This window comes from Octopus sinensis, linkage group LG2 (genome assembly GCF_006345805.1).
Source record: "Octopus sinensis linkage group LG2, ASM634580v1, whole genome shotgun sequence".
Classification (NCBI taxonomy): domain Eukaryota; kingdom Metazoa; phylum Mollusca; class Cephalopoda; order Octopoda; family Octopodidae; genus Octopus; species Octopus sinensis.
Genome location: NC_042998.1, coordinates 175,477,417 through 175,756,426, shown reverse-complemented (window position 1 = coordinate 175,756,426; position 279,010 = coordinate 175,477,417). Strand labels below are relative to the sequence as shown.

Below are 279,010 nucleotides of genomic sequence, written 5' to 3'. Positions count from 1 at the left end.
GTATGTATTTATGTATGTATGTATGTATGTATGTATGTATGTATGTATGTATGTATGTATATGTATGTATGCATGTATGATGAATGACCCGGCGTGTGTACGTTGGCGCTTTTTGTTTCCCTCTGTCTTCCCTTCTCGAGATCTTTCCTTCTTCTATGTTTCCGACGAAAAGCTCCGCTCGAAACGTTAAACCCTCCTTCTTTCCTGAGCGTCCAATAATACTATATTTGTTCCACGTCCTCGCGTTGTTGTGTTTTTTTTGTGCTTTCTTGTTTGGATTAACTATGTATGTATGTATGTATGTATGTATGTATGTATGTATGTATGTATGTAAACTGTAAAAACGAACTAGGAGGAAAGAGACGTAACGAAGTGAGAATTCGAAAAATCGAAAATTCAAACGATGTATGTATGTACGTACGTACGTGGTCTGATCAACAAGTATCCGGACTGTTGCTGTAGTAACGAAGTTAAAGCACGGAGTGTGAAGCCGCTTGGCACAGATTGACCTTTACATTTGCTGTACACGACCATTAAGTTTTAACGTCCTAGCTCACTTCTGCTGTTTACAGCAATGCTTGGAAGGAACGTGTGTAGAGTGTAACCGTCGCATTGACCATGACAGAGAAAGGTGAGCAGAGAATCTGCTTCAAATTTTTCCAAAAGCTTGGCGATACCTGCTCAGAAGCCTACGTAAAATTTTCAAAAAGTTTTCATCGTTCTCGACACAATCAAGGAAATCTTGTACAACTGAAACCTGAGTGTACTTTTGGTTGGCTGAAAGCAGTTTTGGCAGACACGCGTCTCATACTCAAATCTTCAGTATTAATGGACTGAACTGAACCTACCTAATTTGCACACCCTCAAATACCTGAGGATGGTGATTCGACGATTTCCTCTCACAGCTGCGATGTTTTTCTCAGTTCTGCTGGTTGCGGGTCTCCCAGAACGTTCGTCAACATCGATATTTTTTCGGCCATCTTGGAAACCTGTGAACCACTCGTGTGCGGCTCATACGCTCTTCTCCATACACTTCCTGCAACTTGGCCTAGGCCGCTGAGAAGGTATCGCCAAGAGAACTTTCTCTGTCATGGTCAATACGAAGATCACACGCTACACACCTTCGTTCCAGCTTCGTATACAGCGGAAGTGAGCCAGAACGTTAAAACTTAATGCGCACACACAGCAAAGTTCGAGGTCAATATGTGCCAAGCGGCTTCACTCTGCATGCTTTAGCTTCGTTACTACAGCAACAGTCCGAATACTTATTGATCAGACCTCGTATGTATGTATGTATGTATGTATGTATGTATGTATGTATGTATGTATGCATGTATGTTTGTACGAATGTGTGTGTATGCATGTACATATGAATGTATGTATGTGTGTACGTACGTATGCACGTGTGTGTTTGTGTGTGTGGTCTATGTGTGCTCGTGAGGCGCGCATGTGCGTGTGAGTGGCGGTATGTATGTGTGTGTATATGTATGTATGTATGTATGTATGTATGTATGTATGTATGTATGTATGTATGTATGCATGTATGTATGTATATATGTATGTATGTATGCATGTATGTATGTATGTGTATGTATGTATGTAAGGTAGTATGTATGTATGTATGTATGTATGTATGCATGATGCATGCATGTATGTATGTATGTAAGTTATGTATGTATGTATGTATGTATGTATGTATGCATGTATGTATGTATGTATATGTATGTATGTATGTATGTATGTATGTATGTATGTATGTATGCATGCATGTATGTATGTATGTATGTAGTATGCATGCATGCATGTATGAATGTATGTATGTATGTATGTATGTATGTATGTATGTATGTATGTATGTATGTATATTTGCACTGAAATCACGCCATCCTAGCCACAATCATCACCATCAACATGAAGAAGTAGCTTCTACGCGGTCGTTTGAACGAAAGTTCTTCAAATACGCCCTATCATTTTGAACGAACGAGCGAACGAAAGAAAGAAAGAAAGAAAGAAAGAAAGAAAGAAAGAAAGAAAGAAAGAAAGAAAGAGAGAGAAAGAAAGAGAGAAAGAAAGAAAGAAAGAAAGAAAGAAAGAAAGAAAGAAAGAAAGAAAGAAAGAAAGAAAGAAAGAAAGGAAGGAAGAAAGAAAGAAAGAAAGAAAGGAAGGAAGGGAGGGAGGAAGCAAGGAAGGAAGGAAGAGAAAAGAAAGAAAGAAAGAAAGAAAGAAAGAAAGAAAGAAAGAAAGAAAGAAAGAAAGAAAGAAGGAACAGTGGACAACGTAGTCACTGATACGGAAACGTCCCACGGGTCTATTTAATCTGAGCAGATTTGGGACCAATTAATAGCACAAAACACGCACCCTCAAAAGATAAAAAATACTATGAATTACCAAAGCAGGAGTGGCTACGTGGTAAGTAGCTTGTTTACCAACCACATGGTTCTGAGTTCAGTCACACTGCGTGGCACCTTGGGCAAATGTCTTCTACTATAGCCTCGAGCTGACCAAAGCCTTGTGAGTGGATTTGGTTGATGGAAACTGAAAGAAGCCCGTCGTATAAATATATATATGTGTATATATGTCTGTATGTGTGTGTATGTGTATGTGTTTGTTCCCCCACCATCGATGCTGGTGTGCTTACGTCCCCGTAACTTTGCGGTTCGGCAAAAGAGACCGTTAGAATAAGTACTAGGCTTACAAAGAATAAGTCCTGGGGTTGATTTGTTCGACTAAAGGTGGTGCTCCAGCATGGCCCCAGTCAAATGACTGAAACAAGTAAAAAGAAAAGCACGTCTTTAGGACTCTTTTTTTTTTTACAGTACACATTGAGAGTCAAGAAAGAAAATGGCACACAAACACTGCCAGAGCATTGACCGTCACCGCATTCGGTTGACATCGATACTATGATTATTACCTGTAATCAATAAATAAGTACCAGTTGATCACTGGGGTCGATGTAATCCACTTATCTCTTCCCCCGAAATTGCTAGCCTTGTACCAAAATTTGAGACCATTATTACCAAGTCAAGGAAGGCGGCCAGCTAGCGGAATCGCTTACGCGCCGGGCAAAATGCTTAGCGGCATTTCGTCCGTCTTTACGTTCTGCGTTCAAATTCTGCTGAAGTCGACTTTGTCTTTCATCCTTTCGGTGTCGATAAAGTAAGTACCAGTTGGGCCTTGTGCCAAAACTTCTAGCCTTCTGCCAAAATTTGAAACCATTATTACCAATCAAGCACTGGGATCGATGAAATTGACGAGGCCTTCCCACAAAATTTCGAATCTTATGCCTATACTAGAAAGAAAGTATTATTGTATAAACATTAGATCCTTCATGGATTGTGCTAGTCTTGCAACAAATTGTGGTAAAATACCAAAGAAAAAAACATATCTTTTATTTGTTATCTTTTATTTGTTTCAATCACTAGACTGCAGCCATCCTGAGCACTACCTTGAAGGGTTTTAGTCAAACTAATCAACCTCAGGACTTATTTTTTAAGTCTGGTACTTACTCTATCGGTGTCTAATGCCGAACCGCTAAGTTACGAGGAGGTAAACAAACTAACATCGGTTGTCAAGCGGTGGGAATAGGGACAACCACAGACACACGCACATATTCGTGACGGGCTTCCTCACAGTGTGCGTCTATCAAATTCATTCACAAGGCATCAGTTGTATTGAGGCTACAGTAGAGGACGTTTGTCCAAAATCCTGTGCCGTGAAACTGAATTCAAAACTACGTTTGACATCATTACATGCTTCAAGCAGACGACAATCATAGACTGCGTACACATGGAGTTAACGAGGGAACTTCTATGTGGCCGTTTGACTTGCTAGAAATATCAACTAAATCTCTTTCACTGTCTTAAAAGAAAAGCATTTTGGATAGTGAAGCCCTAATTACATTGCATCTCCATAAAAGACAGATGGTCATGGGTGGAATGTTTTCGATCATAAGCTTGCTTAATCAGGTCTGACTTGGTATTAAACAAACAATCTATACATGGAATAAAAATATGGAAAATGAAAGAGCATCTAGATACACAAACCTAAGAGTTTCTGATCACAGTTTCTGGCACGTCTCCTCAGATACATCAATAACACCCCACAATATTGTTAACTCATCATGCTATTCAGTCCAGACAAAGTCACACAAAAATACACACACATAATAATGACCTCAGCATTATTAATTTCATTTGCTCCACAAACACAGTGGAATGGAATAAAATCTGTTGCACTTAAAGCCCACATTGCCTGGTTCTACTGTGGTCACTACCAGAATTTATAGATTTCCATAATGAAACTGGAGGAAGAACTGCAACACACGCAGACTGTCATTGAACTCTCGATACGATAAACTGTTGCATATCACTGTGTGCTGGATGTGGTATACGCCCAACACTGGCTTTGAGAGTCACACCTAACTGTTTGACCAGAGAGTCGCTATGTGGCTGCTCGACTTACAAAAATTAGCAGCCAAATCTCTTTCAGACTACATCCTGTCCATCTTAGAGAGGACACATTGGGTAAGGTGGTCTTGGATTCCTTGCACTAGGAAGAAAACGAGATGATCATAACTGATGCTTTGAGCATAATCCTGCGCGATTAAGGCAGACCCAGGGCTAAACAACAACAACAGCCGACCTGCGAGCAATAAGTTTTCGGGCTACTCCATCAGAGCTGACTTAGTACTATACAATAACAACAACATCCACAATTGTCCTCATCTCCCACCTCCGTATTACTATCACATAATCACAGTCTATTAATAAAACCATAATTAACTATACCGCCTTGACTACCACCACCTTCACTACCACCAACTCACTAAAATCAACACCAGCAAAACACATCGCCACCAACATCACCACTAAACCGCTACCATTACCAGCCTGAAGACTACAGCTACTACTAACTAGCGTCATCACTACAACCATTATTTTCACATTAACAAGCTGTATCACTGACATCTTATCTTTACAAGATCGTTCGAAGGACTTAAAGTACTGACATCTGATATTGATCTGTCATGGACAACATGACATGATTGGCGTGATACACATTATTCATTCCCGTTATACCAAAGCAGATTTAACTCCTGACGTCATCCAATTAAAAATTACAAGAGATTACTGTTAAGGTTACTGTTGCTATTGTTTATCTGCAAGTCAACTGATTAGACCTCGAAGATCATGACGCTTTGACCAACCTATTTTTACTTGCCTATCAGTCCGCCTCTAATTTCTTGATTAGGGTCTTCTCTTTTATTAATTACTGTGTATGTCGGAGTTTGATCATGTATTTCATTCTTCCTTCTTTCATTGAAGACCTACATGCTCTGACTTCTAACCACACACTCTCCGACACATACGTAACTCCTCCTTTAATTTCCCGAGGGATCTAAATACAGTTTTAACAGTCCCGTGGTAGACTTTTAACTATTTGTATGAAAACACATTTCGAAAATGTTTTCCAATAAAACATGACAACGCAGTTTCCTTTAATACTACAAAGACGCAATCCATATGCGTTATCAAGAAAACCTTTTTCATTTTACTCTTTCACTTATCAACAAACAAAAAATTCCATAAATGCTACTCTATCTTTGAAGCTACACAGACATAAAATACAGCATTCTCAAAGGCTGGACTTCTTCATCAAAACCAGAAAATATTTCGGCCGAAATCAGTTGGTGACATATGCTCACATATTTAGTATACCTATTTCTTTATTACCCACAAGGGGCTAAACACAGAGGGGACAAACAAGGACAGACATAGGTATTAAGTCGATTACATCGACCCCAGTGCGTAACTGGTACTTAATTTATCGACCCCGAAAGGATGAAAGGCAAAGTCGACCTCGGCGGAATTTGAACTCACAACGTAACGCAGACGAAATACCGCTAAGCATTTCGCCCGGCGTGCTAACGTTTCTGCCAGCTCATTTAGTATACCGCTACTGCTACTGCTGTGACAGTGGCAGTAGTGACTATTTCTACTATAACCACAAACATTCTAAAGACCTGCTATTATAAAAATGTCATCCTAACTGACAAAGAGCCATTCACCAGCAATTTTTGCTTCATCTTGCAGCAACTTCTCCTTCTCCGAAATATCAAGCTGAGTACTACTACCACCCACGTCTACTCAGCTACACCCGTTTCTCGTCTCTAACATGCGTCACACTACAAAACCCTTCACTAAAGACTTTACTCAACCATCCTTCCGGAGCTGAAATTATCTGAAATTCCTTCTCTACCCGTTTTCCCTACACAGACATCAACCTACGGAAGTTCAAATTGAACGTCAATAGCACTGACCTCATCAGTCTGGGGGTGGTGAAAAGGTCATAGACTACAATCCCCTTCACCTAGCAAATAATAATAATAATAATAATAATAATAATAATAATAATAATAATAATAATAATAATAATAATAATAATGAGGAGGAGGAAGAGTTCTTTTATTTGCCATCAGGGCGACGGAGTAGGAAGGGCGATATAATGACAGACATAAAGTGTGGAGATTAACATAGAATGGAATGATTTCACGAAAAAGTGGTTACGTTGTAAGAAGTTTAGTTTGCTTCCCAACTACATAGTACTGGGTTCAATCCCACTCGATGGTGCCTTGGGCAACTGTCTTCTACTATAGCCCTGGGCTGATCAAAGCGTTGAGAGAGGATTTAGTACACAGAAACTGAAAAAAGCCCGTTGTGTGTGTATATGTGTGTGTGGGGGGGTTGTCTCACCACTCTTTGATAGCCGGTGTTGGTGTGTTTACGTTCCCGTAATCGAGCCGTTCGGCAAAAGAAACGATAAATAAGTACCAGACTTTAAAACGAATTAGTAGTTGGATCTATTTGTTCAACTAAATTCTTCAAAGCTGTGCCCCAATATGGCCCCAGTCTAGTGACTGAAACCAGTAAAAGAAAAGATAAAAGATAATGATATGGTCCTCCTAATACAGGACTTCTAGGCTAACGAAGGAACCCCACAAAACCCGAATAACCCTGCTCACCAGGAGCACCATCACAAGTGTTCTTCCTTCTGTAGTTTTCGGCCTACAAGCCCAACCTTAACGCAGGTCCATGCACTTGTACCACTCTCACCATTTGACAAATTTACTAGGTGGTGGTGTCCTACCCCCACCATCCTTTCCACCCTCACTTACCTTTCTAAGTGGAACTTTAAAAATACGATTAGGGCTTAGCCGATAAGAAAGAAGTCTGTCTTCAGTCCTTTCAATTGTGTCCATCACAAAGCCTCCAGAGGAAAACTGCCTGCCCTTCTGACCAAAATAAAGCAGCGGGGAGTCAACTGGTAGCTGAATACGTCCTACAAGTGCTAGCAGCTATTCAGCTTATCTTGCTCCACAAGTTTTCGTTATTTACAACTAAGGGTTTGAATCCAAACCCAATATTTACCATATCATAGCAGTCTCTGAACCTCTCAAATTGTCCAACTATTTCATCATAACTACCTATCACACATCCACTTCCCATTATTTCAAGTCAGCTGTCAAGTTAGAGCCCCTCCAGTTTATACTAGCTATCCCTGAAAACATGTACTCTTCCTTTCTGATGCGTTCTTACTGTAAAGGAAATAGGACGAAATGGGGAAAACAGAAAACTTCTGTCACTTTTGGAGATTCTTCTGGCGGTTAGGGATTCGGTGCTTCCTTGGTGGGAGGTTTGCACCCGGCTTTGATGTGGCCTAGCTTACCATATCTAAAATACCGAGGCTTCTTCCCTTCTACCATTACTCGGAGCTTGTTTTCCTCCACCTCAATGACCTCAATTATATTTTCTAGGTCGACAGGGGAAGCATGAACGATCATCACGATCTCCTTTCCTTGCCAATTTTGACACCGTTACTGTTGCTTGTAGGATTGCCATTTTTTCTTCCATTCCGAAACATCAGACAGCCTGCATTCACTTCTGGTGGTAGATCACCCACTTTAATTCTTGACGTTCTTCTGCCTAGATAAGTGGGTAAAAGTGCCACCTCCGCTGTCCTTAGAGTTTCTAAAGAATGAAGTTTTGTCAGCTCCTCGGTTTTGAATCTTACTTCCACCGTTGCATATTTCCTTCCTCTTGTGAAAAACGTTATGTCCTTCCATTTTTGTTTCGAAGAAAGTTCCACGGCTTCTTTAGAAGCTACATCTAATTTCTTGTCCTTTACAATCCGACTTTTGTAAATTACCGTTCTCTTCTCAACACTTTCCATAGTCTCATCGGTATGGGCAATTTTTAGTCCCCGCCCCTCCCTTTGAAACATCTCGTTATATTTTTCCAACTCTTCTGGTTTGATGTTTATTTTGGTTTTTGTCACAGTGGTGGCTGCAGTGAAATTTCCCCCTCCTTTTATGCTTGTTGGTTCCATCGTGTATTTCGTAGCTTGTGGTTCTTTGACTGGAGTCATGTTGTTGGGCATACTGCCCTGGTGAATAACAAATCTCCCCTTGAAACAAGGGAGACACGTCAAAAAGACTTTCACGAACAATTACAATGTGTAACAACAAATGTAATCACAAATGTACCAAATGCAACAACACAAAGTTCAACAATAACAACGATATATATAATTCTCAGTACAAATTCAACACAGCAATAAACAAAAAAGCGAAAGTAAGGGGTACGAATAAATTTTATTCCAGCCACAAGGGCCAAACACAGAGGGTACAAAATGAATTCAGGGTCTGGGCATCGGATGATATTACACAAAAATGCATTAAAAATTCTTATGATAATATAAAACGAATGAAGGGACAGACGAAATCACAACACAATGGAGTGGGGGCACTGTTCCGACCCCGCAAGACACGTTTCAGCACTGAGCCTTTTGTTTTTACTTTTCCGGGATAGCGCTCACATAGAACCATTCATTCCCAACATGCGAACCACTTGCATCCATCTTTTACCGAACCTGTCCGATGACAGGCACTTCTTTTCTAACCTTATCTTCTTTCGTAGAAGGAAGACATAAAAGTTAGTCAATCCTTGGTTAGAAATGAAAGTACCTGTCACCAATCCTTTCATACGTGTTCTCTATACAGCCTCTTTCGCTATAGCGAACACAACGAACGTTTTCTGCTCAGTGAGGGAGGTGGAACGATAACAGACTCGGACGACAGCTGTACTCATCCAAATCCAGAAACCAGTCGTTCGACGGAAACCCACAGCTCTGAAATCCTTGCACACTGCCAAAATGCGTGCAGAACAGTTTCACCATCCCGCCCACATCTTGGACAGTTGGGTGAGCATGAGGCACCGTGCCTTGCGAGCTTGTCGTGAACTGGTAAGGCTCTTCGGTAATATTGCCAGGCGAGGGACCTCTGGAAATTATCCAAAAGTCCCGGCCCGAACGTCTTTTGGAACAGGCTGGCTAGTTGGCCTTCGTCGAAGCCCAGGGTTACACCCAGCGCGTCGTCACACTTGGCCTGTACCAACCCTCTATAAAATGACGAAGTGGAAGCCACGCTACCAGCGTTGCCCGTGCAGCAGAAGAGCACGAGAGCCTTGCGATACTCAGCCTGCCAAGCACCCAACTTTGTTCTAATTTTGATCCATGGTTCTAGTACACTAAAACTAGTGAACCTAGGAAGTAGCAGCTTGACGAACGTAGACCACACCCGTTCACCATCCAGATAAAGCCAAGGATACCTCAGCCTCAGCGCGAGCTTACGCATCGTAAGCCACGGCATCCCTAGCCCACCCTTTAGCGGTTGTTGGCAACAGATAGAGGGCTTTGCAAGAGGCCCTCTGCCCTTCACGTAAGGGGAACGAATAATTTCTTTATTGCCCATAAAGGGCCAGAATAGAGAAGAATATAAATCGCAAAGAAAAACATACATACATACATACATATTACAAGTTCAGGTTTATAACTGTAATTATTGGGGCCCTGGGATATGTAATGCACTGCCTAAATACTAATCTTGAAAAATTGGGCTTCTCAAAACCAGAAAGGAGAAAGCTAATTCGAAGACTACAGATCGAATCCCTCACTGGAACTGTAAAAAGCTGTAAAACTTTCCAGAAGTTTATCATTTAAATATATATCAGCATGTCTAGATATGCAACTATATGCATGAGAATACATACATAAAACAAAACATTCAAATATGCACATATGCATACATACATGCATGCATACATACATGCATGCATACATACATGCACGCATACATACATACATACATACATACATACATACACACATACATACATACATACATACATACATACATACATACATACACACATACATACATACATACATACATACATACATACATACATACATACATACATACATACATACATACATACATACATACATACATACATACATACATACATGTGAGTATCTGTGAGAGCGTCAGTGTGTACGTGTGTATGTACTTGCAATGTCTGAGGCGTGCATTTCGTATGCATGGATGCATGATGAATGTATGTAAGAAGTAAACGATATGTCGTGAAAAAAAAAAACGAAAGATTATTGTATATGTCACTGTGCCTGCTCAAAAGGATCAGAAAATTAATAATCTTCTGAAAGAAAGCCAACTAATATATCACGAAACGGAAGTACAGCTTTTATTTACTGGGTTACACTCAGGCTAGTGAGAAGAAAGTCGTGTCGTCTGGCATTTCTCCAGTTTGGTCTGTCGCAGTTTACTAGGTTAGACTCGTAACAAACGACACAATCAACACGCATGGATATACACACTCACACACACACACACACACACACACACACACACACACACACACACACACACGTAGCATGACATCTACGTAACATCACATTCCGAAATACAAAGACAACACACACATATATACAACGTCGCTCGACTCGAACACATAAAATATATTCACACGCACTTACTTAGACAAGTATGTTATCGTGAGTCTGTGAGAATGATTGTGTATGTCAGTAATTAGCCTATTTCTATGTCATGTAATGTATGTATGTATGTATGTATGTATGTATGTATGTATGTATGTATGTATGTATGTATGCATGTGTGTGTCTGTATGTATGCATGTATGTATGTATGTATGTGTATGTATATATGTATGTATGTGTGTGTATGTATGTATGCATGTGTGTGTATGTATGTATGTATGTATGTATGTAAGTATGTATGTATGTATGCATGTGTGTATGTATGTATGTATGTATGCATGTGTGTATGTATGTATGTATGTGTGTGTATGTATGTATGCATGTGTGTGTATGTATGTATGTGTGTGTGTATGTATATATGTATGTATGTGTATGTATGTATGCATGTGTGTGTATGTATGTATGTATGTATGTATGTAAGTATGTATGTATGTATGCATGTGTGTATGTATGTATGTATGTATGCATGTGTGTATGTATGTATGTATGTGTGTGTATGTATGTATGCATGTGTATGTATGTATGCATGTGTGTGTATGTATGTATGTGTGTGTGTATATATGTATGTATGTATGTATGTGTGTGTATGTATGTATGCATGTGTGTGTATGTATGTATGCATGTGTGTGTATGTATGTATGTGTGTGAGTATGTATGCATGCATGTGTGTATGCATGTATGCGTGTGTGATTGTATGTAGGTATGTTTGTGCATGCCTGCACGTACGTATGTACGTATGCAATTATATATCTATATCTATCTGTGTGCTTGTGTGTGTGCGTATGTGTCTTGCGTGCGTATGTGTGTGTGTCTGTCTGTTCGTGTGTGTGAAAGCCCGTGTCTTAGTGGTTAGATTAATCAGCTCACGATCGTAAAGTTGTGAGTTCGATTCCCGTATTCTGTGTCGGGAGAATTTCCCTGAGAACTACGCTAAGAGTAGGCGTGTCTGTTGAGTGCTCAGCCACTTGCAACGTTATTTTCACGAGCAGGCTGTTCCGTTGGTCGCATCAACTGGTATCCCCATAGTCATAACCAACGGAGAACCAGTTTATGTGTGCTAGGACTAAATGTGCTGCAATAATAAAAAATGTTGTGGCTCTACACACAATTGTGGAGATTGTTAAAGATATAAATAAGTCTTCTTTTAGATGCAAGTAATCACAATGCTGAGAAAAATTTCCCGTTGATTGTGCAATGTTTTCCACGTGAAAAGGGTTTACTGATAAAGTTATTGCGAGTAAGATCCCTCCCAACTGAGATCTCGGAAACAATAGCAAGCTTTTGCAGAGAGAGCCTTGTCGAGTTAGGACTGGAAGTGAATAAATATAGCTTTTGATGGAGATAACACAAATACAAATTTTGGTGGACGTGTGCATAGGCACAAATAATGTCTATTCAAAATTCAAGGAAAGCATGAATGAATTGATGGAAGGTGTTGGATGTCCAGTCCATATTCTGCACAATGCTATTCGTACCGAAGCCAATGTTCTTTCTGTTGATGCTGAAGTAATAGTTGTTAAATTGTTTTCATACTTTAGCATTTATATAGTTCGATTTGAGAAGTTGAAAGATTTCTACAAGTTTGTTGGTGTGCAGTATACCTTAATTATCTCATATTCTAAAACTCGTTGGCTTTTTTAGATGAGAGCAGATGAGAGAATCCTAAGGTTATTTAAAGCACCGAAATCTTTTTTTGATTCATAAGAAAAGGTTCCCCAAATTCTTGTAGAATTCTTCAATAATCTGCTGAGCGAAGCCTATTTATATCTTGTTCACAGTTTCGAATATGGTTTTAACAACAGGATTATGAAGATAGAATAGAGAGAAAACAACATTATTGAAGTGCTTGGGTGTTTAAAAGAACTCGTTGCAGTTATAAAGGAAAGAATTAATGAAAAAGTTCGTTCCTCTCGGTGTGAAAGATTGCCTTAATAATGACGATGTCAAATCTGAAGAGAAAAAGAAGTTTCTACTTGAAGTGGATAAATACGACGGCACTTGCCATGACTATCTTGAGAAATGGGTTTCTTCTTTCGAAAATTTTGATAACTTTACATGGGTGTTATTAGATACAGTCCCAGCATGGGAACATGTAGAACCATCTTGTCTAGTGTTAAAGAACAAAGGTATAAAAATTGACAACATTATTTTCTGTCAGTGGTCAACATTTAAAAAACTCCTTGTGCTAAAGAGATACAGATCAAACCTGATGAATTGAAGACCAAACTGTGCCATGAAAGATGGTTTTCTATCCTCTAGCACAGGGGTCTCCAAAGTTTTCCAGCGGAGGGCCACATTGCTGAATTTTTAAAGCTACGGGGGCCAAGGTTCTAAATTATTTATTTTACCAAAATAATATAAATAAATAGTGAATTAATAATTAAAAAAGGTTATTTATTCAGTACATAATCACAATGTATATAATATCAGTAACAATTAACATGTTTTTTTTAACTTTGATCAATAGGGGAAACATGAAATTGTTTCATTCTGACAAAATTTTGTCCAACTGAGGTTCAAAATGAGTGGTTCCAATAACAAGCAATGCATTTAAATGTTCATCAGACAATTGTGATCTGTAGCAGGATTTTGTGTATTTCATCTTTGAAAAAGTCTTCTCACACAAATATGTGGTGCCAAAAACTGAAATGAATTCACAGGCAAACCTCCTTAAATGAAGAAATTGGTCGGATGGAAGGCATTTGTAGAATTCAATCAAATTTCCCTCTTTATATTTGTCCTTCAGGATGTCATTGGATTGCAAATCAATAACTTCCATTTGTAACTCAGAAGGTAAGTCTCCAATAACAGAGTTAAATGGATTTTCAAAAATTCTTAGTTTTGAAGAACATGCATCAAGATCAGAAAAACGTTCTTCAAAGCTAAAATGACATCTTGAGCAAACAAGTTTGGAAATGGAGTGGCAGCTTCCTGTCTATATTTGTCACATCGTGAAAAATGAGTAAAGCAGCTTCTTGTTAACTGACTTTCAAATAGTATTAATTTCTTACGAAAAGCTTTCACCTTTGAGTACAAATCACAGATGAGTGAAGTTTCACCTTGTATCCGTAGGTTGAAATCATTGAGATGCATAGTTAAATCGGCTGAAAATGCTAATTTCCAGAGCCATTCACTGTCTTTGAGCAACACCTGTGAATGGTTTTTCTCATTTAAAAATATTTCAATTTCAGTTCGAAGCTCAAAAAATCTAGCCAGAATTTTCCATAGCTAAGCCATCTTACTGAAGTATAGTAAGGTAGGTCTGGAAACTCAGCATTCATTTCCTCCTCCAAATCACGAAATTGGCGATGTTTGAGTCCATGAGATCTTATGTAGTTAACAGTGGAAATCACAGGATCTAATACAGATGATAAATCAAGATGCTTTCCACACAGTGCTTGCTGATGAAGAATACAATGCAATACCAAAGGTTTCAATCCACCGGAATTCTCAATTACTTTGTTAATTTGCCCAACTAAGCCCTTTTTGGTTCCACACATATTTCTGCCACCATCTGTTGTTATGCATTTTAGTTTTTTCCATTCCAAATTATACTCAGCCACTGACTTTTCCACTTCTCTAAAAATATCTATGCCTGTTGTTGTTCCATGCATGCTGTGCACAGATACAAGTTCCTCAGTAATCTCAAAATTGGCATTTATTCCTCTGATGAACAATAACAATTGGGATGTGTCTGATACATCAATTGACTCATCAAGTGCAACAGAAAAGCATACAAACTTGCTGGCTTTGTCTTTTAGCTGTGATTTAATATTTCTTTCAATATGTTCAACCCTACGAGCAACAGTGTTCGCAGAAAGACTAATTGCGGAAAATAAATCTACGTTTTCTGGACACATTTCCTAGCTACCTCATTCAAGCACTTTTTAATAAGTTCACCATCTGTAAATGGCTTACCTTTCTTCGCCAAAAGGTTAGCAACATGGAAGCTTGCTCTTGTTGCTCTCTCTTTTTCTACAGCCTTCTTCTTGAAAACAAACTGCATTGATGATAAATTCTTCTTTAATTTGTCAAATTTCTCTTTACGTAGCTGTCCAATGAATTGGTAGTACTGTGATGAATGCTTTTTTTCATAATGTCTCCGAATGTTGTACTCTTTAAGTACTGCAATTGTGTCGGTGCATATAACGCATAGTGCCTTGTTGTTTGACTCTATGACAAAATAGTCTATGTTCCATTGTTCCTTAAAAACTCTACACTCAGAGTCGATTTTTCGTTTTCTTCCTGAGCTAACATTTTTACCATGGGTCGACAGATTTTGCTCGACGATATATGTAAAAGGACGAAACAAGTAAAAACAATATTCACAGGTCACTCGATACGTGCATTCACTTCGGCAGCGACGACGACAAATGACTCACACTTGTGCACAACGAAAACGCCAAGTCTGTGCTGACTGACGGAATGCGCATCGAACTTTACTCCACGCTGATTGGCGACTGCACCAGGATTAGAAACCACCACACAACGTCAGGCTCAACCCTCTCTATTCATCGCTCGTGAGATGTAGGTAACATCGATAAATCGATATTTGTCTTCTTTTATTATACTAGGCACGGGACTTTTATTAACGTCATACTTGTCGTATCTGCTCTCTCGACAGTTGACGGAATAGGTTGACTTTTCTGCGACATCAATAAAGCTAGAAATTGAATCTCTGCTTCATTGTAAGCAGCACCATCCATCTCACTGACAATCGCCTATTATCTAATGAATGATAGGTAGCTCCATAGCGAAGTTAATTCATTTTATGGTGGTTCTGATGGGTCAGTTAAAACGGGGGGAGTGGAAAAGAACCTATATTTACACTAAAGTTTAGTGTATAATTTTTAATTCGCCGGCGCAATTTAAAGACATTAATTGATGGCAAATCAATTAGCGTCGTCTTGCGTCTATTTGCTGTACTATTTGTCAAACGTATTAAAAGGGGTGTAAAGTATATTTTTTTGTATGATTTCGGCAAGGCTTGTTTTTCGACATTTGTTTTATAATTTTGGAGGACAGCTCGGCGGGCCGGATTAAAAACCTTGGCGGGCCGAATCCGGCCCGCGGGCCGTACTTTGGAGACCCCTGCTCTAGCAGATTGAATTTCAGGAACAATACTTTAAGTTGTTAATTTTGTGCCGATTTCTATTTAGCATACCAACACATAATGCTAATGCTGAGCGTGTCTTCTCGGTGATAAATGTTCAATGGGCTGAAGAACAAAATATGGTGGATGTGGCTACTGTAGAAGCTATCTTACAATGCACATGGAACTTTAACTGTCAATGTAAAGAATTTTATAGGCATGAGTTAGAAAACAAAGACCTGTTAACAAAAGCCTAATCATCAGTGAAATCTAACTAAAGGTCAAGGTTCAAGTTTAATTCTCGTGTGGTCTGTTAAGAAAATTTTGCATATAAGTTTATCAGTTTTGTTTCTTTTCATATTCTCCATATGAAATACAACTTTTTAGTCTATTTTCTATATTATTTGCATTAAATACTAATTTTCAAAATTATTTTTTTTTGCATTTTTCTATTATTGTCTCTATTGAACAAGAATTTTGCAATGATTTCACTTTCTCAGTATGTCTTTTACTTATCTATATTACGTGTATTAAATAATATTAAAATGCTTTCACATTAAAGGATTTTTTTCTATACTGTCTCTATTTGTCATTAAATAAAACAAAAATTTACAATGATTTCGATTTTTTATTATTTCTCTGTTGTCTGTATTAAAGAAATATTTTAAAATTATTTCACTAAAACAGAATTTACTTTTTAGCTTGTATTAAATCATTTTGAAATTATTTTGCTTTTGTTTTTCTCATAACCCACTAAAATAATTGCTGTATTTTTTTAACTTATCTCTCTACTTATATATAATATATTGTTCTGGGTGTATAGGCATGTATAAATTTATATATATACAGAGAGATTTTAAGACTGTCTCGTATATCTAATTTTCTAATCTGGCAACCCTATTATTTCCTTTCCCTTCATCTGGAGCAGTACTATACACGTAGACATCCTAGACAACATTCAAAGAAAGAACACTCGACTGGTTGACGTAAACCACTCATAAACGCACCGCAACATACGAACAAAGTGTCTTTTCTTTCTGTGTTCTCTACAACTAATGTAATAGCCTCTGCTACTCGGAAATGGTTGGATTTTAGTCACTGCCACTCAGACACTCCTCTCTCATTCGTCTTTCTTCTTTTTACTCATAATGTGGCTATCTACGCCTCACTTTCATTCCAAGATCGCAATTCTATTTCACGCTAAACATGCACGTAGCCCGTCCTATCCAGAGCACCACCCCTCTCGAATACCTATTTCTTTACTACCCACAAGAGGCTAAACACAGAGAGGACAAACAAGGATAGACACATAAATTAAGTCGATTACATCGACCCCAGTGCGTAACTAGTACTTATTTAATCGACCCCGAAAGGATGAAAGGCAAAGTCGACCTCGGCGGAACTTGAACTCATAACGTAAAGTCAGACAAAATACCGCTGAGCATTTCGCCCGGCGTGCTAACGTTTCTGCCAGCTCGAATACTGTCCCAGGTCATATTTCTCCTACAGACGTCAATCCAGCTGGTCGTAGTTACGTCCCCTTCTTTAGCCCAGTCCAATAAAATAAAGACTAAATTTTAAACAAAAAGGTCTGTATTTTAATTTAAATATAAACGCTCATTTGGTAATAGTAGTATATATTTATGTCATAGGTCTAAAGCTACACATTTAATTTAATCGATCTCGGTATATAACTGATTACTCTGAAAAGATAATAAACAAAAGTCGGAGAATTTTAACTCAGAGCATAAAGGGGCGTAACTTGATACTGTCACTTCTACAATTTCAGCTTTCTAAATTAAATAAATAAAATCTAGTAATTTCACCAAATAATTTCTTAAACAAGGAATTTTATGAATAAATCATAAAGTATGAGAACATAATACCTCATAATAATAGATACCTTTACAAACTGTAGACGATGCAAGAAATGATATTCCCAAAATCCTAGGAATAAAGTTTCAGGATGTTACTTCGAAATATTTTGTGATAGTTTAAATAATTTAAACAAAAACAAATACTTTAATGACGATGCATGCAGTAGAAAAAATTCAAGTATTGATATATCAGATTAATATATTTCATCTATATTCGCAAACTAGCGGAGAAACATTAAGCGAATAAATATTAATAGATGTGCAACGGTTAGTTCTTCGTTGCAGTCGAGGGTCACCAATTGTAACGGTTGTGTTGTTAAGGTGTTGGTTGCCAGTATGCGAGATGGAAGAAGAATAGTGGTTGAAGTTGTAAAGAGATATTTATTTACCGTTACTTTGTAAAATGCCTTGCCACGAAGGACAAGTGTGTGTATCATATAAAAACAACAGAGTTATCTTTTCTTGTATGTTGTTGCAGTTTATGTTTGGTCAACCGCTTGGAAGACAGTGGATGTTAGGTGTAGGAAGTCGATAAAATGAAACCGTCATGGTGCCTGGCATATAAACAGCAGTGGTGTTGTGATAAGACACTGTATTATAGTTGGCGTATTTGACCAAGCGTCATCAAATAGCATATATCCAAAGACCAATACTTCCGAATTCAAACAGACGAATGAGATCTCGTATTGTTTAATTATCAGTGCTCTCAAATTTAATAATTGAAATATTGTACTGATGAAGAGAATCAATGAGTTGAAATATGATTTTACATTTTTCACATCTCTCTAACTCCGAAACGCGTATGCAGTTAATCAGAGCCGGGTGGATTCGTTATTTTTTTTTTTCTCTTTACCCGCGTGAGTTGTTGAGTTTTGCTGTCTGGGATGTATTTTATGGTAGTAGAATAATAGTTTAACTATTATTTCTAAATTTCGGTATGTGGTGAAGCAAATTTGCTGAACCCTAATTATACTTATACTCATAATTATAGAATTTTATATATATACATGCACATATTTATCTATATCATACAAAACATTTCACCTAAACCTGGACACATGTTAACTCTTTCACTGAAAGCTATTCAAACAGCTTCTCTGTATGCAGACGATGCCCTTAGAAACATCGTTTTCCCGGATGAGAACATTTTCACCGTAGAAGAAAGCTACAACCGTCAAAAGGACAGGGTGTATGCCCACAACACTAAAGAATTTTTTGAGGTCGTTCGCAAAGTTCAAAGAGGCCATCATCCCGCCTCAGTCATGGTTTGGTGGAGTGTCTTTTACGAGGGGATGATTGAGCCTCATTTATGTGAAAACCACGGCTCATGTGCACATCACTGACGTCCTAGTGAGTAAAGTTAAGAGCTTTAACAAATCCTTGTTCAATGGCAAAGAATAGAGCTTCCAGCAGGACTCAGCCCCAGCACACAAATCCAAGGTTACTTAGGAGTGGTTGTCACAGAATGTTCCTGACTTCATCAAGCAGATTATCCCTCTGGGAGTTCAGATTTGAATCTTCTGGATTACAAACTGTGGCCAGAGTTGGAGGGGATGACTTTTGGTAAGCCACTCAAAAAATCTGGTTTCTCTTAAGCACGTTCTTGTCGCTGCTATGACCAATTTTCCAATTAATATTGTGCATACTGCAATAGATGAATGACCTGAGCGTTTGAAGTGTTGTACTGACAACAGAGGGGGTCATTTAAAATGAATTTTGTAAATTTATTTTTTTGGTTCAGCCCACAAATAAATATTCAAAGTTTCATTTGAATGCAATAATTAATTATCCTGAAATTCAAGTTTTTCTTTGTAACAGTATTTATGGCTATACTAGGTATGTTGTTGTTGTTTAGCTACAATCAACCTCATCTGTAGACAAATCATTTCTGCTTCGTCTCTCATATCTTTTCATCAGCTTTATATAATGAAAATAATCCAATGCATTAGGCCCTGTAAGCTACAGCATTTACAGATCAGAATTGAACCCCTAGACTAGTGAGGTCCCTGGGTAATGAGTTAGGATTAGGGTTAAGGTTAGGGTTAGGGTTAGGATTGGGGCTGAGGTTTAAGGGTTAGGGTTAGCTCTATGGTTAGGGAAAGAAACAGTCCAGAAGGGCTGGAATTAGCTCTGACATCATTCCTTCATATTCAGCCTATGAACTTTTCAGCCCACCCTTGTATTGCTATTGTAGCCCTCGCTTGATGTTTTAAGCTTTTAAACTCTCAAGAAAGTCACTTTGCTTACTAATTTCATTGATAAACCTAGTTACACGAAGTCTTAGTTACTCTATATTACATAAATCAAAACTTGCCGAAGTTATATTACTCTTGTATTAGCACTAGAAATGAGGACTATGATTTTCCAGGCGTTAGAAGCTATTCTTTTCCAATACATTTCAAGACATTGGAAATGTGAAAAGATGAGGTGGTGATGCTTGGATCGCCTTCGATCGAATAGCTTTATTCAATGTTTGCTAATCGGGAACAAAGACTTAACAGTCAATGTGATGCAAGGGGAACAACTCTTTCAGACTATAACTGTAAACTCTTGAGTTTCTGTGGGATTTTCTTTTTTCTTTTAGTTTAGCTAGTTTTCAGTTTTCAAATTGACGAAAACAATATTTTCACAAATGGAAATAAACATCCATAAAAATATTTTAAAATAAAACTTTAATGGATAACATCTTAAATGGAAAATTGAAGTTGAACATTAAACCGAATTTTATTGCAAAACTGAAATTCGAATTTAAATATAACGAAATTTTTGACTAAAAATATTTGAATGAATTATTCTAATTTTCATACAATGACAAGATTTTTAGAGGCAGGGGCAAGTCGAATACATCGACCTAAAGCGGTACTTTGTTCTATCGAAAGGATGAACGGCAAAGTTACCTCGGCGAGATTTGAGCCCAGAAGGTAAAGAGTCGGATGTCTGAATGTCATTTTTTTTTCTACTATAGTCACAGGACCTGGTCAAGTAAATCAACTCCAGTACTCACCATATGTCACAACCGCGCCTCTAGGACTCCATTGAGGGGTTAAAAACCTATAGCATAGCAAAGGATATAAACACTTGAGAAAATTTAATCAAAACAGAATATATTTTGCTTACTACTGGGATTCCCTGCCATTCTAGCGTCACCGCCTCCACTCAAATTGAAATGTTTTCTATCACTTATTAAATCTTAGAAAACAATAAAAATTATTCTTTCGGTATTGGTATATTGACTGTTTCATATTTTGTGTTTAATTTCGTTCATTCTAATTCACTTTTATGATTGTACTATCATAGTTTTTAGTTTCATTTTGTTTAGTTTCGCTAAATACAGATTAATGAGAAATACTTCATGTGATTTGGTTTTCTAATAATTTATGTCGTTACCTTTTTTCTCATTTGCACTTTGACAGAAAAAAAAAGGTTAATCTTAACATTATTAACCAGAAACGAAATCGAAAAAAAAATAGTGCAACGGGTGTAAAAAAAAAAGAGTAGGAAACGAATATGAAAACAAAAATGCGCGGAAAGCAATGGAGTGGGGAGGACTTCAGAAAATTCACGAGGTTCCCAAGATCCGAGTTTTTCCCGCGTAATTTTGGATAAAATATAATCCTTTTGAAATCAAAAATTAGGATTTTCCTCAGAAACTTGGATGCTAAACATCCCTTCGAAGGTTCGGGTAATTACTTCAACTACACACACACGCACACACACACACACACACACACACACACACACACACATACATACACACATACATACATACATATATATATATATATATACGTACACATACACACACATAAATATATATATATATATATATATAATATATATATATATATATTATATATATTATATATATATATATATACATATATATATACATATATATACATAGCGTTAGCCACTACACACATTTTTTCTCTCCTTGTTTTTTCTGTGTCCCTTTCTGTAGAAGAGCGTAGGCTCGAAACGTAAAAGATTTTTTCTATTCCTGAGCGTTATACTAATACATCTGTTTGTTTTGTACACCACCTGTCTTCGTCTTTTGTTTTTTTTCGTTAACTCTCCCTATATATATATATATATATATATATATATATATATATATATATATATATATATATATATATATATATATATACTAGCAGTATAACCCGGCCTTGTCCAGGATTAAGTTATGATTATTAAGCTAATCTAGTTATTTATTTCAAACCAAACTAAGTAATATCGACGTTAAATTTGGTCGAAATCCGTTGAAATTGGTTATATTATATATATATATATTATATACATCAGATCTTGTGAATTTTCCGAAGGCCTCTCTCCACTCCACATGGCTGTCCGGGCATTTTTGTTTTTATATTCGTCTCCTACACCTTTTTTAACACCCGCTGCAGTATTTTATTTTATTTTATTTTATTTTCGACTTCGTTTCCGGGTAATAATGTCAGCATTAACGAAAACGAAGTGAAAAAGAAAAAAAATCATCATTTTATTACCTAAAATCCTATAACGCCAACCATTTTCTCCACATTTGCGCATCGCCACCCAGGAAGTGAAAACGTTTTAGCAGTGAGTTAAAGTCGACAGAGAATACAACAGGTGTTTGTTCTGGATCTTTGCTGTTCAAATCCGATCAACTTTATCATCAACTTTATCGTTCATCCATTCAAGAAATCCCGCCGATGTCAATCTTGTCGTTCATCCATGCAGGGAAGAGAAGTATAATTTATTTAATTAGTATCTATTTTATACACCCCACAAGAATGAAAGACCAGATTAACCACTAGGCAATTTTAACTTGCATTGTAAAAAGAAATGCTCTCCCGATTCTCCTCTTTTGTGAGGGAGAATAATAAAAACGAAAAGAATAAACTTTAAATAAAATTCTTATCTCTAAAAACCTTCTCTTCCTTTCATTTTTATCGTTTTTCTTTCTTCTCACTTAATGTAATCAAGTTTTATTTAGTTTTTTTTTTCTGCTTTTATATTTCAAAATAAATTTTCTCCGTCCATTTAAGGAGCAGGCGTGGCTGTGTGGTAAGAAGCTTGCTTCCCAACCACATAGCACCTTGGGCAAGTGTCTTTTATTATAGCACCAGGCTGACCAAAGCCTTGTGAGTGGATTTGGTAGGCGGAAACTGAAAGAGGACCGTCGTATGTATTTATGCGTGCGTGTCTGTGTTCGGCCCCCACCATCACTTGACAACCGATGTTGGTGTGTTTACATCCCAGTCACTTAACAGTTCAGCAAAAGAGACTTACAAAGAATAAGTCCTGGGGTCGATTTCTTTAAGACGGTGCTCCAGCATGGTCACAATCAAATGACTGAAACAAGTAAAAGATTAAAAGTGTGTGTGTTTGTGTTTTTGTGACTGTTTGTTAACTCCATCTTGTCTAAAATATCCCGAGAGACTCATTCTATGCTCTGTATTGTATTCTGTCTCACATGCATGCACCTTGCTTGTACTTCTGTCGCACACACAGACACAAACACTTGTTGCACGCACCGTTGTTATACTTACAACGGACACACAGACACACATGTGCACGCACCCAGACACTCCACTTTGCTAGCACCCATACACACTCTTATTGTAAACACCTGTAAATAAAGTCTATCTTTCTCTCTCAAACAGTATAACGGTTGTGTCGTCTTTCTTATTCCTTTTGGCACTTATTCTTTTATATCATGTATTTGGCTTCTTCTTTTGTTAGGGCGACCGAGCAGCGTTAAAAAGGAGACATTTCTGTCACCAACTCCTTACGTACGGTCGTTTGCCCTACAAGTATGATTTTTTTTTTATAAATCCCTCCTAATGATTTATCATTTTCAACATTACTAGTGGGACCCGTGGAAATTCCACGGAATGGAAAAAATTAAGAGGACCTATTTAAGAAAAAAAAAAGGATGGTTTGCTTTTTTATACCATTCATAGTTTAGCTTTCTTTAAATACTCTTGACGTTCGTCTACATTAATGTCCTCACGTCTTCGTCGATGCTGCCTTTTGACTCCTTATATTATATTTTCTCGCTGTTCCTCTCTGATCTGTGCTCTATATCTGCGCATCCTTTCTCGGGCAGCTTGCAACCGTGTTTCTTGCGAATCCAGAGTTTAGGCTAAATTAATCCTTATAAACAAATATGAATTTTTAAAGCGATCAGACGATAAAAAAAATTGCGCTTATGCGCATGCTTTAAGCGATTGTCGCTATAAAAATAATTAATTCAATTAAAAAATACTTTTCACCATCACCACTCTCTCTCTCTCTCTCTCTCAATATTGCTGCCTCCCCTGTCCAGCTCTCTTTATCTACCTTTCTCTTCAGCTAACTTTTTAACCACATAATAAGCATTCCTCCCCCCACACACACACACCTTACTGCACATCATTAACACTTCCCTCGTCGTCTTTTTCTTTCGTTCTTCACCTCTACCTGCAGCTGACCACGTGACCATTTGGTCTAAATGTATTAATATTAATCACCTTTCTCTACTTCTCTTCTTTCTTCACTCCTCCCTCCCTCTCTCTCTCTTCCTCTCTCCCTCCCTCCCTCTCTCTCTCACACACATTCTTACTCTACCACCACCTCTCTGACTAATGTATAACGGGCGAACGATTTCATATACAGGCGTATCTGTGTGGTAAGACGCTTGCTTCCCAACCACAAGGTTCTGGGTTCAGTCCCACTGCGTGGCACCTTGAGCAAGTATCTTCTATTACAGCTTCGGGCCGACCAAAGCCTTATGAGATGATTTGGTAGTCGGAAACTGAAAGAAGCCCTCATATATGTGTGTGTGTGTGTGTGTGTGTGTGTGAGTGTGTGTGTGTGTGCATTTGTCCCACCACCACGCTTGACAACAGGTGCTGGTGTGTTTGTATTCCCATAACTTAACGGTTCGTCAAAATACACCAATAGAATAAGTACCAGGCTTAAAACATACTTCAAAGGGTCGATTCATTCGGTTAAAAATTCTTCGAGGCGGTGACCCAGTATGGCCGCAGTCTGATGACTGAAACAAGTAAAAGAAAAAAGTAAAAGATGCACAGGCTGAGTGGGGAGACCCCCACCGGTCATGAATGACCATGGGATTGCACCTAGAAAGTTACCCTCCGAGGTACAAGTCCGGGCAAGGTTGTTTATGGAAGGCCAGCAGTCGCCCATGCATACCAGCCTCCCCTCTCCACACCACTGATGTTATCCAAGGGGAAGGCAAAGGGGCCGATACAGCTTGGCACCAGTGATGTCGCAACTCATTTCTACAGCTGAGTTAACTGGAGCAACGTAAAATTATCTTTTACAACGTAAAAGTATCTTGCTCAAGAATACAACACGCAGCCCGGTCCGGGAATCGAACTTACAACCTCACGATCGTAAGCTCGACGCTCTAACCACTGAGTCATGCGCCTTCACACAGGCTGAGTATTTCCTGAGAATACCTTTTTAGTTTCTAGTGCTGTTAGACGCTACTACGCTTGCTTTTTGCTAGGTAGTCACTCGCTTGACGGAGGACTTTTTGATTGAGGATTATGGAGTGAAGCGCAGATAGAGGTAAGTTAAACAAAACGACAATATGTAACCAATACACAGTATTCCTCCACAGTTCATGGTCCTGTTCCTGATATTTATATTGTTACCAAATATTTTATCAGTAGGCCTGAAATTTGGGGGATGAGTCTAGTTGATTATGTCGACTCCAGTGCTATTTTTTTTCCTTTTACTGATTCCGAAAGGATAAAAGGTAAAGTCGACCTCGGTGGAATTTGAACCCAGAATGTATAGCCAGAAAGACATGTCACGAAGCATTTTTGTCCGGCATGATAACGATTGTGCCAGATGGCCGCCCTAAGAAGTAAAAGTGATAATAAAAATAATAGAGGAGCTAATTTCTGAAGAAATATATCTCTCCAACGCTAACATGTATTCGGTATTGGTGAAATGTCCTGCATGTAAGGTGATGGGTGAACAATTAGGAGACAGTAACAGATGCAGAATAAACTATTTATTAAGAGAAGGTTGATTTGCCTAAAAATGTTGGACGCAGTGTATATCGCTCACAACGTCTGAAACAATTTCATATTCTTCACTTCCAGACAAAGAGCAAGGGTTCGAAAAATTAAAGCCATCACTCATCACGGTAACTGAACTTATCTATTTCTCCACTGCACTCTCAAATAGATGCATTCAGAGTCGGTCAGAGGTTGCAAAAATGTTATTTACCAGGTGGTCAATCACTACTTTAAAAAAAATAGAAATACAGAAAGCACTGTTCTATATTATAGAAAATAAAGCTCTGCATTCAATGAGTTTTTATGTTGTAATAATCTTACCTATATTACCAACGTGAGCGTATTGGTTATCGAAGATGACTGTATCTAATTCAATGGCACATGGTCTTAGTGGTTAGAGCAGCGGATTCGCGGTTGAGGGATCGCGGGTTCGAATCTCAGACCGGGCGGTGTGTGTGTTTATGAGCGAAAACACCTAAACTCCACGCGGCTCCAGCAGAAGGTAATGGCGAACTTCTGCTGACTCTTTCGCCACAATTTTCTCTCACTCTTTCCGCCTGCATCGTGCAGCTCACCTACGACGGACAGGCATCCCGTCAAGGTGGGGAACCTATACGCCAAGAAAACCGTGAAACCGGCCCTTATGAGCCAGACATGGCTCGAGAAGGAACAAAATGGCTCCCTGTTCTCATTTTAAATCTAATTTATGTTAACTCTACTCCGTATCCTTCAGACATCTATTAAATGACTATGGTCTAATTAACTATTTATCCCCATCTAACAAAACAACCTCCAAGTCCCTAAAAACACTGGAATATTTGAAGGAAAGCAAAAGGAAGTAATACACGGTAACAAGTGCAAGTCCTCATAGATAAGTCCAGACCTAGAAGATAACTTACTTTTTTTTTAATGTTGAGATTATAATAACATGATAGCAATAAAAAAAATTAAGATCGTTCTTAACGATGTTCTTAATTGTCTTTCATTCTACAGTAGTTGTTACTGAAGCTGTTGATAATGGTTTATTTTTGTCTTAATTTGGAGAAAGGAGCAGAAACCAAGAGATTTGCTCCCCTCCTTGGTTGGTGAGATCAATATGGTTGATATTCAACTTTAACATATGTTTGTTGACGGTTGCAGAGAAAACTTGGGTGAGGACGGAGTTACAATGAGTTTGATTCTTTAGAAATAGCTTATATGCAATTAACTACTTTAAAAAAAGTATAGATCATTGTAGGAGCGATGTAGTAGATAGAAAGGGGAGATAGGCGGCGAGCTGGCAGAAACGTTAGCACGCCGGGCGAAATGCTTAGCGGTATTTCGTCTGCCGTTACGTTCTGCGTTCAAATTCCGCCGAGGTCGACTTTGCCTTTCATCCTTTCGAGGTCGACAAATTAAGTACCAGTTACGCACTGGGGTCGATATAGTCGACTTAATCCATTTGTCGGCCCTTGTTTGTCCCCTCTATGTTTAGCTTCTTGTGGGCAATAAAGAAATAAAGAGGAGATAGTGTGTCTCCGAACAAGAAGCTGAAGTGTATAAATGAGTGACTATTTATCAAACAGACAGATAGTTTCCTTTTTAGATGCATTTTGTGATGTGGGAGCAATATTCCATTGCCGATGTCACGTACGCTTTGAAGAATTGCGAGCGCATCGAACAAAATGTTTAGCGGCATTTCTTCCGGCTCTTTACAACTTTAAGACAGGGCTGAACTGATTGCTAAACAGTTCTTTATTAATTATTTTGACAGAGCGTTGCACGCTGGGCTGATCCATAAGTTCAGAGGCTATAACTTGTCTGAGCTTTTCCTTAACATCAGGAAGTCGTTTCTTTTAAATCGCAAAATCAAGGTGGTCTTTGATGGTTGGCAGTCAAAGTCATATGCTGTCAATACTGGAGTGCTTCAAGGTTCTGTACATGGCCCTACTCTTTTTCGCTTTTTCATTAATGACTTTTTTTCATTAATGACCTTATTTCTAAACTCGCTATATATACCGATGACACCACTGTTTACACCTGTCCTGACAAAGCTAGTAGCCTTGAGCAAGCTACATTTCATCTCTATCTTCACATGTTCACGGAGTTGTAACTGGCTGGTGACTTTTAATGTTAGCATGACAAAGCTTACGGCAATTAATCATTATAGGCAGTCATCACTTACCTCCATAACTATCGGTGAATTTGATCTTCCAGAAAGCTACAGCATCCGACTTCTTGGTTTGACTTTGACCAAGGATCTCTCTCTTGGAACAAATATGTTCAGTCTATAGCCATATCAGATGCCAAGAATGCTGAATTTCTCTTCTGTTCTCGCAAATGTCTTACTCCAAAGAGTATCTTTTATCTCTACAATGTCACCATTTGACCTTGCATTGAATATTGTTGTCATCTTTGAGCTGGCGCCTTCTCTGAGTGTCTTAACTGGCTTGATAGAATTCAGAATCGAGTTGATCTTTGTCTACTGGACTAGAGTCTTTGGTTTATAGACAAAATGTATCTTCTTTGTGTTTTTTTTTTCTATAAGTATTTTCATAGTCATTGCTCTGATGACCTTTCTGGTCAAGTAACCTCTGTCAACACCTTTGAACGTGTCACCCGCTTCTCTTCTCAGGAGCATCGCTTCTCTGTTGAGATTCTTGTTAATCCATAGGTCCTTTTATTATAGTAACTTCTTTCCTCGAACTGTTGCTTTCTGGAACTAAAGACCATCGTCTTATTTTCCTCTGGTCTATGACATCCAGTCTTTTAAATTTACTATCAATCAAAATCTTTTGGATTTGTAGGCCACCTCTTTTCCTTCTTTTGAAGTCCCTTACACTACAATGGCCTCAAACCCTGTTTGGGACAAAATCGCGTGATATATATATATATAATGTTATTCCTTTGCATCTTAGAGAAAGTCGTTAGAGTGTTAGACAGAATACTATGTGATATTTCTTCCGATCCTCGAAATATCAACTGCCACCACCACCAATGCTTATCGTCTGATGGTAATCTTGAGTCGGAATACATCAGAATTGGTAACATAATAGTCAGACCTTTATTACAGCCAATTCGTATTATTATTATGTTGTTGTTTTCGTTCCCACCAAACACCCCGCTGTAGGGGTTTTTTTGTGTTTTTGTTTTGTCTTGTTAGATATTGTGAATGAGAATGAATAGTCAGTATGAAACTAAGTTATGTCTAGGCTGATTATTGGTTATTGTCTTTACTAATTAACTGTAATAATTTTGAATGCTAGCAGCATTTTACAATTCATTTACCTACTTCTGTTGTAAGTCTTAAATTAAAATTGATTTCAAATGTTGGGGCGTGGCCGGCAATTTCGGAAGAGAGGCTAAGTCGATTACATCCACCCCAGTATTCAACTGGTACTTATTTTATCGACCACGAAATAATGAAAGACATAGTCGACCTCGGTGGAATTTGAACTCGGAACGTAAAGACGGACGAAATACTGCCAAGCATTTTGTCCGGCGTGCTAACGATTCCGCCAGATCACCGCCCTAAGTCTTAAATTAATATTGGTTTCATATTTTGGCACATGGCCAGCTATTTCGGGGAAGGGGTAAGTCGATTACATCGACCCCAGCACTGGTACTTATTTTATCGACCCCAAAAAGATGAAAAGCAAAGTCGACCTTAGTGAAATTTTTAATTAATATTGTAAACTGCATAGAAACAACCTGTTCTGCAATGGTTAGTATGAATAAAAGGAAAAGAGTTGCTGGGGATAATTTTTTTGCTTCAGTCATAGAAGCTTTATCTCTGGTTAAATAAGAATTATAAAAAGGCATCATCCAATTTTGTAAAACAGATCGAAACCGTTTCTTTGTGGGAAGATAACTTCTTTCAATATCTTATTATTTCAGAAGATATTTGTTTTCAATGCACGTAGATTGTGGTTTGTCCCATTTGTTATCAGAAGAATATTACTATCGAGATTTAAACGTGAATTATGATATCGATTTAAACGAATGTTTATCAGTTCCTTGATACTTACAGCGCTGATAAAATGTAATCGTTTTGAGCCTGCTTTACATATGCTGATGTTTTGATTTTGATTTGACCTTGAGATAACTTAGCGGTTGTTTAGCTCTGCGTCAGTCGATGGAGCAAAGCCATGATTAAAGACATTTCATCTTTAACTATCTTGTCTTTTTGTTTATCTAGCTAGTCGAATGATAGCATGAACTCTACAAATCGTTCTCTTATTCACTAATAAAATTTACATGGATGTTCTTTAAGATTGAACAATGTGAAGAAAGTAGTAAGAAAAAGTATTAACTTAAAAGAAAAAATATAAGAAATTCAATAACAAGAAATTTTGGAGGACCTAAACGCGGTATATGGTGACTTATTGTAACATTGAGAGGGTTATTAGCTAAGCAAAAACTAAATGTCCAAGCTCTTCTATGTGCTAAAATATGAAGTGAAACTCTTCATGACTGTTAAAGAATTAGAGAATCAAAAATGGTTTATAGGACTGAGCGTTTTTATCGATACCTCAAGTGATATAAATGTAAGTTTGAAACTTTAACAATAAGATAATACGTGGAAAAGTCACCAATGGTGGACACAGCGCAGTGGATTGGTAACCACCAATTTAACGGGTACCACTATAACGTGCATGACGTGAATGTAAAATGAAGCATCAGAAGGCAAGTTGGTAATAAAATATAGGGATTTATTCCTTTAGTGTTATTCACATGCGTTGCAATAAAAAAAATACCACTTAAGTTGGTATGTAAGAGTTAAAAAGTGTGTAGTGCGATGGGAGAATGAGAAATGTGTAGTGAGACATGAATGAATTTCTCATTACTTACTAAATGTTTAAGATGGTGCTTATAAGCCGCAAAAATGAAATCTGATAAAAATGAAATGATCTGCGCGACGTTGGTTGTAAATGCTGTAATAAATGCATAGCAGAAAGATTGATGTAGCGCTAGGGCCGTTAAATCTGCAGCCGATTAAGCTAGTGGTGAACATAAAACAGGTGCCACGTTGTAGAAAGTAATGTTGCTTCCTCGCCGTCAATGCTGCAACTGTTTTAGCTCTTTGGAAAAGGCGCGTTTTACTGCTGGGCGGAAGTTTCCTCATGTATCCTTCCGCAACCAGCAATAAATGGATCAATGGGCATAACACGACTATGCTATACCACCACGACAAAGTAGTGCTTTCATATCTCACTACAAAACGATAAAGACCGGATTATCTTATTACCTCTCTTCTTGCTCATATCAGCAGCACTGAATTACTGGTGCAGTTGTTCCTAACTCCACTGAAAAAACTATATATTTAAAAAAAGCAAAACCCACTGCATGGGACACTTTGCAAGCAGGAATTAACAGAAACTGGAATCTTTGTGGGGAAGAATGCTACGGGGCATTCATTCTACGAAACCAGTTTCAAAAGAGGTTTCGAAATTCACCAAATCATAAGCAAGGACCACGAATATGCGAAACTGTTTTTGATATGAAGCCAAATGAAGCTCCTGACTCTTGGTAACACGGCTTAATTCTCTTATACACGAATGATACTTGGTAGATATTGAAATTTAGCAGCTCATCTATTCTGGAATTTTATAAATTCTACGTAGATATTGAAAATATCTGCTTCTGGCAAATCATACATTGAAAATAACATCACTGCTTTCTACTACTTACTGGTACTATGGGGTTTTTTTGTTTTGTTTTTTTTTTTTTTTTTTCAACATGAAATTTAGCTAATAACCACATATACTAATCCTTTCAACCAACTAAAAGTTGCCCTATCATCAGTCCCACGCAGCTTTGCCAATTCTTTCATTAAGATGCAAAGTGTTGGTGACAGTTTATCTTCCGACTGCGTCAAGAAAGTTATATTTCCATTGGTTTTACTCATAGTAATTATCGGCCACAACTCGACAGAAGTTTCGACGTTTTTCGGTAAGGAGGCTGAATTTGAATTCAGAATGCCCAGATCCGGAACAGATACCTATTTCTTTACTACCCACAAGGAGCTAAACACAGAGAGGACAAACAAGGACAGACAAACGGATTAAGTCGATTACATCGACCCCAGTGCGTAACTGGTACTTAATTTATCGACCCCGGAAGGATGAAAGGCAAAGTCGACCTCGGCGGAATTTAAACTCAGAACGTAACGGCAGACGAAATACGGCTACGCATTTCGCCCGGCGCGCTAACGTTTCTGCCAGCTCGCCGCCTTAGATCCAGAACAGATACCGCCAAATATTCCATCCAACGCTTTTACAATTCTGAATTAGTACTTTTTTTATCGACCCTAAATGGAGGAAATACAAAGAAGGTCTCGGTGGAATTTGAATTCAGAGTACAGAGAGTAGGGGGAGTGCCGAAATACATCGTGTGTGAGTGTTCGAAGTCATTTCTTGCTCAAGGTTGTCCGGTCTTAGCGGTCAGCCTTCGGGGATTAGTCAAGATAGTCTGCACGAATGCCCGAAGCCATCAAACGGTTTTTACAGTCTGAAAGGGAAAGAATTTTAGATCATATGGGGAACTCTAGAACGCCACAGCTTCACGCTGATTAGTCGATTTATAGATCAATCACGTGAAACTGTGGCCGGTCACACGTAATCCTTAACTGAATATCTTGCAGTTAGACCTCGAGTCCTACGGCAGTAACCTGCTCTGTTTCAGAATCAGCACACGTTTTAGAACAATGGCAGTGAATATGTCAATGTTAATGTTATGTTTATTTCTGTCGAAGATGACGTGAACCACTCAAATATTGTTGATTCCTTTACAAAGGTCTCGATGCATAAGTACAAAGGTCTTACACTTGAAAACCAATTGAGGATGGGATTGGCCGTGGTGGAATAATAACAGGGTGACATTTCATTTTAAACGTTTACGAAGTTCATTTCTTTTTTATTCCTTAATAGGACGAGTAATCATGTCATTCCAATTGTTTAATAAATTATGTACTGAAATCTAACGATTCCGCGATGAGTTCGAATCATGTTTTAGACACTTAAAAATCGTATATCTATTAAATCAAACTTATACTTTCGTGAATCTTGTTGTGTACCTTTGCTTTAGATAGGAAGCCAGTCACTGATAACTTTCGAATAGTCTTGTTGGCGCAGTTACCTCTCTTGACAGCGGGTTTAAACAAACTTGCACTAGATGGCGCTAGAGCGTGAGATTCTGACACGAGGCCTTGCGACTTTCTCTTTTTGCATCGAGACGCCAGACTGTGAAAACATGACCCAACTGGCTCTCTCACGACACGCAGCGATTAGCAAGCAGATGGTAACGCACAAGAGAAGCTCATGGCCTCCACGCATCAAACCATTTCCATTTATCATTCAGCTTGCATATATACGTGTGGCCGCATTAAGGACATTTAAAGTTTCGGCCTCGTTTTATGTATTCTTTATACCGAGTTCCTGTCAAATAATATAACAGCCTTCTGAATAGTCATATTTAAATGGCTTCACAACCATGATACTAACAGACCATCTAAAGACTTGTTACCAATGTTATCAATTAAAGTATGAGGAATGACTTAGCCAATCAAGGGACATAATGAAGAAGCTGCAGGTAGACATGAGCGAACAAAAAATACAAGAATATACTAGAAGACACAAGAAATCAGAACAATGTATAAAAAATATCAAAGGCAATGAGATGGCTGAATCGTTAGCACGCCGTCATGTCTTCCAACTTGAAGTTCTGAGTTCAAACGCTGCCAAGGTCGACTTTGCCTTTCATCCTTTCGAGGTCGATAAAATTAGTAGCAGTTGAACACTAGGGTTGATGTAATCGACTTACCCCTTTCCGAAAATTGCTGGCCATGAGCCAAAATTTGAAACTAATTTAAAAGAATAAGTAGTACATAAAGTACTAAAACGTGGAGGCACATGGCCTAGTGGTTAGAACAGCAGACTCGCGGTCGAGGGATCGCGGGTTCGAATCTCAGACCGGGCGATATGTGTGTTTATGAGCTCAGCTCCACGCGGCTCCGGCAGAAGGTAATGACGAACTTCTGCTGACTCTTTCGCCACAACTTTCTCTCACTCTTTCCTCCTGCATCTTGCAACTACCGACGTCCCGTCCAGGTGGGGAACCTATATGCCACGGAAACCGGGAAACTGGCCCTGATGAGCCAGGCATGGCTCGAGAAGGAACAAACAATACTAAAACAAATAATAAATTACTTGAATTAGCTCGAACAAATAATAATTTACCTGAATCCTGCTTATGAAAACAGAATATTGATTCCTACAAGACTTAAGAAAACGTGTTTCTTTGTTTTATTTTTCAATCACATAGATTCTATTTAATATAATTTCTAGTTTAATCTAGAGATGAGGAACAAAAAGAAAAACAAAAGGAAGAAAAATTTTGTCCCAAACAAGAAAATACCTGATTCATGTAGTTTGTATTTTTTATTTTTATTTATTTATTTATTTTTTTAAAATTTAAACTCGTTAATAACATTTACGTATCTGGTCCAATTTCATGGCAGAAACATTCTTTGAATTCATCATGATGGCCACAAAAGACACAAACTAATGTATCACACAGTAGCTAATTCCAACTCTTCAATCTTGAATCTAATATTTTTAGCGAACTTCTTAGGTCAATTCATGTCACGAACTAGGTCATTCCTTGTGTTAGTAACACAGTATATTAACACTAGAAGAACTAGTTTCATCTTTTTCTTCGTGATAAGCTCCAGCCCCCTTTGACTAGTTGTCACGTAAAGTATCGTACTCAGAAAAATTTGGTGGTGGAAGTTGAGTACTGTAAGTGAACTGGTCTCATTACAGGCGGTAAATTAAGTTATTTAATTACTTGCGAGACAGAAACGATAAATGGCATATGACGTGCAATTTAGCTAGCTTCTTAAAGAAGTCTTACTTATGTCGCTGCACAACAAATATGGGATTACACTTAACCTTATCATCCACTTTACATTCAATATAAAGTTCATAACATTTTGTTTACTAATGTTTACGTTCTCGAGATTTAAAAGTTGGATAGTCACATACATAACAGAAGGAACTAGAGAGATTCAAAGAGTTAAGAGTCAAGGTAAACACAGCGCTTGTATAAAATCATCAATGAGAAACAAGCAGTGTTAACCCTTTGTCTTTCCAAATCATTTTCATAATTTAGTCCTAAACATCCATGCTTATTTTCATATTTTAATTAGCTTTGTTTCATACATTTTAATAGAAATAGTAATATAAATCAACATTTCGTAGAGAAGGTTGCAGTTCTTGAGTCGGAAGGTCACCAAAATTTTAGCAAATTTGTATACTCCAAATAAATGACAAGAAAAATAGTAACTGATATTTTATTGTTACAAAGATAAACTTTTTTAAGTTGTACACAGATCATTTGCAGTTCTGTTATTCATTCTGTAGATAGCTAAGTTCATCTGTGAATGACTGCTAGGAAATGAGTAAAAGATTTCACCTCTGGTTTTTCTCAGACGAGAAAATGTTCTACCGGGATCAGATGGTGAACACACAGAACAACTGTTGGCTTACTGTGACCCCAAAACATGTATCAAGAGTGATAAAAATCAAACATCCAGTCAACATCATGGTGTTTGGTCTGATCACCAGAGATGGCGACGTAATGCCTCCATCTCCCCACACGGCCTCAGACTCAACACGGAGTCCTACATCATGTGCCTGGATGATATAGTGCTGTCCTGGGACAAGAGGGTGGCTGCTGGAAGACCCTATATCTGGCACCAGGACCCTGCACCCTGCCACACAAGCAGGAGAACCCAGTCATGGCTGTCAGACAATTTCTGCAACCACATCACTCCCTAACATCTGGCCACCTAACTCCCCAGACTGCAACCCCTTGATTATTTATGTTTGGGGCGCAATTGAGCAAGGGACCGAGAAAACTCCTTGTAACACCAAAGATGAACTGAAGGCAAGGATTATGGCAGCATTCACAAACTTAAACAAGGAGACCTTCCAGAAGAGTTGCAGGAGTTTCCGAAGTCGTCTGGAGGCCGTAGTTGAAGACAATAACGATTTTATTGAATAAATTTACTCAAGATATTTTAAAGTAATTCTGGTAAATATATCTATTAAAATGAGACATCAGTGTTATTTTCATTTTTGTGTAATTTAGACGACAATTTATTCATTGCACCCTGTATATATAACATAAGGAAACAATGTAATTCTTTTGGTTTCTAGTACCGATATAAATTTGTTAAAAATGGTTTATCCTTTACGTTGGAAATCTATATGGTCATCCACTTCTGAAGACAAGGGTTTTTTTCTTTCAAATTGATGTAATATTTTCATTGATCGATTAAATGGAACCGCTTGAAACGGCCGTAATGCATTGACACCTAGACATCCTTGTTACTTGTTTACACACACACACACACACACACACACACACACACACACACACACACACACACACACACATACTTACATACATACATACATACATACATACATACATACATACATACATACATACATACATACATACATACGTACACATATATACATATACAAAATATATAATTATAATAAGGGCACTAATGAGTAGCACTACATGCTAGAAATAGACGGCGAATGACTCGAAAAACTACATTATTTACCACATTGACACGAGCTGAAAGCAAGGGAAGTGAATAAAAATCGTAGCAGCCGGTTGGTTCGGTGACCCAGGGAATTTGAAATTATTTGAAATTTTTCCAGCCAAAATTAGTGCCGGATTACTGATTTTGCCGGATTAGAGGCAGTTTAATGTACCTATTGAACAGTGTTCGGACTGTTTCTATAGTAACGAAGCTAAAGCATTCAGAGTGAAGCCGCTTGGCACAGATTGACCTTTACATCTGCTGTGCATGCGCACTGAGTTTTAACGTTCTAGCACACTTTCGCTGTTTACAGCAGTGCTTAGAAGGAAGGTATGTAGCGTATGATCGTCGCATTGACCATGACACAAAAAGCTGAGCAGAGAATCTGCATCAAATTTTGCCAAATGTTTGGCGATACATACTCAGAGGCTTACGCAAATTTTAAAAAAGTTTTCATCATTCTCGAAACAATCAACGAGATTTTGTGCAGCTGAAAGCTGTTTTGGGACAAACTTGGCAGATACACGTCTCATGCCCAAATCTTCAGTGATAATGGACTGAACTGAACCGTAACTAATCGGCACATCCTCTGATAACTCACGGATGGTGATTCGACGATTTCCCCTCACAGTTGCACGCGCATCTGCGATGTTTTTCTCAGTTCTGTTGGTTGCGGGTCTCCCAGAACGTTCGTCAATATCGACTTTTTTTTTGGCCATCTTGAAAACGTGTGAACCAGTCGTACACCTGTGTGCGGCTCATACACTATTTTCCATACAATTTCTGCACCTTTGCGTAGACCTCTGAGCAAGTATCGTCATGACTACTTTCTCTTTCATGATCAATGCGACGATCACACGCTACACACCTTCCTTCCAGGCACTGCTGTAAATAGCGGAAGTCAGCTAGAACGATAAAACTTCGTGCGCATGCAAAGTAGAGTTCAACGTCAATCTGTGCTAAGCGGCTTTACTGTGCATACTTTAGCTCCGTTACTATGGCAACAGTCCGGATACTTATTAATCAGACCACGTATATATATATGTATATATATATATATATATATATATATATATATATATATATATATATATATATATATATACAAGGGATGTATGAAAAGTCTTGAGCCTCAAAAAAAAAAATAGTACAAGGCTTCTGATGATTTATTTTTCAACATGGTCCCCCTCGATGGCAGAACACTTTCTCCAGTGGTGCTGAAGTGCCAATATCCCAGCGTAGAGGAACTCTTTTGTTTGAGATTCCAAGAAACTTTCTACGGCGTCTATGACGTCGTTGTCACTGGCAAAATGGCGTTTTTTCATTTCTGGAAATAGATGAAAGTCAGAGGGGGCCTAAGTCTGGCGAGTAAGGTGGATGGGGAATAAGTTCGTATCCACAATCACGAATTGTTGCCATGGGAACCACTGGGGTGTGGGCTGGAGTATTGTCGTGATGAAAAAGGACTCCTCTGGTGAGCATTTCTGGCTTTTTTTTTTTTTTTTTGGCTTCTTGGGAGCATTTCAGTAGCTGAGAATAATACAGCCCTGTCATGGTGTGACCCTTTTCAAGGTAATCGATCAGCATGACACCTTGAGAATAAAAAAAAAACTGGCGCCATGACCTTTCCAGCTGAAGAAATGACCCTGGCCTTCTTTGGGGTAGGAGAAGATGTGTGCTTTCACTGCTTTGATTGTTCTTTGGTTTCAGGCTGGTAGTGATGAACCCAACTTTCATCCATAGTAATGAAACGAGCAAGAAAATTCTCTTCATCGCCTTCAAACAGTTCTAGATTGCTCATGGTGCGTTTTTGTTCAGGAGTAAAAAGGCGAGGGACTCACCTTGCAGAAACATTTGAGAACCCAAGTCCTTTTGTCATAATGTCTGCTCTTTCAGTTGAGATGCCCAGTCTATCGGCTATCTGATGACATGATATTCAACAATCTTGCATTATCATACCAAGAGCAAAGTCAACGTTGTCCTCGATGGTTGCAGTTTGAAGTCTCCCTGGTGTGGGATCATCTTCCACACTCTCACTGCCACACTGGAATTCATTTACCCAGCGTTTGACTGTTGCATATAAAGGAGCATTGTCTATTAAGGTTCTCACCATATCTTTATAGATTTCTGATGGAGTCATGCCTTTCAAATGAAGGCACTTTATGACAGCACGATACTCAGTTTTCTCCAGTTTCCTTGTAACCTCGACACTTGTTTATTCAAAAATCTGCAACAACAAAAATTTTAAATATCAGAATCATGAAAATGAGCAAAAATACTCCGAAAAGACTGTAATTATCAGAAAAAGTTGTTTCAGCTACCTACCAGCCCCGTTTCTAGGTTAGGCTCAAAACTTTTCATACACCCCTCGTGTATGTATATATATATATAAATATATATATATATATAGATAGATAGATAGATAGATAGATAGATAGATAGATAGATAGATAGATAGATAGATAGATAGATAGATAGATAGATAGATAGATAGATAGATAGATAGATAGATATACATATACATATACATATACATATATGTACATACATATATATAGATATGTGTGTGTATATATATATATATATATATATATATATATACGCTCGCATACACACACATACATGTACAAGCATGTTCACACGCACCTTTAAGTTTATTGACATTATGTATGTATGTATGTATGTATGTATGTATGTATGTACGTATGTATGTATGTATGTGTGCATGTATGTGTATGCATGTATGTGTGCATGTATGCATGGTTATATATATACACTTGCGCATACATATTTATTAAGGTTATTGACCTTACGGTTAACCTCCTGTTTATACGTTTTATCGTGTTATTTTCAGAAGTTACAGTTGTTTACATCAGCCATTTTCATCTTATTAATGCAGAAATATTTTAAAAGAAAAAAAAACCATAGTAACGTTAAAAAATATCTGATGAATATTTATTTTTAATCAATAGAACCACAGAATTAAAAAGGAGAACTTTTAAAATACCAAGCACGGAATATAATTAACATCTATTTTGGATGAACGAAAGTAAAAAGGAAAAAAATCGTTAAAGGTTTAAATTTAACCATGGAATTAGGCAAATTTTGAGTTACATACGTTACACAACTAACCCTGATCTGCTTGCAAATAATTGAAGGATATTGAGCTTCTGATATCCTGGAACAATATACAAAGGTAAAAATACTCTTACTGAATTGAATAAAGAGCATAGACTCTTGTCAAGAGTAGATGTTTAAAAATACAAAGAGATCATTTACAAAGCTGGATTTTTCTTTTTATTTACCCTTTATGACTATACACTTCGGAGTAATGTTCATCGCCACTTCAGCGTGGCTGTTCCGCAGGAACCGATGTTACTACTGTTTTTAATCCCAGGAGGGCGTCTCTTCCAAGCTCGTTATCGATGCACTCTGCATCCGATATATATTGATAGCAGAGGAGCGAACTCCTACCATCTTCTAACGACTACGGGACAACCAGACAGTCTGGTTTCGAGCTATTTGAGCTCATCCTTAGTGGTGGACACCTACCTGCTTGAGATAGCAGTAGTACGCTCCAGCTCGCAATATATAGAAAAATAAAAGACGGACAGTCACTGATCTTGCAACAAGTAAAGTAGCTAGACAGAAAATTTCTATAAGAGATGAAAGTAGTAACTATAGTAACTATACTGAGAAGTAATGTTCATCACCACTTCAATGTGGCTATTCCGTAGGAACCAACGTTACTACCGTTTTTAGCTCCAGGAGACGCCTCCTCCAGCTGGTCATCGATGGTGGTCCCGTCGTCGCTAGAAGATGATAGGCTTTCACTTTTGGAAGAGACGTCTTTGTAACGGTAGAAATTTATTTGTAAACAATATTATGATTTACAAAATTTATTTATAAACAATATTATGATGTATCGGAGTCAGCAGATGCAACGATAAAAAGTTGTTGTTATAATTGCATGTTGTAAGATGTGTAAGATGAACAATGCATAAAGTTTTAAGAAAGTATTTATTTACCGTTACGTTACAATATCCTTGCCTCAACGGGCAAGTTTTGATACATCCAAATGCATGCGAAGTATAGTTTGTGTTTGGGTTCTCTTCATTGTTTAGTAGTAATTGCTGAGACAGAGAGAATGATGTTGCAAGAGAACAGAATTAGAGCTAAAGAAAATTGCAGCGTGTTGTCTCACAGTTGCTTTCTCCCTCTGACCAAGGTTCAAGCTGGTCAGCCAAACTTCGTCGAGTCGTCACGACTGTGACGAACTGATTTTTGCTTGGGATGTGCTTGCTTATATAACCATCCAGAAGGATAGATATATCATTGGGAACAATAGATTTAGTTGGTGGTCTTGTTATCTTTATTCTAGCTTTTGGTGAAGTAGAAGAGGTTAGAAAGGGTCAAGTAGTGAAGACATTATTTCGGCCTAGCTAAAGGCATCTGGAAAATGTAAAACTGCTGTCAGAGAAAAACCATTGTTCCACCATGGGAACAGTCCTGTTGCAGCGTTAATTTAAATTTGGCTATAGTGGATCGAATCCACTTCATGCATGCAAGATTCATTACATCCTCCTGGAGGTTAAAAACGGTAGTAATGTCGGTTCCGACGGAACGGCCATGTTGAAGTGGCGACAAACATTACTACTTCCATGTCTTATAGAGATTTTTTAATTAGCTGCTTTGCTTAATATATACTTCATTTTCTTTTAATTTGTGTGCAGAAAATATATAACTTCGGAATGAAATAGTGTACATGCAAAGTAATTTTCCTGGCAAAGATTAAAGGAAGCAGACGGGGGTTATACTTTTTGAAGCCAGTGTCTGTTGATTCTTTTCAGGAAAGAACATTTTCCAGGTGGACATTAGGAAATGGTTTGGACTTTGTTGTAGAGGATGGTTAGCTGCAGTATTTTTAGTGGCTATAGAAGTTGTTAATAGTGGTATATTGGATTTTGCTTTGAATGACAAAAGTGCCGTTCAAGAATTTGAAATCCAAAACTACACGCTAGAATGCTTCATTGTAGCTAATGTACCTTCCCAACAGGAATTGAGTCACTATATACCCTCTGTGTTTAGCCCCCTGTGGGCAATAAAGAAATATATATCGTGTATGTTTGCTATTGCTTGGACTGAGTAACACAATTCAATGTTAATGTGTGCAAAAAGCGGGTAATATACTACAAACCATCATCGTCAATCAAATCATTTCTATCTTAGCGACAAATCTTTGGGTCTATTCTTCTATAAAGTGGATATACACCAGTTTTAATTTCTTTTATCAATTTTAGGGGATACTTTTAACGCATTTATTGTTTTACATACGAGTAAATTTCAGATTAAGGAGCCTTCATTACCCTAGTACCACCGATCTTTTGGTGTATCAAAAAGAGTTTGGTCGGTAATATTGATTCAGTAATATTGATTTTGACAGCACTGAACTTTGTTTTCTTAAGCTAAATGAAAATATATGAAAGAAGGCCACTTTTCTGTTACTCTATAGTGTACATAACACACTTTGTAGTACTAAAGATGTTATATTTTGTTTAAAGGTGCTACATTTTGATGAGCGTTTGTCAAAAGAACCTCTGACTAACAAATTTTGTCGGTTCTTAATAGATTCATGAGCCGAGATATTCACTCCCCTATTTCCAAATAGAATTGCAGATGAAAATGAAGATGCGATCTGTCTTTCCGTAGGTTCTGACATAGATCCTGACCTGCTCAGAAAATTCAAGCATGTATCTTGGACTTCCTGAGAAATTGACTGGAAGCAAATACAGATGACTAGATCAGTTGGCTCCATCTCTGTTGATAAATATCTCTTAGATAAATATACGAGTCCACATGCAATCTTTTTTCGGCGTTTTAGTGTTTAATAACATTTCAGTCTCAACTTTAGTATACATATCGACACCATACTTATGGAATAAATTGTAACATTCTTGCAAGTGTCTGCAGTAGTCATTACGAGGCATAAAGTCAAAATCTATACCTGACACAGTTTTTGTTCTCAGAGTATGGGAAATTTCAATGTGATATCCGTCTTCTCTGTGTATACAGATAAGCGGCCTGATAAGTGTCACTGATCACGTATCTTTTTGACGTTGATAACCCGAAACTTTTCAATGAGTCTAATCACTCACAGTCAAGCAACCTTATTGCAGTTTGCTTCATTGAATCAATGACGGCGCTGCCCTTGGGTTTATTTCTCTACATCAATGACTAATTTGAAGTCCCTAGCAAGAACAATTTCAACTCCATATTGAAAACATTTCATATAATTGTTTGTACTAGGGGTCATCTTCTCGAGGTACAGGATAATATTGTAGGGATTCGAACCCCAACTCAAAGATATTCAGTTAGGGATCGCAAGTGAGCGACCGCAGTTTCATGTGATTGATCTATAAATCTACCAATCGGCGTGAAGCTGTGGTGTGACATGATTCCTTCGATTATCTAAAACTCGCCCCCTTTTCACCCTATGAAAACCGTTTTGACACCTAACTCAGCCGGACGGCTTCGGCAGACCACTAAGGCCAGACGGTCTCGAACATTCGAACAACCACCTCGAGCAAGAGACAACCTCGAACACACACACAATGTTCCACAGCTAGCCTTCTATAAACACAGCGAGGTCCTCTCCACCTATTCAGTGGTTACGTTATTGACATCTTTCTTTTGTAAACATCCAACGCACTAAAACATGTCCAACAATAAATATATAAAAGTTAAAAGTTCGTGAGTAGATTCATTTATTATGCATGTGGTCAGCTAACCCCACAACAACGGTAACAAAGCATCCACGTGACTCTACGCATTCACAACAGTTTGTGTAAATGGGAGATGTTTAACAAAGATTTCGCTCTTGTAATAATAAACACATCTCAATATATAGATAATTTAAGGCGGCGAGCTGTCAGAATCGTTCGCACGTTGGGTAAAATGCTTAGCGGCATTTCGTCCGCTAAGGCGGAGAGCTGGTAGAAACGTTAGCACGTCGGGCGAAATGCTTAGCGGTATTTCATCTGTCGTTACGTTGTGAGTTCAAATTCCGCCGAGGTCGACTTTACCTTTCATCCTTTCGGGGTCGATAAATTAAGTACCAGTTACGCACTGGGGTCGATGTAATCGACTTAATACCTATGTATGTCCTTGTTTGTCCCTTCTATGTTTATCCCCTTGTGGGTAATAAAGAAATATGCATTTCGTCCGTTCTTATGTTTTAAGTTCAAATTCCACCGAGGTCCACTTTACCTTTCATCTCTTTCGGGGTCGACGAAGAAAGTACCAGTTGAGCACGGGTCGATGTAATTAACTAAACTGTGGCTGTGTGGTAAGTAGCTTGCTTACGAACCACATGGTCCCGGGTTCAGTCCCAGTGCGTGACACCTTGGGCTAGTGTCTTCTACTGTAGCCTCGGGCCGAGCAAAGCCTTGTGATTTGGTATACGGAAACTGAAAGAAGCCCATCGTGTGTATATATTGTTACGGAATCACCCGTCGTCGCCGCTCGCCCCTTCCCTCGAAATTGGTGGCCTTGTGTCAAAATTTGAAACCAACATATAGACAATTTTCCCACCGCGGTTGACTTTGCGTTTCATCCTTTCGGGGTCAATAGAATAAGTACCAGTGGAGCACTGGGTCGATGTAATCGACCAGCCTCCTTCACTGAAATCTGAAACCCGGTGCCTAAGAGAGGATTATTATTTACATGTACATATACAGGAGTGGCTGTGTGGTAAGTAGCTTGCTTACGAACCACATGGTCCCGGGTTCAGTCCCAGTGCGTGACACCTTGGGCTAGTGTCTTCTACTGTAGCCTCGGGCCGAGCAAAGCCTTGTGATTTGGTATACGGAAACTGAAAGAAGCCCATCGTGTGTATATATTGTTACGGAATCACCCGTCGTCGCCGCTCGCCCGAACGGGCAAGTTCGCCACGGAACCCAAAGAGGAGAGAGGAGAGAGAGAGAGATACAACAACAACAGCAGCAGCAGCACGGAGAGATACAGAGGCAACCGAGAGAGAGGCAAAGAGGCAAAACGGCAACAACTGGCTTACATTTAACAACTAGTTTATATGACAATCAATTGTTACAACATCAAAGCATTTAAAGGAAACAACAAATCAATACAGGTATACAACAGATCAAAGCATTTAAACATGCAAGTAACAATATAACAGTCCGGTAACGACACAACAAGTCATATACAGCATTTCAAAGGTACACGTCCGAAGACACAGTTCTTTTTCAAATTACATCAACAGATAACGTTCACAGTTCTTTAAAGTCTTTTTCTACTTTCTTTTGTAATATGTATCAACACAATTCTGAACATAAATACCACAACTCGATAATCGACACATCAACAAGTCCTTTACTGTTTTTTTCACTGTTCAATACACCAATTCTTTTTCCTTCTTTTTTTCACATATCAACACACAATTCACGTACCTTAATTCCTAATTAGAATTGCCAGTGTCCCATATTGCACCTCATCTCTCTCTCAATACTGCTAACTCCAGCTTGCCAAGCTCCTGAATCCAACCGCTTGCTCCCAAGGTTCCAACTACTCCCTTTGACGACCAAAATCCGACTATCCTCTTTGACGACCGAATACCAACTGTCCCTCTATCACTACCCTAATCTCTCTACTGCTTATACCCTCTCTATCTGCTCTCAGCCCTAACTGCCTATCTCTATCCTCAATCTGTCTCTTAGCCTTATACTCTCTCTCTTAGCTCTGCCATACTCTCTGCCTGTCCCCCTCTGCCCCTCATCCTCTCTCACTGCCAATATCCTCGCTATCTGCTCTCAGATTCCTTACTCTATCTTTCTCACTTCTTTCCTCTTCCTCTTCTTCAAGGGGTGTTTAGAACGACCTCTAATTCACCCGAAAGGGGTCGCAGATTTACCCAGAACCGATCAATCCACCTGAATCTGACAGGACAATGGGTTTATCCCAAAAGTAGGTCACTGCCAACTGTCCTTAGACTGAACCATTCATAGCAATATGTATATAATTTATTTATTTATATGTGTGTGTGTGTGTGTTTGTGTGTGTGTGTGTGGTGTGTGTGTGTGTGTGTGTGTGTGTGTGTATGTATTATGTATGTATGTGTGTATGTTTTTTTGTGTGTCTATATTTGTTCTTCCTAACATCGCTTGACAATCGATGCTGTTGTCCTCGTTACTTAGCGGTTCGGCAAAAGTGACCGATAGAATAAGTACTAGGCTTACAAAGAATAAGTCCTGGAGTTGATTAGCTCGATTAAAAGCGGTGCTCCAGCATGGCCACAGTCAAATGACTGAAACAAGTAAAAGAATAAAAGAATGCATATACGCACATGCACATTATATATTTATATACGTGTACGTGTATATACGTGTGTATGAGTGTGTATATACATATATAGAGAGAGAACGGGAGAGAGAGACAGACAGAGATCACAAAAATATACAGATATACCTCAACTTACGTCATTTCGAGTTACGTCTTTTTCGACCTTATTTTTGAGAAATTAATGGAAATATGAACCTCAACATCAGTCGATTTATCTCACTTTACATCGGTTTCAACGAATATCTTTAAAAGCATAAAAATTATTTACAAAATGCCATAAAACTACTTTTGAAGTGGAAAAAAAATCAAAGAAAATACAAATGAACATGTGTGCAAAGAAGTTATTAAAACAGCAAAACGCAAATAAAGATTTTAAAAAAATTCTTCATATTACGTCGTTTTTCGAGTTAAGTCGCATGTCTTGGGACCAATTACCCATTACTGAGGTGCATGTATGAAGGTATGTATGTATGTATGTGTATGTATGTATGTATGTATGTATGTATGTGTGAAAGTGTGTATGTATCTATGTATGTGTGCATGTGTATGTATGTATTATGTATGTACGTACACGCGCGCACGTACACACAGTATTAACCGGCGTATAAGATGCTTTTTTTTTTAAATCTTTCTATATATAAAGCTGAAGTTGTCTGTATATGGTAGGTTTGGCAGCCTTCAACTAACACTATAAATTCCAATTCTAAAGGGTCGAAACAAACCCGAGCAACGCCGGGCGATATTGCTAGTATATTTTTAAATGTGTCAGAAAATTGCCCTAACGTAGCCGTATTATGGATCGGTGACTGAGCTCAGTTTAGGATACCGGATGAGGAAAATCCTACTTGTCACAATAATGTGTTACTTATAATAAAACTGTGGAGGCGCGTGGCTTAGTGGTTAGTGTATCAGCAGGAGGCGCAATGGCCCAGTGGTTAGGGCAGCGGACTCGCGGTCGTAGGATCGCGGTTTCGATTCCCAGACAGGGCGTTGTGAGTGTTTATTGAGCGAAAACACCTAAAGCTCCACGAGGCTCCAGCAGGGGGTGGTGGTGATCCCTGCTGTACTCTTTCACCACAACTTTCTCTCACTCTTTCTTTCTGTTTCTGTTGTACCTGTATTTCAAAGGGCCGGCCTTATCACTCTCTGTGTCACGCTGAATATCCCCGAGAACTACGTTAAGGGTACACGTGTCTGTGGAGTGCTCAACCACTTACACGTTAATTTCACGAGCAGGCTGTTCCGTTGATCGGATCAACCGGAACCCTCGTCGTCGTAACCGACGGAGTGCTTCCTATATAGTGTGTCAGCATCATGATCGTAAGATTGTGGTTTCGATTCCTGGACCGGGCGACGCGTTGTATTCTTGAGCAAAACACTTCATTTCACGTTGCTCCAGTCCATTCAGCTGGCACAAATGAGTAACGATGTGATGGACTGGCGTCCCGTCCACCTGGGGAACACATACGCCATTGAAACCGGGAAACCGGGCCCATGAGCCTGGCTAGGCTTTAAAAGGGCGCTTTTATTATTTTAATAGCAGTATCGCCCGGCGTTGCTCGGGTTTGTTTCTACCTTTTAGAATTGGAATTTTTGAAAAGTAAAAATTGTGCAATATGTACCTTGTTATTCTCTTTAAGTGAACATTTTTCTGGTTGAAATACACCGAAAAATGGCGACACAGCAGTCAAAAATTCGTAAAAAAATAGGGATTTTCATAGAAAAAAGGCACCTTTTTGATGTAAATAATTTTTGGTGTTAACATGGTCCGATTTGAATTTTATCTTCTACAGAATGAAGAGCAAGCCTTCTTCTATCATACTCTCAATTTTGGTCAACTTGTGCCACAGGGTCTCGTAGGAGATAGTGTTAGTTGAAGGCTACCAAACCTGCCATAAAGTAAGTTATAATGCTTTACCTGACTCACATACACATACAGTCTACCACACATCTTGCTACTTGTCAGCTCCCATTTCTATTTTAATAAAATTATAATGTTTTGTTTAAAAACTGTCCTCTGATATTCATTTAAACATGCTTCACAAAAAAAAAAGCACATTTAATGGACTTTTTCAGGAACACTTTCATACTTTAAATTAGTGACAACTCACACTACACACTCTTACAACTGACATGGCATGAAGAATCCAGGCATTTGAGTGCGAGTGTTTCAGAAGACTGCTACTCAGAATGTAAAACAAACAGCTTTGTCAGGCAGCTGGCAGACAGGAACCACTCCTTGAGCAGGTAAAAAGACGCAAGCATCTCTGGTACGATCATGTATTCTGGCACAATTCCCTGTCCAAACCATTCTTCAGAGCACAGTTAAGAGATGGTGAAAGACAGGTGGACATAGAAAGTCCTGGTTTGACAACGTTGGTAACAACACAGCAAGCCTGGAATGCATGATGGAGAAGAGAGACCAAAGATCAGAGACGATGGCTGACCATGAAAGTGTCGAGAGTGACATACCACCAACCAGTTGCATCAGTTAAGAGATATTGATGATAATGATGATACATATATATATATTATATTATATTATATTATATAAGTGCAGGAGTGGCCATATAGGCGCAGCGGTGGCTTATATAGATGCAGGAGTGGCTGTGGGGTGAGAAAATTTCTTACAAACCACATGGTTCCTGGTTCAATCCCATTGCATGACACCTTGGGCAAGTGTCTTCTGCTATAGCCTCGGGACGACCAAAGCCTTGTGAGTGGATTTGGTACACGGAAAGCCCGTCGTATTTGTGTGTGTGTGTGTGTGTGTGTGTGTGTGTGTGTGTGTGTGTGTGTGTCTGTCTGTGTCTGTGTTTGTTCCCCCACCACCGCCTGACAACCGATGTTGATGTGTTTCCGTTCCGTAACTTAGCGGTTCGGAAAAAGAGACTAAGTCCTGGGATCGATTAGTTCGACTAAAGGTGGTGTTCCAGCATATCCGCAGTCAAATGACTGAAACAAATAAAAGAATAAAATAATAAACAAATATATTAATGACTTGTAGGCACGCGGTATTTCGTTCAGGCGGCGAGATGGCAGAAACGTTAGCACGCCGGGCGAAATGCTTCGCGGTATTTCGTCTGCCGTTACGTTCTGAGTTCAAATTCCGCCGAGGTCGACTTTGCCTTTCATCCTTTCGGGGTCGATAAATTAAGTACCAGTTACGCACTGGGGTCGATGTAATCGACTTAATGCCTATGTCTGTCCTTGTTTGTCCCCTCTATGTTTAGCCCCTTGTGGGTAATAAAGAAATAGGGATTTCGTTATGCAACCATAATATGCTACAAAGTATCTTAAATATTTATTTTGGTGTTGATGTACTTGACTCAATAGGTCTCCTCAAACACAGCAGGTCACCTGCCACCGACACAGAAACCGGTCAAGGCGGCGCTGGCATCGGCCACGTTCGGATAGTGCTTTTTACGTGCCGCCAGCACAGGTATCACAGCTACAATTTCCATTTGATATTTATTTTGATGTTGATGAACTTGACTCAATATGTATGTAAGGGTGGTCACCCTACGATCCAAGGTAAGCACAGCAGGTCGTTCTGCAATCCAAGGTACTTTGGATGGGCTGGGGCTATGCGAAACTGGTGCAGGAAGCAGCCATGAACTCACATTATTTGTCGGGTCTTCGCAGTCACAGCATATCTCCTGAGATCTCGATCTTTCGTCATTGCCTCTGTGAGGCCCAATGTTCGAAGGTCATGCTCGACTACCTCATCCCATGTCTTCCTGGGTCTACCTCTCCCCCGGATACCTTCAACTGTTTGGGAGTGGCACTTCTTCACACATCTCTCCTCATCCATCCGCAGTACATGACCATACCAGTGCAAACGTCTCTCTTGCACACCACATCTGATGCTTCTTATGTTCAGCATTTCTGCCGTGTGTGCACACTGACATCATGTATGTATGTATGTATGTATGTATGTATGTATGTATGGGTGGGTGGGTGGATGTATGCATGTGTGTATGTAAGTCATTATTCAGTTTATTTCAAGATTTCTTGCCTATAGAGAAAGAACCAGTTTCTAACCTAGATCCAAGGCTCCTTCATTGGAATTTCAACATCAACAACATGGTATTTTTGTATGTATGTATGTATGTATGTATGTATGTATGTATGTATGTATGTACGTATGTATGTATGTATGTATGTATGTATGCATGCATGTATGCATGTATGTATGTATGTATGTATGTATGCATGTATGTATGCATGTATGTATGTATGTATGTATGTATGTATGTATGTATGTATGTATGTATGTGTAGATTTGTATGTTTTATGTATGTATTCTTATGCATATAGTTGCATATCTAGACATGCTCATATATATTTAAATGATAAATTTCTGGAAAGTTTTACAGATTCTTATAGTTCCAGTGATGGATTCGATCTGTAGTCTTTGCATTAGCTTTCTCCTTTCTGGTCTTGAGAAGCCTAATTTCTCAAGATTGGTATTTAGGCAGTGTGTTACATATCCCAAGGTCCCAATAATTAATTACAAGTATAAACCTGAACTTGTAATCTGAATATGTATGTATGTATGTATGTATGTATGTATGTATGTATGTATGTATGTATGGATGGATGGATGGATGTATGTATGTATGTATGTGTGTGCATGCATGTATGCATGTATGTATGTATGTATGTATGTACATATTATGTATGTATGTATGCATGTATATGTGTGTATGTATGTGTGTATTATGTATGTATGTATGTATGTATGTATGTATGTATGTATGTATGTATGTATGTATGTATGTATGTATGTATGTATGTATGTATGTATGTATGTATGTATGTGTGTGTGTATGTATGTATGTGTGTATGTATAGGGAAGAATGGAATACAACCGATCTCAAGAATATTCTTAATCATGGCTGCGAATAATATAGTGGAACTCATGTTGAAGGAATGATATCTTAAATTATGTCAAAATGCTTACTTAATGTGTGTAGGGGGGTGCGTTCGCGCAAGGACGTGTGTATATATATATGAGCACTCACGCATGAGTGTGTGCGTCTGTATGTATATGGATATATCGTGTGTACGTATGTGAATGTGTGCGCATACGTACAACAACCGTTTCATATGTCATACTGATCAAGATAAGAGACAAACATTATCGTCAGTTACTTTGCTCCACTCCCACGTACAATGTAGTATCCTCTTAACACGCGTGCATCTAATGTTATGTAAATAAAATCCACGCGCAAAGGTAACGTGAACCGCAAGTTCAGAGACTGGGATTAGGAAACCATGTGGTATACAGCATTCAGCAAGCTGATGCTCACGTGATAGGGTACTCTTTATAAACAAGGACCACTGCCAGTTATTTTCAGTGTTGAAGATATTCGTAATATCTGTCGTAAGTAAAACTCATTTTCCTACCCTAGTATCTGCTAATGTTTACGTCCCAAATTGTACAAAACTTTACAATCTCTTTTCGGGCATTGCACATCTAGGATTATGTTATCCAATGTGTCCCTTCTTTTTTTCAAGACAGAAGCAAGCAAGTTTGGCTCTTTTTTTTTTTTTCTATATTTTTAGTGAGATTTTGGTTCAACTGGTCGAACGATGAAATCGCTGCTTCGTCCTGTGTGTGTTTACGTGCGTGTATTCAGACTTTAGTTGCTGTTGTAAACTTCGTGACTATTGATTCTGCAGATTATATTCAGCGGTACTTCAGCCAAGATAAACCCGTTTTTTTTTCTTTTTCCCAGTATAGCACAACAAACAGCACACTCCAAATTTTGGAATTCTGCTTTAAGCACCCATATATAACTCCTTAACTTTTTTTAAGATTTTGGAATTTTCAGAAAATTTTTGCGAATTATTATTCTATACACAGAAATTCATACGATTATGCAAGAAAAAAGAAAATGACCACCTGATACACTCCTTGTTTGTTTGTCCCTGACTTATTGATGTTTTTCAGGCGGACCTGGCGCACAGTCACCCCTCCCCCACACCTAAACTGACCTTTCCGATTTTTTTTTTACCGGGTTCCTATGTTTTTGATGGTAGATTCCAGAAAGACTTCTGTCCCCCGCCCCCATTTTCTCCCAAATTTGTTTATTTTTTCAAAAAAATTTTGCCAAAAACCCCGTTTTCGGATACGGAGTTTCCGAAAAATTGCCAAAAGTCGGCATTGTTAAATTCCCCCCTCCCTTCTCCCCCCACCAAATTCTTCAATTTTGACTTTTTTCCCCCCAACACTAATCCTAACCGTAACTACAGAAATGCTTTTAAATTTTTGTTCGAATATGTCCGTATTTTTCTGCATATTTAGAAAAAAATTCTTTAAAACAATGTTACAAAAATGTTTTTGATTAACCCCAACAAAATACTGCAAATTTAGTCACTGGCTTAGTACCTATGTTTGTATTCTTCATTCCAAAATAATGAAAACTTTAACATAAAACTTTAGCATAATAGGTGCAGGAGTGGCTGTGTGGTGAGAAACTTGCTTCCCAACTATGTGGTTCTGTGTACAGTACCACTATGTGGCACCTTGGACAAGTGTCTTCCACTATAGCCTCAGAGCAATCAAAACCTTGTGAGTGGATTTGGTTTACGGAAACTAAAAGAAGCCCGTCATCTGTATATATATATATGGGGGGTGGTATTTGTGTGTGTATGTGTTTCAACATATTGATAATGCAACACAGACCATACTCGAATGGTGTTTTTTACATGCCACTAGCACAGGAACCAGTCCAGCAGCACTGGCATCAGCTGCAAATCCCAAACTAGGGAATGGAGTAGATGAAATCCAGGTTCCATATATAGCCCGGGTATTGAGTTGGATATATGGGTTGTATATATCAGTCATATATGGTTTGTTTGTTTTTTCTACATTTTAATCCTATGCAGTATTTCTTTTATGTGAAATTTAAAGTTCCCAAACCTGTTCTAATCACTTGATCATTTTCTAGCCTGAATTTTATCTACTCCATCCCCTAACTGGATTTTTATTTCCATAAACAGCAACCTCAGTTGCTAACCGTAAACTATAAAATAACTTTTTGCAGTTTATCAAATTTTGATATGGGAAAACTGTGCAATAAATCACTATTGTTCCTGAAAGTTGGTTTTTATACCTTCTAACTTCCTACACCTTGATCCTTGGATATTACCTTTACATATTACTGTGTGTGTGTGTATGTGTGTGTGTGTGTGTGTGTATGTGTACATAAATATAAGAAAACATGATAAATACAGTTTATACTATTTGTTTCCTATGCACATTTTGCTATTGTGGCTATGTTCATCCTCTGCAGTGGGTGTTGATGGTGCATTTGGATACAGATCTACAAAGGTTCTTGAAACACCATGCCAGCCTCATCTGGCCCCCGTGCCGGTGGCAGGTAAAAAGCACCATCCGATCGTGGCTGTTTGCCAGCCTCGTCTGGCACCTGTGCAGGTGGCACGTAAAAAGCACCCACTACACTCACGGAGTGGTTGGCGTTAGGAAGGGCATCCAGCTGTAGGAACACTGCCAGATCAGACTGGGCCTGGTGCAGCCTTCTGGCTTCCCAGACCCCAGTTGAACCGTCCAACCCATGCTACCATGGAAAATGGACGTTAAACGATGATGATGCTGATGATGATATATATATATATATATATATATATACATATGTTTGTATGTGCATTAAAGCACTTAAATAATTTTCAAGTGCTTGCAGGAGTTTAATTTGAAAGAATGGTGCATGCTCGATGAAAATGTGAGCTAAGTTCAAAATGATCAGGTGATTAGGGCAGGTTTGGGAACTTTGAATTCCACACAAAAGAAATGCTGTATAGATTTAGAATGTATGAAAAAAAAAAAGAAAAACGGTAAATGACTGTTATAGCCAACCCATAATGGTATAGTAAATGAATGTTAAAATAATGATTATGGTGATGAAAGAAAGACATTTATTTGTGTTTAAATCAGTTGACAACACAAACACTTAATTTGATCAAAAATGTTTAATCTCTTTATTTAACAAAATTCTTTTTATTTTCAGTTTGGATTAATTTCTTGAGTGTGCATAAAACTATTATTAGAAAGAAAGATGCCTAAAGAGATCAGCATTCAGAATCCTATTGAAATAAACACAAGGTATGTGAAATTACAAGTTTCTTAAAACATTAGATAATTACTGAGTTCACCTATGTAAGATATTGGTAGTCTGTTAATCCTAACTCATCAAACATTTCAAAATTTTCAGCTTGATGAAAGTATTCATAATGTTTAACACACATAATTAGCCATTTTAACTCTTAGTTCTACTATAAATGAGATGGTATTATTAAAGTTTTATTGGCAGCCCAGTGTTAATATTTAGGTGTAAATTCCAAACCAAATATTGTCAGCCCTTTAAAGTTTATAGCTGTTGGAATCCATTATATCCTAACACTACCTGACCTTACCTTCTTTCCATGTTTATGTCCTGGATTCAAATTGTGAAAATAGTATTTCTGGTAAATCAAATGCCATCATTACAAGGAAAAGGTCATGAAATTTATGGGTGCAAAATTCAACAAAAGGCACCAGGGTACATGCACACACAAACAAATGCTTTTCTTGCAAACAAACCAAATCTAAAATAGAAATTTTAGATATGATTCAAACTTCTACATTCAGAATTCTCAGTTCTCATTCATACAAAGTGATTTGATCCTAGAAAGTTCCTTCTTAAGGTAACTTATTATATATTAACTCACTTAACCTTTTACATTCATTTCTTTTAAAATGGCACAAGGCCCTTTTTTCAGCAAGGAAGGGAATAAAAATGAGGAAAGGTATTTTCCTTGTCAATCACATCCATCTTATCTATTCCTACCACTTTTCTGATTCAAGAAGCCCCTTTCCATGATTTAGGATTAATGTCTTTCCTCTTAGCAAAACAGTAATATAATTAATAAAATAACATTTAAAATGCTAGGAATAATCTATATATAAAAATATTAAACCTGTTAACTTCTACCAAACATCATTTATGATTCATATGTATCAATATTCACATTTTATTTAAATGAATGTGATACCATAAATCCTCGAGTATAATCCACATTTTTTTCCCAAAATTTAAAGGTCAAAATCCCTAGTGCATACTATATACGAGATTAAAAATGAAAAATATTTTCTAAGCAATGTCCGAGTCTCTATTTGCTGTCCGGCTATGTTTATTCAGACGCATTTTCTGATGTCGGGCGTGAAAATACCTTAAGCTAAGCCTGAAAGCAATGAAGTCATAAAAGAATCACCCATAACTTGCAGTAAGCAACATTTATTAAACGTTATTACTGTTATTAGTGTTATTTCTTTATTTTCTGCAAACAAAATGCACAAAAAGCTACACATTTGCATTATGTTATATATATAATAATAATAAAGGACGTCACCATATACATGTTTACAAACCAAGGTGTTATATAGACCTCCTTTACTCAAGTTAGAGAAGGGAGGCTTATTATACACAAGGTTTAGGTTTTTCAGAGGTACAGCCCCCTAAAAATCCCCTGCGTATTATACTCAAGGGCGGACTATACTCGAGGATTTACGGTATGTATGCTACTATTAAAAATTTTTATTTTCACTTTTTTCTTTTTTCTCCACTAGAGTGAGTCCTAATAAGAAGATAGAATGGACGAACAAAGTCAACCAAATCTCTATTCGCACAGAACAAACAGAAGACAGCAGCAACAATAATGGTTGGGGGCCGTTGTTTAAAAACAAGGCACATTTTGTTGACTTACATGTGTGCTAAACAACAATGCATGTTAATGACAAGATCTGAATTTTACCTATTGCAAAGTTACTTAAGAATCCATTTACTAAGAAAGCAATTCATGCAGTTATAAAGACAAAGTATGAAAGATGGGAAGAAAGAAGTAAAGATGGAAGAATGATATTAAATTGAATCAACCAACTTGTAATAAATAGTCTGTTGTCTGGGTTGAATGTCATTTAGCAGCATCATTTCAATGAGAGATTTGACATTTTACCCACCTGAATCGATAGAGACTTGGATTCAGAAGGCTGCGAGCTGGCAGTAACGTTAGCACACCAGGCGAGATGCTTAGCGGTATTTCGTCTGCTGTTACGTTCTGAGTTCAAATTCCGCCGAGGTCAACTTTGCCTTTCATCCTTTCAGGGGTCGATAAATTAAGTACCAGTTATGCACTGGGGTCGATGTAATCGACTTAATCCCTGTGTCTGTCCTTGTTTGTCCCCTCTATGTTTAGCTCCTTGTGGGCAAGAAATAAGAAACTTGGATTCAGTTTGATAAAACATCAAGGTTCATTGAAGAACTAAATTTGTTACAAACCTCAACCAATTTTCATGGTTCATCAACTGGTAGTTCAGCATCCTAACCATTTAGATTTCATCAATTTAGAACAAATATTTTCACTTACAGAATGAATAAAATAAAATATTTCATAAAGCTTGTTTATTTTTGTTTTATGTTCACCATATTTCTATGATTAAAGGGTTGTGAATAATGTGTTTGCATTTGTGTGTGTGTGTGTGTGTGCATGTATGTGTGTGCATGTCGCTGCTTGTATTCTTTGTACCTGTGCCGGTGGCACGTAAAAAGCACCCACTACACTCACAGAGTGGTTGGCGTTAGGAAGGGCATCCAGCCGTAGAAACATTGCCAAATCAGACTGGGCCTGATGCAGCCTTCTGACCTCCCAGACCCCAGTTGAACCGTCCAACCCATGCTAGCATGGAAAGCAGACGCTAAATGATGATGATAATGATGAGTACATGACTATATGTGTATATTTAATATGTTGCTTGTGTGTATCATGAAGGCTTGTAGTAATAGTTGTGTGTTGTTAGTATTTGGTAGGAATTCCATAAGATGTACCCAGTGCAAGCTATGGACACATAAGAGGTGCAGCAAGAGGAACACTGTTAAGCCATAATCTGTGAAAAAAATCAGGCATGGTTGAATATTTTGGGGGAATGGGGAAGAGGTTTTAACCAACCCTTATGAAATAAAGTACAGATAACAATCTTCTGTCAAAAGCACAGTGAAATATTATGTTGCTAGGGGACACATGAGGGTTGGCATCAAAAAGGACATACGGCCATAGAACTTCTGCCTCATCAAATTCCACCTGACCATTCATGCATGGAAAAGTGGATGTTAAAAAAATGATGGTGATGATGATGATGTGCATCACTCTCCTCTCTCAGCATTTCTGATCAAATGGAGAATCACTCTTCATATCTAAAACGTGCATTCAAATTTTGAAGGGCCTACAAATTTTTTTTTCTATCTTCGTATTGTCACCATCATCATCATTTGTTATATTTAGTGATCCAAGACCACAAAGATTTACGTCATCTATTATTTCCTATTGTGCATGGCCTTCATATGTACTAACCTAAATTAGTCATTGATAATCTGCAGTACATTGTAACCATAATAACAAAAAAAGAAGTTAATCCTATGGATTAGAGCAGATACTGGGAAACCATTTTGTAATGAAAGACCATATTAAAGTTAACTGCCCCCTGACAAAGCCATTTTTCATGATAATTTTTACACTGCAAAACCTATTATTTTATAACAATTATTTATAAATTATATTTTATAGATCTTATAAACTATAATTATATTTTATATAATTATTCATAAAAAAAAAATTGGTTAATATAGGGCGTAACAAATATCAGAAAATCAAAAAAAAAATGTGTGTAATAGGTGTAAAACAACTTCCTATGAACGAATATGAAAAAAAAAATTCGCGCACGCGAAAGGGGGGTGGGGGAGAGGCCTCGGAAAATTCACATCGGGAAGTTCCGAAAGCGTCTGAGGAGCTGACCCGGGCACCAAAACAAAAAAAAATAGTGTAATATGTGTAAAACAGCTTGCTCTAAACGAATATGACAAAAAAAAATGCGCTCTCGCGAAAGAGGGGTGGGGGAGAGGCCTCGGAATATTTATATCGGGAATTTCCGAAAGCGTCTGAACCGGGCACAAAAACAAAAACAAAAACAGCGTAATAGGTGTAAAACAACTTGCTCTAAACGACTATCATGAAAAAAATGCGCGCTCGCGAAAGGGGGGTGGGGGAGAGGCTTCGGAAATTTCACATCTTCAGTCCACGGCCTTTAAACTAAGAAAAAATAGTGTAATTGGTGTAAAACTACTTGTTCTAAACGAGTATCAAGAACACACACTCACACATGAATCATAACTCCGTATTTCGCAAAAAAAATAATAAAGAGAAGAAATTCTGGAAAAAGTGAAGAAATGTTGGATCTCATTCCTTGGTTAAAGCTATTTAAACATTAAATTTATGCTTTTCTTTGAAATAGTTCAGATATATGCAATTCTTCTCACTTATTAAGATGCATTTATCAGAAAACATTCAACAAAATAGGTGGAAGCATGGCTGTGTGGTAAGAAGTTTGCTTCCCAACCACATGGTTCTGGGTTCAGTCCCACTGCTTGGCACCATGAGTGAGCAAGTGTCTCTTACTATAGTTCCAGTCTGACCACAGCCTTGTGAGTGGATTTGGTGGAAAGAAACTGAAAGAAGCCCATCATGTATGAGTGTGTCTGTATTTTTGTATCTGTTCATCCCCTGTCACCACTTGACAACCAGTGTTGGTGTGTTTACAACCCTGTAACTTAGCAGTTTGGCGAAAGAGATTGATAGAATAAGTACCAAACTTAGAGAAAAAAATAAGTATAGGAGTTGATTCATTCTACTAAAATTCTTCAAGGTGGTGCCCCAGCATGGCCTCACTCTAATGACTGAAACAAGTAAAAGATAAAAAATGTAAAAAAGGTGAAAGCATAGAACTCTTTTGCTTTTTTTAATTTTTTTTTGAAAAGTTTTGCATTCTAAGTGCAAATAAAAAATGTAAATGTTTCAAAACTTCATATTTAATTGAAAATATAAACTTTAAATAAGATTAAATCAATGAAAATAGAGTTTAGTATAATGCTTTTCTTTCAAGCACAGATACTCTTTCGGGAAGCCATACTTAACCCTTCTGAAATCTACAAGTTTCCCACCCCTAGATTACAACAGACATAGACTTAGGTCTGTGATGAGCTCTAGCACTCCGAAAGCTAGAGCTTAAACCAGTTTTCATGGCATATAAGCAACTGAGATTACAATACTGCTTTTTGAATGAAACATCAGTTCATTGCATGGTTAACTTCCCGGCTATTGCTAGAATTCATTTACAGCTGAGTGAAATGAAGTGTTTTATTCAACAATACAATGCTTTGCCTGTCCAGAAATTAAAATCATGAGTGAATCCTAACCACTAGACCATGAGCCTGCATAGCATAAATGAAACAAAAAAAAAAAAAAACTTCAAATACCATTTAGCATCTGCTGACAGAGTCCAGTTTAAGACCAAAGTAATGTAAGGTAATAGTTTGATGTTGTTTACTTCCATGTCAAAGGCTGTGAGCATGCTGAACAAAATTCTTTGTGGCATTTCTTCCAGCTTCATATTCTGAGTTCAAATTCTACCAAGGTCATTTTGCCTTTCACCTTTTCAGGGTCAATAAAATAAAGTACCAGTTTATCACTGAGGTCAATGTAATCTACTAGTCCCCTCCCCACAAATTTCAGGCCTTGTGCCTATGACAGAAAGGATTTACTTCCGTATCAGCATAGATCTGATTAAATGTATTCCAACTATGACCATCCCATATTTTACTCAAGCATAATTTATATAGGACTACATTATCCTGTGTTCTTCCTTCTTTAAAATGGTAGGGTATGATTTGAGGAAAATCTTGCTGCAATTTCTAGCAGTCTGAATGACCTAACAGATAAGTGCTTCTCAGACTTTTTTAACTATCAACCTTTTTTATTTTACTCAGGTTTTTCAAGGCTTAAACCCTTGCCATGATTCAAAGCCCCACTCCCTGTCTGTTTTTAATGTACATACCTATAAAATCAGACCAGGGTAATTTAGTTCTGACCAGCCAGTATCACACTACTATAAGCAAATGAGGCATATTTTCAGTTTGGTTTACTTATTCACATTTTGAATTATTAATGATTTTGATGTTGTTAGTGTTACTGTCACACATGTGATTGTAACTAACAGGTAGTTTATCATAGTATTACATTTGAAATTTTTTTAAAGTTAATATAAACAAAAAAATTGTACAGGTGTATCTACTGTGCACCCCTACATCCCCCTTTATTCCTAGTACCCATATAAAATTTTCCAGTCCCCCAGGGCTCATATCACCTACTTTGAGAGGTACTGATATAGAAGTTTCATCATTGGCACATATACTTGACTGTAAATTGGACTGGCAGAAATGGTTGACTGTCAGGCAAAATGCCTGACATTATTTTACATCAGGCATTGAGCTTGCAGAAGTATTAGAATGTCAGAAAAATGCCTGGAAGCATTTATTCCTACCCTTTAAGTTATGAGTTCAATTCAAAGTCAACTCTACCTTTCATCCCTCCGTGGTCAATAATATAAAGTACTAGACAAGAACTGAGGGCCAATGTAACCATTTAACACTTCCCTTTAAAAATCACTACCCTTGTGCCAAAATATGGATCAATTATTTAGTTTAAAGTGACTTCAGACCCTACCACATATGATTTTGTCTTTCAGCCATCCTAGAATGATAAAATGTTTACCAGTAATCTACTGAGTCAATTGGATGGTAGGCTTAATCAGTTGCCCACCACCAGGTACTTTAGTTGACTATAATAGAGTCCAGTGTGGTATAGACATTCAGACCAGGACTCCAGCTTGATGATATCTTCCTCTGTTCCTCTCACCAATCTTGGACACCTGCTGACAAATCATTCAGCACTGCCTTCCTATCTGATTAAAAGATAGAGAAAAAAAAAACATTCCACAACATCCCTTCCTTACAAATGTGTGGCTGTGTACCAATGCAAGAAACCAAACTTTAATGTGAGTATTAGGGGCAATGAAAGCAATGATTTCACTGGATGAATTGTAATACAGTATTTACTTTCTTGCATCTTGGCTCTGAGTTCAAACCCAATCATTTTTGTGTGGAGTTCCATCTCTCCAGGAATGATAAAATAACTTGAGTAGATTCAACCAACATTCCTACACGATCAGAAGTTAACTGAGCCCATAGGGGCATCCAAAGGTAGTCACTCATCCTACTAGAAACAGCAGTTAAATCTCTTTTAAATTTAAAAAAAAAAAAGGTAACAGACTATGTGTGTTGATTTCAGAATAACAATTAAGTATTGATTGTTATATTGAAGAGACTAGATTTACTACTACATAATTGAAATGATGATGATGATGATGATGATGATGGCAGCAGCAGCAGTGGTGGTGGCATGTATTAATGGGAAGAAAAACGAGGAAAAAGGCAAAACTTAATGACAACTTCTCAAGCTTCTTACTTAATCAACTGTTGTTAACTGCCGAAATAACATTAATTAAGTATAATCTTATTAAGTGTTTGAAGCCCAAGAGTGCTCTAATCAACCAGATACACATCAGCTTTGCCATTGTCAACAATGTTCACTGGGACATAAGAATGTTGTTTATTTGCATTTTTTGTCTCTTGTTGCTGTTTAGCCACAGATCAGCCCTGATAAACCAAATACAATCCACCTGTGGCCACCCTATCCTTTTTCCTAAGTACAGTGCACTTAGAAGAAATACAATATCCAATATATTCATCCATTTTTAAAATTGTAGTATGTGATTTGAAGGCGATTTCATTGCTAGCTCAAGCAGATCAAGCAACCAGAGTCTCTATGTGATTTCTGGACTTGCTAAAAACAGCAGGCAATTTCTCTGAAATAGTCTATTTTAAATATTTTAAAAAATGACTAGTCCTAGATAATCCCCCCAAAAAATGGGATGGTCATACTTGGAATGCCTTTCCTCACAGTTTGACCATGGACAAAACAATAGGAGCTTTATTGGTTTTTTGTTTTTAGTTTTGCTTTTTCTTTTACAGGCATCCAGCCTGTGGCTATGCTGGGGCACTCTGTTATCATTGACAATGTTTAAAACAATGCTATTAAATCACAATATTCTCTCCCAAAGTAAACCACATCTAACACCGATCAAGTTTATATGCCAGTTTATCCTCCTCAAATCAGCTACAGATGATCGATCACTAACCAAAAGATCAAAACTTTATATCCTGATAAAGGCACTACATTTGTATTTCTGGAATTGATTTAATCAACTACACTCCCCTCCCAAATTCCTAAACATATACTAATATTAGTAATCGCTATTATGATGGATTCAGCATTAGTGTTAGACAAAATGCCTGACTTCTCTTTATAAGTTCAACCCCTGTCATAGCTAACTTTCCTTTTCATCCTTTTGGGATAGATAAAATAAAGTACTAGTTCTTTAATTAAAATTCTTTTATTCTTTTATTTGTTTTATATATGACAGGCTTCTTTCTGTTTCCATCTACCAAATCTACTCACAAGGCTTTGGTTATTATATTTTAAAAATTCTTTGAAATTCTTAATTATTTTCAAAATTAAAATAAACTTAAGATGTAATCTAGCAGTTCAACAAATAGAAATTGATAAAAAATGTCCCAGAAAAAGAAGCACTAGGGTTGATATGATCAACTCTAGCCTTAAAGACTGCTCTAGTATGACAACAGTTCAAACACGAAACCAGAATACAAGAATGTATTTACTCTTTTACTCTTTTACTTGTTTCAGTCATTTGACTGCAGCCTTGCTGGAGCACCACCTTTAGTCGAGCAAATCGACCCCAGAACTTATTCTTTGGAAGCCCAGTACTTATTCTATCAGTCTCTTTTGCTGAACCGCTAAGTTAAGGGGACGTAAACACACCAGCATCAGTTGTCAAGCGATGTTGGGGGACAAATACAGACACACAAACACACACACACATATATATATATACGATGGGCTTCTTTTCAGTTTCCGTCTACCAAATCCACTCACAAGGCTTTGGTCGGCCCGAGGCTATAGTAGAAGACACTTGCCCAAGGTGCCACACAGTAGGACTGAACCCGGAACCATGTGGTTGGTTAGCAAGCTACTTACCACAGGATTATTTTCACAAAGAATTTTAAAAGCAGAGAGAACTAATGAATGAGGAAACAAGGGGACACTTGATTTAAATGGTCCAATCTCCAAATTTATAAACTATTTAATCCTTAGATCAACTAAAATCAGAAGTTCTTCATGGGTAGAAGCTCTTCCTGTCTTGCAAATCTTGACAAACTCAAAAGTGCTGGTAACATGAAAAAAAAAAAGCCCTCAGTAGACACTGTAAAGTAGTTGGTGTAAAGAAGAGCATCCAGCCATAGAAGCCATACTAAAGCTGGCATAGAGCATGATTCAGCCCTGCAGCTCACATGACCCGATTAAATCACCCAACCCATGCCAGCATGGAAAACAGGCATTAAATGATGATGACATATGTATGTGTGTATATGTCTTTATGTTTGTGTTTGACCACACACTGCTTAACAATTGACATTGGTTTGTTTACATCCCTGAAACTTAGCAGCCCATGAATGAAACCAATAGACTAAGTGCCAAACTAAAAATATAAGCCTTTCTATTATAGGCACAAGGCCTGAAATTTTGGAGGGGATGGAGAGGCTAGCTGATTACATCAACCCCAATGTTTCACTGATACTTAATTTATTGACCCCAAAAGCATGAAAGGTAAAGCTAACCTTGGCAGAATTTGAACTTGGAATGTAAAGATAGACGAAATGCTGCAAAGCATTTTGCCCGGCATGCTAATAATTCTGCCAGCTCACTGTCTTCTTAATAATAATAATAATAATAATAATAATAGTCATGATGGTATACTGGGCTTCGTATATTTTACCCCAGTGTCACTTTGATGGCATGCACTGCTCTATCACTCAATAATAATAATAATCATCATCATCATCATCGTTATTTAGCATCTGCTTTCCATGCTAGCATGGGTTGGATGGTTCAACTGGGGTCTGGGAAGCCAGAAGGCTGCACCAGGCCCAGTCTGATCTGGCAATGTTTCTACAGCTGGATGCCCTTCCTAACACCAACCACTCCGTGAGTGTAGTGGGTGCTTTTTACGTGCCACCGATACAGGTGCCAGACAAGGCTGGCAACAGCCACAAACGGATGGTGCTTTTTACGTGCCACCGGCACGAGGCCAGTCGGGGCGGCACTGGTATCACAGCTGCAATTTCCATTGATGTTGATCGATTTCGATTATAATAATAATAATAATAATAATAATATAATAATAATAATAGTCATGATGGGTATACTGGGCTTCGTATATTTTACCCCAGTGTCACTTTGATGGCATGCACTGCTCTATCACTCAATAATAATAATAATCATCATCATCATCATCGTTATTTAGCATCTGCTTTCCATGCTAGCATGGGTTGGATGGTTCAACTGGGGTCTGGGAACCAGAAGGCTGCACCAGCCCAGTCTGATCTGGCAATGTTTCTACAGCTGGATGCCCTTCCTAACACCAACCACTCCGTGAGTGTAGTGGGTGCTTTTTACGTGCCACCGATACAGGTGCCAGACAAGGCTGGCAACAGCCACAAACGGATGGTGCTTTTTACGTGCCACCGGCACGAGGCCAGTCGGGGCGGCACTGGTATCACAGCTGCAATTTCCATTGATGTTGATCGATTTCGATTATAATAATAATAATAATAATAATAATAATAATAATAAAGTAAAAAAACTAATATGAACTCGGGTTAATTTGTTTGACTAAATCCATCATAGTGGTACCCCAGCATGTACCCTGGCACCATGCAATCCAATGACTGAAACAAGTAAAAAGGTAAAAGCTAAAAGATGAGTACAGATAACAAATATGTTTTTAATGAATCAGCAAGAGAGTTTCTATGCAATTATTCGAAAAGCAGTTAAATCTCTTTCACTCTTTAGAAGCATCATTATTTAGTGTCCATTAAGATGGCGAGCTGGCAGAATCATTAGTGTGCCAGACAAAATGCTTAGCAGTTCAAATTCCGCCAAGGTCAAGTTTGCCTTTTATCCTTCCGGGGTCAATGAATTAAGTACCAGTTATGTACTGATTTCGATCTAATCAAATGGCCCCTCCTAAAAAATTTCTGGCCTTGTGCCTCGAGTAGAAAAGAATTAAGTGCCAGTAATGTACTAGGATTGATCTAATTGACTGCTCCCATCCACCAAAATTTCAGGCATAGTGCCAATAGTGGAAAGGACTATTTAATGTCCATTTTCCCATGCTAAAAAGAGTTGGACAGTTTGACAGGATTTGATGAGCCCAAAGATCGTACTGTACTCAAGTGTCTGCTTTGGCATGGTTTCTATGGCTGGGTGTCCTTCCTAACACCAACCACTTTACAGTGTGTACTGCATTTAAATATATACTCTTTTACTTGTTTCAGTCATTTGACTGCGGCCATGCTGGAGCACCGCCTTTAATCGAGCAACTCGACCCTGGGACTTATTCTTTTGTAAGCCCAGTACTTATTCTATCAGTCTCTTTTGCTGAACCGCTAAGTAACGGGGACATAAACACACCAGCATCGGTTGTCAAGCAATGCTAGGGGGACAAACACAAACACACACACATATATATATATATATACATAAATACGACGGGCTTCTTTCAGTTTCCGTCTACCAAATCCACTCACAAGGCTTTGGTCGGCCCGAGGCTATAGTAGAAGACACTTGCCCAAGATGCCATGCAGTGGGACTGAACCCAGAACCATGTGGTTGGTAAACAAGTTACTTACCACACAGCCACTCCTACACCTATATATTTATTTCAATATAATTTCATGATATTATTCACCTCGTTTTCTTTTAATATCGACCGACAATATAACACTGGCAGCAGGTGCTAATTTACAATAAGTGGTTAATTGTAATGAGAACAAGTAACAGTTAATTGCTGGAACAATTCATTGGCAATTATCTAAATTTGCTAAACAGATAAAAAAAAAAATTAAATAAATGTCAATAAAACGTTTAATGAGGTTAGTTTTTTTGTTAAGATAAAGAAATTAATAGTAAAGCAAAATAACTGGAACGTAATCTACATTTTAATTTAAATAAGATAGTGAAAAAAACTGGGAATCTTCAAAGTTATTATGTGTAATAAAAACAGAAAATATAAAACAGCTTTAAATTTTTTTAACACAAAACATAATAAAATAAAATAAATTAATGAATAGTTATTTCTAAAGATTATACTAAACAAGGATCTTTTCAGTTTGAACGGCAGTTTTTTCTACTGGTGTCATATGAAATTGTCACCCATAATTATGACCCTAGTATCGATCTATTGCATTTCAATCTATTTTAGGGTTAGAGTTAGGGTTAGGGTTAGGGGAGGGGGAAGGGTATCTTTTTTTCTTCACAAATGTAAATAAACCCAATCTGTTTCTTAAACGAGGGACATATTCATACGGCACAGAATGTTTTTTAGCTCAATAGAAGTCATTGATTGGTTGAAATTGCAGAAATTGAAGAAAAAAAACAACAAATATCTTACAAACTATAGAATTTTCTCAATAAAGCCAAGAGAAAAAGATGTTTTATAAACACATTCTACCAGTATATGAAGTTTAAAACTTTTTAGTTACCTAGAAATTATGTTAAAAACTGCAGTTCAAACCGAAAAGATCCCTAAACAAATGACATACAAGAGCTATAAAGTAATGAAATACATACAGAATCCTGAATTTCTCAGCCCAATATATGTAATGATCTCATCATGTGATAGGGACTCCCTTGATAGTTTCATTTTCATAGAATGGATCTAGTACAAATTAGCAATAGGGAAACCATTCTCCCCCAAGCCGTATTCACAGGAGTTGAACCAAGCACTCCAGGTCAACAAAACACTAAGTAATTTAATAGAGTTGTCACTGCTAACAGTGATCATTTATGTCCATCCTGTGATTCCTAGTTACACCTAAGTGAACTGGGCTATTTTAGTTGAGTCTTTTGGTCACAGACACAATGTAGTGATGGTGACAGGATATTCACACCAGCCCTTTTTAGCTGATGTTTGGTGGTTTGCAGGTTAAACCATTTCACACATGCAATGTAATATCTTTAAGTGTGAAATCAGGATCAAGAGGTTTACTGTTAAATGAGCAAGATCTCTTGACGGCAACTACAGAAATGTGAAATAAACAAGTAGTATCTACCAACGTTACAAAGACATTTTATCTGGTCAACAGTTACCACCTGTTTAATATCCTTATCAAGAAATGCTGACATTCGAAGCTGTCAGCATAATCAAATCTAACACATGGACATGGGACACAGTCCAACAATCCTAAAATGTATCATCATCATCATTGTTCGACCGTGGTCGAGACAATGGAATTTATCATGCTACGCCAGACTTCACGGTCCATCATGGCATTACGGAGGTCCTGTTGCTGGATGCCTGTATCCCTGGAGATTACATCAGGGTAGGAGAGTGTGCGCCCTTTGGTATTGCGAGTAGATGGCTTCCAGAGGAGAAGAGTAGAAATTACTTCTTTTTCAGCTCTACAACAATGTCCAGCAAACTGGACTCTCCTACCTTTCACAAGAGATGACACAGGTGATAGTTTCCCATATATTTGCATTTTGGTTGGATGGCGCCTCCACGAGAGATTTTGAGCTCTCATAAGGAGGCGAGTGTAGGTTCCATCCAACCGCCTCTCAAGCTTCTTTGATAACGTCCAGGTTTCTGAGCCATATAGTAGAATTGGTTCGACTGTGGCTTTGAAGATTTCAAGTATGAAGTCTCTACTTAGATTTGATGACCAGATCTTATGCATGTCATTACAGGCTGACCAGGCCATACCCTTTCTAGTTAGAAAGTCTTTTCCAGATGATGATATGTATGATTTATAAAATGTATATTTGGCTTATTAACTGAAATATCTACCACTACTCAGAAGAATAGTAGAACATTTTTCAATTTCTGTTTCAGAAACAAAAGTATGCAACCTATCTGAAGGTGGCGACGTTGGCTATCCCAGAGAACATGATTTCAATTAGTAGTTTTCTTCAAAGCTTCAAAAGATAATCAACTGACCAATATAATACATAAGGATATCAAGACACATCATTAATCTTTAATATCTGGAAACTGGAAGTTCTTTATTCATCATCATTGCTGTCGTCGTTTAACGTCCGCTTTCCATGCTGGCATGGGTTGGACGGTTTGACTGAGGGCTGGTGAGCCAGAAGGCTGCACCAGGCTCCAATCCGATCTGGCAATGTTTCTACAGCTGGATGCCCTTCCTAATGCCAACCACTATACAAGAGTGTAGTGGGTGCTTTTACATGCCACCGGCACGAGGGCCAGTCAGGCAGTACTGGCAACGGCCACACTCAGATGGTGCTTTTTATGTGCCACCTGCACAGGAGCCAGTCCAGTGGCACTGGCAACGACCTCGCTTTGAATGTTTTTCACGTGCCACCAGCACAGGTGCTAGTAAGGCAATGCAGATAACGATCACGCTCAAATGGCGTTTTTTAATGTGCCATTGGCATGGAGGCCAGCTTGTTGCTCTGGCAACAATCTCACTCGTATGATACTCTTAACGCTCCGCTAGCACGGATGCCAGTCATTGAATTTGATTTTGATTTCGCTTTTACTTGCCTCAACAAGTCTTCGCAAGCAGAGTTTAGTGTCCAATGAAGGAAAGGCATGCATAAGTGGACTGGTTACACCCCTGGCATAGGCCACAATATATATATATATATATATATATATATAATAATAAATATTAGGGAATAAATCCAAATTTACAGGGAAAAAAATCAGATTTAGGATTAAATCCAATTTTATAGTAAAATATTATAAAATATTATTAGAGACAAAACCACTATTTTGCAAAACAAACAAGAAAGACTTAATCAATACATAAAATTTTAATAAATAGTCAATAAAACCGCCACTACAATTGTTTCTTGTCTTGATCGACAATCTTCAGGTGGACTTCAATAAGTCAGTTTCAAATTTGAAACTGACTTATTGAAGTCCACCTGAAGATTGTCGATCAAGACAAGAAACAATTGTAGTGGCGGTTTTATTGACTATTTATTAAAATTTTATGTATTGATTAAGTCTTTCCTTGTTTGTTTTGCAAAATAGTGGTTTTGTCTCTAATAATATTTTATATATATATATATATATATATATATATATATATATATGTACATGAGTGTGTGATACTGTTTCCTTGCCTTGACATTGTGGCCTTTACCAGAGGTGTAGCCAGCCCATTTATGCGTACCTTTCCTTCTTTGGACACAAAACTCTGCTTGCAAGGACCTGTTGAGGCAAGTGAAATCGAAATCGAACCAAATATGACAACTGGCATCCGTGTAAGTGGAGTACTAACAGCTCCATTCGAGCGGGATCACTGCCAGAGCATCTGTCTGGCTTCCGCGCCGGTGGCACATAAAAAGCAGCATTTGAGCATGATCATTACCAGCGTCGCCTTACTGACATGTAAACAAAATATTCGAGCGAGGTCATTGCCAGTGCCGCTGGACTGACTCCTGTGCAGGTGGCACGTAAAAAACATCATTTGAGCGTGGCCGTTGCCAGTACCGCCAGACTGGCCCTCACGTCGGTGGCACATAAAAGCACCCACTACACTCTCGGAGTGGTTGGCGTTAGGAAGGGCATCCAGCTGTAGAAACTCTGCCAAATCAGATTGGAGTCTGGTGCAGCCATCTGGTTTGCTGGTCCTCAGTCAAATAGTCCAACCCATGCTAGCATGGAAAGCAGACATTAAATGATGATGATAATGATGATATATATATATATATATACATACATACATTCATACAGTAGGCTTTTCCCTGGTTCTGGGTTAGGATTATAGTAGAAGACACTTGCTGAAGGTGCCATACAGTGGGACTGAACTCAAAACTGTGGCTGAGATGCAAACTTTATACCACACATTTTTTTTAAATTACAAGAGTATGATTTGAATGAGATTTGACTGCTATTTGTTGTAAGTTGAACAATGACATTAAAGCTACCAAACTGATTTGACACTAATTTGTGTGCATTTTAATGGTAGATATTTTACTGACCTAGATGGATGAAAGATAATGTAAGCTTGTTGTAACAAAGTTTAAACAAAATTTTCTACCATTCGTAAAAATTCAAGTTCAGACTTGTACAACTCAACCTGCTAGAAACTGCAGTCCTCAAATCACACCATCTTAAGTAAGGAATACCACATTGTACAATGCAGTCCATCATCATCATTTAACATCCACCTTTCTATAGTCAGACAGAAATTGAGGTAAATTTTCAACAGCAAATGTCAACTTTCCTGACAGCAACTCTAATCCATTTTCTAACAAGGTAATGATTTTCCTGCAAAACTGGGAATAAACTTGTTTGTATGACAGTGATATTCATTTAAGACCACCACATGATGTCAAGACAAAGGTACACACACACATTGGGCTTCTTTCAGTTTTCACATACAAAATCCACACATGGCTTGTGCGGAGTTATAGTAAAAGACACTTGCTCAAGGTACTGTGCAATAGGACTGAACCCTTAACCACATGGTTGGACAGCAAGCTTCTTTACCACACATCCAACTCAGTGCCTCCAAAGCCACATGTCTGCTATACAAAAAGTAAGGATGGGCATGACTAGAATGGCTTTGATAATGGGTCTCTTTGATCAAGGATGAATTGAGCTAAGCATTATCCCCAAAATACCAATTACATGACATGTATGTGGATTTTTAAATTCAAGATTAAAATACTAAATACATTTAAAAATAAAAGGTTTCCGTAAAATGTCTTGCAAGGCCAGTTTTGGTGTGCAGGGAGACAGTCAACTGAAATAATTCCCAATACCTTTTTTATACACTTCTGAAAATATTCAGCTATCAAGATATTCAACTAGATACAATGAAAGCTTTAGCCATGCTTTCCACAGTCTGCACTGATTCCAACAACTTGCTTTGGAATTATTAATGGGTTCTTTATAAACACACACACATTGAAAATTTTAAGGAAAAGGTATTGAATTAAATGACATCCACATATTTCTATATTTTCTACAAGAGGTATTTGGGAACTCAGTTTGCTAAAAACCTAACACTATACAAGATCTAATTAAATTTTTTTTAAATCCCTGAATTAAATTATAATAATAGTAACGATATGTTGGAATATAGTGTTGGGTTACTGAGTCTAGCCCATATCATCAATTCAAACAATTGCGGCTGGTTCATCATGCATCTTAGTTAAGTTAATTTTTTAGCTCAAAAAGCAAAAAGCAAGGCCATGTAGGGGGACATGGAATTATGTACAGGGAGGGTGTTCATCCAAAGAGTTCAGGCTATTTCTGGTCAAGAGAGACTTTGAACCGAGCGGTCGTCGGCATCTTCACTATCTCGTCCGGCAGCTTATTCCACGGATCCGCAACCCGGACGGAGAAAGCCCTTCTCCTTCGATTGGCTGTCTGGATTAGGTATCACCAGATATACCCAAAGATAGTAGTTATATATTTGATACCAAGAAATTGGTGAGAAGGGTCAGGCTGCTTGAATCATTAAATCATCTGCCATTCATTTTCATTAGGTAACAATTAAATTTATACACAATCAGGAAATATTCTACAATATTTAACAGAATCAAATCTCATAGGCGCAGGAGTGGCTGTGTGGTAAGTAGCTTGCTAACCAACCACATGGTTCCGGGTTCAGTCCCACTGCATGACACCTTGGGCAAGTGTCTTCTACTATAGCCTGGGGCCAACCTAAGCCTCGTGAGTGGATTTGGTAGACGGAAACTGAAAGAAGCCCGTCGTATATATGTATGTATATAATATATATATATATATATATATATATATATATGCGCGTGTTTGTGTTTGTCCCCCTAGCATTGCCTGACAACCGATGCTGGTGTGTTTACGTCCCCGTCACTTAGCGGTTCGGCAAAAGAGACCGATAGAATAAGTACTGGGCTTACAAAGAATAAGTTCCGGAGTCGATTTGCTCGACTAAAAAGGCGGTGCTCCAGCATGGCCGCAGTCAAATGACTGAAACAAGTAAAAGAGTAATGAGTAAGAGTATATCAGTTGAAGAATTAGGAAAAGGTTCTGTATTCTTTATTTTCAATGTTTCATTAAATGGAACCATGTGTGATTTTAAATGTAAATAAATAAATATTACACAAAAGTTCCGGATGAAATTCGATTTTAAAACAATTATTACAATATAAACCATTACAAGAAATATGTAAAAGGTTTATGCAAGATATTTAGAAAATTTTTATATATAATATTGCATACATTATTGTGTGTGTGTGTGAGAGAGAGAGAGAGACAGAGAGAGAGACAGACAGACAGACAGACGAGGAGAGAGGAATGCATAAATGACCTTTACCTTTCTTTTTTTAACATATTCATTCGGAGTGAAAAATGATGACATTCATGTGATGAGCAATAAAGGCGCATATAGTTCCATCTGAAAATGGCATCTGCGTGTAAATATATGTGTATACACGCACACATATGTATGTATAAATATATATATATAGAGAGAGAGAGAGAGAGACAAAGAAAGAAGAAAGAGTGACAGAGAGACATCCTCGAGTTTACATCAGTTTCACTTTCGTAAAACAAACATTTGTACGTAACATATCTTTCGAAGATATGCTTTTTTACTTGTTAAAAAGGCTTGTTTGCTTTCATTTTTATATATCGACTATTTTATGAGACTCCGCCCTGAAGAAACAATATATACACTCATTCGTAAGTATATACATACTCATACGTGCCTGTGTGCGTTTATATATATATATATATATATATATATATATATATATATATATATATATAAAATATATAGACATATATATATATATATAAAATATATAGACATATATATATATATATACATATATAAAATATATAGATAGATATAGATATATCTATATACACACACAAACATGTAGGTGCATGTGTATATACATGCACACGAGCATTATAAACATACACATTCAATGTAACAATGGAAAACGGTATTTGAGGAAAATTAAACTAATGTAAACTCTAGGGTCACCATATGTGTGTGTGTGTGTATGTGAAGATAAATATATGTACATACATGTATATGTATACATGTGTGTGTGTATGTGTATATATATATATATATATATATATATATATATATATATAATGTATGTGTATGGTAGTAACTGTTTCTGACATGTCATACTGTTATTTACTAATGTCATTTCATAAGCACCAAAATGTTTTGCATTCATTGTTATTAGAATAGCAAAACACAACAAAAACATAAACTGTGTAAAGCAAAACCCCAACAAGAGGAAATTCCTTAACCTTAATAAAATACATCATCTATAAATGTGATGTGAGGAAGGGTGTTCATGTACCATTGTCAGACAAACAATACATGAATGTTGGAAAGGGGAAAGACAACATTAATAAGTGATACGTTGGAGGCCCCTTAATGGCTAGGTATTTCGGGGCCGTTGTAATCAGACTCGTCGCACCAAAAGTCAGGCGGCTGTTGAATTTGAACCAGCCATGATATTTTCTGAGAACTCTCCTCTGGTTGACTGAGTGGTCTAGGTGGCGAATGCCCCTTGGTTATTTCGTAATAATTACATCTCCTATCAGAGTCCGTATCGTAGGGCGGAGCCAGGATATCAAGGAAGGCCGCGGGTCCACCATCGGGTCGAACTTCGTGAAGGTTACCTTTTGTAGGTGACAACACACAGCAATCATCGTTCACGGATGCTTTCTTTTTGGGTACCTCCAAAAATGGTTTTGGTGTCCTGTCGTAATCTCTGAGAAATTTCTTAAATTCATTATTGAAGCTAGTAGCTGTAGTGGAAGCGGAAGAGGTAGGTTGTTCTGAAGAAACGGGTACTTCATCAAATGATTCGAGAGACAGAGTTCCATGGATGACTTTAATTATTCCAAACATACCTGGGTGGTCATGTAAAGGAATCCGGCTGTTTTCTTTCAAGACAAATATCCCCATACTGTACACTTCGTCTTCAAAAATATGAATGTATGTGACCGGAGCATTATTGTTTTTGCTTCTTTCGGTTAAAGCTGGGTTAAAGTTAAGATCCCTTCCTCTTACTTGGTTCATTAATTTAACAAGTTCGTTCAGCTTTTCCTGGAACAGGGGCTCCTTCAGACTGCCAGAAAAGGCCCTACGAGCAGCTTTACTGACCTCTTGAATCAGTAACGCCATTCTAACAATCGGACTGCGTTGGCGCCAACAACAAATCTGGATTAGTTACGTCGGAGAGAAACCAGTACGTCTGTGACTATCAATATTAATAATGGCAGTCACGTAGACCAGCTTAGGGGAGGTAATACGGTGAAACTTGAAAAAAGAACACTGTGTAAGTTAAGTCCCTTAGTTCTATCCTCTCTCACTCCCCCCTCTCTCTCTCTATATATATATATATATAATATATATATATATATATATATACTCTCTTTACTCTTTTACTCTTTCACTTGTTTCAGTTATTTGACTGCGGCCATGTTGGGGCACCGCCTTTAGTCGAGCAAATCGACCCCGGGACTTATTCTTTGTAAGCCCAGTACTTATTCTATCGGTCTCTTTTGCCGAACCGCTAGTTTACGGGGACGTAAACACACCAGCATCAGTTGTCAAGCAATGCTAGGGGACAAACACAAACACACAAACATATACACACACACTTATATATATATATATATATATATATATATACATATATACGACAGGCTTCTTTCAGTTTCCGTCTTCCAAATCCACTCACAAGGCATTGGTCGGCCCGGGGCTATAGCAGAAGACACTTGCCACGCAGTGGGACTGAACCCGGAACCATGTGGTTGGTTAGCAAGCTACTATATATATATATTTATTAATAATTATATATGTATTTATTAATAATTATATATATATATATATATATCTTTTACTCTCTTTTACTTGTTTTAGTCATGTGACTGTGGCCATGCTGGAGCACTGCCTTTAGTCGAGCAAATCAACCCCAGGACTTATTCTTTGTAAGCCTAGTACTTATTCTATCGGTCTCTTCTGCCGAACCGCTAGTTTACGGGGACGTAAACACACCAGCATCAGTCGTCAAGCGACGTTGGGAGGACGAACACAGACACACAAACATGCACACACACATACATATATATATATATATATATATATATATATATATATATATATATATATATATATATATATATATATATATATATACATGTATACGACAGGCTTCTTTCAGTTTCCGTCTACTAAATCCACTCACAAGGTTTTGGTCGGTTCGAGGCTATAGTAGAAAGCACTTTCTCAAGGTGTCATGCAGTGGGACTGAACCCAGAACCATGTGGTTCGTAAGCAAGCTACTTTATTTCATAAATATTTGCCATGAAGGCATTACAAAGAGGGGACGAACAAGAACAGACAAACATAAAAGAGTGAAGTAGCTGTAGCGATAAAATATTTACAATTTAAAAATACAATAATTTAATAAATATGTTTATAACTTTTGACTTAAGCGTTGCTCATTACAAATGAGATTTGTAATGGCTTCTCTGAAGGATAGGCATCCGACCACCAAGGTAGACCCCTTGCTTTTCCTTTCCTGCTTTTGGCTTCCACTTACCTGGTGCCAAACACTCCCAGCTTCCTCGCCACAGGCTTCCATCTTCTCATGAATCTGTCTCGTGACAGGTACCTTTTCTCCAGCCTGATCTTATTACTAAGGTGGTAACTAAAAAAGTTAACCAACCCCTGGCCGGATTGAAAGGTGCCCGACACTATGCCTCTCACACGCGTCTTCCATGCTGTTTCTTTCAGTATGGCTGCTACGCAGAAAAAGCAAGCCTTCCTTTCCCTGTTAAGGGAAGGAGTCGGCACAATCTCGATGATAGATTCAGCTGATAGCTATCCTCTTCCCATCGATGACAACAGTTGCTCTGCGAAAACTATCAGTCTCGTTCATTCCGGACACTCCACAAATGCGTGCAAGACGGTTTCCCTGTCCTACCCGCACCTCGGACATGTCGGCGAGACGGCACTTTCGTGCCTTGACAGTTTATCACGAACGGGTAACGCCGCACGGAAGCACTGCCAAGCCAGAGATTTCTGGTAATTGTCCATATACCCCGGCCCGAAAGTTCTCCGGAACAGGTTAATCAACTGATTTTCATCATAGCCCAGGGTCTCCCCCAAGGCATCTTCGGACTTAACCTCCACTAACCCACTATAGAAATCCGCGGTGGAACTCCTATTGCCGGCATTGGCCGCCCGAAAGAGTAGCTGAGGTGCCTGGTGGCACTCCAATTGCCAGTCCCTCAGCCTAGGTCTCTGCTTGATCCAATTACCTATGTCCGTTAAGGTCGTTAATTGCGGGAGGTAGAACCGAACGTGTGGTGACCACACCTGCTCTCCATCCAGGTAAAGCCAGAGGTGCTTCAACCTTAACGCGAATTTTCGCATCCTTAGCCCACCCTTTAGCGGTTTCTGGCAGCAGACAGAGCGCTTCACGAGTGGCTTTCCTCCTTTCCACAAAAAGCGGAAAAGGATTCTCTCCAACTTGTTCAGCCACAAATCGGGGCAAGGCACCACGGTCAGACGGTAGGTGATAACCGATGCCATAATCATCTGCACCACCTCCGCCTTTCCTAGCAAGGATAACGCCCGCCCAGACCAGGTCTGGGTTAGAGCACTCACCTTGCTGGCCACCTCCCTCCAATTTTTCTCGATCCGGAGGTCTGGCCCGAACCAGACTCCGAGAAGCTTAACAGGACCTTCCGTCCAACGCCCCACGACGTTATTGGACGGCATCGGCTTGCCCCTCCAGGTGCCGAGCTGCAAACCAATTTACTTGTCCTTGTTAACCTTTGCTCCTGCTACCGCCTCGTAACTTTTGATAGCCTCTTCCACCACTGGAAGCTGGCCCTCATCCGCCACGATGATGGAGATGTCATCCGCATACGCCGTAGCTCCTCTTCCACACCATAGATCATGCGGTGCGCCCCCTAGTGCCTCCAACTTCCGCAATAATGGCTCGAGAGCCAGTACATACAAGAGCGGGGACAGGAGACACCCCTGACGCACTGAGCGCTCGATCCTGAATGGCTTCGAAAGGAAACCATTCACTTTTACGACGGACTCGATGTCGCTGTACAACGCAGCAATCCAACCACGGAAGATCGGGCCCAGGTCAGCCTTCTCGAGGACCGCCGCCAAGTACCGATGGTCGACCCTATCGAATGCCTTAGACTGGTCTAAATGTACCAGCGCCCCCCACCGTGCCAGAAAGCTTCCCCACCCTCTCAAAGGAGTAGCGTATAAGTTGGAGATTGTCGTGGATCGTCCTGTCCGGGATAGCGCAGGTTTGCGCTTCCCCAAGTTTGTCCACGACCCGCGCCAACCTTTTTGCTAGCACCTTGGCCAAAATCTGTAACTCTGTGTTCAGCAGAGTTATGGGCCTGAAGTTCCCCATCTCGTTCCCCTTGCTCTGGTCCTTCCTGATCAACGTCACCACCCCCGGCTCGCAGACTTGGGAATTCTCCCATTCTGCTACCAATTGGCGTAGACGCCAATCATATGTGTGGTAGCCACATTCAGTTAAAATGGCTTATTGATGTGTTTTGTTTCTTTTTTTCCCCTGACGAGATGATTGTATTGTTTTACATCATTTTATTCCCTCCGGAATAATATCAATGTTTTCTTCGAAACATATGTCGGAAGTATAAAGATTTGAATAACACCTGCATTTAACCCCATTTCTTACTTTATATACATACATACATACATATATACATACATACATACATACATACATAGACACACACACACACACACACACACACACACACACACATATATATATTTGTATGTATGTATATATATATGTATATATGTATGTATATATATATATATATATATATATATATGTGTATATATGTACATATACATGCCTGTGTATATATATATTATATATATATATATATATATATATATATGTATGTATATATATATATATATATATATATATACATTTGTATATATATATATATATATGTATATATGTATGTATATACATACATGCATATATATATATACATTCATAAATGCATACATACATACATGCATAAATACTTCCATACGTAAGAAAAACGTCATCAATTTTTTAACGAATCAAAATCAGATCTGACCCATAACTGTATCCTGTAAGGTGGCTAACCAAGCAGAACGACAAGTTTGACCACGGAAGAAAAACGTCATCAATTTTTTAACGAATCAAAATCAGATCTGACCCATAACTGTATCTTGTAAGGAAACCAACCAAGCAGGACGACAAGTTTGACCACGGAGGTAAAACGTCATCAATTTTTTGACGAATCAAAATCAGATCTGCACGCAAAGAAAAAATCTTTTTATAAATTCATCCTTCCCTAAGACTTACCACTGCTAGCGGGAGTGACTGTTTAAGGATCTGAGAAATTGTAATTCCCCCACCTCCACTATTTTAATTCTCTCACTGTGGCCGTAGCAGCAGTAGTAGCAGTAGGGGGCTGTTGATCGTTGCAGTAATGGTAGTGACCACGATGGTTGCAGTCGTAGTGGCTGTGGTAGAATTTCGTTCTTTTTTTTTCGGAAGACCAATGTTTTGTTTTAATATTCCTGGCCCAGGGTGTTCAAACTTGGTCTAAATTTTTTGATGAAATAAAGTTCTTTATTTTGGCGTTGAGTGAAGGTTACGCTGTCACTGAATTTGTAAAGTGGGTAAGTTGTAAATTTCGGATTTTCATTTGCAGCACATCTATCTATGTGTCCGCTGACCGGTATTTTCCGGTATTCAGGGTTTCTAATTTGTGATTTATGCACCACCATCCTTTTACGTAAGCTATTTTTTGTATGGCCTATATATTGCTTATTGCTGCCTGCGCATGCTAAGACGTAAATTAAGTTTTCTGATGCACAGGTGAAGTTTGTTCTAATGGTGAACTGATGGCCTTGTTCTAGTATAAATTCTGAACCTTCTACCAAGATGACACAGATTCCGCAGTTGGGCCTTCCACATTTTCTAACTGCTGGTTTTGTGGTTGATGTTGAGTGCAGTTTAGTTTGCGTTAAAATTCTTTTCAAGGATTTTGGTTGCCGTTTACTTTTAATGATGGTGTGTGTTTCGAGGATCCGGTTCATCTTTGGGTCTCCCTTTAGTAGGGATGTGCTTTGTAGTATGGTGCTGAAGGCCTCATTGTTAAGTGGGTTCTGTGTAGAGATGTAGGGAAGGGTTTTTAATTGTTCTTTCTTTTTTGGTTTTGTTTGTCTCAGGTCTTCTATACTTAATTTAAGTGCCCGTTGGATTGTACTGTCTATTAGGGGCTGTGGATAGTTTCTATTTCTGAGTGTGGTTCTAAGTTCCTGGAGACGTGTGTGTCGGGTGTTTGTGTCTGATATTATGATGCAAATCCTTCTAGCTAAACAAAAAGGGACATTTATTCTAGTGTGTCGTGGGTGGCATGAATCAAAGGGTAGGTACTGTTTGGAGTCTGTCGGTTTATAATAGATATCTGTCTCTATTTTGTTGCCGGTTTTCTTAATGAGGATGTCTAAAAATGGTAATTCTTCTTCGTTATGATCCATCGTGAATTGTATATTATCATTTATTCCATTTAATAGTATTTTAAATTCCTCAAGTTTCTCTATACTTTTATTCCAGAGGATAAAACAGTCGTCGAGGTATCTTTTCCAGTTGTTCTGGATATAGGTGGAGAAGGTGTTTCCATATTTCTCGAGTGTTATCTGGTAGAGTATTTTCTCGAGGTATCCCATCACTAGTTTGGCAAAAGAAGGCGCAGTACGCGTGCCCATCGCTGTTCCCGATCTTTGTCTGTAGAAATTATTGTAAAAAATAACGTAATTGTTTTCTAAAATAAATCTAAGTCCTTCTATTATAAGATCTTTGTTTATGCGAGTTGGGAGTTCAAAGTTCTGCTTGGTTAGCCACCTTACAGGATACAGTTATGGGTCAGATCTGATTTTGATGCGTTAAAAAATTGATGACGTTTTTCTTCCGTGCTCAAGCTTGTCGTTCTGCTTGGTTGGTTTCCTAACAGGATACAGTTATGGGTCTTTTCCTTATATTCGTTGAAGCTTGGTTTTGATTGGTTTGGAATTATATGACGTCAGTGAACAGTGCCAGAGAACCGACCACTGTTGTTACCACAATCAACAGCCCTTTACTACGGCTACTGCTGCTGTCACAGCCACAGCTTAGCTGATATAACCCCAACCACCACCAAGGTTACCAAAATTACGACCAACAGACGACGACCAAGAATCACTACATTGGAACACAAGGTAAAATCTGTAATAAACTTCTCCACTACACTCGACAAAACAGTAAGGAACGACTATGGATTTTTTTATTATACTCTTTATAATATATTTGATAAGGTTCGTCTTTTCAAGAACATGGATTCTATTGAATGTATATAGCATGGATTCTATTGAATGTATGTAACAATTATGAACTGTTCCATTATACTTTTTATAATAATTTTTTTTTGATAAGGTTCGTTTTTTCAAGAACCGAAACATGTAAAATTAAAATTTATCTAATATAGTGGCGTTTTCAAACTTCTTTTTTACAAATATATATATACATATATATATTGATAAAACGGTAAGATAACAAAAGAAAGAAAGAGACCTCAATATTATGTAAATAGAGGAAATTTATCTATACAATATGTTACATTACTCGGTAGTCAAGATAAAACTCTGAGTTTCAGATGCCGAAGTGGAAATCCACAACACCATCTCTTCGGTTATCTGGCTATTTGAAAACGTTATGAAAAAATACCGTTAAAAATGAAGGGAAATTACTCTGTTATAACTCTGCTTTGCCTGCGTACTTATACATCGCTCGCATTTTTCGTCATAAAAATTATATAAAAATACATAAAAATATATAAAAATATATAAAAATATATAAAATCTTCTTGGGACATAACACAGAAAGCATGTTCTATCCGTTTTCTTTAGGGGACCAAAAACGTAACAGAAATTTAGTCACATGTGGGCATGATCCGAAAAGCTCTGTCCTTGTATTTAGACATGTGGTAGGGTCTAAGCTGCTTTTCCAGATAAGCCATCTCTCCATGTCGCATAAACCGCACCTTCCGCTGCCGTTAGTATAGGGCTTACATCTGGCCAAAATCTTCCATTGTATGTTATAATCGACACCTTTATCTCTTAAAGACCAAATATGATTGGATAATTGTGTCGCTTTTCTTTTGTTCCAGTGCCTAAAGCTCAAAGTGTGGTTATTGAACCTGGCCTTGAAATTACCCTCTGTCAGGCCCACGTATTTCTTCGTCGAAACGGTGTCTTTAGTGGTTATAGAGTTTACGGTAGCTTCATATATGATGGTCTTGGACATGCAAGCTCCATTTAGCGGGCACAATTCTTTATTCCTGCATGAACAGCTGTTTTCTTCTTGTGTTTTTTGTATGTTATGATTGATTATGTTTTTAAAATTGGTAGTTGAACTAAAACTAATTTTTAAATTGTGTCTATTAAAGAGTTTCCTATAAGCATGGTTAACTGGAAAATGTCTATCTATCAGTGCTAGGAAATATTTACCTATATTGAAGGCCACCTCGGGTGAGTAAGGGGGCGTAAACCAGATGACCTTCCTATTTCTATTATTCCTTTTCCTTATTGTTGGGCTGGTGATAGGTGTATATTTTATTTTTTCGCTAAAACCACTATCTTTTAAAGCTTTATTATAAACTGGGGCAACGCTATTGAAGATGTCCTCATTAGATGAGAGGCTAGAAATCCTCTTACTAATATTTTTAACTAAATTTTTGAATACTATAGGGGGATGGCATGAACCTATATTAATATAACTTAGTCTATCATTGGGCTTCCTATAAGGCTTATAAATATTATTATTAAGATCTAAGGAAACGTCTAAGAAATTGACAACCGTCAGGTTAGTGTCTATAGTTATACTAAGTCCGAAGTGTTTCATTAACTGGATAATATCCTTCCTAAAACGATCTTGTGCTGGTCCATTTGTATTAGCTGTTAAGGCGAGGGCATCATCTTTGTAGATGGCGAAATGTACGTTAGGGAATGTCTTACCGAAGGTATCTAGGAGAAAGAGTCCAATTAGATCACAGATGCCTGCCCCATCATATGAACCCATGCTCACATCGAAAGCGCCCTCCGTGTCGGTGTTTTTTACCCACTTTGCATTCTCACTGAAAAGTAATGTCTTTCTAGCATGGAAGATTATATCCTTATCATTGGTACTAATTTCTATGAAGTCACTAGCGAAGATTAGGGCTTTATCTAGCAGTTCTTTAGAGATAGAGGCATAAAAATCAACAATATCGAATTGTGTAAACACCAAGGAAAACATTTGCTATCGGATAAAATCCAAAAAATTCCCTCCTAGGATTAAAGGCTTGGAAGATTTCGAAACGGACCTGCTGAAGATCATGAGCAAAATAAAGTTTCGTAAGTCTTTTAACAATTTCCAACATAAATTGAAAAAAGATATTGATCATATAAAAAGCTCCAAGAAAAAAGCACTTTTTTCGGATAAAACCAAGAACTTATACCTGGTAGATAACAGCAAATACACACAACTCTTACACAACAGCATCATTAATAATTATACTAAGGCTAGGGCACAGACATATAACGAAATTAATAAAGAAGCTAGCGTCATCGCCGCTAAACTTAAATTAGATAAAAAATAGAAACCCTCCCCCTAAAAGAGGCCTTTATTACTATTAAAGACCACAAAGAAAACTTCCTTTCCAACCCTAAATGTAGGCTTATCAACCCAGCCAAGTCAGAACTAGGGATTATTAGCAAAGAAATTTTAGATAAAATAAATACGAAAATTAAGACCGATACTAGGCTAGTGCAATGGTCCAATAGTATAGAAGTCGTAGACTGGTTTAAAGCTATTAAGAATAAGAAAAAAGCGAGGTTTACACAATTCGATATTGTTGATTTTTATGCCTCTATCTCTAAAGAACTGCTAGATAAAGCCCTAATCTTCGCTAGTGACTTCATAGAAATTAGTACCAATGATAAGGATATAATCTTCCATGCTAGAAAGACATTACTTTTCAGTGAGAATGCAAAGTGGGTAAAAAACACCGACACGGAGGGCGCTTTCGATGTGAGCATGGGTTCATATGATGGGGCAGGCATCTGTGATCTAATTGGACTCTTTCTCCTAGATACCTTCGGTAAGACATTCCCTAACGTACATTTCGCCATCTACAAAGATGATGCCCTCGCCTTAACAGCTAATACAAATGGACCAGCACAAGATCGTTTTAGGAAGGATATTATCCAGTTAATGAAACACTTCGGACTTAGTATAACTATAGACACTAACCTGACGGTTGTCAATTTCTTAGACGTTTCCTTAGATCTTAATAATAATATTTATAAGCCTTATAGGAAGCCCAATGATAGACTAAGTTATATTAATATAGGTTCATGCCATCCCCCTATAGTATTCAAAAATTTAGTTAAAAATATTAGTAAGAGGATTTCTAGCCTCTCATCTAATGAGGACATCTTCAATAGCGTTGCCCCAGTTTATAATAAAGCTTTAAAAGATAGTGGTTTTAGCGAAAAAATAAAATATACACCTATCACCAGCCCAACAATAAGGAAAAGGAATAATAGAAATAGGAAGGTCATCTGGTTTACGCCCCCTTACTCACCCGAGGTGGCCTTCAATATAGGTAAATATTTCCTAGCACTGATAGATAGACATTTTCCAGTTAACCATGCTTATAGGAAACTCTTTAATAGACACAATTTAAAAATTAGTTTTAGTTCAACTACCAATTTTAAAAACATAATCAATCATAACATACAAAAAACACAAGAAGAAAACAGCTGTTCATGCAGGAATAAAGAATTGTGCCCGCTAAATGGAGCTTGCATGTCCAAGACCATCATATATGAAGCTACCGTAAACTCTATAACCACTAAAGACACCGTTTCGACGAAGAAATACGTGGGCCTGACAGAGGGTAATTTCAAGGCCAGGTTCAATAACCACACTTTGAGCTTTAGGCACTGGAACAAAAGAAAAGCGACACAATTATCCAATCATATTTGGTCTTTAAGAGATAAAGGTGTCGATTATAACATACAATGGAAGATTTTGGCCAGATGTAAGCCCTATACTAATGGCAGCGGAAGGTGCGGTTTATGCGACATGGAGAGATGGCTTATCTGGAAAAGCAGCTTAGACCCTACCACATGTCTAAATACAAGGACAGAGCTTTTCGGATCATGCCCACATGTGACTAAATTTCTGTTACGTTTTTGGTCCCCTAAAGAAAACGGATAGAACATGCTTTCTGTGTTATGTCCCAAGAAGATTTTATATATTTTTATATATTTTTATATATTTTTATGTATTTTTATATAATTTTTATGACGAAAAATGCGAGCGATGTATAAGTACGCAGGCAAAGCAGAGTTATAACAGAGTAATTTCCCTTCATTTTTAACGGTATTTTTTCATAACGTTTTCAAATAGCCAGATAACCGAAGAGATGGTGTTGTGGATTTCCACTTCGGCATCTGAAACTCAGAGTTTTATCTTGACTACCGAGTAATGTAACATATTGTATAGATATACATATATATATATATATAACACATATATACATACATACATACATATATATATATATATATATATATATATTATATATATATATATATATACATACACACACACACACACATATACCTACATACATATATATATGTATTTGCATATATTGCATATATACATACACATACATAACGGCAGATACAAAAACAGAGGCAGTGATGATTGATAACATCAATATAAAAGAAGACGATGTAATAAGGGCTATAGATGAAAGGAACTCGAATTCAGTTACTGGCTCTGATGGATTCACAGCAATCCTTCTAGAAGCATGTAAGCGAGTCCTAACAAGACCACCACTGACCCTCTTCCAGAGCTTCTTTGCAACCAGCAAACTTCCAGGCAAGCCCAATGAGGTAAAATATGCCCTATTCATAAAGGAGGTAGCAGAGCAGAGGCCAAAAGCTACAGACCTACCTTTCTAATCTTGCACATCAGAAAGTCATGGAACGAATAGTCAGAAGAAAACTAATCACCTTCATTGAGGAAAATGACTTGCTGACTGACACCCAACATGGTTTCCAACCAGGAAGAAGCAGTCTGATTCAACTTTTACGACACTGACTAAGTGTTGAAACAGCTGCTCAACCACTCAAATCTGGATGTGATATATCTCAACCTTGCAAAGGCTTTCAATAAAGTTGATCATGGAATGATATGTCGAAAAAATCCGTGATCTCGGCATAGTTAGAAATTAGGAGATTGGCCGCATGACTCTCTGAAGGATAAAAGTCAGGTGGTAGTAGCCAATGGGACTACCTCAAATGACATACAAATAGTGAGCAGTGTTCCGCAAGGCACTGTTTTGGGACCACCACTATTCATAATGACCCTCTCAGATATGTCTTCATCCACACAGAGAGCCACGATCACAAGTTATGCAGATGATACAAAAGTCTCACAGGTGATACAGAACCCTGAAGATGCTATGCACCTGCAATGTGAGTTAGATGAAATATACAAGTGGGCTGAGAAGAATAGCATGCAGTTTAATGCTGAAAAGTTTCAAGCCTAATGCTATCAGCATGCAAAACTAAATGCAATACCAATTAAATGCACTGGACCTGGAGGGATTGCAATCCCAGAGACACTGTCAGTGCGAGACCTGGGCATTTACATGAATAATGATGCATCCTTCCATGTGCATCTTGCTAAGTTGGCAATGAAATGCAAGTGGCTGACCGAATGGATTCTTAGAACTTTTAGAACGAGAGATCTGGAGGAGGACCATCATGGTTATTCTAAACCGCTTTGACTGTTGCTCCCAGCCATGGTCACCAACCAGTGTAAAATTAATTGCAAAACTTGAGGCAATCCAACGAAGCTACACGAAGCCATATAAGCCGCTGGGAAAGACTGAAGAGATTGAGACTCTATTCCCTAGAGGGTAGCGGGGAAAGATATGTCATAATATACATCTGGATGATCCTAGAGGGACTAATCCCAAACTTTGACATCGAGAATTACACTAGTGCTACGACAGGGCGTCACAGCATAGTGCCAAAGTCTCCAAATTTGCCATCAAGATATAGGACAAAATATTGCAACAGCCTGGGCTTTAAAGGCCCACAGCTCTTCAATATCCTCCCGAAGGACCTGAAAGACCTGCATGGGGTGGATGTAGGTGTACTGTCAAGTGTCCCAGATGAACCACCTTCACAGCAGGGGTACTGGCATCTGTCACGATCGGTTGATGCTTTTTACGTGTCACCGGCACAGGAGATAGTCAGGTGAACCTGGCATCGACCACGTTCGGATGGTGCCTTTTACATGCCATCGGCACGGGAGCCAGACAAAGGGCACCGGCTCCAGTTACGATATTGGTATTACTTGACTCAACCGGTCTTCACAAGCATATCATATTGCCGGATGCATCAGAAGTATTCTTCACAGGGCTGGACGTGCGTGGCTGCGCTCTCACTTTAGTTACTGGGTCTTCTCAATCCCAGCGTATCTCCAAAGGTCCCGGTCTCCTGTCATTGTCTCTGTGGGCACAATGTTCGAAGATCATGCTTCTCCATCTCATCCTATGTTTTCCTTGGTCTACCTCTTTCACAGGTTCCTTCTACAGTTAGGGAGTGGCACTTCATCACACAACTGTCTTCATTCATACGTAACACATGGCCATACCAGCGCAGTCGCCCCTCTTGCACACCACATTTGATACTTCTTATGGCCATATATATATATATATATAGAGAGAGAGAGAGAGAGATACATATATATATATTATATATATATATATATATATATATATATGTACTTACATATATACGCATATATATACATATATATACCTCTATATTCATACACACATATATATACATATATATACATATATATATACACACACACACATATATATATATGTATACATATATATATGCATATACATATATATATATACATATATACACACACACATATATATATATACATACATATATATATACATATATATACATATATATGCACATATATATATGCCTATATATATATATATATATATATATATATATATATATATATATATATATATATATATATATATATACGAGGGGCGTTCAATAAGTAATGCTCCTGACCCACTTCCCATAGCAGTAGAGCAATGAAACTTGGCACAGTTATTAGTCTTTTTCTACATAGGAACCACCCAGAGTTACGCATTTCTCCCATCGTTTGATGCGGCTCTGGAGACCGTTTTTGTAAAAGAACCCAGCTTGGTCCTCCAACCTCAACGTGACTTCAGAAATCAAGGCTGCATCATCTGGGAAACGCTTTCCTTTCAAAAACAACTTCATGATTGGGAAGAGGTGAAAATCAGAGGGTGCAAGGTCAGGAAAATAGGGGGGATGGGGAGGAGTTCATAGCCATACGCCTGTGCTTCTGATCTGGCGACAAGCGAATTGTGGACCGGAGCGTTGTCCTGCAGGAGGAGGATGCCTTTGCTGATCTTGCCCCGCCTCTTGATTTTGATAACTTCTCTTAATTTCCTCAAAAGTGAAGCATAACAGGCTCCTGTCATCACTACTCCGTCCTGGTCCCAGAAGACTGTGAGCATGACCTTGCCAGCGAAGGGCTGCACCCTTGCCTTCTTTGGAGGGGGTGAGTCACGGTGTTTCCACTGCATTGACTGGGATTTGGTCTCTGGATCATCGTGATGGACCCAGGTTTCATCCTGTATAATCAGTCTTTTGAAAAATTTTGACTCATCTTCTTGGCACATCTCCAAATTCATCCTCGAGCACTCGACGCGTTCTTGCTTCTGGAAAGCGTGAGCAACCTGGGAATCCATCTGGCAGACACCTTTTGCATATGCAAATGGTCATGAATGATAGTTTCCACAGACCCGGTACTAATCTTGACCTCATGGGCTATTTGGCGAATAATTATGCGTCGATCTTCCAAAATGGCAGCCTCAACTTGACGGACAGATGCCTCATCAATGGCAGAAGGGGGCGACCAGATCTTGGAGCTGTTTCCACAGAGTTCCGACCATGTTTGAATTCACGAAGCCAGCGTTTTACAAGGTCATATGATGGGGCATCATCACCATAAGTTACTTTCATTTCATCAAAAGTCTCCCGTGGTGTGCGTCCTTTCAAATACAAAAACCGGATCACTGCTCGACACTCAACAGGCTCCATTTCACACTTGACTCGGTTCAAACACCTGTAAATCAGAAACCACAATTAATTCAGAGCTGTAATTTGCCACTTACTCTATAGAGATATAAATGATTGCACATGCAAAATTTCAGCTAGATCAAACAACTGCAAGTGGGTCAGAGGCATTACTTATTGAACGTCCCTCGTATATATATATATATATATATATTTATATATATTGTTACAGTTGGCTAAGTGCAGTATTTCCCGGTGACCCACATTGGGTGTGGCACCAGCATGTCTGGTAAAAAGTGACAGGTCCTTTGTTTACTGGGAGATTAATGAGACCTTTCTGGCCTTGTGCAGTCGATTGGAGGTCATTCTAGACACCCCTTAAAGATAGAGTAAGAGCAGAGGGCAAATACAAAGGCTATAAGCAGTAAGGGACAGATTGAGGATAGAGATAGGCAGTAAGGGAATCTGAGAGCAGATAGAGAGGGTAATAGGCAGCAGGCGATAGAGATAGAGTAGAGGATCAGAGGGCAGTTAGAGAGGGTATGAGCGGTAGAAACAGAGGGAGATGAGGGAGTGGAAGTCAGGACAAGGAAGTGAGGTTTTGGCAGTCGGTGAGCGGTCCTCGAAGAAGACAGTCGGATCCTGGAAGTCAGAGCGAGTAGATGGAATCTTAGAAGCGTTGGAATTTTAGGAGCAAGTTGGATGCGAGAAAGCTTGGCGGCACAGAAGGGATATGTACAGAGGATTTAGCAGTATTGAGAGGAATGGGACACTGGCAGATTCAATTAGGAATTGAGGTATGTGTTTGTGCATTGATATGTGTCACGGTGTATTGAACAGTGAAAAGAACAGTCAAGGACTCTGTCGATGTAGTCGATAAAGAACATTGTGAATTGAAGAGTAAAGGACTTGTTGATGTGACGTTATCTGTGATGTGTACCTTTGAAATACTGTATATGACTTGTTGTGTCTCCGGACTGATATATTGTTACATGATGTTGTTAAATGCTTGATCTGTGACATACTTAGATTGTTGAAAAAAGTCGATAATAGGGCCCCTGCAATGGATCCATCTATCTACTACATATTAATAATATTTTATTTAAACAACCCAAGGGAAATAACCCATACTACCTGCATTTTTTAGCGAAGCGATCAATGTTTGATTCTCACGATCAGCCGACCTAATTCTGCATTTCACTACTCAGTTTTTCTAATTTTACACTTTTACCATTGATAAACAAAAAATATTGTTGAAACTAGTTTGGTATATATGTAAAAAGAATAAGTCCCGGGGTCGAGTTGCTCGATTAAAGGCGGTGCTCCAGCATGGCCGCAGTCAAATGACTGAAACAATTAAAAGAGTAAAGAGTAAAAAGAGATTTACGATTTTTTGAAATTTAAGTGCATTTTCAACAACACATTTTCCTATATATTGTTTTCCTGCGTGGAAACACCACTCCCTCTTTTGTATGTATATATGCCTGTATATATGTGAGATAATAGTGTCACTTTAATAGTTTCAGTATTAAAGTGAAAATATCTGACATTACAATAGAGAGATATTATTCTATCACTTTTGACACATGATACTGAAACAGTGGAAGAGATATGATATTGCTCTGGGCTTGCACTAGACAAGAAGTTGTAACGGGAATTAGTTGCTTCTTGCACTATTGGGGTGCAACTCGGGTGCATTCACAATTTCCGTTCCTTTAATTTCCAGATTCTACCAGTCAAAAAACACAAACGCAACAGTAAAAATATATACTCTTTATTTTTCTTATAACAGTAAGAAATAAGGTGGTATATTTGGTTTCACTTGGTATGGATGTGGCAAGGCTGAAACTTTAAAGCTTGTAAGAATCTTACAAGTTCAGCAGCAACAGCGCTAGTCAAATATGGCGTCCTTAGAGAGCGGAGAAAATACACGTCTGCTACAATTTGGTGTGGGCAGCCTTCTGCCGACTGCTACGTGTCTCTGGACGCTTTTTGGTTAAGGTTCACGCTCCCTCGCCTCCTGTCAGCTAAAATGCCACATCATCATTTCCTTCTTCCGGTCTTCGCGCATGCGCGAGAGGGCACTTACCCTCTGCCTTTCCAGAAGGCTCCAACCCCACACACGCGAACTGAAGATGACGTTGCGCGCGCGCGCACTGTTGGATAACGTCACTACAAAGTTAAAAATTTTTATGGCCTATGACACTACATGGACCTTAAGTAAGGCATGTGTAAAATTTGAATAAATTGGTTGTGTAGTTCTCAAGTTTTAGGGATTTACACAGACACACACACATCCTCATCTTTATATATATAGATACCAGATGACCCCGTGCCATCAAAAATGACAGCTAATTGTAGTATTCTATATAAAAATAAGGTACAAAGTCAAGTTTTAATTTAATAATTCTTTTCTTACCAAATTTATAATATACCTTTCAACTGCAGTTGTTTTATATTCTTGATACACTCAGGCAATAATTATTTTCTCTAATGAGTTTGAATATGTATATGTTTGTGTAGGTGTGTGTGATTGTAGTAATTATTTTATAACAAAACAGATACAATATGGATGGTAAATCAAAATAATACACTTGTAAATGTTATCCAGTAGTTGTCTTTTGAGATGTGACATCGATTATCTTTTCTTGTACACGTACACACATATACTCACACAGAGTTGAAACGCTGTTTGATTTTTCTTTTCAGCGTTGAATGTTCACCATCCCACTTCCATTGCGCGCACGCACACGCACACACACACACACACACACACACACACACAAACGCAAACGCAAACATTCACATACCTCCCTTTTAAATATACAAACATACTCACATAGTTGAAACGCCTTTTGGTTTTTTCCCCATAGAATTTCCATCATTCCACTACCAGTTTGCCATCGCCCCTTCCTTCCTCCCTTCCTTCCCTCCTTCCTTCCTTCCTTCCGTCCGTCCATCCTTCCATCCTTCCTTCCTTCCTTTCTTCCTTCCTTCCTTCCGTCCTTCCTTCCTCCCTTCCTTCCTTCCTTCCGTCCTTCCTTCCTTCCTTCCGTCCGTCCTTCCTTCCCTCCTTCCTTCCTTCCTTCCTCCGTCCTTCCTTCCTTCCGTCCTTCCTTCCTTCCTTCCTTCCCTCCTTCCTTCCTTCCTTCCTTCCTTCCTTCCTTCCTTCCTTCCTTCCTTCCTTCCTTCCTCCCTTCCTTCCTTCCTTCCTTCCTTCCATCCTCCCTTCCTTCCTTCCTTCCTTCCTTTCTTATTCATCTATGAACCCTTCCTTTCTCATTCGTATGTTGTGACGGAGAAAAACACGAGAGTATTATTATAGTAGGTACATGACGAAGATAATCAGTTTGAGTTACACACACACACACACACACACACACGCACACAAACAAAACAGAAAGGTAGTTTAGTAAGAGAATCGTATTGTTCATTTAATTAGATAAGTTTAATTCAAGAAATATAATCAACTAAATCGATTCCAGTATCTAGCAGATATCCTACATTAACGACTGGAAATATGAATGACAAAGTCCGCTGATGAGATCATAATAATACTGAAACATAATTGCCTCCTGTACTTGCTAATATCCCCCTTCCTTTTCCCTGCATAAATATTTCAAGTTAGCTTTTTTATGCTTCTCTCCGTTATATATGTTCATAATAAACTTAGCCGAAATAAGTTGCTACCAACTCTGTTCTAACTACTCAATATCCAGAATGTATATTCTTTTACTTGTTTCAGTCATTTGACTGTGGCCATGTTGGAGCACCGCCTTGAGTCAAGCAAATCGACTCCAGGACTTATTCTTTGTAAGCCTAGTACTTATTTTATCGGTAACTTTTGCCGAACTACCAGGTTACGGGGACGTAAACACACCAGCATCAGTTGTCAAGCGATGTTGGGGGGGACAAACACAAACACACAAACACACACACAAACACACATGCACACACACACACACACACACACACACACACACACACACACACACACACACACATACATACATACATATATATGACGAGCTTCTTTCAGTTTCCATCTACCAAATCCACTCACAAGGCTTTGGTTGGCCCGATGCTATAGTAGAAGACCCTTGCCCAAGGTGCCACGCAGTGGGACTGAAACCGAGTTGTTTTTTTCTTTCTTTTTTGTTAACTCCAATAGTGTGAATACCTAAATAGATATTTGGTTGGGCGTGGAGTGTCATAATTCATTTGTAATGGTGAAATTGTATCTTCATGCATTTGATTGGAGAGAAAAGAGAAGTAAAAAAAACGAGGAGAATTTTGTGACGTTTAGGTTTTACCAGATGTTTGAAGCAGTAACATAGAATATCGATTAAAGAAGATATAAGTACGGGTAACTTCCAGAACGATAGGCAGAAGAGTTAACATCGTCAACTGATGTGGTTGGAAATATAATACCAGAAAATGAGCAAGTAAATATTTTATTTATTCTGTAGTAATTATGTTATAGCAATATATGTTTTATAAATATTCATTTCACATTAAACCTTGATCTGTTTTAAGTACGAACATTAAGTAAGAAAAGAAAACAAAGCAAAATACTCGTAATATTGTAACGCCGGTACTACTTAAATACAGAGGTCCCGACGCATCTATGTAACCCTAACCCTAAAACTAACTCTAAACCCCAACCTTAACCCTAAACAAATTCTCTATAGCAGCTAGCCTTCCTGCCACCAGGCCTCACCTCTATTCAATATTTTCCCTTAGCCAGACATGTTTTAAATGGAAGACTAGCTACAAACAACACTGCTTGTATGATGGTGATGCTCATTTACAAGGCAAGGATACACACACACACTATAGAAGACATCTGTCCAAGATGCTGCACCTTTTGGGTCCTAGCTTGGTAACTACATGTGTGTGCGTGCGTGCGTGCGTGCGTGCGTGCGTGCGTGCGTGCGTGCGTGCGTGCGTGTGTGCGTGCGTGCGTGCGTGCGTGCGTGCGTGTGTGTATGTGTGTGTGTGTGTGTGTGTGTGTGTGTGTGTGGTGTGTGTGTGTGTGTGTGTGTGTGTGTGTGTTAGGGCACTGTAATTACAATGTTTAACATTTCAGAGTTTTAAGATTCTTATCATTTCTGATCTTAGTAATATCGTAAGTTATTCTGTTCTTTACTCTTTGGAATTAAGCTAATTTCTTTTGAATTTTTGTATTTACAGAATATTCAGGCAAATTTCTGCACCAGAAAGAAATGTTACTTTGTGGAATGTAAGTCGCTTTGATAATCTTACAATTGTCATCGAAGTAGATTTTCATTGTTCATTAGTGATGTATATTAAATCAATTATCATCAAATCATTATTACTCAATGCAAAGAATTGTTTTGAATCTGTGAGTAGATTAATATGAGAGAACCATTAAATTTATTTAGTATCAGCAAAAACCTATTCATCAATTTAAATGATTTAAATCCCCAAAGGGCATTTTGCATAATAAATATGTGGGATCAGAAGGGATTGATTCAACTTATGCAGTTGAAAGCTGACATTCATATATGAAATAAAAAGATATACATTATTGCAACAAAATACAATTTGATGATCTGCATTTATGATTTATATATAACTAGATTAAAAACTGCACTTCATGCAGACTTTTAAGTAGCTCTCATGGAGGGCTAATTGGGTCTGCAGCCCCAAACCGAGATGAGCTAAATAGCATAACTATAATACATCTATAATGACTATATGCCCCAGTGATGTTTAATCCGAGGCTAAGGACAGGTGAGAATTAATTCTGTAATGCAATCATTCAATTGTTCCAGTCCCAAGTTGAATTCCAACTGTTGGCCAATTTGTCCCAAAGTTCTTATCTCGACATAAAAGTAACAAAGTGAATGTCATTTATCTCCCCCTTGATCTCTGATGTCATCTGACAAATACCAACCAGGATGACGTGAATCAGCCAAACTTTACCTGCTAGAAGTAGCAACTCAAATGCTTTTAAATCAGATCCCAATACTGCATGTTCAAGAACCAAATGAAGGGCAGGTTTTCAATCCCAGAATCATTCTGATTTCAAAAAGGTATAATGTGTCCATATTGAGCAAACATAGATTGAGAAACAGGGTTCCCAAATGGACAGTCAGAATTTATAATAGATTAATCTGTATTGCATATTTTGTGTTGTTTCTTAAAACATAGTTATAATAATTTGTTAGCTGAAATCAAAAGACAGTGAAACCTTTTATGTAATATGTGTTTCCCCATAGGTGGATTCACTTACATTGTCACAGATAAGCTCTGATTTTTTTTTTAACTACCTGATAAACAACTTCACTATATTATAGTGTTGTAAACATGTAACATTCTCAAATATTTTGACCTTGTTTTGGTTTCCTGTTTAAGTAAATAATAAAGTTCTGGGTTTGGCAATGGTAGACTGAGCTAATATTAAGGCATACAATCTTCAAAAGAGCGTTTAAAATTTATGTTCATACTTAATTTACTAATGTAAAAATACCTCTGTACCTACTACTCTTCATTGTGTATCATACAAACACTATTTTTGTTGCCAAGAAAGTACTGATGGTCTACAAAAGTGTATATTAGGTCAGTTCATGGCTGTTTGTAATTTGATATGGGAGAAAAAAATGTTGCAACTTAAAACCAATTACTTTTGCAGTGGTTGTCAAGAGGTGATAGCTTGGAAGAGTTTGTTGATTTGTATGACTCAGTTGTGAACATTCTTGCCAATGTAAGATGATCCCTGTGTAATGAGTTAAAAACATGTAAAAGGCATCTGTTCTATTAAAAATTTAATGATGTACAGAAACAGTGGCAGTGGAAGAAAACTACTTTCATTCAAATTTAAATAAATCCTAATAGGCTTTTCCTCATCAATGTAGGCTTACTTAAATCTCTATAGGTATGTAGACGTTTTAAGTATTTTTTCAAGCTCTCTGTATTGGAAGAAGGGAATTTGAAAACATTTCATTTTGTGACTTCAAGGTATATATAATACAACTTGAAAAATTAAGGAGATGCTTTAGAGTATGTTTTAAGGCCTCAAGAAAATACACCTACTTAACTGGGTTGATTTGGAAATAGAGAATTCAGACACTGAATCTCATAAGATGAACTTATTGATGTATGTTGAAACTGGTTTTAGCCACACAAATAGAGTTGTTTTAACAAAGCAATGAAACTGATTAAACTTAGAAGAGTGAGGTGATTTATGACTAAAATTAATTAATTTCCAACCAAATACAAGTGGCCTTGCTTATACACATCAAGCAAATCTATTCCATTAATTATGCCAGCTAATTAATTAAAAAAAATTGTTTATTTATTTGAATGTGTCTAATGTTACCCTTTATAATTATAAAGTTGTTTTTTCTCTCAGTATTACTGTCTTTATAATTATAAATATTTTTTTTGTACATGTCTGGGGTTAATAAAGGATCAAGAGTTCCATGAACGTCAAAATGTCTGGGAAACCCTGACTTAGAGGGTCAGTTTTATCAAGTTAACCTCATTAAACAAACAAGAAAGACAGTTATTCCACTAGATATTATAGCCAAAGGTACAATGTATGTAAGGTTATGTTATAAGGCTCAGACTGCAATGTTAAAACTTCAAGCATTGTGCCAAACATTTGTAGTCTTCCTTGGTAAGTTACATTACTTTGTCTGCCTCAAAATCATAAATGGTTGATTAATAATTGGAAATTTGTCCTCCTTCAATAATTCATGAGTATCTGTAAAAAATTAAGTATTGGATAAAGTCAAATGTGCTATCCTTTAAGGATTTATGGGCAAACTGCAGCCATATAGTGTGCCTAACAAAATTACCTTGAATATTTTTTAGTTGTGCAGTCTGCTTCATGATAAGCCATGTCTCATGTTGGCTCACTGCTTGAAGAAGGTCGCCTATACCCCGGGGCAAGCCCAAGGTGGTGGGGAGTGCTGAGGTGCACGTGTCCCCACCTCCTCTCAAGAAAAGAAGTGCACCTTCTACATAATGTTATTATGCTCTTTACTTTTGGAATTGTATTCCCTTCTGACCTTGTGCATTGCTTTAGAAAAATTCCTGGGACAGTGCCTGCATACCTGCTTTAAAGCATGAGGTTACTGTAAAGGCAGGGTTAATCTGTTGCCCAGTTTAGCACCATTGTCTGTCCCACATGAGGTTTTAGCTGTATACACTCCATAGCAGGCATTTGAGTCTGGTCTCTAATCTCAAGTTTCTTTGGTCAGACATTCAAGCCAATAAAAAAAAATTGTGAAAGGAAACCTTGATAGCACCGTTTTCTTAAGCATGATGTTTAACTGAAAATAGGTGCCAAGTTGCATCCATTTTTAAACGCATTTCTTCCATCTTTTTAACTGAGTTACCCCAAACCGTGGTGAGATATATATTATGGAAAACAAGATGCAGTAAGTTAAAAAGACCAAAAATTGTAACATGTCCCATCTAAATTCTCAGTCTTTTAATGGAAAGTTTGCTGTATTTCCAAGTTAAAGTTTTGGATATATAGGAAATTATTTCTAGTTTACAAACAAAAATATTTTGAATTAGAATAAATACCATAAAGTATTATTTTGTTTTATCTATCTATACAGCAAGCTCAACTTCTACTAAAGCTAGTTTTGCCTTTTATTCCACACAGGGTTTAATAAATTGCATACCAGTGATGTGATATGGCCTATTTAGTCAACTTTCTCCTCCTCATAAATTTCTGGCCCTCTGCTAATATGTGAGAAATCATTATTTAATGAAGTTGGATATTGTTTCAAGATAGTGTGTGTGTGCATGTAGCATTTTCTTTTTTGTTCAGATTTCTGATTATCTCTCAGTTACAAATAAGTCAAATGTTTTACATTTTTTTCAGGAAACAGAGGAATTTGAAAAGGAAGGCAAGAAGCTTGCAAAGTGAGTTAATTGTTGTTGGTGTTGTTGTTTAGGATTGGCCTTGGTCTTATTTTCAAGTCTATAGTGAAAATCTGGGTTGTGTCAATGCAAGGTTGAGCTTCCCAACTTGCATTTTCTGTGTTATACTGTCTTGTTGGAAATGATCAAAGCCATTCCAGCTTTGGCCATCCTATTTTTTGTTTCAGGCACAGTGAATCTAGGGCTGCATAACCTTAAAGGAAAGCATATATTGCAATTTAAAAGATGTTTGGCTATTATTTCTAGCTGGTCAAATGACCATGTAGAAGCTTTCTCATAGGTTCAAGAGTGAGTTGGATGTATGTTTGCCAATTAATTACCAAAAAGGTAATGAAAGTTTTAAATGAAACTTAAATTGGTAGCAGCATAGTTTGTTTAAAATATTGGTCAGTCACACTCAGCTGTGTAAATTGTATGACATCAACAGGTATTTGATATAATAAATTGTTGAACTTTTAGATAACCTTCATCAGATGTGATTGGTTGACCCATTTGATGCTTGCCTATTATAATTCATCTCACAGAATTGTTTCTCAAACGACATGAGAAAAAGTTTGCTATACAGCAATTCTATTTAGAGAAAGTGTGATCCACATACAATTAGTAACCACTACCACCACCACCACCAGTTTCTTTTAATTACCATAAATTCCCAACTCCTAAGATGCTACAATTGATAAGACACACTTTATAGTTAGGACATTTTTGACACTTTATAAAAATATCAGAATTCATTGAGGTAGATTTTCTATAGCCAAATGCTCTTCCAACCAAACCCAACCTGTTTTCAAGTAAAGTATAATTTCCTTATAAGTAGTCATGTTTTGAAGGAAGATTGGAAATGAAGTGCACCACTTGCATGACAGGCACACTTGCTTAGAACTATCATGCAATGTCAAGGCAAGGAGACTGTAACACACACACACACACACACACACACACGTGTGTACATATATGTGTGTGTGTGCGGTGGCACATAAAATGCACTGTTTAAGCGTTGGACCTCGCGGAGGTAGTGACAAATGACCAAGACCTTCAGTGATGTATCATGCTTGTGTAGACCTGTCAAGCTAAGCGAGACCGTGGTCATGGCTGATGCTAGTATCAAGTCAATGGTGCCAGTGGCATGTAAAAAAACACCCACTACACTCTCAGAGTGGTTGGCATTAGGAAGAGCACCCATCCAAATCAGATCAGAACCTGGTGCAGCTTACCAGTTATTAGTCAAACCATCCAGCCCATGCCAGCATGGAAAGCAGACGTTAAATGATGATGATGATGGTGATGGCGTGTGTGTGTGATGGGCATCGTCTCAGTTTCTGTCTATAAAATCCATTCACCAGGCTTTGGTCAGTCCAGGTCTATAGTAGAAGACACTTGTCCAAGGTACCACACAGTAGAACTCAACCTGAAACCATGTGATAGGGAAGTAAATTTCTTACCACACAGCTATGCTTGCACCTGTGTGTATACAGTAATCCCTCGACTATCACGGGTGTTATGCTCCAAAACCCAATACAATAGGTAAAAATCCACAAAGTAGACACACTACTGGACTATATATTTTTGTAATTATTTTTATAATTTACTTATATTTCATCATCATCATCATCGTTTAACATCCACTTTCCATATTGACATGGGTTGGATGGTTTGACTGAGGTCTGGTAAGACTGTAGGCTGCACCAGGCTCCAATCTGATCTGGCAATGTTTCTACAGCTGGATGCCCTTCCTAATGCCAACCACTCGGAGAGTGTAGTGGGTGCATTTTATGTGCCACCGGCATAGGAGCCAGTCAGAGGGCACTTGCATCGACTAATTGCTAAGCTGTAATCTCTACATAAGTGAGATTCGTAAGTTCTCCCATGAAAATTTACATCCTATAACTTATCCATGATGTAAGATTAAAAAGAGAAAAAATCCATGTCATTGTTAACATTTTTACTTTTTGTTCAGTCTTTTGAATCTTTCTCCTTAAAAATAAAATAAACATCTCTTATTTCTTTCTTTTTTTTATTTTCATTTCAGGCTCGAGGAGATATCTCGGAAACTTGAAGAGGCTTCTAAAAAGTACTCAGAGACAGCTTTAAGTGAGTATTTATAACAGCATTTTACATTTATGCCCTGCATCTAAAATTAGAAATAGTTAAGTTGATGAATTTTTAGGACAGTTTAGAATTATATTCTATTATGTTAATTATTTACCCAGATGTTTATAGTTTGTTAGGCAGGTAGTGGTATAGTATCTATTATCACCAGGGTGATATTTCGATATGAGCACAATGTATATCACTTCTTAAAGCATGTGTATTTGTTTGCTTCTGAAGAAGATTGTCGCTTTCCATAAATTTTTTATTAGTTTTTTACACATGTAGGGTGGGGGGAAAGGGGATCTTTTGAAGTTATCATAAAAGCGAAAGTGACAGAGAATGCACGATTGGATCAGGGAAGTTCTTTTGAAGTTGGTGTGCCATGCACATGCGTGCTTGCGTGCATGCATGCATGTTTGATTGATTGATTGATGGGGTGTGTGAAACAGAAAGTATGGTGTGAATGTGAAGTTCTTTTGTTAGTGTGTGTGAAGCAACAGAGAGAGAGAGAGAGAGAGAGAGAGAGAGCAATGGTGCTGGTGTGTGAGTATGTGAAAGAGAGAGAGAGAGAGATAACTGAAATTTTTTTATTCACATTTTGCAGTGAGTGAATGTGTGAGTGATTGACAGAGAACAAGAGAGAGAGAGAGAGAGAGAAAGGATATGTATGTATGAATGCCTTCAGTGACACACAGGCACACAGATATATATATATATATATATATATATATATATATATATATATAACATAGATGGATATATATACATAAATGTATATATATATATATAACGGGAAGCTTTATGAAAATAGACAAAAGACGAAGGCAGGTGGAAAACAAACAAACAATTGTATTAGTATGGCGCTCAGGAAATATAAATAAAACAAGTCTTTAACGTTTTGAGCCTACGCTCTTCAACAGAAAGATACACAGAGAAAAAAAACACAGAAAGAAGGAGAGAAAAAAATGCGTGCAGTAACTAACGAATTAACATGGCGATCCATGTATGTATATATGTATGCATATATTGATGTATATATAATGCGTATATGGTTGTGTGTATGTATATTTTATGGCAGTGAATTGGCTGAATGAACATAATCATCATCATTTAATGTCCATGTTACATGCTGGCAGAGACTGGATAGTTTGACAGGATCTGATTGGTCCAAGGACTGCTCTGAGCTCTACTGTCTGCTCTGGTGTGGTTTCTATGGCTGGATGCCCTTCTTAATACCAACCACTTTACAGTTTGTACTGAGATCTTTTCTCACGCCACCAGGACTAGTGAGGTTACCATGTAGCATGCAAAACTATGAACCCCAAATGGTGGGGTTCAACTTTATGCTAAGGGTTGAAGGGTTAAAGTATGAGAGGAGGTGGTGGTGGACAGAGCAGTTCCTTGTTGTGGAGTAGCTACGTGGCTACTCATATTTAGAAGAGAAGGTGAGAATGATCAGTAAGCATTCTGCAAAGAGATAAACATTGGTGATGAGGTATCCATGTAGAACATCACGGTATGAGGTAAGTTAAAGTGAGTGAGGACAGATGAACTAGGAGTGTGAGTGTGAATTTGCCAGAGTGCATGATAGATCAAGGGCTGGAGGAATGAGATAGGAGGGGAGATGGACAACAACTGTAAAGATTGTATATAGTTGAAGGATAGATGTAGGGCACGATAGACAAGTGGTGGTGCATGACAAATGATGTATGAGTTGGGGAAGATAGAGGAATGCAGAAGAGAATGGAGGGTGGGGAAAGAATTGCAGAGCAGTAATGATGATACAGTTGACAGGGAGAGAACAAGGGGCAGGAGCAATGAATGAGAGAGATAATTGGGTCCAGTGGCAATGGGAATGAATCAGTGTAATGTGTGAATAGAGAGAATATTAATGGATGAAGAATGGCTAACAGGTGAAATGGTTCGGCTGGCAAACACGATTGTTTACAGTATGGAGTTACTGTTCTTTACGTTCTAAATTCAAATGCTACAAGGGTCAGCTTTGCCTTTTGTCCTTCCTGAATAAGTACTAATCAAATATCTGGGTCAGTATCCTTGTTATATCCTGCTCTGTAATTTGAGACCAGAGAAATCATTACCACTATCATCAAGAATAATGTAGCTTCTTTTCCATGCAACTTTCTTATTAATGTAACCTTATTAAACTAATTCTTTTTTTTTTCAAGACTTACAATATGTTTCTGTTTCACAGATCTAAGTAAATGTGAACAGAGAATCACACAAGATTTAATGGCCAGTGCATTATGTAAGTCAGAATCAGAATTAAAGCATCACTGTGAAGAGTGGGATAATTCAATTGTCAAGTTGAACCCTCATATGCAAGAAATGGTAAGTAATCTCTTATTATAAAAGGCAGATTTTATCTGCCACCCTTTGTATCTTATAGAAATCTACAATATAGGATTTCTTCAATTACAATTTACCTAGCATTTTTAAGAGTAGAATGCATCGGGTCGTGCCAGGTCCAGTTTTTAAAATTTCAACCCCAATTAAGCAAAATTTAGAGAAAACTCACATTGTGGTGTCTAAGTCAAATGCTTCTCTTAGTGTGGCCTACACCACACGCACACGCACGCACACAGTGTGCAACGAATAAAGTGAAAGTAATTCACTTTTTGTAGTGAGTGACTCTTTCATTCTGCCACTTCCTCTTTACACACATAGACACGCAAATATATAAATAAAATTGTAAGCTAACGTGTGTGTGTGCGTGTGTGTGTGAGTGTGTGTGTGTGTGTGTGTGTGTGCGTGTGTGTGTGAGGGTGCGTGTGTGTGTGTGTGTGTGTGTGCGTGTGCGTGAGTGTGTGACAGGAAAGTTTTTTAGGACGAATATAAGACCTATATCCAAGTAGCAGAAAGATCGCCCAAAAGTGTATATAGATATTTAAATGTATTTATATATTCATCTATACACAGATGTATGTATAATGTGTGTGTATATATTTCCATAGAGGTAACCTTTCACTCCATACAAAGTTTTTTAGGACGAATATAAGATCTAAAGTATATACAAGTAGCAGAAAGATCGCCCAAAAGTGTATATAGATATTTAAATGTATTTATATATTCATCTATACACAGATGTATGTATAATGTGTGTGTATATATTTCCATACACGTAACCATTCACTCCGCACAAAGTTTTTTAGGACGAAAATAAGATCTAAAGTTATCTCTAAGTAGCACAAAGATCGCCCAAAAGTGTATATAGATATATAAATGTATTTATATATTCATCTATGCACACATGTATGTATAACGTGTGTGTATATATTTCCATAGAGGTAACCATTCACTCCATACAAAGTTTTTTAGGACGAAAATAAGATCTAAAGTTATCTCTAATAAACAGAAAGATCGCCCAAAAGTGTATATAGATATTTAAATGTATTTATATATTCATCTATACACAGATGTATGTATAATGTGTGTGTATATATTTCCATACACGTAACCATTCACTCCGCACAAAGTTTTTTAGGACGAAAATAAGATCTAAAGTTATCTCTAAGTAGCACAAAGATCGCCCAAAAGTGTATATAGATATATAAATGTATTTATATATTCATCTATGCACACATGTATGTATAACGTGTGTGTATATATTTCCATAGAGGTAACCATTCACTCCATACAAAGTTTTTTAGGACGAAAATAAGATCTAAAGTTATCTCTAATAAACAGAAAGATCGCCCAAAAGTGTATATAGATATTTAAATGTATTTATATATTCATCTATACACACATGTATGTATAATGTGCGTGTATATATTTCCATAGAGGTAACCATTCAATCCATACAAAGTTTTTTAGGACGAAAATATTTATATATAAAAGAAAGGTTGTGTGTCTGTCTACTCCGATTTAGATTCCTAACTACTCCCACATTTTGCGATGCAGTTTAACCAAAACCGGGTATCTTATAGTCGTGATTCATATCGAGCCCTTCTGGGTATTAGCGCGCGTCTACGATGAGTCTATGATTTTACAAATAATTTACCATCATTTTTTTCCATTTTAATGCATATTTTTTTTAATAAACGGAAGTAACTCTCAAACTTCACACCAATATACATGCTCATATGCGACGTAATATCACATCAGCAGCATTTCCTCACACCCTCATTGCACTTGGTGAAGGAAAAATACCAGGGGATGAAAATGGTAATATTGCCATCGATTCCATTTGTACCATTGTTAAGATGCCTTCTGATCTCAGAGATGCAGTGTTCCCAGATCTACAAGCTAATTATCAGAATATAGATTGGATTGGCAAAAAGGCTATACTGGCCCCGAGGAATAAAACTGTTCACCATATTAATGATGAAATGCTAAAACTCATTCCTGGGGAAGTCTATGTATATCAGTCTATCGATACAACTCCTGACCCAGAGGACGTCATCAACTATCCAATAGAGGTACTCAATTCCTTTGAGCACCCCGGACTACCACCACACTTTCTCAAACTTAAAGTTGGTGCCCCTATAATGCTCATCAGAAATTTGGTTCCCCCAAAACAATGCAATGGCACACGTTTGATCGTTAAGTCCTTATCTCCCACCGTAAACTTATATCAATATTTGCCTGAATAATCATCATAATTCAGTGCAATCATTAACAGTACTTTCAAGCAATTCAGCCCCGAGCAACGCCGGGCAATTTTGCTAGTTAATTAATATTTGAATAATTATGATGAATAAAAATGAAACTTGTTTGAGATTAAAGAACATGAGAAAATGATTTTAACTAGAACAATTAATACAAATTCTGTTGTGTCTGGGGAGAGTCATTCTCTTTTAGTGCCTTATAATTTAACACACTCACGGGTAAAATTTCCGCTTATGTCTTTTTTATTTTTCTAAAGGATCTTGCAAACCAAATCCCAAAACAAAACTAATACAAGCCTTCTCTGTTTGGATATCAGTGAGGATAATTTTTTTTTTAGTATATTAAGGTGCTGAGGATTTTCTCAAACAGACTCCTGTATTTAGAGGTACATATTTGATATGTCAAGGAAATGAAGCCATTATGCTGAGTTCTTTATCAATGACCAATTCAAATTATTATTCATCTCTATAGACAATGCCCCATTCTTCTAAACTACATCCAAGATTAGATTTTTCCTTCAGCATTAAAAATTACTTCAACCTTGAACAACTTTTCAAATCGTAAATATCTTTTACTCTAGATGACATTAAAAAATATCTAAGATTCTTCAGTCACAAAAACTAAAACCATTGTCTTTATTTACATTTGCTTTAGGGTTGATGAATTAAGTATCCGTAGAACTCTGGGGTCAAGGTAATCAACTAACCCCTTCCCTAAAAAAAGTTCAGGCCTTGTACTTTTAGTAAAAAAAATTATTTCTACTTTTACTAGCAGTCATCTCACTTCCTAAATTTGGGTGTACCAAAGCTGACTATAAGAAATGTCACTCCTGTTTAACTTAAATAATTCCTTGAAGAAAACATAAAAATAAGTTACGCTTCATGATTGTATGGTTGATATTCAAAGTAGTTATATCCAGATATAAAATGACTAACCTTAGTATTTCATAAAATATCTGTATTTTCAAAACCTTGTTACTCATACAGCCACAGGAAATGTAATTCAGAACTGTAAAGTCCTACTACAATTGTTTTTATGATCTCTGTAAAGAAATTGTTGGGAATTTTTTCTTTTCATTTTTTAATCATAAGTTTGTTGTTACTTAGTACAATTTAAAGTATTGTTAAGAGTTTTACATGGGGATAGGGTTTTTGTCTGTCCCATTTCTCTGGTTGAATTTTAACAATTAAGTACAGCACAGTTACACAATACTCTCTGTACTCCTGCTACTTACAGTGGTAAACTGTAACTCTGTTGTGACCATAGATGAGGAAGTGAACCAGTGGTTAATAGTGCTTATGTCCCCTCTTGTCCTTTCTATTCCACGTGTATGTGAGAGAGAGACAGAGAGGGGAGGGGCAAGCTCCTTTCAGTTTCTGTCTAGTAGATCCATTCACAAAGCTTTGGTGACCCAAGTTTATCGAAGACACTTACTCAAGATGCCCTCTAGTGAGACTGAATCGAAAACCATGCGATTAGGAAGCAACTAATTTGCTATGCAGTGTAATCGAACTCAGAACCATGTAGTTACAAATTGTTCTTCTTAACCACAAATCCTTGCTTGTAGTCAGTAGTTAGTTTACTGTCAAGAAGTGAGGTTGGCACTTTGGGACAGAACCTTTTATTAGAGAGTGAAACGTTAGTAGATTATATATGACAGAAAGAGCAAAAGAGAGAAAGCATTGATTGCTTCTGTTTAGAGAGTGAATTTGTATCTTTATGCAACCACATTTGTTAAATCATGCCATTCAATAAATAATGCATTTGAAAAAATATGGACTTGAATATTTCAACTTGTATCATTTTTTTTTTCTTTTGTAAAATACTTTCTTTTTTTTTTACATTCTGATAGAATTCCAACATCCAAAAGATGCTGGTGGAACCCATTGAAAAGTAAATGCATTTTCTTCAACTTGTCTATTATTGTAAATCTGATGTTCCTGGCATTTGTTAATATTTGTTTCTGTTGATGTTGTATTTTAATATTGGCACAAGGCTACATACATAAAAGGTGTGTGTGTGTGTATTAATGTGTACTGTGCATTTCAGGTCACAAGGCCAGCTTTGGTAGATGAGTACAGTTTTTCATGCTGGTGTTTTTTTTAGTCAAAAAATTATACAGTAGCTTCTCTGCAAGTATATACAGACGCTTTCCTTATCACTACTTTATTGATATCTTGTAAAGTTGATGTATTTTGGGGATGCTTTTCGTGCTAAGAATATAAACTTCTTTTGCTTAGATAGAGAATTTTGTAGTTGATCGTATCAACTATAATAAAATCTTACTGATATTTGTGTTAAGAACTCTGGAGATATCAAACTTAATACATGTTAGTAATGCCAAATTCACCTGATTTTACTGAAGGTGGTTGAATGAAAACTATTTCCTCTTGTAAGATGCATTGCTGTTTCTTATACAGTAATAAGTCTCAACTTGTGGGTTACAATATAACCCTGAATATGTTGCAAAGTTTTTTGAAATATTTCATAAATATTTTAAATCATTTGATTTTGCTTTTGAAATATTTTATAAAACATTAAATGTTCGGTAATTTATTATTAACAAACCAACACAACATTGACTGCAAATGGAATCAAAAATATTTCCTCAACAAAGATATTAAATAAGTTTATTCAATTTTTGGAAAAATTATATATATATTTTTTTCATTTAAATATTTTAAAATGATTACAGAATTATTTACTGAAATGAGTCACAATAATGAAAGATTGACAACCCCTGTTTTATACTATGAAGATCACTACTTAGAAGTTAAGATTCTGAACAACATAAGTTCAACCACTGAGCTTGTTGTACTTTTCCAACTAACAAAAACAAGTTCCACATGCACTAAATGATTCAGTGGTTAAATGATAGAAAAATCATGTTTTGAAAAGTAATCATTTAAACAGTGTGCTTTATTTTGTTTTTGTTTTTCTTGAACATTTTTCATTTATTTTTTTCTATAAAATTTCAGAAGTGAGATGTCAAGTTTTTACTTATATTCAACATTAAAATGAATTCATTTTATTGAAAAATACGTCACATTAAAATTTTGTTGCTTCCGTAATATTAATAATACTGTTTCTTGTCACTACAGGTTTAGTAATATATTCCCCTGTATTCATGAGACTAAGAAAAAGTGGGAACAATCTTTCGGGGTTTGTACTGTTATTTACCTATCTTTTTATGCTTTATTCCAGGGGTCAGGGAACTTTTTTAACCAATTACCCCAAAATATATTTACGCCGACATTACCCACTTAATTTGGAAGGAAGAAAATCATAGTCTTTGAATTCAAAAGGTTTTTTGAATCTATTTATTTGGAGAATTCAATTATAAATATGAAAAGTATAAAACAAATGCAATAGAATTAATTAATATCCTCATTGTGAAACAAGGATTTTTCTGGAGACTGTTTCACTTCATGTTTTGGAGAAATGATATTATATTTTTGTTACAACTACATCAAAATTGGGTTATTTTGATGCCAGAGTAGTTTGGTTATAGTCTTTGGGGTCCAGTTAATTATTCTGCTTTGTTTTTATGTTCTTTAGAGTGTAAAATCCTTGTTTGCAACAAGATTGTTGCAAAAGCAGCAACTTTTTGACTGCCTCCTCGTGCCAGGAGAAAAATATCCTTCCTAACAAGGCGCATGTTTTTTCATATCATTTTACTTATGTCTAATGAGTCCTCATTACCACCAAGAATTTCATTTATACCCCACAGAGTAATTTACCCTGGTTACCGACTCCTGCTTTATTCTATTTAGAATCTCCCTGATTCTAAATACTTATCTGGAGAAAAATATATATCATAAAGGAACTTTTTAAAACACAAAAATGTCTCACATTTAGAAGCCTAAACCCCAATTGGTTACATCACATCAATGTCTTACTGATTAAAACATCAATAGCTTCTGGAATTTGGTTAAATTAGGAAAAAGAGGAATCTGATGTTTCAACACTGTCTCGTTGTCTGAGAAAGAAAATGAAAAATTTTTTCAAATGACAGTTTCTAGATTTCAGATTCTTCTTCTTCCTTCCTCATAAACTTAGCAAAACTCACAAATTTCACTGTATATTTTTTACCAACTCATAGATGTGGACATGGCAGTGTGATAAAATGTTTGCTTCCCAAACACATGGTTTCAGGCTCAATCCCTTTGCATGACACCTTGGGCAAATGTGAATAGATTTGATAGAAAGAAATTGAAAGAAGCCTTTCATATATATATATATATATATATATATATATATATATAGGTTAATCCAAACGGGAAAACAGAAAAAACAACAACACGTGGAACAATTACAGTATTATTATTATTAGGCGCTCAGGAAAATGGAAGAAGGAGGGTATGACATTTCGAGCGGAGCTCTTCGTCGGAAACATAGGAGAAAGAAAGATCCCGAGACGGGAGGACAGAGGAAAAAAAATTGCAGGTAGTCTTCACGAGGTCACATGCATATATATATATATATATGCATGTGTTTATGTTACTGTCTCCTTGCCTTGACTTTGTATGATTATTGGGCTTATTTTAGTTTCCATCAACCAAATTCACTCACAAGGCTTTGGTCAGCTCAGTACTATAATAGAAAACACTCACCCATGGTGCCACACAGTTGGACTGAACCCAAAACCATGTGATTGGGAAGCAAACTTTTCAACCACAATCATACTTGTGCCTATTCAAGATTAGGATTATATTTTCACTAATTTTGTCCAGAGGGCTGTGGCTACACTAGGCCATTGGTTGAAGTAATCTCCAATCATCTGTGAACTTTGTTCTTTATATCTAAACCCCATTATCAATGATTTTCACTGATTAATGATTCTGTTTGCTTCAGGAATTCAAAAGATGTGAAGTTAAGGTCAAAAAGTACCAAGAACGTGAACGTACTGGAGACAATATTGTTAAGCTAAATCAGGTATTGTTCACTTGTTATCTTTGCAATGTTTTTATTATAATCTCCACCAAATCTTTACGTAATTGACAAAAATGTTAATCTTGAAGAAAATACTTTGCAGCTTGTTTCAATGCTTTATGTTGTGAGTTCATGTCACACCAATGTTCATTTTGCTTTCCATCTTTCCAGAGTTGATAAAATAAAGTTCTTGTCTAGAGTGATAGACTAACTGAATTGTTAGTGTTGAGCAAAATACCTTGTGGTATTTGGTCTGGACCATCCTGTTCCAAGTGCCCAGGCAGGTGTGGTCAACTTCTTTGTAGCTTGTATTTTATAAAAAATATCTGAAGAAAGGTAACAGCAAACTGTCTTCCTATTCTCTCATGATAATTCCATATGAAACACATAACTTATCAAGGAAAACACCATGTGTCATTCATTAACCTGATAGCAGAAGGAAGGATCTAGTCAATATATCTGAAATACAGCAAGTATCTCAACTCAGCAGTGGTTTCAAATATTCTCAGCCCTAACTGCATTTTCTCCCATATGTTCAATACTGTTAAAAACATACGAACAAATGGTATAAACTTGTGTTTATCACAGTTTATCCTATATTTGTTCCCTGTATATCATAAGTAGTAATACTTATTTCTTTACAACCCACAAGGGGCTAAACACAGAAGGGACAAACAAGGACAGACAAATGGATTAAGTCGATTATACCGACCCCAGTGCGTACCTGGTACTTATTTAATCGACCCCAAAAGGATGAAAGGCAAAGTCAACCTCGGCGGAATTTGAACTCAGAACGTAGCGGCAGACGAAATACCGCTAAGCATTTCGCCCGGCATGCTAATAATAATACTATTAAATATAGCAATGACTAAAAAACTATACTGGAAGAAGACTGGATGATGATAATCTACGTGGAGCTCTAAACTCAACAGTAGCAATCATACATCCATTTGCGTGTGCTCACATGCACACACACACACACACACACACTGAGCTTCTTTCAGTTTCTGTCAACTAAATTCACTCACAAGGTTCTGGTTGGCCTGAGGTTGTAGCAGAAGACTCCTGTACCACACAATGATACTGAACCTGAGACCACACATTTAGGGAACAAGCTTCTTAATCACACTGCCATGCCTACAAAAAATAAGACTTTCGGTTGAAGAGCCCATTTGTCATAGAATTAATAAACTGCATATGAATCTAACATAGCTTCCTTCTGTTTCTCTTACTGTTACCTTTGTTTCCCTGTTGAACTAACAGATTCCACTCTGATCTATGGTTGAAAGGATATCTGTTTACTTTAGTCTCCCTATTGAACTAACAGATTCCACTCTGATCTATGGTTGAAAGAATATCTCTTTACTTTAGTCTCCCTATTGAACTAACAGATTCCACTCTACTTCATTGGTGGGTGAATAGCTGTGAGAATTTATCTATATATGCAATAGTGTACAAAGTCTACACTTTCAAAACTATTATTCTCATGTCAGCATAAGAAAATGGATAAAAGATAGAAGATATTGTTTAGAAAGCCATTGGACTCTGAACCTCAGGAGAGGTAAAAGATTTCAAATCTACATTTGGGCTGTTTGTTTAGTCCCTGACAGCTGTGATCAAGCAAACATATGATTCAAAGGCTTTCTGTCTTATTTTCATGTATGGTTTATCCACCACTACATTATCGAGTATGTCTTTTCTTCTTGCAAGACAGAAGCTGATTTCAAGGACCTTTTAAGTGCTATATCTAGCCAGATCACCTGGCAACTAGTCTTAAGCTAGTGTTCATCAGTGATGTTAACAAACATCAATTGTACCTTAATCAAAGATACTATAATGAAATAGAAGGTTTAGATACCTGTGGAATATCTCATTCTCCCATTATAATTGTTTCGTAGTTCAAGGAGCTGGAATGGGTCGCCGATTTGTGACGTCCATATGAAGTGAGGTGATGAGAATGGCTCCTCAGTACATCACACAGTTGGTACAATAAATATAAATAGAACAATGCATATATGTGCCAGAGGTAAATAAGAGACACAACCGGGTAGTATGTTTAAGGGAAGATTTATTGGTATGTTAACATGTGTAATCATATATGCGTCATATATACAGAATAATAGACAGGCCATCATAAGAATAAGATGTATGCATGTGTATGTAGGCTTAGATGTATGCACGTTAAGAACATACAAGGATGGCAATGAAGAAGAGACAGTGAAAGAGTCTATAGCCATTGAAGTGAGGACTAAGTTCATAGACACAAGGATGATAAACACCAGTTTGTAGTCAATTGTACATGATAGTTGAAATACTGTATCAATAAGTTGCGGCAATGATGCAGAGCTGGTTGTGGTACATGTCGTACATGAAGTTGTGGCTGTGGTGCTGCTGCCAAGCTCACTTGGTACAAGAGTTCTCACAAGATGTACATTCACTGTTGATCCATGGTGAAGCAGTTCATGAACAGTGCAGTGTTGTAACTTGGGTGTGTACTTAGAGAGATGTTGACGTTAGGACAAATGGTGGTGATGGGGATGGAGGTCACTGAATGCTGTTGGATGAAGTTGATGAGTCTCCACGTGGCTGCTGTTGTGTTGTCACTGGAACTGGTGGTGTCTTGTGTGGTCAGTGGCTAAACCTTAAAAGGTCTGGAACCAGATGACATCGAGACAAAAAAAGTGAGGTTTTTTACAAGGAGTTGTAGGCTCAGCTGAGGTAGAAAACAGGCTGTCACATGTGATCTTATTTGAAGGCTGTGATTGGTTGGTTTGCATATTGACACGTGAAAGAGCAAGAGATGAATTGCACCAATACCAACCAATCAGAGTAGTGGACACAACAGGGTCCAAAATGCAGCCAAAGGCTTGCTGTTATCTACTATGTTCGTATGTATGTATATATAATAGAAAGGAGAGGAATTTCACTCAAGTGTACGCTACTATACCAATTTCTTTTTTATCTTTATACACTCTGTATATACTGGGTCATCCTGTAAATAATGCGATTTTTATGCTTCTTTTATTTTTCAAAATTAAGATAAACAAAGTTCTTTTTTAATCTAAAATAAACTCCTTCATTTTCTACAATGCTCTTCCATCTATCTGGTTGACTTGCAAGACCCTCTTCCAAAATTTACTTGTCCGTGATGAAAAATACTCTTCCAGTAGACCTCATCTACAGAATTCATATTTTTCCTATCCAAATAATTTTGAAGACTACAGAATAAATGATAATCAGACAGGGCAATGTCTGGCAAATATGGTAGGTGAAGCATCATTTCAAACTGCTCCAGCCTTTGAAAAGTCATCCTTCTGTATGTGGCCAAGCATTATTCTGATGGAAGAACACCTTTTGTCTTGAAACCAAAAATTGTCATTTTTCTTCTAACGCTGACTTAAGCCGCTCAAGCTGCTTATGATAGATCTCCTTTGTTATCGTTTGGTTTGGGTTTAAAAGTTCAAAGTGGACTAAACCTTTGTAGGATTGTTATCTATCTATGTGTGATATCTGCACTTGTTGGGTGCTTCACACATTTCCCTACAATGTTGTAGAAAGGAATGAAATGGCAGGAACATGAATCTCTGAACAAATAACAATGATAGTTTATTTTTTCACCGAAGGAGATATTTCATCGCTGGACATCAGAAGCGTGAAAACCAGGGATAGGAAACAGCAGAGTTGGATTAAATCTCCATGGTTGAAACAGTCTTCACCACCCACCACGTCTGGTTCACCTCCGCTCGGAGCCTTGCCGAGTCATATCTTAATTTGTCGACCGCCAAGAGCCAAGAGATCGAATAGCGAGAAAAGCTAACTGCTGCTGATTACTGTGCATGCGCATAAGGGGACTTCTGGCAGGCCTACCGGAAGACACCAAACATTGCACATGGCATCTAAAACCTGGCGTCACTACACCTTTCATATCCCACCAAACAGATAACATTACCTTACATAGGTGAAGGCCTTCTTTAACTTGGGGTGCCGTTGTTTCTCCTTTACCTACCCACTGTCTTTGGTGCTTGACATTTTTATAGAGAACCTATTTCTCATCAGCAGTTACTATTAGGGTCCAAAAAAGGTACATTCGTGAAAAGAGCACACATTCACTCTTTGTGTGCAATTAGACTTGGAAAGTTTGTGATGAACCCATTGACCCAATTTTCTGACTTTTCCAATGGCACGCAGGTGTTGATGACCAAATCCAAGCTTCTGCACTAGTTCTTCAACAGTTATAATGGGATTTTGTTCCACCAGGGTTTACAGGACGCCATTGTCAAGCTCTACAGATCTTCCAGGAGAAGGCTTGTCTTCTAGACTGTAGTTTCCAGCTGGGAATTTCTGGAACCACCGTTGACACTGGTTTACACTTATTGTCCGATCCCCATATACTGCATTAATATTCCTCACACTTTCCATTGCATCGTTGCCTTTATTGAACTCATAGAGCAAAACATTTCAAATATGCTCCTTTCTCACTTTCATTATAGCTTTGAAAAAAATAACTGTTAAAATTGAACTGCACTCTTCAAAACCTGCACTAAGAATAAGTACAAAGTAAAATTACTACCTGCTTTTATAGCAAGTCGATGCAGGTAGTTGATCCCATCTACCTCTGACTTTTAGTTCATGCAATTGCAAAAAACTGTATTATTTATGCGATGACCCAATACTTTGTCTTTTAAACAAGTGATTATTCTGTTTTTTTTTGGTTTTTTTTTTGGGTTCTTTTTTTTATGTTAAATTCTATCAGCACCAGAAATCCTTGATGCCAGTCAAAGAAGAGTTCAATAAACTACACACAGCCTTAAAGGAAGGTATACCTAAACTAAATGATCACCGAATTAGTTACTATCAACCATGTATTGAAGCATTAATCAAATCTCAGGTTGGTTTCATATTATGAGATTTTAACACACACACACACACACTTGTACCCATGTTTGTGCTTTTCTATACTTGAATGGGTCAGATGAGAGATGTTGAGACTATTTTTTAGTGCTGGATGCCCTTCCTCTCAACAACACTCACATGTTTCTGAACAAAGTAATATTTCCCCATGGTCAGACATGTTTTCACAGAAAAGTAATTGTATGACAGTGATAATGCTTTACGACTAACAAACATACATACATGCACATGCACGCGTGCACACACACACAAACATACATAATGGGCTTCTTTCAATTTCCTCCTATTACACCCTCTCACAAAGCTTTAATCATCCAAGGCTATTATATGAATCACTTGCCTAAGGTGCCGAACTATATGATTGGGAAGCAAATGTCTTAACCACACAGCCATCATCATCATCATTATTTAACGTCCATTTTCCATGGGTTGGATGGTTTGACTGAAACTGGTAAGCTCTAGGGCTATGCCAGGTTCCAATCTGATTTGGCATGGTTTCTATGGCTGGATGTCCTTCTTAACGCCAACCATTCCAACAGTGTAGTGGGTGCTTTTTATATGCCAATGGCATGGGTACCAGTTAAGCATATATATTATGCATATATTTGTAATTTGTATTACTTGGAAAATAGGTATGGGTTGGTAACAGAAAGAGTATCTGGCCATAGAAAATCTGTCTCAGGGAAGTTTCATTTGACCCATGATGCCAACAATTGAAAAATCATCATCATCATTGTTTTAATGTCCACTTTTCCATGCTTGCATGGCTCAGACAGAATTCATTGAGGTAGATTCTTTTTACAGCATCATGTCAGTCCTCATCCACCTGACCTCCAATCAAAGAAGCAATCTAACCATGACCATTCCCTTTTTTTTAATATATTAAGCACTGTTTCTAGCAAGCTGATTGACTGCATAGAAGCTCCCTCATTGGTTTCAGTGTTGATCCTTAAGTGTGTAGGAAGTGTCTTAATGTGTGTATATGCCAGTGTATGTATGTGCATCAATGTAAGTGGTGTGTTCTCATGGAGATTATTGAGACAGAAGACTACAGAGCGATGGTCAAGTGGAGGTTACTCTGTCATGTTTAGATAGTCTCCTTAGTTGTGATTTGGTTGGAGAAGTGAGTACTGAGGTTAAAGGAGGTTGGGGATATTTAATTAGGATAAATCTGTCATTGCTTAAAGAAATCAATAAAGAAGGTTTTAATCATTGACTCTTTTTTTTTTTCTTTTTTTTCTACAGGCTGCCTACAACTCTGAATGTTACAAAATCTATAGTGAGTTAGCTGGCCATCTTGCCCCAGAGACATACACTAGTGAAGAATATGGCAACAGAATACAACAGAAACTTTCAGATATAAAGGCATTAGCCATAGTTGGCTGATTAATTACTTAATATTAATTAATATTAAATCAAAAAGAGATTTTATATGAGGGAAAAAAAAATCAAATACCTTTTTATATAATGAATGAAGTTTATTCATATGAAATCCACTGAAGAAATCCATTTTAAACATTGGACTACTTTAAATTTGGCAAACTACTAACTATTGGAGTGACTCAATAACAAAGATTGTTCTACACATTTGTTGTTTCATAAATGTCATCACATTACTTTTATCATGAAATTTTCATCCTGTAAAATATGATACTGTAGAAATGAATGCATCATGTAATCGACTTAATCCCTTTGTCTGTCCTTGCTTGTCCCCTTGTGGGCAATAAAGAAATAAGAAATAAATGCCTCAGATTGTTTATCACATGTGCCAGATCTTGTAACGCATGCCCTAGATTGTGAGATGTATATCTCAGATTGTTGTGCATTTGCTAGATTATGAGATGAATGTCCCAGATTGCGAAATGCAGGTTCCAAGATTGTAAAATATGTATTCATTGATGAGAAAAATAAAATGCTGACATGATCTGAAGACCATCATTATATCAGCGATGGATTTATCTTGTAGTAATTGCAACACATGTTGCAGGTCTTACTTTTTTAAGGATTCAGAACTAAATCTTTTATTACTATAGTACTATACTGCCTTCAGCCTTTTTGAACCACTGGGTGTTTTAGGTTGATCCAATACTCATACTCCTAAGATCCCAAACAATTTTAAATTAAACAAATTACAGAAGTCAAATTAAAAGGCAATTGTAAATGGACAGATTTGAGTTATTTTTTGTTTTATTTTTCTTCTTTGATACATTAAACTCATCATACAATAATTGAGCTTAATTGTTATTGATGTTGTCTCCCCACCCATAGGTGATTGTTTCCATCAGTATAACCAAAGTAGAATCTCTGCTGGTGAACTCATGCAATTGGTAATGTTTGTTGATGGAAAAATTGACAAGGTCAAATTCAGATTGGTGGGTTTCTCCCATAGTCAATTCGATCCCATCCACTCTCAATGTTTTCATTGTCTTCACAGATTGAGAGGTGAAAGAGATTGTCAGTCAATGTCATGGCATGCCCTGGGCGGTATTTGATTTTGGAATCATATCCCTGAATTTTCTGGAGCATCCTTTGTAGTTGGGGTAGTACTTGAAGACGGGGTTTTTTTTTGCAATCACTTCCAGGGATAGTGGCCTGTGATGATTTCAAATGGATGTCTGTAAAGGTATGTGTGGAAACGGGTGATTCCAAATACCACAGCTAGCATTTCATGATCGATATTTGGGTAGTTTGACTGAGTTTTGTCAAGGGCTTTCGATGCAAGGTTTGCCATCTTGTATGATAGTTGCTCCAAGTCCTTTCAAAGAGCTGTCTACCTCAATTTGGAGTTAGCTAGGATTTTCAAGTAAAAAAAGAAAATGACTAGCATGAACTTTGTAAATACTATCTGTACATGGAATAGTAAAAATATACGAGACTTTCATAAATATAGAGATGTAACAGTTATAGCTATTAATATCCAAACTGCAGTAATGAAGCTTTTGTTATTGTATTCAAAACTGATTCTCTTATTCGAGAGAGAATGCTAATAAGCAAAAAGAAGGAAAAGACATACACACATACATATGTGTGCGTCTAATGTGATACTTAGGCAGAACCTTGTGTGACAAAGTTGCAAATAAACAATACCACTCGCCCAAAACCCCATGCAATTGTATGGAGACCTCATTGCTTTGAAACTAACTCCTTAAACATTCAGCCATACTGCACCTACCTACCTACATGAAGGCTGCAAACTTGTGTTTGAGTATTGCCAACACCTGATCGAAAGTCCCACATTGGCGAAAGCTACGACTAGCCATTTTTATGATAGGTCTTACGTTTTTTTCAAGCAATGCCTGCGCATGAGGATATTTTTTTTTTTTTTATAGTGGAGAAGGGATTTGCACAAATCCAGTCATACTCTCTGAACATGGACAACATAAACTCGAAAAGAAGAACTTGCCAACATCATTGAATATTGTCCATGTTACAGGTTTTCTCTTGGAGAGTCCCTCTCCTAGAGGCATGTGACAACAAGAGAGGAGCCTTCTGCTCCCAGTGGCCCAACCACATTCCTGGACACCAACCCAGCTATTCCCATGTCCCCACGCATACATACACATGTATACATATTGTCAGATGGCCTTTGACTGCTCATGAGCTCTTCCCCATTTGACAGGTCTTATTTTTCGTCCTGGAGGGTGTCCAACAATCACCCTCCTCACCAAGCAAGCTTGATGGGGTCACCAGTTTAGTCGCCGACCATGCATGCATACATACATACATACATATCATTTATACAATATAAATTTAGTTTCATAACAGCTGTAGTGGATGGTATAGCAAAAGCTGTCGAGGCAGCAGATGAAATAGGCATGTGGATGACATCAAAGTAAAACAATGGGAAAGCATCGGATTATGGTTTAAATAACTTATTTAATCAACACTTGCATTTACGTGTTGTATACACCAGAAAATTCACTACATGACATTACCAAATTGCTTCGAGTTGGCGAAGTAGAAAAATAAACAGGGGAAATACTGTGTTGATGTGATGAGGTAGAACCAGTATGTTTTGTGTCTGTGTATGCATTGGTCATTCGGTCGTGTCTGTTTACGTTCCGCAACTGCTAAAGTGTTGGGTCGTTCATGCTGAATATGTAGTTCTATGTTGGCTGCTTGACTGGCGCAAGTTAACTGCTGGCTGTCTGCTTGTCTCTTGACAGATATCCTGGTGACGTCTATCGCACACACACACACACACATACTCGCTAACATGTCAAAAACTATACTGAGCAGAGTATACCAAAGTCTAAGCAAATGCAACTTGTTTATTATAATAACTGGGCAAAAAGACAGAAAAGAAGGCAGGAAGAAAGAACGAAAGAAAGAATGAATGAAAGAAAAAATGAAAGAGAGAAAGAACCTTCAGACAAGTTAGAGAGGACTCTACAAATATTTTCTTTAGCGCTGGTGATATCATAAAATGAACCCAGCCACTCTATGAAGTAATTAGTCATAGGAAGACCATACAACCACCAAAAAAGAAACATGCCCAAACCACTAACTTGATCGAGTTTCTTTACTGATATACGAACCAGGTGACGAACAGAGTAACAAGACTTTGTAGGTTCCGTTCGAACCCTTTGCCTTTCATCCTTTCGGGGTCGATAAATTAAGTACCAGTTACGCGCTGGGGTCGATGTAATCGACTTAATACCTATGTCTGTCCTTGTTTGTCCCCTCTGTGTTTAGCCCCTAGTGGGTAATAAAGAAATAGGTATACATACGTATTTACACACACACACACACACACACACACACACACACACACAACCGTGTGTATGTGAAAATCGTATTGTTGATTTAATCAGATAGGTTTGAATCAAGAAATATAATCAACTAAATCGATTCCAGTATCTAGAAGATACCCTACACTTAACGACTGGAAATATGAATGACAAAGTTCGCTGATGAGATCATAATAATACTGAAACATAATTGCCTCGGGTATTTCCAAAATTCCCCCCACCCCTTTTCCTGCATAAATATTTCAAGTTAGCTTTTTAATGCTTCACTTTGTTATAAACTTAATATAATAAACTTAACATAATAAACTTAACCGAAATAGGTTGCTACCAGCTCCATCCTATCCAGAATGTATAGTTGTTTTTGTTTTGTTTTCTTTTTCGTTAACTCCAATAGTATAAATACAAAGTAAACTATTTGGTGCGGCTGGGTGTGTTATATTTCGTTCGTAACGGTGAATTGTTTCTTTGTTTCTTCAGGCATTTGATTGGTTCTGACAAAGACAAAATAGAAAGAAGAAAAGAAAAAGAAAAGCGGAGAATTTTGTGACGTTTAGGGTTTCGCCAGATGCTTGAAACAGTAACACGGAATATCAATTAAAGATGATAAGTACACGTACCTCGCAGAACCATTGACAGCAGAGTTATCTATCCATTAACATCGTCAACTGATGTGGTTGGAAATATAATACCAGAAAATGAGCAAGTAAATATTTTATTTATTCTGTACTAATTATGTTATAGCAATATATGTTTTATAAATATTCATTTCACATTAAACCCCGATCTGCTTTAAGTACGAACATTAAGTAAGAAAAGAAAAGAAAACAAAGCAAAATACGCGTAATACTGTAACGCCTACCTAAATACTAGAACCTAAATTGGTTTGTCTTGCGGAAGGGAAAAAGGTATTTCGAAATTTCCTCTTCCTTGCTCGTTTCCTGTAGGAGATGCACTGGCTTTCGTTCATTAAGATTATATCGATGTTGTATATTGAGCATTTAGAAAAAAAAAGGAAAAAAATTAAAGATTAGCTTCATTGACAAAATAAAAACTTATAAACGTATATTTTATTTGTATATGATGTATACAAAGATTTATAATTATGTGTATAGATAATTTCACACATCTTGACTTATTTTAACCCTAACCCAAACGAAACGTTACTGTGTGTGTCAGAAATATTCTAGCACTTGTCAAAAGTGATGAGAGCACTTAAGCTCTTTTGTTTTCATTCCAGCTGAGATGCATTTATGTTAGGTTATTTTACTAGTGGGTACCAGTTGTGAATACACATAGTTAATGATATACCGTAAACTATATCGACAGAGATAAACGGATTTAAACATCGACTGTTTTTTATCATTTCATAATACGCACACACATGTGCAGCTAAAGTTATGCGAATTTCTCTTTAGTAAAGAATATGTTAGCGTCGCCACGAAATTCAGATGTAAGTGAAAGTACTATTATTGTACTGTTGTGTTTGTCAGGACGACGGACAGAAATGCAGACACTATGAATTAGTAAATTTTACATATCTTCATACATATGCCAGTTATATAGACAAATATAATATAATATATATATATATATTGAATTATTAAAATATGGCCTACATTTTTTATATAATGTATATAATTGATTTCCTCTTTTTAATTGTTTTTTTAAGTAAGCTAAGATTCGTTGTTTCGCTTGGTACCAACCAATAAGGTAATGTACACGTAAGGGAAATAATGTCGTTTGTAGAATTTACATGCTTTGATGTGGTCGTCTGACCTGCTAGAAATGTCAGCATGACTTCCTTTTAATTACTTATACCCTTACGACTACACGCGCATCACCGTACCTGAAAGTTTGTTGAGAAGGAACAAAGTGAAAAATAGTTCCTAACTACAGATTTTGTTACATATATAACATGTATGTACACGATATATATATATATAAAAGAAAGAAAAAGAAAACAAAAAAAGCATCAGTGCAACCAAGCGCTTCAGTTGGTCTCACGGTTTATAAACATTCATGTAATCCATTCGGCAGTTTCGGAGATAAAATTTCAAAGGGAAAATTAAATTAGATTAAATGTATTTCGGGATTACTAGGTCGTGTAATAAGCATATTGACAAACCAAAGAGTGAGCTTCTATGTGGTGTTTCCAATTGCGAGAAATGGTAGCCAAATTTTCATCAAATTATACCTTTACCGTCTTAGAAGAGATAGAATACTTACAGCTGGAATGCTTTACATCATATGGTCAGTTATGGTTGACGGGACGACAACGACAGAGACAGTGTGGGTGTGACTGTCGTTGTTGCCAGTGAGGAGGATCCAAAGCATGGTTATTTGCTAGTTCGTGTAATAAGCGTATTCTTTTCTACTCTAGGCACAAGGCCCGAAATTTTGAGGGAGGGAACCAGTCGATTAGATCGATCCCACTACGCTACTAGTACGTAATTTATCGATCTCGAAAGGATGAAAGGAAAGACGGAATTTGAACTCAGAACATAAAGACAGACGAAATACGGCTAAGCATTTCGCCCGGCGTGCTAAAGTTTCTTATTTCTTTATTGCTAAATATAGAGGAGACAAACAACGACAGACAAAGGGATTAAGTCGATTACATCGACCCCAGTGCGTAACTGGTACTTAGTTTATCGACCCCGAAAGGCTGAAAGGCAAAGTCGACCACGGCGGAATTTGAACTCAGAACGTAGCGGCAGACGAAATACCTGTTTCTTTACTACCCACAAAGGGCTAAACACAGAGGGGACAAACAAGGACAGACAAAGGGATTAAGTCGATTACATCGACCCCAGTGCGTAACTGGTACTTATTTGATCGACCCCAAAAGGATGAACGGCAAAGTTGACCTCAGCGGAATTTAAACTCAGAACGTAACGGCATACGAAATACTGCTAAGCATTTTGCCCGGCGTGCTTACGTTTCTGCCGCCAGCTCGCCGCCTTCGTGTAATAAGCATATTGACAAACCAAAGAGGGAGCCTCTACGTAGTGTCTTCACTTGCGAGAAATAGTAGCCAAATCTCCATCAAATTATACCTTACTGTATTAGAATTTCTTCTCAGTTATGGTTGACGGGGGACAACAACGACAGAGGCAGTGTGAGAGTGACTGTCGTCGTTGCCAAAGCCAGTGATAACTAGCAAATAACCAAAGCATGGTTATTTATTCTATGAATCATATATAAGTAATTATTCAATTTGGTTAGATTAAAAAGGCAAATAAAAATTAAGGGGGAAATGAGTCAACTTTTTACACTACTTTTTACACAACATAAACACTGGTGAAATATGACTTCTCTCAAAAAGTGAAGTGTAACGAACAGATTTGCTTCTTTTACAACGCTTGCAGTGCCATAATCCATCAGTAACGTCACCTCATTTAGTAAGGCCACATGGTAAATTACAATTTTCACAGGTGTACAAATTCATAATTAGTCAACGCCATGCCAACCACTGAAGAATGTTGTCTCCTGCTTTTCCTAATTGAATGATTAGTCCACGATTCCTCTCTCTTAGTTGATTCGGGAAATTCCTCCCCCCCACCCATTTTCTCTCAAATTTGTTTACCTTTTTAATTATTTTTGCCCCAAAACCCCCGTTTTTGAAAATTGCCAGAAAATTGCCAAAAATGGCATTGTTAAATTCCCCCCTTCCCCATCAAATTCTTCAATTTTGACTTTTTCCTCCAACACTAACCCTAAAACCCTAACTCTGACCTTAAAACCCTAACCGTAACTACAGAAATGTTTTGCAATTTTTGTGCAAATCATAATGTCTGTATTTTCCCGCATATTTTGAAAAAAAAAAATGTTTCTGAAAAGAATTAAAAATGAAGGAAATGGGGTAGGGTGAGGTAATTTAAAAATGCCGATTTTTGCTAATTGTTTTTTTTTTGCAGATTCGTCTTCCCCATAGCTGTGTCGAAAAAAAAAAGAGAAATTTTTTAAAAAGAGTGGTTTGGGTGGCGAATGGGCGGAAGTCTCTTAATTTTTATTTACTTTTTTAATCTAACCAAACTGAACATTTACCATGATGATTATATATGATTCATAGAATTGCATGGGATTCCCCAAATCAGATATAAGTATGCTATGTTTTTAATGTTTAGAAGCTAGTATTTGATTGAGGTTATGGTGCTTGGATTTTTCAAATTATTTGAAGCCAGCTGTTGCAATGTGGTGGACTGAGGCAGTCTTATTGAATACAGGATCTATCATATCATTGTACTCAATTCCCACCTTCACCGAACTAGCTGAAAAAAAAATTGGGTTGCAAACCCAGCTTTAATAGTTGCAATTATCATGCTTCAGCTGTGTCATTTATTTTTAGAAATAAACAAATAAAATAAAATGTAATTCATGATAGAAAATTTTTCTTTGACTGCTTAATAAATTTGACAGTTTCTGTTGTCAGTTGTGATTGAGCAGGCCTGTGATTAGCCATGTCCATCCTAGGTAATAGATAAGTGGTTGGTGAGAGCTGTACAAGCCATGTACAGGGATGCTACCAGTAAGGTGAGGGTTGGCCATGAGTACAGCAAAGGATTTAGGGTACAAGTAGCTGTTCACCAAGGATCAGTCCTCAGCCCCCTCATGTTCATCATAGTCGTCTAGACAATAGCAGGAGTTTAAGACAGGCTGCCCCTGGGAGCTCCTCTACACTGATAACCGTGTTCTTTTAGCTGAGTCACTACCAGAACTATAGAAGTTTCAAGTATGGAGGCAAGGTCTAGAATCGAAGGGCCTTAGAGTTAACCTTGCAAAAACCAAAGTCCTAGTAAGTAGGAGAGCAGACAACTCACAAATCCTTTCAGATAGATAGCTCTGCTTGATCTGTAGAAAAAGCATAGGTAGAAACTCCATAAGATGTACCCAGTATAAGCTAGAGGTGCAGCAATATCTGAGGAAGGTTAACAGGGAAAATCAGCTTTTGTGTGTGGAAGATGCACAGGTACAATAAACACCAAAAATGTACAGAAAATAGACTCCATCAACTGCCAGTGGGGTGTGCTAGAGATAGTAGATAGCTTCCATTATCTGGGAGACCAAGTTAGTTGTGGAGGTGGATGCTCTGAGAGTGTAGCTCTAAGAATAAGTCTAGGCTGGGCAAAGTTCAAGGAGCTCCTACCTCTGCTGGCAACAAAGGGTCTCTCCCTCAGAGTGGAAGGCAGATTGTATGATGCCTGTGTGCAAACTAAGCTACACAGCAGTGAAACATGGGCTGTGACAGCTGAGGACATGCATAGGCCTGAAAGAAATGAAGTCAGTATGCTTTGCTGGATGTGCAATGTCAGTGTGCATGTTTGACAGAGTGTAAGCATCTTGAGAGAAAAGTTGGGCATAAGTGACATCAGATGTGTTGTACAAGATAGACAACAGCATTGTGTAAAAAAGTGCTGATCTGTAACTGTCGTTGGATCTTGTGATTGCGGTAAACCCAGGAAGACATGGGACAAGGTGGTGAAGCATGATCTTCAAACTTTGGCCCTCGCAGAGGCAATGACTAGTGACCAAGACCTTTGACAATATGCTGTCCTTGGGAAGACCCATCTCGCCAAGTGAACTAGTTGTGGCTTATGCTGGTGTCATGTAACCGGCACTCATACTGGTGCCATGTAAGAAGCACCTTTCAAGCATTGGGCCTCACTGAGGCAAAGTGGCTGATGCCAGTGGCACATGAAAAGCTCCTTTCGAGTCTTGGGCTTCATGGTGGTAATGACCCTGACCTTTGGCGTTGTCAGGCCTGAGACAAAGACCCATCAAACTAAGTAAAACCACAGTCATGGCAGATACTGGTGTCACACAAATGGCACCCATGCCAGTAGCATATAAAAGCACACATTACACTCAGTTGTTGGCTTTAGGGAGGGGATCCATTGGTAGAAACCATGCCAAATCAGACTGGAGTCTGGTGCAGCCTTCCAGCTTTCCAGCCTTGGTCAAACCATTCAACACATGCCAACATGGACAATGGATGCTAAAAGTTTACTTGATGTATCCTTTATCTTATTTAAGACAATGTGTTATACAAGAGAAACTTAACTGTTATTTCCACTCAGCAACATTTTTCGAGAAGTGAGCTGCATGAGACATGGTTCATTACTAGGCAGGCCACACTACTAAAAAAAATTCAAGGTAATTTTTCATCAGGCATACCATTCAGAGCACCTAGCAAGTCACAATTTGCCCATAACAGACATAGAGGCTCATTGGCTCTGTAAACCCAAGGTCTTGTGACTGTTTAAGAAAATAATACTTTGTAAATACAAAAAAAAAAAGTGAAAAGGCAAAAAAAACTGGTAAGGAAAGGTAAAACTAGAATTCCAAAATTTTGTTTACCATTGACATTCTGAACAATGGTATTACTTGAGCATAAAAAGTTAGCATGCAAACACATACACACACATTTTTGGTGCAGAATGACTGAATGGTTAAGACATCTGCTTCACAACCAAGAGGGCCCAGATTCAATCCCATTACATGGCAAATTGGACAAAGTCACTTTCTATAACTTCAAGCTGCTCTATACCATGTAAGTGGAATTGGGTAGACAAAAACTGCATAGAGCCCTGTCAAGTAGACTGTACCTTTAATTCAAAAGGTACAGCCTTATCGCAAACAATCTCATGCTGGTTCTACTTATGTATTACATTATTGCAACTGTGTAATACTGATTCTACCCATGTATTACATTAAGGGTAAACGTGTGTGTGTGCGCGCGCAGAATGTTCTGTCACTTACAAGTTAATAATTAGGAGCAGGTAATTCTAATGATTAAACTACTGAATCTTCATTGTCAACCAACAGAGATCCACCACCATATATTGTCATTCAGTGCCCACTTTTTCATGCATGTGTGGGTCAAACAGAATTTGCTCAGGCAAATTCTCTAAAGCAGCTAGCCTTCCTGCCACCAGGCCTCACCTCTTTCCAATATTTTCTCTTAGCCAGACATGTTTTAAATGGAAGACTAGCTACAAACAACACTGCTTGTATGATGATGATGCTCATTTACAAGGCAATGATACACACATACACACGTGTGTGTATGTGTGTATGCAACAGGCTTCTTTGCTTTCATCTACAAAATCCACCCAGAAGGCTTTGGTAAGCCTGGGGCTCCTATAGAAGACATTTGCCCAAGGTGCTGCTCTGTGGGACTGAACTTGAGACCACATAGTTTGGAGCCTATCTTTGTAATGTGTTTGTGTGTGTGTGTTTTAGGACACTGTAAGATTCTTATCATTTCTGATCTTAGTAACATTGTAAGTTATTCTGTTCTCTACTCTTTGGAATTAAGCTAATTTCTTCTGAATTTTTGTATTTACAGAATATTCAAGCAACTTTCTACACCAAAAAGAAATGTTACTTTGTGGAATGTAAGTCGCCTTGATAATCTTGATTATGTTACCAAATACCCCTACTCTGTGCAGCAGTTGAGCCATTTTTACTCACACTACATGTTGAAACTGGTTTTAGCCACACAAACAGAGTTGTTTTAACAAAGCAATGAAACTGATTAAACTGATGATTTATGACTAAAATTCATTAATTTCCAACCAAATACAAGTGGCCTTGCTTATACACATCAAGCAAATCTATTCCATTAATTATGCCAGCTAATTAATTTAAAAAACTGTTTATTTATTTGAATGTGTCTAATGTTACCCTTTATAGTTATAAAGTTGTTTTTTCTCTCGGTATTACTGTTTTTATAATTATGAATATTTTTTTTGTGCATGTCTGGGTTAATGAAAGATCAAGAATTCCATGAAGGTCAAAATGTCTGGGAAACCTTGACTTAGAGGGTCAGTTTTATCAAGTTAATTAAACAAACAAGATATTATAGCCAAAGTTACAATATATGTAAGGTTACGTTATAAAGCTCAGACTGCAATGTTAAAACTTCAAGCATTGTGCCAGATATTTGTAGTCTTCCTTGGTAAGCTACATTACTTTGTCTGCCTCAAAATCATAAATGGCTGATTAATAATTGGAAATTTGTCCTCCTTCAATAATTCATGAGTATCTGTAAAAAATTAAGTATTTGATAAAGTCAAATGTGCTATCCTTTAAGGGTTTATGGGCAAACTGCAGCCATAAGGCATGCTTAACAAAAAATTACCTTGAATATTTTTTACTTGTGCAGTCTGCTTCATGATAAGCCATGTCTTGAAGAAGGTCGCTATACCCAAGACATGCCCAGGAGAGGTGGGGTCTAAGGGGTACATGCACCCCCGCTCCTCAAGAAAAGAAATGAGTCCTAAATGGTATTATTGTGACCTTTTCTTTTGGAATTGTATTCCTTTCTGACCTTGTACCCTCCCTTAGGACCATGCCTGCATACCTGCTTTAAAGCATGAGGTTACTGTAAAGGCAGGGTTAATCTGTTGCCCAGTTTAGCACCATTGTCTGTCCCACGTGAGCCAATTAAGTCAATTTTCTCCTCCTCATAAATTTCTGGCCCTCTGCTAATATGTGAGAAATCATTATCTAATGAAGCTGGATATTGTTTCAAGATAGTGAGTGTGCATGCAGCATTTTCTTTTTTGTTCAGATTTCTGATTATCTCACAGTTACAAATAAGTCAAATATTTTACCTTTTTGTTTTTCAGGAAGAAAAAGAATTTGAAAAGGAAGGCAAGAAGCTTGAAGAGTGAGTTAATTGTTATTGATGTTGTTGTTTAGGATTGGCCTTTGTCTTATTTTCAAGTCTATAGTGAAAATCTCTGCTGTGTCAATGAAAGGCTGAGCTTCCCAACTTGCATTTTCTGTGTTATACTGTCTTGTTAGAAATGATCGAAGCCATTCACCTAAATTTTTTGTTTCAGGTACAGTGAATCTAGGGCTGCATAATCTTAAAGGAAAGCATATATTGCAATTCAAAAGAAGTTTGGCTATTATTTCTAGCTGGTCAAATGACCATGTAGAAGCTTTCTCATAGGTTCAAGAGTGAGTTGGATGTATGTTTGCCAATTAATTACCAAAAAGGTAATGAAAGTTTTAAATGAAACTTAAATTGGTAGCAGCATAGTTTGTTTAAAATATTGGTTAGTCACAGTCAGCTGTGTAAATTGTATGACATCAACAGGTATTTGATATAATAAATTGTTGAACTTTTAGATAACCTTCATCAGATGTGATTGGTTGACCCATTCGATGCTTGCCTATTATAATTCATCTCACAGAATTGTTTCTCAAACGACATGAGAAAAAGTTTGCTATACAGCAATTCTATTTAGAGAAAGTGTGATCCACATACATTTATAGTAACCACTACCACACCAGTTTCTTTTAATTACCATATTTCCCAGTTTCTAAGAAGCTACAATTGATAAGACACACCTTATAGTTAGGACATTTATGATAATTTATAAAAATATCAGAGCTCTTTTGAAAAATTATCTAATTCAGAACAAAGCAGTTGTGCATTTACTAAATCCAGTTCAGCATAACCGGACATGCTTGCTATCCATAGGATTTGTTTACATTCCATTTAACACCCCCACCCACTTCCCAACAGGCTTTTCAAAGTTGTTACCAAGTGCTGACTGTGAAAGTACATGGCTGAATGGTTAGTGTCAGGCTCACAATCATGAGGTAGTGCGTTTGATTCCTGGACCGGGCTGTCTGCTGTATTCTTGAGCAAGACACTTTATTTCACATTGCTCTAGCTATAGAATTGAGCTGTAATGTCACTGGGGCCAAGCTCTATTGGACTTTGCCTTTCCCTTGGATAACATTGGTGGTATAGAGAGGGGCAGCTGGTATTCATGGGCAACTGCTGGTCTTCCATAAAACAACCTTGCCCTGATTTGTTCCTTGGAGGGGAACTTTCTAGGGGCAATCTCATGGTCATTAATGACCAGAGGGAATCTTTACACTCTACCCTTTTACCAAGTGCTGACTACCTGTGCATTCCTTGTTTCTTCTTGTCCTTCATGGGATTTATGGTCATCCTTTTGTCCAGCTACAGCAATTTCATTGAATTTATGATCCTCATATTCACCTTCATGTCTATCCACTCCAGCTTTGTGCTTGTCTTCACTCCAGCTACACTAGCTTCGCATTCATCTTCATGTCCAACTTTGATACGAGAAGATAATGCTGCCTGATTGACTCTTAGCACTACTGAAAAAACTGCATTTCAACACTGGTAACATCAAGGACAGGCTTCAAAAAATTTGTTCTACCTCTGACAAAACTGCAGAAAATTTCATCACTGTTTATATACCCATGCAGGACATTTCCACTGATGAAAGTCTATGGAAATTCAAGTGGCAGCTGAAATTCAAGCAGTACAATCCTATCAAGTGTGCCTGCTTCAGGATAAAATTTCATAAAGTGTGTCAGTCACCTGATGCAGACTGTGGCTATACTTGGATCTGGAGAAGATAAATTGGACAGTGCAGTATCCACAAATGTTGTCTTGTTGCTGAATAACAAGTTGTTAGATAAAGGATTCAACATTCATATGGACAACTAGTTTTCCAGTCCTGACTTCTTTCTTTGGCTGCAGGCAAGGAAAACAAATGCCTGTGGGACTGTGTGCACCTTCAGGTAAAACATGCCACCTGAACTTCACAATGTGAAACTTTGCAAAGACAAAACTGTGTGCCACTTCACTGATAATAGCATTGTTGCATTGGTGTTGAGAGACAATTAAAATATTTGTTTGCTGTCCATGACACATTCTACTGGCATGTCCAACACTGGCAAACGAGACAGGGTTGGAAATCCAGTAATGAAACCAACTGTTGTGTTGCTATACAATCACACAATGGGTGGTGTCGAACATTCTGATCAACTGGCATCAACACGGAAGTCAGTATCCAAATTTCTGAAATAGTATATGTGGTGGATATATAAATTCGTTTTTGATACAGCAAATGCTTACAGTATGGAAGATGGACTAAAATTCTGTAAGTTGCTTGTGAAACGAATAATAGAAGTTTCAGATATTCCACCATATTGATCACAGGGGCATCCACAGTCTGGCTCCTCCCCTTTGTTGGATCATCAAGAGACGTGGACATTTCCCCACTTCATTTCTGCCAATAAAAAAAAAGGAGTATGTGCCAAAGTGATGTGCTGTGTGTGTAGCGCACAGTAATTACAAGACAAGATATATATGCATAGACTGACTTCTTTTATGTATTACACCCTGTTTTCAAATTTACCATACCAAGGTTAGCTTTTGATGCTTTCTTAAGCCAATATACCGTAATTGTTTGACTTACACTTTTGGGTGATCTTATTCCTGTAGTAATACTATAGCAGCGTTCAGCACAGTAATAATAATTTACATACATAAACAGTACTTACTTTAAAGTGGTTGACGTAAATATATGCCAAACCGCTGTCACACACTGAGAGCTGATCTCAGCCAAAATGATTACCACTAGTGCTGACTAAAGTCCTAATAAACAACCTTTGCCATGGGGTTCAACTAGCAGGCCAGTAGCATACTTAACCAATTGCTAAGCTGTAATCTTTACATAAGTGAGATTTGTAACGGCTAAAATTTATTAGTAAACATTATGATTTGTCTGAGTCAGCTGGTGTAACGATAAAGTTTTGTTGTTATTACGGCAAATTGTAAGATGTGAAAGATGAACAATGCATGAAGTTTTAAGAAAGTATTTATTTACTGTTACATTGAAAAACACCATACTTCGACGGGCAGGTTGTGATAAATCCAAAAGCATGCAAAGTAAAGTTTGTGTTTGTGTCCTCTTCATTGTTTAGTAGTAGTAGTAGTAGTAATTACAGAGAGAGATAGAATGATGTTGTAAGAGAACAGAATTAGAGCTAGAGAGAATTGTTGGGTGTTGTCTGACAACAAACTTCATTTCTCCCTTTGACCAAAGTTCTAGCTGGTCTGCCAGACTTCGTCGTCACCGAATTGACTGAACTTGTTGAGTCGTCACCGACTGTGACCAACTTTGTTGAGTCGTCACCGTCTGTGACCAACTTGGTTGAGTCATCACCGACTGGTGATTAACTGATTTTTGTTTGGGGTATTCTTGCTTTTATAACAATCCAGAATGATAGACATACCATTGAAAACAATAGATTTAGTTGGTGGTCTTGTTATCTCTATTCTAGCTTTTGGTGAAATAGAAGAGGTTAGAAAGGGTCAAGTGGCGAAGACATTATTTCGGCCTAGCTAAAGGCATCTGGAAGATGTAAAACTGCTGTCAGAAAAACCATTGTTCCATCATGGGAAAAGTTCTGTTGCAGTGTTAATTTAAATTTGGGTATGGTGATGCAAGATTCACTACAGATTCTTAAGATCTCTCATGAAAATTTTCATCCTATAACTTGTCCATGACGTAAGATTAAAAGAAAAATTCATGTCATTGTTAACATTTTTACATTTTGTTCAGTTTTTTTAATCACTCTCCTTAAACATAAAATATCTCCTGTTTCTTTTATATTTCAGACTTGAGGAGACATGTAGGAAACTTTACAAGGATTCTAAAAAGTGCTCAGAGACAGCTTCAAGTGAGTATTTATAATATTTTACATTTATGCCCTGCATCCAATATTAGGAATAGTTAAATTGATGAATTTTTCTATTACTCATGCTAGCATGGAAAACGGATGTTAAACGATGATGATGATGTGTTTATAGTTTGTTAGGCAGGTAGGGGAACAATGTCTATTATCATCAGCATTATGGCAGTGAATTGGCTGAATGAACATAATCATCATCATTTAATGTCCATGTTACATGCTGGCATAGGCTGGACAGTTTGACAGGATCTGATTGTTCCAAGGACTGCTCTGAGCTCTACTGTCTGATCTGGTGTGGTTTCTATGGCTGGATGCCCTTCTTAATACCAACCACTTGACAGTTTGTATTGAGATCTTTTCTCATGCTACCAGCACTAGTGAGGTCACCATGTAGCATGCAAGACTATGAACCCCAAATGGTAGGGTTCAACTTTATGCTAAGGGTTGAAGGATGAAAGTATGAGAGGAGGAGGTGGTGAACAGAGCAGTTCCTTGTTGTGGAGTAGCTACATGGCTACTCATATTTAGAAGAGAGGGTGAGAATGATCAGTAAGCATTCTGAAAAGAGATAAATAGTGGTGATGAGGTATCCGTGAAGAACATGAGGGTATGAAATAAGTTAAAGTGAGTGAGGGCAGATGAACTAGGAGTGTGAGTGTGAATTTGCCAGAGTGCATGACAGATCAAGGGCTGGAGGAATGGGAGAGGAGGGGAGATGGACAACAACTGTAAAGATTGTATATAGTTGAAGGATAGATGTAGGGCATTATAGACAAGTGGTGGTGCATGACAAATGATGTATGAGTTGGGGAAGATAGAGGAATGCAGAAGAGAATGGAGGGTGGGGAAAGAATTGCAGAGCAGTAATGATGATACAGTTGACAGGGAGAGAAGAAGAGGCAGGAATAGTGAATGAGGAGAGATAATTGGGCCCAGTGGCGATGGGAATGAATCAGTGTAATGTGTGAATAGAGAGAATATTAATGGATGAAGAATGGCTAACAGGTGAAATGGTTCGGCTAGCAAACAAGATTGTTTACAGTATGGAGTTACAGTTCTTTATGTTCTAAATTCAAATCTCTACAAGGGTCAACTTTGCGTTTTCTCCTTCCTGAATAAGTACTAATCAAATATCTGGGTCAGTATCCTTGTTATATCCTGCTCTGTAATTTGAGACCAGAGAAATCATTATCACTATCATCAAGAATAATGTAGCTTCTTTTCCATGCAACTTACTTATTAAACTAGTTTTTTTAAGCCTTACAATATGTTTCTGTTTCACAGGTCTGAGTAAATGTGAACGGAGAATCACACAAGATTTAATGGCCAGTACATTATGTAAATCAGAATCAAAATTAATGCATCACTGTGAAGAGTGGGATAATTCAATTGTTAAATTGAACCTTCATATGCAAGAAATGGTAAGTAATTAATTAATATTTGAATTATTATGATCTAAAACTAAAAGTTTGTATGGGATTAAAGAACATGACAAAACGATTTTAACTCGAACAATCAGTGAGGATGATACTTTTTTTAGCATATTAAGGTTGTTGAGAATTTACTCAAACAGACTCCTGTATTTAGAGGTACATATTTGATATGTCAAGGAAATGAAGCCATTAAGCGGAGTCCCTCATCAATGACCAATTCAAATTATTATTCATCTCTATAGACAATGCCCCATTCTTCTAAACTACATCCAAGATTAGATTTTTCCTTCAGCATTAAAAATTACTTCAACCTTGAACAACTTTTCAAATCGTAAATATCTTTTACTCTAGATGACATTAAAAAATATCTAAGATTCTTCAGTCACAAAAACTAAAACCATTGTCTTTATTTAGATTTGCTTTAGGGTTGATGAAATAAGTATCCGTAGAACACTGGGGTCAAGGTAATCAACTAATCCCTTCCCTAAAAATTTTCAGGCCTTGTACTTTTAGTAGAAATGATTATTCTACTTTTATTGCAGTCATCTCACCTCCTCAATTTGGGTGTACCAAAGCTGACTATAAGAAATGTCACTCCTGTTTAACTTAACAAATAACTCCTTGAAGAAAACATAAAAATAAGTCACGCTTCATGATTGTATGGTTGATATTCAAAATAGATATATCCAGATATAAAATGATTAACCTTAGTATTTCATAAAATATGTGTATTTTCAAAACCTTGTTACTCATACAGCCACAGGAAATGTAATTCAGAACTGTAAAGTCCTAAAAACAATTGTTTTTATGATCTCTGTAAAGAAATTGTTGGGATTTTTTACTTTTCTTTTTTAATCATAAGTTTAGTATTACTTAGTACAATTTAAAGTGTTGTTAAGAGTTTTACATGGGAATAGTTTGTCTGACTTATTTCTATGGTTGAATTTTAACAGCTATGCACAGCACAGTTACACAATACTCTCTGTACTCCTGTTACTTATAGTGGTAAACTGTAACTCTATTGTGACCTTAGATGAGGATGTGAATCAGTTGTTAATAGTGCTTTGTTTAGTGATACAGCACAGTATCTGTAATATGAGAAATTGTTGCCTAACACATACCAGTATGGAAAACAGATGTTAAATGATGATGATGCCAGCCTTTCAGATAGTAAAACAATGGAATTTAAGCAAGCCTATGAATATGTATAGGTAAATAGTAGATATCAGTATTCCATAAAGTGAAACTAGTTGAAAGCCAGGAAGGGTGTTGTGATGAAAGTTACAATGCCCACCTTGAGCATAATCCTATGAACCCCGAAAATTTAAAACAGAGGGTTACCTACTTGCAAACAAATGTGGTAACATGTAACATTATTGACCGAGGTTACCGTGGCCTTTTCCATAGGCTTTTCTTCCCACGGATAAACCGTATCCGCTTCCCCCTTTACACTTTACATCATGACACTGTGATACACGATCCCTATTGATCGTTTTTTTTTTCTTTTTCCTTTTTCTTCTTTCCCTTTTACGATCCCTTTTGGTCGAAAACCTATCCCACCTTTTTTTTTTCTCTCCCCAAAAAAAGAAAAGCTCTACTTTGTAATCTGTCTCGTCTGTGTGCAGCCCTGTGTGGCTAATAAAGAAACATATTTGTCTATGTATCTATCTATCTATCTATCTGTCTATCAGTCTGTCTATGTATCTATCTATCTACTTCTTTTAGTCATTGAACTGCAGACCTGCTGGGTTATGTTGAACTCCTTGAAGGATTTAGTTGAACAAATTGACCCCAGTACTTATTTTTATTTTTAAGCCTGGTACTTATTCTAGAAGTCTCTTTGGCTGGATCACTAAACAACAGGGGATGTAAACAAACCAACACTGGGCGTCAAGCAGTGATAAGGGACAAACACATAGATATGCATACATATATGTATGTGTGTATGTATATATTCTTATATCTGGGGATGGTTATCATTTGCCAGTTAAACACACACATTATTTATTTGATCTTCACTTTAGCCTTATTATTATTAGTAGTAGTTTATTTGTTGGAGTTCTTTCATCATGCATTCTGTGACCATTTCAGTGACTTTCTTTTCCTCATGTCATCTCTTGTCCTGTCTATTCCATGCGCGCGCGGCAAGCTCCTTTCAGTTCCTGTCTAATAGATCCACTCACAAATCTTTGGTGACCCATGGCTGTTGAAGACACTTACCCAATTAGGAAGCAACTTCTTACCACACAGCCATGCTGCAATAGGCTCTGCACAATTTCAGTGAAGAAATTCCACTCACAAATTATTGGTTAACCTAAGACTATGGATTAATCCATAGCCTTAGGTTGACCAGTAATTTGCTATGCAGTATAATCGAACTCAAGAACAATATAGTTACAAATTGTTCTTCTTAACCACATATGCTTGCTTGTGGTCAGTAGTTAGTTTACTGTCAAGAAGTGAGGTTGGCACTTTGGGACAGAACCCTTCATTAGAGAGTGAAACGTTAGTAAATTATATATGACAGAAAGAGCAAAAGAGAGAAAGCATTGATTGCTTCTGTTCAGAGAGTGAATTTGTATCTCTATGCAACCACATTTGTTAAATCATGCCATTCAATAAATAAATGATGCATTTGAAAAAATATGGACTTCAATATTTCAAAATTTTTTCTTTTGTAAAATTCTTTAATTTCTTTTTTTTTACATTGATAGAATTCCAACATCCAAAAGACGCTAGTGGAACCCGTCAAAAAGTAAGTACATTTTCTTCAACTTGTCTATTATTGTAAATCTGATGTTTCTGGCATTTGCTAATGTTGAATTTTAATATTGGCACAAGGCCACATACAAAAACAGGTGTGTGTGTGTGTGTATTAATGTGTACTGTGCATTTCAGTCTCAAGGCCAGCTTTGCTATTTGAGGACAGTCTTTGATGCTGGTTTTTTTAGTGGAAAAAAAAAGTGGCTTCTCTGCAAGTATATACAGTAGTTTTGTCTATCACTAGCTTATTGATATCTTGTTAAGTTGATGTATTTTGGGGATACTTTTCGTGCTATCTTTTGCCTAGATAGAGCATTTTGTAGTTGAGAGTATCAACTATAATATTGGGTTGTCCAGAAAGTTCATGTCGATTTTTAAAGGAAAGAAAAAAGTCAATAAATACTTGCCATTACATTTTTTAATTAACCAAATATGAACCATTTTGTTGCACAATGCATATCCATATTTCCTTTAACTTCAAAATACCCTCTTCCCAGAATTGAGGTGGTTTCATGACAAAGAATTCATCAAGGTATCTTTTTACATCATCCAAGGAATTGAAATTTTTACCATTAAGACTATTCTGCAGAGACCTGAATAAGTGGAAATCTGAAGGAGCAATATCTGGTGAATATGGATGGTAGGGTAACACATCCCAGCCGAGCTGCAGCAATTTTTGTCTGGTTCCCGAAGCATCAAGTGCCAAAAATGAACTTTCTTATCTTCCATTTTAAAGGATTTCAGAACTAACACAGGTTATAGGAACATAAACCTTCTTCCATGAAAAGATAACTTAAATTGTGCTCTAAATGGAGGTGTAGTCAAATCCTATTTTATAGACTCATTTAACCACTGAATCATTTAGTACAAGTGGAATTTGTTTTTGCTTAGTTGGAAAAGTACAATAAGCTCAGTGGTTGAACTTATGTTGTTCAGAATCTTAACTTTTAAGTAGTGATCTTCATAGTATAAAACAGGTGTTGTCAATCTTTCATCATTGTGACCCAATTCTGTATTATTCTTTTATTCTTTTACTTGTTTCAGTCATTTGACTGCGGCCATGCTGGAGCACCGCCTTTAATCGAGCAACTCGACCCCGGGACTTATTCTTTTGTAAGCCCAGTACTTATTCTATCGGTCTCTTTTGCCGAACCGCTAAGTAACAGGGACATAAACACACCAGCATCGGTTGTCAAGCAATGCTAGGAGGACAAACACAGACACAAACACACACACATGCATATATATATACATATATACGACGGGCTTCTTTCAGTTTCCGTCTACCAAATCCACTCACACGGCTTTGGTCGGCCCGAGGCTATAGTAGAAGACACTTGCCCAAGGTGCCACACAGTGGGACTGAACCCAGAACCATGTGGTTGGTAGACAAGCTACCTACCACACAGCCACTCCTGCACCTATGGTTGTTTTGCATAAAATAATTTTATGGTTCTGTATGCATAAAATAATTCGAAAGGTAAACTACTATAAATCGGCACGAACTTTCCAGACAACCCAATAAAATCTTAGTGGTATTTGTGTTAACTCTGGAGATATCAAACTTAATACTTGATAGTAATGCCAAATTCACCTGATTTTACTGAAGGTGGTTGAATGAAAACTATTTCCTCTTGTAAGATGCATTGCTGTTTCTTATACAGTAATAAGTCTCAACTTGTGGGTTACAATATAACCCTGAATATGTTGCAAAGTTTTTTGAAATATTTTATAAAACATTAAATGTTTAGGAGTGGCTGTGTGGTAAGTAGCTTGCTAACCAACCACATGGTTCCGGGTTCAGTCCCACTGCGTGGCATCTTTGGCAAGTCTTCTGCTATAGCCCCAGGCCGACCAATGCCTTGTGAGTGGATTTGGTAGACGGAAACTGAAAGAAGCCTGTCGTATATATATATGTATATATATATGTATGTGTTTGTGTGTCTGTGTTTGTCCCCCTAGCATTGCTTGACAACCGATGCTGGTGTGTTTACATCCCCGTCACTTAGCAGTTCAGCAAAAGAGACCAATAAAATAAGTACTGGGCTTACAAAGAATAAGTCCGGGGTCGATTTGCTCGACTAAAGGCAGTGCTCCAGCATGGCCGCAGTCAAATGACTGAAACGAGTAAAAGAGTAATACTATTGATAAACGATAGGCATAAGAGCTACAGTACAACATTCACTGCAAATGAAAACAAGAATATTTCCTCTGCAAAAATATTAAATGTTAATTTTATTTGATTCTTGGAAAATTATATTTTTTTTATTTGAATATTTAAAAACAACCATACAGAATTGGGTCACAATGATGAAAGATTGACAACACCTGTTGTATACTACATAGATCACTACATAAAAGTTAAGATTCTGGACGACATAAGTTCAACCACTGAGCTTGTTGCACTTTTCCAACTAAGCAAAAACAAATTCCACATGGACTAAATGCACAGTGGTTAAATGATAGAAAAATCATCTGATTTGTGGATTTGGTAGACGGAAACTGAAAGAAGCCCGTCGTGTATATATATATATATATATATATATGCGTGTGTGTGTTTGTGTGTCTGTGTTTATCTCCTAGCATTGCTTGACAACCGATGCTGGTGTGTTTATGTCCCCGTTACTTAGCGGTTCGGCAAAATAGACCGATAGAATAAGTAGTGGACTTACAAAAGAATAAGTCCCGGGGTCGAGTTGCTCGATTAAAGGCGGTGCTCCAGCATGGCCGCAGTCAAATGACTGAAACAAGTAAAAGAGATTTAAACAGTGTGCTTTATTTTGTTTTTGTTTTTCTTGAACATTTTTTACATATATTTTCTCAATAAAATTTCAGAAGCGAGACGTCGGGTTTTTAGTTATATTCAACATTAAAATCAGGCATGTGCCATCAGTAATTACTCGAGTATGCAGTTGGTGACCTTTATGTAGCTAAACGCACAAAGAATAAGCAAAACACATATGCACACCTGAGTTGAAGGCAGATTTACTTTTACTTTTGTAGCATATAAAGAAAACAGTGTTGTAGGAGTGTACGCAGCATGTATACTACAGCAGTACTATGTGTAGCTTAAATACTGAGATTGAAAAGCAGGGGCAAATTATCTACAAGAAAATAAAATATTTTGCATTTTATGTATAGTGATGTATAGTAATTTTCATAATTGCCTACCTAGGTAGCTCATCCCTGGTTAAAATGAATTTATTTTATTGAAAAATATTACATTAAAATTTTGTTGCGTCAGTAATATCAATACAACTGCTTGTTGTCATTACAGGTTTAGTAGTATATTCCCCAGTCTTCATGCAGCTGAAAAAAAGCGGGAACAAGCTTTGGAGGTTTGTACTGTTATTTATTTTTATATGTTTTATTCTGTTTAGAATCTCTTTGATTCTAAATACTTACCTGGAGAAGGAGATGTATCATAAAGTAACTGATTAGCATATTTTTAAAACACTAAAATTTCTTACATTCAGAAGCCTAAAACTCAGTTGGTTATGTCGTATCAATGTCTTACTGATTAAAACATCAATAGCTTCTGGAATTTGGTTAAATTAGGAAGAAGAGGAATCTGATGTTTCAACACTATCTCATTGTCTGCGAAAGAAAATGATAGTTTCTAGACTTCAAATTCTTCTTTTCCCCACCCTTCCTTATAAACTTAGCAAAACTTATAAATTTCACTGTATATTTTTTACCAACTTGTGGATGTGGCAAAATTTTTGCTTCCCAACCACATGTCTTCAGGTTCAATCCCTTTGCATGACACCTTGGGCAAATGTGAATAGATTGGTAGAAAGAAACTGAAAGAAGTTTTTCATATATATATATATATATATATAATATATATATATATATATATATATATATATATATGCATGTGTATGTGTTACTGTCTCCTTGCTTTGACTTCATATGATTGTTAGGATTCTTTCAGATTCCATCAACCAAATTCACTTGCAAGACTTTGGTCAGCCCAGCTGACCAATGGTGTCACACAGTTGGACTGAACCCAAAACCATGTGATTGGGAAGCAAACTTCTCAACCACAACCATACTTGTGCCTATTCAAGATTAGGATTATATTTTCACTAATTTTGTCCAGAGGGCTGTGGCTACACTAGGCCATTGGTTGAAGTAATCTCTTATCTGTGAACTTTGTTCTTTATATCTAAACCCCATTATCAATGATTTTCACTGATTAATGATTCTGTTTGCTTCAGGAATACAAAAGGTGTGAAGCTAAGGTCAAAAAGTACCAAGAACGTGAACGTACTGGAAACAATATTGTTAAGCTAAATCAGGTATTGTTCACTTGTTATCTTTGCAATGTTTTTATTATAATCACCACCATATCTTTACGTAATTGACAAAAATGTTAATCTTGAAGAAAATACTTTGCAGCTTGTTTCAATGCTTTATGTTGTGAGTTCATGTCACACCAATGTTAATTTTGCTTTCCATCTTTCCAGAGTTGATAAAATAAAGTACTTGTCTAGATTGGTAGGTTAACTGAATTGTTAGTGTTGAGCAAAATACCTTGTGGTATTTGTTCTGGACCATTATGTTCCAAGTGCCCAGGCAGGTGTGGTCAACTTCTTTGTAGCTTGCATTTTATAAAAAAATATCTGAAGAAAGGTAACAACAAACTGTCTTCCTTTTCTCTCATGAATGACACATGGTGTTTTATCAAGGAAAACACCATGGGTCATTCTGCTAGAGGCACCTACCTCTAACCCAGGGACTGAGGGTAAGACCATCAGGTTTCTTTCCATCACTTCTGGATAATCCCGCTGGCTCCAGAACTGAGGGAATATTAATCCAAACCAAGACCCGCTTAACGATTAGGCTTAGCTTGGTGTGACCTTCTAGAAGAAGAAGGAAAGATCTAGTTAATGTATCTGAAATACAAGTATCTCGACTCAGCAGTGGTTTCAAATATTCACAGCCCTAACCTCATTTTCTCCTATATGTTCAATACTGTTAAAAACATACGAACGAATGGTATAAACTTGTGTTTATCACAGTTTATCCTACATATACTCCCTGTATATCATAAGTAGTAATACTATTAAATATAGTAGCAACTAAACCACTATACTGGAAGAAGACTGGATGATGATAATGTACGTGGAGCTCTAAACTCAACAGTAGCAATCATACATCCATTTACACACACACTGGGCATCTTTCAGTTTCTGTCAACTAAATTCACTCACAAGGTTCTGGTTGGCCTGAGGGTATAGCAGAAAACTCTTGTTCCACACAATGGTACTGAATCAGGGACCACACATTTAAGGAGCAAGCTTCTTAATCACACTGTCATACCTGCAAAAAATAACACTTTCGGTTGAAGAGCCCATTTGTCATAGAGTTAATAAACTGCATATGAATCTTACATAGCTTCCTTCTGTTTCTGTTAAATATTTCTCTCTCACTGTTACCTTTGTTTCTCTGTTGAACTAACAGATTCCACTCTGATCTATGGTTGAAAGGATATCTGTTTACTTTAGTCTCCCTATTGAACTAACAGATTCCACTCTACTTCATTGGTGGAAGAATAGCTGTAAGAATTTATCTATATAAGCAATAGTGTACAAAGTCTACATTTTCAAAACTATTATTCTCATGTCAGCATAAGAAAATGGATAAAAGATAGAAAAAAACTATTGTTTAGAAAGCCATTGGACTCTGAACCTCAGGAGAGGTAAAAGATTTCAATTCTACATTTGGGCTGTTTGTTTAGTCCCTGACAGCTGTGATCAAGCAAACATATGATTCAAAGGCTTTCTGTCTTATTTTCATGTATGGTTTATCCACCACTACATTATCCAGCGTGTCTTTTCTTCTTGCAAGACAGAAGCTGATTTCAAGGACCTTTTAAGTGCTATATCTAGCCAGATGACCTAGCAACTAGTCTTAAGCTAGTGTTCATCAATTATGTTAACAAACATCAATTGTACCTTAATCAAAGATGCCAATTTCTTTTTATCTTTATACACTCTGTATGTACTTTGTCTTTTAAATGAGTGATTATTTTGTGTTCTTTTGTTTGTTTGTTTTTTTGTAAAATTCTATCAGAGCCAGAAATCCTTGACGCCAGCCAAAGAAGAGTTCTATGAACTACACACAATCTTAATGGAAGATATGCCTAAACTATATGATCTCCGAATTAGTTACTATCAACCATGTATTGAAGCATTAATCAAATCTCAGGTTGGTTTCATATTATAAGATTTTACACATGCGCGCGCGCACGCACACACACACACACACACACACACTATTGTATCCTAGCAACCAAGATTTTTTTCTTATTTGGTGAGGCTGGAGTCAAGTAATGCAATTCGAAGTCAAGTTATTTGTACCTCATTGTTGTCATTATAACATTGAATTTTCTGTATTTGCATCGGTCAGATGAGAGATGTTGGGGCAGTTTTTTAGAGCTAGATAACCTTCCTCTCAACAATCCTCACATGTTTCCAAGCAAGGTAATATTTCCCCATGTTCAGACATGTTTTCACAGTAAAGTAATTGAATAGCATTGCTTGTGTGACAGTGATAATTCTTTACAGCTATCATCTAATCCCAAGACTAGGAGAAGCAAACATACACACACACACACACAAGTGTATATACACAATGGTCTTCTTTCAGCTCCCTCATATTACAACCTCTCACAAAACTTTAATCATCCAAGATTATTGCATGAATCACTTGCCTGTAGTGCCATGCAGTGGGATGAACCCAGAAACATATGATTGGGAAGCAAACGTTTTAACCACACTGCCATCATCATCATTTAATGTCCATTTTCCATGCTGGCATGGGTTGAATTGTTTGATTGAAACTGGTAAGCTCTAGGGCTATGCCAGGTTCCAGTTTGATCTACAGCTGGATGTCCTTCCTAATGCCAACCATTCCAACAGTATAGTGGGTGCTTTTTATGTGCCAATGGCTTGGGTACTAGTCTCCTTAGTCGTGATTGGGTAAAGAAGTGAGTACTGATGTCATAAGAAGTGGGCGATATTTAATTAGGATAAATCTGTCATTGCTTAAAGAAATCAATAATGGAGGTTTTAATCATTGACTTTTTTTTCTTTTTTCTTTTCAGGTTGCCTACAACTCTGAATGTTACAAAATCTATAGTGAGTTAGCTGGCCATCTTGCCCCAGAGACATACACTAGTGAAGAATATGGCAACAGAATACAACAGAAACTTTCAGATATAAAGACATTGTCCATAGTTGACTGATTAATTACTTTATATTAATTAATATTAAATCAAAAGAGATTTTATATGAGGGAAAAAAATCAAATACCTTTTTATATAATGAATGAAGTTTATTCATATGAAATCCACTGAAGAAATCCATTTTAAACATTGGACTACTTTAAATTTGGCAAACTACTAACTATTGGAGTGACTCAATAACAAAGATTGTTCTACACAGTCATTGGAATATTTTGTTGTTTCATAAATGTCATCACATTACTTTTATCATGAAATTTCATCCTGTGAAATATGATACTGTATTGTAGCGTATGACTAATTTATGTGAAATATATACCTCCGATTGTGCCCCACATGTGCCAGATTGTGTAATGCATGCCCTAGATTGTGAGATGCATGTCTCAGATTGTTACTCATGTGCTAAATTGTGTAATGCATGTCCCAGATTGTTACATATATGCCAGATTGCAATTCATGCTCCTTATTGTGTGATGCATGCCCTTGATTGTAAGATGCATATCCTAGGTTGTAAATGAATGCCCTAGAGTGTGTGATGAGAGTCCCAGATTGTAGAGCACATACCCCAGATTCTGAAATATGTATCCCAGATTATGAGATGCATGTCCCAGATTGCGAAATGCAGGTTCCAAGATTGTAAAATATGTATTCATTGATGAGAAAAATAAAATACTGACATGTTATCAGTGATGGATTTATCTTGTAGTAATTGCAGCACATGTTGCAGGTCCTACTTTTTTAAGGATTCAGAACTAAATCTTTTATTACTATAGTACTATACTGCCTTCAGCCTTTATTAACCACTGGGTGTTTTAGGTTGATCCAATACTCACAATACTTCCAAGATCCCAAACAACTTTAAATTAAACACATTACAGAAGTCAAATTAAAAGGCAATTGTAAATGTACAGATTTGAGTTATTTTTTATTTTTATATTGTGATACAATAATTGAGCTTAATTGTTATTTTCCTCATAAAATCAGTTGAATGAATCAGATTATTATGATGTCTATATTCACCATCATGCTAACCATCCCCATTAATCAAATCTGTATTTTTAAACAGGTAAGAAACATTTCATTGTGTACAGATTTGACTTTAATTTTATGCCATTCAACAAAATTGTAACACAAATAATAAGTTTAATAGTCACATTTTAAACATTAGACTATAAAACGCATTTATATTAGAGTTGTGCATCTTAGTTGCATAAGTAACAATGCTGTATATGTGTACTTAAGGTAATGTTGTAGCAGTTAAGGTTTGATCAAAAACAAAATCAAAATTTACAGAATAAGTATTCATCTTTATATATATATATATATATATATATATATATACAGATGAATATGGTACTTGAGTTGAGGCACCAGAATTTAGTAAGGTGTTATCTATACAAGTTCAAAGTAAGGTGATTAAAATCAAAATAAGCAACAAGGATATCCAGAGGTAATGCGGAACAATCGTTTCATGCAACTCCATTTAATTGAACAATGCAATCATTATATCAATTTAAAATGCAGAGCAATCTTCAGCTGCACAAAAACATAGAATTTAATTAAATTAGAACAGATGGACACATTAGTATAATTATGCCTAAAATCTCCAAGTAGTTAAGGAGACAGACGAAGAACATGCTGTCTCACTCCAGCATAGAAGTTACTAAGTTTTCAAGAAGATATACATTGTTGCAGACTCTGCCTGTCACTGATTTTTTTTGTTTTTATGGCATCAGTTTTAATTTATAGACTAGTTTATCAAATCCCTTGTTTATCTAAGGCTGAGAGAACAGAGGGCAGTATCTGTTAGGGGTGGGGCTGAGGGAGCAGACAGACATCATAGTTGGTATAGTCATAAAAATCAAGATTTATTAGAAGCAATATCATGAGGTTTGGTAAAGGAAAACTTAAAACAAGATGTTAGCTGACAATTAAGGGGGTCACCTACAAGCAGACCATTGACAATGAAACAAGGGAAGTTTTATCATGTAGTACTATAGTTAAATGTTTTAAAGAATGTTGCTATATTGTATACAGTTAGAGTTAAGGGTTATTCAAAGGATTATTAAGATTATAACAAAAGGATAGAAATTTATGAATACTTTGGGGGTATATACCAAACTTTTACCACAATAGGAGAAAAAGAAATTATCCAGAAATAGTTAGTATTTAAGTGTACAATATGTATAAATATATAACTCATCAAATGGTATCTGTGAATATTGATTACTTACCATCATGATACTAAAAAGAAAAATGGAACTCTAGAAACACATGGGAAGAATTATTATAAGATATTCAAAAGCAGAAAAAATCCTCCACTGGAAAATTTTGAAAAAGACTTGTTTGATCTAGTAGCGAATGTAAAATTCAAGGAACACCCACTTAGAAAAAACTTACATCTGAGGAAACTAAAGGAATTTATAAAGGCATTGCATAACAAACCAGGCATTCTGGTCCCAGCAGATAAAACTGGAAACTTATATAGGCTTGACTATACCACCTATAGGAAACTTGTAATGAAGGAACTCAATGCTAAATATGAAATAACATGAAAAAAAGAATCTATTAGATATCAATTTGAAAATCAAGGAAGTTATGATGGAATACAACTTGGCAGACTGAACTGACCCACTAACACCAAGTGAACATAGGATTAATCTGAAGGACCTTAAGAACTTCCAGGATAACCCTACTGTAAGACTAATTTGCCCGAATGAGTCTGACATTGGTCAGCTTAGCAAGTCTATTCTTGACAATATTCTACCCCTTATAATTCCCAATCTAACTCTAAAATTATGGATTGATAAAGATGAGGTAATTCATTGGTTTAAATCCATTGATAAGATTATTCTTTTATCCAATTTGACATTAATAGTAATTATTCAAGTATATCCCCCATTCTTCTCAATAAGTCTTTTATTTTTGCTAAAAACCTCTCTTATAACTAGGGATAAAATTGATATTATTCTGTTAGCTAGAACTATCATAGAATTTGAGGGCAAACTTTGGACAAGAGCTGATAACCCAGAAAACTTTGATACAGCTATGGGCTCAAGTGACTCGGCTGAAATCACAAATCTAGTGGGTGCATACCTTTTAAGGTACTGCATTACCTCTGGATATTTTTGTTGCTTATTTTGATATATATATATATATATATATATATATATTCCAATAAAATTGCTAGGTTTTAAACTTAGGTCCTCATTATAACATATGGTACTGGTCATACATTAGCTTGATCCAGCTCTGCATGTTATAGAATGGTTTGTCTCAAAATACAATGTATTGTACACTGTTTGAGTCATGGAATGTAAAGTCTTTTATTTATTTTATAATTTGTTTGTATCAAAAATTTAAACCTGTTAACTGCGATGTTTCTCATTGATCAAACATCTGTTGAAAGAGGCAAGGAATGACTGCAGAATTATATTGAATTCTGTTTTTGTCAAATATTACCTGCAATATGAAGATTTGTTATAAAAGTTGTTTTTTTTCCTTACATAAAGCTGAACTGAGATTTTCTTACATCCATAAAGCATCTGCTAAGACATATACCTCCCACCTATCTGTTTTTCTCTCCTCCCTTCTACAGACTCTCTTTTTCTTTCATGTGCGAATTTCTTTTCCACACATTGTTTTTTTCATCTTTTCTGTGTTTTTATTTAGTTTCTTGTGAACAATTCTCAACTTTTTACTTCCCTCCTCCAAAATAAACCAGTTTTATTTAATACTGCCTAGCCTTGTAGCTATCTCTTTCCAAGCAAATTTATAAGCTGAGCACTGTTTTCAAAAATGAAATCATATAGAAGGCATAGTGCCCCTTGCCTTTCAAAGTTCTTCCATGCTAGTGGATAAGTATAGCTGAATGAAAGCAGTGCAGTTAAGGTTCAATTTGAATTCTTGCATTAATAATTTCATTGGTCAGGAACAGAGAGCGAGATAGATAAAGTTTTAATGAAAATAGGTTTAAGAAAAATGTTTTTTTTAATGGATTTTAGGAGACGAGTGTTAAATTGGTATAAGTAGAGAGCAGAGAACTTTTTAGTGATGATAGAATATATAGATTCATGAAGTATTTATCTTTTCTTTGAACGATTCTGTTTCAACTGGTGTTCAACATCCAGAGACCTGAGACCCCCTCTATTCTCATTTAGTGAATACTACAGAAACTGGTTTTAAATATCAGATTAAAAAAACATCAATTCATTAGAATATGAATGCATATAAACTCATACCTTAAGCATAAACGATAGTAAGCAAATGAAGTAAATTGGTAATTGGAAGGGATAACTGACTGCTGTCAGTTTTACATTGAAGTTGCTTACAAGTGTTTTGCTAGCTTGTAAGACCTCAAGTTAACTTGTGCATAGAACTTTGAGAAGGATAAATACCATCAAACTGACTCACTCTAGAACAGTGCTTTTCAAACTTTTTGCTGGAGCGGAACCCCAAGGAAACATTCCACTGGCTCGGGGAACCCCTGTGCAATAATTTAATAGTCTTATGCACACATATCTGCACAGGAGAATTAAAAATTACTGCCGATTTTAGCAGTTTTGTAACTTCTTGTGGAACCCCTGGACTGTACTGGCAGAACCCTGGTCGAAAACCATTGCTCTAGAAACATTACATGAAAGAGAATTTTTGGTGCTTACTGGACTCTCCATCCAGGATTAATCTTCTTTAGCTAACAGAGACACAGCACAGTTCTAGTGATAGAATACAAATTGTCAACTCTTTAAATGATTATCCATCATCATCATTCTCATTTTAATGATCGGTTTTCTGTACTGGCATGGTTTGAACAGATCTGCAGGAGGATATATTGGTACTGGTTCTTGTTCTTAGATCTCATCTCACCACTTTTTCCTAAGTTTTTCATAGTGTTTTTCTGACTCCAGTATCATTCATTGTGAGTATACGGTAGTTTTGTCCTCTAATACTCATCAGCTGATAAAATTAATATTCAGATGTATGCACATGCAAATATACGAGATGGTATCAAAAAGTTCCGGGACTAGTTCTGTAGCATGCCAACAGATAATAGCACACAGTTGGATATACAGTGTGAGTTGACAGTAACCCTCATGAGGCAGTGTGCCAAGTGACATCAATGTGTTTACTTTGCAAATTATGAAATTTGTGTTTTTGTGATCACATGTATGCTGTAGTCAGCGATTTTGTCATGGTCAGGAAGTTGGAACAAAGAACCAACATGAAATTTTGTGTTAGACTTGGGAAGTCTGCTACAGAGACATTGAGCATGCTTTGGTAAGCTTACAGCAATGAGGCAATGTTTTGAGTGACATAGGTGCTTCAAAAGCAGAAGACCATCCCTGGAAGACCTACCATGAACATCAACTCTGGAAATGTGAGGAAAATTCATCAGCTTGTGCATGAGGCTCATTGAAGAGCAATCAATGACATTGCTGATGTGAGAGGAAAGACATTCATCAAAAGTGGATCATGAAGAATTGGATCTGTGGACCATGAAGAATTGGATGATTCATGACACCCTGTCATCAAGCTCTCCTCAATCGTGAGTTTCTCACCAAAAACAACATGGTATCGCTTCCACACCCACCCTATTCACCAGATTTAGCACCTGTGGACTTCCATCGCTTCCCCAATATGAAAATGCAGCTCAAAGGTTGCCATTTTAATACTATTGCCAAGATCCAGAGTGAATTGCTGAAGGTCTTCAATTTGCTTGTGTAAAACGACTTCCAGGTCAGATTCCAAAAGTGGCAGGAACGTAGGGACCAGTGTATTGCTGTGCTAGGTGAATATTTCAAAAGAGATGATGTTAAAACTTTGGTAAATAAGCTATTTTTTTTTTTATCAAACATAACTAATCTGAATACTCATTGATACCACCTTGTAAGTATGGTCAATCTACCATACAAATTTTAGAGTCTGAATAGTGATACCACTGTAAAAAAAATAAATAAATAAATAAATAAAGCAAAGAGATTTTAGACTTTTGTATGAAATGCTCAATTTATCGAAAATAATACAATTAGGGTGAACAATATTTTCATTTTGAGAAATATGTCTTTTGAGTAATCACCGTTTTACTCAAGGAACAATGTCTAAAATGAAATAACAAAAATTGAAAAAAAAAAACATACAAATATTAATTAATTAATAATAATGATTTTCTTTTTTTTTTTTTTTGACTAGGTACAAGGCCAATTTTTAAAAAGGGTTGGGTAAAGTCAGTTGAATTGATATAGCATATTACTGGTACTTATTTTATCAATCCTGTGAGAATAAAAGGCCAAGTCAGCCTCAGAACTGAGAGAAATGAAACTAAATGCAGTAAAACATGAAATCTGGTTCTACTTCCTCAGTCTTCGCCATTGCTCTAATATTATTAATGATAATGACAACAAAAATAGTGATATATTTGGCGAGGGAATATACAAGGCTTGGTTGTCACCGGATAAAAAAAACACATACTAAAATACTAAAATAGCCTGCCTACTATGTCACCACAGCTTTGTCACAATATATTAAACAATTGTCCAACGGCCTAGATATGGTATGCTAACATATCCATCACCACACATTCAAAGATGTCCCACCTGTACACAGAAGCACTGTCCACTGCACACTACTGGTCACTTCACTCCACACTACCAGTCACTCTACATGCTACTAGCTCTTGCACTACACACCCACACACACTCTCCCTCTTTCTCTTTCTCTCTCTCTCTCTCTGCTACATACAAATGTATACTTTATATTTACAGTAGAATGTCTTTCAACTGTTAATCACTACAACTGTGGAGTTGATGTGATTAGATTGTGTCTGTCAGCAGACTGAAACCAGCAGTTAGGTGACCTTCTCAGGGGTCACATGTTGGCTATCATGTGGTTTGAACTTGGGACCATGTAGTCAGTAGTCCAGTACTCACAACCTCAGAGTTTCTTGTATATATGCAAGATAATTTCAATTCCGGAAGAAAATATATGAAAACTATATTTCCACTTCTATAAAAGATGATTTTCATTAACATTCAATGGATATGTAATGATGGTACATAGAGGATATGATGAGCTGAAGTATGGAAAAATATGAATATTACAATTGCAGATCATAATCTAGCTAGCATAATACTGTTATCAGAAATATTGATATCATCTGCAATCAAATATTACATGGTTTTCAAATACACCAACATGCACACACACACATTTGAATACAGAAGTAATATCTGTTCTTATTTGCCTTTGAGATATATATATATATATATAGATGACTGCATAAATAGCTCTTCTCATTTCTTTCCTTCTCATGATTTCAATCACATAAAATATTTATTAGTGGTTATTTCTGATTATGAAAATTAAGCAATTGACTTGATTTACCATACTATTTTGAGATGTAAATAAATATATATCTTCTTAAATGCAAATGTTTAAATAAGAGATGTAGCAGCATGAATTGCTAAGACTTCAGGCTGCCAATTGAATTGTTGATGATTCGTGTAGTATCACAAATGGCCCAGTCCTAGCAGTAAATAAGCAATAGAGAGAAGGTAAGGTTAGCTGTATAAATAAAGGGGACATAACTGACATGTAGTTTATTGACTTGCAGTAACATCTTACTATTAGCATTGAAGACTGGGCATTTGGAATTATTTGTCCAGCATTTCTGGAAATAATGTCTATCAGTTTCCCGTGAGCTTTCCTTTAACTGTATCTGGGCTTCAAAAGGTAAGTATGAATTACTTATTTGTTTGTTTAATGACAGAATATGAAGAAGGCAAGTGTGAGAAATCAACAATCTCAACTATTGATTAAAAGTATTTTGTTCAAATCCTGCTATGGATATAGCTTGGAGAATGATTGGCTTTACCAAACCTGTTGAATTAGAAGCCTCCTAATATTATGTTGATGCATGTGTGTGTGTTACCTGAGTATGAGATTATGCCGTTGCCATTTCTAAGGTGTGAGGTATGATAAAATGATCTGGATTAGAGATGGTTTGAAGTGTGTTGAGATTCTTGAGTGATATGTTCTTGAGATTCTTTAAATAAATATAAACATATGCAAACACACACGCAGCATCTTACAATGGTTGTGTAACTTTACATATGTCTCTATTATTAAATTATGTCAAACGTAGAATTAACCTTCATATTCACCTATAAACATCCATACATGGTTTTATATACATAATGTATACACACACAACATAAATACAGTGTATTTTTGTTTGTTGTATAGAATATACATACGTTTTGTAATAATGTATTGCCATTGTCTATCAAAGCAGCAGCAAACTTTAATCAGAAGACCTAAAGCCTGCCTGCATCACCGATCCAATATAGGTAACTGATGGTATTTCAATGGCACCAACTGTATTAACAATAAACATATTAAGCAGAATTAACCTTCAACAACTTAAAATCAGATGTAGTCCTTTCTGCATTGATTTTGTTTTCTTTTTTGATGCTAGGCTAAATAGTACATGAGCACAAACAACAGAATTGGTTTAAATGTGGCTGCCTATCACCAAATAGAAGCTTTTGAAGATGCTTTCAGTTCATCATTTTGATTTGCATATTTCAGAAGGTAATAGTTTTTGTCTGGAAATTTATAACAAAAGACATTTCCAAGCCATCTGTTACAATTTACAAAGTTTCCTTGTCTCTTTTGGAGTAAATTGGAAATCTAAAATCAGCTGGGCAATTCCATTTCCTGATGTCATTTCAAAGATCTGGAAGAAAGCAGAGAAAATCTACAGTTATTTTGCACTTTGTAGGTTACAAAAGAAAATAAAGTGTTATTACTGATTAGGCTTGTAGTGTGTCAGAAAAACTATTCATGTTGTTGGGATTATAACATATATATATAAGGATCATATTAATTATAATAGTCTTTCTATTTATAAAACTCTGCTAATAAGATTACATATTGCAATAATGACAAGGATTGATTTTTAAATATCTGAAATTATAGAGAGAAAGTAATAGTTGGGTTATGGCTATAAAAAATTCTATATTTTGTTCTTAATTTACTATACAAATTTGGGACAATATTTTTTTTAGTAATTCTATTATGTTTATTTGTATTAATATTATTCTAGGGGTGATTTAACTCTTCCAAGCACATGTAGGATAGTACTGGCCTATATGCACTATTGTATGTAAGTGAGACAGCTACTACAAAGAAAGAGCAGTGACTAGCAACAACAATGAGGGTCATGGAACAAGCAATCAAACGAGACAGTAAAAATGTGGAGAAGTGGAGAAAAGAGCAAGAGAGAAAGAAATAATATGAGTAAAAGAGGAGAGTGTAATGAATAAAGACAGCTTTATGACAGAGAGGAGGAATAAGAGATAATGTGATAAGTTAGGAGGTATAAAATTATTAACCATATTACTAACAATAACTCTGAGCACCTTTTCAAACTCCATCTGTCTAACACCCGTGGACATATTTACAAAGTCAGAAAACAGCACAGCTTCCATGACTTTCAGAAACATTTTCTCACGCTAAGAGTTGCTGAAGCATGGAACAAACTGCTGGCATCAGTTGTTAGTTGTCGGAGCACTGCATCCTTCAAAACTTCCATGCTTCCTAAGATTCGCCAACACTACACCTGATTTTCTCCCCTCCATACACACGCAAGCATGTATCTGACTCAAACACTGTTCACATCCCAGACATTTGTACATTTCTGCATATGCTTTATATGCACTTTTGACAAGTTGTGGTGCACCTGAGCACTGTATACAATAATTTCATTATATTTTTTTTATCATAGAGAGTGAGCATATGATAGAGAAAGAGAAAAATATTTATGGATGATATCAGTGAGTATGGAGTAGACATTGGGAAATAATGTGGAGGTAGATTTTGCAATGATGAAGGAAATACATAAAGAGGAGGAAAGAAAGAAATAATTGAGTCAGTTTAATGCAGAAAAGTGAGTAGAGAAAAGAAAATGGAGCAAAGTTTGAAGTGGAAACATAAAAAATTACAGATAGATTGACATAAATCCCTGTAAGTTTTTATGGTTACAATGCTACTAATATGTATGACATTATTTACATTCGACGGATATTTGTCCTCATCTTATTTGTTGTTAACATGACGTTTCCAGATATACCCTCCAGCCTCCTTCAGGTATCTTGGGGAAATCTTGAACCAGGGTTTCATTCCTAAGGTATTTTTCAATGTTATTATTATTGGAATCGAACTCGGAATCTTGGGGTTAGTAGCCCGCGCTCTTAACCACTACACCATGTGCCTGTGGGCAATTATAGAGTGAATTTTAGGACTTATAAATCTAATATTTTTCTATCCTTCCTTAATACCATTTCCCATATGCTGCTCATATCTGCACTCGGTCTGCTTAGGGGTTGGTTGTGTCCTAGCATATGAGCTGCTTCTTTTAGTTTTCGTATTTTCCAGTGGTGTTCTCTGTCTATTATTTTAACTTCATTCCACAGGGGTAGGTGGTCTCCATTTTTCCATACATGATCAGCTATACTCGATTTATCAATATCTCCTTGTGTCACAGCTTTGCAATGTTCTTCTACCCTTATTTTGAGGGGGCAGCATGTTTCACCTTTGTATAACCTACCACAGCTGCATGGGATGGAGTACACGCAGTCTTTGGTCATATTCTCTTCTGTTGGTAGTTTTACTCAAAGGAGATATTTGCGAAGTGTTGTATTACTCTTGAATACTGTCCTGATGTCATATGGGCCATATATCTTTTGTATCTTTTTGGAGAGGCCTTTCACATAGGGTAGACAGACTGTGGATAGTTTATTGTTCTCATCTTCTCTCTTCTTCATAATTGGAGTGGATAGTATGTCACCTGATGTACCCAGTGTAAGCAATGGACGCATAAGAGGTGCAGCAACATCAAAGGAAGATTAACCAGGAAGATAGCTTTTGTGTGCAGCAGATGCACAGGGGCAATAAACTCCACAGATGCTCAGAAAACAGATTCCATCACACTCCAGGGGCAGAAACTAGAAGTAGTTGATAGCTTCCGTTAACTAGGTGACCAAGTTAGTAGTGGTGTTGGATGCTCAGAGAGTGTTACAACTAGAATAAGAATAGCTTGGGCAAAGTTTAGAAAGCTTCTACCCCCTACTGGTGACAAAGGGCCTCTCGCTCAGAGTGAAAGGTAGATTGTACGATGCATGTGTGCGAACTGCCATGCTTCACAGTAGTGAAACATGAGCCATGACTGCAGAGGACATGCGTAGGCTCGAAAGAAATGAAGCTAGCATGATCCGCTAGATGTGTAATGTCAGTGTGCACACACAAAAGAGTGTAAGCACCCTGAGACAAATGTTGGACATAAGAAGCATAGGGTGTGTCGTGCAAGAGAGGCGTTTGCACTGGTATGGTCATGTACTACGGATAGATGAGGAGAGATGCATGAAAAAGTGCCACTCCCAAACAGTTGAAGGAATCTGGGGTAGAGATAGACCCAGGTAGACATGGGATGAGGTGGTCAAGCATGACCTTTGAACATTGGGCCTCACAGTGGCAAAGACGAAAGACCGAGATCTCTGGAGATATGCTGTGACTGCGAAGACTCGACAAATAAAATGAGTTCACAGCTGTATCCTACATCAGTTTTGCATAACCAGCCCCAGCCCATTCAAAAGTACCTTGGATCGTAGGGCGACCTGCTGTGCTTCAGACCTATTGAGTCAAGTACATCAACATCAAAATGAAAATCAAATGGAAATTGTAGTTGTGGTACCCATGCCAGTTTGACGTAAAAAGCACCATCTGAACGTGGCTGATGCCAGCGCCGCCTTGACTGGCTTCTGTGCCAGTCGCACGTAAAAAGCACCAACTGACTGTGGCCGTTGCCAGCCTCCTATGTAAAAGCACCCAGTACACTCTCTAAAGTGGTTGCGTTTAGAAGGGCATCCAGCTATAGAAACCATGCCAAATCAGACAGGAGCCTGGTGCAACTCTCCTGCTTGTCAGCTCTAGTCAAACCGTCCAACTCATGGACAATGGCTGTTGATGATGATATTTATATTCTTGTATCAGACAATCAAAGCCAAGAGGTGAGTGTTTTGTATATTGTCATCAGTATTGCATTATGTCAAAAGCCAAAGTACTTCACTCACAACCTCTTATCCTGTAACCATTAGTAGGAAGTATAGTTGATATGGTTCATCACTGTTAGCAGATGCAGCAAACTACTTGAAAATAGGGCTGTGGTTCAATTCTACCTGCAGAAAAAGACAAACCAACAAATGAAACTATATGATCATTTGACTTGCTAAAAATATTAGTCAAATCTTCCTCAAATCACACCTTTTGAAAAAGTTAGGACACATTGGATATTGTATTCCTTGATATATGAGAAAAGATATTGATCATAGGTCTACTTGCTCAGAGCTGGCCTGGGCTAAACAATTATTTTTCATAGGTCAGTTTTGTATCTGGGGTTAAACTTTTCTAGATGTCTAAAATCCTCAGAGCCGGCATTCAATTCTGGCATCTATAGTAAGAAAGACATTAGAGAGAATTTCTACCTGTATACGAAGGTAAAGTATCATGAGTAAGTTTTCATGCCTGTGGAACTGAAGATCAGTATTACAAGCTGATGAAATAAATTCCTATCATTGCTAACTGTGGACCTATTAAGGATTAGATGAACTGAACTGATCAGTTAAACAGTTAAATATCTGGGCCATTTCATAATGCAACCATGTGGAATAAGTGAAATGGTTGAGCAGTGATCAAAATATATTACTGGATCACCAGTAATTTACCATTAATCTTAGAATTTTTCACCATGAGTTTTCAGTTGTTCAGTCAACCTAACTATAGACACAGGCATGATTGTGTGGTAAAGAGCTTGCTTCCCAACCACATGATTCCTGGTTCAGTCCCAATGCATGGTTTCTTGGTTAAGTGTCTTCTACTATAACCTCGGGTCAACCAAAATCTTGTGAGAGGATTTGGTTGATGGAAACTGTTAGAAAGTCGTCAGTGTATACATATATATATATATATATGTGTGTGTGTGTGGTGTGTCTGTGTCTGTGTTTGTCCCCAACTACCACCTAACATCTGGTGTTGGTGTTAGCAGTTTGACTAAAGAGACCTATAAAGTAAATACCAGGCTTAAAAAAAAAACACAAAATATGTACTTGGATCGATTTGTTGAACTAAAATTAGGGCAGTACCCCAGCATGTCTACAATCTAATTACTGAAACAATCAAAAGATAAAAGATATACTCAAGTGATTCAGTTATGCCACAGTGGTGAAACTACTGTGTTTAGCGTTCGACTTTCAACAAAGCCTTAAGTAGACAGTGTGAAATTGTGTGTGACAAATATGTATTTTTTTTAATTAATAACACAAACCATCCAACTGGCTTCCACACTGTTTCTGCCTACACAATTTCATTTAGAAAGTTCTGGTTGAACTAAGGCTACATGGCTCGATATGCCATGTAGTGAAATCAAACCTGAGATGTAAGGCAAACTTAACCATTCATCCATGGAGCATTTACATACAGCACTTAGATTAACTATGCATGCATGTGCATGCACACATACACGTTTAAAACATCTGATCGTTTAATCTATTTATAAAAACATTGTTGCTACATCAAACAACATGATACTACATATACTATGTACTGGCTAAACTCTATATTTTGTACTTGATATACTGTGTGTGTGTTTGTGTGTGTGTGTGTGTGTGTGTGTGTAGATGACAATGACGATGATGGTAGTCTCTCATTGTCTGACAAATACAGTTCTGAAATTTCTTGCTGAACAACCTGCACAATTGATTTGTTTAAAGTGATCAAATGTATGTGCTGTATGTTAGCTCACACCTTCCATCAAATTGATGTTGACTAAACAGGTGCTCAGTACACCATATATCAGATGTCAAAGTGATAAGAGAGCAACATGAGATGAAGTGTTTTGCTCAAGAACATAACACACCACCAGGTCCAGGAATTGAATCCATGACCCCATGACCGTGAGTGCAACACCCTAACTACTAGGTAATGTGCCCTCTGCATGCATACATACATACATATATATGTACAGGTGTGGTTGTGAGGTTAAGAAATTTGCTTCCCAATTACATGAATTCAAGTTCAATCCCACTGCATGGCACTTAGAGCAAATGTCTTCTACTATAGTTCCAGGTTGACCAAAGCCATATGTGTGGATTTGGTAGATAGAAACTGAAGGAAGCTTGTATATAAATGTGTGTGATTGTCTCTCCTTGTCTTGACATTGTATAATAATGGTGAATGTCACTGTCATACAAGCAGTGTAATTCATTTCCAGTCTTCCATGAAAATGTGTCTAACAAAGGAGAAATATTACCTTACTTGAAAACTGGTGAGGATTGGTGACAGGAAGGGCATCCAGCTGTAGAAATCTCTGCTTCAACAAATTCCATCAAACCCAAGCATGGAAAAGTAGTTATCATCATCAACAAGAACTGAGCTAGTGTAGTGATTGGGGAGAGACAAATTCACATTACTCAGAACATACAGTTGTTCAACTGAACCATCACTTTGACCAACTTAGTTTTTCATCTCTATCCAACTAATAAACACTAGTTATAGTTTGACGGTTATAGAGTTGAATGATTGGTACGTGTTTCTCAATTGTTTCTTATGGAAACTGCTGGATTTCTTGTGAAAACTCATTTCTACATACCAACTAGGTCAGACAGTGTTTAGGTGTTAGTCTAAGTTAATCCAGTATCAAACAAACAGGTAACTAACCTTCACTGCACTGATTAAATTTTTGTCCCACAAGCTGGTGATGTAATATGCTAATCATATGCAAATCGGTTCTTGCAACTCTTTCTAATGGTCAGTAAAAATAATGTGTATACTATGTCATTGCCAGAGCGGCTATCTGGCCTCCGTGCTGGTGGCACGTAAAAGACACCATTCAAGCATGATCGTTACCAGCATCGCCTTACTGGCACCTGTGCCGGTAGCATATGTAAAAGATTCGAGCGAGGTTGTTGCCAGTACCGCCTGACTGGCCCTGTGCCGGTGGCACGTAAAAGCACCCACTACACTCTCTCAGTGGTTGGTGTTAGGTAGGGCATCCAGCTGTAGAAACTCTGCCATATCAAGATTGCAGCCTGGTGCAGCCATCTGGTTCGCCAGCCCTCAATCAAAATCGTCCAACCCATGCTAGCATGGAAAGCGGACGTTAAACGATGATGATGATGATAATATGTCGTAAGAAATGTGGAAAATTCCAGAAAGTACCCCACTATCAAAAAAAGGGTTAACTTGGTTCCTGTGCACAAGGGTTCAAAGTCATACATGGCTGTGTCAATCAGGCATTAGGCAACTAACTGAAGGATGTGGTGTGTTTTTCTACCTTTTAGTTATAGGAGACATATCATCTGATGCCAGGTGGTCAACAAATTTCACTCTCAAATGACTCAGTATAACTTATTGAAAATAGGTTCTACAAGGTAAGAACAGTTCAATATTTGTAAGTAGCAGTAGCACTGTTAAATTGCTGAATGTTTCATAGGTTTCCAGAATGTAATTTAAATTATCCTGTGAGTGTAGCATAGAGAGTGATAATCTTCATCAAACTAACTGACTGGCTCAAAATAATCTCTATCATGGGAAAGACTCCAGTTTTACTCCTAGGAGGTATGGATCATACCCTCTGGTAATTGATATTTAATGATATCCTGCTGAAATGAACTTTGCCTTCAAGAGACAATAAAGTGGCAATCAAGCACTGGAGTTAGTTTAATCAACGACACCTTCTGCAAAATTTATGGCCTCGTACCAATGTTAAAAGTTAATAAATTTAATGATAATCACCAAAATTGAAAGAGATTAGTGATGGTTTACAGGGACATGGATCAAGTTAGTAAATGTATATAACATGATGGTAATGAATCTAAGATTATGAGGCAACTAATACAATATTATAAAGGTATCTAAACTGATTGCCCAAACTTTGAAATTAAAATTCCTACCTAGATGAATAATATTTTAGCGAGGTCGTTGCCAGTACCACCTGACTGGCCCCCGTGCCAGTGGCACGTAAAAGCACCCACTACACTCTCGGAGTGGTTGGCGTTAGGAAGGGCATCCAGCCGTAGAAACTCTGCCAGATCAAGATTGAAACCTGGTGCAGCCATCTGGTTCGCCAGCCCTCAGTCAAATCGTCCAACTCATGCTAGCATGGAAAGCGGACGTTAAACAATGATGATGATGATGATGATCTTTAAGAAGGATACAGAAAACTAGCCTGAATTATTCATGCTTCTTTTTATTGCAATATACTACAAAGGTAAAAATAGCATTTGAGTCACTAAAGATATCACAAGAAACAGCACAGGCTTACATATGACTTGCTGGAGTAAAATAATTGCTATGCTTCATTTCTAGAGAATTAAATAGGATACAAATATTATTGAAGTCAAATACATGTCCAGATATTATGTGTAGGATTTACTTGTAGAGGGTTTAGATAAGAGCTAGATATGGTCGTTATAAATAAAATATTGTCTGTGGATCTGATATCACATGAAAGGATCTGAACAATTTGCTAATAGGTGCTGGAGTGGCTGTGTGGTAAGTAGCTTGCTTACCAACCACATGGTTCTGGGTTCAGTCCCACTGCGTGGCACCTTGGGCAAATGTCTTCTACTATAGCCTCGGGCTGACCAAAGCCTTATGAGTGGATTTGGTAGACGGAAACTGAAAGAAGCCCGTCGTATATATGTATATATATATGTGTGTGTGTATATATGTTTGTGTGTCTGTGTTTGTTCCCCCAACATCACTCGACAACTGATGCTGGTGTGTTTACATCCCCGTAACTTAGCGGTTCGGCAAAGGAGACCGATAGAATAAGTACTAGGCTTACAAAGAATAAGTCCTGGGGTCGATTTGCTCGACTAAAGGCGGTGCTCCAGTATGGCCACAGTCAAATGAATGAAACAAGTAAAAGAGAGTAAAAGAGAAAGAGAGGTTAATACAAATTAAACATTGCTTGTAAATGCCAGATATATACAGGTGGTACACCTAGGGATCAAATAAGTAGTTTTATTAATAGTTGAATGTTTTCTTAGATTTTTCACAACCACAGGCTAGTGTACATGCAATGAAACACTCCTATGTACACAAACCTTTGAAGCAGTTGACAATGTTGTTATGCTGGTCCTCAGATAACACCTGCAAATTAACTAATTAGGATAACAACTCATGTATTCCACTAAGTATTACTTAATTACCTCATGGTTTTATTAAGCCCATTAATACTTTCTGTACTAACTTTTGTTTAGTCTTTAATAGTCATTCTATTGATTACACAAAAGATATATGGCAGGAGTGGAGAGGCTGAACAGAAGTGGAAGGGCAGCATCCATACCTATCGACAGGCCTTGAGACTGATGATAAAATAGAAAGAACCATGTTGCTGCAGTAGGAAGCAACATATAAAGGTATTTAGTTATCCTCAGACCAAACACTGAAAGGTCTGAATGTTTGCTAAAACTACTCAATGGGTGTTAAACTGGGTGATAAACTAAGTCAATCATTCTATCTCATTCATACTCTTTGTTTCTATCCCAGATCCCTTTTATAAGACACTATGAGTAAATGTGACCAAACCATTGTCCTTTCATCTTAATGACATTTAGTTGGTACCTTATCATCATCATCATCATTTAATGTCTGCTTTCCATGCTAGCATGGATTAGACGATTTGACTGAGGACTGGTGAACCAGATGGTTGCAACAGGCTCCAATCTGATCTGGCAAAGTTTCTACAGCTGGATGCCCTTCCTAATGCCAACCACTCCGAGAGTGTAGTGGGTGCTTTTATGTACCACCAGCATGGGAGCCAGTCAGGCGGTACTGACAATGACCTCACTCGAATGTTTTTACACGTGCCACCGGCACAGGGGCCACTAAGGCGATGCTGGTAACGATCACGCTCGAATGGTGCCTTTTACATGCCACCGGCATGGAAGCCAGTTAGCCGCTCTGGCAACGATCACACTCGGATGGTGCTCTTAACACCCTACTAGCACAGGGCACAAGTGCCAGTAAGGCGATGCTGGTAATGATCACACTCGAATGGTGCCTTTTATGTGCCACTGACACAGAACGGAACAGAACTTATGTTTTTTAAAAAATTTTTGTCTAAAATATTACCAGGATTCCAACACACTCCTTTCCTAGCTGCCTACACATGACATAAGCCAATGAGTGAACCCCTATGAGAAAGCTTGACCTGCTAGAAATAGCAACTAGCTTAAATTCAACTCTATAGTCTTAAAAAACAAAACAATAAAGCATTAAATAATATAATACTAGGGATACCCTGTTTGAAAATAAGTTGGAATGGTCCAACTAGAATGCTTTTGATCATTGCCTTTTCAAGGCTTATCTGGAACTAAAGAACAGCCCATACTTCATATTGCAAGTTGTCATTTTTCATATCTTTTGGGCTTATCATTTATCTTCCCTGCAGTCTCAGTGGACCTGCTGTCCAACAAGAAAACTGGTCAATAACTTGCTGAAGGCTACCCCTTAAAAACTGACTACTCTCTATCCAAAAATGTTTTTCTATCTATTTATTAAACTTTTTACCAGTGCTATGTGGAAAGTGATACTAGCAAAAGCATCTTTCACTTCGCACACCCTTTATTTTCTAAGTTCCTCTCTCTGCCTTTGCTGTCATTTGTAACTAATTTACATTGAAGGTGGACAGTTCTCACCCAGGATAGATTTTGTTCATGATAGTATATCTTCCTTGGTAGAACAATTTCATTCTAACCTAAGTACCACTTGAAAAATAAATGACACTGAGTTGTATTTGACTTGTGAGTTGTATATGGTTTTCTAAAAGTTAGTGAGATTGACAGTTAAGAATTCACATCATAGAACTCCAAGAATCTCTTCTCTCTCTTCATTTCTTTTGTCATAACAACCTTTATGTAGAACGATGTACACATAGTATCTTTCACTGGTGATACCATCATATCATATCCTTTTACACTCAAAACATGCATGTGGTTACACATACTCTATATCCATATAAAGACAAAATCCAAGTCTTTATATGGATATTGCAGAATAACTATTGCAAACACATTTTCCAATGTATTATTCATAATCACACATGACATTTAAGTATTTGAGTGCACACACAAAATATAAATGTTCAATGCATGACTCCTTGTTTTGCAAAGTCACTTGGTGACCCCACCAGTGCAGGTGCCACTTAAAAAGCTCCCAGTCCACACTATAAAGTGGTTGGCATTTGGAAGGGTATCCAGCTGTTGAAACCACACTAAACTGACTTTGCCTGAGGAAGTGCCATGTAAAAAGCACTCAGCACACCCTACAGAGTGGTTGGTGTTAGGAAGGGCATCCAGCTGTTAAAAACCAGACACAGATGCATGGCACAGGCTCCTACCTGGCCAGCTCCTGTCAAACCATCAACACATGCCAGCATGGTAGGAGAACATTAAATGATGATGATGATGATGACTGTCATATACAAAACAAATGAAACTGAAATAACTAAATCATACACATAAACACCTTCTTATACAAAATACCAAAACCTAGTAAAATTCCAAACTAGTTTACAAACACTAAACTATGTGCATCATGGATTATGGCTTGCAATCTTTCTGCTATAAACTTAATTTTAAATTATTCAAAACTCTGCTCATCTTACACACACCACACTACAACCTACACCTATAACCACTCTACAAAATCAAAATACTGACATTCACAGAGCACAAATAGTCATACTTCCTGTCTAAAACGTTTTGTAGCAAACGCCTCTTCTTAGGTAACCAAGGTCAACATATCCAATGAGACAACAAACTAAGACTACTACACCCATAATCCACTAGAGTGTTCAGTATGGTCTTGTATCCCATTGAACAACTCTTAATTATTTGACTAATTCATACCAAAGCAAAGGACAAATCAGTCTGTTAGTCAGCTGGACAAAAATGAGTGCGCTTTCAAATGCTAACCTATCAACTTTGAGAGGAAATAGTCTATTTTGTGAAAATTTCCATTATTGTTATGTACTAAAACCTGAACAACAGACAAGTATTTGAATTGAACATCTTCAATTCAGATTTTCTGTGCTTTAAGCAATAACTCTGAGCACCTTTTCAAACTTCACCCATCTAACATCCGTGGACATATTTACAAAGTCAGAAAACAGCAGAGCTCCCATGACTTTAGGAAACATTTTTTCATGCTGAGAGTTGCTGAAGCATTGAACAAACTGCCGGCATCAGTTGTTAGTTGTCGGAGCACTGCATCCTTCAAAACTTCCATGCTTTCTGAGATTCGCCAACACTACACCTGATTTTCTCCCCTCCATACACACACAAGCATGTATCTGACTCATGCATTGTTCGCTTTCCAGACATTTGCACATTACTGCATGTGCTTTATATGCACTGTCTAACAAGTTGTGGTGCACCTGAGCACTGTATACAATAATTTCATTATTATCATTTTAATGAATTACGTATGATTGAATACCACTGCTCTCATCTTGCTCGGCTATATGGATTCTAGTTTACAGATAAGTTCCATTAACCCTATAGCATTCGGATTACCCTTTTGAATTAATTGTGCGTTATCTCATAGCTTTGAGATTTTGATGTTGTGAATGTTTATTTTTAGAATTACATTGCAGCATAAGTGAGAGAGGCTGGGTCTGGCCAGTTTGAACATAAGACAGGGAGAATACTTGGGCTGGATCTGGCTTGTTTCAATGCTAAAGGGTTATACTTCATGACTTATAATTTAGTTGGACAATAGATGGTGGTGATGACGATAATGCAGTAGTAGTGGTTTTGACGACATCGGGAGCAATGGTGATAACACTTTACAGGTAATGTCATATGTCAAAAAGATAGTCTACACTAGAGATATCGAATGGATTCGGTTATGTTCAATACAAAGATAAAATACATCATAAATATTATCACTGCCACTATTATCATCATCATCATCATGGTAGTGGTACCATATCCTTCCTAAATTATATACTTCCTGCATGTTTCTTTTTTTAAATTTTTTTCCATGTATTATCATCATCATTGGTTTAATGTACACTTCTTCATGCTTGTATGGGTCAGATGGAATTCACTGAGGCAAATTTTCTATGGCTGCATGACCGTCCTGTCACCAATCCTCAATTGTTTCCAAGCAAAGTAAGGCATATTTTCACAGAAGACTGGAAACTAGGGACACTGCTTGTCTGACAGTGTCATTCATTCATAACTATTAGGTGATGTCAACACAAGGAGACACAAACAAACATATACACGCACACACAAATATGTACAACATGCTTCTTTCTGTTTCCTACTACCAAATCCACTCTCAGGGCTAAGGTAAAAAACATTTGCCCAAGATGCCATACAGTAGGATTGGACTATAGACATAATTTTTTTTAAATGCTAAAAATTGAAAATTAATAAGTCAGTGAAATAACATAGATATTTTCACTACATTTTTCACTATAAAACACACAACTACATGTAACATCAAGCAAGCAAACAAGCTAGCATTAGCAGCATCTGAAGCAAAAAGGATTGTCACATTGACATAGACTAAGGAGTTAAAACATGATCTCTGGCCTGGAAAAGGAGACCATTTTGGCAAACATATCTGTTAATGACAACATACTATAGCAGCATTCAGTTTGCTTACTTTTGTTTATTATTCTATTAAACAATAGCCACAATAAGCAAACTGAATAATAAATTCATATCAATTTGTTTTAACATTTTTTCCCTCAGCAAAATAAAATAAAATTAATTTTGGAATTATTATTAATATTTTATTAAAGTCCTTATCTGACTTTTGAAAATTAATTAATTTGCCTATTTAACAGAGTTCTTTTAATAAATATATTATTTAATTTGAGGGAAGTGTTTTTCTTAAGAAAAAAAATCAGTTGTTAAAAAAAGGTTTAGATAAACAAAGGAAGATTGAGTTTTAATTTTTAATTTTATTCATTGAACTTTTATGGTAACATTATTATTTCATTGAATGAAGGACAGGGGTTATTAAAAAAAAAACTACAAGTCTCAATTTCAATATTAAGCAAACAAAAAATAAAATTTGTTGGGATTAAAAATAAAATATAATTTCTGGATCCAAGATTTTAAAATATAACTATTCATTTCTAGATTTCTTTATTATTTGTTTAAATCCATCTCGCATGATCAAATGGGAGATGTTCCCTACAAAATTTTGGTACATATTGTTCAGACAAGACATAGGAATGGTACCTGTTTTCAGCTCAGCTGACAGAGATATGAGTTTAATGTGTCCTTGTTCTAAGAGCACATTGTTACCATTCTGAGATACATGATGTATATTATTATTATGATGATGATAATAATAATCATAATGATGATGATGATAATAATAATGATAATAATAATAATAATAATAATAATAATATATATATATATATATATATATATATATATATATATATATATATATATAGTAAAAATGAGATACATTTAATGCATTCTTCATATACATGATGATCTTTTTAAAAGACCCAAATAGTGTAATATTTTGTATTTGACTAGGTGTAGAGCAGTATTTGTAAAAGGAGGGGAGAGGATATACTTGACAAAATCAACATCAGTATATTACTGGTACTATTTTATTGTCCTGAGGGGAGGAGCAGAAAGTTAAATGAAGTGACTGCCAAGCAGGATTTGTACTTAAAAGTATGAAATAACTCTATTACAGATATAAAGCATTTAAAACGGTTCCTCTCCATATAAACCACCTTTATTACACCAGATAAATACAACAATCAAAGGACACTGTAACATAACACAGAATTCTGCAACATGTCTAAAACTGAAGAGAGTTCAGATTTAATAGACACAAGAAATTTAAGAGGGAATATTGTATCACACTTACTCATTCAATTCTTGTGATTGTATCAACATAGAGTGGAAAAAGTACAGAGTATTAAAGGGAAACAGTTGAAGGTTTGATGTGTAAGAGAGGGGCTGTTAGTTGAACCTAATTTGATCACAATGTTTTATCACAAGTTTGTTACGTACAATGTCTATTACATTCTGTTCCTTTGAACTACTAATTACCAAAACATTTATTAGTTATACTAGGTCCCTGCCGATAAAAGTGGTGAGCCATTCCTCCTGATATGTATTTACAGTGACATAGCTCCAACCATAGTAAGTTAAGTAATTCACCAAGGATTTGGAATAGTACTACTAATGCTACTAGCAGAATCGAAACCTTCACTTTTTCATTCAGTAGGTGTTCTTCTCAGTCTGATCATTTGTAACCTACTGATGCAATTAGCTGTGATAAAAAGGAGTGGGCATTTTCTTGAAGAATTGGTATATGTTCTTTTCTTTTCTTTTTTTTTTTATAAAACATGATTTGAAATTTACAGAAAGAAACAGTCAAAAATAAGGAAGCACCTATGAGTATTGCTTGTTTTTCAGTTTCAGTGATCAACACAAATAATATAGTTGTGCTTAGGGCCACTAGCCGATGCCTTTGCTTTCCTGATGGCTATCCCAAATGATAATGGTGACTGCCTCCTTCATTGTAGGCAGTATTCTTTGCCAAACATTTATGAAGCAGCAGAGTATGGACCACTTAACCCTTTCGTTACCAACCTGGCTGAAACCGGCTCTGGCTCTTTAGCACAAATGTCTTGTTTTCATAAGTTTTGAATTAAAATCTTCCACCAAACCTTAGTCACAATTTATGTTCCTAACACTTGCTTAATGATAACGATGTTATTTTACTAAATTCTTTGTTATATTTAAAATAATTGGAAGAAACACAGAGCATCTCAACAGAAATATGGTAACAAAAGGGTTAAGGGCTGAGGAGTTGTGAGCTTTGGTTGTGTGAGAGAGATGGAGAAACAAACTTCATGGAAAAGTGTTAGTTTCTGTTTAGCTGTCTTGAAGAGTCACAGGTGAAGAATATTTACTGCCAAGAGTAATAAGTGAAGAACTGAAAAAAAATCCAATCAGCTAACTGACTGAAGTTCTTCCAGTTCTTCCCAGATTATCCTTGACAGTAAATGTTCTTTATCTATTTTTCAATATCAGGGGGCTGGTGGGATAGTGTTTCCTGACTGGTAGGATTATGTGAGGTGGGTTACTTTGATTAGGTAATGATGAAACAATCCAATGAGAGCAGAAGATGTGATAATTGGATGTGAGGAAGACTACAAGATTGTTTAAAGAGTTAGTGCATCAATCAAAGGTAGGGTTTTGTGGTAGGGAAACTAACTGGTACAAATAGTTATGAATGGGAAATAATTCTGGTTCTGTGTCGATAGTGTAGGAGGAGCATGAGAGCTAAGTGGACTTGTGTCCATTGGAATTACAGAAGAGAAAGAATTCAAAGAGAAATTAGATGGAAATAGATGTTCTCAACGAAGGACAAGAGATAGTTAGCTAGTGGAAGGTAGAAGAGTTTTGGAAGGGATGTAAATAAGAGATAAAAGAATAGATGACAAGTTTGAAATTGGAATACATTATTTTGCCACATGGAAAAGGAATTTGGGCATAATTCTTCATCAGAGACCTAAAGTGTTTACTGATAATGCTGAATAAATGGATTGAAGGTAGTGAAAAATGAAGAAAAAAATTAATTAGTGAATAATAAGGGAAGAAGAGAATGCAATAAGGGGGAATAGATGTTAAGTTTAAGACAATGGAATAAACAGAGATAGGTAACAAGGACACTTTGGGTTCCACTCTTTCAGTTTATGTATTTTTGAATGTCTTTGAGAATAATTCCCAATTCCTTCCATAAATAAGTAACCACTTTTATAACAAAAATCTTTTAGTTTATAAAAAAAATCCTCAACCTTCTATAAAAAATACATTTTAATTGAATATAAATTTTTAAAATTAAACACTGATGATAAGGTACCAAATAAAATCAAGAGCATATTATTTTTAAATTAAATTCTTTAAAATCAACAAACAAACAAACAATAAATCAAAAGAAATTTACCCCAAAATTAAAAATAACTGAACTCCTTAAAAATGTTTAAAAACAAATGAAGAAAAATTAACAGAAATATCTGAAACTAGGATTGAACCAAGATAAAATCATACAGCAAAATGTTCTTGTCAAGGAAAGCAAAAATCAGCAGCCTTAAAATATTTCTATACCACAAAATCAAAAGTCCACTATTTGATAAATATTAAGTTCTATGGAAAGAAATGTGAGAAATGATGATATTCATGCCTTTAAAAAACACTATCAGACCCATAAATGAAGCAGTTCCAAACATTTTATAGATTTGATTTGCTGACACACAGTTAGTACCATGCAGTGATCACCACAAAATACCAGATTTTCAGCAGCAAGAATATTGGGATATTCAGGATTTTTCAAAGAGATTTTTAAAAAGTGTGTAAAGTAGTTCAAAGTTAAACATAAAACAATTCTATGAATTAGTTGCACAAGAATTCCTCACACTATTTGGTAAATAAGATATTTTTTTTTCTTAGCACCGGAACATTCTTTGAAAAGAAAAGTACACTGTCAACTAAATCTCTACCCATAAACATTTCTGGTATGTGTTTTATCAATGTATTATACAGTATAACATAATCTGACTAATATTGAACATTTTATTGGAAATAAAACCCTTTGGCTTTCTTTTTAGTTACAAGCATTCACTTGATACTTCAATACATTATGTTACTTAGTTCATTGTATATTCCAGAATGGTAAGCTTAAGTGCAAACTTACACCTAACTATATTCTCTCCCAATATAGAATATGCAACAGATCTTTCCCTCCATTTTATAATAAATATACAAAGTTCTCATCTGGAATTGATAATTTATGTGAAACATTAAGAAAATAAAGGGACTGTATATGTTTAAGTGTGTGTGTGTCTATGTGTATAAATATATATCTGTATAGTATATATATCTGTATAGTGTATACATATGCATGTTATATATATTTGTATGTGAGTGTGTATATATATATATGTTACACAAGATTATAGATATATTATAGACGATTACACATAAACATATTCATGGACATATACTTATATATGTGTGAAGTACCATTGTATGTGGTGTGTGCGTATATATGTTTCTCAGTCTGTTATTTACACTAAGAACAATGACAACCATTAGTAATACTACAACACAACAACAACAACAGCAACAACAACAACTGAAGGCAGCAGACTGAGGGAACACATCAACCAATATTGTATAGGTGGAGACGGGCAGTAAATCGGAGACAACATCATGCACAGATGAGATGACCACTGAAATCACCTGGACGGACAGCTACTCAGGCCCGATTGGCTGCTCTGATTAGTTCCAATGCTCAGAGAAGAAATGCTACTTTGAAAGGATTGAAGGCTGCTCATGGAGCCCCTGAAAATAAATAAATAAACAAACAAATTTATAAACAAATATGTTTATAATGAAAAAAAAAACCAACAAATTTATTTCTGACTCCATTTTTGCTCTCTCCTCTCTTTGTCTCTTCTCTGCTTTCTCTCCCAATCACTTTCTGTCTCATCTATGTTTTATCTCTCTCTCTCTCTCTCTCTCTCTCTTGTTTTACTCTTCATTGCTCTCTCTTTCTTTGTCTCTTTCTGCCTTACTTTTGCACTCTTACTCTTTCTGTTGTCTTGTTTTTGCTCTCTCTTTCTCTCTTTCCATTTGTTCTTTGCTCTCTCTCTCTCCCCTCCCTCTTTTCATTTGTTCTTTGCTCTCTCTCTCTCTCTGTCTTTCTATTTCTTCTCTCTCTCTTTCTTTCTTCTTCACTTCTCCCAATTTCCTTTTCTCTTTCAGGAGCTGACCTCTGTCAATCAGGATTAAAGCTGTATCTGCATCTATATGCACAGACCATTGACAAAATTTTGTGGAAGACTGAGAGATACTCATCCATGCAAATCTCCCCTCTCAACACCATCAATATTTTCCAAGACAATGGCTGTGTGCTTTAGGGCCACTACAACTTGACACCAGTGTCATTACAAGCATTGCTATCAGGACACAGAGGCCTGGAACATCCATCACACTACTCATTCTGCTAATATGCTCTTTCTCCCCGTCTCTCTATCCCTTACTCTCTCCACACACACACACACACACATACACACACAGATATATGTAACAAAGTAAATACAAAAAACAAAAGTACAAAAGACATTCACAATTAATATTATTAGGTTGATACTCAGGGAAGAAATAAAAGTTATAATTTTTCAGACATAGCCCTTCATTTGATACAAGAGCAAAGTCCAGGAGTGACTAGGAAGAGAAGAAAGGAGATCCCAGAGAAAACACAAGTGGGTTATCTTATTCTGTTTCATATTCACATACCAAAACCTCACCTCTTCCTTTCTCTCTTTCAGTTTCCAGGTGGGCAAGCCATGTATTCACCTCTCCAGCAAGATACCTGCCCCTCTCCCTCTATTATAGTTTCTTATTCCTCCAGTCTATACCCAGCTCAGTTGAAGGGTCTTATCTTGAGGGTACTTGGGGACCTCACTGGTGCTAGCCCCATATAAAAAAGCACCAGTATACTCTGTTAAGCAGTTGATATTAGGAAGGGCATCCAACTGTAGAAACCATGCCAAAGCAGACATAGAACCTGGTAGAACTCTCAGGCTCGTCTGTTCTTGTCAAACCATCAAACTTAGGCCAGCATAAAAAAAAGGGATGTTAAATGATGATAATGATGTGTGTGTGTGTTGGTATGGCTATGAAAGAAGAACATGCTCATAGCTTTTTTCAGAGCCTCTGAAACAGACTGGTGGGAAAGGAAAAAAGAAACCATTGTTCATAAGTTATCTTACTTGCAACAGAGTGGACTCCTTAAAGGCACCTAAGGCCATATGGAGTATCAAATTGAGCAACAAATTATTCCTCCAGTGAGCAATAGCCAAATACATTGACCCCAGTATTTAAATGGTACTTATAGTTTATAGAATTCAGAAGAATGAAAGGCAATTCAATCCAGGTATAATTAAAACTCAGACTGTAATGGGATGTAATAAAATACAGAAGAAGATCTAGACAGTAAGCACTTACTTGAAAGCTTCTGACTTCAGCAGTTCAGTATAATACATGACTTTGGACTTGTGTGAAGAGAGCGGGAAGTCAAATGAAGGTTTAGCTGAATCAAAATGTTTCCACTGTAAGATATAACTTCCAGGTTGACCTGTTACTATGGATCCCTGAAAGAAAAGTATAACTATGACAGCAAACTATTTTCTATACAGCCAGTATGTAGAACCATCATTGTAAATATGTGAGATACAACAGAATGGAATAGACTACCAATGAAGCAGATTACAAATGCATGACAAAAGGTTTTGATACAATTACAAAGTAAAAGAAGGGTTAAAAACAATAGTATCTGCATGTTTAAATGGTTATTATGACCCTACTACAATGTGTAATATAATTTCAAAAACTTCAGCCAAACTTGACCGGAAAATCTTGTAGCCATATGGAATTCTTGAGAATACTGTCAGTCAAGAAGTCTGGTTTTGTAACCATTTTAAATGCACTGTGATCATTAATGAAGATATTCTCTGAATGGCTCACAGTAGAATCTGATGTGTAACGTGACTGTATCCTCTCCCCCATCCTATTCCTAGTTATCATCATGTTCTATGTGTAAGGCCTTTGGATGTACCCAGTTCCAAAATGAGTTCTCAACCATGTGTATGAGATAAAATATGTACCAGTAATATAATGTGGTTAATATATAAAAACAAGATACCCATAAAAATTGATTTTGTACCTAAGAAAAAAATTAATAAATATTAAATTTGTACATGTGTTTTATAACACAGGGTAAGAAGTTTGCTTCCCAACCACATGATTCCAGGTTCAGTCCCACTGTGTGGAACCTTGGGCAAGTATCTTCTACTATAGCCTCAGCTGACCAAAGCCTTGTGAGTGGATTTGGTAGACTGAAACAAGCCTATCATATATATGTGTGTGTGTGTCTGTCTGTCTATCTGTATTTGTCCCCCATCACCGCTTGACAACCAGTGTTGGTGTGTTTACATCCCTGTAACTTAGCAGTTCAACAAAATGATTGATAGAATAAGTGCTAGGCTTAAAAAGTAAGTCCTGGGGTCGGTTTGTTCGACTAAAATCCTTCAAACTGGTGTTCCAGCATGCTTGCAGTCAAATGACTGAAACAGACAAAAGAATATTCTAACAGTGCAAATAAAATCACACTTACCTGTATACTATCACCATCACGACATATATGAGGGGGCTCAACAATGCTCAACTCAGCACCAACAGCCATCGATTTCTCAATGTACTGCACGGAACCAATACCTGCCGTTGCTCCTGTTACATGGTGAGTGTGAATGGGTTCATGTAACTGCTTCATACACCGGAACACAGTGAAAGTAATGTCACCTTTCAAGATATCAAAGTCCCATGTGATAACTGAGTTCTTCTGGGGTACTTGGATTAAAACCTGACAAATAAATACAGTTAGAGAATGTATTCATCATACTGAGAGTAACATTAATATCATTATTAAACACAAATTTTCATATTCTAAATCCTAATTAGGATAAAACTATAAAAATAATTATATAAGCAAAATATAATGCCATGTTATATAGATCATATGATGATTGAAAAAAAAAACAAGAAAAGTTTAAAACAATCTTTTAAAAGGTATGGGGATTACCTCATGTGGATAATCTTTAACAACATGTGTTGTCTGATAGATACTGTCTGTAGCAAAGGTTGGTTCATCAGGTGATTTATCAGCATCATCATCTTTCATGTATAGGGACTTAGGAACAACGCCACCATCTGGTATATGACACTGAAACACATCAAATAAGGTAGAGATTGAACAACCTTAAACAAACAAAAATCTCATAAAAGTGGTATCGAAAGTTAAAGATGCTAGTTCTGAAAGTTGAGAAGGGATTCACATCAGCTTTTATTCAGCTTCAGTTCTTCCTTGTTTATGGGATCACCTGCTGTAAGGAATACATAGCAATAAAGAAATTTGAAAATTGAAAAATTAAACTATACATTCCCCAACTTAATTTCTTAACATTAAAATAACATTATTCTGACATCGACTCTTTTGTATTAACATAAACTCATAGCTTACCTTCTGAGAAATAGTCCACTCCTATCTAATTGAGCTAATTAAGTCTAGCACGATTAACAACAGCTGGTTACAAGCCAAGGAATAACCTCTAGACAATGAAACTTACCATCTATTCTTAACATAAAATAAGTCCTAAAATATCAAAATTACCGGATAGGGATCAAATCCACAAAGCCTGCATTTAGTGTTAACTCAACCAAAACTTTTCTGAAATATTAAAATTAAGTGAAGAGTTGCAAACTAGCAATAACATTCTCAAACAGCTATATCACATGCTTATGAGCTAAATAGTATGATATCAAACAAGCTGAAACAAAACATATCTAGTCTAATGTATCTTGGGTGGCTTAAAATCAATGATCAGTAATTGCAGTCATTATTTGAAAACAGGCTCAAGAAACTGTCACCACTGAGTAAAAACAAAACAAATCAAGTGTAATTAACTAAATGATACTAAAATTCATGAGCCTTGAGTTACAGGATTGCAATAAACTAATAAATGAGATGATAGAGCAGACAAAGTCATATATGTATATATATATATATATATATATATATATATATACACACACACACATATTGTTGCTATTATGCAAGTCCAAAACATTGCCTTTTCAGAAAACAAAAAATTAGTTTCGTCTTTCCATGGCAAAACTGCTGTAGTACATTTTGACAATTTTTGATATATTGGCATCCAAAGCAGCTGGAGATATGATAGTTTGAACAAAAGAATAGGCTATTGTAAGAGAAAATAAATATTGAGAAAGACACATTTGGCCAAATTTGGACATACAATAGTTTAACATAATAGCAACAATATATATATATATATATATATATCCTCCTTCTTTCTTTCCTTTCCTGGGCATCTAATAACACTATACTTGTTCCAAGTCCTGCGTTGTTGTATTTTCTCTTTGTGTTTTCATGTTTGGTTTAACTTTATATATAAATTGCTTTGTCAGGCAGGAAAGGCAGCATCTATGGCAATTTTCAGGACCTCCATCACTGGTGGGAGTAAGTTATCCTCAGAGCTGGTCAAAATGTTTATAAGAGAATAGACTCTGCTACAGGCACCTAAAAGTCATGTGGCAGTGGCAATGATCATGGAGTTGATAGTGGTAAACAGAGTAATGATTAAGTCTACCAAGAAAGAAGGAAACTGTCCCTCCAACAGTTTCATCAACCAAATTTCATTCACACAGATTTTGTTGACTGAATGTGATGGTAGAAGACACTTGTTCAATGAGTCATTTATTGCATATGAGAGCCAGGAATGTTTTTGAAAGAGTTTCTTCTCCTATCCTGCTTTTCATGCTCTCTCTCTCTCTCTAATATATATATATATATAATTTGATTGACTGAAACAAGCATTGGCAACTACTGTGAAAGTCATGTAGACATCATAGTTATAGTCAACCAAATCCAGTAATCTCTGTATCTCTGATATGGTCAGCTTAATTAAGCTAATGCTCAATGGGCCAACCAATTTAAATTAACACCCTGCTTTAGGGTATTGACTACCATTTGATTTGTACCTTACTACTCTATCACATACATCCATATAATGAAACATATTTGCAGATGTTCAGTTGCCTACTAACAAAAATTAAATTTTCCTCTAAGCAAGTAAAATAAATTAGTAATACTTAATTCATTAAGACAGAGAGCTGGCAGAACTATTACCATGACGAGCAAAATACTTTGCAGCATTTCATTTGTCCTTATGACCTGAGTTCAAATTCCACTGAGCTCAACTTCATCTTTCAACCTTTCAGGATTGATAAAATAAGTACCAGTTGAGTACTGGGGGTCAGCATAACGTACTCCTCTTCCCTGAAACTGCTGGCCTTGAGCCAAAATTTGAAACCAATATAATTCATTTCTTTTGAAATTATCTCCCTTCCCCATGGTGAATTGCCAACAATTTCCATTAGTTTTATATTTTCTTTCTCCATATGGGTAGTGAGAGAAAAAGTGGGACAAACAAACATTGCTAAAGCAACACATCTTTAACAGATGTACTTTTATAACAACAATTTGTGCTGAGGTAGCATAACATTCATAGATGATGATGATGTGTGTGGGCATGCAACTGCTTTCTGATTACAAGTTGTTAATAAATATTTAAATACAGATTAATTCAGTAAGCATTAATTTGATCTAATCTATACGAAAAATGCATCAATACCTGTACATAATAACTCATTGCTAAAAGAATGAAATCAAACATTTCTGATAGAGTCTGTTATCCTCAGAACTGACGAGAGAAAACCAAGTAAATGTTTCAGTATGAGGGGTTACTTCAAAGACAAAATATTTCAACCAGATCTTATCTGGTATACTTGATGACAAATGACACATGAAACACTTCATCAAAGACTAGAGAAAAGGAACGGGTGCACATTCATTCTACACATGCAACAAATATTGTAGGATTGTAAAGATGTATAAATATCTTAATATAAAATTCCAAATCAATGGATCTATTCCAGTAATGACAGCATGGAAAAATAATTAAAATGTAAATAAGTACATTTGAGAAGAAGAGTGACCAGTTCCAAGAACCCTATTCAATGAGTTAGTGATCCTATGCGCCAAAACAATAAATCCTGGAATCAAGGTCACAATAACCCCTGGAATCAAGGCCACAATATCCACCAACATAAAATCACTTAAAAAGTATACATACAAAGAAGTGAAACCAAAAATTAGGTTTGGAACATGATACTTATTCCAATTATATTTTTAACCCTTGTAGAGCAACTGGGCTGATCTAGCAGACAGCCATTTCGAGGCCAAAAAGAAGAAAGTATTAAACTCTTCACAAATATCTTTTTGCTGGTTTCACTCATTGGAATGTGGCCATGCTGGGTTACTACCTACAAGGGAGTTGATCACGTCAACCCCAGTGCTTATTTCAACCTCTATTCGTTAAAACGCTAAGTCACAAAACAAAAAAAAACATAGTTACCATCAACCGAATTCCAAATTCCACTCACATGGTATTGACTAACCCAAGGCTGCTATAGAAAACATATATCCAAGATGCCACACAGTGGATTGAACTCAGAACCACGTAGCCACAAAGAAAACTTCTTAAACACATAGCTGTGCATGCATCTATATATCATTCTCTTTGTCTGCTGAGATTCAGAAAATATTTTATCAAAACTTAAATTACAACACTCTTTATATTTCATAAAAACTGTCCTGTCTTCCTTCGATGCAGAAGTATCTGAGGCTGCCATCTCCAAATGATAAAAAAGAATTAGATTTTGTGGTGAGAGCCTCTATTGCTCAAAAATAATTGATATTTCTTAAATTAAATGACAACTTAAATACAGAAAGGTAAAGAAATATTAATTACAGATATTATATTTTGAGGAAATTGTTTATTATTTTCTTGTTAATATCTTAAAAGAATCCACAATCCTTTGATGATATTTTTTCTTTTTCCTGTAAGAGATTAAATATATGAACATTTCCAACCAACATGGAATAGAATTTAACTACTAAAAGTAGAAATTAAGTTTCTTAAATGTAAATGAATAAGCAGTGTCTTATATTATGGAAAGAAAAAGAAAAGAAAAGGCATTAAGGAAATCCACTTCATATACATCTGAAAATCTTTCTGGTTTTGAAATAGAAAAGCAAGAGAAAAGTCATAGCAGGATGTATATGAGAGATTGGAATAAGGAGAAAGAAGAAAAATGTAGGAAGAAAATCTGTAAAGTTTTGAAAAAAAGCCACTCAGAATCAGATCACCAACACAAATTATGTAAACTGAAAAATATAGTAAAAAGAAAGCAAAGCAAGATGAAACACAATCCATGCAAAGCAGCTGCAGCTGTGATACCAATCAAATTGTTAGATGTAAAGAATGGCTAAACACCAACCTTGAAAATAAGCAGCCATGCAAGAGAGAAATTCTTTGATCGAAAAGGAAAATTTAAATGGTACAAATTTACATAAGGCACAATGTCTTATACTAAATAGCCAAGTGGCTTCAGAATTGTGATGCCCACTGCTTTTCAGCACTAAAAATATACAAATGCACATTGATTTTCATAAACAGATTACTCAACTAACCTCTCACCTGAAATTGCTGACCTTGTATCAAAAACTGAAACAAGAGCTGCATCATGCACCAATATCAGGGTACCATTCCTAATAGAACCACTTTTGTGTGTATGTATGCATTTCATCTGACACCAACCTCACCTCCTCTCTTCATTTGACACCAACTCCACACAGATTCCCACACACCTCCCACATTCAATTGCCCCCCGCCCTCTACCTACACACCTGCATACTGCCCACCTCAGTGCCCTCACCTACACACACACCAGCACTAACCACTTCTCAGCATCCGCACCACACACCATCACACACATACACACACACACACACACACAAAATCTTCAATAGCATCACCATACATACAACTGTTTAACTCAGTACACACACCACACTCCCATACCTACACAAGCACATTATACCTGAACACAGAAAATATATACACACATGCAACACACACACACAGAAAGATAACTTTCACCCACATACACTATATACACGCACACTATTTGGTCAAAGACAAACTCACACACACACATACAAATGTGCACACACCATGTGAAATAGCATACATCAACTGCTTTATACAACACACACACACGCATCAAACACACTTGCTCCCATTCACACATAGACACTTACACACTGACACACACCATTCTCACATACACACACACACACCTGCACACCTTGACTTGTCAGGATCATCACCCTATTACCACCATTATTATCTCTTTTTCATTCGACCTCTTTTTCATTCGACCTCTTTTTCTCGATCATTTGCTATGTTGGACCGCTGAACTATACACGTTTTTTTCATTCTCTCTCTATTTCTTCTTATTCCTTTCTGTCAAAGAGCATAGGCTTGAAATGTAAATCACTTTCTCATCTTTTCTGAGCGTCAAACTAATAAACTTGCTTGTTGTTCCTACACCTGTCTTCATTTTTTGTTTTTCTATCAATTTCAACTATATATATATATATATATATATATATATATAGGGAGAGAATTCACAAAAAAACAAAAGACGAAGACAGGTGGTGTAGACAACAAACAGATGTATTAGTATAACACTCAGGAAGTGAAACAATCTTTAATGTTTTGAGCCTACGCTCTTCCACAGAAAGAAACGAGGAGAGAAAATAAAGAATGTGTAGTGGCTAGCGATCTATCATGGCGAATATATATATATATATATATATATATTGAAGCATTGGTGCAGACCAGAGTTTAGGTATGAGCAGAATTTAGTTTAGTTGAAATATGTTTGTCACATGTTTCAAGTGCAAAAAGATAAATACACTGCAGTTACCAAAGTAAAAAGGTGTGAAAACAGCCAGTTTGTTCAGTGTCACCATCTGTTAGGAATCTCAGACATCAATGTTTTAAAAAACTCAAAATATTGGTCTGAACGTACGGGGTGTTTTCACACCTTTTTACCATAAGAGAGACTTTTTCTCTACAGTAACTGCAGTGTATTTGCCTTTAGCAGTTGAAATATGTGACAAATCTGACAAACTTATTTCACCTAACCTAAATTCATATATACATATATATTCTTTAACTCTTTTGTTTCAGTCATTTGACTGTGGCCAGAGTAAAATCCCAACTGTTTCCCCTTGAAGTACATCTGCTTATTTTATTATTACAGTCCAGCATGTAGTTGCTGTTGTTGTTGTATAGATAAAAAGTACATATTAGAGTTGAAAACTCTGGAAATATTGTTTGCAGTGTAATTGTATAACAAGACAGAAAGTTGGAAAATAATGTGATCTGTCTGTGAGTGTGTTTGTGGAGTTGTTAGCTAACTCCTCTTACATTGTTTTATTGATTTTGATGAAACTTGACACGTGAGTAGAACTCATGTCTGGAAACCTCATGGCATACTCAGATTGTTGAAAAAAATCGATAATAGGGCCCCTGGAAGGGATGCTTATATATATTTAATATATTTCATTTTAACAGCCAAGGGAAATAACTCATTCGCCCAGATTTTAACAGTCAAGGAAAATAACCCATTCATTTGCTTAAATCATTTGGCATAAATCAAATTGAGCATGCTTATTTCTTAGTATTTGAACTGTTAGAGTTATTTTTGCAATTTATCCAGTACAACCCTTAAACAAGCAAATTGTATTTTCCTAAACAACAGATCCACTTATTTCGGTTAGGGACTTATTCACAAATATACCACCACTAGCGCCAAAGAGGGTAATATTCTCTGGAAACGGACAAAAGCCCTTTTCAGAGTTATTTACTTTGAACTGTTATCTCATATCTGATTAGGCAGTTATTACATAAGATGCTTCACAATTTTAATATACATACCTTATTAGTATTTCCTCTTAAGTTCTATATACTCTGGGAACACATTAAAGCCCTTTTTGTAGACACTTTATTTGAATTTTTACTATCAGGTAACTAATTTCATGTTATTACATAATTGACTTCACAATTTGGGTATTCATAACTTATTGGGAATTCCTAAAAACAAGATCCTGTGTTTGGTGTTCTCTGTAAATGCACAAAAACTGTTTTAAGGGCTATGTACTTTGTCTTGTTGTTACTGGATTAGCGAAACAATTATGAGAACGAAACCAAAGGATAAGCCCTGCTTTCCTGGGAATTACCAAGTATGTCAGCTAGTAATGGTATAAGCAGAGGAAACAGTTGGGATATCACACTACCTATATTGTCTGTCTGTCTGTCTATCTCTCTCTCTCTCTCTCTCTCTCTCTCTCTCTCTATACATATATATATATATATATAATATATATATATATATATCATCAGCATCAGCATCATCGTTTAACATCCACTTTCCATGCTGGCATGGGTTGGACAGTTTGACTGAGAACAAGCAAGCCAGGAGGTTGAACAAGGCTCAAATCTGATCTAGCAAGGTTTTTACAGATGGATGCCCTTCTTAACGCCAACTACTCTGAGAGTGTAGTGGGTGCTTTTTACATGCCACCAGCAGAGGGGAGAGTCAGGTGGCACTGACATCGACCATGCTCAAATGCACAGGAGCAATAAACACCACAGATGCTCAGAAAACAGATTCCATCACATTCCAGGGGAAGAAACTAGAAGTAGTTGATAGCTTCCGCTACCTAGGTGACCAAGTTAGTAGTGGAGGTGGATGCTCAGAGAGTGTTACCACTAGAATAAGAATAGCCTGGGCAAAGTTTAGAAAGCTTCTACTCCTACTGTTGACAAAGGGCCTCTCATTCAGAGTGAAAGGTAGATTGTATGATGCATGTGTGCGAACTGCCATGCTTCACGGTAGTGAAACATGGGCTGTGACTGCAGAGGACATGCGTAGGCTTGAAAGAAATGAAGCTAGCATGATCCGCTGGATGTGTAATGTCAGTGTGCACACACGACAGAGTGTAAGTGCCCCGAGAGAAATGTTGGACATAAGAAGTATCAGATGTGGCATGCAAGACAGACATTTGTGCTGGTACAGTCATGTACTACGGAAGGATGCAGAGAGCTGTGTGAAGAAGTACCACTCCGAAACAATTGAAGGAATCCAGGGTAGAGGTAGACCCAGGAAGACATGAGATGTGGTAGTGAAGCATGACCTTCGAATGTTGGGCCTCACAGAGGCAATGACGAAAGACCTAAACCTGTGGAGATATGCTGTGACTGCGAAGAGCTAGGAAATAAAGTGAGTTCACAGCTGTATCCTACACCAGTTTTGCATAACCAGCCCCAGCCCAATCAAATGTACCTTGGATCGTAGGGTGACATGCTGTGCTTGAGGAGATCTATTGAGTCAAGTACATTAACATCAAAATGAAAATCAAATGGAAATTGTAGTTGTGATACCCAAGCCGGTGGGACATGAAAAGCACCATCCGAACGTGGCCGATGCCAACGCTGCCTTGACTGGCTTCCATGCTGGTGGCACGTAAAAAGCACCAACCGATCGGGGGCATTGCCAGCCTGCCCTGACCCCTGTGCCAGTAGCACGTAGAAAGCACCCACTACACTCTCAGAGTGGTTGGCATTAGGAATGGCATCCAGCTGTAGAAATACTGCCAGATCAGACTGGAGCCTGGTGCAGCCTCCTGGCTTCCCAGACCCCAGTCGAACCATCCAACCCATGCTTGCATGGAAAACGGACATTAAACGATGATGATGATGATGATATATACATATATATATATATATATATATATGGTGTAGCTGTGAGCCCTGGTAGTACGTAAAAAGCACCATCCAAACATGGCTGATGCAGAGTCAAGTACATCAACATCAGCAATATCAAAATCAAATGAAATGGAAATTAAGGTTGCGAGCCCCATGCCAATAGTACATAAAAGGCACCATCTGAACGTGGCCAATGCCACTGCCTCCTTGACAGGCTTCCATGTCGGTGGCACGTGAAAAGCATCATTTGATCGTGGTTGAATCCAGTCTCCTCTGGCCCCTTGTGCTGGTGGCACGTAAAAGGCATCCACTACATTCTCGGAGTGGTTGGCATTAGGAAGGGCATCCAGCTGTAGAAACTCTGCCAGATCAGATTGGGGCCTGGCACAGCCTCCTGGTTTCCCAGACCCCAGTCGAACTGTCCAACCCATACCAGCATGGAAAACGGACATTAAACGATGATGATGATGGTGATAATGTCTTTCTAGCTTTCTTCAGTGAATTGAGTCAGTGATCTAACCACAATTTCTAACTGTAACTATTTCACTTTTCTTACATGAGGAAAATCATTGATACTAATACCTTTACCAGTACCCCACTTCTGGAAGATAATAGGACTAATCATTAATTATAGGCCACTCTGATTTCAAAAAGTTAGGCAATTTCATTAGTTATCATGCCATAATCTTTTATAGAAAACGAACTATATTATATTTTTTATACTTGGGGATGGTCATATTTTGCCAATTAAACACACACACTGTATATTTGGCTTTCACTTCAGCTTTATTATTATCATTTTAGTTTTGTTGACAAAGAAACTAAAAAATTATGATAAAGCTGAAGTGAAGACCAAATATATAGTTCAACTGGCAGAATATAACCCTCCCCAAATATAACAATATCTGTTTTAACACATGATTTCACATCAAGAATCTTGCAAAACAAATACATGAACTAGACTATAGATTTCTATATTTATAGAAAAATATAGAAATACATATACTCACATACACACAACATGCATACACATGTACATAAAGAAAAATAAACAATAAATATAGAGGTCAATCAACTTCTTGAGAGTGACATATAAATGGAGTAGTCAGACTAGGCACATGGGTGAGCATTACTAAACAACAGTTTAGAATTATCTGATGACGTATGAAGGCTTACAAGGTGTTCAGTACAGACTAAATATCAGACACTCATTAAATGTATGAGAGTGAAAGGAAGAGAAGAGTTGGATCACAGAAGTGGAAATACTACAGAGTCATCTAGTTAGGTAGAGACCATAAAAAGGGAGAGAGAGAAAGGAACACAGTCTTTGGAAAATGTTGGTCAATAAAAGCCTGAGAAGGCATGTAAAAGGCATTGGGTTCACAATCTTAAAGCTGCAAGTTCAATTCCTAAACCAGGTGATGAGCAAGTTTCATGCTGCTCTAGTCTACTAAACTGGAAATGAGTACCAGCAGACAGCTGAAGCAGCCCTTTTCCCCTCCAGCTGTCACATCCTATTTGTTCCATTGGGTCGAGGGAGTATCTGTTTGTGCTTGCGACTATGTAGGCACCTAAAACAATTAGCATAAACATTATACAAGCTGCAAGTGATTGCTAAGTTTCCTATTTTTTATATATAAGGTAGATAAGTTTTCTTATATGAGATAATGTTTGGATAATCCTTCAAGTATTATCAGTCATTTAATTATACAGTCTCCATAAAATCTTTCATATACAATTAGTGGGTCATAGGTTTAGCAGGTTCTAAGTTGCATAACATGATCAAGTAAATTGTTTTTAACAATCATTTACCTGTTTAATATTGGGAATAAAGCAAAGTTCTTGCTATGGGTATTTAGCTTAGAAGAGACCAGGATCCAACCAATAACCTGGCTTGAGCAATCAGAGATTATTAAACTGTTGTTATAGTACAATGAAGAGAGGGACATAGTGAGTGAACTCAATTCCTGTATACTACTAATATGTGCTTTATCAATTCTAAATGAATAAAAACAAGATCTGGACACCACATACACTAACATTACAACAATAAATTGCATTTATAGTCATAAGTTTAGCTGTGTGAATATGGAGTTCCCTTTGTAACCAGATAGTTTCAGGTTCTATCTCACAGCAGGGCACTTCGGATGCGTCTTGGTTTTGTACGGTTCAGATTTCTATGGTTAGGAGCCATTCCTATCACTAATTCTTGTTACAGAACAAATTGGTGATTATCAAACCAAAAAGGAGTTCAAGTTCATTTCTGACTTCACAATTATTTAAGCTTACCAGTTATTGAGCCAATTTTTTTGTATTTCAGTTTCTCCAACATTTCCACAAATTCACTCTCCAATCATTATAAGGTTGTCCTATTTCTGAATATTAACATTGTTCAAGGGTGGATTTAAACTCTGAAATTTCATTTATAAATAAATCTAGCCTGAAACAATGTAACATTTATAAAAATAGAACACTTGATGAAGATTGAAACAACAGAAATGTTGGGTAAATTGAAATGCAAAAGGTAATATTAATAGTCTGGTAATGTTTAAAAGGATTACATATTGGATGAGAAGTCACCCCAGCACCCACAAAAAACATTAAATAATTTAAAAGACAAGAGTTAAGGATATAAAAGAAAATAGTAGATTGCAAAAGATCTGGAAAAATGCTAAAGAGACAATTAGTCTATAATTAACATTACAAGATTTTTTTTTCGTCTAAATGATCACTGCCCTTATTCTGAAACAATATTTAGTAGCAAAGAATAGATATATAAAGAAAATGCCACTTAAAATAAAATGCTTTTATCAAAGCCATGCTATTCTTGAAAATAAAATACATATGAAGTGTGGTGAAAGAATGCAATGATGCAGCCTAACAGAATGTATAATTTCTCATATCAAAGAAGATGTGGATGATATATTTAATTTTGAAGTTCCACTTTAATATCAGCTAGAAAAATCTGTGTAGAGATTTAACGGGAAAAAAAATTCATCATAATTTCTAAAATACCAACTAAAATTCCTCATCAGTGCTAAGTTATATAATAAGGAAAATTTCCTTAATATGAAAATAAATTTCCAAAGATTTCTTAAGAATATGAAAGCAGTAAAATCTGCACAGAATAATGGTGACTTAATATTATCATTAAATTATTTCAAAAGTTAAGATAGTTGACACTGATGTTGCAGTGATTACTATTTTAACTCTAAATTCCATAAGATCTGATTAGCTAATATTTTTCTAAAACATTTAAGGCAGCAAGCTGGCAGAATCATTAGTACACTAGGCAAAATGCTTAGCAGCATTTCGTCCATCTTTACATTCTGAGTTCAAATTCAGCCGAGGTCAACTTTGCCTTTCATCCTTTTGGGGTTGATGTAACCAACTGGTATTGATGTAATCAACTCACCCCACTCCCAACTTGCTGTCCTTGTGCCAAAATTTGAAACCAATATTTAGTAGTTGAATGTGGCTGGCATATTTAAGGATAATTTCATTAAAAATAAAAATAAATGAAATAGGAAACATACAATTTATCATTATATATGATATCTGAACAAATATCCATCTTAGCATATGTAATAAGATCTCAAAAAGCAAAGGTTTCATTATCAAAGCACTAGAGTGTTACTTGTCATATGACAGGTAGCTTTGAAAATATATTTCTGCAACCATGGACGATCTCAGGAAATATAGCATACATACAATAATTATAATTTAACTTTTACTAAATTTCTTGGTGCTAATAATAATTTTCAAAAGGAAAATCTTTGTTTCCTTAAAATTAATACACACACACACATAAATATGTGTATGTGTGTGTGTATGTATGTATGTATGTATGTATGTATGTATGTATGTATGTATGTATAATGTAAATCTGTGTAAATGTATGTGTATGTGTGTATCTGTATGGGTGCATGTATTTGTATGTGCTTATATATAATCATATATTTGTGTATCTATATCAATACACACACATACACATATATATTCCCTTGTATTTCTGAACTTATTCATATCATACTTCACTTAATACAAACTATTTGATACAAACATATTTTTACTAAAGTCTGTCTCTATAAAACTTACAAGTGTTTAAATATTTTTTCAGTTGATGATTCTTGTTGTTATCAAACCATTTTCATTGTTTTACAAATAACTTTTCAAATGTGATATGCTTTAATTTCTTCCATATATTTGTAATTGACTACCTTCTCTACTCTCTCTCTCTCTCTCTCTCTCTATCTATCTATCTATCTATTTATCACCTCTACCTATCACTTACCCTACTCTTTCTCTCCTTTCTCTCTTAGACCCTCTATTTTGCTTTAAAATATCTATTTCAACTATATTTTTTACACTTTATTATATTGTTCTGAACTGTTGCACTTTGGTTCTACTCTCTCTTTCTCTTACCCTCTCTAACTACTTCATTTACTCCCTCTTTCTTCTATTCCCATGACTCTTTCTTATTTCTTTATTGCCCACAAGGGGCTAAATATAGAGGGGACAAACAAGGACAGACAAACAGATTAAGTTGATTACATTGACCCCAGTGCGTAACTGGTACTTTATTTATCCACCTCGAAAGGATGAAAGGCAAAGTCGACCTTGGCGGAATTTGAACTCAGAATGTAACGGCAGACGAAATACCGGTAAGCATTTCATCCGGCGTGCTAACGTTTCTGTCAGTTCGCCACCTTCCATAATTCTTTCATACACTGTGTGTGGGTGTGTATGTGTATGCATGTGTGTGTAGTGGTGGTGGGAGGCATAATGTTCTTTATTCATTGCCTGTCACCAAGCAAGAGTATGTGCACTGATCCTGCACCTTTTTATGTTAACTCTCAATCTGTATGCCTCTTTTACTCTCACTCCCCATCTCTCAATACAATAAGAAGCATAACTGAAGACGCATAACCAACATTTATGTCAGGTATTATTACATAGAGATAAGATAGATTACAAAAACTTGTCATTTAAAAATATGCCTACTGGGTGGTAAACTCAATCCATTACCCGGTTTAATACCTATTTCTTTACTACCCACAAGGGGCTAAACACAGAGAGGACAAACAAGAACAGACAAAGGGATTAAGTCGATTACATCGACCCCAGTGCGTAAGTGGTACTTATTTAATCGACCCCGAAAGGATGAAAGGCAAAGTCTACCTCGGCGGAATTTGAACTCAGAACGTAAAGACAGACGAAGTACCGTTAAGCATTTCGCCCGGAGTGCTGACGTTTCTGCCAGCTCGCCGCCTACCCGGTTTAATACCACTATCTCCTCACCCTGGAGTGCCTTTAGAGGTGTCTACTGTGTTGTCAAGTTTTAGGATAAATTCTTACCATCAGTCATGAAGGTCCTAAAAAGAAAGCCATGGACATTGCTCTTCCTCCATTTCGCTAAGATAATTTTTTTTTAAATATAAAGCGCACACACTTTATGGTGGTAAATTCCAGTGAACTAATTCTGTTGTTCCAGTTCAATTTTTAGTTGAGTCATTTCTCATAATTTCCACTGTGTATTTATGAAACCATTTGTAATTAACAGTTCTGAGCAGTATGTGCTCTGTTAAAGTGACTCACTCTTGAAACACCACTACAAGAAAACAAAGCTCCATGGTAGCTTCTTCTTTTATCTATATGAAAAACCCAACAAATTTCTATTATGTTTGTATATTCTTTAAGGCCCTCATGCTTTCTGAAATCCGCCGAAACTACACCTGATTATATATACACTTTAGATGAGTTGTAGTGCACCTGAGCACTGTACACAATTATTATTATTATTATTATTATTATTATTATTATTATTCAGCAAGCCAACAGAATCGTAACCATAGCAGACAAAATGCTTAGTGTCACTTCTTCAGGCTTTATGCTCTGAGTTCAAATTCGATCAAGGTCGACTTCGCCTTTTATACTTCTGGGGTCAATAAAATACGTACCTGTTGAGTACTGTGATCGATGTAATCAACTAATCCCCTTTCCCCACAAAATTCCAGACCATGTGCCTATAGTAGAAAGGATTATTTTTGTATATTGGCTGGATAACATAAATATTTCCCTCTTTTCTATTGTTAATTATGCTTCTAAGGAAACAACCAGCAAAATAATAGTTCATGCATACAGAGTAAACCAAACCTAAAAAAATCAAGCAGATAGGAAAATAGAAATTGTAGAAAAAGAGGATTATTCATGCCCTAGTTAATATATATTAATATATACACAGGTAAACAGATCTTACTTGGGTTTTGATGGTGAGCATTTCAGTAGTTTGACTGACTGAACTGCCTACTCACTGAATTATACTGTAACTGGCTGAATATTCCATAGACATATTGGACTCTTAATGAAACAACCTCTGACAAAATTGTGCCGTTCAATTACAAGTAGACTAATCTGACAGGCTTCCACACAGTTTCCATGCACCCAATTTCATTCACAAGCCTTGGGGTTGACCTGAAGCTATAGTAAAAGACATTTGCCCAAGATTCCATGCAGTGAGATTGAACCCAGGACCTTATATTTACAAAGTGAACTTCTTAGCCATTTGGCCAAGCTTGCACCCACCCACCCACACACACACACACACACATATATAATGTTTGATGATGATGATGATGATGATGATGATGATGATGATAAAAATTTAGAAAATTTGAGAGACATGAAATATAATGCTTTTAATTGTGGATAAAGCTATAAAAGTGTGCAAAAACTGGGTCAAGAAAGCCCTTGGAGGGAAAAAGTCATAAGGAGCCTTTGATTTTTTTTCCATCCACAGGTATTTTTAACCCAATATTTGCATGTTATTAGTTATAGCTTTATCTACTTTAAGTTCTACCATTGAAAATGATACAAATATAAAAATACATAAGGTGACTAGATATTCTTCTAATAGAATGTCTATTGTGGTACAACGTAAAAGTGAAAACTGGTAGTAGAAGTAGAAGTAGTAGTAGTAATAGTAGTAGTAAATAGTAGTAGTAGCAGCAGCAGCAGATTCACTAGTTAAACTTGGGTATTTCAAGTCATGCCAGGTTTGTCATAGAAATATAGCATGCAATGATATATACATCTTATGAAATACGCCAAGTTTATTTTGATTATTTGCTACAGTATTCAGAGAATATGGAAATATTCACCGTGGTCTCCAACTGTGTATCCCTTCCTTCTTTGCAGCCCTGGAAACAATTAGTGAGGTACAATTGATAATAACGGATATTTTAAACGAATTTCTTCTAATTAGAAAGGTAACATTGACAATTTCTCTAAACTAACAAAATAAAAGATATGTGACAAAATAAAAAAAGAAAAGTAATTCATTATCAACATTTCAAAATCATTTTCTCTGGAAATAAAACTGATGAGTAAGAACATATTTAATAAATCTTACAATACATATTATTCAACTTTGGTTTGATGAATGCCCTGAATTAACATAATTATAAAGGGACACAATGGTCACATGTTTAAATATTAAAAATATTTGATTATTTCTAGAGATTATAATACAAATAATCAAATCCACCATTTTATTATTTAAATGTGATTAATCCTTTATTATAATTTAATTAACAATTGATCACATTTTCCACTGCTAAGTGGGTTTCAGTTAGTGTTGCAAATTATCAGGGCATCACAGAACTCTAAGGACTTTGTTACATCCTCATTTCCAGGACCAAAGCCATAGTCTCCATGTACACCAAAGTATCCAATAAGTTGATGAGCAACATATTTGTTGAAGTCACTAGTCATAAAGATAAGATCATTGTCATTCATCATTGAGGTAATCTGTAAAAGGACTTCATAAAATTAGTCCTTTTGTTCCTCTACCAGTTGTGATTGAGGAGCATATGCAGAGATAAATTTTGGTGTTATATTTTCCATGACCAGTTCATGCATATTTATCCTATCACACACTGTGACTACTTTATCTATCTGTTTCTCTGCATCTACCCATTTCTCAGCAATAAGTATGCCTACCCAGAAAAATTCATATCTTTCTTGAGGTTCCCCTCCATCTTACTTCTTGCACACAACACACACACACACAACTATTGGATGTGCAACATCAGTACAAATGTATTGAGAGAAAAGTAGGGCGTAAGAATAATCAAATGTAGCATGCAAGAGAGGAGACTATGTTGGTTTGGACATGTGATGCGTATGAATGAGGACAGCTGCATAAAGAAGTGCCAATCACTGAAAAGTAGATGGTACTCACGGAAGAGGGAGACCCAAGAAAACATGGGATGAAGTGGCAAGGACCAATCTCAGGATGTTGGGCCTCACAGAGGAAACGACAATGGACCAAGATGCCTGGCGATATGAAGTTCTTGAGAAGACTCGCCCATGTCAGTGAAACTGAGTTCTAGATGCACTGTGTGTCCCACCAACACTTAACAAGAAAATTTCTCACACACTTTACCACAACAAACCAAACTACATCTCTTCTCTTCCTCACATTTCCACTTCATGCACTAGGCTTACTTCCCACTCCCCAATCCTGTTCTGTTGGCCCTGTGCCACTATATCATTGCTATCCACTAGCTTGACTTGCATGTTCCACTCACACGCTGTCTCACTGTATCATTGCATATGCCTAGCACTTTGCCACCATCTCTTTCCTGCTGTCTCCCTCTCTCTTTCTCTCCCTTCTCCTGCACTTCCATCAGGTTGGGTAACCATGTATTTCCTTTGCAGCAGCACACCTGTTTCTGTTTTCATTCCTGATCTCTCTCTCTCTCTCTCTCTCCAGTCGGGTAACTTTGTACCTCCTCTACAGCAAGACACCTGTTTCTGTCTCCCTGCCTCACTATAACCTTTCATCATCCAACACAAGATCACTTCCTCCAATGCCCCCTCCTCTCTCAAAAGTCTTTTTTTTTTTGTCTTGCAAGTACTTGGTGACCCTGTCAGTGTAGGTGCCGCTTAAAAGCACCCAGTCCACACTGTAATGTGGATGGTGTTTGGAACGGCATCCAACTGTAAAATCTTTGCCAAAACTGACCTCTCCTGTGCTTGTGCCATGTAAAAAGCACTAAGTCCACTCTGCTGAGTGGTTGGTGTTAGGAAGAGCATCTAGCTGTAAAAATCCCACCAATGCCAGCATAGAGTGTACTGTTCTGTTATTGGTGGGAATCAACATGAAAAGTACTCCATCCAGTGAGAGAAAAATATTTAATACACACTGGATTTAAATGGAAACTACTGCATGTTTCATGCCACTGAAAAATAAAATGGTTGGATGAGCTTGTATAACATGCCATGACTGTCATAAAATACGCACCATGCTATACTAACTCATCTAACCACTGTACTTTCAGAGGCATGAAACTTATAATTGCTTGCATTTAAATCATGTGTGTGTGCATGAGCGCTTATGTATTTGTATCTCTTTGTATTTTCAATAGTTGTAAATGAGTGGCACCAACATACAAGTCATACCTTTTATTTCCAATTTTCTATGAAAAGGTGACTAGTTATGGGGAAGTATTACCTTGCTTGATATCAGGTGTGGTGTGGCAACAGGAAGTGTATATGGCTATAGAAAACATGCTTTTACAAATTCTGTCTGACCCATGCAAACATGGGGAAAAGGGCAGTAAAAATGATGATGATGACAATGAAATGATGATGATAATATGAAGTGAGGTTCAAAGCCAAAATTCTTAGAGAACACAGTTAGCCTAAATATGCTTACAAAACCAAAATATATTGACTTATTTGCTGTATAATAATTATTCATCACACATAATACTTTGTTTAGAATGAAATGAAGAGATATTTCAGTGGCTGCAAACAAATTTTGATGACAAAAATGTTAAAAGCCATGATAATAAAGCATAAAAGTGAAAAGCGAGACAGCTGTGGGCTGAATAATAAAAGTAAAGAGAGAAAAAGAAATTAAACTTACAAAACAGTCACCACCAAGGAAATCAGGGACATATTTTTTGTTGATGAATTCTGTTATTCCTTCTGGACCTTGATAATCATTTCCACCAAAAATCATGAATTTCATTCTGGTATTATCATCAATAAAAGGACTAACTAGAGTCCAGAGCACCGGGAATACACGTGGGGCACGGACAATTAATAGACGCCCCATAGTTTCTGGATAGTTGGCTTGAACAATTTCAATAATTCTTAGCAGAGCTTTTATACCTGGCCGCCATAGATGTCGCATGCTCAGATTCTCTAAGTCCATAATCCAAGTACAACCACTGAAATAAATAGATATTATATATTACATATCAAGATCTTAATTAGGACATAATTCATCTCTTTATATCACTGTTATTAATTTATTAAAGATGAATAAATCTTGCAAAATATCCCTTTAAGAGGAATTATGAAAGAAGAAAATGTATTTCTCTATCTTTTTTCAAACTAGATTGCAAAATCTACATTTTCCAAGATGCACTTCTCCATGAATCTCAGATAACAGAAAAGAGTGTAGAAGTCAGATTGTTTCTTTAAATTGCTGAGCTAATAACTTTTGGAACAATGAAGTGAATTTCACAATTCAAGTGATTTAAATTTTTGTTTTATATATAAAATACAGACAGAAAAAAAAGAGACAATGTGTGGTGTGTGGAGATAACAATGAAGAGAAGCTTTACTATTATTATGGACAGCCTTAAGGTGGCATGTTGGCAGAAATGTTAGCACACCAGGTTTAATACTTAGTGGTATTTTGTCTGTCTTTACATTCTGAGTTCAAATTCTGCCTAGGTCGACTTTACCTTTCATCCTTTCAGGGTCGATAAATAAGTACCAGTTGCGTACTGGGTTGATCTAATCGACTGCCTACCCCCATTCCCCACCCGCTCCCAAAATTTCAGGCCTTGTGCCTAGAGTAGAAAAGAATACTTAAAGGCGGTGAGCTGGCAGAAACATTAGTACGCCGCATGAAATGCTTAGTGGTATTTCGTCTGTCTTTACGCTCTGAGTTCAAATTCTGCCGAGGTCAACTTTGCCTCTCATTCTTTCAGGGTCAATAAATTAAGTACCAGTTGCATACTGGGGTCAATCTAATCGACTAGCCCCCTTCCCAAAAAAATTTTGGGCCTTGTGCCTAGAGTAGAAAAGATTATTATTGATGTAGCATAATAACCCCTTCACTCTAAAGAAGTAGAATGTCTGGCTCATCTATCCTCAGCCATTTTCTTTAATAATATCCTGCTGACCATTACAGAGTATAAACAATTTAGTATCAAAACAGTTGACAGACTTTGAAATCACGTATTTAAGCAATCGCACTCACACACACTTGCAGGTACAATGTAAATAAATATAACTAAGTTATCTCAGCTAACCTAACTGGGTATCCAAGTTGCTCAGTGGCAGCAGCAGCTCGCTGTACACCCTCTTCATTTACAGCTATAACCTAGAAAATAAAATCAAAAAGAAAATTTAAAAACATACACTTTGGAACAACAACAAAGAAATACACAATGGACAATATGAAATTAATGTGATGGTCATAGCTGAAATGCTTTCTGAGCATTAAGTTTGTTTAACCAAGTCTGACATGGTGGTTAAACAACAATGACATATTGTCCAAAATGTAGATAACCATAGAAATGGTATGGTAAACAGAGGTGCTCAAAATTGAGTAAAATCATTAGTGTATGTTAGTGTGCAATGAGGTACAAGTAATGGATCTAGTAGTTATTTGCTGTGATATCGATTATTTTGAGAAGAAAAATTAGTTACATGGAGCATAACAATGTCACAAACAATATCTAAGTTTCTTATTATATGTATATTTCCTCTCTCTCTCCACTGTAAACTTAAATTACTTACTTTGACTAATTAAAAAAAAGGATTCATATATCTAATTTTTAATATACCTAATAAACATGTTCAGAAATTAACACCCTATTCACTAAGGTCTATTAAATCCAACAGATGATTTGGTCCTTACTTTGTAGACTTAGATACTGCAGCCAAATCTTCATATTACACATTACTGTCTTTACAAAGAAAAGTTACATTGGTTAATGTAGTCCTAGATATTCATAAAAAAACAGGATGGTCATGATTGGAATATCTTTGACAATAGGTCTGCTTGATGAAGGTTGACCTCAGACTAAAATACACACTGGCTACATATCAATAGTGGCTATTGGCTATATACCAATGTGTCCTCCCTTTTCTTAAGACAATAAGGTGTGATTTGAAGATTTGACTATTTTCAGATGGTTGAGTCTCCACACAGAGACTTCTAGAGACTCCCTCATTAGTGTTGCATGCAGTTGTATGCTTTATATGAATTATTTGGTGAGATCACCAAAAAACTCACAAGACAAGACTCCTCAGATGAAGGGGATTTTTTTAAGAGGAGTAGTTTTGTGTCAGGTGATGAGAGATTAAGCTTCCCCATTTGGAACAGAGAGAGGAGAAAAGATGAGAATGACACAGGGAACAACTATTTTGTTACTTTTGTAAGAAGTCAATCACAGACAGTTTATGACAATATCAAAGTGAAAATTATGAAAAATTTAACGTACGTGTTTCAGCACAGTTTCCTCACCAACTGCTTTCATCAAACCTTTCACATCCATCTGTCCTAACCGGAGTATATATATTGGACGGCCATCTGCAAAATGCACAAAGTGATATTCATTGATGTAAATGATGTTTCTAGATAAAACAGTTATACATCTAATACAACATTAATACAATATTTCCCTTAATTTTTCAGCACTGAAGCCTATTCCCAATTCCAAAGAATCTAGTGAGATACACAAGAGCTACACAGTTGTATCTGGAAAAGACGTAAGTCACTTGTAGATTGGTAAGATTCAAGTTGGAGGCTTATGATCATATATTTTCAGAAACTCTTCTTACCTAAGTCATTCCTGCTGATATCCCTAGTTAATATCAAAAGCTAAAGTAACTTCAATAGGAATTGAACCACAAAATGTTGGCCCTGCCCATAAAAAAACATGCACTAATCCTACAAGCAGAAAGGAAAAAGTAAAACTCATTGGCATGATTTTATAATTGTTTACCATCATTCTTTAACCATCTTTCAATCTTTATTCTTAAAGAGGAGATTAATCAATTTGGTCCATAGTTTATGGAATTATGACCTAATTCTTACATGAAGAAAAATATCTAGTAAAATATATACCAATTCTACAATTAAAATATATTTTCTTTAAATTCATAAAATTTAAGCAGAAATAAGCAAAATAATACTTAAAGCAAATGTGGACATAGGATTCATTTCAGAAATGATGAGAGGGATATTTGTTTATTTTTTGTAATCCTTAGAAGGAAGAATGTCGATTATGGCCTATATGAAAACAGACACTTTTAAAATATGATTAACTCTATGTGATCTAACATGACGTGAAATATTTGTACTCTGATTTATGTGATTGTAGTTTAATGATGCTATTAATAAAAGTGACGTCGTCAAGTCTCTCTGGAATTTGCTTAGCGGTATTTCACCTGATGTCACGTTCTGGGTTCAAATTCCACCGAGGTCAACTTTGCCTTTCATCCTTTCGGGGTTGATAAATTAAGTACCAGTCGATCTAATCTACTGGCTCCCTCCCCAAAAAACATTTCGGGCCTTGTGCCTAGAGTAGAAATGTTAATGACGCAAATCAAAATAGTAAAGTAAATACTATTGTTGAAATAAGTTTTGTTAGTGAATTAAGGTGATATAAAGGATTTACAAGTGCTTTTGGGGCCAACATATCCTAACCTTAACCCAACATAGATTATAGGTGTCTGACAATTCAAATATTAGTTTATGCCCTTTGGAGTAGCTGAATGACCTACTTAATATGGATTCTGAAGTGATAATAGGGCTAAACAGACTGTGCCACAAAAACAAAACACAATAAGTGTCAAAATTCAAAACACTGATATACAGGCCATAAGTCTAGCTACATCACTATCTATATATCAGAATCACTGACCAGTGTATACAAAAGCAATAACTGATATACAATGAGAATGTGATAATAAATGACAGGTGAAAGATAGTTTTGAGTGGTAGGTGAATGTTTTGATAAGACCAAAAAAGTTAAAAACTGGCAAAGCATAAACTCAAATGAAAAAAATATATTTATCCAGAAGTTCAGTTCACAATTCTTGCCAGTCTGGGGGAAAAAAATTATATTATGATAATGATTTCAAACTTTGGTACAAGGCCAGCAAATTTAGGGGTAGGAGGTAAGTCAATTACATTGACCCCAATGTTCAACTGGTAATTATTTTATGCTGCACCTCCTCCAAAGGATGAAAGGTAAGGTCGGCTTTGGTGGAAGTTGGGCTTAAAATGTAAAGAGCTGGAAGAAATGTCACTAAGTGTTTTGTCCAATGAACTAACAAATCTACCAGCTCACCACCTTATAACAACAAGAATGACAATGGCAATGATAATAATGATAACGATGGTGATAATTACTGTTACCAGCACAATCATCATTATTCCTATGATAATTTATAGATACAGTACATTCAAAGATAATTCAATTTTGAAATTTTACCAACCATTGTCTGAGAAGTGCCATCCACCAGGGTAATATTTTTGGATGACCTGTGATGGTCGATAACTATCAAGAAGATGATCAATGTTGTGAAGTTTACGCCAAGCTAAAGAATGAACCAGCATTTCTCTGGCTTTTTCAATATTAAACTGTCGTGCTCGTAAAAAGCGAAGAATGTGTGCATCTTTGGGAATCTGCAATGGAACAAGGATGTATAAGAAATACCATTCATAACCAACTTGTATTGAAAGTTTTTAAAATGCGAAATTACAGAAATTGTCAAATTATGAAGCATGTATTTAAATTTATGTTAACAAGGAGGAAATAGCATGGGTCTATAGGGGTGGTACTGAGGTGTTCAGAAGATAAATAACATTTCATCTAGGTAGACTGTTTTTCTCATAATGACTTTCTCATCAGATCTGGTATTCTATTGCTTGCACATAAAAGCACCCACTACACTCTCAGAGTGGTTGGCGTTAGGAAGGGCATACAGCTGTAGAAACTCTGCGAGATCAAGATTGAAGCCTGGTGCAGCCCTCTGGTTCGCCAGCCCTCAGTCATTTGTCCAACCCATGCTAGCATGGAAAGCAGATGTTAAATTATGATGATGATGATGATGATGATAAATGAACTGAGACACAGAAAGTATTCTCCAAAAAAATTCTTGCAGTGGATATCATCATCATCATAATTAACATGCAACTCATTAATTCTTGCATTGATACAAAGGTCTCAACAAATACAGTAAAGTGAAGAAAAAAAAACTGTATGACACTCCTACTTTTTTCAAGAATATTATCAATTTGTGTAGCGGCAGGTAAGAGTCACTAATAGAATACCAGATCTGATGAGAAAGTCATTATGAGAAAAACAGTCTACCTAGATGAAAACAAACAATAGAGATTATTTGTGTCATATAATATCAATCATACTGTGTTAATAATAATGTTCACAATCTTTCAAGACACAAGGAATGCAATCAAACTATCACACAGTTATAAATTTTTAAAAATAAGAAGGTCGATATTGCAACATGAAACATACTTTTCCTTTGTGCGTTTCTTGTAGCCATTGCCGTAATTGTACAAGTTGACTTTCCTGAAGAGGGGTTAAGTGACCAAGACATCGTTGAATATATTCTGCTTCAAGCTTTCCTGAATTCACAGAACATTCAAGTTTGACAGTTTCTAAGACAAAGAGAAAAAAAAACAATGCAAAATTATAATTAATCAACAAAGAAACAGAACAAAAATTAAATTTTCCTGCTTATTTATTCCATGATTGTCATGTATAACTGTAAGTGCCATTGTTTTATAATAACAAATTTCCTGTTTTTTCAATAAAACCATTTCTGAACTGATCAGTTTTTACTTTTCATTCATTGTCAAAGAATCTTTGTCTATAATCTTTTTACAATTTTCTAAGAAAAGGAAACAGGGATAACTAGGTAAAGTTAGTAAAGTTAAGAAAACTACGGGTAGCTAAGATTAAGATAACCATTGGACAAGTAGGAGTTGTTGTTGTTTAGATCCGGATCAGCCCTGACTGAGCAGACTCATGATCAAAACGTTCCAGTCATGACTATCATCATTTTTTTAGTCATCATGTATCTAGAATTACATATACTAATGCTGACTTGGATGTCAACTTTTTTGAAAATGATAGAGTGTAATTCAAAAGAAATTCAATTGCTATTTTTAGCAGGTCAAGTGACTAAGAAACAAAAGATATAACTGGAAAGAGGGAAGAGAAAGAGAGAGAGGAAGACAGAAAGATGCGGCAAGAAAATACGCTCATATATTGGGGTCAAAAGAGCAGAAGTTGCTTTGACAGATATAAAAAAGACAGAAAAGACAGACAAAATTTGGTTAGCTTTAACTGAGCAGACATCATCCCGACTGATAGCGGAATTCATCTGTTATATATTGTTTGAGAGAAAACTTACTGTTTTTATAACTTTGTTAAAACTCATTCTTGAATAACTTAATAGAATAACATCTAGTTAATGACTACTAGATTCTAAAGTATACATGTTTGCTCAAGCTGACTTTACATGTCATGAGAATACTGTAGTCAATGAGGTCTAATTTCATTGACTACGGTGTTGTAGCGGCAGGTAAGAGTCCCTAATGGTGAATTCTAATTGAAATCTATTTTAAATGCATAGATATAAATGCAATTTTGTTTTTTATGAGCTTCCATACTGATTTAACATCTATTTTTTCCATGCTCACATCAAGTATCTATACAACAGTGTATTTTCTTTGCATAGTTTTACATCATTTCATCTGAGTTAATTTCTTCAATAAGTATAGGGCTTTAAGATCTATGGGAAAGAAAGTTAAAGGGAATTTATGGTGCTCATACTCTTTTCAAAGTGCCATCGATATTACTGGATGATTTATATAAGCTTCTTACAGAAACCAAATTGCAATTTCATATTACACAGTGTGGATCAGTTCAGTACCAATGAGGGTGGAGGGGGGGGGGCAATGAGGTTGGGGAGGGGACGACAAGGAGAAGGGGAGGGAACAACAGATGCCTACATACCTGCTAAAAATAGCAAGTAAATCCCCTTCAAATTATATCTAACTTTCTTAAAAAGGGAAAGATATACAGGATAATGTAGTTATACATACCCTAAATCAAGTAAAAAAAAAAAGAATGAAATGCTCAAAGTTTGATCAGATCTGACCTGGGGCTAAACAACAACTAAATATAACTGAAATGTAAATCCTAGTTTTTTTGTGTTTGATTCACTTTTCCAATTAAGATTTGAAATCAGGTTGCTGAGTTTACTAGGCCAGTTTCTAAAACTTTCTCCATAACTTTCTAAAGTAAAAGAGAGCAGATTGCTAATGGTGATGAGCAGATGAAAAGTCATTAGATTCCATTAGATTTGGAACCATCAGAAAATACACTGCCAGAAAAATAAACAAAACAAAATGATAAACAAAAACATTACATGCTGAAATATTCCATTTCTGACATTCTAGGAATGTGCTACTGTTACCAAGAATTAATGTTAGAAATATCGATTTGTTAACTTCTGGTGAAAAGCTTGCAACATTATATTTAATGTACTCTGAAGTAATTCAGCATTTATTTTTCTTGGCAGGTTTTTTTTTTATTGATTTGATAGCAAAAAATGGTTAAGTTAGTTCTTGTTTGACAAGAAAGAGATTGGTTTACAAAGTATTTATTTCACAAAACAGTAAAATAAATATAGCTGAATACCCAATGACTGGTGCAGCAGCATACTAGTCAACTGCTACAAAGGTAAAGGTGATGCCCTAGATACAAATAATTACAGAGGTATCAAGCTGTTGGATCAAGTAATGAAGGTTACGGAGAGGGTCATAGCCCAACTAATTAGAGAGAGAGTTAGTTTAGATGAGATGCAGTTTGGGTTCGTGCCAGGAAAAAGTACCACTGATGCTATATTCCTGGTAAGGCAGCTGCAGGAGAAATACCTAGCCAAAGATAAGCCCCTGTACCTGGCTTTCGTTGACATGGAGAAAGCTTTTGATAGGGTCCCCCGATCCCTTATCTGGTGGTCAATGAGGAAACTAGGGATAGATGAATGGCTGGTGAGGACTGTGCAAGCCATGTACAGAGATGCCGTAAGTAAGGTTAGGGTTGGCAACATGTACACAGAAGAATTCAAAGTAGAGGTTGGGGTCCACCAGGGTTCAGTACTCAGCCCCCTCCTATTTATCATAGTACTCCAGGCAATTACGGAGGAATTCAAGACAGGCTGTCCCTGGGAGCTCCTCTACGCTGACGACCTTGCTCTTATTGCTGAGTCACTATCAGAACTGGAGGAGAAGTTCCAGGTGTGGAAGGAGGGTTTAGAATCAAGGGGCCTTAGAGTCAACCTAGCTAAAACCAAAGTACTAATAAGTAGAAAGGTAGACAATCCACAAATATCTTCAGGAAGATGGCCCTGCTCGATCTGTAGAAAAGGTGTAGGTAGAAACTCTATAAGATGTACCCAGTGTAAGCTATGGACACATAAGAGGTGCAGCAATGTCAAAGGTAGGCTAACTGGGAAGATAGTTTTTGTATGTGGCAGATGCTCGGGAGCATTAACCTCCGAAAATCTGCAGAAAACAACTTCCGTCACTTTCCAGGGGGAAAAACTAGAAGTAGTTGATAGCTTCCGTTATCTAGGTGACCAAGTCAGTAGTGGGGGTGGGTGCGCTGAAAGTGTAACTGCTAGAATAAGAATAGCCTGGGCAAAGTTTAGGGAGCTCTTACCTCTGCTGGTGACTAAAGGCCTCTCGCTCAGAGTAAAAGGCAGACTGTATGATGCGTGTGTACGAACAGCCATGCTACATGGCAGCGAAACATGGGCTGTGACTGCTGAGGACATGCGTAAGCTCGTGAGGAATGAAGCCAGTATGCTCCGATGGATGTGTAATGTCAGTGTACATACTCGACAGAGCGTTAGCACCTTGAGAGAAATGTTGTACCTAAGAAGCATCAGTTGTGGTGTGCAAGAGAGACGATTGCGCTGGTATGGTCATGTGGCGAGAATGGATGAAGATAGGTGTGTGAGAAAGTGCCAATCCCTAGCAGTTGAGGGAACCCGTGGAAGAGGTAGACCCAGGAAAACCTGGGACGAGGTGGTGAAGCACGACCTTCGAACTTTAGGCCTCACTGAGGAAATGACCAGAGACCGAGACCTTTGGAAATATTCTGTACGTGAGAAGACCAGGCAGGACAAGTGAGCCCAGCCCACTTATGAATGCCTTTCCTCCCTTGGACACAAAGACCGGTTGAGGCAAGCGAAGTCGATATAGAACCTCATCCGACGACAGACACCCATCCCAACCCCCCATGCTTGCGAAGACATGTTGGGGCAAGCGAAATCGAAATCGAAATCGAAACCGAATTGAACCAGCCAGGATCCCTGGCCTGGTGGTACGTAAAAAGCACTATCCGACTCGGGGCCGTGGCACGTAAAATACTCCAATGCGACCGTACGACAGGCACCCATGCCAACCCCCTTTGCTTGTGAAGACATGTTGGGGCAAGCGAAATCGAAATCGAATTGAACCAGCCAGGATCCCTGGTCTGGTGGTACGTAAAAAGCACTATCCGACTCGTGGCCGTGGCACGTAAAATACTCCAATGCGACCGTACGACAGGCACCCTTGCCAACCCCCTTTGCTTGTGAAGACATGTTGGGGCAAGCGAAATCGAAATCGAATTGAACCAGCCAGGATCCCTGGTCTGGTGGTACGTAAAAAGCACTATCCGACTCGTGGCCGATGCCAGCACCGCCTCGACTGGCTTCCGTGCCGGTGGCACATAAAATACACCAATCTGACCGTGGCCGTTGCCAGCCCCGCCTGGCACCTGTGCAGGTGGCACGTAAAAAGCACCCACTACACTCACGGAGTGGTTGGCGTTAGGAAGGGCATCCAGCTGTAGAAACATTGCCAAATTAGACTGGAGCCTGGTGCAGCCTTCTGGCTTCCCAGAACCCCGGTCGAACCGTCCAACCCATGCTAGCATGGAGAACGGACGTTAAATGACGATGATGATGATGATGACAATGTCTCTGTCTTCTTAACAATTTATATCCAAAAGTGATCAGCCTTTTGTTTTGAAATAAGAAAATGGAAATTGTAGTTTCAATGGGTTACTAAAGATCATTAGTAGTATAGGTTAAAGCAAAGTGGAATAGTTTCTTGTTGAATCGGAGATTCTGCACATCGGGGACTAACCTCTACACCACAGTGATTATCTGATTAACAACTTCCATTTATTCTCACAAATCACTTCAGCCATAATGAGGACAATGGCAATTAAAATAATGATTATGACAATGAGTATGTTAGCTATAACAATAACATGATGATAATAATGACTATACTTGAAAGCTACTTATATTTTTGTATTGATATTCTTGTGCATTTCTTCTAATGAGTATTTCATCAGTTACCCTCCAATAAACAACAAGTGTTATGGACTGAGGCTTTATTCAGAGATATCTCTAGTGATCTTATTGTGTCTGTGTTTGATTGATTCTTTTCATAATTCCTTCAGGATTTGAGATTCCTCACAACTGCCACAAAAGAAAACTTTGATTCCACTTCCACTAGTTCTTTTGTTCAGAAATTTACAATTTATAAAACTGAGAAGTTTGCTTAGACTGAAATTCATGTGGCAAGAAATCAAATCAAAGCAAATTTTTGAACTAAAACTGAAACTTGAACTCAAAGCAAAATTCAATGAAAAGAGGGATTTGAATTTAAATTTGATAGTATGAAAAAAAATTTCAGGTTTATGAAAATAAATTTAGTCAACTTGAAATTTCAAACTGGAACATAACAACAAAAATTGAAATTTCCATCCATTTAAACAGCCTTAATGAACAAAATAAAGATACACTGGTACTTACTTTTATTCTTTTTGTCAGCTTCGATAGAAGTATCTTCAGCTTGTGCTCTCTTATCTGAAAGATCATTTCAGAATATAACTATTAATGTAGTTTGATAACAATTATTTTCTAAATATTCATTTAGACATTGATTCTAACTCAAATTCATTTTCTGAGTAAGACTCATTGATATATTCAACAATAAAATCAAGTTGTCAGTATATAAAAGTTTCTATAAATTGTCAGTCCTCAACATTTTCTGTGATTATCCACTCAAACACTAAATATCTTGCTGAGTGTTTTTCCAATCCTGAATCTAATCATAGCCTGAAGAGTTCTCAGACATTGTCCTTCTATATGTAGTTTTCTTATTGCCTACCACACTACACGATATAGGGGTATGTCAAAAGCTTTTGCTATGTTAGTAATTGCAAGATAGAGTTTGTTTTACTTATCCTTATTCTCATATAGAGAAAAAACAGGGAAATTTTAAAAAGGTAGGACCATAAGCAGACTAATATCATTTATGAATTATAACTAATGAGAGTATTAATTATAATTAGTAATGAATATCAACTACTTTATTTACAATTATGACTGAATAAATTAAATATTATCAGTTAACATACCACTGATAACAAAATAATCAAACCATGAAATTTCACACAAAGATATATAAAAGTACATATTTTTGTTTATTTCTACCTTCAATATTTTCCCTAAAGGCACTGTTAGACTACAGGCTAATATTCTTTTCAGTGCTTGGATTGAAGTCTTGTTTCTCACTTAAAATGCAGTCAGGAAAAATTTTCAATTTTATCACCATCCCACCAAGTGAAGAAAATAAATCTCAATAATATATTGAAATCAATTTAGTTCTACACAAACTACAAACTGGCTTTGCCCATATGTCCAATTTTGTGACACTCTCTCTCTCTCTCTCTCTCTCTCTTTCTCTCTCTTCCAAACACTTATTTCTTCCTAGACTCAGATATTTTGTACATACTTTATGAAAAATATATTATGATTACAATAAATGAAGCCAAAAGAGAAGAAAATGTGCACAGAATCTCTCTTAGAAATCATAAAGTAATATGAATACAAAAAATATTTAAATTAATAAAAAATAGAATGAAGTCCAACATTTTAAAGGAGGAAAATTGTAAATAGTTATGTTTTCATCATTCCTAAAAGTCTTGGCAACATAAGTGGAACAAAAATGCTTCAATTGGGTATCAAAATCTTGGAATGCTATGATAAAAATAAGAGCAGTACTAAAACAATGCTAACAAAGAATTTATATATTGGAATATTAACAGGAACAGCAGCAGTTTCTATTATGGCCAACCTCCAAAGTACTTGATATGCAAACAGCAGCAGTAGTAGTGGAGGCGCAATGGCCCAGTGGTTAGGACAGCAGACTCGCGGTCGGAGGATCGCGGTTTCGATTCCCAGATCGGGCGTTGTGTGTGTTTATTGAGCGAAAACACCTAAAGCTCCACGAGGCTCCAGCAGGGAGTGGTGGCGACCCCTGTTGTACTCTTTCGCCCCAACTTTCTCTCACTCTTTCTTCCTGTTTCTTGTCCCCGACTTCCTACGCAACCGCTGAGCCTGAATGCGCATTCATCCATCTGTCGATGCTCTCGGTGTCGGGGGGTTGACCTGCTTTCTCTTCAGCGGGTCTTACGAATAGCAAAGGACCACGTTTTGGACTTCTCCCACTGGGACGAAGACTGCTTCGCTCAACAAACAAACAAACAAAGCAGCAGTAGTAGTTAGATAAGTTTCTGTTTACATAAATTAGTGTCATCATAGTAAATTGATTTGTTTTCATTAAACAAAACTAACTTAATACAATTACAATATATTATTAGTGCACATTTTACTAATTTAGGTAAAATAAGAAGTAAAGTTGAGCCATAAATGTTATTTCAGTACCATCACAGTTGGAAAAATTTAAATATATTTTATTGAACATTGAAATATGATGTGGCCATCTTTTGGATACCCTAAGTTTGAGAAGCTTACAAGAAGAAATATTTCAATAAAGAAAGAATGCAAACCTTCAGCATTTTTCGATGTTCCCTCTGCCTGACTGTAGAGTGAAGAGGCAGCATCAGATGTAGTGCAAACATCAGCATCTTGGCAGCTAAGTGTTTTCATCCCTTTAGCCAAACCTGAACACTCCTCAGAACTCTTTCCTTCTGTCTTGGTCTCTGTCCAAGGTGGGATATATGTAATATTCTCCTTCAGTAGTTCGTTGATGTAGTATTCTATTACTTCTTTACCCTGGATTACACAAAACAGGAATTAAATCAATGACAACATTCCATCACAGAACCCTTTACATAAAAAAAACAGTACGGCTCATGTAAGTAATGTAGTTATTATGCTCATACTTATTCTGGACACCAAAAAGTAGTTGTTTATCTAACAGTCTAAACTTTACTCACCAACACCTTTTTCATTATTCAAAATCACTTTAAGTAAGGAGGCCCTATGGGCCACTTCTAGGCAAAGGATTAGGAGAAACATTAATTGCTACAAAAGTTGTACACATAGCCACACATAAACTTTTGCTGTTAGTATCATAAATATTGGGTTGTCCAGAAAGTTCATGCCGATTTATAGTAGCTTACCTTTCGACTTGTTTTAGAACATGGTTAAGTCCATAAAATAGGATTTGACTACACCTCCATTTAGAGCACAGTTTAAGCTATCTTTTCGTGGAAGAAGGTTTATGTTCCTATAACCTGTGTTAGTTCTGTAATTATTTAAAATGGAAGATAAGAAAGTTCATTTTCAGCACTTGATGCTTTGGGAACCAGACAAAAATTGCTGCAGCTCGGCTAGGATGTGTTACTCCACCCTCCATATTCACCAGATATTGCTCCTTCAGATTTCCATTTATTCAGGTCTCTGCAGAATAGTCTTAATGGTAACAATTTCAATTCCTTGGATGATGTAAAAAGATACCTTGATGAATTCTTTGCCATGAAACCACCTTAATTCTGGGAAGAGGGCATTTTCAAGTTAAAGGAAAGATGGAGATGCATTGTGCAACAAAATGGTTCATATTTGGTTGATTAAAAATGTAATGGCAAGTATTTATTGACCTTTTTCTTTCCTTTAAAAATCGGCACAAACTTTTCAGACAACCCAATAGTAATGTCATTAATAACCATATAGATAGGCTGTTTCATTAGTAATATGATTATGAAATGGTTAATCAAAAAGTCATTATACCTTTTTAATGTTAAGTGTATACTGTTTCATTGCTATTTTTTCCAGTGTGCTTTCAAATCCAAAGAATGATTTGATATCAAGACTAGCAGTCTGTTCAAAACACGTCCAGTCAGGATTTTCAGGGTGTACCTGTAATCATTGGTAAAAGAAGGAAACATTATTTTTAATGATGTTATATTAGTATATGAAGAAGTGTGGCTTAGTGATTAGAGTGTCTGACTCACAGACTAAGTCAAGAGTTCAATTCCCAGCAGTGCACAGTGTCCTTGAGCAAGATACTTTATTTCACATTACTCCAGTCCACTCTGCTGGCAAAAATGAGTACTATCTGTATTTCAAAGAGCCAGCCTTGTCACATTCTGTGTCATGCTAAATCTCCTTAAGAACTACATTAAGGGCACACATGTCTATGAAGTGCTCAGCCACATGCATGTTAATTTCACAAGCAGGTTGTTCTGTTGATCGGATCAACTGGAACATGTGTCATAACCAACAGAGTGGCAATTAATTACTATATGTGTTTAAATGTATCATCATCATTATCATCATCATCATCATCATCATCATCATCACCATTTAACATCTGTTGTCCATGTTGGCATGGGTTGGACAGTTTGACCAGAGCTGACATGCTGGGGAGCTACACCAGACTTGTCTGATTTGGCTTGGTTTCTACAGCTGGATGCCCTTCCTAACACCAACCACTTACAGAGTGTGCTGGGTGCTTTTACATAGCACTACACAGGTGCTTTACATGGTACTGCAGGAGCACTTTTACATGGCACCGCACAAGTGCTTTTACATGATTCCACATGGACACTTTTATGTGGCACTACATGGGGTGTACATTAATACTTACAAATTCCCAACTTTCATCCCTATTACAAAAATTATAATAACTGACTTTAGAACACAAACTTATACAGACTACTTTTGAATCAGCTGTTTGAAATGATACAAGTAGTTTAAGTTTCTAGTGCTGATATAAAGAGGCTTGTTGAGATTTCTGAGAATAGTATGTCTTGAGGTTTTTAGCCAGAACTCTTGGAGGAGTTCTGTTTTTGAGTTTTTTCAAAGCATTATCACCATTGCCATTGTTGTCAATAAGTTGATGTCCACCTTTGTCAGACAGCATTTATTGAAGCAATGTCCTTCTTGGTGCCAACCCTCACCTGTTTCTAAAAAAGATATTTTCCCAGAGCATGATCATGGAGGCACATGGCCTAGTGGTTAAAGCAGAGGACTTGCGGTCGAGGGATCGCGGGTTTGAATCTCAGACTGGGCGAGGTGTGTGTTTATGAGCGAAACACCGAAGCTCCACATGGCTCCGGCAGAAGGTAATGGCGAACTTCTGCTGACTCTTTCGCCACAACTTTCTCTCACTCTTTCCTCCTGCATCTTGCAGCTCACCTGCAATGGACCAGCATCCTGTCCCGGTGGGAAACCTTACGCCACAGAAACCGGGAAACCGGCCCTATGAGCCAAGCGTGGCTTGAGAAGGAACAAACAACAACAGAGCATGATACATTTTGGCAGAATATAGAACAGGATGACATTGCTTATATGACAGCAGCATTCCTTTACAACTATCAAAACAAGGAAACACAAACATACAACACTCACACACACATATGTATACATTCTTGAGATTCTTGTTTCTTAAAGGGAAATTCAAAAAACTGAAAACATCTCATAGCTTAGAGATCTCCAAAGACATATGCTCTGTACCTTACAAAACACATTTGAGAAGTGTGGAAAGATATAACACTAAGCCTAATCTGAAAACACTAGAAATACTCATAAAAGATCATATCTAATTAGGCTCACCCAACTGATCCAAGATGTTTTACTTCTTCAAACCTAAGAAAATACAAATTTTCTATAATGAGAAATAATTGTTTCTTATAAAGAGAACAATAAATTTTCTGTTTTAAAACAACATAAAATAGCAATAATTTCTCTAGCTCAATTTTAGTCAAGCTTCTATTAATATATTGTAAATATAAATGATAATCTTACTGAGTAAAAGCATTGCTCTTTAACAGTAACTCTAGATGAAAAGCTTTCGTTGTATGCTTCAATCTTCAGGGTACGGTTACGACGATCCAGGGTGTTACGTTGCATAAAGTAGACATAGTCAACACTAGCAAGCTGAAAAGAGAGACGAAAAGAAAAAATTCTTATTAGAACTGCATGTAGTAGACAATTGCATTTCTTACAACTCCAAACATATAAAGTAACAACTGAAGATGTATTTCTAGTATTGATACCAACAAACAAAAGCACAACAAGGTAATTGTTTTTATACTCCTATTTTTTTTCCGTAAGTACAATCATTACTCTATATTTTATATTTAAAAAAATGAAAATATTTGAATTGTGAGAATCTCTTCATTGTTCCAAGAATCATTAGTTCTTTAGGAGTTTAAGGAAACAGCCAGACTTCTACACTCCTTTCTACTATCTGGGGATGGACAGGTAGTACTATCATGATGATAATGATGTTGTCATCATCATCATTAACATCATTATTAATTTAGCATTTGCTTTTCTGTGCTCACACGGATCAGACGGAATTTCTTAAGGCAGATTTTCTACAGTTGGATTTCCTCCCTGTTACCAACTCTCACCTATTTCCCAGTAAGGTAATATCTTCCATGACCAGACATGTTTTCACGGAAAATTGGAAGTGAAGAACACTGCTTGCATGATGGTGATACTTGCTTACAACCAGCACATGATGTCAAAGCAAGGAAACAGTAGCGCGCGCACGCACACACACACACACACACACACACATAACAGGCTTCTTTCAGTTTCTGTCAACCAAATCTACTCACAAGGCTTTGGTCAGCCCAGGGTATAATAGAAGACACTTACATGATGTGGTACAGTGGGATTAAACCCAAAATTATGTGGCTGAAAAGCAACATAATTACATACAGATAGAGCTGTTAATATTAAAAAATATTTCAGTATAAACCTTAACAGAAAGACAATGAGTACTAAAATAAATTATAGACTACCAACAATTACTGAATTAGATGGACACATGGCTTCACAGCTAAATTATACATTCATACACACAGAAAGAAAATAAAAGCACGATTGTCCAATTTTGTTTTTATTAATAATTTTTAAAATTAACAGCAGCAATAAAAGGTCTTTGTGTCAAATTTAGTTGCATATTTTAGGCATCTCCAATATTAATTAATTTAGGAAACCATGTAGAGATCTCTGAACCATACAAATTGAATGTTCCTAATGAAGGTAGTTCCTAAAAAAAAATACTTCTAATTATAGGCCTTTAGTTCATTGGTTTGGGAAAACCATCTATTTTCAGTAAGAGAGGCGGATGTTTGAGGCTGGTATCAATTAGTGAGTGTGTGCTGTTGCACTTAGGTCTCTGTTCCTTTTGAGATGCAAATTTAATGTCAACCCTCCTTCCATCTATTTAAACCCACTTTACGCCTTTTTTTTCTCCAGTCTGTGTCAGACTCAGTTAGACTTTACATACTAAATATCTTATCCAATTCTTTCTCCTAGAGCTGCATCTTTCAGAACATTCATCTTGTCCATATTTTCTTTTCATCTATTAAGACACACTCACATGCATACAAAGATACCACATTATATTGTGTATACATGCCATATTCTATGTACATGCACACAAAACACAGACACATTACATACATACACACAACCACCACACACAGAGGCTAAAAACACACACACATGCAGAACAAACACATCACACAGTTTAACACCAAGCTTGACATCTTTAATAGACTTCTCTCTGTTACAAACATTTTGCTCAGAACCAATGCAATATTTTCATACACATGTTTAGAGTGAGTAACAGCCCCATCAATCTCATCAGTCTGGGAAAGACTGCAAAAGTCATAGGTCCTGCTTCGCTTCATCTGATTAACTGAGAATTAAAATAACATAACTAAATATCTGTATGTGTGTGTATATATATATATATATATATATATATAATATATATATATATTTGACTCATATATATATGAGTCAAGTACTGGGGATGTCTGTGATGCTATTGACTAACCTCCTCCATTAATACTGCTGGCCTTGTGCCTAAATTGACTAATATATATATATATATATATATATATATATATATATTATATATATATATATTTTCAAAATGTGACTGCGTGTGTACCGTTTGTGATTTTTTTTCCTCTGTCTTCCCTTCTCTGGATCTTTCCTTTTCCTATATTTCCAATGAAGAGCTCCGCTCGAAACGTTAAACCCTCCTTCTTTCCTGAGCGTCAAATAATACTATATTTGTTCCATTTCCTCGTGTTGTTGTGTCTTTTTGTGCTTTCTTGTTTGGATTAACTATATATATATATATATCATTATCGTCATTATCATTTTACATTTGCTTTTCCAGGTTTGCTCTGCCTCACTTCTACATTCTATTTTCTTGTTTCTACACCAAGTTGCTCTTCCTGTTACCAATCACTTTATATATGTACTGTGTGTGTTTTATCATGGCACAAGGATTAAAGAAGTTGATTTCTTCTTGGCAAGACTATGAATTTTCTCGTAGTTTTGCCAGAAACAAGTCTTCTCTACCCTATGTAATTTCTGTTCATTTATTCATCAGTACTACAAAGTTTATCGTATTCTTATTAAACTCAAAGAGTTCCACCTTCCTTGCGTTGACTCCATTCCTTTCTTTGAAGACAACTGGATAGGAAGAGAGAGTGATTAGAGAAGACCAGGATATGAGGGAAGAAGTGATACTAGAGAAAGTAAGGAAGAGAGAGAGTGAGGTTGTAATAGACGTGGATTTGAAGTAATCAAAACACACACACACACACACATGTACCCATGTTTGTGCTTCTATTATTATATTCTTTTACTGATTTCAACAAAAGGACAACAGAATTGTAGCCATGACTATGGCCTTGACTGAGACACCATCTTCAAATATTTTTAATTGGTCACATTAACCTCAGTACCTGTGTATCTGTTGTGTGTATTTTGGTATGATCATCAGATCAGTTGAAGGTTGATGCAGGTGAAAGCATAACTGCTCACTTTTAATATCTGCCATGCCCAGTTGCATTGTTTGTGCATCTTTGTGCATGAGTCCATGCATATACATCCTTGTGTGTTTGTGTGCAAATGTGCTCTTTGAGGTGCATGTGTTTTACTCATTTTTGTTCTAGCATACCTATGTAAAAATTACAGGTATTTTGTGGGTGTTAGTTCATTGTACTGTTGGCCAGCACCTATTGGATTTTATGTTTGCAGTTCTTAGCCAATATATGTGTTTGTTCTGTATATTATGATTTGGTTGGATCAATTAAAGGCAAAGGCAGAAGGGTCAGTGCTCATTTTAGTGTCTGTAGATTTTTGTATGTTTATATACAAGAAAATATGCACAGTTTCTGTTTACCAAGTGTCACTGACAGGATATAGATCAACCCAAGGCTTTCCCATGTGGTTATGAAGCAAACTTTATAACAATAAGGATATGCTAGTGCCTACATATATTTTGCTCTTATCTGCTTCACTCTTTAATCCATGTATTGGTCCTCATTATCAGATACATATCACTAGATTCATGCAGGTAAATCTCATCAGACACATAAAACATCCACAACCAAGTGAATGTTGTTTCTCTATAAAAAGTTGTATGATGATTTTATATATATATAACGACATACATATCTGAATGTATGGGAACACACATACATACAGCAGATTCATACATATACACATATGTGTATGTGTGCAAGAATGTCTAAATTCATTTCTTAAGAGGAATGAAGTCATTTTCTATGACTAACACTTCAGTTCTTTAAAGTCAGTTCACATCTGTAGGACTTCAAAGTGAAAGTAGCACAACCTACTTTAGTAAAATGGAAGTCATTAAAATAAAATCTAATTAACAACAACAACAATAATAATACTATTACTGATAACTGTTCCTAATTTAGACACAAGGCCAGTAGTATTAATGGACGAGGTTAGTCAATAGCATCACAGACATCCCCAGTACTTGACTCATATTTTATTTTATCAGCCTTGGAGGAATGAAAGGTGAAATTGACCTCGACATGACTTGATGCCAGAACAGAAAAGAGGAAGGAAATACTGCAAAGTATTTCTGCAAAGCTCTAACCATTTTTCCCATCCACTACTACCAATAATAACAAAATTACTACCGCTAATACTCCTTTCTACTACAAGCACAAGGTCTGAAATTTGGGAGTAGAGGGAGCTAGTCAATTATTTTAACCCCAATGCCCAACTTGGTACTTCTTTTATTGATTCCCAAAAGAATGAAGGCTAAATTCAACTTTGGTGGCACTTGAACTCAAAACTAAATGTGCTAAATGCTGCTAAGCATTTTGTTCAGCATGCCATAACCCTTTAACTTCACTTGTATTTCTTTGCCCTTCAAAGGTAATGCATAAATATTATAAAGCATCTGAACTAACCTTACACAAACCAAGAAAGACACTGTCTCTCGGTAATTAGTTTATTTCTCTTTATACAAAACTTTGTCCAACAGAGATGTACACTGTAAATGTAAATGTGTGTATATGTGTGTGTTTTATAAATATATATACATATATATATATATATATATATATATATATATATATATATATATATATACACACACACACACATATACATAGAAACACACATACCTACATATAAACACATATACATAGGCACCTCAACACACACAAACACACATATATATTTTGAAGGAGAATTGCTCCCACTTCGTGTGGGAGGATTATGTGCAATACTCCATTCAGTGTTATAGCTATACACACAGACATCCCAGACTGCATCCAGAGTAAGGCTACTCACGTGATTGGCATAAACACACTCAGAGATATGATCCAGTTTTGGGACCACCGACATGCTGTCCCCTCCTTCAGCCTCTTCTACTGCAACTATAAAGGCCTCCATACCACCACCAATCAGGCACTCCTGACTCATGCATCTCCCCTCCTCTCATTACTCATAGTGTGTCCAACTCTGCCCAGGTCCTGCATTAACCACTACATGCAATACTTTCTCCCCAAAACATCAACCCCACCGGCAACTCCTTTCCTGCACATCTTTCCTTCGGATGTAGACTTGAAACTGTATAAACGAACAAATGAATCAATTACATTGAAGAGCCTGCAAAGGACTGCCCCCCCCCCATACATATATATATATATATATACACACACATATAGAGCACATGGCTCAGTGTTTAGGATGTCGCACTCACGATTGCAAGATTGTGGTTTCGATTCCCAGACCGTACATTGCATTGTGTTCTTGAGCAAAGCACTTCATTTCATGTTGCTCTGCGATAATTTCATCATCTGACATGTGGCACCCATTGCACCTGTACAGGTAATGTCGATTTGATGGAGGGAGTGAGCTTATGTGTATACAAACATTTGATCACTATAAACAAATCATTTGTGTGGTTGTTCGATAAGAAATACTCAAACCCTCATACATCATCTGAAAACGGGAGAGTTCCTCACACACACACACACACACATATTATCATTTTTAGGCCTGTATTTTCTATGTTTACATGGTTTAGACAAAAACTTATTGAGGCAGTTTTCTATAGCTAGGTGTCCTTCCTGTTGCCAACCCATTCTTTTTTTCCTCATTAGGTAATTATCTCCCTGGTTTTTCACATGATGAACCACAGAGCTTGTGGTTCATCAATGCTTTAAACTTGTAGCAAGTTTAAAGCACTGATGTCATCTAAACAGTGTCATCATTTTACACTTTAAACACTTGAGCAATGTCAAGACACAGATGGGGAAAACACAAACACACATAAACACAAATAAACACACATACATAAAAAACAAACCTTCATATGCAATGGGACATTCTATTACATCTGATTTTATATATAACACATATACACACAAGTACACACAAACATGCATATATGTGTGGATATACATGCATATACACAAATACACATGCATACACACACAAACATGCATATGAGTGTATACATTATGTGTATGTGCATACATATACACATCACACACACGTGCATGCACGTACACACACACACACACACACACACACACACACACACACACACACACACACCACACACACACACACGTAAAGCAATTTAATATAAATTACAAGGTCTGCTAATACAGTGTAATTCACTAGTTGCTTCTGAAGTAAGATTGTGTTTTATTAAATTTCATAAAACAATAAAACAAAAATATAAATGAAGGCTTTTTAAAGGCCAGACATACAAAATTAGAACAGCATCAGAGAATAAAATTGTTTCAAATTATTCCAGATGAGAAACGAATCATGGAAAATAAAAACAAATAAGAGCCTGACATTGACAAAAATAGATCAACAAATGGTAATTCTGTTTTTGTAACAGAACATTGCATTGGCAAAAGTAACAGAGCAGTCATTTTCAAGAAATATAAACAGATTTGAAGGATGTAATCAATTTCTAGGAAAGGCAGATGGCACGTAAAATGCACCAATCTGACCGTGGCCGATGCCAGCCTTGCCTGGCACCAGTGCAGGTGGCACGTAAAAAGCACCCACTACACTCACGGAGTGGTTGGCGTTAGGAAAGGCATCCAGCTGTAGAAACATTGCCAGATCAGACCGGAACCTGGTGCAGCCTTCTGGCTTCCCAGATCCCCGGTCGAACCGTCCAACCCATGCTAGCATGGAGAATGGACGTTAAACGATGATGATGATGATGATGATGATGATGAATGTAATGAAGGAAATCACAAAACATTCCTTTTTTTCTGTGTATCTGTCCTGTCTGGCCTGTACTTACATAATAATCACCCGACAATGAAGACCTTAATCAACAGATATGTGGGTTAAGTAAATATATACCTACTTTGCTGTTTGAATAGAGAATTAACATAAATTTTTGAATATGTATAAAGTAAGAATTTTGTGCATATATTTTAATTTCGGAGATTTTATTTTCCACATTTTTCCATAGAAGATTGAAAGTTTTGCTTTTTCCTCTTGTTCATTCAGAGGAAGTGTCTGTGCAGTTGTAATCATATCCACTATGAAGAATGATATGGTGAAATCCTTGCCTTATAAGCTAGTTACTCTTAACAAGAGACTAATGGTCACACATGCATGCTGTTTCTCTCCATTTTGCAAGCCAGATTATCACAGCCAAGGTTCAGCCAGAGCATCAGCATTTTCTATCACCTGTTTTGTTAAACTGTTGTGGTGGCATTCATTGACAAGTAAGTATGTCATATTCAATCTACACATTGTGAACCATGAATAACAAAGTGTTTGTGTTGTTTAACATTCACCAATTTTATTGGACACCATTGCAACAGCTACTTTTTACGCATTAATATTTACCACTTAGTCACAGTTACCTGCCAATATGGCTGAAAGGGAAAGAAAGTAAGCCACCAGGATACATTTAGTCGTAGTGGGTGAACCAGTGTTAGCCTGACACTGAATTTTGTCATCGAGAGGAGTGTTGTAAGGAACATGCATGGCTAGGCTTAGAATACCAAAGCTAGATCAATTCAGAGCAGGAGTGAAATAATGAATTTTGGCTTGGTTAGAAATGCAGCCCATAGACTGTGGTAAGTTTAATACTTATAGCAGACAAATAACATGGCAAAAAAGTTGCCAAGAACTTTACTGAGAGAATTTAAGAATGATGATACCTATTTCTTTACTACCCACAAGGGGCTAAACATAGAGGGGACAAACAAGGACAGACATAGGTATTAAGTCGATTACATCGACCCCAGTGCGTAACTGGTACTTAATTAATCGACCCCGAAAGGATGAAAGGCAAAGTCGACCTCGGCGGAATTTGAACTCACAACATAACGGCAGACGAAATACTGCTAAGCATTTCGCCCGGCGTGCTAACGTTTCTGCCAGCTCGCCGCTCTTGAACGATGATGCCACTGAGAAGTATACAGGTAAGACTGTTCTTCACAACTGCAAGGATTAAGTTTGCTGCTGTAGGCCTCATTATTGACTGTATCAGTTTTTGCAGCCCACTCATACAGGTGTTGCTCCATTGAAAAAAAAGGAAAGATTTTTATAACTAAACCTACAGAAGGATCATTACTATTCTATCAACTGATCTGTGGATTAATTAACCACCACCTTTCTTGACAATAGTTCTTGCTGAATGGGTAACCTTCAAAACAGCCTATGCAGGCAGGGCAGTGCTACTGATAGTAACCATATTAGGTGACAGAGTCTGTCATATCTGAACTAACAGATGAGATCTGTAAGAGAATGACAGTCACCTTATAAAAGAAAGGACACATTGGGTAATTATAGTCTGACACATTGGGTAATTATACAGTATTTTTGAAAGAAAAAAAAAGATGAAATGGAGAAATCTAGAGTGTCTCAGATCAGAAACTGGCTTAGATATAAGCGATAACCTAAACTTAATAACAATAACATTTATAAAAAAAGCTTAAATTTACTAACATTAAAAAAAGAAATTAAGAATAAATTTCAGAAACAAACAATATATAAATTCGTTAGGAAGGGTTTGGCGTTAGGAAGGGCATCCAGCCGTAGAAACATTGCCAGATCAGACTGGGCCTGGTGCAGCCTTCTGGCTTCCCAGACCCCAGTTGAACCGTCCAACCCATGCCAGCATGGAAAGCGGACGCTAAACGATGATGATGATGATGATGATGATGATATATATAAATAAACGATTTCCCTGCTACTTTCAAACATTACTTTTCATTTTCAGCAACATTATATAACACAGGTTAAGTTATCTTTGATTACTATGATAACCTTTAAAAGTTTCTTTGTTTTAGGCAACTTAATTCAAATAATGGAAGAGTGAACAAATAAATAAATTTTTAATATGATTAATTGGAGAAAAAAAAAGAGGAGAAAATGGAAGCTGGAGGAGGAATGGTTAGAGAGAGGCAATGACGTAACCGTGTCTTTGAAGAGAATAAGTCAACAAAAAGAAATGATTTCAATAACTACCATTAAAGAAAGCCAAAGTAGGTCAGTAGAATACAACTGTGACAATGGCAATATATATATAATTTCTTTAAAGTGCTTAAATTATGTTGGCCTTGACGTCATGTCAAAACTTCTAAAACAGCAGCAGTTACAACAACAGTGTAACAATGAAAAGTAGGGTTTCAGTTAACATTAAAAAGCAATATGAATTTACTTTTAAACACACTAAAGAAATAAAGTGCTTAAAAAGTAAATAGTCATGAAGCCATGCAAATGTTTCTGCTGTTATTTAACCAAATGAGATATGGCAAGGCATAATGCTATTCAAATTAGTTCTCAGCAACTTTACTAGCGCTGTCAAATATGAAATTTTAAAGAAACATTTATCTAGCGAAAAATATTAACTGAAAAGAAGAAGGCTCAGAACTAAACAATGTTAAGTTTTAAGCCCAACTCTCTGTTCTCTAAGCAATCTCAGTCTCTATAAGACACGTTAGACATACTTAATACGTCTAATATGACATGCTTAATATAGTGGGGATAAAAAACCTAATTAGGAATATTTAAGCAGTGAGCCTCAATGAGTAATAAATATGGGAGACAACTTCAGACATATTACAGTTTTATTGAACCTCCTCAGTATAGCATACACTGTGCTTGCTAAGTTAGTGATGAGAGAATCACTTTAGTAAATATATACTATGGTACATGAGTTGATGTGAATAATTAATAGACAAAATAAAATAATAAACCATGGAGCTTAATCACTCAGAAACTTCATTTGTGTGAAAAAGGTAGTCAAGTTAGGGATCAAGTTTTCTGATGTAGTCATCATCATCATCATCATCATTTAACGTCCGTTCTCCATGCTAGCATGGGTTGGACGGTTCGACTGGGGATCTGGGAAGCCAGAAGGCTGCACCAGGCTCCAGTCTGATCTGGCAGTGTTTCTACAGCTGGATGCCCTTCCTAACGCCAACCACTCCGTGAGCGTAGTGTGTGCTTTTTACATGCCACCGGCACAGAGGTGATCTTCAAAAATAAAATGAGAAATATCTCAGTAAAGAAAAGACATTATTAACTCGATGACTAATATTATTTCAATTATTTCCTCAACAAGATCCTTTTTATTCATGTTTCAGAATCTAAGATCTAGAGTATTTGGTCCTGGAACAAAAGAGAGTAAAATAAAGCTGTGAATGTTATTTTAGAAGTTCAAAGGATTTCTATGGAAATTGTATTGCAAGGTATTTTAATTAAGATTGGAATGTACCAACAATATTAAAACAGTAGGAATGATGATGTTAATGACTTTTGTAACCTCATTTTTAATTACTTACTCAGCCTGTAAGTGTATCAATTAATCCAGGGAAATAATCAAGTAGTTTGAGCAACTAAGTAAACTAGGCATAGGCGTGACTGTGTAAGAAGTTTGTTTCCCAACCACATAGTTCCAGGTTCAATCCCACAGCATGGCACCTTGGACATGTGTCTTCTACTGTAAGCTCAGGCCCACCTAAGCCTTGTGAGTGGATCTGGTAGACAGAAACTGAAAAAAAGCCCATGATGTGTGTGTGTGTTTGTCTCCCACTACATATAGACAACTAGTGTTGGTGGGTTTACATCCCCATAAATTAGTGGTTCTGCAAAAGAGACTGATAGAAAAAGTACCAGGCTGAATAAAAAATCAGTATTAGGGTTGGTTCATTTGACTAAAAACTCTTTAAGACAGTGTCCCAGCATGGCCAGTCAAATACATGAAACAAGTAAAAGATAAAAGATAGGGTTTATTTTTTTATTAAGATCATATGTATGGACCATATCTTAATGAAAGAGTTTTGTATCTTAAAACAATGTCTCAGTCAGATTGGTAACAGAATGGTTAAGGGTACAATTGTGAGTCACATAAACTATATTTATATATTAACTACTTCTTGTGTAATTTTCAGAGTGTTTTTTTTTCACATCCTGATATCCTTACTGTTATCGTAATGTATATTGTATATAATATAGTGTGAAATACCATAGCTAACAATTCAATTGAACCCATTTACAATATATATATCATCATCATCATCATCGTTTAACGTCCGCTTTCCATGCTAGCATGGGTTGGGTGATTTGACTGAGGTCTGGCGAACCAGATGGCTGCACCAGACACCAATCTGATCTGGCAGAGCTTCTACAGCTGGATGCCCTTCCTAACGCCAACCACTCCGAGAGTGTAGTGGGTGCTTTTACGTGCCACTGGCATGAGGGCCAGTCAGGCGGTATTCACACACACACACACACACAAACACACACACACACAAACACACACACACACACACACACACACACACACACACACACAGGTGAGCACATAAGTGCAAAACAAGGTGGAAAAAATAGTACTCGAATACCAAAGTTAGGGTAATATACTTTTTTTATTAAAGCTGCAAAATTATCACAGACTTGTTACTCAGAGTTTTATGTTCTTGTTCATCAGCCAGTTGTGATGAAAACTCATCACAACTGTCTGACAAAGGGTACATGAAACTCTGAGTAACTGTTCTGTGGTAACTTGGCAGTTTTATTAATTAAAGTGAATAGATATATACATACACACATCACAAAAGTAAACACAGACACACACACACACCTCAATATACCATGTTATTTGTGTGCACTACCTGGTCCTTCAAACTTGTATTATGCACAAGGTATTTCTACTAAATGCTAGTATTCAATTGCATCAAATAACATCATTTTGCTTCTAGGAGTCTTTCAAAAATGATCTCGATCTCTCTCTCTCTCTCTCTGCATGTATGTAGAGGGAAGATATGGAAGAGGTAGACCCAGGAAGACGTAGGATGAAGTGGTGAGAAAGGATGTTCAGATGATGGGCCTAACAGTGGGGATGACAAGGGACCAAAACTCCTGGCAGTTTGCTGCGTTTGAGAAGACATGCAAGGATAAGTAAAATCGTGGTTGTCCCTGCATCCCTCTTCAGCTGAGTGATCCTAATCTTGTGGGTTCATGGGTGCTAGTGGGATGTAAAAGGCACCCATGCTGGTGCTGCATAAAAGCACCCAGTATACTCTATAAAGTGGTTGGCAGCCAGCCATTGAAACCATGCCAAAACAGACATGGAGCCCAGGAATCCCTTCAGCTGGCCAGCTCCTGTCAAACCCATACCAGCATGGAAAATGGACATTAAATGACGATGATGATGGTAATGATGATGATGATATATGAGAACATTTTTATAAACAAACTTAGAAGTAATAAGTGGGTTGGTATTTTACAAAAAAATAAAGTAAATTTTGAACACAGGATTGCTGTGAGAAGTACAAGGTTTGAGTCTCTGTAGCTGCCTACTGGCAACTTCTTTCCATCTTCTAGGGGTATTTGCCCAATTTTCTAGGCTTTTTTTTTCACAGCTATCCCAAATTTGAAATTTACTTATTCTTTGTAATGTGTATGTGTATATATATATATATATATATATATCAAAGTAATTAATGGTTTTTGTTACCTAGATGACCTAATTAGCAATGGAGATAAATATTCCAAAACTACAGTGAACCAAAGTAAGAATAGAGTAAAATAAGTTCAAGGAACTATTCAAAGTAACAAAGGATTTCTCCTTCAGATTTAAGGAAGGATGTATGATGCTGCATGATAGCAATAGTCTTTGACCATTGCTATCATGCAGCATCACACTTTGCAGTATCATATGTGGACCTTGAATGTGAACAATTTTCAAAGGTTAAGCAAAATTGAAGTGAGCATTCTCTGCTGAAATATATAATGTTAGTGATATACACACATACATACAATAAGTGTTCTTGTTAAAGTGGTTAAATTAAGTTATAAAGAACAACAAAAATTTCGTAGAGTCAAATTTATGATACATTTTGACTAAGACTTCAATGTTTGATTGTTCAAACAGTGGCCAAATAAGCAATATCATCATCATCATCATCATCATCATTTAACGTCCGCTTTTCATGCTGGCATGAGTTGGATGGTTTGACTGAGGACTGGCAAACCAGATGGCTGCACCAGGCTCCATTCTGATCTGGCAGAGTTTCTACAGCTGGATGCCCTTCCTAACAGCAACCACTCTAAGAGTGTAGTGGGTGCTTTCATGTGCCACCAGCACAAGGGCCAGTCAGGCGGTACTGGCAATGGCCACGCTCAAATGGTGTTTTTTACATGTCACCTGCACAGGAGCCAGTCCAGCGGCACTGGCAACAACCTTGCTCGAATGTTGTTTTCCACATGCCACTGGCATAGGCCACGGGTTATGGTCTCACTTGGCTTGCCGGATCTTCAAGCACAGCATATTTTCAAAGGTCTCAATCACTAGTCATTGCTTTGGTGAGGCCTAATGTTCGAAATCATGCTTCACCACCTCATCCCAGGTTTTCCTGGGTCTACCACTTCCACAGGTTCCCTCACTACTAGGGTGTAACACTTCTTCACATAGCTATCCTCATCCATTCTCACCACATGACCATACCAGCACAGTTGTCTCTGTTGCACACCACCTCTGAAGCTTCTTAGGTCCAACTTTTCTCTCAAGGCACCTACACTCTGTCGAGTATGCACACTGACATTATATATATAGAGAGAGAGAGTGTGTGTGTGTTCATTCAGTAGAGAGAGAGAGTGAGAGAGGACATGTGTGTTGCTTATCTACCAAATAATGTTTTGGTAGCACACAAGAGAAATTTTGTTGAAATCTCTTTCTAATTGCTTCCAGCTTCCAACTTACAAATGCTGAATATACAATTTATTATAGAAAGTGAGTGAAATAAATTTTTTAAAACAAAACTGTACTATGTTGCTTAATTATCTATTTCCTTTTTCTTGTATAAACAACACTTTTAGAAGATTCTCCAAATATTCTAACTACATAAAAACATTTTTTTAACTAGATGGGGAGTCCCAACAAAGAGAAGAGTAGGAAGTGAAGAAGCTAAAAATACTACTGCTATTCGACATTGGAACAATTCGAATACGTCAACATGACTTTCACTAAATGACCAAGAAGGAAAGTCATATGTTACCAATAATATTTTCAAGGAAAACCTGTTTAGGGATTCTTTTCCTTATGAAAGCTTGCCAAATATAGAAAGCTAAGATAGTGATATGACAACCTATAAAAAACTTTCTTTAAAACTTTGAATGGGCCTCATTTTCAAAAATATTTTCCATTTTTATCATGAGTGATTTATCTAGTAATATACCCCAGGGAAAATTTTTACTGGAATTTCGTCCGTTTTTTTACATTCTAAGTTCAAATTCTGCTAAGGTTGACTTTGCCTTTAATCCTCTTAGGGTTGATTAAATAAGTACCAGTTAATCACTGGGATCATTGTAATCGACTCACTCCCTACTCTGAAATTGCTGGCCTTGTGCCAAAATGTGAAACCAATATTAGAAGTTAAAATGTTGTTCAGACATACCACATTATGTTAATGAAATGACTTCTGTGCATGTAGCCTATTAATAGTGATCACCCTGTCAGCAACAATTTTTTTATATTGTATTTAATTTTGATGAATCATAGGAAGGGAATTTTGAACATGTCTTAGCAAAAGAAAAGAGATGATAGTTTTAAAATTTTGAGTAGCTCTGCTCCAGATTAAGCCTATAGAAAAAAGAAGTGTTTTATTAATATTCTTATATATCACAAGCTCTAATTTATATATTGCATGATCTACATTATAATGATCTACATTATATTTCATAATAGTTTATAAAATATATATTATTCATTGAATAGAATAATATAAATTACACAGCACACAGAATCTTCTCAATACGAAACCAAAACATTAGAGTATACATAAGCTATAGGAAAACAATATATTTACATGCATAAAATTCCCTGCAACAAAAATCTTGTTTATTTTTGTGCATGTTTCTGGTACATTATTTTTAAAATTAAATCCCCTATATTTTCCCTCATTAAGACAGTAAACAACACTGCAGGACATTATTCTAATGCCATCTCAAAACCACAAAAATACAGAAGTGTCAATATCCTTATTAGCCTCAATCTGCACAATACTAGAGATAACCAGGTCCTTGTCATATATTGGTTCTATGACAATAACCTGGCTACAGTAATCTGGGACATGGTTCATTGACTGATAAGGAGATGAAAGCAAAAGAGTGCAGGACAGGAATGACAATATCTGTGCCTTGACAGAAATTTTGAATCCTTCTGATTAAAATGTTACCTCAAAGGAGATTGAGAAACTATCATACTACAAAGATTTTGAAATGGAAATAAGCAGGATATGCAGTAAAAACTATACCAATAATAATTAAAACATGATATGATGATTAAAAAAGAACATGAACAAAAACTTATAAACCATGCCAGGATTCACAAATCTAAATCCTGTTCAAAAAATAGCCCTTACTAGGAATAGCCCACATCTTATGTGTGATATTTTAATTTAATACTAAGTATACAATATATTTTATGCACAATTTACACAACACAAAGCTTATAAAATCATCACCTAATAAAATAGCACAAATCACACAACACATAGTCTACTAATACCCCACCCAATAATATAACACAACCCACATATCACATAACTCTATACCAGTGGTTCCTAACGTTTTCACTACCAAGGATCCCTTTTATTTAAATGAGTTTTCCCATGGACTCCTTTTAATATGCTTATCCTTATGTATATATATATATATACATATATATATATATATATACATATATATATATACATATATATATACATATATATATACATATATATATACATAGTTTCCGTTACCTAGGTGACCAAGTCAGCAGCGGGAGCGGGTGTGCTGAAAGTGTAACTGCTAGAGTAAGAATAGCTTGGGCAAAGTTCAGAGAGCTCTTACCTCTGCTGGTGACAAAAGGCCTCTCGCACAGAGTGAAAGGCAGACTGTATGATGCGTGTATACGAACAGCCATGCTACATGGCAGTGAAACATGGGCCGTGACTGCTGAGGATATGCGTAAGCTCGCTAGAAATGAAGCCAGTATGCTCCGATGGATGTGTAATGCCGGTACTCACACACGGCAGAGTGTAAGTACCTTGAGAGAAAAGCTGGACCTAAGAAGCATCAGTTGTGGTGTGCAAGAGAGACGTTTGCGCTGGTATGGTCATGTGGCGAGAATGGATGAAGATAGTTGTGTGAAAAAGTGCCACACCCTAGCGGTTGAGGGAACCTGTGGAAGAGGCAGACCCAGGAAAACCTGGGACGAGGTGGTGAAGCACGACCTTCGAACTTTAGGTCTCACTGAGGAAATGACTAGAGACCGAGACCTCTGGAAGTGTGCTGTGCGCGAGAAGACACGGCAGGACAAGTGAGTCCATAACCCGTGGCCTTCTACATGGGATGGAGCCAGCCTACGTATGCATACCTTCCCTTCTTGGGACACAAAACTCTACTTGTGAAGACGTGATGAGGCAAGTGAGGATCAGAATCGAAATCGATCAATGGAAATTGCGGATGTGCTACCAGTGCCGGTGGCATGTCAAAACTCTGCTTGTGAAGACCCGTTGAGGCAAGTGAGGATCAGAATCGAAATCGATCAATGGAAATTGCTATGTGCTACCAGTGCCGGTGGCATGTCAAAACTCTGCTTGTGAAGACCCGTTGAGGCAAGTGACGATCAGAATCGAAATTGATCAATGGAAATTGCAGATGTGTTACCAGTGCCGGTGGCATGTAAGAGAACTTTCCGTTTCGCGACCGTTGCCAGCACTGCCCCGTTTCGTGTCCGTTGCCAGCCTCGCCTGGCCCTCGTGCCGGTGGCACATAAAAAGCACCATCCGTTCGTGGCCGTTTGCCAGCTCTGTCTGGCACCAGTGCGAGTGGCACGTAAAAAGCACCCACTATACTCACGGAGTGGTTGGCGTTAGGAAGGGCATCCAGCCGTAGAAACACTGCCAGATTTGACTGGGCCTGATGAAGCCTTCTGGCTTCACAGACCCCAGTAGAACCGTCCAACCCATGCTAGCATGGAAAATGGACGCTAAACGATGATGATGATGATGATGATGAAATTTTGAATTTAGTTCACAGACCCCCAGTACTATCTTTGCGTACCACCAGGGGTCCACGGACTACAGGTTGAGAACCACTGTTCTATACAATCACCACTCACTAACCCTTTAGCATTCAGATTACTCTCTCAAATGTAATGCTTAGTTATTCACATTGCTTTGAATTAATCATGCATTATCTCATAGATTCAAGATTTCTATGATGTAATTGGTTATTTTTTAGAATGACATTGTAGGGTAGGTGTAAGATACCAGATCTGGCTGGCTTGGACGTAAAATAAGAAGAATGTTTTGGCTGGATATGACCAGTTTAAATGCTAAAGGGTTAAAGTAAACCACCACATACTCCTTCGTAACATGTAGCTGATACTATATGCCCCTTGAACCAATGAGGAAGCCTTTATATGGTTGCTCAATTTGCTAGAAAAAGCAGCCACACACCAATATAATACAATCCACAAAGCACAATATCACATAACACAAACCATACAACACATGAAATATAAAAATCACTCAACAACATGGCACATATTCTACTCAAAAAAAACCAGCCAAACAGTAAATTAACACTAGAAACAACAAAACGATGCCCACAACATAGCGAAAACTGAAGCAGCACACAATTTCACATGCCAAAAAGACAAAAAACAAAAACTGCATGCAACTCTTGGAACACAAAAGTACACTTGATGGTGCAGTGGAAGCTTTGCCTAAGGGAAGAAGGAAGACGAAGAGGAGAACAACAAGAACAAAAGCAGCAGTAGCAGCAGCAGCAGCAGCAATAGCAACAACAACAAACAACTTTAACATCTTAAAGTCAGAAAAAATGGAAAAGAAAAATGAAGAGATCAGAAAAACTAAATATAATTCTCAACCATAATAATTTTCTAAGAAAATTTGATAAAATAGTAGAGTAACTGATATTTTAGAGAAACTTACTGCTGGCTTTTATAAAAATGAATATACTAAGTCATTTATTTGTGCCCTTTAGAGGCAATAGGTCAGTTGTACTTAACCCATGACTTTTTAAAACAAATTTATAGCCTTCCAACATAGATGACATCAAATAAGGAGACTGATGACTCATAAAACCTGGTGAGTCAAAACAGCATGTCCACAAACCCATCCCACTGACTCAAGCACCATATTTCACAGAGCACATTGCTGGTAATCTCTTACAGATAGGTGGAAGTTAACTCAAAGCAGCTGTTATTACAAAGTGTAGCGGTGGTGTACATTGAAAGAGAAAGAGGGTGCTTATATTCTTACAAACACAAGATACTTCTATTTCAATAAGACATCAACTTCTATATTAACACAGGTTTCAGAAATATAAGAGACAGAATTTGGAAATTGTGAACTCCATGCTTTTACAAGCAGCCTTAGATGTTAAGTGAAATAGATTTAACCAGACTATTGGCTTGTTCCTGGTACAAGCTTAATTTTAAGCAACTGAATCTTTAATATCAATAATGATTTATTACAAAAGGACAAGACTAATTCTAATAACAACTGGTCTGACCCTACTATATTATTATTGGCGTTTGTTTTATCAACCAGTGAGATGAAAATTAAATACAGATCAGAGCAAAATCTCAGAAATATAAACCAATAAATTAGGTATTAAAAACGTCCAACTCAGCTCGCTACCATTTGTACTAACTCCACAACATAAGCTAATGAGGGAACCTCGATATGGTCACTTGAATTACTAGAAATAGCAGCTAAATTTCTCACAAATCAGATCCCCACATCTCAAAAACAGTAAGGACACATCGGATAATGTAATACTAATTAACCCTAAACATTTGAATGCCTTTTATGTCACAGATGAATGCCTTTGATGTTACAGATGGAATGCCTTTGATCAAAGGCCAGTGTCATCAAGGCTGCCATGAGTCTAAGCAACAACAATATTGCATTACAATCCATTACTGACTAGGTCAGTGGTTAGAACCAGCAAGGATGTTAGATTTTAGCGGTTGGACTTCAAATACATAATCCAAGCTTTGATTCATGTTTATAGACTATTGTGGAGAAATGTACTGACTATCCACTATAGAAAGTAATCAGCAAGATCCTGTTTCAACAAAATTATTGAAGTCTGCAGCTATTATGCTGGAATTTTCCTTTCATTACTGTCTTTCATACCTGTATTTGAAGAAAGCATAGAGTTGTTTACAGTTTAAAGTATTTTAAATATTTACTTGGAGAAGAGAGGCTCACAAACAACCAGATATCTAAATATGAAATTTATTTGATTTAAAGAGAAATTATTTATTCATATATGTACTTGTGTATATCTATCCAAACATGAATGTGAACATACATGTGTAATAATGTACTCAGTCAAAAGCAATAAAAAGTGCTTATAATTTATTTTTTTTGCATCTAAGCACTCTTTAAGTTGAAGACTGAGTGACAGTAATGAAGTTAATGTGTTATCTTTGCACAAAAAAGGGGTTCCAGGTCGTCAGTATTTCATCATCTTATATGTGAAAACAGCACTGAATTATTCTTACCTTTTTCAGTATGTAGGGAGCATCAACATCAAGTTTACACCTTCTTTGAACTATATGAATGGCCCCATCTTCACTGGTTTCATCACTTATGATGTCACTGCCAAGGAATACCGGTATCATTTTGCAAGTGGGAAACCGTTTCTCATATGCCTATGGAGTAAAAGTTGGAGAATATTAGTTCCAGAATTAATAATTAGTCTTAAAGAATTTGTACTTCACATATCAGTATAACATTAAATTCATTTATAAGAATATTAGTTTCTAATACACCTTATGTTGCATATGAGGTCTCGCCAGAAAGAAAAATTGAACTTTTAAAACAACACTATAACTAGTTGGTGCAGCATGCTCACAGCAATAGTCACATGTACAAGAAAATTTGATCTTCAGTTTAGTAATATCCATATCATGCCACATAAGTTAGTCACTGATCTACACATGCTAGAGTTGATGTATGTTTAGTGCACTTGGTAATTTTCTGCAAGCTGAACAAGGAAGAATTTGGAAGAGTAACTGTTTGCGTGAAATTCTGTTTCAAATTAAAAAAAACTTCTCTCGAGTCTTTTCTAATGTTGCAATAGGCTTATGGGAAGTAATGACTGAACTGTCAATACCTTTATGAGTGGCACTAGTGTTTTAAACCAAGAAGGAAAACCACTAGAGATCATCCCATATGTAAATGACCTGCCATAGACAATGATAACACAGTAAAAATTAAAGCTGCAATCCATGAACACTGTCAGCTGTCTGAAGAAGTAAGCATCTGTAAATGTTCATGCCACAAGATTTTTAAAAAAAAGATGCATTATGTTGCTGCAAAATTTTTCTGTGTCTGATAGCAGGTGAACAAAAAGCGAACTAAGTCAGTGAGTTCGGATCAGCTTGATCAAAACTTTCTGAAAAGCATCATAACAGATGAAGGAATGTGAGCATATGAATGTGAAATGAAAAGACAGTTATCACACTGGGATAGATCATCATCACCACAACCAAAGCAACTCACTCAAATGTGAAGATGGTGTTGATAACTTTTTCTGATTGGAAGGGTGTCGTCCATAATGAGTTTGTTCTACATGGTCTGATGGTCAATAAGTTTTCCTTAGATATTCTGAGATGTTTCAGGGATGCAGTGTGAAGGAAGGACCCAAATGCTGCACTACAAATAACAAAACTACTCATTCATGGCTCCTTATCTGCAATTTTTTGGCAAAGCATGAACTGATTCTCCTTTTCCTGCCTTCCTACTTTCCAGATTTCGCCTCTGCAAATTTTTAATCATTCCCAAAGGTGAAATCCATCCTGAAAGGTCACTGACTTAGCTAATGGACAAGATTGCAGAAAATTTGCTACAAGAACTGTGCACAAAATCTGAAAATGCATTCCAAAAACAGATTTTCCAGTTTGGAAAAAAACTATTTGGAACAGTGTATCATTATCATCATCATTTAATATCAATGTTTATTCTGGCATGGGTTGGACGGTTTGACAGGATCTGATGGGTCCAAAGACTGCATCATACACAAAGTTGGTATGGTTTTCACAACTAGATGCCCTTCCTAATGCCAACCACTTTACAGCATGTATTGGGTGCTTTTCTTCATGCCACCAGGACTAGGAAGTTGCCATGCAGCTCACAAGACTATGAAACTCAAGAGGGAGGGGTTGGCTTTATGCTAAGGAACAAGGGGTTAAAGTTTGAGATAAGTGCGGCAGAGCAGGAGAGGGGTAGTTATCCAAGCTCTAATGATTGTGTAAAGGTGGAGTAAAACAATGCATCCAAAGTTTGGAGGGACTCACAAAGAACAGTCCCCAACTTTAGTTTTGTGGTGATATGAATAATTTAGCACTATATTTATTTTTTAAAGAACTGCCAATGTTATGATATAGCATATGTCTGCCAAAGGTCTTAGCACTACCAACACTATCACAAGGCTTAGTATTCTCATGATAAATGTTATCATCTCTCATTTAAGATAAAGTGTCTTTCAGAATAATGCTGACTGATGTGCTTGATACTGATAATAGATATTTGCTTTCTCATATTTGAATCTTTCACAATCACATTTTAGACATTATTAGACATCATAAATGAAATACATAAATTTTTTTGACATCTGACAAATTTATTTCTGGTTTACTTATGCCCACTTATAATGTCATTTTGTTGCTAAGGTTAACTAAAATCATATAAAGTTGTGTGATTAATTTCATTATTAATGCACTTTCTTTTCAACAGACAATTTTTTTATTTTGGTGGGAATTCTATATTTTGTTTTGCAATGGCTCCTTCTTGTAGAAGCATGATCAGCTAGCAAGAAAGTACAGTACATTTCTGCCCACTGCAACAGTTAGAGTCATGAGGTTTATAACTTTAATGTCTACCTCTAAATTTATAAATTACATTAATCAGTTGAAGTTTATTCAGCAGCTCATAACGTTTTAATTTTAAATTTTTGTGCTTTTATAATATATTACCCCAGCTGAGTATTATATGCATTCATTGATAAAGTGTTCATCCATTTTATGGTCACAACACATTGTTAATTTATACAGCACATATATGGTTTGCTTGTTTTTACTGAACATTATGTCTTTGTAGAATAAATACATTACAATAAGATGTCAATAACAACCACCACAAATCTTATTTTCTCCAGAAAATAAAGCAGAAGAAACTTGATACATCAAGAGATTCAGAATTATGTGCAAGGATTACCAGGTAGAGTGCATATGATACTTTCAAACAGGTGTCTAAATAGATACTAGTTATATATATATATATATATATATATATATATATATATACCAGGTGAGTCAAAAGTCTTTTTCAGATTTTCAACGATGATTTTTAGCAACTTGTATCTCATGTTATATCATTAATTTGATACTTGTTATCCAACTGTTTATTCTTATTATTATATATATATATAACATATAAATATTTATTTTATTATCATATAAATATTTATGTTTATTCTTTATTTTACAGCTTTGATAATGAGTGGTGAAAAAATTGCAATTTGAACCCTTTTACACTAACTGTGGAAAAAAGGAATGAGTGCAAAGGCAGTGGCAAAAGAAATTAATGACGTGGACTGTCCAGGAACTATCAAAGAACACGTGGCACAAAACTGGTTCAGACATATTTCAAGGAAGGTAACACCAGCTGGAGACTTTGTGTTGTGGAAGATGAGGCCTTGTTTTAAATGGCTTAACAACAGCCGAACACAGAACTTAGTTTTTCACAAAACACCATCAATCGACATCTCCACAAGTTCCACTACTAGTGGTCTGCTAGGACTGAAGGCAAGGAGCTGGCTCTGGATTTGCACAGTTCATGCTTTCTTTGTGCTCCTGCAATCCTGTTTTGTTCGTAGTTCATGGCACTTCTGTTGGTGCAGTTTTAGCCAGGTAGAGCAGTCTTGTGCTTACATTTTTCCATGTGTCAGGATTGATCTCAAAGCACTTCAGAAATGCTTTAAGAGCCTGCCTGAGAGAGTGGTAGACTTGGCGACTTAAAAGTTGAGTTATTTCTTGTAGCAAATTGCATCTTTTTATTCCTAATTATAAAAACTTACCCATTGGGATGCAGATTTCAAAAATCAAATCTGTTTTTCTTGAGGATGCATCATTTGAGAGCCTGTCCATGATATATATACATACATATACACATACACTTTCATTTACATATATATATATATATATATATACATATTATATGTGGATCATATATCCGAAAAAGAAGCACACTCTAAAAATTAGAGCAGTAATGTATTTACAAGAGGTTAATTATATGGCCATTGGAGTCTGACAATTCATCTATCAGGCTAAGTGCTTATGCATATGACCAGCCATATAATTAACCTCCTGTAAATACGCACGCGCACACACACACACTTTTTTTTAGAAGCACTCCGTCGGTTACGACGATGAGGGTTCCGGTTGATCCAATCAACGGAACAGCCTGCTCGTGAAATTAATGTGTAAGTGGCTGAGCACTCCACAGACACGTGTACTCTTAACGTAGTTCTCGGGGATATTCAGCGTGACACAGAGAGTGACAAGGCCGGCCCTTTGAAATACAGGTACAACAGAAACAGGTGTTAGAGTGAGAGAAAGTTGTGGTGAAAGAGTACAGCAGGGATCACCACCATCCGCTGCCGGAGCCTCGTAGAGCTTTAGGTGTTTTCGCTCAATAAACACTCACAAGGCCCGGTCTGGGAATCGAAACCGCGATCCTACGACCGCGAGTCCGCTGCCCTAACCACTGGGCCATTGCGCCTCCACGCACACACACACACACACACACACATACACACACATACACAGAACGCACATCCATTGGACTTCTACACAGTTCCCAGCTACCATATTCATTCACAAAGCATTGCTTGATTCAGAGTTGCTCATTTGTGAAGGTGATGATCATTGTTTCTGACTGAAAAGATGTCATTCACAATGAGCTTGCTCCACATACTTAATGATTAATAATAAGTTTTGCATGAATGTTATGAGGTGTTTCAGTGAAGCAAGTGTGAAAAAAGACACCAAGCAATTGTAGTGGGATGAACCTGTAGGTGGTGAAGACCCAGAAAAATATGGGAAGGAGTCATGAAAGATGATCTGTCAAGATGGTATTTTGTGAAGGAAATAACAAATATACTGGGCTAGAAGATCCATCCAAATCATGCAAACATGCAAACAAACTTAAAATTATTATTATTATTATTATTATTATTATTTTTCCTTCTTTCTTCAAATTTTCCTCCGTTTCTCGTCGAGTGTTTTCCGTACACCTAGGGCATAGAAGCTCATTGTATGCATTCCCAGATTACACATGCAAATTCACGGGTATATCATTATTATTATTATTATTATGACAATGGTGACATCATGAAGGAAGCTTCTTAACTACACAATCATGCCTGCACCTTTTAATGTTTGCACACCTTAATAGACAAGTAGTGCACTTCAGTCATGATTGTTGTTTACTCACTCTATAGTACTACTACTACTAGTATACATACATATATATATATATATATATATATATCATCATCATCATCATCATCATCATCATTTAACGTCCGTTTTCCGTGCTAGCACGGGTTATACATATATATATATGCTCTCAAACACCTACAAACATCCTGATACATTCAGTAACACTCCTAGTCCATGCTGTTGTTTACAACTATTACTACTAACAGTCACTGCTACTACTACTTTTTAACATCTTCCTATAAGATCAGGAGCTACACAATGATAAGAATAGCTATATTATTCTAATCTGTTTGCAAAGACAAGTTGTGTGGTTTCAGTACGTAAAAATCCAAATCCTACAGTTTTGTTAATATCACAACATAATTCAATTAGAATTTTGCAATAAAATGGGTGCTCTGCTTTTGTACTAGTTTCAGTTCATGGACTGTGACCATGCTGAGGCACGGACTTAAAGAGTATGACTTGATCACATAAACAACAGTACTTATTTCAGTCTAGTGGTATCAATCTTTGTCATTGAATCAATTTTTGACACAAACCATTTCTACAGCAATATAAACAGATATGGCTGGATGGACAGTCACACATACAAACATACACACACATAAATATCTTCATTTTAATATCCACTTTCCCATGCATTTTAATGTCCACATAGCCACAGTTACACCTCCGCATGCATTGTGTTATTTATGTCCCTCAAGTTGCACAGTTACCCTCTGGTCACTCTTGCCATTAGAAATCCAGTGAATCAGAGATTGGCCTTGAGGAACACTGAGAACCAATGAGGCAATTGTTCACAAAAATGCATGACATAAAGTAAAAAAATAAGAGACTTTTGACTGTATAGTTCAGTGTTGTCATTTAAAAGTACACTGTGGAACAGAATGATACTTTGTGAAGATCAGAATGACAATAGAAATTTTGATTTTGTTTTTTAATTGTGTTGCATCACAAGCAGAGGTGGTAGGACCAGTAAACATAATGCCTAATGGTATTTAGTTCTGTCCAGTGTTCTGAATTCAATCTCAGCTTTGCCTTTCATCACTCCAAAATTGCTAGAATAAGTGCTAGTTGTGTTCTTAGGTTAATCCCATCAACCATATCTCTCATGCAGAAATTGTGGCTTGGTGCTAATGTAAGAAATCATTATTACTGGGTCTCTAAAAGAAAATAACTGCTTGTAAATCTATGAAACTGGAAGCCAAATACTTTTTTCCTGTTCTCAATTAGTTGTGGGTCAATTTTACAAAAGCCATTTTCACCTGACATTTTCATTAACAAAAAAACAGACACCTTTTAAATCCAGCAAAGGCTTTCTCTCAAAAAGTCCAGATATTGCACTGTCATTCTAAATAAAATTGTCTAAGTACCCAATCATTTCCTAGTCAGGTTAAACCTGCAGAGAAATAGCACTACACCAATGCTAAGATCGATGTAGTGAGAAGAAGAAATAGTTTGTGCGATTTCTTTCAAGTAACTTACACATTGGTTGTGTCAAAACTACAACTAGTTACTCCAATCAGGTTAGGGTTACGGTTAGGGTTAGGGTTCCTCAACAATGAGGAAGATTTCATTGCCCACAAGTAGTTCCTTTAAGTTTTATACAGGAATATTTCAGAAATATTTTACCAGGTATTGCAAATGAATTCAGTTCTGTTTCAGCTCACCCTTTATGTCAGTGCAACACTTGTACACCAAAGATGGGATTTCTAGGTGATTGCTTGATCTACAAGAAATAGCAGCTAAATCACATCCGACCAGTTTAAAAATGGATAGGTCACACTAGATAATGTAGTTCTAGACCCTACAAGAAAGAGAGGATGGTCACAAGTGGTATATCTGTTTTTTACTTGAGTTGTATCAAAAGCAGTAAAGTGGCACAAATGGTGAATTACTTAATGTCCAATAGTATTTAGTTGCATCCTGCAACATCCTGACTTCAATATTATTGAACTCAGTTTTGCTTTTCATTCATCTATAGGTCTACTCTGTTACAGTTGACCTAGGGCTAGACAACAGAAAACATCATTTTAATGACACCAGCATATGGTTTAAAATTCCTTCAATAAATTTCCAAAACTTTTTCACTGACTTTAAACACCCGATCGAACAACTTAAGTCCTGTATAACTGTTATGCAAAAGAATAATTTTTTCACTTAAATCAATTTACAACATTGCTTCTTGAGTTAGACTAACATTTATCCTTTTGATCAGAAGCAACGCAGTTGACATGACTAATAGTAGCAGCTGTGTCTTCTAACAACTCTGACAATTTCAATTACTAGTCCAGATAAACTAGTAGCTTTTCCAACATTTGTATATGATAGAACCTTAGAAACCTCTGTGGCATATATAGGAAACCTGCAGCATTTCTTCACCCCACCCTCTCTCTCCCTAATTGAGCAGTAAAAGAAGATAGTTTCCTATTTGTTCACATTCTCTGTCAGTTCTGTGAAAAAATAGGATTATATTATTCTGCTAATGCATAAACTGTGAATTTCTAGAAATTTCACACCTGCTCCCTCATAAAGCAAGATTATATAAATAAATAAAATTGATTAAACTAGTTTAACAGAGAATATAATATACTTAGTAGCAAAATAATTTATTGATAAAGAGAATAGATTGCATCAATAAACAAAAACACTTTTGGCAACATGTGATAGACTGAAAATTAAAAACATAAATGAAATCTTCTAAGTTAAATGTACGAATCTCAAATAACCATAGCAACTATTTTTTTTTTTTTTATTTTTAATATCTTCTGTACTCTTTTTTTTTTTGACAGAACATCACCAGTTTAAATGCACTATAAAAATTCTGCAAACATCTACTGGGATTCATTAATACGTGACCTATATTTTACAACAGCCTGAAAAATCCAAGGTTGCTTCTTTTTTTTTTATTTGTAATTTTTATTTATTTATTTATTTATTTACTTACTTACTTAATTTCCACCATAAACTTTCACAATTCTAATCAAATATAAATTATTGATGCTGAAGACAACATGATACTTCTCTGTTGGCAAACTTTTCTCACTTATTCAAAGTGTATTAACCACAAAACCAAATGTCACCAATGCTATTCAAAAACAAAACCTATTGAAATTAAATACAAAAGCAATTTAATTTGAAATGTGTATTTGTTTCTGATAATTACTCAATAAAGAAACGAGCTTTTCATAACCATTACCAACACACTAATTAAATGTGTATATTTTATATATATATCCTCTTATTTTTAGTGGTTTCAGTTATTGGATTATGCTGGGACAACACTTTTAACAGTTCAGTCGATTACATTGACTCCCTGTACTTTGTCTGGTACTTGTTTTATTGATTTCACAAAGAGAAAAAAGTAAGGTTGACCTGGATAGCATCTGAACTCAGAATGTAATGGAATGTAACCAAATAGCACAACATATTTTGTTTAACACACTACTGATTCTGCCATCTACTCACCAATATATATGTGTGTGTATATACATATATATGTATGGATATGTATATGTATGTATATATATATACTCACACACACACACATATATATATATATCACCGTGATCACCATGACCGACCAGGCTATCAGATGTTGCTACATATCGCTGGTCACAATGCGCTTCGCATTGTTTTAGCCTTCAAATGACGCTACCTCGCTGGCTAAGCAAGCAAGCCAACAGAAGAGTGAGAGAAAGTTGTGGCAAAAGAGTACAGCAGGGATCGCCACCACCCCTGCTGGAGCCTCGTGGAGCTTTAGGTGTTTTTGCTCAATAAACATTCACAACGCCCGGTCTGAGAATCGAAACCGCGATCCTACAACCGCGAATCCGCTGCCCTAACCACTGGGCCATTGCGCCTCCACATATATATATATACACACACACACACAAACACATATATATATATATATATATCATCATCATCATCATCATCCATCATTTTGAATCCGGATTTTGTCCCCATTAACAGGGGTGCCTGGATCTACCTCAAAGCCATAGCAACCACCCTCACACCATCTCACCTGGTCTGGGACGTCTTCCCTTCTCAAGCCAACCCTCCCAATCTCCTCTTCCATCTGTTCCCTGCACATTTTCCTCGATCTACCTCACTTTTGCTGTCCATTCACCTCAAACTCTAGCACCCTCTTCAGAACATGTTCCTCATCCCTCCTCAACACATGCCCATACCACTGCACTCCATCCACCCTTGACAGCTGTTCCATTGATTCTTCCAGCCCCAGCATCTCCCATCAAGTCCTCAGTCCACCTCTTATCAAACAGCTTCAAGCCACACAATTCTCTCACCATTTCTCTCTCAGTCCTTATCAAAACTGCCATCTCTCTCTCTCTCTCAAACACCATGTCTCATTCTCGTACAGCATTGCTACTCTTACACAGCTCCTATAGACCTTTCCTTTAGTCTTCAATGAGAACCTTTTCTCATATAATAACACACTACATACCCTGAACTTCAAGTCTCGCTCTTGCTGTCACAGCTACTTTACATCCACCCTATTTCCCAAAACCCTTTCACCATCTCCACCACATCACATAGTGTTTCCACTGACTTCGCCAGCCACCCAGCTCCTTTCTTATATCTTTCACAAACTATCTTGCCAGTCTTGGGGGTCACCTTCTTCATTTTAGTACATCTACCATAAATCCATTTCTCACATCTTGTACACAACACCGCATTTTCCATCACCTTCCTCCCCCCCACACACACACCACATGGATCCACCTTACTCACTAACATTTCTCCTTCCACCCCACTCACCATCACCTTTGTCTTCCCGAGGTTTACCTTCAAATGCCTCCTTCCATTTCCAAGACTTCTCCCTCAATCCCTCCATCATCTCACTCATCAGAACAAGGTCATCTGCATTCAGTCCTTCTCTTGCACTCTTTGTCACCACTTCAACCACTATTGCACACAACACTTTTAATGGTTAAGTTGATTACATAGACTCCCTATATATGTATATACTAGCAGTATCGCCCGGCGTTGCTCGGGTTTGTAAGGGAAATAACTATATAAGCATTTTTAGAGATGTAAAGTATAATAGCCATCTCAATATGGCTAACCACAAAGGGGGGGGTGTTACTGTAGCTTTTTACGTTCTGAGATTTAATAATAAATTTTTAGAGAGTTACTTCCCTTATATATGCCAAAAATGGATTAAAAATGGGAAAAATTGATGGTAATTTTTTTTTAAATCGTAGACTCATCATAGACGCGCGCTAATACCCAGAAGGGCTCGATATGAATCACGACTATAAGATACCTGGTTTTGGTTAAACTGCACCGCAAAATGTGGGAGTAGTTAGGAATCTAAATCGTAGGAGACAGAGAGCACACAACCTTACTTTTATATATAAAGATATCCATACACACACATATATATTTGTCAAATACATCAACGATATTACCATATTACCATGCAAATCTACTCAAAGCCTACCCTTTGGGTGTTATGAAAGTATTTTTTGTTTTTGTTTTTGACAAGTCTTTCTCTCAAAGACAATTATGTTTAGGACAAAATCTGTGTGTGTGTGTGTGTGTGTGTGTATTTCAATATATACTTCAATTTGCTTTCATATTATTCTCTCTCTCTCTCTCTCTCTCTCTCTCTCTCTCTCTCTCTCTCTCTCTCTCTCTCTCTCTCTCTCCCTCTGCATGCACGTGTTACTCATTTTGTCTTATACTTAATCATCTGAGACTTTCTATGAAAATACATTCTCAATTTATATGAGAAATGCTTATAGATGTAGCTGCAATTTTATTATTTAAAGTTTATATCCAAACTTTAAGTTTGCTTGCAATAGATCACATTTGATTTTCTGTAAGCTATGTTGCCAACATCTTCGCTGCACTATCACACAGTGACTAATGTAAGAACTAATATTACTGAAATATACTGAAGCCACATCCTGTCTACCTTATCACATAGAGCTTCCACTTATGGAACTGATTGATGAGGTGACGAGCTAGCAGAAACGTTAGCATGCCAGGTAAAATACTTAGTGGTATTTTGTCTGTCTTTACGTTCTGATTTCAAATTCTGCTGAGGTCGACTTTGCCTTTCATCATTTCAGGGTTGATAAATTAAGTACCAGTTGTGTACTGAGGTTGATCTAATCAACTGGCCCCATCCCCCAAAATTTCAGACCTTAGGCCTAGAGTAGAAAAGAATTATGGAACTGATGTTACTAGGATTGCTAAAATAATCACCCAACCTGAACTGATCAAAGAAGGCCTAAATATTGTCACCAAGAAGCCATTTTAAATTTCTTTCAACTTCTCATCATTCTGACTCCAAATATCTGATGATGTGGATATGTTCAATGCCCACAAAACTTTAAGTAATATGGAGCTAAACCAAACATTATTAAATACTCCAAATAAATAGGTTAAGTGCTACTATCTTTCATTTGTTTACTCACTCATGTATGGTTGTGGTAGGTATGGGCATAGCTATGTGGTTAAGAAGTTCACTTTCTAACCAAATGCTTTTGGGTTCAGTTCCACTGTATGGTATCTTGGGCAAGTATCTTCTACTATAGTCCCAGGCCAACCAGAGCCTTGAGTGGATTTGGTAAATGAAAACTGAAATAAGCCTGCCATATATGTGTGGGTGCTTAAGTGTGTGTGTCTCATCTTGACATCACATGATGGTTGTAAATTGAATGTCACCATCATGTGAGTGATGGCATCATTCATTTCCAATCTTCTGTGAAAACATGTCTGGCCATGGGGAAATTATTACTTTGCTTAGAAACAGGTAAGGGTTGTTGGCAGGAAGGGCATCTAGCCATAGAAAATCTGCCTCAATGAATTCCTTCTGACTCATACAAGCAAGGAAAAGTAGATATTAGAATGATGATGATAGCTAGCACTGCTCATCTATTTATTCAAATTTTATGTCCCCATTTTTAAGATTTGAATACCCATTAAAGAGAATCTGTCTTCAAATTACAGAGATAATTTCAGCCGATTGAAGTTTTCTGTTCACTATGTTACATATATAAGACTCTACTGTATTATAAATATATATTATGTGGAATATGCTTCTGCGAAATATTTTGATTGCAGTTATACTGGAGCACTACCTTTAGTCAAGCAAAACGACCCCCCGGGACTTATTCTTTGTAAGCCCAGTACTTATTCTATCGGTTTCTTTTGCCGAACCGCTAAGTGACGGGGACATAAACACACCAGCATCGGTTGTCAAGCAATGCTAGGGGGACAAACACAAACACACACACGCATATATATATATATACATATATACAACGGGCTTCTTTTCAGTTTCCGTCTACCAAATCCACTCACAAGGCATTGGTCGGCCCGAGGCTATAGTAGAAGACACTTGCCCAAGGTGCCACTCAGTGGGACTGAACCCGGAACCATGTGGTTGGTTAGCAAGCTACTTACCACACAGCCACTCCTGTGCCTTTTATTGGCAGTAGAAAAAAAAAACAGAATTTAGTTTGAAGGGAACCAAACTAACTGGATATTGAGGTGTTGCTAGAGCTTCAGTTATCCACTGTGGTGTTGGTGATGTTGCCAGTGAGAATTTATTCAAGAGATTTTTAAATGTTCTCGACTCGCTGACCACACTAGTAAATAAATGCTTGTTTGTGGCTATGTACATAACCAAACGTCTGTATAAAAACACATACAAAACACATTGCAAATATTTGGAATAAAAAATAGATGTATATAAGGATGACAGTCAAAGCCTGTTTATATTCAACAACAAGGTCTTTGTAAGTTTATTTCTTATCAACTAAAATGTATGTTAAAAATGACTTTAACACTTGTTAAATGACCGAATGGAATGCATTTGCTATTTATGGGATTAAATGAATTTCCTTAATCACATTTCATTGTTTTTTATTCTGTCCCATCAACCCATCTAAAAGAAGCACTATTGTTTTACATTTAAATATATGAACCAAGTTCTCTTGTTCCTATTTCGACCACCACCTTCAAATAAAAGCTAAATTGTCTTTGTAAACACACTGAAAACTTAATCTAATGAGTAATATTAGCAAGTAATGTGATAGTATTGACACATACAACAAACTAAGTGGACTAAACCCTTTATACCAATCTTGTCTAGTGCTTCATAAGTTTGAGATTCAAATCCTGTCAGACCTGACTTTGCTTTAACTGATTATTCTAGAAGTTATTAACTATGAGTAACTTAATGCTAATCAGTCAATCTTTATATATAAAAGTAAGGTTGTGTGTCTGTCTCCTACGATTTAGATTCCTAACTACTCCCACATTTTGTGGTGCAGTTTAAGCAAAACTGGGTATCTTATAGTCGTGATTCATATCGAGCCCTTCTGGGTATTAGCATGCGTCTACGATGAGTCTACGATTTTAAAAATAATTTACCATCATTTTTTTCCATTTTAATGCATTTTTTCGCTATTATATAAGGGAAGTAACTCTCTAAAAATGTCTACGATGAGTTAACGATTTTTAAAAAATTTACCATAATTTTTTTTCCATTTTTAATGCATTTTTTTGCTATTTTTTGGCTATAACTCTCTAAAAATGCTTTATAGTTATTTCCCTTACAAACCCGAGCAACGCCGGGCGATATTGCTAGTTATTAATACAATTAATAATCATTCTGCTTGTTTTTTTAATTTAGTTTGATATGTAGGAAGGGGCTCTCCAAAACCAGTGAGATTCCTGCCACAAACATCCCATTTAAACTGTTACAAAATGATATGTGCAGAGAGGAAATTCTGTAAGGGTTTTACATTTATGGCTTTGTAACACACACACACACGCATATATGTATTAGCAATAATTATAACGACAAAGAATATGGAGACTCGTTCATCTTTAAAATGTATTTCCTCTTATTTCACAATTTTATACACCATATTATTATGGTCTTTACGACCTGAATATGATTCCACTGCACAGACAGTTTCCGCGACCACATCACTCCTAACATCTGGCCACCTAACTCTCCAGGCTGCAACCCCCTTGATTATTATGTGTGGGGTACAGTTGAGCAAGAGACCAACAAAACTCCTTGTAACACCAAAGATGAACTGAAGGCAAGGATTATGGCAGCATTCACCAACTCAAACAAGGAGAGCATCCAGAAGAGTTGCAGGAGATTCTGAAGTCGTCTGGAGGTCATGGTTAAAGTCAATGGCAATTTTATTGAATAAACTTACTCTTTAGTATTTCAAAATATTTTTATGTAACTTTGGTAAATATATCTGTTACAATGTAATGTCAGTGCTATTTTCATTTTTGCATAATTTAGACAACAGTCTATTCATTGCACCCAATATATATATATATACATATGACAGAGTGTAAGCACCTTGAGAGAAATGCTGGACATAAGAAGCATCGGATGTAGTATGCAAGAGAGACGTTTGCGCTGGTATGGTCATGTACTACAGATGGATGAGGAGAGATGTGTGAAGAAGTGCCACTCCCAAACAGTTGAAAGAATCTGGGGTAGAGGTAGACCCAAGAAGACATGGGATGAGGTGGTCAAGCATGACTTTCGAACGTTGGGCCTCACTGAGGCAATGACGAAAGACCGAGATCTCTGCAGATATGCTGTGACTGCGATGACCTGACAAATAACACGAGTTCATGGCTGTTTCCTGCACCAGCTTCACATAGCAGCCCCAGCCTATCCAAAATACCTTGGATCGCAGGACGGCCTGCTGTGCTTACCTTGGATCGTAGGGTGTCCTGCTGTGCTTGAGGAGACCTATTGAGTCAAGTACATCAACATCAAAATACAAGTCAAATGGAAATTGTAGTTGTGATACCTGTGCCGGTGGCACGTAAAAAACACCATCCGAATGTGACAGATGCCAGTGCCGCCTTGACTGGCTTCCATGCCGGTGACATGTAAAAAGCACCAACCAATCGTGGCCATTGTCAGCTTCTCCTGGCACTTGTGCCGGTGGCATGTAAGAAGCACCCACTACATAGGAAGGGCATCCAGCTGTAAAAACACTGCCAGATCAGACTGGAGCCTCGTGCAGCCTCCTGGCTTCCCAGACCCTGTTCGAACCGTCCAACCCATGCTAGCATGGAAAACGGACGTTAAACGATGATGATGACGATGATATATATATATATATATATATATATAAGCCAGTACCTTTATTTTAAGACCTACTGTTGCCATGTACAGGATAGAGGTTTAATGTTAAAAGATATTTACAGAAGAAAGGAAATTTTATTCTTGTGGATGTAAATATTGTCCAACAATTAACAGTGCGATTATTGATTTTCGCTATTGATATGTGCCCTAACATTTGGGGAAAAGGGTACATAGTTGATTACAATTTTATTTTACAGACTATAAAACTATATTTACATCAAATACAACTAAATAGTGTGAGAAAACTGTTGTAAGTCTTGATCTATCAACCTTTATCATGTGATTCAGCAATTCATGTTGTTATTGCCAAAATATAACTCATGAAATCCAACACACTTCAGAAACTATCACTGAATACTTGCTCTCTTTATTTCATACAAGCAATAAAAATACACATAAATATGCATGTATGTGTGTTGAATGAATATTACTCAGTTTTCTTTTCACATAGGGGACCTTGCTTGCACAGATAATAACTACACAGTTCTGACTATAAATAACGCCAGTTATCTCTATTAGCTAAGAGTTCCTATGATAGTTGCAGATTACCTCTGCTGTAGTTTCACAAGTCATGGTTAATAAAATCCAACATCTTAATCTATCAATACCATCCACCTCGGTGTGTTGGGGGCACATCCTTATATGTATGTGTGCATGCATTTGTGTGAATGTATATATTTGATTAGTCATCATAACTGTTCATAGAGCTTACTCATATTGTTTTCTGAACTATTAAGCAGATTATACAAATTTTGCTTGGAACAGAAAGCTGGTCATTCTCAGTTGACTTTCCCAGACAATCCAATACCAATTTCCCAAGTTGGATCACTTGAGATAAGGAGAAGTATTTTTCCCAGGGACAATGAAATATTTGAACAACAGAAAACATGAATTCATTATTCTATAATAGTTCACACACGTGTCAAGCAGATAAGTAGATTCATAAGTTCACAAGTATGTTTATCCTTTGTAAACAACCACACTGTAAAATGGGATTAAACTTTGTATAATTTTTTCTTTTTTTAGTTTCATTAAAACATTGAAGATTCCATCAAAAACCACACTCATAAAAATACATGGAAGGGAATCTTTAATAACAAAGAATGTTACTGCCAAAATGTAAAAGCCAAACACACTTCAAAGAACAGTCCCTGAATTCCTGCCCTAAACAAAAATACATGAATCTCCACTGATTTTATTTACTGTTACTTCATGTTTTCACTATTCTAAAGTACAAAAATTTCTTCATTGTTAAGGTGTATGAGAGGAAACTTGAGAAATGGATTCAAAGCTAAATATGTCATCTCTTTTGACAGTAAGAATTGGAAAAGCAAATTGCAAACAGGTAAGCCCCAACCAAGCCCTGCTCTGATCTAGCAGCTCAACTGATTGAAAACATTCCAACCATAACTGTCCAGTCTTTTTTCAAACATAATGTATTTAGGACAGCATTATCTAATATGTCCATCATTTTTATAAATAGGTTATGAACAGAGGGAGATTTGGCTGCTGTTTCTAGCAGGACAAATGACCAAATAGAGGATCTCTTGAGATGGTTCAATGTTTAGTAAGTAAAATACTTAAGTACCATCACATTGTGAACTAAGAAGCACACATCAACACTATTACCAAGTGAAAGCTGTCTTATATACTTTTCTCATTCCAAGCACAGGTGGAAACTCATACCAACAGTGGCACCATGTGAGAGAGTTGTTTACATAAGTAAATGGGAAAACTCACACCAACAGTAACACCAAGTAAGAGAGAGCTGTTTACATAAGTAGTCTTATTCCAAACTAAGTAAGAAGCTCACATTAACAGCACCACCATCTGAGAGCTGCATAACAAAAGTACTTATTTTAGTTATGGTGTTTGCAAAACTTATGTCTTGACTAATAGTTCAGCAAATAAAACTTAAGTTTGCTAAGATCACATTAAGCTAAGGAAGAAAGTGCAATAGACCCAAACAAATTCAGCATGTCTCATATTCTCAGGAGACACAAGAACATGGATTATCTTCTCAAAATTACTGAAAATTTTTCATTACCAATAACCATCAACATACACACATAATAGTTCATACCGTACACAAGCCCTTGCACATACGTGCATGCATGCGTGCACACACACACACACACACACAACAGACTTCAAAACAGTTTCTGTCTATCAAATTCACCAACAAGGCATTGGTCGGCCAGGAGCTATAGTGGAAGACACTTGCCCAAGATACTGTGCAGTAGGACTGAACCTGATACCACATGATTGCAAAGCAAACTTCTTAACCACACAGCCACACCTGCACCTATTATAAACATTTATTCTACATTAAATGGAAAAACTGACTTGTTTTGAAGAGCAGCAACTACATAAATAGAGCACCAAATGACTGGTTGCTCGAATGATCTCAATTGAATCAAAGTTTTCTACTTCACTGTATTATGAAGGTGAGACCTTCCTGCAGGTGAATAGGAATTATATCAATAATAAAGAACTTTGTTTATCTTAATTTTCAAAAATAAAAGAAGTATAAAAAAACGCATTATTTATGGGATGACCCAATATATATATATATATATATATACAGAGAGAGAGAGAGAGAAAGAGAAAAGATGAAAAAACACAGAAGATTTGTTTTACAGGCTATAAGAGTATATTAGAGCCACGAGAATAAAGATATTATACAATCTCGTACAAAATAAGGTTTTGTTCTTTCAACATAATTGAACGAACAGTTTCACATTGCTCACCAAACTGAGAGTTGCTTTTTTTCAGCTCTCAGTTTGATGAGTAATGCGAAACCAGCCCTTACTTTAATTATGTTGAAAGAACAAAACCTTATTTTGTACAGAATTGCATAATATCTTTATTCTTATGGCCCTAATATAACTCTTAAATCCTGTAAAACAACTCCTCTGTGTTTTTTCATCTTTTTTCTTTCTGCAGACCGCAACCTTCGGGTATTTTCACTCAGTCATATTATTTTTGTTCATTTAGGTGTGTAAAGAGATAAAAATGCTAAAATGACTTGTTATATCTAGCATCCTATGTCTGAAGATTTTTTTTTACTTCAATTCAAGAGAAGTTATTTTGTTAAAACCCCTACCTCTCTGCTTTGTTACACAAGCAAGTTCTAGGGAAAATCAAATTTACAATCAATTCTGACTGACATACAAATTCTTTACATCTTTAACCACAGCTTAATTCTCTAACAATGATATCCATTAGCTTCTACATACAGACTTATAGACATATATACTCAACAGCTTCCACTTCATCTGTACACCCATCCACCTTGATAAGGACTTCCAAACATACTATAATATGAAATAGATGATTCTATCTCTTTCAACAGTATCAAAATGAAATGCTACAAAACTACACCATACTTTAAAAAAAAAAAAGAAATTCAACAAACTACAAAATTGTAGTCTACAAAACAACAAACTTTATAATTTTACAATGAACACTACAAAACTCAAGAAAAGGAATCCATAAGATAACAGCCCTTTTTCTCATAAACAATGTTTCCTAAATATGTTAGAAACTTAGCTTCTCTGTCACTTAAAAGACCCTTCTGTGGATTTTAGAAGCTTACAGAGTTATTTGAGTCTTGTGAGATGTCTAGTTCAGGGTTAGTATATTTAAATATAATATTAATACCTTATATGAGAAATTACCAAACTCATGACACCACTTACAACTATACTTGTAGCTTTCTCTCTAATATACTTCTCTTACATGTGTATATATTTACAGCTGAACTTATTACATGATTTGTTGTTGCTGTTACTATTTTAACCCCAAGCCAAACTTGATTGAGCAAACCTTAGGAGTATTCATGTCTTATCTCACAAGGAATATAGATTGGATGTGTATATACCTTTTGTATAGAGGAAGGCAATTCACTGCAGCTCAAAAGTAATCTTTCAGAATGCGATCCTGGATTAGTGTAATCAACACTTTGGTTTCATTATCTAAGCTTGTTTCAACTTGGGAATTAATTACGTATTAATAAATTCATTTCCATAACATAGGCATATGTGCTCTACTGACACTTCAGATGGACCATGTAGGTGGAATCTGGTAGACAAAAACTATGCAGAAACACATTATATATATATATGAATGTATGTATGATGTATATATGTGTGCACATGTGTTTGTGTCTGTATTAATATTGGATTCAAATTTGGAAAAAGGCCAGCAAGTTCAGGAAACAGAGTTAGTCAATTACATTGACTCCAGTGCTCAACTGATGCTTATTTTATCAATCTCGAGAGGATGAGAGGTAAAGTCGACCTTGGCAGAATTTGAACTCAGAATGCAAAGACAGACAAAATACTGCTAAGCATTTTGCCTGGCATGCTAACAATTCTGCCGGCTCATCACCTTATGTGCCTGCATTAATATTGAGAAGTATAAATAACTGTTGAGTTAGTTTGTGTTACAGCATAACTTATCAGTTCAAGAAATAAAGATCGATAAAATAAATGCCAGAAGTGGAATAATTGGTAATAACCTGGAAAAGCTACAGTCCAGAGATTAAAACAAAATGTTTTCAAATTCAGAGTTGCTTTTAACTACAACTTTTAAAAGATTGTTCCAGAATCCACAAAGCTTCTACCCAGATTATGGCAACTCTTGGCATTGAGCAATGACTAGGCTTGTGCACGCATAGAAATTCTGGATCTTTTGCACTTTTTTTTTTTATTTGACAAATATGGCTACAGAAACAGAAGTAGTTCAAAGTTATGCGCTATTATTCTTAGTTTCTTAAACTATAAAACTATCAAAGAAATTAAAACCTAAGACCTTGCAAATATTGCAAATAGTCTGGAACGCTTTGTTCCACATTTAAATCTTTCTGAGTATTTTTTTTTTTTTGTGCTTTGCTCTGCTCATGTTGTAAAAATATCAATTTTATACTGAGGTCAAGGAACGTATTTTCCTTACAAAATGATGTTTCTATGCTAAAAAAAGCAACTATTATTCTGTTTTTTATAGATCTAATCTTCACCATTTCTCTGAATAAATATAATATTCCAAATGGATAATGGAACAAATGTATCGAGAATATATCAGTTTCTTACTTGATTCTATTGACTATTCTTGTCTTTAGAACAATGTAGATAAGAGATTGGCTTGAAGAAACTCACAACAGACAGCTGACACACAACCTGTTCTACCTCATTGTAATTGATTTTCCAAAGTTGTGTAGGTGGAATTTCAATAAGAAAGAAAGCTAAATAATGGAGGCAAAGCAGCTGTGGGATAAGTATACTAAACTTCTGAACATATGTTCAAATCCTTTTACTGCTATTATGTTCATCCATTTCTACTTCTTTCAGTGTACCTAACTAACAACAAGTTCTGCTCCTACTTTGTTGGTGAATAGTTAGCAGTGAGCAAAGTCACACACCTGTAAATATATTTTTGTCAAGAATATGCAAGAAACATCATTGTCAATTCCGATAAATTTTCCTGTGAGCACAAAAGATGTAGTGGGATCAGAGGCTAACTGACGAAAACTCCATAAGTAATAGATGCACAGGAGTTGTTAGCAATAAGACCTCCAAAGGTGTGAAGTATTTCAACTGCTCACAATGTTCACAGGAAGTAGTTGGTAGTTTCTGCTATCCAGGTGATATAATCAACAGGAGAGTAAGGGCATAAGGCAAGGTTTCAATGAAGTATTACATCTTTGGCAACAAAAGGTTTCTTACTCTAAGTGAAGGGTAATTGGTATAATGCTTGTGTACAACATGCAATGCAGCATGGTAAGGAGACATGGGCAATTGAATGTGGGGAATGTGTGGATGCTACAAAGAAATAAGGTAAGCATGCTCTGATGGACATGTAATGTCAATGTGCTTGAAGAACAGAACACTTGTGAAATGAGTGGAATCAGCTGTAATGTGCAAGAGATAAGACTGCACTTGGACAGATGTATAATGTGTATGAAGGATAACAGTTGGGTGAAAAAGTGCCAAACAATCCATGTGGCTGCAGCCTGTGGAAAAGAAAAGACTGAAGAATACAAGAAGTGGTGAGGCTAATATCAGGATACTGAACCTCACAAAAAGAGATGATGAAAGACCTTGACAAGAGGGAGGACAGTCCAGTTTACATCAGCATGTAAAAACATACATAAAATAATGATGATGATGATGATGATGACGAGGAGGACGATGACGAGGAGGAGGAGGTTGATGGTGTTGCTGGGAGTGGTGAACACAAATGGCATGTCTTCATAAGCTTTTGCTTAATTCCTCTTCTGAATCCCAAAAGTGGATGAAGCAAATATCTGGCAACTACGCAGGACATTATTATAGGCAAAAGGCTTAAAATACACTCTGCACTAAAGTGAAACAAGTTATTAGAAGTAACTTCCTTTACTCTCCCAAAGATAATGAAATGGCTGTGACACAATTTGGAATCATAAATCAATAGCCAATAACCTATCCATTCAGCCATCTCACAGGCCATAATTCCTATAAGCTCAGTAATAATAACAAAAAAAAAAAAAAATTTATCTGACAAAAGTTAACTATGAGATATTATTCTCCATAATCAATAAATTCTTTAACCCATCCATTCTGCTGAATCACCATTAATTTCAACTTATTTGTTTCACTGCTCTTATCAATGTTGATGGAAACTATCACAGTATTATTGACCAATCAATCACTGTAAGAAATTCTTTGTTGCCATCAATAAATGAAACACTGATAAATTGTACACCCAGAATGCTATGTTTCTTGTATTTAATATGCGCAGATGTGAGAAATACAAATATTGTTTTACTTTCTTTTATTCTTTTACTCTTTAACTCTTTTACTTAATTCGGTCATTTGACTGCAGCCATCCTGGTGCACTGCCTTTAGTCGAGCAAATCGACCCCAGGACTTATTCTTTGTAAGCCTAGTACTTATTTTAGCGGTCTCTTTTGCTGAAATGCTAAGTTACAGGGACATAAACACACCAGCATCGGTTGTCAAGCGATGTTGGGCGGACAAACACAGACACACAAAAACACACACACACACACACACACACACACACACACATATATATATATATATACACATATATATACAACAGGCTTCTTTCAGTTTCCGTCTACCAAATCCACTTACAAGGCTTTGGTCAGCCCGAGGCTATAGTAGAAGACACTTGCCCAAGGTGCCACACAGTGGGACTGAACCTGGAACCATGTGGTTGGTAAGCAAGACACTTACCACACAGCCACTCCTGTGCCTTCTCTGACAATATTAGTTAAGGAGTAGCATTTAAATGATATTAATGATATATGAATGTCTTCACAACAGTGTTCTTGCTGATATTTCTAACTTCTTTCATATATTAATGACATACTAACATTTATACAGAGAATATTTTTAGTTTGGAACTGCAGAAATAGAAACAAGCTGCTCTTCTTTTTTTCTATATCCAAAGTCATTAGAAATTTTTCTAGTTCATCTTCTGTTGTCAAAGTAGACTTATAATTTACTGTTGTCAAACTAGATTTATCAACTTACAAGTTGAATTCTTTAGCATTTACTTCTCTGCCACAAAAACTAAATGCATTAGTCACCATTTTGCCACAAGATCTATTTTATTATAATCAAAGGTGTTTTCTCAGACCTACAGTTTTAATGATTCTAAACATTATTTCAGTGGAGTTTCCATCCTCCAACCAAACCTACCAGAGCCATGGAACCTTGTAGAGGAGACACCGACTATATCCAACTGGTAACGTTTGGTCTCCTCCACTACTTCCTGCTCTCTCCTCATAGGGGATGTGACATTCCAATTTCCAATATTTAATGGCTGTCCCCTCCTGAACCTATTTCATGGTCCTGGGTCACATCATTTGAACTTCCTCCCCACACCTCCCAGAAGAAGCTGCAAGATTATTGCCAGTTGAACCAGAACTGAGTGGAAACTGTAATATATTTTTTGAACAAATCCCTTCACCTAGGATCTGAACACACCCCTTGTTAACTCACACTATGGACAATGCGATATGGTTGTTCTTTTTGAAACCTTTTTATACTGAAGCTTTTTGAGGCCTTATTCGAGCCAGGTGCCAAACTGGTATTTACATCTGACCTGCCATATTCACAAGTGATGGAAAGTAGGAAGCCGAATTGGATGCTAAAATTGTAGGTGCTCACACAGTAATGTGTCACATCCATCATTCAATCCTCAGAAAAAGAGAAATAGATAAAAAGGCCAAATGCACTATCTTCAATTTAGTTTCTGTGCCTGTCCTCACTAACAGTCATGAAAGTTAAGTAATGAACAAAAGACTATGATCATGAATATAAGAAGCTGAAACGGGGTTCCTCCAAAGGATCTCTGCAATAACATTACTTGACAGGGAGTTTAGCTTGGAAATCATGGAGTCTCTCTAGGTAGAGCTGCAACGTGTCTACATTGAGAGGTTACAGCTCCAGTACTATGAACATTTGATCAGAATGTTGCAGGAAAAAATTGCAAAATGGTTTCTTCAAACCAAGCTAAACAGCAGGAAAGTCAAGAACAGACCAAGAATGAGATGGCTGGATAACATCCATAGTTTCAGTTGGTCATAATTGAGAATCCAGCCAGAAAACCTAATGATGACTGCTTCTAATAGGACCCTATGGAAGCGGTACCTGAGGACTCTATCCCAACAAACCTCCCAGGAATAGTAAGCAGAGAAGATGAATAGATGGATTTATTTCAGTCCAACATCATCAGCATTGCTTTAATGTCTACTTTTCCATGTTTGCATGAGTCAGGTGGAATTCAGTGAGGCAGATTTTCTGTCACTGGATGCCCTTCCTGTCACCAATCCTCACTTCTTTCCAAACAAAGTAACATTTCTCTATGGTCACATGTGTTTTCATGAAAAACTAGAAACAAACAATACCATTTGTATAATAGCAATATTTGTTTACAACTGGTGTATGATGTCAAGACAATGGACACAAATGCACACAGAGACACATGTGTATGTGTGTTTGTGTGTACATGTGTGTGTGTGTGTGTGTGTGTGTTGTGTGTGTGTGTGTGTGTGTGTGTGTGTGTGCTAGTGCAAGGTTATAAAAAGGATATTAAAAAGCTATGGTGCTAGTGCAAGGTTATAAAAAGGATATGTATATAAATACATATACAATGGGCTTTTTAAATTCCATCTACCATATCTATACACAAGGCTTTTGTTTGTCCAAAGCTATAGTAGAAGACACTGGCCTAAGGCGCCATGCAGCGGAACAGAACCTGCAGTTACATGGTTGAGAAGCTAACAATTTTACAACACACCCATTATCAATACATCAAAATTCTTGGCAGATATCTTCTACCACAGCTTTGGGAAAGGAACTAGTAAATGCTTCTCATAGAGACAATTCTTGTTCTTGGGACAGAGACTCAGTCTGTCACCCAAGGTAATGCCAACACAGTCCTTGGACACATTAAGAAGAATGCATTCCAAAGCAAGTATTTGGTGAAGGCCACCAGTCTGAAGATAACTTCCTTCTAAAGTCTCAGAGGTTCTGAAAAGAGTCATGGACATTGACCTTCCTATTCTGACTAAGCCATAAAGGAAAAAAAAAAGAAAAAAATTAATGTGAACACAGCATAGTTACTTTGACTTGATATGAATTCATAAGCCATAAGCTGTAACAGCCACCAACTCCTTAACCACCATGATACTGCAATTTTAAAGATACTTGTTTAACCTATATAAGCTCTCGCTACACATATTCACTAACAAATTTTCTTTGATGAAATATTTACAAGAAGGAAGCTGATTCACTCACTTAAACTTTTATTAGACAACCTGATTCTAGAATCATTCCTCTAACCACATTATGGTTTTACTATCTCCAGACTACACTAAATGTAATTTATGGGATGATGTCAATAAAACATACTGTTAAATAAATGGGTGGACACCAGAAATAATGACCAGTTAAACAAGTAAGATGTAATTCTCAACAAACTGGCTTTTACAAATGACAACAGCAGAAATCACTTTTTTTTTTTTATCCTCTTTACATTTATTTGCAGAATAAGTCATAGATTGTTTGATTTTTCAAGTTCACACATTATCATGTTTTGTTTTCTACAGCTACTATTCAACCCAACAGACTGGGAAGAAATAATTGTTGTTGAGCAGCTTTTGCTAATCAACACTGAATCATGAACCTAACCAGCTTTTGGGGCTGCATTTAAAATATTTATTCAGGCTTTTAGAACTTTTGGTTTAGTACTACAACACCACATGAAGTCTAGAAATACAGCATTCTTCTGTGTCACAAACAAGATACACACAAGATCAATAATATGTTACCTAATATATCCTAGCACTTATAATGTTTCCATGTTCCAGTCAAGTAACTGAAGCTAATATCCACAAAAAGAGTTTCTAAGTAAATCCCGAACAACATTGTAAAGACTTAGGCCTCACATATTCAAACATAATTCTTTGGTTCTAACATGAGTCTAATAAGTCATTTTTAATTATGTACAGGGTCTCATTACATAACAAGAATATTAGCATTTTATGTTCCAAAATATGTTAAGGGAATCAAATATTTAAAACTGAAGGCATTTCTCAATAATAAACAAGAAGTGTAAAATATATATCAATCAGAAAAATTGCACTCATGAGACATTCTAAACGTTCTAAAAGCAGGGAATTATCTAAGATAATCAACTGAATAGAAATTCTAGTCATGTTTTCAAAAAGCATGAGTAAGAATATGAGAAAATAATTTCTTCAACTCTTCTCTGTTTCTTCAGATAGATGTCTTGCTGTAGAGTAGATACATGGATACTCCAGATGGAAAAGAAAGGAGAGTCAGAGAGTAAGGTAAGGAGAGCAATAGTGAGAGAGACGATGTCAAAGGTATGTCAGGACATACTCTTGAGGGACATTAGGGTAGTGAGAATAAGTAAGCTGATATAGAGGTTTGAGCTGGGTGAATGGGCAGAATAAAGGTGACTGTAACAGATGATGGAGAGAAATATAGGAGAGGCTGAGGGAAGTGGGGGTACAGTATAGTGATAGCAGATAAGTGAGATGTTAATGAACAGCACAAGTGAAAGAAGGCACAGAAAGGAGGTAACTGGTGGAGAAAGTAGGTGGGGGGGGGGATAATAGGAAATAGAAGTGATTTAGGGTGAGGGTAGAAAGGTATCTGAGAAAGCAGGGAATGTAGTATGTGCCTATTCTACTCTCAGGTGATAGAAGTGATGGGTGTTAAGGGATGAAATGTTGGGGGAAAAGGTTGATGAGGCAGAGAGGATGGAAGAGGGGAGGGGCAGAGCCCCTCATGGACAAGCATTACCAAAGTGGAATTAGGATATCAATTCAGCAAGGTACCTGATATTTTGGTCCTTTGTCATCTCCTTTGTGAGGCTCAGTGTCTTGAGACAGGCTTTCAACACTTTGTCCCATGTCTTCCTGGGTCTCTCATTTCAACAAGTTCCATTCACTTTAAGTGATCAGTGCTTCTTTATGAAGCTGTCCTCATCCATACATGTCACATGACCAAACCAGTGTAGTCTTCTCCCTTGCACACTACATCTAATTCCTCTTATGCCTAATTCTTCTCTCAATATGCTAGTGTTCTGTCACACATGTACACTGATATTACACATCCAGCAGAGCATACTAGCTTTATTCCTCTCTAGTCTTTGCATATTCTCTGCAATCAGAGCCTACATTTCACTGTCATGTAGCATTGCTGTTCATACATATGCATCACACAATTTTCCTTTCACTCAGAGAAATCTTTGGTTGCCAACAGGTAAAAAATCTCTAATCTTTCTCCATCCAGTACTTATTCCAGTAATTATACTTTCAGTACATCCTCCTCCACTGCTAATTTGTGGCACTCCATCAGTTACGACAATGAGGGTTCCAGTTGATCCAATCAACAGAACAGCCTACTTGTGAAATTAACGTGCAAGTGGCTGAGTACTCCACAGACACGTATACCCTTAACATAGTTCTCAGGGAGATTCAGCATGACACAGTGTGTGACAAGGCTGACCCTTTGAAATACAGGTACAACAGAAACAGGAAGAAAGAGTGAGAGAAAGTTGTGGTGAAAGAGTACAGCAGGGTTCGCCACCACCCCTTGTCGGAGCCTCATAGAGCTTTAGGTGTTTGCACTCAATAAACACTCACAACACAACGCCCAGTCTGGGAATTAAAACTGCGATCTTACGACCATGAGTCCACTGCCCTAACCACTGGGCCACTGTGCCTCTACCCACTGCTAATTAAGTCACATAGGTAGCAGAAATTATCCACATCTAGAGAGCCTCCAGGGCAGCTGAGAAAATCAAATCCCCATGTATCTGCAGACTTTTTGGCTCCTGTGCATCTTTCACATACAAACACTACTTTCTTTATTAATCTTCCTATTATTCCACTGCACCTCTTGTGTGTACATAGATTGTACTGGGTACACTGAACAGAATTCCTGCCTACCCTTTCCCTACATACTGAGCAGGGCCATTTACCTGAATGCGGTAGGGGCCTGTCCATTTTCTTGCTTACTGGGACCTTGGTCTTTGTTAAGGTCCTTTGATTCCAGGTTTTTGCTCCACACCTGGAATTTCACTCTTATTTTTATACTGATTACATGGAACGCTTTAAAACCGAGAGGACTAAAACTTTATATAACACAACTTTATAACAAAACTTTATATAAAATCTGCTTTCCATGCTAGCATGGGTTGGACATTTTAACAAAAATTGGCAAGCCAGAGGACTGCATCAAGCTCCAGTATCTCCTTTGGCATGGTTTTTATGGCTGGATGCCTTTCCTAACACTAACCAGTTTACAGAGTGCTTTTTATGTGGCCACACACTAACAATGTCAACAGCTCCTTCTTGGTTGAAATTGTCTAAAACTCTAGCTAATGAAAAATACTCCATTTAATAAATGCTTTCTATTTTTAACTTTTGATTTTCTTTTCAAAGAAAGCAAAGTTTTGAAAGAGTTAACAGACATTTGCAAATCCATTAAGCTTTCACATATGTAATATAGTAATTTGAAAAACTTCAATTACTTGAGATTACCCAAGCAATTAATTGATAAAATCGCCCTCAAGAGGAGTTTAAAATCTAAGAGCAACAAGTAATAATAGAAATAAGATATATTGATCAAAATTGTTGGACAATACAGATAATGCAGACTGGAGTCTAACATTTACATATTGATTCCATCAAAGAATATGCAATTCTTTCAGACTCAAGAAAGAATATTGATATTGTTTTCATATGGGTTTATTCTAATTTTTTTGTTTTCTTTCCACGTGGAAGCTTAGATTAAAATATAAAACTAGTTTACTGAATTTAACCATCTCAGAAATGTTATCTAAGTTTACCTAAAATTCCGAAATAAAGGGGTGAAACTTTCTAAACAGATGCATAAAAGAATAAGACATAAAATTTTTTAAAAAAACATAGACTACAAAATAAAATTAAGCACACAAAGCAACTATGTTTAATACATAAAGTTGAAATAACTAATTAAAAGGATGGAAACACAAAGCTTATTTTGTGAAGAAGGAATGCAATGACTGAAGAATGAATTTCTATAGAAAGTTGGTAAAAAAAATTGAAGATCAGTAAACATGGATTTCATATTTTGACACAAGGCCAGTAATTTCAGGGGAGAAAGAAAGTCAGTTACATTGACCCCAGTGTACAACTGGTACTTATTTTATTGACAAACCCACCCACCCCACTACCTATTTCTTTACTACCCACAAGGGGCTAAACACAGAGGGGACAAACAAGGACAGACAAACGGATTAAATCAATTACATCGACCCCAGTGCGTAACTGGTACTTATTTAATCGACCCTGAAAGGATGAAAGGTAAAGTCGACCTCAGCCGAATTTGAACTCAGAACGTAACAGCAGACAAAATACGGCTACGCATTTCGCCCGGCGTGCTAACGCTTCTGCCAGCTCGCCGCCACCACCACCACCAAAAGGATGAAATGTAAAGTCAACCTCGGGGGAATTTGAACTTAAAATGTAAAGACAGACAAAATGCCAGCTTGCCACATTAAGACCAGTATGTACTGAAATAATAAACATACACCAAATAGATATAATTCTTATCACAGTATGGTGATATAGCCAAGGAAACTTCTCTATGAACAACACCTTCCAATGTAGCAGAAAAACATAACAAAAACTGTGTGTACATGTGAGTATAGGCACACCCATACACACATGCACTTGCAGAGCATCCAATTATTACAGGAAACACTTAAAGACTGATTCCTAATACACCTTATGTAAATCTAAATTCCAAGCTAGTCTTTAAGCTAAAATTAGATACCCAAAATAACACATTCATAGCCATTTCTAGGTGTACAATATACTTCAGTAGGTGGTATACTGAATATGTGAATATATGAATGACATAAACTAGAAACGATGGGGGAGGGGTGTCTCTTCTATAAATTGATCTAAAATAGGTGCTGAGGATTAATGATGGCTTAATTGGTTTTCCTTTGCTTTCCATTTTCTTAAATAAGAAAAATACTAAAAGTAGAAATCATTCACTGAATGGAGTCTTTTATATTTGCTTACTGCCTTACACAATTCCAACCAAGAACTTGGCCTACACATATACACATACATATGTGTGTGTGTGTGTGTGTGTGTACATATGCATATACATGGGTATATGTGTGTGTGTATGTATATATATATATATAATATATATATATCGTCGATGTATCATAAATCTGGAAAAGAAGCACATTCTAAAGCATAAAGTAGTTAATATATACGCATATATTTATCTATGTATCTATTTATATATATATATATGTACATATACATATGTATATATACATATATATGTGTGCATGTGCACATATATATACATATATATATATATATATATATATAATTAATAATAATAATATTAGGGAGTAAACTTACAGGGAAAAATTAGATTTAGGATTAAATCTAATTTTATAGTATAAATATATGTATATACATACATATACATATATATATAGATAGATAGATAGATAGATAGATAGATGTAAATATATGTACATATACATGTGTTTGTGTGCACATGCGCATATATACATATATATACTGTCAGTTGAAATAAAGAAATTAGCTAAAATATAATAGTCATTTCCGTTTTTAAGCTTTCTATATAACCAGTATAAAATTAAGAATGAAAACAAATGTACTTTTATAAAGATAATCTTGCTATTTGATAGCTAAATTTGGCGCCTTTGCAACAGTGCTCTATTTTTAGCATGAAATTAATCCAACCTAACTTTTACCATTTCATTCCTCTAAATCTGAACAAATAGGGAAGAGTTGAAGCAATTATTTTCCCATATTCTTACATATGCTTTTCAAAAACAAGACCTGAATAAAATATTCAACTTGTTAACTTATGCAACTCTATTTATTTATTTTAGAAACTTTAGAATTTCTATTATAACTGCAATAGCTTTCATTAACACTGATACCAAATATTTCATACTCATTGCTTTTCACTGAGAAATGCAATCAATTCTAAATATTTGGCTCCCATAACATAAATTTCAGGACAGAATTTGAAATGATTTGGTAGTCAAAACCTCACAATGCCTGTAAACTGGTTTTCATAATGGCAAGTTAAGTGTTTTGATAGAATGATACAAATATGCAAGATTTACTAGCAAAAGAGCAACAATCCCACCAAGGGAACAGTGAGCATTGTGCTCTTTACTGTCTCAGATTGATGCTTGTAATGTCTGTCATTTTACATTGAAAATCTTTGCAATTCATCTCTTTTACTCTTTTACATGTTTCAGTCATTTGACTGTGGCCATGCTGGAGCACCACCTTTAGCCAAGCAAATCGACCCCGGGACTTATTCTTTGTAAGCCCAGTACTTATTCTATCGGTCTCTTTTGCTGAACCGCTAAGTGACGGGGACATAAACACACCAGCATCAGTTGTCAAGCAATGCTATGGGGACAAACACATACACACACATACATATATATATACATATATACGACAGGCTTCTTTCAGTTTCCGTCTACCAAATCCACTCACAAGGCATTGGTCAGCCCGGGGCTATAGCAGAAGACACTTGCCCAAGATGCCATGCAGTGGGACTGAACCCGGAACCATGTGGTTGGTTAGCAAGCTACTTACCACACAGCCACTCCTGCGCCTATATAAGCCACTCCTGCTCATAATCTTTAATATTCTTTTCTACTTTAGGCACAAGGCCCAAAATTTTGGGGGCGAGGGGGGGCCAGTCGATAAGATTGACTCCCAGTATGCAACTGGTACTTAATTTATCGACCCCGAAAAGATGAACGGCGAAGTCGACCTTGGTGGAATTTGAACTCAGAACATAAAGACAGACAAAATACCGCTAAGCATTTCACCCGGCGTGCTAGTGTGTCTGCCAGCTTGCCGCCTTCATAATCTTTAATATTGTTGTAGTGAGCTGACAGAATCATTAGAAGGCCAAGAACAAAATGCCCAGCAATATTCCATCTGTCTTTACTATCTGAGTTCAAATGTTGTCTGGGTTCATTTTGCCTTCTATCCTTTTGGGGTCAATAAAATAAGTACTAGTTGAGCACTGGGGTTGATATAATCAACTTAACTCATACCCACAAACTGCTGTTCTTGTACCAAAATTTGAAACCGATATTGTTATATACACACACGCACACTCACACACATACATACACACACACTGATAGGATTTGAAATTTGCTAATCTCATTATTCAAGTTTCATTAAATGATTGCCTTCCCTCAGCATGAAACTTGAATTAATGAAGCAGTGAAATTTCAAATCTTAAAACTTTTTGTACACACACACACACACACATTCTATAGAGAATACACTCACTGATTCCTATACTTCAATTTTTAAAAAATCAATTTGATGGAAGAAGCCAGTGTGTATATGAGTGTGTTGTTTTGGTATCCAATTTGAAAGAGAATGAAGAACATTTGTTCAATAACTAAAAGAAAACCCCGCAAAAATCTCAGTAAAATTCATTCAGTCACTTTCTTAAGTCTTACAGCATCTTTAACTAAGCATTGAACCATGAAAGTCTCCTTCACTATATCTCCAATTTTCAGAAGGATTAACACAGAACACACACACAGATGCACACGTACATACACACGCACATTCTCTCTCTCCCTCTCTCTTTCTCTCTTTTAGGACAAGCTCCGTTGGACATTTTTGAAATGCATTCAACAACGAAATCACCCTTTAAGAACAGGGCGAACGAAACAATCGATTATGCGTGGTTGTAAATGAAAGAGAAAAAAAGAGGGAAAGAGACAGAATGAGAGAATGATTGAAAGACGGAAGGAACGAAGAAGAAGAGTATGGAAGGGAAGGAGATGATGGCTAAAAATAGCAAGGAATATGACTTTCTTCAACAGTAAAACGGTAACAAGCATAGCACCAGATTTCGGCGCAGCTGTCTGAGTAAAATCAATCTGTCAGACGAATTAAGAATTTTTTTTTTTCGTTATCACTTTTTTTAATAAATGTGGGAGGCAAATGATAACAGACGGGGTGGAAACGGGAAAAGTTTAGAAACATCAGGCAACGTAATATGTTGCCTATACACACACACACACACACACACACACACACACACATAAATATGACTGGTTCTTTCATTGATCGATTGATTGGTAAGAACTAGGGATGAAGTAAGTATTCAATACATAGATTGTGTGTATATTTTATTGGAGGCTGAAGCATCTCGATTCGCAATTCCGAATTAAGCAACTGCCGATTAATCAATCGTTTAAATAAGCGGCAACGTGAAACTCAGTTGAGAATTTAAAAGCTTCAGCTGTTCCTACTGTTTGTTGCTAATAATAATAATAACAATAATGGTAGTAGTAGTAGTAGTAGTAGTAGAACAAGAAGAAGAAGAAGACGAAGAAGAGAGGCGGTGTGCGCGAGATTATGCGTGTGCATTGATAGTAGTGTTTTTATTAAAATTAAAGTATAAATCAGTAAGGATCCATTCAAACGAATCTGAATTATAGTTAATTTAACAAGGAGTGTAAGAAACCATTGATCTAAAAATACAATAATGTCTAATATAAATCTGAGCAAAATGCGGGAGATTCCTCTTTAGGGGGCAGTTGTAGGAAGCTATGGTACGTGTATGCATGCTCGCTCTTAACTCGCGCTACAATAATGTTGGCTCTTAACTCTGGCGAATTTTAGTAATTCCAACCGAAAATATAAAAGGGATTTTGAACACCTTTACAACTCATCGAATAACATTCTAATCATGCATGCACCCAGTTTGGAGGTAAAGCGATTGATGATTACGACTACATATATATATAATGTAAATGATATATATATATATATATATATATATATATGCACATATATATATATATTAATGCATATACATATGCATATATATATATATATATATATATATATATATATATATATATATATACATATATGGTTACAGGACATCACAAACAGTAAACAACATGAAATACGAAAACAAATGAGTTAAATACGCAAATAACGAGTGAAAAAAATGGGGAAAAAAGACAAGTAATACAAAGAATACAGAGAACGACCCTTCATCAGTTCGACTGTCTATCTACTCCCCAGAGAGAGAGCTTGTATCGTTACAGTTTAGCATTTAGCTTCCCTCTCAGCACCAATACCGGTCATTACCCGTACACCGCATTAAGATGACAGGAGGGAGGGTCAAGTCAAAAGGAAAAGTAATGTCATACAACTGTCACACATATATATATATGTATAATTCGTTGGCTTGTAAAAGTGCAAAAGTGCGTGTGGTACATTTGACACTTCCAAAATATAACCATTTCTGTGTTAAGGCACGATTTCAGATCAAAATGAAAAAAAAAACCCGAGTAGATTGAATATATTTATTACTTTATACTTTATTTCGTCTATCAAACAATTGAGGGGGAAACTATAGCAATTTCTTAAAAAAGAAAAACAACTTTCTTTCCCATTTACTTGAATGTGTATTGTTATTGCTAGGTCAGCTCTGATCCAGCAAAACTTTGATCAAAGACGTTCCAACTGTGACCATTTCGTCGTTTAATAAGACCCTATCAAGGATTACATTATCCAATGTGTCGTCACTTTTTTTTTTTTTTTTTTTCAAGATAGCAGAATTATGTTTTGAGTGAAATCTGGCTTTTATTTCTGGCAGATCGAGCTACCTTTGGGTCGTAGGGAACCGTTTCTATGTTACACAGGCTATTATTAGTTTTAGCTATTGTTCTTGTCGTTGAAAGCCCCTGTGATTATTACAGTCCCACTTCTGTAGGGAACTGCTTCCATGTTACATGAACAATTATTTGTTTTAGCTACTTTTCTTGTCTTTCAAAGCCCCTGTGATTATACAGTCCCATTTTTAAAATGGGACTGTATATGTCTTTCATATAATAATTATATATATGTATGTCTTTCATATAATAATATATATATGTATGTATATATATATATATATATATATATGTGTGTGTGTGTGTGTGTGTGTGTGTGTGTGTGTACATATATATATATATATATATGAAACGTATATATATATATATATATATATATATATATATATATATGTTTATATAAGGAAAGGCATTGAAACCAGTAGCGTCTCAAAAGTCTAAAACTTCACATTTACGTAAAAATACTTAGACAGAAAAAGAGAGAGAGAGAGAAAGACAGACAGAAAGGGGGAGAGAAAGATATATTACACACATACATACATACATACATACATACATACACGCACACATATATCCATAAATGCATACAAACATTCATACACGTATTGTTGTTGTTTTTTTAGCATAGTTATCTCCGTGTTTTAAAGGAGAGATGAGGAATCAAATGTGATGCGCCTTTCTTTATTTAGCAGGAGCCATTATCAGACAAACTATTGCAGTGGGGGATCCCATGCAAAACTGAACAAATTGCCGATGGAAGAAGAGTTTAAAAAATGGAGCCCCCTAATAATAAAAGATACAAGTTTAAGGAAGTAGCTCCAAGGAGTGTACATGTTCGAGATATGTGCAGGAGTGCAATTTACAGAAACATAAACAATAATATTAAAGATCAGGAAGACACCACGTCTTGTTTTCATATGTAAATGTGTGTGGGTGTATATGTATGTATGTATGTATGTATGTATGCATGTATGCATGTATGTATGTGTGTGTATATGTGTATATATTGTATGTATGTATGTATGTATATATTGTATGTATGTATGTATGCATGTATGTATGTAAGTATGTATGTATGTATATATTGTATGTATGTATGTATGTATGTATATATTGTATGTATGTATGTATGTATGATGTATGATGTATGTATGTATGTATGTATGTATGTATGTATGCATGTATGTATGTATGTATGTGTCTATGTGTCTATGTATGTATGTATGTATGCATGCATGTATAGGTATGTATAAGTGAGTGTGTGTGTATATATATACATATATAAATACATATATGAATGATTGATTGAACGATTGTATAATGTGTGCGCATGAGAGAAAAAAAACGCGATTATGAGACAAAAATATAGGTACGAGGACATTGGGACAAGAGGTGAGAGAGAAGAATTGAGATGGCGAATGAAAGTTATAATTAAAAATGAAATTTCTTTTTAACTATTTATAAATAACGAACAGTCTTTGGGGAAATGTATTTCCTTTACGAAGTAACAATGGAACATGGAACAAACTACATTAATGCCAATTAAAGTCACATCAAGATAGATATATGTGTTTGTTGCTATACAAATCCTCCTCCTCCAATCATCACAGTTATCACAATTATCATCATTAATTGTTGTTCAATAAATTCTGAAGTATCTGCTTACCGCCATTACAAATTCAAAAGGGTATTTGTAGACCCTGACAGGGGACTGGTATTTGTGAACCATTCTGCTGCTTATCCTTTAGGGTATTGAAGTAACTGATAGACGAAGAGAGAGAGAGAAAAAAGAAAGAAAAAAAAGAAGAAGGAAGAGATTTACAGAATGTTCATTCAATTATCGTCTCGCAGTTCCGTCATGATTTGTTTTGTTCTATTGACAATGTCAACGTCGGATTGGTGGGAGGTAATCTGAAACTATGGAAGATCAAACGCGCCAGCGAAAGTAATATTAATCCAGTTGCACTTTTCAAAGCTTGTGTTGTTGTGTATGTTGTGGGCGAAAGAAAAACATTACAATTGAGGATTTATTACACACACGCCCATATAAGTATATGTATGTACGTATGTATGTATGTATGTATGTATGTATGTATGTATGTATGTATGTATGTATGTATGTATGTATGTATGTATGTATGTGTCTATGTATATATGTATGTGTCTATGCATGTATGTATGAATAAATGTATGTATGTATGTATGTATGTATGTATGTATGAATGAATAAATGTAACTATGTATGCATAGTGAATTCAAAAATAAAGACAAAGACAGGAAAAATCAAGGAAAAACAAAATGTCAAAAGGACGCGCACTGATTATATCAGACAGAACGAAAACGGGAGTGTGACGTTTCAAGCATGGCTCATCGTCAGAAAGAGGAAAGACGAAAAACTCACGAGAGAAGGAAAAGAAGGTGTGTGTGTGTGTGTGTACGTACGTATGTATGTATATATATATATATATATATATGTAAATATATGTGTGTGTGTGTATATATATGTATGTGTGTGCATATATACTTATATATATATAAACACACACACACATGTGTGTATATATATTTATGTATATATAAACACACACACGTGTGTTGTGTGTGTGTGTTTGCGTGTGTGTGTGTTTGTCTGTGTTTGTCCCCCCCACCACCATCGCTTGACAACCGATGCTGGTGTGTTCACATCCCCGTAACTTAGCGGTTCCGCAAAAAGAGACCGATAGAAGAAGTACCAGGCTTACAAAGAATATGTCCTGGAGTCGATTTGTTCGACTAAAGGCAGTGCTCCAGCATGGTCGCAGTCAAATGACTGAAACTAGTAGACGAATAAAGGAATATATGTATATATATATATATATATATATACTTGTTTCAGTCATGCTGGGGCACCATCTTAAGCGAATCGACCTCAGTACTTTTTTTAAGCCTATTACTTATTTTATCGGTGTCTTTTGCCGAACCGCTAAGTTACAGGGATGTAAACACACCAACACCAGTTGTGAAGCGGTGGTGGAGGACACAGACACATACACACACACACACACACATAAACGCATTGCAGACGCGCTCGCACACACACATCTCGGCTTGGCTTCGCGAACGAAGATTAAGAAGGAGCTGGTCTACGTTTTCTGCTCATACACACACACAGACACACATACACACGCATTGCAGATGCGCACGCACACACACACACACACATTTCGACTTGTCTTCGCGAAGGCACGTTCGCTGACAAGGCCAATGCGGCACAGACAGGCACGGCCGCAATGACTGCAGTTGAAGGTTTGGTCAGGATTTGATGGCACGGTTTTTCGGTTCTTCCTCCAACACATTTTTGTCCTTAAGAGTGGCCCTGCGAGGTTTTTTCAAAGGAGGAGACAGCATGGTTGATTGTGAGATGCCAGGCGTCAAGGTCCTCGGCTAGGGCGAACTACTGGTGAAGGTCGATGTGACCGGCACCAAAGGATTTTTTCAGACAATACCTGTATTGTTCCTTTGGTCTTGGGCAGGAGATGATCCTTCATCCTGAAGACATGCCCTACCCTGCGTAGCAGGGTCTTCAACAACATGGCTTTGCTACTGGCGACTTCTGCTTGTTTAAGGACTTCAACATTGGTGATGGAGTCAGTCCAGTGGATGTTGAGGATGGTGCGGATGCAGCGCTGGTGGAAGCGCTCGAAGAATTATAGATGTTGACAATAAGTGACCCACGGCTCTGAGCCATACAGAGGGGATGGGAAGAACTATGACTCTGTACACGCTGATCTTAGTGCCCTTTTTTGAGTTTGTTGTTCCACACACGTTTGTACAATCTACAAAATGCACTGTTCGCCTTTGCTAGTCTGTTATCGACTTTCCTATTGATCTTAGCATCTGATATGATGGTACACCCCAGGTAGATAAACTAATGGACCGTTTTCAATTCAGTCTCGCCAATCGTGATATGGGAAGGGCGGTACTCTTCCCGAGGTGCAGGATGGTAAAGTTCCTCCGTCTTTTTAACCTGACTTCCAGCCGAAAGAACTGGGAAGCTTCTGCTAAGCAGGAATTGATACACTGCAAGGTTCTTTCTAAGTGGGCAATAACGGCAGCATCGTCGTCATAGAGGAGGTCTCGGACCAGTTGTTCCAGGGTCTTTTGTGGGCCTGTAGTCGTCGGAGTGATCGGAAAGGGTTCCGTTGGTGATCGGAGAGGTCACTGCTAAGCCTGACGTGACAACACTAGTCTTCGTGCAGCTGAATGATCATGTTCAAGAACTTTGGGGAACAACCATGATCTGCCACATGCCTTTCCTACTCAGTGTCAAATGCTTTAGTCAGGTCAACAAATGTTACATACAGCCCTTTATTTTGTTCCTGGCACTTCTTTCGAAGCTGCCTGAGAACAAGCCTGTAGGCTCTGAATCCGCCAGAATAACTTGTTGTCAGGTTTTCAAGCTTCTAAGCTATTGAGTTTCTGATCATGAAGCCAATGTCCGAAAGGTGCCTCTCTGCTGTTGTTTTGCCAGACCAGTAGAGAGTGTATTCGGCATCAAGCTCTTGTAGGTTACCTTCCTTTGGAAAGCGGACTTCACTGACAGCATCGATATCAACATGCAGTCTTGACAGTATGTGTGCGATTAAAGCGGAGCTACGTTCTAAACGTCTGCTGTCGGCTGTGTCTATCATGGTGCTGATGTTCTAACATGCAATTTTCAATCCTTTCACGCCGTTATAGGTTGGTGTGTACCTTTTCATTCTTGATATTGTTCGACCGCAAGAGAAGATATCCGTTGACCGCGGTTTGCCAAATATGGGTATAGGAGATGAAATTTGTTTAGACCACTTTTTCTAGGTCTCTCTCCATGTAAAGCAAGCAGTCCTAGAGAAGGTTGCTTGGTCATTCAGGTTGTGCCGAATGACGATGTCATCTCCGGGTCAACATCAGACGACCAACATCCTGGATCGCCTGCATACAGGACCGCAACTTCCAGAGTCATCTTCCACTTGCCGTTTATACCCCTTTCCCATCGTCACTGGGTTTGGTATGATTGGTGTTTGCGGACGGGTCCGTCGAACCTGAGCAGTGGAGCTTTTAGGTGATGTGCAGTGTGCGCTGAACTGCTCCCCACCTTTTACACATGAGGTTCATCTGCCATGGCGCGGAAAGCTGGGACGGTAACAGCAAGGTCCTCAGGTCGTAGGTTTTACGTCAGAGTTTCATCATCCTAGCCTCTGGCTTAAAAACCTTCCTCCGAAGCGCGGGAGCAGTCACCTTGGTTGTACGTGGCTACCGGTTGCTACAAGACATGTCCACGGACCCAGAATCCTGGCACGTCATGTCTGTCTAATATACCTAGCCATTAAGACTATTTAACCCATAGATGAGTAATACTCTAAACGGTACTACCGCTCCGGGTAAGAGCGGAACGGGGAGTAATGGCGACTAAGGAGTAACTCTATTCTCCTCAGAATCACAGAACACACGCACTGGAGCCTCACCACTGGATGCAGTTTAGGGTCATTCTCTTTTAGTGATTGGGCTGTGGCCATGCTGGGGTACCGCCTTGAAGGGTTTTAGTCAAACAAAGAGACCCCAGAACACGCTTTTTAAAGCCTGACACTTATTCTATCGGTTTGGGGGTGAGCATTCACAGCTCCGAGGAACAGTCCATTATGATAACTGTAGAAAAGGCAAATAGAAGTGACAGTGCACCTGTGGACCAGAGACTGGAGGGTGTCCGTGAATGATTTTATGCTTGTCAGTCGGATAACACTTTTCTAGATATGGTCCATATTATCTGAGTGTATAACAATAGCAGCGTCCTTGATGTGAAAGTAATATTCAGTTGCAGACCTCATCAGAGCTTTGTCGAGTGTCAACAATTGTAAGGAGCTGAAGTTCCATATTAAGTGTGTGCTTTCCACGCCCAATATTTGAAGCTCTCGAGAAGGCTCTGACTGCACGATGCTCATGATTAAGAGATGTGCAATGCGATAATATTTCATTGATATGAACTGCATTTGAGTGCCTTTGTTGTTGAAAGAAACAAGATTAGCATGACCCCATTGAGGGATCCTTTCGAGGTCTCTGTTCATGGAGTTGGTGCAGATTTGGCGTGTGGTATCTATGTCGCGTGAGGGTGATAGATAGTTATGAAAGACTGAGGAAGAATGAAGGCTTACGTCGGAATGATGGTGAGTAAACCATTGATGAACAGGAGGAATAGAATAGAAACTAAAACTAAACCCTCAGACATACTAGACTTCATGATGTGAGTGACGTGAATTATCTTTTGTGTATTTGATGTTGATGGAAAACGAAAATATCTTTCTAGGGCTGCGTGTAAAAATGATTAACAACATTCACCAACAATTGACAGAAGCTTTATTTACTGCACATAGTGTTTTCAGTGTTGGTCTTTGGATGAAAAATAACAACGACAATTACACGCCAGGAGAGACATACTCTGGAATTTACAACAATCTAACTGGTATATCGCGATCTGTGGTTGGCCTATCACAATTGGAAAGTAATTGCACTATCTTCACAACGACAAAATCTGTCTTCTAAACTAGCATGAGAATGGTGACTCAAGCCAACTCAACACTGGGGGAACAGCTGCCTCACATTCTGGAGTTACCATCAAAAACATACCTTTAAATAAGGCTCCAGTTCTAGGAAGTCGAATCATGCGATGGCTTGACGATGATTGGTCGGTTAATCGGCCGATCACGTGAAACGACTATAATTTAATTGTGATATCTACTCGGCTATCCAGCGATTCGGCTTCAAATCTGCTATATGAGGAGCACTCTATCATTTCCGATAAAAGATTTGCATGCTCGACACGGTCAGAAGTTTTAATGATGTCGAGGGTGACAGCTTTCATTTGTAATCTATATATATAAAGCTGAAGTTGTCTGTGTGTGTGTGGCAGGTTTGGTAGCCTTCAACTAACACTATCTCCTCCGAGACCCTGCGGCGCAAGTTGACCAAAATTGAGAGTATTGTTGAAAAAGGCTTGCTCTTCCTTCTGTAGAAGAAAAAATTCAAATCGGACTATGTTAAGACCAAAAATTATTTACATCAAAAAGGTGCTTTTTTTCTATGAAAATACCTATTTTTTACGATTTTTTGACTGCTGTGTCGCCATTTTTCAACCAGAAAAATGTTCAATGAAAGAGAATAACAAGCTACATAATGCAAAAGTTTTACTTTTCAAAAATTCCAATTCTAAAGGGTCGAAAAGAAAACAAACCCGAGCAACGCTGGACTATACTGCTAGTTCTATTTAAAATGTATGTACAATGTTTTATGCATTTTTTTAGTTTTGTGCAACAAGTAAAATATGCGAAAGAACGATAAAATTGTACAAATAGTTCTTTTAGATTTCGGCGAGTGACGATGTGATATATTATCCACCCAAACACTTAACATTTTTTCGTATTTTATTGCGTGTGCATGTTAATTTAGAAGTGTTATACGCTTAATTCCTTATGGTCTTAATAGCTGACAATGCAAGTCTCTTGCGTAGAAAGTTTAGCAAAGGATTCGATCAAATAAAATTACTCGCTTTCAGAGTGATAATGTAATAATAAATATATGATTTAAACCATATAACATGTGAAAAATAACGGTATACATAATGAAATAAATAAATAAGTTTTACGGTTTCTTTTTCTTCTGAAAGTTAATCAGTGTTTCCGGCGGAGATAAAGTATACACATACATAATTCGGCCATCAGCACACAGAGAGAAGAGTAGATGAAGATTATTTGGGTTGTACTCCCTAATATTATAAGAATCTCTCAAAACCAACTAAAATATATCAGTATCAGTTGCTCCTGTACACACGAATAAATTGAGCAACAAGTTGACACCTCAGACTTCTGTTGGCAGCAGTTTTCTCTGCATCGGGCCATATGATATTGGCCTCTCGTGTCGGTTATGAATGTTCTGCGCCATGTAGCTTTTGATCTCTTTCTTTTTCCCTCCGTTAGTATTCGTTTGAAAGCCGTTTTAGAATGATGCTGTTCCAGTAGCCAGAGCATGTAGCTTGCCAGTTTTAACCTTTGTCCTGTGATGATTTCACAAAGTGGTCTTGAGTTGGCTGTCTTTAGAATGGCTTCATTGGTTAAGTGGTTCAGCTAGTATGTTCCTAGAATCTTTCTCAAGCATCCTTGGTGGAACACATCTAGCTGTCTATCGATTTTCACGGTGCTCTGCCATGTCTCACTCGGTAAAACTATACTACTATAGAACCGGATCTTTGTGGGTAAGCAAATGGTGTTGGAGGAACAAGCAGTGCACATTTTCTGGGATATGACTGGGATCTTTTCGGTTTGAACGGCAGTTTCTAACATGGGATCCTTTCGGTTTGAACTATAAAATCTCAGCAATAAAATACACACTATTTGATATTAAAAATTAAGGCGATCCTTCGGTATAACTACGCACGTGGCTTTGTTTACATTTCTGAAGATAACAGAAACCCTTTTCTCCCACCCCTACCCCTACCCCTACCCCTAATACAAACTCTAGCCCTAACCCATCATATATATAAAAAAAAAACACTTTCTTGAAATGTATCCTGTACTTCCGGTACTTAAACCGAAGTTACGCCAAAATTAAAAATTCAGAAAGGAGTCATTAGAAATAAATAATTCGTTAAGGTTTTCTAACGAAATTTTAATTTAAATCCTGGTGGTAGCGTACTTTATAGTAGAGGTGTAAATTTAGAGAAAAGGTGTCCCAAATTTTATGACATTTCAGTTGGCATTGAAAGATTCTAGTTCTCTAATTTGTGGTAAAACCGGAACGTACAAAACCAACAACCTTCATCTCTTTGGCTGCTGATGACAGAGTTGTATTTATGTATAATTTTCATACCTCCGGTGCAAACATGGATTCGTGTTATAGAAAACATACACATAATGTGTGTGTGTGTGTGTGTGTGTGTGTGTGTGTGTGTGTGTGTGTGTGTGTGTGTGTGTGTGTGTGTCATTATGTGTTATTTGCTCTATTTTTCACGTGTCATGTCATTTAATTCTTTCATTATATTATCATCCTGAAGTTAAATTTTCTGTTTCATTAAATTATTTGCTAACCTCTGCACGAAGAAATAATATTCCCGTTACGAAATATTTATTCCTATTTCTATTATGTTTTATCTTCTTTTTCTCTTTTTTAATTTAGAGTTAATTTAGATCAGTTACCACCTGTTTGTTAGCCTGATTGTGAAAGAAAGCATCGTCTAACGTGATCTTTTCGACAACTCTTAGGATGTGATTTGAAGGAGATTTGGCTGGTAATACAAACAAGTTGAACAGCTACACGGAGGTTTCCTCGTTGGGTCGAAAAGTGTGCTGTGATGATACGTAAGAGGGCGGTGACGAATTGGGGCTTTTCGTCATTTAGTTGTGTTGGCTATGGATAATGAACATAATTTATTGTATGAGGAAAAGTTTTTGTATTTAACTTGGTGTGGTTTATGTTTACTTTAACTCCCGGTCACCAAAGCAAAAAAAAAAAGTGTAATAGTTGTAGAAAAAATATGTACCGTAAATCCTCGAGTATAATCCGCATTTTTCCTCCAAAATTTAACGGCCAAAATCCCTAGTACGTACTATATACGAGGTTAAAAATATAAAATATTTTCTAAGCAATGTCCGAGTCTCTATTTGCTGTCCGGCAATGTTTATTCAGACGCATTTTGTGATGTCGGGCACGAAAATACCTTAAGCTAAGCCTGAAAGCAATGAAGTCATAAAAGAATCATCCACAACTTGCAGTAAGCAACATTTATTAAAATAAAAGTATTCAGAGAACAGAATAACATGTAACAAAATCAATTTGCAAACATATTTACATTCCCATATAACAGTTAAGAACATCACCATTATTGTATTACGCATACGCAGAAGTGTTTGTTCGACTAGGTGCTGCTGGCTTAATTATGCACGACTAAAGTTAGAGAAGGGGTGCGTATTATACACAAGGTTTAGGCTTTTCAGCGGTACAGCCCCCTAAAAATCCCCTGCGTATTATACCCAAGGGCGGACTATACTCGAGGATTTGCGGTATTAAACGAATAATAAAACAAAAATTTGTGTAAACGAACCGGGTGTTTGGGAGAGGACTTTCGGAAATTTCACACGGTCCGAGTTTTTCCCTCATAACTTTTATTGAAATTTTATATAAATACCTTTCAAACGGCATAGATTACGATTATAAAGAAATTTGCGGGAAAAATATTTTTTCCGAGGGGAAGGGGAGAGGACTTTCGAAGAGAAAGAAATTCATATTTATTTTTTTTCTTGAGTGTAATGGAAATAAGTTTAAAAAAAAAATTTTAGATTCATTTATTTTTCGTTTGAGTAATAGAATAAGGTATTTTAAAAGACCTCAATGGTGGTGTAAGGACAACGACCGTACATAAGGAGTTGGTGACAGAAATGTCTCCTTTTAAACGCCGCACGGTCGTCCCGCAGAAGATAGCCACAATACATGGTATAGAGAATAAGTGCCAAAAGGAATTAGAAAGACGACACAACCGTTACACGACGTGTTCAACCGGCTTTCTGCCTTGTGACCCCAACATCCTGTTACAGGACTATTACTATTGTGTAACCTTACTACGAACTGGTAAATTAACTCCATCTTGTCTAAAATATCCCGAGAGACTCTTTTCTATGCTCTGTATTTTTGTCTTACCCGCATACACCTTTGTACTTATGTTCACTCTTGTAACGCACACACAAACACACAGACACAAACACTTGTCGCATGCACCCAGACACTCCACTTTGCTAGCACCCAAACACACTCTTATTGTACACATCTGTAAATAAAGTCTATCTTTCTCTCAAACAGCAGAACGGTTGTGTCGTCTTTCTTATTCCTTTTGGCACTTATTCTTTTATATCATGTATTTGGCTTCTTTTTTTAGGGCGACCGCGCGGCGTTAAAAAGGAGACATTTCTGTCACCAACTTCTTACGTACCACCACCACCATCACTACCATCATCATCATCATCATCATCATCATTTCTCTCTCTCTCTCTCTCTCTCTTCTCTCTCTCTCTCTCTCTCTCTCTCTCTCCTCTCTCTCTACCTTTCTTTAAACTCACCCTCGGAACATCACACCTCTACCTTCAATTAACTTTTTAAACCTCGTAATAAATATAACGTTCCCCCTACCGCACATCTTGAACGCTTCTCTCTCCTTTTTCTTTCTCCCTTTTTCTGTATCATCTTTGCCTTATCCTTTTTCTATCCTTTTTCTTTCTCCTCTCTTTCCCTTCAAATAATCACGTGAAAGCGTAACAATTACATTCTCTCTACGTCACAACGTGGACGTTTCTCTCCCCTCTTTTTCTTCCTCCCTCTTTTCTCTCCCTTTTTCTCTAATCATGTGAAAGCATTACCCGCGGGATAAGTAACGCAATGACAAGCAGAATTATTATAAGATACATTCCAGTAAAAGTATCATTCACCTTCTACCATACCAATCATTAAAAACCTTGACTGCATTGTAATCTCAAATGACTTTAGCAATGATCTCCAAGAGAAATTTCATGTCTCATTGAATAGCTAACTCTGTCCAATAGTATTTTGTTTATTCAGTTTGATGATATATTCTTTACTCTGTTCACTAGCACTTTCTTTATTCTGTTTGATAAGTATTTTCTTAACTCTTTTTAGTTTATTTGTTTTCTGTTTCAATGGCATTTTCTTTACTCAGCTAAATAGCATTTTCCCTGTTCAATAATATATTATTGACTCTGTTCAATAGTTCTGTGTTTTCACTCTGTTCAATAGTGTATTCATTGCTCTGTTTATTAGTATATAGTTAACTTTGTTCAATAGTATTTTCTTAACTATTTTGATTTCAACTCACCGGAGATAAGTTTTGTTTCTATTTTGAAAAGATTGCATTTAAATAAAAACATTCAGTATAAATATATTTAAAAAAATTTTGTTAAGTTCATCATTTAACAACATAATGATCTGGTAGGGACTGCCATACTTGTATGGCCAGCATAACAGTTGGAGTCAAAGTTTACAACTTCCAATGTTTGGAATCAAATATATAAGACACATTGGTCATTAATTGCTTATTGATGGTTTAATATGTTTGTGAGGCCCACTAATGTATAACCCCAATCTCTAAATGTTTTTGTTTTGTCCTTGTGCTGTCCCCTCTATGTTAGCCATGTATTGGCAAATAAAGTGTAGAATGATCGTGCGATGAGAGAGGTGGCGAAGTATGGCTCCTTTATGACACCGCACTGTCGATTACGATAAATACGAAAAGAATAAACGAGTATTAGCGCCAGAAGGAAAAGAGCGACACAACCGGTAGAATGTTAAGAGAAAGATTTTATTGATAGATTAATGTGTGTGCATCATAAGTACATATATAACAAAAACAATAGACAGGCCGTCATGTAAACATAATGTGTGTGCGTGCATGGATGTATGCGTGTGAGATAAAATACAGAGCATTGAAAGAGTCTATAATAGGACGTTAGAAGAATGTTCAGACACAAGGAAGATAAATACCTATTTCTTTACTACCAACAAGGGGATAAACACAGAGGGGACAAACGAGGACAGACAAACGGATTAAGTCGATTACATCGACCCCAGTGCGTAACTGGTACTTATTTAATCGACCCCGAAGGGATGAAAGGCAAAGTCGACCTCGGCGGAATTTGAACTCAGAACGTAACGGCAGACAAAATACGGCTACGCATTTCGCCTGTCATGCTAACGTTTCTGCCAGCTCACCGCTGTTCGTAGTCAGAGTACACGATGGTGAAGTGCTATAACAAGAAGTTGAGGCGAAGAAGCAGAGCCTGTGCGGTACGTATTGTACGAAGTAGTGGCTACAATGCTACTGCCGGGTTATTTGGTACAGGAGTTCTCGCAGGTTGTATTTGCTGTTACCATGGTGAAGTAATTCAGGAACAGTGTTGAGATAGACCCTGAGCGAGGGTTGCTCTGTACGTAAAGAGATGTTGTTGACGACGTTAAGATGAAGGCGACGGAGATGGAGATTGCTGTATGCTGTTGGATGAATGTTGAGTCTCCAATGTGGCTGCTGTGGTCTGTTGTCGCTGGAACTGACTGTGTCCTGTATGGTCAGCGGCTAGGCCTAAAAGGGTCTGGAACCGACTGACAATACGGTGTTGAAACTAGCATTTTATAGTGAACTATCGGCTCACCGGAATGTTTGGAAGAGACTGTCTCACGTTACCTTATCAGAAGGCTGCGATTGGTTGGGTTGCACATTGGCGCGTAATAGAGCAAAAGACAAATTGTGCCAATGCCAGCCAATCAGAGTAGTGGACACAACAGGGTCCAAGCGGCCGAAGGCTAGCTGTTATCTACTACGTCCGTATTCATGTACGCTACTAAACAGTCCGCTACTAAAGAAATTAGTTAGTGGGAGTGACTGAGAGGCGGCTGACCGGCTCAAGCGAAAGGCTGTCTCGACTGAGGTAACTTCACAGAGTGACAACTATGGAATTAACCAACGTAGAAGCTGTCTCGTTCCACACTCTCGCTTTGATTAGCTCAATTTCTTTTCTCTGTAACATTACCATATCTCTCTATATAAACTACTATGAGATCGTGTACACATATACCGGCCGAAATGAACTCTTTTTACCTCGCATGCTTTTCCATTTACTAATTATACATATCAACCCGTCGTGGTTTTGGATATATATACAAAGTAACGGTAAATAAATATTTCTATAAAACTTCGATCACTGTTCTTCTTCCCTCTTACATACTGGCAACAAACACCTTAACAACAAACCGTTACAATTGGTGATGACTCCGACGTTCCATCCTATTGTTTACCAATTATTGTATCTCAAATAATTTGTCTTTATAAACTTTATTTAAATTGTAGGTTATGATAATGTTATCGAAAATTTTATGATTATGTTAGAAATTTTATATGATTATACTTTCACAAATTTATCATTCATCAAGAATCCAACCTGTAAGAAACAGCATCCAAACCACCCTCAACTCAGCCCTACCATCTTAACAAGGAGCAGTTTACAGGAGCCAAATAACTCTACACAAGTCAAAGTGAGAGCTTTAACATAATCACTTATCCTTCAAGAAATAACAGCTTAATCTCCCTCCATCTCACCCTTAATAAAGGAATGATACATTGTGTAAGATGAGATAGTGACAACTAGAACACTTTTGATGATAGATCGTCAGCTTAGTCATGGTTGACCTTAGACAAAGCAATAAGACACCATACTGGACCTTAGTGTATAAAACACGTCATATCAGTGTAGTTTCAAACTAAGAAGAAACATGGGATCTTTACCTTTTGACCGACAGATTTTTAAAATAATTTTTTGTAACTAAACACTTTCAAACTTCGTATACTGGTAGACTGTGTCACGTAAAACATTTTTTACTCTTGGCGTTGTAGAGGAAATTCTGTATTTTGGAAGTTATTTCTTGTTAAAGTTGTCGTATTTCGGTAATTTCAACCAATCAATGACGTGTATTCAGCTGATAATGATCTTTGATGGATCTGGACATGCTACTCGGTTCTAAGCAGATGTGTGCGGCTTTCCAGCAGCACTCTGCATGGCTGTTTGGGGAGGATGATGGGTCGACGACAGTAATGGACTTTACTTCGTACCTAGACAGCCTACCACGGATTTCGGCAACAGACATGAGATCCTGCGAAAAGCCGATTGCAGCCACTGAAATACAGGAGGCGATGAGCGATTGCACAAGTCGCAAATAGCGCAGTTTGGACAGTCTACCCTACGAATTCTATGTTTTCATGCCAGATTTGTTTGGCAGCCTCTTGGCAGATGTCTACGGTAATTGACAGCAGAACAGGAGAATTCCTAATGCTATTAGCCGGGTGTATGGTAACACTGCTGAGAAAGGACACCGACAATGGGAACGTGCTAGGGAATTTTCGGCCTGTAGCGTGACACAAGAAACCAGCCCATTTTGTGCGAGATCTCGCCGGCAGCCATTACCATGTCCGAGACAAGAGCGAGATCTCGCCTACAACTATGTTTGCCATGCGCAAGACCACAGCGAGACTATCGTGGATAACATCTATTTAAGGAGGTATATTAAGGAACCCTTCCTCTCTCTCTCTCTCTTGTGTTCGCGCTTACGCTGAACATTACTGCAAACTGGCAGCTCACAGCGGATTCTTAACCCGCTCTAACTTTACCCGTTATCTCCAGAGGTAATGTATCTCACGTGAACGGAGCTATAACGAACCACGCGTCGCCATACAGATGGTCGTCGGAAGCAAACCCCACCAATGAGAACTAAAATAAACAACCATTGAATTGCATCCGCTTGTAAGTTTCTTCTTCTTCGAGTTCCAGATCCTAAGACTGCAGAAAATAATTATAATGGGAGAAGGTACTCCGCAGGTATCATGAACCTTCGAGACCCATTATAGGCCCATAACTCTGCTAAACACAGAATTTAGGATTTTGGCCAAAGTGTTAGCGAAAAGGTTGGGGCTTGTAGTTGGTAGTCTGGTCAGGGAGGCACAAACGTGCGCAATCCCAAGCAGGTCTATTCACGACAACTTCCACCTTTGTAGAGTGGGCTAGGTGGGGCTCTGATCAATTTAGATTAGTTGAAAGCTTTCGATAGAGTAGACCATCACTACTTGGAAGCTGTCCTTAAAGTAACCAGTTCCGGACCTGCTTTCAGAGGGTGAATTGCAGCAATGCACAGAGGCACCTGCTTGGTGGTCAAAGTAAATGGCCACCTATTGGAAATATTTAGTATCGCACTTTTGGTCCGTCAGGGCTGACTACTGTCACCTCTTTTGTATGTGCTGGCTCTTGAGCCACTATTGCGGAAGTTGGAACAGTTAAGAGGCCTCCGTTTCGAACTCTTCTCGATTCTTATCCTCCTGCAGGTGGGTAAGAATTGGGAAGAGGTGACGAACAGGGTGACCTCTCTTACCCAGAAATGGGCAGAGGGAAAGTTGTCCCTAAACGGTCGGGCAGAGGTGACGGATGCCTACATTGCCTCTGTCATTATTTATCGTCTGACCGTCGTGCCTTGCCCTGGTTATTGCTTGGTTAGATTGGAGCGTATCCTGTTTATTTACTTGTGGAAGGGACACATTCCAATGGTCAAGCGGTCGGTCTGTTACCAGTTTCCTTTGCATGGCGGCTTATGCATGCCATGGTTTTTAATGCACAGACATGCAATCAGGTTGGCCACCTGCAGCAATTTCTAGAATGTGAACTGTGTGGGCTCCGTTTGTGAGTCACACTTTTCTGCAGCTTTTCTCCTTGATGGAGCTGCAGTCCTGGGTAAAGGATAGGCCGAGATTGGGCGCCTGGCACTTAGAATGTCGTCAAGCGCTCACTGTCCTCTACAAATCGGGCAATAAGATCGGTGGATGTTCTACTTTAGATATTTACAGAGGATTAGTAGCGGGGAAGTGCGACGATGTCCTCGGGGTGACCCGAGGAGTCGACGAAGACGAACTGGCAAGACTATTCCAGAGGACTTTCCGGTCGGGGACTGTTATGGATAATTTCCAGATGTCTTTGGCCTGGCAGTGCTAGCAGGGGGCGCTACCGGTTCGCGATAAACTCTACAGGCACAGATCTACTGTCAGACGGGCTTGTCCGACGAAATTGTTCTGCATGCACTCGTTCAGTGTCCGGGCATTGCTGACTTGTGGAGTTATGTCGAACAGCTGCTATCGCATGTAGGAGAGATCAGTCTGTCATCCAAGTCCATAATTATGATTGCCTCATCACCCTCCTTTAATCGGGCTGGCAAGGCAGTTTTCCTTTGTCTGGTGGCTGTGGCGAAAGAGGTTATCTAGTGGACGAGGCTGAAAGGAATGAGGACAGAAACTGTCCTCTTTGGTAAAGCCCTCATAGACTTGAAAAAGAAAGTGAGGGTGGAGAGGGAGTTGCTGTCCTCAAGTGAATTTATGAAAAGGTGGATGAAAGTTGCGAAACTGGCAGAATTGTCAGCATGTTGGGCGGAACGCTTAGCGTTATTTCGTCCGTCTTTATGTTCCGAGTTCTAATTCTGCAGAGGTCGACTTTGCCATCCATCCTTTCGGAGTCGATAAATTAAGTACCAGTGATGCACTAGGGTCGATGTAATTGACTAGCCCCCTCCCCCAAATTTCAGGCCTTGTGTCTGTAGGAGAAAGGATTATTATTATTATTATTATTATTATTATTATTGAGTGAGAGAGCAGTGCATGCCATCAAAGTGACACTGGGGTAAAATATACGAAGCCCAATATACCCATCATGACTACCCGTTTGATAAAGGTACACCTTTCATCCTTTTGGGGATCAATGAAATAAGTACCAATGAATCACTAGGGTCGATGTAATTGACTGGTCCCCACCCACTCCACAAATTTCAGACCTTGTGCCTTTAGTAGAAAGAATTATTATTATTATTATTATTATTATTATTTTATGTTTGACTTTTGCCTTACATTTGTACAAGTTGGCTCCAAGTCTCACCCAGAGACCTAAAGAGACAAGTTGGAAGTTCATGTTGGTGTTATGCCTAGGGTGCCATATATTTTGTTTTGTACATAGTATTGTTCAAGAGAATGTTTAAGAATTATTATTATTATTATTATTATTATTATTATTATTATTATTATTATTATTATTATTATAATAAAGATGGCGAGGTGGTAGAATCGTTAGCACGATGGCCAATATAGTTAGAGGCATTTCGTCTGTCTTTACGTTCTGAATTCAAATTCCGCCGAGGTCGACTTTGACTTTCATCCTTTTGGGGATCAATGAAATAAGTACCAATGAATCACTAGGGTCGATGTAATTG

General features: G+C 37.0%; 5 protein-coding genes and 3 long non-coding RNA genes across 11 annotated transcripts; 4 read left to right on the top strand and 4 right to left on the bottom strand.

Annotated features, from left to right (window-relative positions):
* Positions 1-13,746: 13,746 nt before the first annotated feature.
* LOC115226832 (general transcription factor II-I repeat domain-containing protein 2-like) lies at positions 13,747-14,771 on the bottom strand. The gene is made up of 2 exons (XM_029797835.1): positions 14,154-14,771; positions 13,747-14,061 (listed from the first exon to the last, which is right to left on the bottom strand). The coding sequence occupies exons 1-2, from the start codon at positions 14,769-14,771 to the stop codon at positions 13,747-13,749; spliced, it is 933 nt and encodes a 310-aa protein (XP_029653695.1).
* Positions 14,772-51,053: 36,282 nt separating this feature from the next.
* On the top strand, positions 51,054-56,308 carry LOC115231915. Its single transcript, XR_003883562.2, has 3 exons — positions 51,054-51,244; positions 53,892-53,986; positions 55,490-56,308. It is a non-coding gene; the product is annotated as an uncharacterized LOC115231915 (long non-coding RNA).
* A 16,530-nt stretch (positions 56,309-72,838) lies between these two features.
* Positions 72,839-74,243, bottom strand: LOC115229697 (2-aminoethanethiol dioxygenase-like). The gene has a single exon (XM_029800012.2). It carries the CDS (start codon positions 74,127-74,129, stop codon positions 73,371-73,373), a length of 759 nt encoding a protein of 252 aa, XP_029655872.1. The 5' UTR covers positions 74,130-74,243; the 3' UTR covers positions 72,839-73,370.
* A 2,824-nt stretch (positions 74,244-77,067) lies between these two features.
* Positions 77,068-115,186, top strand: LOC115227657 (bridging integrator 3-like). The gene is made up of 11 exons (XM_036500761.1): positions 77,068-77,114; positions 80,208-80,264; positions 93,453-93,501; positions 97,126-97,166; positions 99,214-99,275; positions 101,488-101,624; positions 105,757-105,797; positions 107,006-107,066; positions 108,759-108,839; positions 113,590-113,724; positions 114,993-115,186. The coding sequence occupies exons 1-11, from the start codon at positions 77,068-77,070 to the stop codon at positions 115,131-115,133; spliced, it is 852 nt and encodes a 283-aa protein (XP_036356654.1). The 3' UTR covers positions 115,134-115,186.
* Positions 115,187-118,915: 3,729 nt separating this feature from the next.
* LOC115227646 (bridging integrator 3) lies at positions 118,916-143,393 on the top strand. Of its 2 annotated transcripts, XM_036500467.1 has the most exons (11): positions 118,916-119,201; positions 122,571-122,597; positions 125,847-125,895; positions 127,132-127,172; positions 130,962-131,023; positions 132,320-132,456; positions 135,183-135,223; positions 138,509-138,569; positions 139,455-139,535; positions 141,313-141,447; positions 142,346-143,393. In XM_036500467.1, the coding sequence occupies exons 1-11, from the start codon at positions 119,194-119,196 to the stop codon at positions 142,484-142,486; spliced, it is 783 nt and encodes a 260-aa protein (XP_036356360.1). In that variant the 5' UTR covers positions 118,916-119,193; the 3' UTR covers positions 142,487-143,393. The 2 variants fall into 2 exon arrangements, with proteins under 2 accessions (XP_036356360.1, XP_029654272.1); XM_029798412.2 differs by lacking the exon at positions 122,571-122,597 and having other exon boundaries at positions 118,985-119,201.
* Positions 125,028-143,773, bottom strand: LOC118762125. Its single transcript, XR_004997903.1, has 3 exons — positions 143,603-143,773; positions 128,425-128,427; positions 125,028-125,039 (listed from the first exon to the last, which is right to left on the bottom strand). It is a non-coding gene; the product is annotated as an uncharacterized LOC118762125 (long non-coding RNA).
* Positions 143,774-146,706: 2,933 nt separating this feature from the next.
* Positions 146,707-172,220, top strand: LOC118762126. Its single transcript, XR_004997904.1, has 4 exons — positions 146,707-146,816; positions 148,537-148,542; positions 162,273-162,282; positions 172,211-172,220. It is a non-coding gene; the product is annotated as an uncharacterized LOC118762126 (long non-coding RNA).
* LOC115222609 (SEC14-like protein 5) lies at positions 148,668-263,051 on the bottom strand. 3 transcript variants are annotated; one of them, XM_029792915.2, is made up of 17 exons: positions 262,824-263,050; positions 226,705-226,854; positions 207,117-207,248; positions 205,098-205,226; positions 203,915-204,140; positions 201,873-201,926; positions 196,505-196,647; positions 195,462-195,651; positions 193,460-193,548; positions 192,263-192,333; positions 190,861-191,167; positions 188,087-188,125; positions 172,250-172,390; positions 171,785-172,030; positions 170,617-170,762; positions 168,847-168,948; positions 148,668-151,217 (listed from the first exon to the last, which is right to left on the bottom strand). In XM_029792915.2, exons 1-17 carry the CDS (start codon positions 262,884-262,886, stop codon positions 151,205-151,207), a joined length of 2,241 nt encoding a protein of 746 aa, XP_029648775.1. In that variant the 5' UTR covers positions 262,887-263,050; the 3' UTR covers positions 148,668-151,204. The 3 variants fall into 3 exon arrangements, with proteins under 3 accessions (XP_029648775.1, XP_029648790.1, XP_036356359.1); XM_029792930.2 differs by lacking the exon at positions 188,087-188,125 and having other exon boundaries at positions 262,824-263,051; XM_036500466.1 differs by lacking the exon at positions 201,873-201,926 and having other exon boundaries at positions 262,824-263,051.
* Positions 263,052-279,010: the final 15,959 nt, after the last annotated feature.

Excerpts from the sequence above, each read along its gene's own strand:
- LOC115226832 (XM_029797835.1), bottom strand. The coding sequence starts at position 14,771 with ATGTGTCCAGAAAACGTAGATTTATTTTCCGCAATTAGTCTTTCTGCG. Across the intron at positions 14,062-14,153 it reads ACCTACCTTACTATACTTCA|GTGTTGCTCAAAGACAGTGA; the intron begins GTAAGATGGCTT and ends AACCATTCACAG.
- LOC115227657 (XM_036500761.1), top strand. The coding sequence starts at position 77,068 with ATGTCGCTGTACAACGCAGCAATCCAACCACGGAAGATCGGGCCCAG. Across the intron at positions 93,502-97,125 it reads GAAATGTTACTTTGTGGAAT|GAAACAGAGGAATTTGAAAA; the intron begins GTAAGTCGCTTT and ends CATTTTTTTCAG. Across the intron at positions 108,840-113,589 it reads ATATTGTTAAGCTAAATCAG|CACCAGAAATCCTTGATGCC; the intron begins GTATTGTTCACT and ends AAATTCTATCAG.
- LOC115227646 (XM_036500467.1), top strand. Across the intron at positions 122,598-125,846 it reads TGGGATTCCCCAAATCAGAT|AATATTCAAGCAACTTTCTA; the intron begins ATAAGTATGCTA and ends TTGTATTTACAG. Across the intron at positions 135,224-138,508 it reads CTAGTGGAACCCGTCAAAAA|GTTTAGTAGTATATTCCCCA; the intron begins GTAAGTACATTT and ends TTGTCATTACAG.
- LOC115229697 (XM_029800012.2), bottom strand. The coding sequence starts at position 74,129 with ATGGCGTTACTGATTCAAGAGGTCAGTAAAGCTGCTCGTAGGGCCTTT.
- LOC115222609 (XM_029792915.2), bottom strand. The coding sequence starts at position 262,886 with ATGGTTCACAAATACCAGTCCCCTGTCAGGGTCTACAAATACCCTTTT. Across the intron at positions 204,141-205,097 it reads ATACACTTAACATTAAAAAG|GGTAAAGAAGTAATAGAATA; the intron begins GTATAATGACTT and ends TGTGTAATCCAG. Across the intron at positions 201,927-203,914 it reads AACATCGAAAAATGCTGAAG|ATAAGAGAGCACAAGCTGAA; the intron begins GTTTGCATTCTT and ends ATGATCTTTCAG.